Raw genomic sequence first — 288358 nt, 5'->3', positions numbered from 1 at the left:
AAAACCATTATTAGGTACATACAACCTCAGTGTTAAGATTTTCGAGGAGACTGAAATCTCTCCATTTGAATAAATGTACATGTATCTATATCATGAAGCAACTGTTTTAGCTCTGTAGTTAATCCTGAACTGTGGTCTACTGGGAGATCAAGGTTTCCATCTCTTGGTTATATATATTTGAATACCAAATATCACAAGAGTCTCCTGCCTTTTGCAGAAGATCTTAAGTAAATGAGATGTATTGCCATTTAAACAAGAGATCCAGGTTTCATGCTCATAAATTCATGCATTTCTAACTTATACATAAGCATACTTGTGGTTTCTGTACTAGTAAAGAAATTAAGTTCTTAGTATCTTGTCTAGTTATCTTCATAAAATCCGTTGTGACATACTTCATCTACATCTAAAGTGGAACTTATTCTAAACCAAGCCACCTTTAGAGCCAGCTAACAGAAATTATATTGAACCGAGGATTTCTTTTTGCAGTATTTACTTATTGTGACCATCAGTATGAAAAAGAGACTTCAAAAGATGTAAGTCATGATGCAGAAGCTTTCTTCTGAATAGTTTAGACAACAAGAACTTGAACGGTGGCTCTGTTTTTCTTTGCCAGTGTTGGATTTCCAGTGGAATTCGGGTTAGAAGAACCGATGATGAGGCAGCGACTTATTATTACTACAAAGATCTGTAGGTCTCTTGCTATCTCAAAAGCATACAGAGAGAATTAAAATATACTTTTGGATGTTAAAATCTCTGTATTTTGAAATTTAAAATTTTAGTTAAATATTTTATTTAAAATTTAAAATGTTTACTAAGGCAAAGAAAGCCTTGGGGGTGGAGGTGTGGGGAGCAGAACAGGAAGTCAGTCTTTCATGCTGTGTATGAGAAATTTTCATTTTGAATTGTGTCTCACTCTCTGAAGTGATAGATCATCTAAAGCTCTCCATGTATAATGGCTTTTGAAAAATAAAATACTTTAATTCTTCCTGCCCATCACTTTACAGGCAAGTATAAGAGTCTTCCTGAATATGTCCTTGACAGAAGGTCATTTTCATAACGGGCTTTTTTCAGGTAGCTCTTCTTCAAGGGATGAAGAAATTTTCACTTCAGAGATTTGTGGTCTCACAATAACCTCAGGGTTATTCAGGAACTTTAACACAGATTTCTATTTTTTTTTAACTTAGAGAAGAATAACAGTAAAAGCATTGTTCTTAGAATCAGTTAGTATTTTAACGTCTCTAATTCCCTTCATAAATGTAGATCATTTATTTGTTGTTGCAAAAGCTACAGACTTAATACAGCACTTTTTTACTTGACATTTTTCTATGGCTTTTTAGGTGGTTATTACTAAAAATGAAAGGCACAAGGAACAAAATTAAATTGCACATATTGTCATGTTCCAGCCAGAGGTATGAATGGGGGGAGAGGTGACTCAGGTCTGTTGGTCCCCTTGGTTGGAAAACAGTATACACAATACTTAAGGTCCATAAACAAATGGCTTTTATTTTGCAGCTTGGTCCAATTATCAAATGATTTGTTGGCAGAAGGATTTACTAACGTAAACGTAATGTAGGTTCAGTTGGTAAACATAGAAAGTTTGCAGCATATGTGGGACTGTAAATCTTATGTTACTGTATTACTTATAAAAAGGAAAGAAAAAGAATAGAAGCATAGGGAAGAAAGAAAAGAGAAAGATTTCACCACCCTTATGGCTCCGCTTTATGTGTGATGGAGTTTGTAGTCTCAGATGGAGCGATGTGTGCCATCCTCCAATGCCCTGTTCAGTTCGTGAGGTGAGACTGGTTGACGGAGTGGTCCTCAGGATGGTGGATGGGCATCACCAGTGCCTTTATAGCCCTCTCGGTTCCCCCCTTGCATAATTTTTGGTCTTTTGTGGAGATGTTATCGTGAAAGATAGAAAAGGCTGTGGGGGTTGATGGCAAAAGCTAGACAAGTCTTGGGCCATCTTGAAGGGTCTCGGCTTTTCCCCTAGTGCCATGCTACATGCTTTCCAAGCGGGCAGTTCATTTTTATGGAGTGTCTTCCATGCCCTGATAAGCCTTTCCGAGGCCAGGGTAGACATTCCCTCTATTAAATCTTGGGGAATTCCCCTCTCAATTCCCTCAGCCCACAATAGGATTTTCTTTGTCTCTGAGAGATTTGAGGGAGTTCGATTTACCTGCTGTTCCACTCTTGGTACAGCAGCTTTTGTTTTTGTGACTTCCCCCATTAGACCCATTCTTCTGCCATAATTGAGCTGCTAAGCCACCTCCCCCAAACCACAGCTTGACTGCCCCTGGGGACTGCGCCCCCCACCTTGTGGAGCCGGTTCATCCCCCAAACGGTCCGGTAGCCTCGCTGCACACAGTTTCTGTGGGTCAGGGGAGTATACTGACAGGATCTGCATTTATCAGTATCGGGGAAGGCTCTCGGGGAACCAGGCTCATGTAATGAATTAACTGGAGGCAGGCGGACGTCTATAAATTTTCAGTTAGGTGATTTACAGTGCGGTTTTCAATGCATACTGGGTCTCCCTTTCCTAAAGGGTCCAGCTCCCCTGCCCAATAAGCGGCTCATTGAGTTAATGACTCTCTTTGATCACTAGCAGTCAGAAAGCACACCAGGCTCCAAATATCCTTATGATTCATCATCTGGGAGCAAAATTTCATAGCCACCAGTTAAAACACATTCTGTTTCCATTTCTTGGGCCAACTTCCTATATTTCTTCTGAATCTCTGATAAGTCGGCCACAGAATATGGTATTGTTTGGGTGGTAATTTACAGAGTCACCTCCACTTGGCCATCATGAGTAGATTTGGTTTTAATGAGGGGCCTCATTGTTGCTTGCCTATTCTTGGGACAAGATACTTCCCAGATAATCTCCAATTCTTTAGCTGGATGCAGGAGTTTAAGACCCTGTTCCTCAGCTGCTTGTGATGGGCTGGTAAAACCTGGCTCACTCTCTGGAACAGAATCAAGATTTGTCTGGTCATTTTTTTGTCCAGTTATACTCTTGCAATTTAGACTGTAAGATTTTCTCTCGGTCTAATGCATCTGATAGAGCTGCATGAAGACACTGAGTGGTATTGCATTCTGCAGCTAACTGGTCCTGTAGGACCTTTACTTAACTGGTCCTGTAGGACCTTTACTGTTTCTTGCTTGGTTTGTTTCTCCAGGTGCCTGGTCCTTGGAGCTGCCACCAGAACTGCTCCTAGCACTGAACACACTGTGGCTTTTCTCTCTCCCCGACACAGTTTTTTCTTTTTAGCAAGGGTTGAAATTCTTTCTTCCATTGCTTTTGGATCATTCCAATTACTATCAACCCAAGCCATTTCCAAAGGAGGATATGCTTCGTACTCCTCCAGTTTCTCAAAAATGGGGAAGCAGTCGAGCACAGGCATTTCCTAGGTCATCACAGCTTGCCACTGCTTGAACCCCTCCTGGCAAGAATGCTCAGAAGTCACCTACCAAGTCAGGAGGTAGAGAGTTGGTACCCCCTGTGGATCTCTCTCAGCTTATATAGCTGAGACACCTTCCCAACTCTCCTTGTCTCTTTCTATGAGGTAGAGAGTTGGTGACTTCTAGTGGACCTTCCAACACAAGGGGACTTTGCTCACTGTACCAAAAAGATGTCACATCCCGCCCAGGGGGGAGAGGATGACTAGGTGATGACAAAAGTGTCAATGATGACAACAACGAGGTGATGATGAGGACGACACCACCACGTGGACAGTCTCTGACACATATGCAAAATTCTCACCCAATTTCAAGTTATGAAACAGATATGCACCTTTGGATGGAATTCAATAATAGCAGTCATCCTTTCTCTGAAAAAACAGATGAGCTTTTCTAATATGATAATGGCACTATAATGAGAAGTACCAACATCTGCTAGAGAGCACATTAATACCCACATCCTTGACAACAACTCAGTAAGTCAAGTTTTTGCAACTTCTTTGTTAGCAAGAGATCTGGTTATATACACAAAATCCAGAAATAAACAGCATTGCTTTTTATATATTGATGCCTAACTGAAAGCACCAAAATCCACGTTTGGGAGATGAAATATATCATCCAAATGTCAGAGGTGTTGTCCTAAATGTGAGTAAATATAAATGCAAGTGTTTGATTCCCATCTTAGTTACGTACATCTGAAAATTTCATCCAACACTTGCATTCAACTACTCTACCAGTTCTGTATCTGACACTGGATATTCTACAGTACTGCCAATTAAATCATGAAGGTCAGCCAAACTGCAGCTTGAGAAGTATCTTCACAATTAATCATGGCAATTTACTTAATTCAGTTCTGCCTCACAGTTTTAGGCACTTTGGGAAATTAATAGCTTTGCTGATTAGTGTAATAGAAACTGAAAAAATAAGTGTCTATTTTATCTTTGACACATCTCTGCTAACACTCATTATATTGTTTAATGCCTATAGATATTTAAATACCACACGAATAAATAGCCATTTCTCACATGCTATTTGTCTTATGCTGTCTGTAAATGTTTATTGACAACAAATAATGGAAGTAGGGCAGATTTCTATCAGATCATGTAATCATATTAGGGAAACATATTTCTTTTAGTAGATATCCATATGAGGCCTTGTCAGAGACAATTCTGGACAGACATACTCCTCTAAAAGACAAAATGTTTGCATCCTTCAGAAAATGCCCATTAACAGTATAAGATACCTAGTTTCTCAATTAGGTAACTTCAGGGTGTTTGCTCTTTCAGCACTGCAAAGCAGGGCATTATCAGGAACAAGTTAGATGAAACAAGAGCTGCCACTATTACCTCACAACCCTCAGCAAAAACCTGACATGCACTTGTATTTAATTACCAGTCAGACTGCACTTTCCAGGCCTACCATCCCTGTTGGTACATTAGTCATTTTGTAGCTCCACCTGTGCTTAATTGGACCTGGTTGTCCTTGAAGATTCCTAGTACCAAAGCCTCTAGACTTGCAGGGTTAAATCAACTTAAAAACATTGCTTGTTTGTGCTGACTAATGCTTGGTTAATAGGAACAAAAGCAGCCAAAGTAGTGAAGAATCACAGTAATGGCTGTCAGAATGGCAGTGTTTGCCAATAAATATAAGCACTGCGACTCAAGTTTAAAGCAATTTCTACCTTATATTCTTCAAAACCATAATTGATCAAAGTTGGTAGTTTGTTGTTAAAAGTGTTTTAAGTAGATGTGCTTCCAGGTCCAACTTCCTAATTGGTGGGATTCCCCTGTCTAAAGGTATATACAATTTCCCTAATATTTTTGTATATTTTATCTTGAAAAAGAAAGCTTAGGAGAGTGTGGGTCCTGTTCCGTAAAGGATGTGAGCAATTGTGTGGGATGTTATCATCCACATAAAGACAGATTGAATGCTAAATACTAGTGAAACAGAAAGGCTGATTTTTATATTCACTTAAACTTTTAGATTTTCCAAAGTCTCAGATGCAGTGGCTTAGTGGTCACTCATTGTTAAAAACTTACATCTTAACTCTAATCTGAATCTCTCATTTATTTACTTGTAGATTTTGGCTGTCATTTTGCCTTTCTCCCTCTTTTAGAGTATTCTGGTTTTTAAAGTTTTATTCCCTGTGTATTTTCTTATAGACTCTGGCTATATCACCTCTTACTATTGACTTGATACAAGCTGAGTGGACTTCTTTACAGTTGTGGGTCTGATGCAGATTTCCATTCAGTTTTTCACTGATGCAAATGAAAAATCTAAGATATAAAACAACAGAACTCAAGCGCTGTGAAGAGTAAAAATGTCTAGGTATAGTGAGAGACTGACCTTTCAACACCGTTCAGTGTTAAATTCTTTTAAAATTTTATCCACAGATTGGTAGCTCTATCTCTGTCTTGGACATATTACTGTACCCAACTGTGCTTTTAAACATCCACATCTTAAATATAAAGTGAGGTACAGTCTCAGTGCCCACAAGCTGCTTCTGTGCTCCTGATATCCACAGAAAGAGAAGTCAGGCGCTCAGGCCACATGGGAATGTCAGCATGCTTCCAACAGGTGACAGATATTATAGAATTATAGAATCATTTGCGTTGGAAGGGACCACAGAGATCACCTAGTTCCAAACTCCCTGCCATGGGCAGGGACAGCTTCCACTAGACCAGGTTGCTCAAAGCCCCATCCAGCCTGGCCTTGAACACCACCAGGGATGGGGCATCCACAACTTCTCTGGGCAGCCCGTTCCATTACGTCATCACCCTCATAGGGAAGAATTTTTACCTCATCAGTTTAAAGCTATTGCCCCTTGTCCTGTCACTACATGCTGTTGTAAAAAGTCCCTCTCCGGCTTCTTATAGGCCTCCTTTAGGCACCGAAAGGCAGATATAAGGTCTCTGCAGAGCCGTCTCTTCTCCAGGCTAAACAACCCCAATTCTCTCAGCTTGTCTTCATAGAGAGGTGCTCCAGCACTCTGATAATCTTCACACTCTTCTTCTGGGCTCACTCTAACAGGTCCTTGTTCTTTTTATCTTGGGAGTCCCAGAACTGGATGCAGTACTCCAGGTGAGGTCTCACGAGAGGAGTAGAGGGGGAGGATCACTTCCCTTGACCTGCCAGTCATACTTCTTTTGACACAGCCCAGGATGCGGTTGGCTTTCTGGGCTGTGAGCACATGTTGCTGGGTCATGTTGAGCTTCTCATCAACCAACATCCCTAAGTCCTTCTCCTCAGGGCTGCTCTCAGTTCAATGTCCACCCAAGCCGTACTTGTGCTTGGGATTGCCCCAACCCATCTGCAGGACCTTGAACTTCATGAGTTTTGCATGAGCCCACCTCTCAAGCCTGTCAAGGCCACACTGGTTGGCATCCCTTCCCTCCAACATATCGACCACACCACAGAGCTTCGTGTTCTCTGCAGACTCATTGAGGGTGCACTCAGTCACACTATTCGAGCCACTGACAAAGATGTTAAACAACACTGGTCCCAATACTGATCCCTGAGGAACACCACTTGTCACTGGTCTCCACTTGGACATGCTGCTGTTGACTGGAACCCTTTGAGTGCAACATCCAGCCAACTCCTTATCCACTGGGTGGTCTACCCATCAAACCCATGTCTCTCTAATTTAGAGGCAACGATGTCATATACACACCATGCTGGCTTGCCAAGGATGAATAGCAGATTCAGCTTGCTTTATTATTGGCTATTAATTGACAACTGTTGGCCAGTGTTATATTTTGAAACTGGAGATGACCTTTTATTTTACCACACAGCTGTGGCTTCACTTTTCAGTTAAGAAGATCCAACTATTAGTCTGAAGATAATAAAACTCAGAAACTTAAATAGATATTGTGATGAACTTAAGCAAATTATGGCAATCCTTGGTCAAAACCTAAACAGTCGTAGGCTCTATTATGACTACAGGATCGATGTAATGAGTTTTGCAAGACTTGCAAAATTAGAGTAAAAGCCTACAGTGATTATATATTGTGGACAGTATAGTGTATTTATATAAAAGTCAGTGTCCTGAAACAAGTTTTTGCCCAGTTTAAGTTGTGCTATCAACATGGTTATTAGTGTCTTCCAAGGATATTAGAGGGTGGATAGGAACTAGTACCTCTCTTAAAATTAGTATTTATGTAACTGAAGTTGTCCATTTATATTCTATACTCCTTTTTACATTGCTCTGCAATTTGTTTTATCAAAAGTTAAAGCATTTTATACTATTCTCCTGTTTGAACAACACCAGCATGATGATGAAACTTATGATTTTGATAACTTTCTGTGCATATCTTCCTTCTTAAAATGTGTGCACTTGCCATTTAATATCAATAGACCATACTGTGCCATCAGACTTTAAGAAGACCCTCTGATTGAAATCAATAGGGAGCATACTTAAATGTTGATGACACGATCTCACTGGGTGAAACTAGCAAGAAGTTAAACTAGCACATCATATGTGAGCATGATTAGTTTTATGTTAGTATTGCAGTTGTTAAATGTACTGTAGCATGAATGTTAACAGTGGAACAGATAACTGGAATTTTATACCTATATTTTGAAAAGCAATTATGAAATGACTATCTCATGTCATGATTGTAAAACTTATAAAATGTAGTAATCAGATAAAGTCAGGAATTGAGACTCTCAGGTTTTGCACAATTATCACTGTATTCATGCTATTGCTGGTTTGTTTTTTGAATAAGAAAGGCTTATCATGAAAATGTGAATAAGCTATACGTAGTTGTACATCTGTGCATGTGTATATTCATTGGATAACTAAAATAAGGCTGGAAGAGTATCAAGAGACTGTCTCATTAATCCTCCTCAGCCTGATATAATTCCTGAGCTATTATACAGCCATTATTCAAAATAATAGGGTTTCCTCAACCAGGCAATTTTTTAGGCCCTGGCTCTCCTAACTATTAGAAGGTGTTTTCTGACACCTATTCTGAATATTTCTCGCTGTAATTTAAACTCTTATTTATGTAAATAATATTCAGAGTAAATTCGCAGAATGTTTATTCCCTTCTTTTCTAAAATATTAGGTATTTGATAAATATGTTTATATTTGCTCTTTTTTCTCTCTGTAGACTGGACTAATTTCTTTACACTGTAGCCTGTAGTTAATTTTGAGACTCCAGATGATGTTTTCTTCTCTGCAGTCTTTTCAGTTGTTCTGCCTCTCCTATGTATTATGATGCTCAACAGTCAGCCACATAATCCAGTTGGAACTTTGCCAGTATTGAACAGAGTGAAATAAGTGACTTACAAGTGTTATAGACAATAACTGGTAATAATCATATGCTTTTTTTTTTTTTCTCAGCATCACATTGCTGTTGACATATGTTCAGTTTTTGAATGTTAATGTCCCATGTCCTATTTCAAAGGATGCTGTTTATGGTATTCCTTCTTCAGAATTTGTGGAATAACATTCAACTAAGCAATGAATGAAGAAATTAGTAGACTGTGTTACCTCAGTTGCACTATGTATTTTCATTTCTGCATTGGTAATGTATTGCAGAATTACTTTGTTCAAGGTCAGGGTGTCTGTGTCTTTGGATGTCTTCTGAGTATTGGCTTCTCACTTTTTCTTCCTGTCCTTCTTTCTCTCTACTTCCTAATGCTGGGTATTTACTTTAAAGAACTTTCTAGCAGTGTAGTTTTGACCTTAATAAAACTTTTTATTGTTGGAATTTTACCTCAAGGCTTCAGTTGGAACTTTAATAAAGAAGACTTTAAACTGATAGAAAAGTTATTAAGTTTGTTTTAATTGTTTTCCCTAGGCAAAGTTTCTAAATGGATAGATTAGCTACTGGCTGATACAGAAAATGAGGTGTCCTTAAAAGAAAGCAAAGCACTGTCTATCTTAGGAAAGTGTTTAGATCAGAATAATCTAGGCTGATCTACCTGATACAAACTCATGCAAACTGAAAATAATAATTAATCACTCTGTGTATAGGTGAAAGTGAAACTGCACAAATTTAAAGTAGCACTTTATTTTCTGCCACTGCAAGAGCTGATAGTCACTAATCTACAACAGAATCACACAGAATCACAGAATGTTAGGGATTGGAAGGGACTTTGGAAGATCGTCTCGTCCAGTCCCCCTGCCAGAGCAGGAACAGTTTTGGAACAAAAGGCAATACTTAATTGCATTTATGGTGCCTGTTGGACAGCAATAATTTAGCTGGAAAATATCATAGGCAATCTGTTGATCTAATCAACTGAAGAAAATAGGCACATCTTTGAAATAAACCCAGTTATATCACGCTAGAGTGTAGTCAGGTGAGGCCATTGTCTTCTGTTGTTACACAACTTGGTCTTCTGAACTTGGTAACAAGCAAACAGATTTTGTTTAGGAAAATGAAACACTTTCTATTTTGCAAAACAACACAGATAATATTATAAACCCAAAAAATAAAAAAATAGATGCCAAACACAGCTTTCACAAGTCAGGAATGTTAGAATACAGATTGGCCAGCATTGTGCACAGACACTTGGATTTCCAAGATCCATTCCAGCATTTACTATCATGGCACTTCCACCTGTTTGATCTTGATTTCTGACTTTGCTAACAGTGACACAGTGGATATATCTTAATATTCAGACTGAACAGGGAGTAGCAGGTCTTTCTACTTCCTGACTTGTGGATTTTTTTCCTTACCATGTGATTTCATAAGTCAGCTTATACCACCTGAAATGGAGGCAGTAAGAATATTGATAACATTGCATATCACTCTCCCCTGCAGTGACAACACCTGTTTACTTTTCCATCCCTGCTGGCACTGTACTTTCCACTTTTAGATGCTATTAATTCAGCAGTCTGTACCTCACTGTCTTGTGCGACTGAACTGGCTCCTCTGCTATATGTGGCAGATCTTCCCTGGTGTAAAGTTTAGGCCAAGAAAATGTTTTCCAGCTGAGCACACAGTGAGTTGAGAAGCCTGTTTCTTCCTCTACTTAGTATGCTGTGTATCTATGCACAACAAAGTGAGGAGCTCTCTGTAATTGAAGTGTGCTAGGTGAAGATGATGTTGTAGGCCTGCTGAGAAGATTTTTAGGGAACTCAGAACTGGAAAAAATAAACAAGTGCAGAAGTAAAAAGAATTGTCAGAGCTTCAAAAAGCAAAAGTAAATCTTCTTTAATATTCAGATTGAAGATTATAAATGATTTCTTTTTTAACTTACCCTCTTCTAAAGTGCAAAGTATTTCTGCAAATATTATGAACTGTGTTTTCAATTAGTCTTTTTTCCTTGATTGCTTCTTCTTTGAGGACAAGTTTATCTCAGCTTATAAGCCCTACATGGAATTATTCATGGTAGTGTCTACCTTGTGTGGATGAGCCACTATGTCTGCAAATACACGTGTGCAGCCTAAAAGATCATTTCTGTTTTGTTTGAGTGTCTGAAGAAAAACAACTTTGAAATTAGTATTGTACCACGTTCTACAACATTAAATTCCTTACTGCTGCTGTCACCAAAGCACTGTCACTTGCATGGCAATATAAAACAATTTCTGGCAGAATTGACAAGAAGCAGAGGAATTAACATTGAAACTGATGAAGGCAGAGGTACATCCATGGTAAAGAGCAAGGAGTTTTCACTTTCAAGTTGATTCATGCCACACTGCAGAGAACTTTTCTCTTGAAAAGTATCCATTTCATTTGTACTCATTGACCTGCATATTTATTTGATATTATTCTATCTGCCTGATACAATGTCTTCTTGAAACTGCACAGGCCAAAATCATTCTGCTGGAAACATCATCATCCTAGAAACATTATTCTCTGGAATTAGTGCATCAGAAATGGACTTTCCTAATTTCAATACCACCATGAATAAAATACACTTCAAATGTAAATTTCTATACAGTCATCAAAATGAAGTGATACTCTGAATAGAAATTCTGTATATTCATACTTACTTTACTATTATTTACTCTTCTGCTTCACGTTTTTACAATTATTATGGACCTGACTTCGGTTATAGTCTTTACAATGGACTCAGAGCTACACTGAGTGATGTAGTTATTGTATCATTATTTTGTAAGATTCCAGACCTCTTTAACTAGAATAAAGCAAGTGTTTGAGCCATAAGACTGAACAAACATAAGACAACTGATTTTCCACACACGTCCAAATCATAAAACTTCAGTTCAAATTGGTGAGCATCTGTGATGGAACTCAGATATATGAAAAATGTATCACTTTTGAATTACTAAATTCAAATATTTTCATTACTGTGAATATGAAATTGCTGATATAACAGCATAAGTATGCTGACATGAAATAACTTCAAGTGAGAAATAAATAAAGACAGTTTTAAAATAAATACATTTAGTTTATCAGTGAAAATTTTCCATTTATACTACAGATATTTTCTTCCAATCATAGGGTTATTGCAAATGTTTTGAAGTGAAATTTTGACTGAGCTCACCTCTCTTTGCTTTCTACAGGTCATCTTTTCTATTGCCTAAGAATCTACTTTTTAAAAAACTCTCAAATTTTGTTAGTGTTTTGGCTCATGGCAAACACTTTCAGCAATGACCCTTTCCTAAACACATATTATTGAAATTTTGTCTCCTCTGAAGATGTTGGGAAATTTTGCCATAGATTTTGATTAGGATGGACTGTTATCTCTTAATATGTATGAAATGGATGAAAGTTACGTGAAATTCAATATTACTACATACTGCATAAATATTAGATTTTGGAGTGTAAGGATTATACGGTGTTACAATATTAATCTAGTTTTATATGATGGTGTTACAATATTAATCTAGTTTTGTATGAATATGTGTATCTCATGGATATTATTTTACTAATTCAACTATTCATTGATTCTTATATTGCATAGTTTAACTGCCTAACAATGTTTGCTCGCAAATATCACAGGGAAATTTCTGAAGATTTTAAGTGAAATTTTTTCTGCAATTTTCATATATATGTGGTTTTTAAGTGATTTTTTTTTCTGCAATTTTCACATATATGTGTAATATTGTTCATGCTAAGATGATGTTGTAAATGGGTGGACTGTCTATGATCGTTTTGAAAGTACGCTTTCTTTTAAACCTGCAGTCACCAACATCTTGACACCACATCATCTGTCTAAATATTTTCAGAAACACGATTGCAAATACTTGCTATGTTACCTTTCTCAATTTGCAAATGGCTTCAAGTGTGAGAAGTCTACTGTGAGTTTTGACATTTTTTTACAGTGGGGCAAGAGTACTAAGCTTCTCACAGGAAAACAACTGACTGAAATGCTTACTCCTTCCTCAACCTTTTCTCGACAGTATGTGATATTTCTTCTGTAAATACCAACTTGAATGAAATATATCCTGCCATTTGGAGAACACACTGGAGTGGGAATAACAATCACCCAAATTCTGACTGATATATTTACTATAATAAATGAGCCGCTTGAAAAAAAGTGTTAGGTTTTACATTCTTTTATTGACTGTGGTTCAATTATTCTCAGAAAGATAAAAGTATTTGAAAGGCAGTTTAGTTTTTAAAGTAAGTGGATTAGTGACAATCTCATGAATATTTAGGTGTGTAAGCTTTTACTTGCCAGAGACAATCTACAAATTCTAATGCATGGCATTTAAAATTTCCAGGCTATATAAATTCAGGCTGTGAGTTTTCGTCCTTACAGCTGGTTAAGTTAGATGGGTCTATACAATTTTAGGGGGTATAGAATGAATTGATGCTGAGAACAGGAAGACCAAAGAATATAATCTGTTCCTTGAAAGGTCAAAATGATTCTTGGGACTTATGATATAAGGCATTTATATGACTTAATTAATTACAATTAAAAGTGTATGAAGAAGATGTGGGGTTTTTCCTAATTTTCAGGAATCTTTTCAGATGATGCACTTGTTTCTGCTTTTCCCAGCTTCCCTCTCTAGTGTTTTTGTGTTTTCTAGAGAGGACTGTTTTATTCCTCCAGTACAAAATTTGGTTGGTTGGTTGGTTTTAAGTTTAAAACATTTTTAAATATAAAAAAGCTGAATTATTTTAAGTTTGAAAGCTAACTATATGTTATTGAACTATTTAAAAGATTGCATCTGTAATTTATTTCTGGTCTTACACTGTAACAATTGTGTCATGTGTTCTTGTAATGTGAAGTAAAAACTGCTTACCAAGAAGTTCCTACCTGCTTGCTGTTCGTGTTTTCACTACATCTTTCTCCTTAAAATACACTTCTTTTTTAGGTTGATCTAGTGGTTTTGAAAGCCATCGCTCAACAGTACAAACACTGAAAGATCCTCTGAGTATTTCTCTGACTGAGGAGTTGTTTTCTGCTGTTGTAATGTATTGCTGGGTTATTAAGAGAGGACCTTAATCTACAGAAAGGATACATCTTGGGTAAGAGTAACCTGTTTTATTATCCTGCTCAAACTACGTATCTTTTCTTCTTGGTCTCAGAAAAAGTAATCTGTGTAAAAATTAGATGTGAATGAAGGGTTATCTAATGTACCTGCAATGGTGAATTCACATTGGAGAATCATAGTGGATGAAATGAATCCTCTTTCAGTGTTTTCTGTAGTGCAAAGTGTAAGTTGAGGCCTTTTGTCTGTTCTTTATTCAGCATTGCATTAAATCAAGGAATAAATAATTAATGTGGTTTTCTCTTTAACATTGAACATGGTGATTACAAAGGGAAAAGTAAATCTAAAATGTAGAAGGGTGATTTTGCATGTTTGTCAGGAATTAGAGCTGTGACACAGTGGATACAAAGATCTTGTCAGAAAAATGTAAGGTTCTCAGTGAAATTCTTTTAAAAGGGACATAGGCAAAAGTGGCACTGTAACACTGTACAATGCTGTGTTTCTGTTTCCAGAGCTCTAGAGAGAAGGGCACAGATCATCTAGAGAAAATGGACCATATTGTTATTATTTCAGAAACCAAATGGACCGGATTCTGTGGTGGCAACCACAGTGCAACAGACTAACACAAAATTTTGCTTAGTCACAAAATGGGATATTTTTAAAAGTTTCTGTGTGACAAAAGTTACTTATGTGATTATGCTCATGCTACTTTAAATGATCCCACATTACATCAACTGTATAAAACAAATACCTTAAACATGTTTAGGCCATATACATGTATCTCATGATATATACATGTACACACCATATATACCTCTATACATCTATCTATATATATTTATATCATGATTGTCTACAGTGTTTCTTCAGTGAGCCAATTCTGTAGTAAATGCTACGGTTTAACAGGCAAAAAGTGGATTAAATTTAAAGCCATTTATATTATTGCTCATGCACAGTAATTTTTACTAGAATCCTGGTTGGACAAACAATGCACATTCAGGTCATTGAGTGATAAGTAATTTTTCATTATTGTTATTTTAATTGCAGCTCCTTAGTGTAAGCACTGCTAAAACATTCTTAGATTAGTGCAATCTTATTTAAACACCCTTTAAATGTAAGTATATGTGTGAAATGGAGTGTTTTCAATGGTGTTTATTTTCAGAGTAAAACTACATTTCTGATTTCCTCAGTAGCATGGCATTGGTGCACTTGTTATCGAATATTACATGAACTATGTTTGTTTTCTTTTTAAATTTATGGTGAATGTAAGTATATGTAAGTGTAAAGCAAATGAACAGTACTATTGGAAATGTTTTGCATGGTTCTAGTAAACACTGATTGTATAACAATAAAACCAAAATTTTTAGTTTCAAGTAGTTTGCCTGTTTGCTATCTCTTCTTAATGGCTAATCCTTCAGATTGTTTAGACTTACCCAATATCTTTGAAGCAGAGCATTTGAAGCTGAGCATTGTCAAAGTCATAGACTGAATCAATATTTTATTGGTTCGGTACATTTTCTTATGTACAAATACGTGTCAGAGAATGTCTTTGTTTTCTTGAACCTCAAGCTTTATTCATTGTGGTGCTTGCACAAAAATACTTTTTCCTCAACTATTTTTATACAAACTGAGCTTGTGATTTTGATGTGGTAAAGAATAATTTGGGCCTTATTAATGAAGCAATCTGTCTCTGGCCCAGTTCAAAGTAAATTCAATTAATTTTTCATGCTGAAATGAGAGAGAGTTTGTGATTACATATCTGTATGCATTTGTAGTGCCTTTTGCCCTTGCTTTTCCATAATGCAGCCATTTCTCCTACACTTAGGATGACATTCAGCTTACTATGAAGATATTCAAAATCCTATTTAGAGACTTTCTTGGCAGGGAGTTTTGAAGGGCATCATAAACCTCCTGCTCACAGCATGGCTACCTGGTCATTCAGAGCAGCTTTGGGACTCGTGCACGGGGGTTTTGAGTCCATTGATAGGGAGTCCACAACCTTTCTGAGCAGCTAGGTCCAGTGTTTAAGCACACTCCTTGTGGGGAATTATTTTCCTTCTGTTTGGAATTTCCCTTTCTGCAACTTGTGAGTGCTGCAGTGTCAGCCAGTGTTTCATTTCCAAGTTTAATATATTAGCAAACCACGTCTCGGCTCTTTAATAGTCAATGTACAACCTCCTATCATCCTGCAAAAGCTGGGGTAAGCATAGCATCTGTTATGTTCTTAACATAGAACTAAGGATACTGGCAAAATTGCATTTTCCTTCCAGAATCCTAAGCTTTTAATCTTGCTCAGCCTTTTTCTTATTTCATCTGAATCAGCATGGGTTTGTTCACTTGAGGGCTTACTCAGTCATCCTTTTCCATTTGAGAAGAGGGGCAGGGAAGCAGACTATTGTTTTAACATATATAATTCTATAGTACTTTGAATTCGCTCATAGGAGATGAGCATTGTGGGAAGGACGAGAAATGCTGTTGAGTCTGAATTTTACTGAGGTTCTTTATCCTTTTTGGCAGAGGTGTCTAGGAATCTTTGATTCTGCATATGTTTGTACTAGACAAAGAAATACACAAAATTCCTACAAAATCACACAGCAGCTCTGTAATTCATATAATTTTAAGTTGTAATGAAAATACGTATTACTTCTGTGTATATATTTTAATTGCTGCAGATTTTATTGATGCAGTGCTTCAAGTTTCAGGGGAACAAAAGTATTCTGCAGCCACTGAGCTAAATTAGAAAGGAGTTTCTGTTCTACAGAATAGAAACTCATATTTCAAGAAAGTTGAAGTAAAATGCTGTGAATGTTTGGAAAATTTGCCAAGGATAAGGTAGAAGAAATAGAAAAATTATATAGATTCCACTATTTAGATTTGTAAAGATAGAGATCATAAAGATGAGAAAAGGTTTCTCTTCAAAGACCTGAATGTATTTGTAGAGAAAAGAGTACCAGAATGACAGAACACTTAAAGGGAAGAGCTGTAAAAGAGGAGGAAATAAGTTTGATTTGAGCTAACCAGCAAAGCAAAACAAAAACCAGCCAACCAAAAACAAAAACAACAAAAAAACCCCCACAAAATCAGAGTTTTAAAAATAGCTTCATGAAAACTTGCAATTAAAGATATGAAATGCATATTGCCTTAGGAAATAGACATCTAGCTTTTGAATTTAGTGCAAAAAAGTTTCATGAAGTCACACTCCAAAAGATACCCCAAATTGTATATGTATTGCAACAGTTGTGGGAAACTGGTAGAATTCCTATTGTTGAAAGTATATATATGCTAAGAAATTCTGATTTCTGCATCTATTTCTTTTCATGTTTCCCTCCCGAACAGAGAAGTGGAATATGACTTTAGGGTAAAAAAATTAAGTTAACTGAGAAAAATACTTGTCACCACTGTCCTATAAACAGAAAAGTATTTCTAGATCTTTATTTGTTCTGCTAGCTTCTCCCAGAAATACACTTTGTCTCTGCAGGATTATGAATGATATTAATAATTTATCAATGCTTTTGTATTTTGAATCCCTTTGTGACATAAAGACATAGTGTCTTTCCTTATTTTAGTCCATTAGCAATACTGAAAGTCCCATGGAACTGAAATTTCTGAGCTGAAGCAGTCTCAAAGTGTACTGGGACAACTGTTGGTATTTCAAGCACTGATTTGTCGATAAACCTCTCTGAATTTGTACCTGGATGAATTAAACCTCTTAGCAAATGAAGCTCTGTAGTTGGCTCATTGTGTGTTGTTGCTATACTAATTTCACTTTAAATTTTATTTTCATCCAATACTGAAACAAACTTTCTTGTTCCTTATTTTTTCCTACTAAAGGCTGCTATAACAAAACTTAGCCTACTAGAGACCTCATTGCACCTTGCCTCAAAGCTCAGCACTGCAATTAACAATATAGAAATAGATGTATGACATAGGCAATGAAATTAAAAAGTGTGTATTCATCAGGAGTTGTAGTTATAGGCTTTCCTTACTCAGAGTTCACCTTCTAAGCATGAGACAATTGGTATCAAGAATCATAATCCTTGGTCTGTGTATTTGTTTTTAAATTCCTTCTGCTATTTGGTTTATCTGCTAAGGATGCTTCCATATAGCCAGAGGACACTTGTAAGAATTCTGTCTTTTGTGCGTTGAAAAAGATCCACCACTTTGGCATATCTTTGGCTTTTTTTTCACAGGGTTTGAGGATCTATAGGCAGCAAGAAATGTGACAGGCTAGCCTTTGACAGTTTCTCGCTCCAAACCTGTGGATGAAGCCAGTATGAGTTATTGTAGAGAACCTCTGTGGTATTGTCAAGCATTGCCCTGGCCAATCTGAGTTCTCACAGTCTACATATCTGAAGAGATTTCTCAAATAGACTTCACAAGCTCAGTTGTTATAGTGGGTGCTCCCCTGGAAACCTGCAGCCAACACCAGAAGGTAGATTCCCAGTAAGATAGATCCCAGAAGTTAAAGTGGAGGTTCAGGGCTTTTCAGCTGGGATTAAATAACAAGATGAGAGAATTTTAAGAAATGTTCAAGTTAGTCTCAATTTCTATTTCATCCATAAATTATTTGCATACATGAAAAAAGTGATACAGGCAATTTTTTACACTTGCTTGGTGCCATTGCAAGGACATTAAAGGAGAATTTCCTCAGAGCTGGAGTTTGCCAGGGCAATATCTAACTGTATGAAATGATGTTTACCTGTCTGTTTCTGGTTTCTATAAAACAGGTTATCCTCTCACCTCTAGCATCAATTGGCAAGCATGCTTGCAGTCTCAGTAAAAGATGAAATAGTGCTCAGGTATGGACTCTAAAATGCTATCTCATTTCTGTGCTGAGCCCTCAAGCATGGGGCTTACAGGAGAAATTTATGTGGCTGCTTTTTTTCTGTCTTACATGAATAAATACAGCTTTAGCTCAACCCTGGTAGTTTTTGAAAGCAGTGATTCCCTGAAAATAACATGATTAAAGAAGCAGTATGTCAATAGTCAGCTCCTAGCTCCCAGCTGAGAAGGGAAAAGGGCCTTTTGCAAAAATCAGGCATGGCATTAGCTCGGGAAGTCTCTAAAATCTTTACAATGAAGAAAGAGAACAAAAGGAAGCAAACTCTGAAAAGCATAGAGATAGTTCCCAGATTGCAGGCCATGTATAATTAAAGATAAATTCAGCCTTGTTTGTATTTTTCATGTGGCTACCCATTCATGTTTCCACAAACAAATCACATACGTGAAAAATTTTCAGATTATGGATGGTCTGAGAAATATGTGGTATAGATAGTTCCTTTTTTGTTGTTCGAAATATCTGACAGGTCTGCTAAGCATATTGTTTTTACTAGCTACATAGATATTTTTTAATCAATGGTTAATTGATGTCAGTAATAAACAATTATAGTTAATTTTGGTAAACTCCCCAGGCTAGAGTAAATATTTTCAGTAGATTTTTAAAATTTCATTGATTCCTTCCTTTCCCTCCCCCCAAAAAAATCTCTTGTAGTCTGTGTTTTAAATTACACCATCTGGAGTGAAGCACACATCATTATTACTCTTGCCCACACATCATCTTGAGAATTGTTGAGAATCTTCCTCTCAACACAATAGCTAGTCAGAATGAATTTTTCACTCCCTAAACCAAAGTTGTATCATGGGAGACAGGAGATAACATCACATTTCTGTGTCAGAGGAAAAAAACACACTTCTACAACCACCAGCCTTTACAAGTCTTTACGAAATGTCTGACAGCACTGAACACCTGTATTGACTTACTGTTCTCTTGCTCTTCTTTCCTTGGGTCTGCCCTGACAAGGCACTTAAAAATTATGTGTGGTTACATTGTGGACAAAATGTCCACAAGACTAGCTGTCAACTGCCCAGTTGTGATAGATGCAGAAACTGCCTTGAACCTGACTTCTATTTCTCTTTAAAAATACTTCTTGCTTAAATTCTTAAATTAAAATGAGATAAAGTAGATCTAAATCCAGGGTTGACAAGCATACCTCGTCTAAAAAGTAGGCAGTTATCAAAACTTCCAGATCTGTTTGGAAGTACTGGCTCAGCTCACTTTTATTTTGTGGGAGAAAAGATTGCTATGTTTTTTTTTTCTCTGAACGCAGATACCGAGAGTCATATTTATATCCCCTGCTGAATCAAATTAAGCAGAAACAAAGAAAATGTGCTCTACTTCATCAACACTCTTTATCTGAGCTGTCTCTTCAAAACTTATCACTGTCATGTCCCCTGACAGCATACCTCACACTCACAGCACTTTATCTGATTTTTTACTGTCTTGAAAAGAAAGCTGAAATCACTTAAAGGGTCATTGCCAATTTAAAAATCAATGCATTTTCTCAATTTGTAAAATTACTCTTAATTTGAAACAATGCCTAATATTGTTGAAAAGGAGATAACCAAAAGAAAGGAGCTGTCATTCATATGCAGTATGTTTGTTTTTATCAGATTCTTCCAGGTGTTGCTGGGGGACACACAACAAAAAAGTAGTGAAATACTGTTTAAAAGAAAGATAACAAAGTCAATCTTTTTTAGAAAAGTAAGTAGAGGACACGTACAAATATTTTCTTGGTGAGCTGAGAAAAAAAGAGAGTATAGGCAGGGGTACAAATGCTGAGGCAAAGATATAAATGGAGAAACTAGCAGTAAATGGGTAGGAATTGAGCAGCTTATTCTAGGAGGAAAGGACAAAGATTAGAAGAAGAGAAAGAAAGTAAAAAGTTTGAGGCCGTAAAGTTGGTGCCTCTCCTGCATCTGTGGTGGGAACTGTGGGGATGGAGTTTGTCCTTAAGAGGGTATTTGAATCTCTCTGACAGACAAGTGAAACTTGGGATCTAGGGATGTGTGGCCTTTAGCATAGCCTTAACCATCACGCCCCAGGGTACCTGTTGCAAATATACCTTCATCATAATTAGGAGACTGAACAGGAAAAGGAAACCCTCAGCTTCATGTCTACCTGCACAAAGACAGTCAAACTCTAATGTCACTCTCACGTCAAATCACTACAATTTTCATGTGTTTCATTTTTAGGTCGTGGAAGAGTAAGGATCCCTGATGTTGCTGTACTTTATTGTAACTCTGTTTGGATGATGTTTCTAGTGTGAATCATCATGATTAAGAATTCTAAATTACTACTTTCTGTGAATATGGCATAATCTTTCTTTTGAGGATATTCCAGAATACAGCTAAAATACAAAACAAAAAATATAAGGCAGAATTTCAAGGAAAAGATACTGAAGTCACTTGAATTTGTTTTCCCTGTTACCCAGCTTCATTGTATATTACTATTTCAGTGGTCCTTGTTTTCTCAGATGAGTCAAGTTCTCAGCTTTGAAGGACAAAAGAGTAATTAGATTAGTCAGGTCTGAAGATCAGTTGAGAAGAAAAGGTAGATAAATGATCACTATGATAAAAGATGAAATTCATTGCTGACTAATCCATAGCAGTGCATGTTAGGTGCTGTTTGTAGGCAACGTTGAGCTCTAAATGGTCATATACTTAAATATAGACACAGGAATTATTGTTTCCAAAGGAAAGAAAGCCTCTAGTGTTATGCAGCAGCACTTACTGAGGCAAAGATAAATATTAAGAATGAAACAGAAGTAATCTTGAAATTATTTATTTAGTAATTGTGCTTAACAAATTGTCTGTGCTGTCATCTGGAATATTGCATGAAGTTTTCATAAATAGATAAAGTGTAATAAAAGTTTCATTTTTGTACTGTGACATAAAAAACCCAAGCTTTTTAGTTTAGAAAAACTATTAATAAAGGAAGTACATTGTAAGAATTTAAATTAATGAACAGCAAAGAACAGGGGGGAATGGGGAAATGAATTTTTTTCTTCATTTTAATGAAACTGAGTGATAATGAAAATTAAACTTATGGCAGAAAGTAAGCTTCATGATGAGAAATGCATGATACTGCATATGAGGAAGTGAGTAAATGCATGTGGAAAGGAGCTGGGACTTGTATTCTTTGGGTTCAAGCTACTGTCAGTTGGACATCACAGAATGATGTTTTAGCACTAGTATTTCATGTTATGCTTGGTAATTTCATGAAGGAGCCTAAGACCTAGCTATTTTCCAGCTTCATAGATAAAGCTGATTGGGGAACAGGTGTTCCCAGCTGGACAGAGACACAGTCACTGTGATAACTGACACATGGACAGTCAGTCCTGGAGCAGTTGATGGTGAGTCAGGTCTGCTAGGTGTCTAGGGGTGGAGATAGAGGCGGATGGTCAAAGGAGAAAGCAACTAGAACAAGCAGCCACAAAATTTTCTACAAAATGCTGTATCATCTTATTTTCATCCACATGTGACAAACAGCCAATTTAGTGACACATGAACATCCCTACTTTTTTATAATGCCTTTGGTCTATACAGCAGTATCAAGAAGAGAATTCTTTCTGCTGTCCTTCATGAGTGCTCAGATTATAACAGTAAAATATCAAGAAATTTTCCCATCCCTCTCTATTTCTGGATAGTTCTCAGACAGAATACAATTTATTTGAATGTGTTGCCATTTGCCAAGGAAGGAAGCAAAGATTATGCTATATATTAAGTACCTGTCCCTCAATCTGTCCTTTCCCATGTCACAGCCCACCCTATGTCTTCCTTCATTATACAATCTGTTGTGGTTCTCACTGGGAGCTGCCCCCTCACTCGCTTCTATCCTTCCATGTGTACTGTGGTCATTTCTCCTCAGTTGTACATCTACAAGTCAAAGCAGTTTTGTATGTCAACAAAAAAAGACATGATATAACTGTATTCATTAATGTACATGGCATTGCGAAAGCTGCAGAGAACTCTTGTTATTCTCCCCCTGCCAAAACAGTCCTTCGGACTGTGTTTGATTTCAACTGATACAGAGATTCAGTTCACAATATCACCCCAAGGCCTTTCAAGGGTATCACACGTGTCAACTAACTGAACTTCACTGCCTGACAAAATGGACTTGCTCTCATTCACAGTACACGAATAGCATAGAACCAAGATGTTTTGGCAATAGCTGACTATGACTATCAGGTTATATTCTCTCCCAGACTCCAAACAGGGCCTCAGCTGAGACCACAGCACCCCAGACTAAGTACAGATCCTGCACTGCAGAAAAGACTCCCTCTCTTACCACATATTCATTACACTTTGCAAACACAAACTAATTAGTTAATCTGAAGTCCCACTTAAAACCAAGATCCTTTTTTTAGAATCTGATTTAAAACCAATTAATTAAGATGAGTTTCTGGCTTATTAGACTCATCATAATAAGGACATTATTTTGATTAGCCTAATGCCTTTCTCAATTTTTTACTCTGAATTCAGTATTATATTGAATTATATTGCTTGTTGACAGTTTCACAAGGAATAAGAACAGCAGGGATCAAGTTTGCACCCATCATACCAGTCCAGCAATTGGATTTCCCCATACTCTGTGGTATCCAGGGTACGTTTGCTTGGGAGTATTAACAAAGACCCACTTCTCCCTTTGTTTACATCCAACGTTGCATCCAGTTTTCACAACCTTCTGGAACATTCTCTCTATGTAGTAGATGCTTCTCATTATTTCTAGCCTCCAAAGCATGAAATTCCCCCAGAAACAATATTTGAGCTCACAGAAGCTATATCAATCCTCAGTTCTGGTGAGAAAACCAAGAGGAAGGACCTAATTGCCTATGTATAAGGGGAACTATGTTCTCAGAAATCTTAAACCCTAGATACTGCTGCAAACTAAGCCAAATAAATGCTTATCTTTTTAGTTGTCCACTTAAATTCACTCCCCACCAGATTATTGCATTCCTGTACTACTGATGTGATAAGGTACTCCCTCTGTAAACTACCTTAGAATGAAGATAAAAGAGCAATAAACAACTAGTGATACACAAAAACACCAGTGAGCCATATAGAGTACTTAGTGCACACTTTCAATGTAATTTTACAGACTATTAAGGAAAGAAAAAATTTTTTTTGCAGTACATTTCCACTAGTCTGCGTGGGCTGGATACTTTCAAACGGATAACTTTTCAGTAAACTTTGACAAACTCTTCAGTCTCAATAAAATAAGGAACTTGCTCCTTTTTTTTCACTGGACTCATGTGACAATGAGGTGTATTTTCCAAGTCATAGGGTGTTTCACACTCCTCTAGTGCTTGTTAGAAAGTAGTAATTAATTAGTGCCTCTGAGAATTTCTTTCCTTAAATGTAACTCTTCACTTTGAGAAGTCCCAAGCTTACCTTTACAGTATCGTTAACATCAGCCAAGGATCATTTATAGACTAAGAGTTTGGATAGTTCATATTTTCCCTTGGCCTGACTTTATTTTTGGTTTTGTTTGTTTGTTTGTTTGCTTGGGTTTTTGTTTTGTTTTGTGTTTTCTTTTTGTTTGTTTGCTTGTTTTGTTTCTTCTCTGACAGGAGAGAGCAGGAAGTAGGGTTCTCTTCCCTCTACTACCATTCTCTAGGAACAGTCTGTTCCCCTTCCTCACCTTTTGTAATATTTCTTTATTTATTTACATTTTATCTTGTTTCTCACCTTTTGAATCTTCAATAAACTTTATCTAATCTACCACATATCCAGCAAAATATTCAACATACATACAGCTTCTTAGATTCCACTTAACTGGAAGTTTCAAATAGACTCCATGCAAGGCATATTAATACAGCTGTTAGAAGAGCTACATTACAAGTTGCAAAGCATTCACAAAACAACTGTTACATGTTTGACCTTAGGAAAGACTTTCAAAATAGCATTAAAAAGCTAGCCTGAAAACTGAAGTTCATAATTTTTAGACACAAAAAATTACATACTTAAATCAAGGTTTTAGAACTTTTGTTGTGTCAAGCACCAGTCATATTTCATTGCTCCATAGGTGATAATTCGTTCTTTTTCTGTATTCTCATAGGAGCTATTGAATTTCTCTCCTCCCCGCTTTGCTAACATATCACCTTATCTTACAACTACTAACTCACTAACTCCTACCTCCTACGTCTTTTTTTTTTCTTTCTTTTTTCAGACTGATACGTGTAATTACATTAAACCCAGAACAATCTTTCACAAGATATTTGAAGTCTGCTGTTTCTGTTTTCTGACCTGAAAAACACAAAAACCAAAAAAACTGTGCAAAAATACTTGTCTGTGTTTTCCATCTGCATCAACTGGACTAAAGAAATACAGTTCTTCTCCATTCACACTATGACAATCTTATGTTCTCTCCGGATGCAAAGACCTTCATTGATATTGGTAAAAATGAGATTATTTCTTTTTTTGCCCTAATCTAGTTATGATCACATAAATCAGGACTATTTACTTGGAGGACAGCAAGATAATTCTATTTGGACTCTCTTCCTCCAGTAGTACTTGTATATAACCTCTAAAGATTTATTTGCCATCTGGGCAATGAATAAACTATTAGAATACACTCTGGCATTCAGTTTGTAATAAATTGGGCAGTCCTGCAATATTCTGTGGATCTTAGAGTAAAACCAGGACCTAACAACAGGAGAAAGAAATCTTGTGGGCACTGGGATGAAGTAGGATCATCCAGATTTTTTCAGCTTTTTTTAGCTGCAGAAGGCAGCTTAACTGGAAATTGGGCAGCTGGAAAACTCAACACCCTCCTACTTTCACCCACATGCTATGCATGCACATTTGAGTATGAATATAGCACAGCCTACCTTAATAGCAAGCATGTAGAATAAATGAAGGAAGTGACTGTCTTGAGTATTAGTTGTAGATTTGAGGTGTCACAACTGTGATGATGGAGAAGATACAATCATGGTGCATTAAATTGTGTCCATAAAGCATTTTGAGTGATGTGTGCCTAGTTTATTCTGTAAGGGAAAAAAATTAATAATATCTACAGTAAAGAATAGGGACAGGAAAAGATCCCTGTCCCTAAAGCTGGATTGTGTAGATGTGCTTATGTCTGCATTGCTTCAGGCTGGTTCCTTCTAGAGCACAGCAACTATTTAGCAGTTGGCCTACGCACTATTTCTGTAGTCCTAAATCACAGGAACTTCTGTGTTCAAAGTCTTTGAAATAACGTAAGGGATGTTTTATGTTGCAAAAAAATATTTTTTTTTATCACCTGTACAGGTGTTCTTTATGATGGGCCCTGAGGTGCTCTAGTTGCTGAGGATGGGATGGTGGAGAATTGTATAGGGTGGAGAGAGGCAAAACTGGTGCAGTCTTATGCTCACTCTTTTTCAGTGTGATCTCTGATATGAATTATCCCCAAAACAAGTGGGGATACTCTGGGAAAAAAAAAATGGTCTGAACAGTCCAGACAAAGCCTGGGGAGAAAGAACAGCTAAGCATTCTACACAGTCAGGGGTCAAGCACTCAAGTTTGATCCTTTTCATTTTACCATTGCAGACATCCTTGAGGTTTCTCTGCTAAGCAGTTTTACAGACTAACTCTTTGGAAAACAAAAGGTCAGGAACACTGTTGGAGAAATCTATTATAGTAAACCTTTGCAAAAGAGGACAGTCAAAGGGCTGTATTAGAAGGAAGAAAGAAGAATGTTTGGAGCACAGGAAGGAGAGCCTTACTCCTTTTGAAAGAGTGTAAATAGAAGGCAGGATGTAGAGAGCCAGAGAAAGACAAAGGCAAATAGAGGACAAGGCCAAATAGATTGTATAAGAGAGAAGTAGGTGCTAATAAGAACACAGGAAGAAAACCAGACAAAATTAATCAAGCTGGGAGCAAAGTGGAAGGTAGCTGTAAAAGGTCACTGCAAAGCATGCTCATGGGTTTGAATGTTTGTTTTAAAGAGGCAGGTAAGCCTCTCTGCTAAAGACATTTGTAGACAGCTAGAGAAAAATGATAATTCAGTCCACAGGAGCATGGGGATAGAAAGAAAACAACAGAGTGGCATGCTTAGGAGCAGTAACATAGGAGAAACTCTTATGTTATTTTTTAATAATAATACTAAAAGGTATCTTGGGCTTGAAGTGGGCCAAGCACAAGTGTTGTTGGTTAGCTGGCCTCTTTTGGTCTTAGTATTAACCAAACCTCTGAGGTACCTGGTATACTCTCATGACTTTCCTCCTCTCTTACTGGCTGTACTTTGTCAATTGAATTCGAGCTACACTTAATGTATTGGCTCAGGCACAGCTTTGTATCGATGCTGACAGTATCCCCGTCTAATCTTAGTATGATAGGAAGTGCTTGAAACCTCAGTTGAAGCCACTGAAAGATCAAGGGTAGACATGCTGTCTTTAATCATAAACATCAAACATGCAGGTTGCAGATGACCTCAAGCTGGAGTTCTCTGATTCAACCTGGAGATCACCATCACTTGGGTAGCTCTGCAGCTCCTTAGAATCAACCGCTAATCACTCTGGTTGACCCTGCAGCATTTGCTAACATCCTTGAAGTTAGTTCTAAACCACATCTGATTCTTCAAGCAAATAAAAAGAAAATATAGCTTCTACTGAAAAGAATCTCTGAGAAAAGTGAGGGCATTAGGATGGATGGATGACCCAGTGTAAACACACTTCCTTAAGAAATAATGCTGAAGTCCCTACCTCAGTGTAGTCTTAAGGAAACACTGTCCAGCACAGGAAATTAGCAGCATAAAAGAAGTGGTTTAGATTACTTCTAGCCAGATATATGACTTGATGACAACATCTTCAGTCAGAACTACTAATCATATGGTCACTTTCTCCTTTTTATTTCAACACGTCAATACAGTTGGGAAGGACCCGCATCCTTCACCCCGCTTCCAAATTAGTACTGGGAACAAGCATAGACACTGTGCTTCGGTAAGTGATACGGGAGATCTCTACCCCAATTTTATTACTACTAGTTCATTTTGAAGACTACAATTAAAAATAAGGTGAAATGACGGTGAGGCAAGGTATTTGTAGGGAGAGGAGAGACATGAGGAAGTATTTCCAGATACTGGCAGGATTCACCCTACCCTCCTCATCGCTGATATAGCACACATCTTCCATGTTTTGCTCCCCGTGTGCATTTGTCACCCTAAATTGGATGAAGGATCTGTTGCTGTCTCATACCCTGCTCCCTAACTGCCTCCTCTCTGACTCCTGTGTCAAGAAGCTGAACCCTTTATTGCATCCTTTTATTACAAAAGGATTCAGATATGTGTCCAAAGAATTTTAAAACATAGAGAAATAATTATTTTTGTAAGCAGGAGATGATACTTTTGGTCTGTGGCTGCTTGCATACAGCTGTGGGTATTTAGCAAGTAGTGCAATCCAATAGGAGTGGATGTGTGGGGACAAACAGTTGGTGCTGAGGACCCAGTGTCCAGTGTGCTGGAGGTGCACTCCTGTAGGGCATCTTGCAGTTCAGTTTCATAAAAGGAGCCTCTCGTATATAATATAACTGCTCTGTGATATGAACCAAAGCACGATACAAAGAGCATGAACAGGAGATTTACTTCAAAAGCACACTCTTGAGCCAAACTAAAATGCTAATGTAAACACTCCCAGTATTAAGTTCAGTGAATTTACAAATGCTGATGAATTTACATGGTGCAAGAACAAATGTGAAAACAGGATACAGACAGTTCAAGATAGAGAGAAGAGAGCAAGCACTTGTAATTGAGACAAGGAGTCACAAAACTTCTAAAAGAGCAGCTGTCTCATACATGAAACTTTGTCAGTGGCAGCAGATATTCCTGTACATGGCTTTCTGTGATCATTTTCTTGTGCATCTTGTGAATATATATTATAAATGAAGGAGGATCTCTCAATCTATAATATACATTGAGCCACAGCCTGCAATAAAATAATTCATTCAGGGCTAGGATAAAAACTAAATATGGAAAGATGCCAAAGAATTAATGGTATATATTCTCTTTTCAAATCACTTTTGCAGGACTGTGAATCCCTTGGCTCTGGTGGAGTTTCTCCTGGCTTTCATTGTTATATGAGACAGCACGAGCAGTCCAAAACCATTTTCATGTTAATGTCGACATCTCTACCTTCTATCTGTGTTTTTTGAGTTAGGAAATATTCTGAGGGGACATTTTAATCCTTTTACAGTATAAACAAATACCATATGGAATTAAAATTCAATTTTAGAAACCATTTAGTGCATTTCTGGTTCTTCAAATCAGCACTCGAGATTTCATAATACACAGAAAAAGTCTGGCAGTGAACATATTTACAATATTACGATAAAATTCATGAAAGAAGCTCCTATATAGACCAAAAGTAATTATTGAAAATTATCTAAAATATTAGTTACAATCATACCACTGAAATCAGAAGAATTCACTGGTTTGTTTAACTTTTCTGTTGTTTAAGAATATATTTAATTCCCTTTATAATTTCATTTTACATGTGTCAAAATCCTGAATACTTAGAACTCTGCATATAGCTGACAACACCAGCTAAGTTTAAATCCCTTTTACTGTACTCTCTTTCTGAGATCATAATTTTCTTTTATAACTTACACAGGGCACTCCAGTCAGTCATTGTAAAAATATATGGACTTCTACATAAATTTTATAACCAGAAGAAACAGCTATGTCACTACATTTTTGCAAGCTTTTTAATACAAAGGTCATGATTTAATCATTGCCTTTTCAAATACTAAAGCAAAATTCAATGTGCTGCTGAGCATCATCTGGTGAGAACCTTAAGAGACAGCTTTCTAGATCTGTCATGGAACCTCTTGTATGAAACTGTAGTACAATTTTGCAGTTATAATTTATCTTTGCTTTGAGGAATAAGCAACTATGTGACTGTGCTCCACTTGGAAACTTCAAAGCCTGATTTTATGTGAATTAGCACATAAGAGGGGAAAAACTGATTTTTCTGAGTTCATATTTCATTTGTTCATTTCTGTTTCTCATCTCCATTAATCTAAAGTTCTCACTGACCAAGTATTTTTGTTGCTTTTGGATTATGAAAAAGCATAGTAACTGCTGTAAATAATGTTAAATTAAAATTTAATTGAATTTTGTAGAAACCTTTTTGAACCTTTTTGAACACCTCTGATTTAATAGCATCAGTAATTGTCAGATTTTTTTCTGAACTGTTCAGCTTGCTTTGCTTAATGAAAAAGTCTCTTTTTATCAGTCTATGAAATCTGATGATCTTTTATTTGAGATCGATATTATGTTACAACTCTTTTGAGAGGACTGCATTATAACTGGCACAAAAACGTAATAATTTGCCATAGGTTTTATTAATCTTAATTATCTTGCAAGGGCTTTCTAATATCAAAAAGCCCATTCTAGATGAATGAACAGTTTGCTAATGTTTGCTAACGCAAGTAGTAATTTCACAAACACTGTCTAGTCTTGTTGTCTTAAGAAAAGTGCAATGTTTGTCATATGCAAGGCTCAGATTGGCTTTTCTAATCCCTGAACTGCTGATGCTCATCAGCAGTACATTAGGGCTCCCAGTAATACTACTACTGAACTGATATTTCTCACAAATAGGCTGAAGTCAGGTTAATCAAAGTATCTTCCAGGTATTAGAGAGACTAGTAAAGTCAACTGATAACGGTGACTGAATCTTTCACATGTTTATGGAAATCTACTTATTTCCGAATTAAAATTTAGCATTTCCTTGGCATTGGTTTACAAGCTATTTGTTCATTGTTTTTTCCCCTTTATTTCTCTCAGTACTTGGCACTGGGATTTAGATATAGATTAGCCATTCACTATTTGGAGGTGATAAGAAGTTCCTCATAGTTAGGTCAGAATTCTTTCCTTTCTTCTTTCCTTTTTTGTACTTAGATATATCTAAATACTCTAGATCCACTGGCAGTAGCTTGCCCAGTTTTCCAGCAGGCAGCTTTTAATTCAAACAAAGAACCATTTTTATTTACAAATTTACATAATTAGTACTCTTTGAGTCCAAGAAGTTAGTTATGTGTCGAGCTGCCATATGGTACTCTGTGAATGGCTGCATGTATCATATGTACAATTGAAGCGTGGTTAGACTAATAGGTGCTTGTATTCATTAACTGTAGTAACAGAAATGTAATAAAAACCAGAAATAGTTTACTCCTGATTATAAGACGTGCACGGTTGAATGATAACAAACTCAAATGGTCACTGATTTGTTTTATTCTTTATGTTAACAATTTGGACAGTTAAGATGACTTACGATGTCTATGAACCAATGTTTATTGGTTTCTGAAACTTGCGGTCTGTTTCAGTTCTTAAATAAAACAACTTTCCAAGTCTCAGCCAGTGTAATCAAAGTATACTTTTCAACAGATAATGTACTCCCAGGTTTTCTGTTACAGTTGCCTAGAATGAACAATTTAGATTCTATAATACTTCTAATGTTGATATATGTACCATCTGAATTAATTAATTAAAGATTATGCATAGCAAAAAAACGCACCTATTTCTGATCAGATGCTGTGGTTTCTTCTAATTCCATCCTTCTGCTATTGTAAAGCAAGAGTCTCTCCTTCTTTCAGAGATAAAAGTTGCATGCATAGTCTCATTTGACACTCTCAGTTCTGCTAAAATTTTATTTTCATCCGCTATATTTTTTGCAGCACAGATGTTTTGATATAGTATTATCTGAGATGGTGTAAAAGTTCTGTTCTCCTTGTAGTTCATTGATGATGTAATATTTCTAGGATTCCATTAAGGTAGATGAATTATTTGAGTAGATTTAAGACTCCTGAGCTTACTACTTATGTCTCGTATATTTGTGAGCCTATATTGAAAATACAATGATCTATGTTACGTATATCCGTGTCTTTGCAGAGTTTAATTAAAAATACCCCAAAACTATACATGCTACTCATTTTAGGGTGTATCTAATGACACTGATTCCAACAACGTTATCTCTCTTCCTAAAAGATTTAGATTTGTAGATTCATTGTGTTCCTCATCATTTTGTAGTGAAATAGATCCCTCTCTTGTGTTGCTCATCTTCTCTAGAAGTATGGGAAGACCCACAGGGGAGTCAGAAAACTGGCTAAAGTATGAATTACACTTTGAGATAGGTCTGTCTTTGGCAACATACGGAGGAGAGTCAGAGAAGCTGAGGTGCAGATTTCGGTTACTTTCATTTACAGAGATCCCTGCTTCTAAAAAAATGAGAAATGCCCATGTGAAATGAATGTATTATCACAGTTTCAAGTTACCCCAAGAATGTTCCAGTTAAAGTAATTTCAGGATATACATTTATAGTAATAATAAAAGCAAAAGCCTTGAAACAAAAATAATGTATTCCATTTTACTATATTATTCAAGAAATACAAGACTGTTTTATATGTGCTTACAATTCGGTATTTATATACTTATGTACATAACTGTGGAAATCCAGCTTAGTTGTAGAAAAGATATTATAAAATCCGAGCACCAAAATTGCTCTACTAGGGGTTGTGAAAGGAGGGAAAATCAAAGGCTATTTGGATTAATTTTGCTGCCTGGTAGAGTTTGGATCACACAGACATGTTTTTTGGTTAGCTGTGGCCTTGTTTCTGGACAACTATTTTATGTTTTGACAGATATCTTTAAGGACTGAGCAACACCAGTTATGGTCTTTGTGCAAAATATCTGAAAATAAGCCTATTAAATATCCTGTATTTTTCTGAGTGCAAAGAGTGCAGTTCTAGAAAGTCAAAAGTCTCAATCATGTCTCTGTCTCTTCAAGTTTCATTTATCATTAGGCATTAATCTGATTTGCACCGAAATACCACAGCTGTGAGCTTAACATTTTTTTCCACATTATTCCTTAGCTTTTTCTTGGTCCTTCCCTTTTTCTCCCATACACAGAGTTATGTTCTACTCTGACGAGAGTGAAGAATTTCTCTAAGTGGGTTTTTTCTTCCCTATGTCTTCTAAGATCAATGGAGAACTCCCAGGGTAAAGATTGTTCTGAACTATCTGTTAGCCTTGTGATTCAGCCTCAGAGCTTTTGCATGCCTTGGCATTTGCGTCTCTTTTCTCTTCTGTGTTTCAATGGCTTCACATTCTACAGATTAATTTCTACATGTTGTATCTTGTATGTGAACACTGAAGCACGATTTCTGAGGGAAAAAGTAAATATTTGCTGAAGTGCTCCAAGCATCACTTATTTTGACTGTTGAAAATAAGTCATTTTGTGCTTGATGTTGTCCAACTTTATCTTTCAGTCTCTGAATATTCTTATGCTTTTTTCTACTAAGCTAATGCTGTTGTTTTCAAAAATATTTCTCAGAAAAATACTTACACCCTGTGTAATCATGTCATTTTTTGATTAAGCTGAAAAGATCGAATCCTCGTAATCCCTTGGTATCTCTTCATTTTTCTGTAGTAGGCCTTCTTGTCTTGTGGATCAGTGTAGTAGGATTTCAGAACAACCTGCACTTGCAGCCCAGAAAGCCAACTATATCCTGGGCTGCAGCAAAAACAGCTTGACCAGCAGGCTGAGGGAGGTGATTCTCCCCTTCTGTTCTCCTTTTGTGAGACCCCACCTGGATCACTGCATCCAGCTATGGGGGCCCCAACATAAGAAGGACTTGGACCCTGTTTATAGGCAATGGGAAATTTAAATTAATTAAGGAATGTAATTTTTGGTGAGACCAGGAAATCAAGCTGCCACTTTTTTTTACCTTGTCTCCTCTAAAGCTCAAACTAAAGCTTAAACAAGCTTTAGCTGTAATCTGAAATAATTAATTGAGCACTGAATAAGCACTGAAAACACATTCCCTATGAAGACTGGTAAATATACAGAGGAGTGAGAGATTAATTATATTACTACATAGTTTTTGGCTTCTCAGTGATTTGTTTAGACTTCTATTTTCAAGAAAAATAAAATAAAAGAAGAAAAAAAAGTGTTTTCAGGTCTGCACACAAGTTCTTCAGATTTGACACATGCTGAAACAATGAATTTTTTGTTGTTCTCTTTACATAAACATAGAAGTATCTCTGCTGAGTTAAATTATTATGGATTATACAAAATGCACATTGCAGCAATGAAGAGCACGTATACATGAGCTCTGGAGAGTATCATCTGTCAGTGTTGTGACATTTTAATGAATTACTTAAGTTAATTGATGCAATTAAAACATTTCAGCCTGATCTTTTCTGTAAGGGTAATCTTCAGTTTAAAAATACCAAATGTAACTGGGTCATTTTTTATGAAGGACAAGTGTTGGATTACACTAGTACTTTCAGGTTAAGCAGAGACTGTGGTTTCCTCAAAAGATACACACAGGTCTCAACAATTTTTTAAAACAGAATGTTTCTAGGTGCATTTTCCTATATATGCTACAAAGGAATCACAATTTAGATTATACCATGTTTCTACAGTTGGCTGCAGATAGTGTCCCTTCTTAGGCTTCTGTGAGTTGTGCTCAAGTCTTTACATAATCAGATCTTTTATTGCAATCAATTAGGCTCAAAAACTAGTCTAATTTTTGGCTTTTTTAAGGATGCAGATAGAGACTGATCTACACAAAATACTGCAGCATGCAAAGATGCTGATATGAATGAATAACATGGAGTTTATTTAAACTCTGAAGCTCTGTGGTTTTAGGCTTTTTGTAAATGCACTCCTCCTGTTTTAGTTGACAGTGTTGAACAAGAAAAAAGATCTCATGTTAATTGAAATCTGCTGTAAATTCCCACTGATGCCAGCAAAGATGCCATAGTCTAGAGGATTAAGTTGCTGTATTATATTTAAAAAGCAAAGCATAGATAATATGGTAAGGTTATCTTTTCCTTCACAATTGCTATTAGTTATTTTCCATCATGCAATTATGGATTCATTATTTCATAATACTTTCCAATATAACAATGCTTTGTAATGGTTTTAATTTAGCAAAGAGGAGGTACAGTCCATTACACATAATTAACATTGCTGCTATTAATACATTCACAGCCAGTGTCTGGGAGGTCATTAGATTAGAGAAATAGCCTCTAGTCATTGTTCAGCAGTAAATTCTACTGGGCACGTATGAACTGCAACTGCATTTGTAAATTCTTTTGTGCTCTTCTCAAGGATCCTGCAAGCAGCATTGGATTAGATTTTGGAAAAAATATTCTTGTTCTACAAATACTATAATACAGAATATTTGGCAAGTTTGACTCTACATTTTTTACTCCCTCAGTGTTAAACAACAAGCATGAGACAAACAATAAGACTTCCAAACATTAAAGCAGAACTTTAAGCTCTGAATAATTTCTAACACATTTGCTACCCAAATCACCTTTGTTCCTATAAAAATAATGGGTCATATTTAGCTAGAATGTAGTCTAAACTTCACTAACTTCAGAAGTTTTCAGACATTTTAGACTAGGGCTGAATGTCATGTAAAATTGATATTTTCCCTACCTCTACTAAGATGTTAGTTTTGAAAATGCATGCATGGCTGGAGTTTGAGAAAGTTGTGCTGACACTGTGCGAGTCCTACAGGAGTTTAAGCAGGATGAAATGGCAGACTGGCAAGGTTCACAATAAAAGCCACATGCTGACTCAAGAAGTAAGCAGAACAGACTTTATTATGATATCTGAAGTTATTAAATTTTGAAAATGTATGTAAACTATTTTTTAACCATCAAAAATCAAGGTAAAACCCTTAAAACAGACAGAACCTAGCTTTCTTATCAAACATATTTTGTATTGTATGTTGGTTTAGGGTGTCTGTCTTCTATCTTCATGAAGCGCATTTTAGCAAATTGTGCCAATATTTTTGGTATTAAAATGAACTGATACATTAAAGTTCATTTAAAACAAAAATCAAAGTAATTATCTTTTGCCATCTTTCTATGCTCATTTTTATTGCAAAGCTCAGGGAAAAATAGGTGATAAAAAAACCACCTCTCAAAATACCAGCTACCACACTGCAATGTGTAGTTTTCATCATGAATGTTTTATACAGGAGATGTTCAGCAGTGTGGCTGGTTCATTAGCTCTGAGTTGTGCAGTACCCAAGTACAAAGTTGGCCTCATTGTCACAGGTGCTTACAGCTCGTAATGAAGTCTGTGTAATCTTGCGTTTGCTGTACTGTTCTGTAAATCAGGTCAGTAGTTTTTCAATAGAGATAGTAATTAAAAGGAGAGTGGTGATACAATGCTTAATTTGTGTGATAAATAAGCTTGAATGTAAGTAGGGGTATATTCCTGTTGCTGAATGGTTCTAACAACTACTGACAAATCTAGTCAAAGAAAATAGCATTCTATAGCAAAAATACAGAAAAAAATATGCATGCATGTATGTATACATATATATATGTATAGAGACATATGTATACATATATATATCCTCTAGCCCGAGTGCAGACTCTGTTCATTAATGCACCATCTCAGCATACTATCTTCTGTCTCCTTAATAATTTTCATTCAAGGTCAGTGTTTCCAGTCCACAGCCCATAATCACCGATATTTCCCTTTACTCCTACTGTACATTCCTGCTTTCCTTCCCCAAGCTTAGAACTGCACCTCAAGTTCTTCAGCTACTTAAGGCACATTGTACCTCAATAGCCCTGTGGTGTGTACATCACCCTTACCCTCTTTCTATATCTTCAATCAGAAGGCAGTTTCTGAGATGCTTATATTATTATGCAGAAGCAACCCATCTAGCTTCTCAAAGGAGGCACTTCAGAGCAACAGCTGCAGTTATCACAGCAGTCATCAACAGTTTTAAAACTTCTGGTCCTTACAATGACTTTGACTCTCATACCACCCTGGCAGAATATTGCTTATTCAGTGAAAGAAGCAAACAGTAGGAGCTTTGTATACAGAGTAGCTTCAGTTTTGCAGCCAGTCCTGCTTCTCTGTGGAAGTGGTTTGCTGTTGCTTCTTGGGGAAAGAGGTGGAGTTTCAGCCGCTGTTCCATGTAGGTTTGTGCTGGTTTTGACTGGAGTAAAGTTAGTTTTCTTCATAGTAACCTGTATGGGGCTATGTTTTGGATGTACTGAAAACAGTGTTGATAACATAGGGATGTTTTAGTCATTGCTGAGCAGTGCTTACACAGCATCAAGACCTTTTCTGCTTTTCACACCACCCTACCAGCAAGTAGGCTGGGGTTGTACAAGAAATTGGGTGGCAACACAGCCATGACAGCTGTCCCCAACTGACCAAAGGGATATTCCATGCCATATAATGTCATTTTCAGCAATAAAAGCTAGAGGGAAGAAGGAGGAAGGGGGAAACTTTTGGAATGATGGCATTCATCTTCCCAAGTAACTGTTACGTGTGATGGAGCCCTGCTGTCCTAGAGATGGCTACACACCTGCCTGCCCATGGGAAATAGTGGATAAATTCCTTGTTTTGCTTTCCTTATGTGCGCAGTTTTTGCTTTACCTATTAAACTGTCTTAATTTTAACCCATGAGTTTCTTCACTTTTACCCTTCCGACTTATCCCCTGTCCCACTGCAGGGGAAGCGAGTGAACAGCTCTGTGGGGCTCAGTTGCTGGCTGGGTTAAATCATGACAGGGTTTTATTGTCGATATCGGTAAAGGTACAAAGCCAAAAGGTACATGTGGATTGCACTCTTCTGCTTGGACAGGTCTGCTATGATGGCAGTTAAGTAGCAGTAGTAGAATTCACATATTCGTTTTCCCCTTTTGCAAACACACAAGGTTATTGTGTCTTGCTTCTAAATATGTTGCCAGCTGCTGAGGGAAACATGATTCCTTCAGAAAGATGAAAAGTGTGTTTGGAATTAACATTATTTCAATTGTGTGTATTGTTCTTAAATAAAATTCTAACCAAGCAAAAAGTTTGCAACATCACTAGAAGCATTAAACATTTAAGTGTCATATGTATATATTTTGGGTCCTGTCTTGTTTTTTAAAAGGTAGTTCTATAAACAAAAACCCCATATCCTGATAATTTGTAGAGCATTATGAGTAATTTAAAAAAGAAAAAAAACAATCAGTGAAGAGATTGTTGGTAATTATTGCCAAGCAGGAGCCACCATAAGTTCTAGTGATAAACAGTGATCTCTTATTTGTCAAAATTATTTTATAATGTTAGAAGCATGTTATTATAAGAATATAACAAAAATATGTAATTTGCATTTGTTCAAACTTTGATTTTGCTTTGTACAGCATGCTGCTATCCCAGCTGTACAATGGAAGGAGATTCAAGCCCAAATTTACTGATTCTGAGCTGAGACAGGACTCTACCAGAAAAGGATGACATGTTCTCTCTTAATGTCCAGGTCTGACTCCTCTCTACATTTGTTCCTATTTTGTTTGCTGATTGTCTAATTTCCTAAATTATTGTGAACAACTCTCTCTGGCAGCCATCTCAGTGTTTTCATGGATCTTCCTTGTTTCCAGGCAAAGTAATGTACATCCATAGTAATCATGCACCTTTTATGCACTAGCATTTTCCTGTTGCATCCAAAAATTTGTCCAGTATACTAGAGCCAACCGTTCAGATGGAGCTAACGTTCCTGCTGAGGGCCGTGATCATAGTGACCTCACAAGATGTGGTGGCTCTGCCCACAAGACATTACAAATGACCTACACAGCCATCAGACTTTGGCACACCTCAGGGATCTGGAGCCTATATCAAAAGCTTCTAGATCACTGGCCTTTCAGGCTTCAGGCTGTGGCCTCTCTGCACCACCATTCTTTATTGTTCCTTAGGCCTGGACTAACTTATCTTTTGTTGGTCTTTGTTTTCCTAACTGGTTCATCATTAGTTTTGCTTCTGTCTTCCTGTTAATCTCAGCACTGAGCCCTGCTTATTGTCTCCCTGTTGGTCTCAGTCTAATTATTTCCAACATAACTCAGATGGCTCTTGTAACAGAAAGATATGATGTTGATTTGGAAGTTTCACTTCTAAAATGTCTGGTTGAGCCATTCAAAGTCAAGACTTTAAAGAATTCAAATGTTTCTGTATGGTGTGGTGAGATTAAGATAACTGAATGTAACATTTGAACAAGAGCTATGCACCTCTGTTGTCAAGCAGGCATGAACCTTATGCAAGCATTAAACTGAAACCGCAGGATCTTTGATAGTTAAGAATCTTTAGCTACATGAATCTGGTTGACTATCTGATGTGGATGTGGAGTGGGAACTGTAGGTCTGGAAGGAAGGAGTAGGAAGGGTTTTGGGGTGAAATGTATCTGCTAAATTATTTTTCTTGCCTGATAAATAAAGATGAACTGTGCTTTGAAGACTGGCAGGTAACAAATAACATAGTACACTTTTCAACACTTGGGAAAAAAGATTGATTACTGGATACCCTGGAGCTATGTATGAATCACAGAATAACAGAATGTCAGGGATTGGAAGGAACCTCAAAAGATCATCCAGTCCAATCCCCCTGCCGGAGCAGGAACACCCAGATGAGGTTACACAGGAACATGTCCAGGCAGGTTTTGAATGTCTCCAGAGAAGAAGACTCCACAACCCCCATGGGCAGCCTGTTCCAGTGCTCTGTCACCCTCACTGAGAAGAAGTTTCTTCTCATATTTAAGTGGAACCTTCTGTGTTCCAGTTTGCACCCATTGCCCCTTGTCTTATCATTGGTTGTCACCGAGAAGAGCCTGGCTCCATCCTCGTGACACTCACTCTTTACATACTTATAAACATTACTGAGGTCACCTCTCAGTCTCCTCTTCTCCAAGCTAAAGAGACCGAGCTCCCTCAGCCTTTCCTATGAAGTTGCTGGTTAAATTTAATAATCTATATAAGGTTAGTGTGGAATTAATCTCTCTGAACTTCAGACATTTGCAACATATGCTGCGGGCATATACACTTAAGCAAGTCACTTAGGCTTCCCTTTAAGGTCAATGGGAGAAAGAGAAAATGATTCATTATGCCTATTGTAGGCAGTTTAAAGAGGGAAAATTTACTGCCTATTTCTCCTACTGACCTTGAAGAGAAGCCTCAAGTGATCAGCTCAGCTCTTCATAGCTGCTTTTGGCCAGACAGACCTCACCTTTAGACTTCCTGCATAGTTAACATTCACTAGGCGAATCAAATGACCAACCTACTTCAGGTACTTTGAAATGTCCTCTTGCACTATTGACCGCAAAAGAAAGCCAAAGAAGACTAGATTTAGCATTTTAGTCAGATATTTGCAAATCACACAATCAATTCTTCTGTCGTTATTTTCATAATATACATTGGTGACAATCTAAGAAGCAGGAATATATTGCATACTAATTAAGTTGGTTGAACATGTAGGTATCATTTAAATTACATGTAACTAGAAAGGGATGGATTAAAAAAAACTTAAAGAAACTACATAAACTGGCACTGTGAAAAGCAGAATTTGAGGAAGAGGAAATCTGGATAGTTTAAAGGTTAACATGACAGAATACAGATTTTATTACAGGTATTAATTACTTTGAAAAGAGCAGAGCAATGGCTTAGTGTTTTTTTTTTCTATTTTCTCTTTAAATAGGTGAAATTAATTTCAGTTCCAGGTATTTGAAAGCCATTTTGATGGATTCTAGAGCTATTGAACATTCTAGATGAATTAGTCTAAAATGCAATGTCCTGCATAGATCAGTGGTGAGTGCACTATCTTCACTGTGGAGACGATCCAACAAGTGTGCAATGAGTTGCCAATGTACCATGTTGAAAAATAGGATGCATCTTGGCATAGACATTTGGACTGATTCTGGTTTTCTCACTGCTAAATTATACTCTATTATGTTGTCAGTGTGCAAAAAGGAATTTTTAGTGGTATCTTTCTAAGAGTCCTAGCATATTGATATACAACAGGGTTTGCACAAAAGCCCTTATCTGGTGGTTGTCAGACAACATAGATTAGTGCTTCATGCTGTAATGGTAATGTGACTACAAAAAGAACAGGAATTTTAAGAGCATTGGAGGCAGCGGTTATTCTGGAAAGCTGTCCCATTGCACTATGATAGTTTCAGAAGATGTGAAAGTGTTCTGATTTTAAAAATAATAAGGCCTGGATTCAGTTATTGCCAGTGATGAAAATTAATATATGTGTTTGCTTCTGATGGCATATTCTGTTAAATAGCTACTAAGAGATTTTAAAGGTGAGAACACTATGTGATATCGGCAAGTTCAAGAGTTTCAGAAAATCCTTATATTTTGGGAAGGGTTAAGGTTGAATGTATGTCAATGTACAGAATGTCACGATCTCCCCATGTGACTGGGAACATCTTTCTTATCTTTGAGGTCAGCTAAGGTTGTGCACAGCCTTTTTAGTAATAAAAACACTGAGAGTAAGGGGATTGTTTAAATATAAGGATTTAAGTGGAAAGGTACTCATTTGAATGTGATACTGATATCTTAAGGATTGGTAGATATTTCTTAGAAAACTGTTAACATGCAAGAAGTGGAAAATGCCCCACTTCTCTTTGAGATTCTAGGTGTGAAAAGGTATTTTATGAGTACCATGGAAAAGTGATATCTAAGCTTGTGGTGAATACCGCAGAAAATTTCTGTAAGCTGCTCTGCTGGATATACAGAAATAAGTGTCCATGGTAAAGACCCCCATTTCTGTGGATTTAGAGGTGCTCTGAGAAGGGCAAAGTCATCATCCTGAACTTGAACTTGTCAAAGAAGATAAAAGCTCTCAGGTCTATAATGAGATTTAAACTTTGATTGATGTCCTTAGGGAATAGCTCGCAGGAATAACGATTTTATAATGCTATAGAATAATCTTTGTTGCAGTCATTTATACAGAGCTGATGAAACTGGGGTATGTTAATATTTAGTGTGTTCCCTTGATGCTTTGTATTGTCTTCTTATTCTACAGGCTGTAGAGTCTTCTAGACAAAATGAGTTGCATAAATTAGACAGAATATAAGGAAGGACAGGGTTTTCTCCCTGAAAAAAAGACCTTTGAACTGAATCAGGCTAAATCTAGGTCAGTGACTGAAAAGAATCTGTCAGCACTCCACATAGATTCTAATAGTTACCAGCAATAAGTGTAAAAGCTTGACCTACAAATCCACAGCTCACCTTCCAGCTGTGACCACAGTAAATGCACTTACAGGCTGCAGCTACTTTTTGATGGACTCATTTTGATCACACTCTCAAGATGGAGAACATCACATAGATGCTGCCTTTTCCTGAAGCTTGATACACAGGGGGTTTTAAGGCTCCTTCCAGCTCAGAGTGGGTAGTTTCTGTGACCTGCATCATCTGAATAGTTGACCTGTCCCTCAGCATTTTCCAGTGAGAAGATAGCTTGAACAGATATCATTTGATAAATCTGTTTCAAATTACCTCTGCTATTCTCCACATATTTTCTAAAATAGGTGATTCAGCCAGCTTAGCAGACACTTTACCCTCTAAAGCATGTTTATTGCAACAATTTATATAGAGACTTTTAGCATTTTACAACATATTTTGTCACATTAATTACAATTAATAACAATTATCCAATATAATTATCCAATGTATTTTCTTTTTAAGGACAAGTATAAAAAAGAAAATCAGTTTATTTAGAGTAAAAGTTGATTTCACCTTTTACTCACTTAGAATTATCCTATTATAGGTATCAATTTTTTCTGCTATATATCTTAAAAATATTCATAGAATTTAAAGGCAGAAAAATATTTTAAATGTCTGTTTGACCTCTTAGATGATATTAATATAGAATTCCTGAAAATGATTGCTACATCTGACTTTATAAGCTCCATTTGAGTGCATCTTTTAGAAGGACATCAATCTTAACTGCAGGTAATGAAGAATTTGTCATGTTCCATGATGATCACCCTCACTGTCATTTTTCCAGTATGAACTCTGCTAAATTCAGGTTTCAGTTGCTAATTCAAATTTTAGTTATCCCTAAAATCACTTAATCCTCTTCTTGACCTCATGAGCTTGACACTATTTTAGGTGAGAGAGCAGTTGAAGGAAACAAAAGGCCATTGAAACCTAATAGTGTCAAAACACCAAATAGATGATTTGATGAAAAATATTCCTAAATATCCCTCTTTGACAGGTGGTTTCAGTCTGAAATGATGCTTCTTTCTGCTCCACTAGGAACAGCAACAAAAGTGTTTATAGCTCACTGTCTTGGCCAACCGAACTTTTTTAGTTCTTCAGGCATTTGTGCAGTTTTGAGGCCATGGAAAATTATTTATCACATTGGCATTTAATGCTTCTCATGGGTATAGATACAATATATAGTGAAATTTATTCTCTGCCACAAAAACATTGTTTAACTGAATTAGACTAATAAAAATAGTGACAACTTCTCATGTGGATGTACAACTGTCGAAAATCAGATCCCATTTTTTAAAGCATTTTAAACATTTGAGGCCCACATCGTCTGTTTAAAAAACCAAAAGGAGAAAGATAGTGATGATAGTTATCATGTTCTATTATACAAAAAAGTGTCAGTTACATCACATGAACATTTTATAATTTGATAAAGGCCATATGATAGTAAAAACTTTCTGTTACTATACTAACACAGACAAAGAGTTGATAGTTTGTTGATGAACATTTATCTAACTCCTAAATTATTTTGGGATAAAGATGAATCTCTATACAAAGAATGTCTTGTGATAACATGCTGAGTTCTGTACAAAAAGGTGTTTCAACTTCAACAAGAGTGATTAAAAAAGGCATGATGGAAAATGAGATGTTTGTGTGTCAGCATTCATATTTTGGTTATTTTGGTTCTGGAATTTTCAGAGAATCAAGACAGAACTTTTTAAACTAGATTACTTGAATGGAGTGTATCTCCTCCAGTCCCTTGATTATGTGTCCCAGAAGGCCAAAACCTGCTTGGCTCTGACTGCTTGCTTTGAAGCACGCTTCAGGTCATTTGTTGTTTTACACTGGTTTTGCCTTTAAAACTAACTTTTTTAGGTAGTTACCAGCTTGATACATTAGAGAACTATCTCCTTTAAGAAGAATTTGAAGGGTTTCTTTGGTGTGTGCGTTTTTGTTTGTTTGTTTGTTTTGTTTTGTTTTTGTGTGTCACCTCCTTTGATGAAACTGCTGTAAAGCCATTCCTGGGGTGGGGAACTACTTCTTAATTTTCATTTCAGATAGATATAGGTTCATAATAGTCATGTCAAAACATAAGCTACTGTACAGTAATGAATGTCTTCATGCATCTGAGCATCACTTACTGTCAGCTTCTTAGATTAGTTCTCTTATTCTTGTGCTTGTCCTTGCTTTGATAACAAAGCTAAGTCCAGTTTAGTGAACTGCTACCTTACAAATTCTTGATCCAGCTTTGATAAATTATATTGTTCTTAAGCCACTTCAGGTTAAAAGAAATAAAAAAAAGAAGAGTTGGTTTGACTTCACATTACCCATATCTAGTGCACATTGGTTTGCATGTCACTTCCCGAACACCACCTTTCTACACAAATACACATCTGTATAATGAAACACTGCATCTTATTTTATCAAGGATTAGATAAGTCAAGACAGACAAGGCAAGAGCTGAGGTGTGGAGAGAGTAAGTGTCTTACAGAAGCAGAAGTCAGAACTCACTGAAAGATTCATGGCCAGGGAGCTCATGAAGGACAAAGTAATTTCAGGGTTGCGGGGTAAGGAAACATGCTGTCTCATCTAAATTGCAGTATGACTATGGCTTTTTTATTCTTCTTTCTCATTCAGAAAATCTCATGTACTATTTACATACACATAAACACATACAGATGCAGACTCCTAGTGGTCTATTTTTTTTAACTGAAAGATAAATTCAAAGAAATAATTTTCAGTGAAAATTGTCTACCAATATGTTATTTTTCAGAACTCCCAGTGTATTACAATAACAAGTTTGTTCACGTGTTATCTTTTGAAAACTTCCTTCTGGTTTTCTCTAGATAATTTCGATGAGAGTAAAATGCAACACTGGCGCTACAGGATGAAAACAGAGAAAGAAAAAAATATTACAGACAACAATATAAGAAACCGCCTCAAGCCTACTGGGGAATAGTCTCAGGAGACAGTATATCAGATATTCTGATATTGTACCTGAGCATAATCGAAAAGACAATATGTATAATATTTTCTGAGCACGTCTTAATGTAGCAATAAGAGAACCTTAATTCTCTGCTTTCTTCCCTCCTAAGCCTTCGATTTGAAAACCACCCTCAAATTTACCTTTCTTCCTGTAGTCTCTGCAGCACTCTTTACACTTCAATTTTCCTTGTACACTCTAAAACCAATGTGAGGAAGAGAATGAAGGAACTCTTTTTATTACTTGTTTTGGAAGCAATTGAAGAAATATAATTATTTTCTTCTTTTAGGCCTACTGGTCATGCTCAAATTTATAACTGCAATATTGAATAGATCTCTTTTGGGGATTAAATGTTACCTCTGAGGGGACTTCTTGGATTAAAACGGCTCTTATTTCTCTGGCAACTTTGGTCTTTGAAAAAAATTCTGACATTTGTTTTTTCTCCAGCCGAAACTCCCTTTGTGGTATTGTGTCCCAGGTTAACACGTATTCTGAAGTTATTTCTATGAAGAGAACTGCTGCCGATAAGAAATTAAACACACCAATTATAAATGCAACGAGTGCCAATAGAAGTTATGGCGTATTTTCACAATTTTCGTAAGCCTCATTTTTCCTTCTGTACAGTACTGTTGGGGGTCATCTCGGTTGGGTAAACGAAACAAAATCAGGTTGTTCTCCACATAACGGAAAGTAAAATACATTGTTACAATCATTCCTTTGTCAAAGAGCAGACCAGATTATGTTGACTGAGAGACTAACATTTATTCTTATGTGTGCTTAGAAAATACTGGGTGAACAATAAAAGAGCCATTACCTATGGGGCATTTTCAATCATGTTAGAGAACATTTCTATATTAATCAGTTCTAGGCCAGGAAAAATATATTAAGAATACTCTGTAAGAGATTTATTTGTGATGGCAGCTTAGTACTTGCATCTTCGAAAATGATACGTATCTTTGTTGCAACCACATCAAAGTAAATGGCATTATACTATGAACAAAAACTGATGTAATATGTTTTGGCCTTTATTTCTGAGAGTAGTGTTAGTATTAACTTGAAGTAGCACCAGTCTATAAGAACTCACATTGGTTGTATTGATTAACATAAATTCTTTCACGATATTTCTCCTGACCCTGGGATCATGGATCATGGAGCAATTCAGTGTAGCAACAGCAATTTTTTTGGGCGTGGATTTATGTTCTTTTACATGTTTCCTGAGTATATTTTAAAATAATTCCTAATGTTTTTATTTATTTTCCTGATAATAGTGTCAATCCCAAAACCTTTATTAGGACAAATGTTTTAAAAATTTCTTTGGCTACACAAGGACAAAGAACTACCCAGGAAGCTTGTATAGCTTTCCCCAGGTACCCAGCTGCCTCTCTCAGCTGTAAAGCCTGTTGGTTTTCCTGACTTTCTTTTTATATAATAGGTTACAGAAAGATAAAGAATAGTCTTGATCTGTACGCTGAGGGTACCTGGAGTCCAGAATAGGTAATGAATAGATTTGAGAGTTACTAGGCTGCTTATTTCCCTTGTGTAGAGAGAAGGCGTAGAAATAGTCTTGCATGAATGCAAAATCTAGCCCATCACAGAATGTTACAAACTAGCAAAGACCACAGCAACAGCAAGAAACTTCCCACTTAATACCCAAACTGATTCTGTTATGCATCTTTTTTGTCTGCATGGCATTACTAGATCGATGAGGCTGCTGGCATTAGTACAAACAGCAGCTAGGTTTTTTTTTCTGAATTTACTCCAGTATGACTTAAGCCTGATTCATATCCCCTGTGGAGTTTGGAAAGACTACTAGGTTACCAAACAAAGGTGAAATAGTAGTCAAACCTGTGGCAAAACCCAGGAACATCTTACTATTTATGCATTGTCAGCCTTTTTTTTTTTTTTGCTATGTCTCTGCAACTCTCCTGGGCTTCAATGAGATGAAAATTAAGATATGCATGTTTTATTATGACAGATATTACTCACACTTCTCTACTAAATATGAAAACGCACATTTAAAATGCCTTTGGTTTATCAAAGTGATTCTTTTTGACTGATTGTTATAATTACAACTGGTACTTTGGTCATGAATCCTAAAAATTGTGGGGAAGATAAATTCAAGGACCAGAGCATTGGTGTTCATTAATTTCTCTAGTTTAAATACAGGCTTGAGGTGTCAAGAGTGAGCCTTCCCTACTAACCAAAGTGATTACTAAGACTGCCAATATTGTGCTTTTGAGCAGACTCAGCAGCTCACAGTTAAGCCAAGGGAGTCTCTTACTCCACCTTCTTCCCTTACCTGTAAAAAGGCTGAACTGGTTTTGTGCTTCCAGGAGAGCATTTTTGGAAAACTCCCAGCACTCACCAGCTCCTTTATCCTCTATGGAGGCTTCTCACAGAATCCCTCCCAGCTGATATCTGAGCAAGATGAAGTTTCCTCTTCTGAAATCTAAACCCCTTGTCTTAGTACTAACCTTCATCATGCTCAGCAGGATCCCAAACTCCACAACAGTGTGATCACTGCAGCCAAGGTTATCACTAACTGAGATATTACAAAGCAGGTTTTCTTATATACTCTAAGTGCATGCGAAGTGAAAGTAGTACTGCAATATATACTGAGATGTTTCATAAACAAGCTTGAGTCTCAGAACAAGAGCACTGCTGCAGTTGACTATGGACAACAGAAGCAGCAAGGACACCTGCATGTTGCTTTGTTGTTCTGGGGGTTTGTTTGGTTATTTGTTTCACATGCATTTTCACTGGTCCATAAAAACCCAGCAATATCAGAAAAAAATCAAGGCTCTGCAATTGATATTCTGTTGTAAACAAATTTCCTTTAACAAAAATGTATAAGCATCTGCATACATAATCAACAGAATGTAAGAGAGAAAAAAGTTTCTCACTTCGCTGTTGCTAGTTTCATTTTCAGAAAACCTGTTCAGCATCATTTGAAACATGCACTTTTCTCCTGGCCAAGAGAAACAAAGAATTAATTTTACTGTGACATATGGGTTTATACGCTGATTATGTCTAGGTCTGACTGGACATAGGCAAAGTACTTTAAGGAAAAAGGCTATAACTAAATGCATGCTTAAGTAGCTCAGTTCAACATTTTGCATAGAATCTGTCCAATAAAACCTGTCCTATAGATTTAGAGTTCCCTTTTTTTTGTGAATCCAAGAATGAGCTTCAGTGCTAGTGGCATTTCTGAGTCTCATGGAAACCCTCAGAAAGTAAGACTGAGGATCTTCTCTTTGAAGCATCTATAGGTTTTGAGTTTGTTATGTAGCTGCTATGTTCTCAGGTATGCAAAGGTCTGTGACAAATCAGGATAATCACAACCAGTCAGGGAGAACTTAGGAAAAATACCAAAGAGTTATCCACGACCTTTCTAATGCAGATATTTGCTGTGCTTTGTTAAATAAATGCTCTTGACCCTAGGTTTCCCACAGCATAATCTCAGACATCTGTGCTTAAAAAAAATTAATAAAAAAAGAAACAAAACAAAACAAACAAATGGAAAGATACAGCAAAGAAACAGTCCAGGCTGGGTGCCTGTCAAGATGAGAGACGAAAGAGGCTTGGGCTTTTAAACCCTCACAAACTATGCATCTGCTCTTCACCTGTCCTTCATGAGCTATCCCTTCACCTTTCAGTCCAATGGTAATTCTGGGTCTGGGGCTTCTTTGTTTCTTATTGGATGCTCTTTTCTCTGTCTCCCAGGCAGCTTTTTACTGTTCTTATCTTGATGGTTCGCAGCCTCTGCTGACAGTGTTGCCTCTTTGTCTCCTGGTACCAGTCTTCGCACCACCACCCATCACCAAGCAACCAGGTTAAGATAGGTTCACAGTTTGTGGCCTGGAATTCCAGCAGGCCTGGCCATTCATACTAGGTTTGACTACTCGTGCTAAAACAGGTTATTCAAACAAAAGAATACAGCTAAAATAATAAAACACAATTTAAAAGTCAGTTTGATTAAACTCATTTTGAAACAGCTTGAGTCAGCTGATATGGAAGAATCCTCAGCATTTCTATTAATACTGACTAGGAGAAACCAACCTGCTTTTTGAGTGTGTTTTAGAAAATTGTGTTACAATCACTAAAGACAGAAAACATTTAGCATTTAGCTCCTGAGGTACATGAAAAATACTTTGTAACTGTGCATAATTTCTAATATACAAGAATTTGTAAGGTAGCAGTTCACTAAACTGGACTTAGCTTTAATAACATGTACAGGAAATTATATCACATCATAAGAATTCTAGACTCTTCAGGAATAAAAATTCCAATTCTTCTGTTGTTATTTTTTCACAAGCCTCACAAGTTAACAATGAAATCAGGTTTATTACAAATTGGTGGCAAAGTGCAAGCCAGTAAAGAAATTGTTGAAGAACCACAGTACTGTAAACACCCTAAATTAACTAATATACCACTCTAACATTTTTTTTCTACCATCCTTTTTTTCATTTGGCAGAAAAAATGCATAAAACCTATTGAGATGTAGTATACTATACATGAAAGAAATACTAATGATACAGTCTTTTGCATTTTATTTCTATCAAGTTTATGAGGCTAGTATTACTGAATGATTAACTTGAATATAACTTAGTAATATTGTTTTAGCTAGTTGGACTGGATATTGAGCTTTACCCAGTCCCACAAAGAACAGAAATAAAATAACTGCATTTGCAAATGTCTTTTCCATAATCACTTCACTTTGCGTTTTTTTTTGAATGGGAAGCTAAAAAAGTTGCCTATGCAATAGTAGGTACAGATATAATATATATGCTGAGACGATGATGGAAGGGAACATAATGGACTGCATAAAACTTTCAGTGCCACATGACCAGAAACGTGTATTTTATGGGACAATGATAACATACAGGCTATGGACATGCCAGCAATCCCTATCCCCATTACTTCTTCAGCACATCTTCTCTAAGTATGATATATATTTTTTTAAATGGATTTAAAAATATCACTGAGAGTTAGAGTTATAGTTTGTCCATCATAAGAGGTGATGAAACAATTGCAGTTTTCATGGTTCTCTCAAAAGCACTATATTTTCCTCAAAGCTAGAGATGTCCTCACTTCCTTAAGTGTTAAATCAACTATACTGGATGGAAGAACAGAGAGGTGAGAATTAGCTTTGTATGTTCCCTGTTGGTTAATCTTAGGGGAGGCAGATTTTATTTTACTTTTTTTATCTGTCTTTGGAATTGTATGGATTAAATCATGATGTTACCTGGAAGTTCAAAGGAAATACAGGCATATTCTTTCAGAGAATGTGGATAGCAGAATGTAAAATAGCTTGTAAAATGTTCATGACAAACTACCTTCAGTTTAAATATTGAATATTTCTGTCAATTTTTTATTGCATATGTTACTTTCTGATGATAGGAAAAGTATTTGACATTCAAAAATTACTTCTTCAAAGACTTTGAGGACAATACAGAAAGGCAGTATTGCCTGTTTGTACTGATTTCCATAAAAATAGAATTGTGCTTCATTCTGTACAGGAGGTCTTCCCCTTATGAACTGGGAGAGAATACTGTTAATCAAATATGAAAAAAAAAAAAAATACTTGAGTTTGATGCAGAATAAGATTGCTTCATTCTCTTGCATTTTTTTCCACCCAGCATAATTTATAGTCCTGTGCAATCTGAGGTAAAGACAGCTAAGAAAATTTGGGATTAAAATCTCAACTGCTCTGAGTTGTTGTTGTTGAAAATGTAATTTTAATTTGCATATCAGGAATCAGGAGTACACAAAAGAGACTTTTCACCCAGAAATAGAGATTGCTTAGAATTTCATCATTCTAACAACTCCAAACCAACATGTAATTGTGTGTTAGTATGATAAAACTATCTAGATGCTTCTTGAACTGCAAGGTAGTGTGATTACTAGTCATTGATCATCACTACCAGCTAATAGACCACCTATTTAAATGTCATTTTGTGGACTTCTTAAGCATGAAAAGAATAACATTTCTAATACACAGAAAGGCACTGAAGAAAACTGAAAAGAAACATCTGCACCTTTTGATTTGCACATTATGATCGTGAATTGCATTTTAATTGCTTGAACAGGAATTTCATTTCTTTAATTCCAGAAATGATCCCTTACATCATCACAAGTTTTGACTATTTAGGAAATGGACAGAAGCTCAACTTCTGCAGAAAAACCTTTATCATTTCTGACTGTAAATTGAATGAAGATGAATGGAGAGGAAGAGGAAAGTATTTCCTTGCTTTGAAAGATTGTCGGGAGTCTATGATTTCTGCAGAAAATGCTCACTCATCTTGAGGTTTTGCCCTCTTCTGTCCTGTGAAGCTATGTCCTACTTCCTCTTTTGAGTCTTCAGGGAACCAAAAGGCACCAAAAATGAGACAGGAGCTTGGATGTACATGGTAAGACCGGTGTGTGAAAAATTAATGGATCCATAGAGAGGAAAGTGCCATAGGCAGCAATGGGAATAAAAGCTCATTTGCTTTCCTTTAGCAGGAAGAAAAGCTCAGCAGCATAAAAAATGTGCTGCTGCTGCTTTTCTTCATATCCTTTATTTTTTCTTTCTCGGTCACCCTCCTATATAAGAGACCCAATGAACAATAGACAGGAGACACACCTGGACTTCGAGGTGAATTCTTACTCCATGTGTAGTTTTGACCCTATCTGTGTTTTCACTACTGCAGAAGTGTCTGTATCTCCATTGACTCCTACAAAGATACGCCCTTTAACTATGCTACATCTGTTTATTTTGATCAGGTCTAAAGAAAAGAGAAAAGCAACACCACCAAAACATAGCTTGACCCTTAGTCAGCAGAATATATGTTAGTATAGGATTTACCTTCTGTGAAAACAAAGAAACTAAAACCCAGGGGAAACTGCCTCAGAATTGCTGGACACCATGCAGCTGTATTTATCTGCGGAAATTTTTAGCATAGTACTGACTGAAAGTCCTCTTGCAATTTAAGAGAAACCCATGCACCTACAATTAATTCACATGATCCATGTACATTTAATGATGTACCAGCACCATTGAGGGAGTCATGTGTACAATGTAATACTATATGTTCTTACCCTTCAGCTAAACTTTTTGTGAGAGTCAAACACTTTCTCACAGACTTTCCCCTTCAATACCATGTAAATAAGTCACTTTAGCTCCTTGCATTAGCTCCCTTTTCTCACCTTTGTGTCAGCTTTTTCACCGGGAATATAGGAGGTAGACAGAACTACAATATGTAGTACTGATTTTCTATTTATAGGAGAGACAAGGGTACAATTCAGTTACTGCTCCTACTCCCCAAGCTATTAAGAAATCCTCTCTGCTCCTTGTACTTTGTCTAGAAACTTAGAAGAGTCCAACACATCCATGCTCCCTTCCCTTCCCTTCCCTTCCCTTCCCTTCCCTTCCCTTCCCTTCCCTTCCCTTCCCTTCCCTTCCCTTCCCTTCCCTTCCCTTCCCTTCCCTTCCCTTCCCTTCCCTTCCCTTCCCTTCCCTTCCCTTCCCTTCCCTTCCCTTCCCTTCCCCTCTGTGTTGTACAGAATGAATTGTACAATACAGAAGCATGTGAGACATACTAGATAAAGTTATTGCTGTCCCAGAGAGCAGTTTGCTATCAATATCTTTATTTCCAAGATTTACTGCCTGGTTTCTTCTCTATTTTCAGGCTCTTTCTCAGTGTGATGGTTTTCCTCTCTGATACCAAGAATGCAATTAATGCCAAGCAGAAGACTGGCAAATGTTTGAGCTTTTAAGGCTGGTTCTGTAACAGGCTACTATAAGTTTTTATTCCACTGTACAAAACTACAGAAACTACAGTTACGTACTGCAGCCACAAATATTGCAGTTGATTTCCAAGCCCAAATGCCAAGTAATGGTATTGTTTCTCACTCCTAAAACACACTCTGGGAAATCACAAAGACCTGTTGTCAATAGCCTAATTAGTAAGAAAACAGCAAGCAGCTTAAGAAATCAGCATGCTATCCAGAAAAAAAAACAAAACAAAAAATCCACAAACTTGTATAACATTATTGGCAAATACAATTATTTAAAGAGGATGAATCAAAACATACCATAAAGTGCCAAAATTCTCAGTGAAATTGATGTTTTGTATCTGCTTTTTGTTTTTCTAGTACTGTGAGGTGCAACTGGGTCATATTTTCAGGGTTTCTTCTGCAAACCTAAAAGGCTACTCCCCCTCCTCTCCCAAATATGTATACACACAAAATTCTCACTTGTTTCCAGAAACCATTTTGTATTGGGTTATTTTCTGGGTTGTTCTTTTTTAGTGAATATTTTGAATGCCACTTGATGGTCTTCCAAGATATCATGGGGTAAACCAGCAATTCATTGGTCAGCCTCCTTAGGCTGGGTATTAAAGACATGACAGAATATGGCTATCTGATATGCTTGAATGAGACACAGTGTCCCCTGTAGTATGCTCTAGAGATTATTCACAAACAATTTTTTTTTTTAAACTAATTTTGTAGTTTTTATATTTGGTTTTCTAAACTACATAGTGAAGAATGTGCCTAAATAAGAAAGCTGAGTAAAGCAGCTGTCCTTACAAGGTAAGTATGCAATCTGGCATCCTACAGTTCAGATCCAGCAGTTATATATCAGGTCTTGACATTTCTGTCCAGCGGGCCCGAAGGTAACGGAAAATGCTCACTTTTCTCATATGAGAAGTAAGTTGTACTCATTCTATGAAGGATTAAAGCAAGCAACATCCTGTCCAGGAACAGGTATTAATAGATCAGAAACAAATGTACTTGTATGTAGCATAACAAGTCTCCTTAGGATCCATTTTCTCAATTTTCCTCTTTCAGAAAGATGAATAAGTGCATCTTTATTTCTTCATAGTTTTCTCTGTTTATGATCTACAGTACTTGTTGTCACTCAAGATGACTTTAGACATTTTAATGTGCAGCCATTTTGCCAGAAGCCTGTGGTAGAATATCAGAGTTTGATTTCTGGGGTAATGAAATGAAAGACTTCAACTTCATTATTAATTATTATCTTGACAATATAGTTTTCTCTTAAAGCAAGCCTGAAAATTCCTTCGGATGCAGTGACCAGTCTTATATACTCATGTTTCCAAAAATTACTTCCTCTGAGGATTTCTTTCACATATAAGGAAATTTTCTGCATTCATTGCATTTTCCACAAGGTTTTAGATACCTCTTTCCTCGACTCTGGACATCTTATTCCTTTTCACATTCCCCGGGATGCGATTTATCCAACACACTTTTGTACTTTTCTCTCTGTTCAACTCTGTTTCCTCTTGCCTCCAAACAGCTCAACTTTTTTTCCCTCAGGGAGTAATTAAGGAAGACAACATGGGCAGTTCATGTTCCTATCAGGCTTCCAGCCATCCCTACCATATTTTCTTTCTCACACAGCTTCTTCTCGCAGTAGAGAAAGAATGTTAGAAGAAAGATAGTACTCTACAACAACCGTGTGTCGGCTGTTGTGGACACTCTAACAGTCAGATCCTCTGAAAAGTTTGTATCGTAAGAACTGCTGTCATAATATCGCAGGTTCTCAGGCTTCAAGAGTCAAGAGATTGCTGCCTACAGTATTTTGCATCAAGGAATCAAAGTGATAGGGAATGAGATTCTCAGGCAATATCAAGAACTTAATTATTTTAGTGTGTGCTTTTATTGCAAGCCTGTTATTCTAGTATCCTTTCCCAAAATCACTTTGATGGGTGCACTTCCCATGAGTCTTTTACATTACTAAAATTTAGAAAAAAAAACCCACCACCAACCTGTTCCTTCCTTGCATTACTTTTTTCATTGCTTGTGGCTAATTCTTTGTTTCTGCATTATCCATTTTATCACTATAATATTTTAACTTATATTGTCCAGAACAAGAGAAAGCTCAAGCTGTACTAAATCAGAAGAGAATAATTAAAAAAAATAGTTGTATGTTAGAAGGCTAATCTCTATTTCCCAACCTGTTCAGACAACTGATACCTGGTTTAGCTTATTCTGAATGTGAACTTCCTCTCTGAAAAGCTCTGCCCATATAAGTGTTTCTCCTTTTGCTTGCAAAAATATCTGAAGAGGCATCCAACTGCTCTTTCAGATGAGGTGCATCAGATGTCTTTCCTAGCCAGTGATTCCAGTTCTAAGAAAGATGTGTTTGGGAAGAACACTGGAGGAGTATCAGCTCTCACTGACTCATGAGCAGCATGTTAGACCATTATAGCTCAGGGTTCAACCGCTCTATCAGTGAAGTAAACAAGCAAACTTGGCTAAAAAAGTGCTTCTACATCTAAGCCATAGGTTTGTCTGTGTGGAAAAGTGACTCCACACAGCAGGTGAAGCAAAGTGACTCATTACAGATAAAATTGGGCTAAGAACAATATGAACCATGCTAGAAAGACATAGTGAACTGAAAGGACATTTCACCCTGCTAGAATGGTCTTGTACATGCCTATGAGTCAGAGAGGAGAGAGGGAGACATCAGGAAAAGTACAGATAAAGGTGATAAGATAAAAGAATAGCAGAACAACAAGGAGAAGAATTTTAAATAATTGTGTCAAATTTGCAAAATGTGCTGAGTTGCCTACCCAAAATATAAGAACAAATTAATATAAAAATACTATGATTAAAAGTTAGAATTTGAATAACTGTAATATTGCGATAATTTTTAACTGTTTAACATGTTTTTCTCATCTCCATTTTGAACTGCTTTATGACTTGTGTTATAAGAAGAAATTATATAGGTTGACTGCTTTATTAGATTTGTAAGACATATTCATTATTAATAACCTAGTCTTTGAAGATATTATTCTGTGAAGAATTGTTCGAAATGGATTCCCCTAACATATTAATAAATATTAAAGTTGGTTTCACTACATTACTGATACAGAAAACTAAATATAAAATTTGCACAGAATTTTTTCTCCTTTCTGTTTAGATGATGAAACTAAAGTATATTAAAACATTGTTGAAGGATACATCTCGAAAATCAAATGTAAGTAATGATATTCTCATCTTGAATTGTGCATCCCTCACAGCAAACTGAAAATGTTACTTGTAGTTTGAATAGGGAAACCCCAATTAAGAAGATCTTTACAAGGCAGGCACACAGCTAAATGTTATTCACCCCAGCCTCTCTGTTCACTCTAAGTCCCCTTTACCCTGAGTCCAATTATCAGGTTCCATCATATTGTTCAATCCGCATCAAGCTAGTCCATCCTCTTTTTTTGCTACCCTCAGACTGTGGTCCCACATAAATGGAATCAAGCTGAGTCAGGGGAATTTCAGATTGGATATTAGGAAAAGATTCTTCATTGAGAGGTGGTCGGCCTGGAACAGACTCCCCAGGGAAACGGTCATGGCGCCAAGCCTATCAGAGTTCAAGAAGTGTCTTGATGATGCTCTTAGTCATATGGTTAAGTTCTAGGTAGTCCTGCAAGGAGCAGGGATTTGGACTCGACGATCCTTATGTGTCCCTTCCAACTCAAGATATTCTATGAGTCTATGATTTTTTATAATAGCGAGATTAATCTATTGCTTTTATGATGGTGCTAGCCAGACAGTACCACATTTGCATGAAGTTAGAGTTACAGGGAAATCTCTTGAAGAAGTATACATTAAACCAACAGAAGAAACTTACACTTGATCAACATTTTGATTTTAGGAATTCTGTTGTTTCTGGTGTAGCCTCAGAAGCCCCAAAACAGAACGACTGGTTTGCAGAAAGACAAGACACAACTCGCACTTTGCACTTCCCATTCTCAGACACAATATCCAATTTCTAAATTTCCTCTCCTTTTTGAATGGACTTTTGCATCTTTTATCCTTCATGACTTGCTATAAGACAGTGGTTCACAGGAGGAGAGAGTCTTTTCTAGTTCTGGTTCCCAACCTCACATGAAAAATACAGGCAAAAGAAACCTGGGAAAACTCAGTTTATTATGTGACATTGGGATATTCTTTACCTACATAGTTTCTTGGAATTTGATGTGAGTTGTAAGAAGTATACAATGAGCAAACTGTATGCTCCGTTGTGGATGAATTTTTACAAGACACGAGGAAGCACATTCCTGGTACAAAATCAACGCCTTGTAAATTCTACTTCTCTTCCAAAGCATGAAACATGTGAAAGCCTTTCAAAAAATATTCCTAATGTGCACTGCACAATCTATTTCCCTAATATTTCTCACAGGAATGCATTTTGGCTGAGGTGCTGAGGTTTTCGATATGCTAAAAAAAAAAAAAAAAAAAAAAGAAAAAAAGAAATAATATGCAGGTATCCGAATGGAAAACTTCAGTTTATGTTACTAACCCAAGAACATGTTCTAATAAGAATAACTGTCTCTGGCAACTTCAGTATAAAGATATTCTTTTGCCTTGTTTGGTAATTCACTGAGAGGATATAGAAAAAGCAATTGACGTGGTATAACAGGACTTCAATGGTACTTTAATTCCACCCCACATGACGTTCCTCTTACGAGACTAGAGAGAGAATGAACTGCATCAGCGTTTTCAATCTCTTTCCATTTTGATTCCCTGTTTTTTTTTCCAGGGAAGGAACAGATTCCTTGTATAGCAAATGCGCACCTGCTGACAAGATGTTTGCTTGTCTTAAGTTATCACAGAACGTAGAACCATATTTTGAAAAAAAAAAGAGGGACAGATAAAACAGAATAAGGGCAGAATTTATTGAAATAGATTGGAAAAGAAAGTAGCAACGTTTTGGTGTCAGATTGAGTGGAGATGTCAGGTATCTTACAGCAGTCTGCTTTATGTCTGGTCCTATTCAATATTCTCTGTAATGTCAGGAACAATGGAGTGTAGATTACCACCACCAAGCTGTGGAATATAGACTTGTATTTGATGTGGGAGACAGGACCAGCATCCAAAACGGTCTTGATAAATTGGAGAAGCATTCTGAAATGAACAAATTGACATTATTAAGGCTTTGTATTTGGAAAACAAAACAAAACTATAATAATTCAACATACAAATTGTAGGTGGCAACTGGTTGTGCTATCATCCTGCAGAGAATGACAGACAGTTTATAAGAAGCCATGAAGGAAATATAACCCAACAGGGTGATTCAGGTGCAAGTAAGATGAACCTCAGTGTTGACTGTAGAAAAAGCAGCACTGTATACAAGTAGTAAGAGAAAAAAATACTGTTGTAATTTGCCTCTGCCAGATCTCAGCTGGACATCACATCAGATGTTTAGCACCTTGTAGTAGGGAAAAAATAGACCAGCTGAAATGACTAAAAAAAAAAAAAGCAATAAGAATATAAGGTTTAGAAGACTTCTACCTTGAGAAAAACAAACCAAACTAAACAAACAAAGAAAACACAACTAAAATCAGTTTTGTTTGAATGAGAGAACTGCAGGCAGTGGTAAGGAGACATACAGCTATTCTTCTGACGTGGAAAGAGCATTAGAAAAAGAACAATGACCAGTTATTCACTGTCACTGTTACGCACTTGCTGAAAAAAAAAAAAAAAAAAAAAAAGAATTCATAGCAAAGCAGATTCAAAAGAGATACTAAGAAACTCTTTCAAAGGATAAGGACTGGCAAAGGCAACAGAAAGAGGCTATGGAATTTCCTTCCACTAAGGGAAGTCCAGAAAACTCTACATTAAAGAGAATCTAAGGCAGTTGTCTGGTGTCATTACCGGGGAAGACATAGATGATCACTTAAGATGTTCCCTGCCCTGCCCTTCAATGATTCTGTGGCAGTTCCGCTGGAGCCCCGAATGACTGGTTGCAGCATTGACATTGCTTGTTTGCCCTTTCTACTCTGCCTCTAAACAAAATGAGATTTTTGTGGCCCAAGTGTAAAACTGGTGTAATTTAATTGCCAGTGTGCTGTTCTGTCAGTACACAATTTGGCCTTATGTTGTTGAGGGGTTTTGACATTTCAAGAATTTGTATCTGAATTTGTAAATTCTAGAACTCCTGATAAATTTGGTTGAAGGGTTTGAGCGTTTATGTAACTGCTTCAGGTTTTTTCAGCTTCTAATTTTATATATGCTGAACATAACTATAGTGGCACATTTTCATTACATGAGGATAATTTATTCTTTTTTATATAAGGGAAGTAGAATTTTACAAATCCACCGGAAAACAAACAAAAATATTACTAAATACTAAGATATGTAGATAAGATGTCTGTCTCATATATGCTCATCTTTAAAACAAGGCAATGTATCAGTGAACTACTTGCTGCACATCTCAGGGATTAATCTAATCCTTCTTGTGCAGTTTAAAAATGGATCATACACACCACAACCAATTTTCAGGAAAGGGTAATTCAGTATATCATGAACATTCATTGTAATTTCTAGGCCTTGCAGATGATCAGTATTCCACTTTGAAAAGAGTGTTTAAAAAAATTATTTTTCAGTCCCCCGAAGAAAGTTGGAATTCTTCCTTTCTAGAGTAGACTATGGAAAGCTTGTGGTGACTGCAGCTCCTTCTTTGCCTGTTTACAGCAGTACTGGTGATTTAGTTTAAGTAATGATTTTTTCCAGTTTCTCAGGAGTTTTAAATTTTCATTTCAAGAAGGCTTGTTTTAAGCCATTGAGACCATTCATAAGGAAAAATAACTCTTTCCTTAGAATACATTTCCTGTGGATTAGAATGAAACACATTTTGCACAAGAAATCAGCTAAGGCTCCCTCGTTTAGCCTCTGCCTACCACCATGTGTATCCTCCAAGTGAGGATACAGCTAAGTGAGGATGAGCTAAGACTGTTTATTTAAAACTGTGTCTCTAGAGACAAAATGTATTGTGTTCAATTATGTCAATCTCATTCCAGAAGTTCATAAAAAGCAAGACCATCCTATGTCTTGAGGATCCCACAGGCAGCTTCAGTGCTTCGTTCAGTGGAAAGAAATCCGGGAGATCTTATCTCAATATTTAGGTCTGTTATAGGCTACTTAATAACTTTAGCTTGTCACTTACATTCTTTGTATCTCAAATTGTATCAGCTAATTTGGAACAACATTGCTTCCTTTCTTCTTCAGATCTGTCTTTTTTATTTAGATAGAGAAACTGAGAGGTAAAGAGTATCACTTAGAATGCATCTCTGGAACACCTTGCACAAAGAGTCCCAAGATCTCTGTCACAGCAAAACTGAATGTGACAGTGCCTGTAACTTATTTATATTGTACCTGTGCTATAATGTATGCTAGTCACTGATGAATAGTAACCTTCAGAAAGCTTATCCTGAAATGTTAATCACGTATGTAATTCTTATAGGTCAGTCAAGCTTTACATAAGATACACATATTTGTAAGAACTCAGTTCCTCATCAGTCAAACCATCCTAAATGCAGGCTCCTGTAGCCTATCCTATTCTCTTGCACCACGTGTGACCATTGTCTTCCCATTCTGCTCTTCCATGAATATCTGGTCTGATTGAAAGACAATCATCCTAAATGCTGTTAGATCAATTGGATCAGAGTACAAAGATTAAGCATGAAGAACTACTTTCATATGGTCTCATGGGTCTTACTCAAACTTCTTTTAGGTGCTGTCACATTCACAAACATCTTTCTGGTCACACAAGTAAGTCTGATGTAACATGACATAACTGCATTTGGGGAAGAAAGTAATGACTTTTGTGACATAAATTTCTGCTTGCTCTCAGTTGGAAATATTTCAGTAAATAATAATCCTTTCACCTGTATTTCTCTGGAAGCCACCATCCAAACACTTATAAACCCTTCAGGGCAAAATATTTTAATTCAACTGTATCTATAATAGACAGGATGGCACAAATACAGATGAATCACTTTTACTTCTAAGTTATATCGCAATTAGAAAACAGTTTGTGTTAAAGCTCCTGAGACTGTAGCTTGCAGCTTGACATTATTGAGCAGGAAGTTTTGAGCTAATTTCAAAAGGGCAGTTATAATTTAGGGCATTTTTCTTTGGTTCAGAGAAAGAGCTTCAAAAAAATTCTGTGCTACGAAATTAGGTATAATATATTGAAGAATAATCTGAAGACACACTGTGTTAAAAGATTTTTGGATCATTTTAAAGTATACACTTTTGTATGGTAGAAATAAGACTTTTTAGGAAAAAAGAAATCTTACATGTGAGAGAGCTCTTTGGGCACTTCCTGGTCTATATCTTTTTTTACTGAAAATATTCCTGAGTACAAATGTACACTACAGAGGTACTTGGATATTTTAAAAAGAAAAAAATAGTCTCCATGCTGTTTTATCCTTTTTGGAATACCTTTCTTCCTTTGTCCTATATTAATTCACTGTGAGAATATACTTGAGGGAAGTTTCAGAGTGCTAATCTTAGAGTCTGTTCTTTCCCTACCAATTTAGCCACAAAAAAGCTTTCACAAATATTTTCTTATCTTTGTTTTACTTCCCCCACCCTCTAACTGGATTTTCTTTTCTTTATATTTTTTGTTGTTTATGTAGTTACATTCACGAGAGGTTGTTCATTTTTTTCTCTCCTTCCTACACTTCATATTGTGCAGATGTAGAGAATATAGCCCTTGTTATCAACCATAATTTATGTATGTATTGAAAATAAAAGTGAAAAGGCATTCCTCTGCCCCTGGAGATACCTCCTTCTGCTGGTTCACATTCCTCGCTTGCTGTGCTTCCAGTTCATTGGAAAAAATGTTGCCCCCTACAGTATTTTTCCTCTGCTGACTACCACTCCTCTGGAACAATTTTAACAACCCACTTCAGAGCAAGAGCACTCAAGAGCTTAGATCTTGTCAGCAGCTTGCCTGTTGCACTCAGCTGCAGCAACCAGACAAATTCAGAACGAGGAACCCAAGCTGAGATAGATGTGAACCTACCCAGGAAACAAACAGAAAAAAAGCGAGTGCCCTTCACACGCATGATAAGGATCTCATTCCCAGAGGAGGTAGATAGGTATTACTTGCTGCAGATTAATTTTAAAGAAATGTAGGCCACATTTTTTCCCCCTGGTTAAACCCTCATTGTACAATTATTTTTGTCTCGTGACTCCGATGGGGACATAGAAGTGTAACAGAGGACAGAATTTGGCCCCGTTAATACGTGTCACTAATGAATGTTATTTTAAGGTGCAAGAAGAAATCTTGTCTGGACAAGATTATTGAGGCCCAGAACTTAAAGTGTTCTGTGGATGGGTGTGAAGTGAGGGGTGAAAGAGAGGAGAAAGAGAGAGGCAGAGCTGGATTTGGGATGATCACATATTCTGTCACAACCCCTGGTGAAACTGAGAGCACCCAGTCCACACTGGTATGCATTCAGCACATGATGGACTCAAGGGGCCAGCTTAGTGCCCTATTAGATCACAGAATCACAGGATGTCAGGGATTGGAAGGGACCTCGAAAGATCATCTAGTCCAATCCCCCTGCTGGAGCAGAAACATTTAGATGAGGCTACACAGGAATGTGTCCAGGCAGGTTTTGAATGTCTCCAGAGAAGGAGACTCCACAACCCCCCTGGGCAGCCTGTTCCAGTGCTCTGTCACCCTCACTGAGAAGAAATTTCTTCTCAAATTAAAGTGGAACCTCCTGTGTTTGAGTTTGTACCCATTGCCCCTTGTCCTATCACTGGTTGTCACCGAGAAGAGCCTGGCTCCATCCTCATGACACTCACCCTTTACATATTTATAAACATTATTGAGGTCACTCCTCAAATTATATGGAGGTGCAAAGGATGCCATAGGAGAAAAATTCTAGCCCTGGAGTTCTAGGTTAATTGGAAATTTTGATGACATTTACAGGATAATATTTTATTCCATATGAGATACTATTTGATCTCTGAGACTTTTTTTGTTGATTCTGAAGGAAACAAAGCTTATATAATTATACTATTTCTCTGTCAGTCCCAGACTGATCTGTTCTGAAACACGTGGCTGATTTTAACCATATCTGACAGAGGGGAGATGTCTTAAAAGTAATGATGTTCCTAACAGGTGGTTGTGTTGTGTTGTTTTGTTTTGTTTTGTTTTGGTTGTCTGTTTGATTGTTTTTGTCATTACTTTTGGTTTTAGCTTTGTTGTTGTTTGGTTGGTTTCTTTTGTTTTCCTTTGTTTTTTAAATTGGAGATTATGCAAACAAGAAAGAAAGAGGTCCAGGTTAAAATTTGAGGCAAGAGACACAGAAGAGCTTGATTAATAGCTGGATCCAGAAAGATGTGGGGATGCTAAAGCAGGGAACATTATCAGTATTAGACAATGTTTCTATGTTATTTCTAAGGTAGGTGTCTGATATGTTCATAACCTGAAATCTGAAGCACCTGCAACTCCAGACCTTCACTGTAAGCTTAGCTTCGACCCTACCATTACATACTTGTGACTTCAATTCCTGTCTAAAAACTGAAGATACAGATACATAGTTTTTTTTACATTGGGAAAAATTTCTTCACAGAAAGGGCTGTCAAGCAGTGCAACAGGCTGCCCAGTAAAGTGGTTGAGTCACCATCCCTGGAGCTGTATAAAAGACATATAAATGAGGTTCCAAGGGACGTGGTTTAGTGCCAGAGTTAGGTTAATGGTTGGACTCTATGATCTTCAGGGTTTCTTCAACCAAAATGAATCTATGACTTTATGATTCTATATTCTGTACAAAGGTTGTGTTTTATGCTGCATAGGATTTGGGAAAGCAATAAGGTAGAAATCATTTACAATTCACCATGTAACACTCCAACTTTTTTCTTGCTGTTTTCCTGTTTTGCATCTAGTGAGTTTTACTTTTCTGACCCTGTGCATGGTACTGTAGGAGACTGCATTATAAGAAAAAGGCTTTTTCGTGTGTTTCCTCCTCTTGTCCTCCCTTACGACAAACCCATGTTTCAGTGATCGGCAACTGCTTCCAGGAGGCAGGAGCAGATAGGCTGGGAGACACGCATGGCAAGCCTGTCAGGAGAGGAAACAGATTGCTGCAATGGGCTATTTTATAGGCTGCTAGAATTTGGATGGGTAGTCAGGAGCTTGTGGTTTGGTAATTCTAAAATTGTTTGAAAGACTAGCAATTTAATCTGGGACACACCAGTGTTATCAGCAGATTACAAAGATCCCTCCAGCTGAGCCTTGTTGGCTGTTCCTAGATGAGAAAGCAGGTTCACCTGAGCTGGGTAAGAAGGTGGCAGTTGCATTCCTGCCTGGCTGCCTGGCACAGTACCGCTGTTGAAGCTGCTGTCAGTCACAGCCCTCTGACCAGACACCAGCTGAAGCCTGCAGGCAACACTGCCTGCTGCTCTGGTCAGGTGTAGTAAGTTCTAGAAAGTGGGCCAGAGCCTGTGTGCAGGCCAGCTCTACAACATAAATTACTACTTTGTAAGGAGGCTTTGAATCTATTACAGGTGCACACATGTTAGCTATTCAACCATAACAAAGTTTTGCTATAGGAGTTCTTATATTTCTAGGTATGTGCCATTTGTTGATAAAAGGTCTAATGCTCTTGTGTATGTGCTGTACTGCTAGAATGCCTTCATTAAAAAAAAAAAAAAAAAGGTGTTTAGGAAGCTGGGGCACAGGGACCAGCTACTTTAAAACTTGTATGGATAAGATTTTTGGAAGAAAAAGAAGCTGTCTTTAAAAAATATAAATGTATTTTAGCCCTACCTACTTCTTTCAACTTGCATCCTGATTATTTTCTTTGCATTGGCCTGAGTTAACCCTTCCCCTTACAACATTCATCCTGTTCGTTTAGAAAACAGAAAGCTCTGCAGATTGCATAGAAGGAGCTTCTCTGAGTCTTGATGCTAAAATAGGCAGTGAATTAGCAAAAAATTGTAGCATGAACCACAATAAAATCATGTTATGATATGCATGACTTGTATCTATTGTTAATGATGTAAGTATAATGTTTGTAGTTTCAGTCACCCTTGCTGCTGTAGTCATCTGGCTGTGAAAGTAAAAGGCCTTGACAGGAGCAGGTGCTTGGGTAATTCTGAAAATTGCATGAAGAGAAAGACAGCAGCTTAATCCAGCTCATACAGACAATTGGAATTGTTGACCTAGTACAGAATTGATTGAATTTTAATGAGTTGAATTATCTCTGAATTAAGCTGGTAGATATGCTTGTGATTTGAACAAACTTGTTTTTTTGCATGGATCCAAACTGGGAATAAACTGGAAGAGAAAGTCTGGGAAACAGCTTTCCTAACTCTTTTCAGATTAAATTAATGTCCATGTATTCACTAGGTAACTGACATTGTATTCTCAGCTCATTACTTTGAGCAAATTTTTTATGGAAGCACAAAAATGTATGGTCGTTAGACTATGTTCTCCCACTCATAATCTTGTTTCCTGCTTGGGGTTAGGAAGCAACAAAGGCTTTGTAAGTACACCTTGTGCATATGATTTTTAAGGGATTTATTCTGGGTTACTTTGTTTTTCTTTTCTCTCTCTGGGGTAATACTAATGTTGGCAGCAGTAGTGGTAAAAAGGCACATGCAGCTCACCCAGGTGCCAAACAAGAAGGTGTTTGGAAAGCTGAGCAAACCCACTTTATAGCCTAGGGGTTAAAAGCAACTCCAGCACTCTATTTCATGGCTGTTCTGGACAGACAGAAAGAAGTTCACCCAGCAGCTGAGAAGGCTGCTGGTTGCATAGCGAGGGAAGATAAACTAACTCTGCAAGAAAGCTAATTCTACATTAAAAAAAAAAAAATCTAAACACAACATACAAGAAGGAACAGGACAGCATATTGTACTGAAGCACAGTGACATCTTGATTCTGGTCTGTCATAGTATTAAGGAGTGGGGAGAAAAGCAGGTGGCAACTGCAGAATGCTACTATAAACTTTTTTTTAAAAGTATTTACAAGCAGCATAAACAAGAAAACTCAGAGGAATAAGGAAAAGGTTGAAGTGCTTTCTATACTGCTATAGAAACAACATGAAACTTATGCAAAACCAGCATAAAGCAGACTGTCCTTATTTACAGCACATGCAAACTTTTTCTAAGAACATCACCCTGATGGTGTATTTGAAGAAACTCAGAGACTTTGTTTGTTTGTTTGTTTTTTGACTGAATGCTTGTATATATTCCAATCCTGTGGTAGTAGGTGCATCTATAAGCATATACAATTCATAAATAAGCATCTTCAGCTAATGTTTAGTTCCGCAAGCTTTTTACTCAAATAATTCTGTGTGCACTTAAAACTACGGCAGCTGTGATATGCCATACATTATTAAATCTCAGAGCCTTCAGGTGTGTCCTGTATGCAGTAGAGTCACATGGTCCTAATTTTTACTCCAGGTGTTATGAGAGTGCATTGGTGATCTTGGAAATGGCTGGATTTACTCTACTAACTGAATAAACCAGAGAAGAAAGCTGCAAGTCTTTATGCTGGTGAGTAAAATTATTTGTTTGTAACATTCATGGCACTGGTTGTTGCTGTTTTGTTAGGCTTTTTGTTTGTTTGTTGTACTAGTAGTATTTAGGTATTATGAAACTGCCTTTTTGGTTTTAGAGGAAAACACTCTGCTTTATGTTCCTACTAAACCCCTGCTACTGTTCAGTTTATTTTTTCCAGTAATTCATGAAAATAGTAACATTACCTATAAAAGTCTGTAATTATGAGGTGTGATGTGAGTTTTGCCCTTATCCTTAAAACTTGGAAAGGAAAAACTTCCATTATCTGTCTGTTTCGGAATGATATTTTGTAGCAATACACCTTGAGCCCGATCATGAGGATATTTTAAATCTGTGTTTTTATCAGACAAAAGCAGAATTTGCCCAGATCAAGTGGTTAGCAGAGGGCTCTTCTGCAACATTCTCACCAACTAGTTTGTATGAACTGTTTTACCATTCAAAGGCTATTTGCAGTTAACTGGATTCAAGCGTAGACTTCCAGTTCAGTATCACTTTATCTGAATAGGTACATCACTTTATGTCTCTGGCAAATTAACAAATTGTCTGCCAGCAAATATTTACCAGAAACTAAAATGTTGTTATGAGCTCCAATAATTATTTCTTGGTGCTACGTGGGAAAGTTTTCTTGTCTGTGCCTGATATAGCTTCGCAAAGTGTGTGGGCAATTAGCGAGGTGGCTTTTCATAGTGTGAAAAAGGAAAGTACTTTTTTCTACTGAAACAAGTTTGAGCTAAAAGGCAACGCATACCAACTTCTACTGAAAGAGATAGCACTGGACTAAAGAAACTACCCCAAAACGTATTTTATTTTATGAGACAGACACTAGGGTGTCAGGTATCTAAGGATGCGGGCACACCGGCGATATTGTCCAGCCAGGACTATAGAAGTGATTTGATTTCTGAGGTCTGGCTCTGGCTGAGCCGCTGCGGAGGGTGAGAGCTTCCAGGTACGACCTGGACTCGAAGCTGGGGCTCCTGCCCACCCTTTGCCCAGCTCTGGCGCGCCGAGGCTTTCGCGTCCTGGCCAGGCGAGGTGCACTCCTGGTTGCCCTGGGGAAAGGACCGCCAGGTCAGCCAGGTTACGCTTCAGAGCACTAGGAGCGCCTGCCCAGGGAGGGAAGCGATACGGGGACGGAGAGGGCGGCGCGGTGGCCCCCACGGCCGCAGCTCCTTCTCTCCTGCTCACGGCGGCGAGGGGCGCACCCTGCCCTGGGCAAGGGGCGGCTCCCCAGGAGCCCCCGGGGTGGTGAGGTCGGACAAAGGCTTCCTGGAGAGGGAGTGGCAACGGGTTGCTGTGAACACTGCGGCGGGGTCCGGGGGAGCGGGTGGGTGTCCGGCGGGACCTGGGGAGAGGAGACGAACGAACTTCCCCAGGGGCGCGGGGAGGGAACGGGTGGCAGCCGGTTTTCCAGAGGCGAAAGCGGGGCTCTTCCGTGCTGCTTTCTGCTTCCCCGAAGGCGGCTGCCGGGGAGGGGGAGGCGGAGGAGGAGCCGCCTTCATCCCCGGGCGGGCGGCGGCCCCTCCACTGCGCCAACCTGCAGGCGGGCTGGAGGCAGCAGCCCCGCCCGGCCGCCGTCTCCGTGGGGCTGCGCCTCCCCTCGCCTCCGTCCCGGGCAGAGCCGCAAGCAGCCGCTTCCCGCTGCGCCGGTCCTGGACTGCAGCTTGCTGGTGGCGTGGGCAACAAGCACCGGCATCTTGGAGCATCTTCTTTCCCGAGTGCCATTTCTCTTAGTCCTCTCCTCTCGTACCTGCAGCCTTTCCTTCTCCCTTCACTTCTCCTACCTTTTATTTCTCCCTTTATTCCCCTTCTCTTCCCATTTTCTGCCATTTTTTGGTGCCCCTTTTTTTTTTTTTTTTTTTTTTTCCCTCCTTTCTTCTTCCCTCACCCTGTTCTTTTGGGCTCTCTTCGTCTAGTGCCTCTTAATTTCCTGATTTCTTCTGATTTTTTTTCCTTGGACTTTGCCTTGTCATGTCAAGATGGAAGTCAGGCATGACTGGCTCTCCTCATCCCCCCATGAGGGCTTCGAGCAGATGAGGCTGAAGAGCAGACCCAGGGAGCCTTCCCCAAGCCTCACCAGAGTAGGTGCAAACTTCTACAGCACTGTCAAGCAGCAGGACTACAGTGCCAGTGTCTGGCTGAGGAGGAAAGACAAACTGGAGCACGTAAGCCAGCTTTTATTTCCCCCCACCCCCTTCTTTTTTTTTTTTTTTTTTTTTTTTTTTTTTTTTTTTCCTTTCTAGACCTCTGTCTAGGTATTCTGTTAGGGTACCTCTCTACCTGCTTGGACACCAGGAGAAAAGTCTTGCTCTGGTAACTGGGCATGGCATTTCCCAAATGGTAGAGAAAGGGGCTACTTAAGAGGACCCAGCCTGGTCAAATCTGAGGTAAATAGGATGTCAGTACTGTTCCCAAGCCACATGCGAGTATCTTCCTAACTGGAAGTATTTTTTAGTGTTCTTGGCTTATTCATTCTTCTATTCTTTCAAATTCAGCACTGATGTGGGAGGAGAAAGATTGAGGTGGTGCAGATGGAGGTTAGAGCATTTATCTCACAGTGATAATGTAGTTCTGGAATTGCTAGAAGAAAATAGCTATTTTAAAATTCTAGCTGTGATTTCACCCCCATTATTTTTCTGATTTTTCATGCATGGGACTTTGAAAATATTCAGTCTGTGTGGGGCAGAGGAGATTTCCTTCAGACACCTTTTTCTGCAGCAGTAGTACATGACTTAGTTAAGTGTGTTTGGGACCTCAATAGAACTGGTACTGTGGGCAGCTATAGTGAATATTTTATGAGAATTTAAGGTACTTCTAAGTATTCCTGTCTCAGATGATTGAACACATTTTTCATGTTACTTCTAACAGCAAGGAAATGGGTTTAGATGACCTGCATACTGTGTAAGAGTTTCCTGAATAGCTTATTAGGTGAAGCCCACTGTTGCAGTGTCCAGTACAATCAAAACAGGGAAGTAGCTGCATTTATAGGAATGCAAAATAATGTGGATGGGATTGCATAATGCAACAGTCTGCCATTCTTTACATTAGTGAGCAGCTTGCAATCACAGTCACATTGACTTCAAGACTTACAGAAAAATATTTCTTCAGGTACAGACACCTGAAGTCTCTTTGGATAGAAATGGTCTCATTAGAAGGATAAATTGCCTTTATTACATGAAAAGCCTAGATGGCATAGTGGAGTCCTTTAAAGACGAAACCTCGAAAAAGCTCCTCTATCAACTTGTTTGTGGAGTATTACCCACCATTCCCACTAACCCGAGGAGTATTTTATCACTGCTAGTGAAATCTTAAACTTGAGTTGTCTGCACTTCTGGAGAAATGACAGACTGACGAACTGTTGGAAATACCACATTTCAAATGCTGAGGAAAGGTATTGAATACTATCTGCCTTCTGACACATGCTTTTGTGATTATTCACACTAACAACAAGGATTCACAGTAGTGAGCTTGTAAGCAGAGTATTCTCCCATCGTGAATCAAGAAGAAAGGTCAATGCCTTATCTCTGTACAGCTGATGGCTAAAACATAGAAAGCACAGAAACCTCAGCTCTGGCTTTTGTTAGAGGATTTTAGTACATGTACCTACATGTTGATGTGTTTCATCAAATGAATGATTATTAATCAGGGGAAATAATCAGTCAACAGTTTGATAGCTAACTGCTGTTCTGATAGCTGAATATTAGCATGTTCAGATATTTGTATTTTAAATTATACCACAGCATTAGCATGGACAAGACGTTAACTTGTTTGAAGACTACAAGTGCAAAACCTTTTACTTTGTGTCTGGTTTGGCTGTTGGTCGATGTGTGGGGATTTTGTTTGTGTGTTGTTTTTTTTCCTTTGGATGAAGTCAGTGCATTTTCACAATGCTAATCTTCAATAACTCTGCACCATTGGTGTGAAAAGCTTTTTCTGTAAGCAGTTTGGTATGAATGCATGTTCTTCTGGGGGTTTCCCTCTCATTTGATCCACTTATTTTTATTCCCATAGCCTATTTGAACAATGTAAAGGAAAAAGTTGGAACACAATGGTTTTTGCTGGCCATGAAGTATTTATTTCATTGACATTTATTGTGACTACCCTGCAGTACATTAGATATGCCAACAGTATATATGTGAAAATACTTTGGTTTTATGATTTAAGGTAACTGCATAACTCATGATTCTTGTCGCAGACAGGGTGTTACCTAGCTCCCCTTAATGAACGTAAATAAAATATGTATTAATGTCTAGATTGCATTTTTCTTGCATATTTTTGGAGCAAGGTTGTTATTTTCTCTTTTCAGTTAAAACTTTGAGGGGTTGGAGTGTTTTCTTGCCAAGTAAGTTGTTTTCTACACTTCACTCTTCCACTCCAAAAAAACAACCCAGTTAATCTGAAATATATGATTTTGAATGGTATGGTCATTGCCATATGTTAACTTGTGGTCAGTGCTGGATAATAAAGATATACAAACTTTATGAGGTGGATAGAGGACACTAATAACATTTAATTGCAGCTTCCCCTGAGATAATCATGTTACTTGATACCTACAAAGAAAATCAAAATACAAGGAGTGACCATTCATGCAGACACTGATTTTTAAGATACGTCATCATAAATTTGATGCTACACAATGTCCGATATAGGCAGAAGGGTATATAGTGTGTGTAAGTCAAGATACGCATGAACAGATATTGAAGTTTCATATGTACTCTAGGTGTCATGGAGGGGGTTGGTGTTCATGTCATTGAAATTATTTCTTGAATTTATTTCAGTGTGGTTGTAATAGAAGTAACATTGGGCCAGTACATTTTGTATGCTACTTCCAGTAAATCACAGAATCACAAAATGTTAGGGGTTGGGAGGGACCTCAGAGCATCATCTAGTCCAATCCCCCTGCTGGAGCAGGAACACCCAGATGAGGTTACACAGGAATGTGCCTGGGTGGGTTTTGAATGTCTCCAGAGTAGGAGACTCCACAATCCCCCTGGGCAGCCTGTTCCAGTGTTCTGTCACCCTCACTGAGAAGAAGTTTCTTCTAAAATTTAAGTGAAACCTCCTATGTTCCAGTTTTAACCCATTACCCCTTGTCCTACTGTTGGTTGTCATCAAGAAGAGCCTGGCTCCATCCTCGTGACACTCACCCTTTATATATTTGTAAACATTAATAAGGTCACCCCTCAGTCTCCTCTCCTCCAAACTAAAGAGACTCAGCTCCCTCAGCCTTTCCTCACAAGGGAGATGCTCCACTCCCTTCATCATCTTTGTTGCCCTGTGCTGGACTCTCTCCAGCTGTTCCCTGTCCTTCTTGAACTGAGGGGCCCAGAACTGGACACAATATTCCAGGTGTGGTCTCACCAGGGCAGAGTAGAGGGGAAGGAGAACCTCTCTGGACCTACTAACCACCCCCTTTCTAATACACCCCAGGATGCCGTTGGCCTTCCTGGCCACAAGGGCACAGTGTTGACTTGTAGTCATCCTGCTGTCCACCAGGACACCCAGGTCCCTTTCCCCTACACTGCTCTCTAATAGGTCGTTCCCCAACTTATACTGGAAAATGGGGTTGTTCCTGCCCAGATGCAAGACTTTACACTTGCCCTTGTTGTATTTCATTAAATTTTTCTCCACCGAATTCTCCAGCCTGTCCAGCTCTCGCTGGATGGCAGCACAGCCTTCTGACATGTCAGCCACTCCTCCCAGCTTGGTGTCATCAGCAAACTTGCTGATAGAACACTCTATTCCTTCATCCAAATAATTCATTAATATATTGAATAATACCGGCTCCAGTACTGACCTTTGAGACACTCCACTAGATACAGGCTTCCAACTCTCTGCCCCATTGACCATGACACTCTGGCTTCTTTTCTTCAGCCAGTTTGCAGTCCACCTCACTTCCCCATCGTCCAGACGGCACTCCCTCAGTTTAGCTGTAAAGATGCTGCGGGAGACTCTGTCAAATGCCTTACTGAAGTCAAGGTAGACCATATCCACCGCTCTGCCATCATCCATCCACCTTGTTATGTCCTCATAAAAGTCAATTAAGTTGGTCAAGCACGACTTCCGCTTGGAGAAGTTGTGTTGACTGCCCCTAATGACCCTCTTATCCTTGATATGCTTTGAAATGGCACCAAGAATAAGTTGTTCCATCAGTTTCCCAGGGATGGAGGTGAGGCTGACCAGTCTATAGTTACCCAGGTCCTCATTCTTGCCCTTTCTGAAGACTGGAATGACATTTGCTTTCCTCCAGTCCTCAGGCACCTCTCCCGTTTCCCAAGACTTGGCAAAGATGATGGAGAGTGGTCCAGCAATGACCTCAGCCAGTTCCCTCAGCACTCGCAGGTGCATCCTATCGGGACCCATGGATTTATGGATGTCCAGTGTGCCTGATTGCTCCCTAACACAGTCCTCATCAACTAAGGCAAACTCCTCCATTGTCCTGACTTCCTCTGGGGTCTCAGTGGTACGGGGCTCCTCAGGACAGCCTCCGGCAGAGTAGACAGAGACAAAGAAGGCATTCAGTAACTCTGCCTTCTCTGTATCTTCTGTCACCAGGGCACCCACCTCGTTCATCAGTGGGCCTACACTGCCTCTCGTGTTAGTTTTATCTGCCATGTATTTGAAAAAGCTCTTTCTGTTGTCCTTGACCCCTCTCTCCAGGTTTAATTCTAAGGAGACCTTAGCTTTCCTAGTTGCCTCCCTAAACCCTCTGACAACAGCCTTATATTCTCCCCAAGTGGCCAGCCTCTCCTTCCATGATCTGTAAACGCTCCTCTTCCACTTGCACTTACCCAGCAGCTCCCTGTTTAACCATGGAGGTCTCCTGGCTCCTTTCCTTGACTTCCTACTTGTCGAGATGTTCTGATCCTGAGCCTGGTAGAAGCAGTCCCTGAACACTAACCAACTCTCTTGGGCCCCTTTATCTTCAAGCAGCCTTGCCCATGGGATTTCCCCTAGAAATTGCTTGAAAAGGCCAAAGTTTGCCCTGCAGAAGTCCAGGGTTGCAATTCTGTTTGCTATTCTGTTCCTGCCACAGGAGATCCTGAACTCCACCATCTCATGGTGGCTGCAACCAAGCCAGCCCTCAACCTTTACTGCTTCAACCAGACCCTCCTTGTTAGTGAGGATGAGGTCCAGCAGTGCACCTCTCCTAGCTGGCTTCTCCACCCTTTGCATCAGAATGTTATTGTCAAGGCACTAGAGGAACCTCTTAGACTGTGGCTGGCTGGCTGAATGGTCCTTCCAGCAAACACTGGGGAAGTTAAAATCCCCCACAACAACCAGGGCCTGTGACTGTGAGGCTGTTCTCAGCTGTCTGTAGAAGGACTAATCAACTTCCTCACCCTGATCTGGTGGCCTATTGTAGACACCCACAACAGTATCACCCCTGCCAGCCTGCCCCTTAATTCTCACCCAATCTTTGTAGATATAATATATTGATTTTCATTGAAGTGAGTAGCATGAATTATTCATGTGTGACACTCCTTACTAATCCATATATAGTTTGAGGAACTAAAAAAATCTTAGGAATCTGATTTTTATCAAATTGTTTATATAAAAAAATCCCCAGTACACAAACAGATTGTTTCCAGATTTCAAAACTGTAGCAATGTTTTGGGTTTTAGTGTTGTGTTTGTGTTTTGTTTAAATAACATATTTCCATTTGAAGCATGTGGTAAAAAGGTTCAAAATTCAACTTGGCCATATCTCTTCTAAAAGTACAGAAAAAGTTCAGATGCACAAATATGATACAGTTTCTTTTAAAATTGTTTAATACTTAATTATTGACTGACTGCAGAGGAAGTAAAAATCTGGAATGTGTCACTGGCGCCTTGCTAATTAGTTGCTCTTCAAATGAGTCTTAACATAGTGTGTCTCCGCCTTGTGTAATTGTTGATGTGGCTTTCCTTATTCCAAGTGGCAGTAACACAATTTGTACTATACAAGATCTGAACACTACTCACCTTGCCTCTGTTTTCACTTGTGAACTCCTATGCTGTGTTTAAGATTACATGAGTCTTCTGTAACATGTTTAAAGATAGACCAATGAGCAGTTTTTGCTGAAGTGAGGCTTTGCTCTATGTGTGCGCTAATGGGTCAAAAAGCCATTCTTTTAATGGAGGAAATTATTAGAGGTGTGAGGAACTCTGTCTCTGCAGAGGTGACCACAGTGATGCTGCAAACCTTTGGCTGAAATTCCTGCAGAATGGAGATTGTTCTGATTCTATGTCTCTGCTTCAGCTCGTGCCTCGTGCCTTTTTGTGAAGTTGTTTGTGTGGTACTGGAAGTGTTGGGGTGAAAACTGTTGTGTGAAGTATTGTTAAAGTCCCCTTTGCGTGGTGTTTTTTGTTTGTTTGTCTGGTGTTCCCTTTTATAATGAAAGAGGAATTGGTTAAGAGAAACAAAAGGAGGAGGAGGTAGGGATGGGGAGAAAGAGCCACTAACCTGATAGCCTTTAGCTGGTGGGAATTATGCCTGGTTTAATTTACAGCAACTCTCCATCTTGTCTCTGTATCCCTCAGTAATGGCAAGTACTGTAAAATTGCCTTCCTAGTACCTTAGGAAAGAATTCTAGAGAACATAAATTTACATAATCAAAACTTAAAAGCAGAAGAGTTTTCTTTTTAAGCTACATCAGATCTGCTTGAAGCATGTATTCTTTTTTATGACAAATACAGGTATTCCTTTCTCTGAGGTGTAATGGTAGTCTTTCTCTAATAACTTTTAAATGTAATTATTTACTTGATTACATTGAAACATTTTAGAAATTGTCTTTTAAGAAAAACTACTTCAAGACTTTTTGGGAGATCTGGTGTCAGAACAGTTTTATTTCCTGGAGGTCCTTGGTCTGTTACTTTTAGTATTATAATAATTAGGATAATTTATCTATAATTCTTGCATCATCTCTTGATTTTACTGAACTTTTGATCAACAGCAAAGGTAACATCGTGATTTTCAGATTTTGAGTACTCTTGCTGTTATGAAAATTGACTTGACCAGTTGATGTTATGCAGCCGATCAGCATACTGCTGTCCCCTTGACAGCATTGCTATCCGGAGAGAAAAGAGGCTGTGAGGCAGAGGAAGGGCAATGTTGTGTGGCAGGAGAGGCAGATGTCTAACATGCAAATGTTAGGCTTAAGACAATTTACAACACTGCCTGACAAGCTGACATGACTGTGGTACTTCTCAGAGCCTCATGATGAGATCAGAAATAAAATATAACTTTCACTCACCTGTCATCTTTATAACAATTGAAATCCCAAATACAATTCCTCTATTTCATTTCTATTCAAAAAGTAGTAGTTCTTTTAGGCAGCCATTTTTGTCTTTCATATTTTTTTTTTCTTACAATACAGGAAATTCTTAAAAAAACATTGTTGGACAGCTTAAAACTGCAATTCTGCTCTTGAGTGTAAATCAACATAAATGTTAGAGGTCAGAGGATGTATTTATAGGCTTTAGAATTTATCATCCTAAGCATGGCAGAAGGCACCATTAGCACAGCTATGACCTGTAACATGTAGACAAAAACGGTGGCTATAGCTTGATACAAAGACGTAACAGGAGTGGAACTCAGTCAAGCCAAATCAGTTGCTGGACAGAGCCAACAGCTTTAACGTAGGTGAATAATAAAAGGATCTAAATGGGAATTCAAAAAATCATTACACACGTTCCCAAAGCAGCTCCTGTCTTGCAGTAAATGTGAACACATGGCTTTTTTTAGTTAATGAATTGACAGAGTCTTTTGCTCTAAGCAGGTATAAAGAATTTGTTGTCTGGAATAGTGTTAGGTTAGCCATTAGGAAAAGGTTCTTCACCCAGAGGGTGGTGGAGCACTGGAACCGGCTCCCCAGGGAGGTGTCACAGCCCCAAGCCTGACGGTATTTGTCAAGCAATTGGACAATGCCCTCAGACACATGATGTGAAATGTGGAGTTGTCCTGTGCAGGGACAGGAGGTGGACTCATTGATCCTTGTGGGTCCCTTCCAACTCAGGACATTCTATGATTCTATGTCAGATACCAAGAAGACTGGAGTGCATGATGTATGAAGGTACATAAGCAGGAACAATTCAGAGGTTTCTAAAGAGCTGATTTCCAGCGTTTGGAGCTTTCTGATGGCATGGTTGCAGATGATAATTCCAACTGTTTGCCTTGTCCTGGAGGTAGATTTGTATATTTAGATTTCATTATTAAAATCAAGGGAACAGTCTCCATTAGTGGACGGACTTCGGCTTTTTCTCAACAGAAGACTGACATTTGGAATTGCCTGCCTGACGCAGCAGTACTAACATGTGTTGAGGTTCTAGCTGAAGTAGTAGAATGCAGTTCACTGCTGACAGACTGTGTGGAGGAATTCTGTTGAAATACTGCTTTCCGTGAACATGTCTTTCTCCAGTAATGTTTTGTAGACAAACATAGTTGGAGAAAATAAATGTTCAGAGAAGTGGAAAAAGGGGACCAAAATCATTGAACAGTGTTCAGAAAACACTGAATAGCATTTTAAGGCAGAACATAGAAACTGATTTATCTGGAAAATAGTATGAAGAATATGAAATCTTGGCACTTGGAGGGGAAAGAATACTTTTATGTGTGGTAACTACTGAAACAAGTTAAGTTTGTATTGAAAAGCATTGAAAATATCATACCTGATATTAATAGATCATTTTTCTCCTAGTGCCAGCTGCCCACCAAGCCACTCTCTCACCCCACCCTCCCCAACGGGACAGGGGAAGAAAAGGAGATAATACATCTTGTAGCTTGAGATAAAGATAGCTAGATCACTCACCAATTACTGTCACAGGCCAATCAGACTCAACTTGGGGAAAATTAATTTAATCTATTGACAATTAAAAATAGGATCGGATAGTGAGAAACAAGGACAAAACTAAAAAAACATTATCCTCTCCCCACTTCTTTTCAGTCTTAACTTCAGTCCTTTGTTCCTGACTCTACCTCTTTCTCCCCAACCCCCCAGGTAGCACAGGGTTTTGGGGAGTATGGGCTGCAGTTAGTTCATAACACTTTGCTGCTTCTTCCTCTGCGCACTGTTCCCTAGCTGTGGTGTGGGGACCCTCCCACAGGATACAGTCCTCGTCAAACTGTTCCAGCGTGGGTCCTCCCCACAGGCTTCAGCTCTTAAAAAACTGCCTCAGTGTGAGTCCTTTCCGTGGGGTACAGTCCTTCAGGAATGGACTGCTCCAGCATGGGTGTGCATGGGCTGCAGTTTCTGCCAGAAAGCCTGCTCCTGCGTGGGCTCGCTGTAGGCTGCAGCTTCCTCCAGCACACATCCACATGCTCTGCTGTGGCGTTCTCCATGGGCTGCAGTGTGGTATCTGCTCTCGTGTGGTCTTCCAAGGGCTGTAGCGAGACAGCCTACTTCATTATGCTGTTCCATAGGCAGCAGGAGAATCTCTACTCTGGCAGCTGGAACACCTCCTTCCCCTTGTCCTTCACCGACCTTGGTGTCTGCAGGGCTGTTTATCTCATGTTTTTCTCACTCTTCTCACCCAGATGCGGCACAGTGGTTTTTACCTTTCCTTAAACAGGTTATCACAGAGGCACTACGAGTGTTTTTGATGGGCCCAGCTTTGACAAGAAGGGGCTCTGTCATGGAGCCAGCTGGAACATGGGGGCAGCCACTGGTCTCGCAGAGGCCAGCTCTGCATCAGCCTCCCCTACCAAAAGCTAGCTATGTAAACCCAATACACTAGTTTTGGAAGATCGTATTCTTTCTCTGACACATGAGAAAAACTTTAAACATTGCATTAATCTACTGCATCAGTTCTGATTATTTCAACCTCAGTCACTTTGAAAGTCCAAGTCTCTAAAGCTAGACTTAATTTATAGCATCTGGCTTCATGCTGTTGAACAAGAAAACAAAACAACTTGAAGTTTCAAAGTTGCATTTAACATAAATTTATATATGCATGTATAAATTTAATTCAACCCATTCAAGACTTTTTTTTAGAAATGAAGTTTTCTAGTTTCTGAACAAAAGGCCTAAATCTTAGGCTGTGTTTATTCCAGATGCCAACTTCAGTGAAGATATGGGAAAAGTAGATTTCGTTGCTATACCTTTCCTAATGCTACCAGCATTAAGGAAAACCCAGATTACTTTTTTGCTACTGTCATCCCTTCATTTTATCAGTATTGCCCATCCTTGTTTAAGGATTTTGAAATAGCAGCTTCAGAAACTTGCAACTTAATCTTGTCTGTTACACAAATGAGTACTCTGCAGTCTTCAGTGATTTGGTCTTGTAGCAGAACATTGACAGTAACACTTTGAAAGATAGTAGGAATACTTAAGATATTAGGAAGATTGTCCTTAGTGAGTATCTCCTCAAAATTGCAGTCACGTCACCCTCTGTAGGGGATGCCCAGAGAAGGTAGTCTCTGTGCCTGAATGTATGTTTGGCTTAGGCCTTCTTCCATCCCAGAACAAGGAATGCAAAAATACTGCAGTGAAAGTCTTTACCAGACTAGCCAAAGAGGGAAACAGACCAACTCCTGTCAATGATTAATAAACTCCATTTAATTGTTATTCAAGATGGGAAACCATATACTCTTAATCATTCCTAAAAAAGAAGGTCCTGTCTGTGCTGTCAGTAGACTCCCTAGATCTGTCTTCTGTGATGAAGCCCTTTCTAGAGGAATGTGCTTATGAATGCCCATCTCTGCTTCCCAGGCATTTTCTGTGGTTTCATTACTGAGTGGAAAAAGAAAACAACTGGATGCCCTGCTAATGTCTTGAAAGGTCCATCTGTCCTATTAAAATGAATGTTCCCTCTGTCGTATTTCAGAATCTGAAAGGAGGTTTCTTAAAATGATATTTAGATGAGTATTTTTTAACTTTTGCATTACTACATTCTGCATTACTAGATGGCAGCTGTTAGAGTAAAAAAAAAATAACATTCATTTTCAAATTCAGTGACACTTCTCTAGAATCTGTAACATTATGTAGTCTGAGTGGACAATCAAGTTGCTTCCAATCTATCCATTGCAGTTCTTGGAAACTGGAGTAGATTATTTAAGCGTATACCTAGATTAGGCAATAGGTACATGCCAGGATTCACATCCCCTAATCAGCCAAACTGAGGACTTGTGCTGCTGCTTGATCGTGACCTATATGCCCAGGTTTCCAGAATAGGGGAATGACGATGTGAATGTGTGCCTAGGTGTTCTCTGGCGGGGATCCAGGTGAGCCATTTATCGAGAATTGAGGCAGTCCCAGATTCACTGGTGTTTAGTGTTATGAAGGATGCAAATTAGCCTACTGTTCCTTCAAAATGACTTAAATACTTGACTTCCTCTGATAGTCGGACTGTTTACTGTGCCTTAGTGGGCAGAAGGGCCACTCAGCTAAAAGTGAAGAAATTGTATGTGGGGAACTAGAACCTCAGAAGTTCAGGAAGAGAGGCAATGATTGACACATTGGTGCTGGTGAAGTGAATTAATCAGAAATCAATTTTTATTAGATCACAAACTTATTCCTAGGTTTTTTTGGATGCTTATCTGTCAAGACAGTCTCATTTTTTATTTTTTTATTTTTTTATTTTTTTTTAAGGTTTGCTCCTCAGAATTCTTTCACTTTACTAAAGGCTCTCCGAATATAACATAGGGTTTGAGTATTTTTATAGGGTTTTGGATTCTTTTGTTTCGATCAATGCATTGTGAAATTTGAGTGTGAAGATAATATCTAGTCCTGGACAGAGAAATATCAGAGTTTTAGCAATATCTTCAGTTGTGCGTTTTGTTAAGTATTCTTAATAAAATGAAGAATTAAAAAAACTTAGTTCTATTTCTGACTGCATGATGTCAACATAATCAGTAGCTTGTTTTATGATTTATGTAGTCATTGCAGCTCATAGATACTAGTAATTCTAATTTTTGTTGTTATTTGTATTTCACTATTTACAGTTGTAATGAAATGTTTAATGGAATAAAAGAGCTAATGTATTTGAGAATTGTTACTAATAAAACAAATAGTGATTCACATAATTCCTGCCATTGTGATACATTAAATAGGCTGAATTTTCCCAAGGCACTTTAAACTGTTTGGAGCAGAACCAAATGTGGAGCGGTGCTGAGATGGAGATTGTGACCAGTTCAATTTTCATGATCCTGCTGTTATTCCAATAAAGGTGAACTTATTTGAGGTTTTACTCTAACTTGATTATCTAAAAGCTGGTAGATGTTGTAAAAAGTCTATCATAATGAGCAGATGTGTATTTGTTTTAAAACACGTGAATCAGTATAAGTTAGTAATGTCTTCAGCACTTTCAGCCATAGTAAATATGGCATGTCTCACTAGTGTTTTTTGTGGTACAGAAATTGTGCTGCTGCCCATTAAGTTCCATGACTCATCAGTTCAAGGCAGAAGGTTTTGATAAGGGCATATGCATTCTGTGTGCTGAGCAAACTTCTGGCATTGCCTCAACTGAGGCTACATACTTATGGGCATGGTATTAAAGGTGGCAGTGATTTGAACCCTGCTTGTTTGTGCTGTAATAAAGTCTCTGTTGACTTTACTGCTACAGACTTCAGTTGCTAATGAGCTCCTTGGAAGAAGACTCTGGATCAGCTCAGCTGTCATGGATTTGGAAGAAAAAAAGCTGGTTCAATATATCATGCTATGCAGTTGGTAGAAAAATCTTTTTCAGGGTCCTCACCTTTTCTTGAGCTTTAAGTCTCTGGATCATCAGGCTAGTTCCCAATATATTGAGAAAACACTTTGCAGTTAGCACAGGGGAAAATCCTTGACTGGGTATGAAAAGGACAAAAGGTGGCCTAATATGACAGGTGGGATATAAGAAACTGTAAGGTCTGTGTGAGCACGCAAAAAATTCAGTTGCCCACCCTTTAAGTCTGCCTTAAGGTGTTTCAGGATGGAGAATACAGAAGGAAGGAAGTCAGACGGTACATTTGAAAATTCAATTGTCTGCCAAGACATGAATACCTGAAGAAAACACAGAAAAACAAAGCTATCTGTGAAATTGTTTCTTTGCTCCCAATTAGAATATTTCTGTTCCTCATTAGAAAGCATAGGTGAAAATAATGGCCATCATGCTAAAAAGCAAATCAAACCTAAACAGGAATATCTCATTTTAATGATGGCAGGTATCGTCTGTTTTCATGTTTTGTACTTATGTAAGTGGAAATGTGCACCTGTTTAATGATAATAATGGGAAAAGAAACAACTCTCTCAAAAAAACCCAACCAACCTAATAGAAAAACCCAACCAAACCATGAAAACCCCTGATGTCTCTTGGGGTAAATGAATTAGGTGAGCAAATAGAAGCATGTGCATGGGTGTGACTGGTGGCTACAATAAAGATGGAGACTCTTGTTGAGTTCTGCTATTTCCCTATAGTTGTCTATTGGAGAGGACCCACAAGCATTTAGAAAATCTTGTGTTCATGGAACACTAAGAAAAAAAACAAGTGATTAGAGAACATATAGAAATTTTGAAAGAGCATCTTTCCTGTGGCTTTCTGGCAGGTGCTGACAAAAGCTGGCTTGTTTAGCCTTTTCATAGGCAGCATTTATAACCCAGCATTGCCCATTCACTGTTACCTTCTGGAATAAAGTGGTTTAAATCAGGATGTCAAATAACTTTTCCCTGCTTACTAAAGAATTTTTTCATGGCATGCAGCAGTTTGTTTAGTTCTGTAAGCTCTAATATTGAAGGTATGCTACCTACTGACCTTTGTGATCTTTGATGCCTTACAGAAAAGTAGTTTCCCTAAGTTTTCAATGAGTTTCATAATGCTACTTTCTGGTAGGATAGTGAGCCTGCCCTTCACATCAATTAGATATGGCTTCAGTAACAATTTGAAGTGTTTGCTAATCTGTGTTATTTCTCCATGTATCTTTTAATGGAAAACCAGTATGTTTTGTGAAGAGTCATCTTTCACTGTTTGCTAGATAAAAAGTTGGGAGTCATGCATACAGTCACTTGTCCTGTGTATAAGTGCTGCTTAAAACAATATGGGGCAAAGTATATTCAGTGCTGCATCTATTGGATCTGTGATTTTTAGATCCCTGAGAAAATGCTTATTTTGAGCAAGGCCTGTTAGATAAATAAAGATTACATATCCACCCTCGTTGGTGCAGCTGATTGGATGGTTCTAAGGAAACACAACTTGAAAATGGATGGCTTGAAACAAGCAAACAAAAAGAACATTGGTGAATGAAAGCCCAACAATTTTGAACCTATTGGCAATTCAAAACAACTTTTGGAGCGATTTATTTGTAGAATGTGACTTATACCCAATCTGTGATGCTGAAGGCTGCTTGGTGCTTATTTGGGATGCCATGAGTGTAAAAAGATCAATATACCAGATGCTGTTTCAGACCTTTACACTGAGCATGATTTATTGTTTGAATAACAATTCCTCTGGGTCTTGCATGAAACAAAGTCACTTAAGTGTTTTGGAAAATGTTACTCGTTTCAACAAAGCAATTTCCTTTGTCACTGGGAGCTGCTGTCCCTGCAGACTTTTCTTTCAATTGCCTGTTGGGCATGTGACAGGCAGATAGCACCTAGTCCTTTCTGTGTAATTTTATCCTGTTTTATGCAGTATCGTTCCCTCTAAGCTTTGTTGTCGTGGCTTAGTGGCATCGAAGTACTGCTGCAGAAAGCTGGAATGCGCGAGCCTGTACTCTCTGGCTGTGTGATTTGTTTTGCAACCATATGAGACTGAAACCTTTGACTGCTAGAAATTTCAATTTTTAAAAATATATTTTTTATTCAGTTTGTGCAGTTTGTTCTCCTTGTCTGTCTGTGCTGGGGCTGTTCCAAGCATTCAGTTTTTAAAAGCTACTGTATTGTATTATACAGCTGTTTCCCTTTCTACTTCTCCAAGGTTGGATTTTTCTACCCAAATCAAGACATTTGTTTTTTCATTTTTTTTTTCTATAATTTCATCTCATAATTTCTTTCATGACACTTTATTTTAAAATTCTTTTTCTTGGCTCCCTTTTCCCTGCCTTGACCCCTGAAGTTCTCTGAGAAATCTACAGCTTTATTTTGTTATTGCATGTCATCTTCCGTGATGCACCTTGTGTATGGAACTCCTAGGGAAAATATGATGAGTGAAATATATGTATGGTTTGCAATAATACAGTTTTCTTACAAGGTTTAGACATAATTTTTGTACTGGAAGGGTAACACTTTCTGAAGTTCTTAAGTGATTTAAACTTGTAAGTCCTGAGTATGCCCTTTTGAAAACTTGGAAGTTAAAATGAAAATGGAATTTTCTGAGTTTTGTGACAGTTTACATTGGGCAACAGCCTTGCAAGTGCGGTTTATAGATCTGATAATATAAAATAAAATTATCACAATCAGAATGACTGAAGCTTTTACCACCAGTGTGACTTTGTTCTGTCAACCAGCAGTGTGTTCTTTCACCATTTTCTCTCCTTGTAATTAAATAGGAGCTCGGATGTTTTCCGTGCAGAGAAACACAAGCCACTGTACCATTGTGCATGGAAAGGGATGTTTCTCAGTTTATGGAATCTGTTTTCTAAGAGATTACACATTTGTTTTTATTTTTCAGAAATAGACAACTGAGAGAGTGTATATTTGGAGTTAGTTTGTGTAGGTAGTAAATAGGATTTTCTTTGATCTAGGGAGAAATTTGTACCAGATGTAGAAATGCTTGCCTAGAGCACCACCACTGTATATAAATGGTTTCTGATTTACAGGCCAGAGTACATAAGATGCACATGAAGTCTTTGAAATTTGTGTATATTTTAGCTCTCAGGTTACCACTGTGTGTTGTGTTTCTGTTGTCTTGGTTTTTTAATACATTGCTTAAATGGGGGGAGAGGTATTTTTGAAACACTAAGATCCCTTCCTGTTTGGAATATGGTGACTCTATTTGAGCTGTTGCTCTCTGATTTCTTTTTTTGATAAAAGTCTCTTCCCAGCAGCTATTTGTGTTGTTATTATTATTATTATCTTTCCCTGTAATGCTTGTTTTTCCAGTATTTGGAAAATGAACTGGGTTTTTTTTTTTTTTGTTTGTTTGTTTTTGGTAAGAATCTTTGCAAATACTTGTTGCTTTGTTTATTTGCTTTGTGATTCTGCTTGAAATCAAATGTTCTCAGTTCATTTCTGGACAGCATTAATTTTTGGCAGCATACCTGGCTATGTCTTCAGGCTCTGAGCATGGAAGTTCTGACTTGAGTAGAAAAGCTTGATGAGGAACCAGCTACTGATTATTACCATCATGATGGAAACATGTTCCCAAAATACCTTTCTAGATAATAATTGCATATCTAATTGAAGACATCATGATGATGCAATTTGAAAACAACGCAACTGCTGGCACTGGCCTCTCTTCTGTGAGTTATATTTGATTTATAGTAGCTTGCTTTAGCTCTACTTAATTACACATCTATATATGTGTAATGCTTTCAGCTGTTGAGATTGATACTGTAACTGGTATGTTTGTTTAGTTTTATTAATTGCATGTTTACCATGTATTTTGTCATTTTTTTTTTCCTTTTTGGTTAAAAAAAAAAAAAGGCTGCTATTTCATTATATTGTCTTGGCTACTGTGGTTTGCAGAAAGGAAGAGATGAGTGATTTTTATGAACATCTGAGCCATGATGCCTGGAGAAGCTTTTAGGGTGGAGGTGGGACAAACCGAGAAGGGGAAGTACTGGAAAATTTGAAGGAAGCTGTAGGCTAGAAGATTCCTGAAAGGGCCCTGGAGGTGAAAACATGAGGATTGTTCAACTCAAAAAGCCTTTGAAAGCTTTTGAATCAGAGCACCAAATCAAAGGAAAAGATCTGCTCTGCAAGAAGACAGAACTAAAATTTATTTTTCAGATTTTTCCATGCAGCAGATTTGAGTTCTGGATTCTGTATTAGCTCAGTATTTTTGTGAAAATAATTAGAAATAGAGAGGTGGAAATTTTTTGTTCGTTGCTTTTTGTTTGTTTGTTTGTGGTTTTTTTGTATGTGTGGTTCATTGTTGTTTTTTAGTTGTTGCTATTTGGTTTTGTCTGTTCTTTTGGTATCCTCACTTTGGTATTATCAGTGATTTCACATGGAGGCTCTGACAGAAATGAAGCTCCCTCATGAATGACTGTATGCAAACTGTCCATGTGTTGTAACAGGACAAGAACAGAAAAAGAAACTTTTGTGTTTGACTTCTTGGAATAGCGAGCTCTAAAAACGTACAAGAATGCTGGTGCTGAGATTTGAATTTTTTTTTTATTTTTTTTTGTTGGTAGTGTAATAAACAAATGTATATTTGAACTGCAGTCTCTGGTGTCTGCCTGGGACATGTGAAGTCACTGGCTCACTCAGCTGGCTTCTTCTACACAGCTCTAAGTGAGGAATGCGGAAGCTATACAGATCATCACAAAGGGGAATGAATATGAAGTATTCAGTCTGAATAGGAGCCACTCTTGCTTTCCAAAAGCTGGAGGTATTCAAATCATGAGTTAATTTTATCAAAGTCCCAATGCATCTGACAAGTTCTTTAGTAGTTTTTGTTTTTTTAAATTTTTTATTTATTTGCAACTGACTGTGTGTGATTGGACACAAATAATGCTGTGTTCCAGTTGCTTTTCTTTTTTTTTGAATGTTTGCTATCTGAAGAGAAAGTACATAAGTAGTTTCTGGCTGGCTATGATAACGTTTTTGATGTAAGATTTGCAGATGTACACCTGCACTAATATTTGTGAGGTGAGCTTTTTTCAGCCCCCAAAAACCCACTTCAAATGTCTGCATCTATGGGTGTCACCTAAAAACAGAGGTAAAATTAAAATGTGGCTTACTTTTATTTTCAAATGTTGATTTTCATTAAATGTTCTCAACTGATTTGTTTAAATATACTTATTCTAAGATGCAGAGGTTTTAGTTTTGTTCAGCATTTTTTATGTCATCTAAAATGCCATTGAGTTATGTAAAGTTTCTAGCACTTTACAAAGAACCACTTTGCAAAGAAAAACTGCAATAAAAATGGAATACCTTCCAGAGAATTCTAAACTAAGGCCACAGAAATGAAATAAAGTTTTTTCTTAGTTATTTGTTACCATACAATCTCTAAGGTTTTTACACTATTTGAAGCATGAAGAGAGAACAACGCAGTCACTTCAATCATCATTTTTTCCGTGTGAATAACGCATTGCATGCTCTGATGACTCTCTATTTGTCATTTGAGTGACAGCATTGTCTTCCAAAGAGTTGAAATTCCTTACTTTCCGTGGTGTTTCATGACCACTAGAATATGACCACTAGAATGATCATTCGATATGGGAAATGTGAGTTGATGTGGATAGTTCAGATAATCAAGAAGCTTGGTTGGGTTTTTTTCATCCTTCTCCTTCGTGTTGTGGGACAGGAATACACAAGAAGTATGGATAAGATCATTAGGTCCAGTGGGGACAAGTGTTTTATGACCTGGAATTGCCTCCAAGTACAGTATTAATACCAGGCATAGCAATAGCAACAGTTTCAATTCCTAAATGACTTTCACTAGGTTTTCCTTGTTGATAAATGTAATTTGTAGTTGCAGATAAAAAGCATTGGAGTGGTGGGCACTTGAAACAGTTCTGGTTCTTTCAGTTTCTCAGTCCTGAATTCATGACTGTGTAAACATCTTAATGGAAACCCCAATATGGACTGATTTCAAGAGGAGGAGAACATGTTATTTAAAGCTCAAATTGTCTGCAGAAAGTTCTCTAACACTCATAAAAAGGTGCTTTTCCCCTATGGATTAGTTTTGAGGGGGTGAAGGTGTTGATTTTACACTTTTCATTTTGTCTTACCTTTCGTAACCTCAAACATAGGGCTAATTTGGCTTCTTTCCTTTTCTAGAGGCAATGACAGATACCTTGTTTTCATAGAATTCAGAAGAAGTTATATACCACTTGGAAAATGTGTTTCTGATCTGCCTAAATTTTTTGTTTTAATGATTTGATGTGGTTTTAAGGGTATTTGTTTTAACTTTTTTCACTACCACACCCTTTTATACTCTTCATCAGAGGAAAAATAAAATCCCTTTACTCTCTAGCTAAGGATTTAGCTGAAAAGTTGTGGTATCTTTGTTGCTCTTTATTTCTAGACAACATAACATCATCTTTTGCATAATTGTCTGTGTAACCCTTTATCAATGCCAGCTAATTAATCCATTTGCTTTTGCTGTGGACTAATTTTGACTACTTATTCAAAAGGAAGCTCATCCTTCAGCAGCTATATCAGTCCCCCCCTCATTGTGGGACTTCATATTTGCCTTTAACCTTCACAGTGCTCCTGTCAGCCCATTTCTTGAGACTGTCTGAATAGTAGCCTCGTGTTGCCCAAGAATTTGCTGCAAGTCACTCTGTCCCGTTGTCCAGGTCATTAATGAGACATTAAACAGTACTGACCCTGGTAGTGATCCCCAAGATGCTCATGTAGTATCCACCTGTTGGACTCTGTATGCTGACCACAACCCTTTTAGCCCAATGGGTTTTCCACTTTCCAACACATTTTATATGGTTATCCCATTCACATCTTGCCAGTTTCTCTGTAAGGGTTATATAGGAGACTGTCAGAAGCCTTGCTGATGTCATGATATGCAATGTGTTCTGCTTTCCTTTAGTCCATAGTCATCTCACATGAAAGTCATTCAGGTTAGTCGAATACAATTTGCTCTTGATAAATCCAAGTCATGTCTACAACATCTTTTAAACTTGCTGCCTTCCCTTTTTAAGTATGAAAAGTTTGACCATTTGGCCTCATGGTGGCTGATTCTGAAGCTTGGTCTCATTTTGACTGAGAGACATGTTTGCACTAAGAAAGAAGTGGATGTAAACTGCTGCCCGTACCTGGTCTTTTGCACACCTGGCTATGACCTTCAAAGAATGGCTCCCAGGACAAGCTGTCTGCAGTTAGACTGGCTGTTACTCAGATTAAGAGATTTGATAACTCATTTGTGACTTATTTTTTTTGTATTAGAAAAAGGAGTATCTAACAGTAGCAGTGTTACTTCGAGACTCAAGATGTTGACTAGGTTTTCTCATCTGCCAGAAGTTTCTTCTGTTGCAAAGTTAGCTTACCTTAACTTCCTTGAACTTCGCCTGGCTCCAGGAAAATAGCTGCTCTTTGAAAGGGCAATGGAGCTGAGCAGAGGTAATGTTGTTGGATTTTCACTTCATTACGAGTTTATATTGCTTTTATAGATCAAATCTCCTGGAGTTGGCCCAACCTGAAAAAAATGTTTTGGACGTATATAGGGAATAAGATCTCAGGACTATGTTTGGCTTACTATTCCTTTTAAAGATAGAATGAAAACAGGTTTCGTGTTTTCCTTACGACCTTGGGCAAGATACCGTACTCTTACTGCAACTCATTTCTCTACGTATATAATGGGCTGTGGTGAGTTGAGCCTGGCTGGATTCCAGGTGCCCACCGAAGCAGCTCTATCACTCCCTTCCTCAGCTAGACAGAGGAGAGAAAATAAAATGAAAAGCTAGTGGGTTGAGATAAGGACAGAGAGATCACTCACTGGTTACCCTCACAAACAAAACAGACTCAACTTGGGGAAAAATAATTTAATTTATTACCAATCAAATTAGAGCAGGATAACGAGAAATAAAACTAAATCTTAAGACACCTTCCTCCCCAACCCTCTCCTTTTCCCAGATTAAACTTTACTCCTGATTTTCTCTATCTTCTTACCACCAGCAGCACAGGGGGACGGGGAATGGTGGTTTCAGTCAATTCATCACACATTGTCTCTGCTGCTCCTTCGTCCTCATGGGGAGAACTCCTCACACTCTTCCCCTGCTCCAGCGTGGGGCCCCTGCCATGGGAGACAGTCCTCCACAAACTTCTCCAGTGTAACTCCTTCCCTTGGGCTACAGTTCTTCACTAACTGCTGCAGCGTGGGTCCCTTCCATGGGGTGCACTCCTTCAGGAACAAACTGCTCCAGTGTGGCCCCCCCATGAGGTCCCAAGTCCTCCCAGTGAAACTGCTTCAGCCTGGGCTTCTCTCTCCCTGGGGCCACAGGTCCTGCCAGGAGCCTGTTCCAGCACAGGCTCCCCATGGGGTCACAGACTCCTTTGGGCACATCCACCTGCTCTGGTGTGGGATCTCTGCTCCACTGTGAACCTCCATGAAATTGTCTGAAAGCATAGAGAGAAATTTGGAGGTCACCTTTATATGTTTAACAGCATACTGTTTAATTATAAGGATTAGTATTCTGAACTGAGATTAGGGCATTTTATGCAGTGCAGTGTGCAAATGCAGCAAGAGACAGGACTTGTCATGAAGGTTAAGGAGATGAAATAAAGGCACAGAATGGCAATTTAGTTTGCTCAGTTTGTTGGATTTGGATTTAAATTAGTTGTCTGACTCCTAGATTGGTGTCCTAGCCACTATATTTCACTTTTTGGTTTGTCTTTTTCTATTGCAAGTATCAGCAAGATGAGACACCCTGGCCTCAGTTTTTATCTGTCCCTGACACTTGCACAGACTGTGTCTGCAATAGCAAATAGTACAAAGTAACATAAGCAGATCACAGAATCACACAATCACAGAATGTTAAGGATTTGATCCATTAAAGTTAAATATTTGGTGCTAAGGCTGAGTATCCATGTGACTAGCTCAGTCTGGTTCCATTGACTGAACACCTATTAGCTGTTTTTGAGTATTAGTTGCACTTCTGAAATGCACATGCGGGTTTAATCCATGTAAATCCAGTTGCATATTCCTAGATCAGTCTGTGAAACAAACTTAATCATAGAATGTCCTGAGCTGGAAAGAACCCACAAGGATCACTGAGTCCAACTCCTGTCCCTGCATAGGACAACCCCAAAATTTACACCATGTGTCTGAGGGAGTTGTCCAGTCTCTTCTTGAACACTATCAGGCTTGGGGCCATGACACTTCCCTGGGGATCCTGTTCCAGTGCTCTAGCACCCTCTGGGTGAAGAACCTTTTCCTAATGTCCAACCTAAACCTCCCCTGGCACAACTTCTTGTCATTCCCTCGAGTTCTGTCATTGGTTACCAGAGCGAAGAGATCAGCATCTGCCCCTCCTCTTCCCCTTATGAGGAAGCTGTAGACCACAATGAAGTCTCTCCTCAGTCTCTTCCAGGCTGAACAAACCCAGTGACTTTAGCTGCTCCTCATACGGCTTCCCCTCCAAACCCTTTACCGACTTGGTGTCCCTCTTCTGGACACTCTCCATTAGCTTAATTTCTTTTTTATATTGTGTTGCCCAGCACTGCACACAGTGCTCCAGGTGAGGCTGCACCAGTGCAGAGCAGAGCGGGACAATCACCTCCCTCACTCGGCTGGCAATGCTGTGCTTGATGCACCCAGGACACGGTTGGCCCTCTCAGTTGCCAGGGCACACTGTTGGCTCATGTTCAACTTGCCATCAACCAGAACCCTCAGATCCCTCTCTGCAGAGCTGCTTTCCAGCATCTTGTCCCCAGTCCATATGTACAGCCAGGGTTGCCATGTACCAGGTGCAAAATCCAGCACTTGTCCTTGTTGAACTTCATGTGACTGGTGATTGCCCAGTTCTTCGGTTTGTCCAGACCCCTCTGCAGGGCCTCTCTGCCCTCGAGAGTGTCAACAGTTCCTCCCAATTTAGTGTCATTGGCAAACTTCTTAAGTATTCCCTCAAGTTCTGAGTCTAAATCATTTATAAAGACATTGAAGAGCACTGTCCCTGAGATGAATTCCCTGCAGAAGACTGGTCGCCAGCCCAACACAACCCCATTTACTAGAACCCTTTGATCCTGGCCCATCACCCACTGCACTGTGTGTTTATCCAGCTGTCTGCTGCACATCTTGTGCAGGAGGGTACTGTGAGAGACAGTATCAAAGGCTTTACTGAAATCCTTCCCTTGGTCAACTAGATGGGTAACCTTATAATAGATAGAAATTAAGTTAGTTATTCAAGACTTTTCCCTCATAAACCTGTGCTAGTTGGGACCAATGATTGTTTTGTCATTCAGATGATTTTCAGTAACTCCTAGAATAATCCCCATAATTTTGCCAGGCACGGAAGTGGGGATTATGGTGATTAGCCCAGAAGACTATTGTTGAAGGAGTTAGTAATCTGCATTATAGCAAATCCAGGTGTATGCCTCCCTATCGTGAATACAGTGTGACTGCTAGCTACTTAAGACATGTGCATTTAATCAATGTGCAAATATTATAGCTATCTGTTCCCAGAAACTGTTGGTATATTGATGAGATAAGAATATTAGTGTCTACCACAAAAGTGCTCTTCAAAGCTAAATCCGTGTTCCGGACTTGACTGTTATCAGTGATAGATGAATCTGTATTGTAAACAAGACCCTATGAAAATGCAAGTGAACATGGGATTAGTCAACCTCATAATAGCAAAGATCAGTGTATTGTGCCATGCCCTGACCAGAGGTCCATCCAGTGCTGTATCATTTTAGGGTTCCTAGTATCAGAAGAGACATGAGTTCATTTCATTTTTTTGACTTGCTGGCACTTTCTTCTGGAATATTAATAGTTACCTGTCTTGAAAGGGTTTGTTCCCTTCTACTAGACAGAGATAGTCAGGAGACTTGTATATTTACAAAAGTATACCCCTGAAGGAACCTCAGATGCTAATTTAGATATATCTATCATATAACTGAGAAAATAAGCTCCTCAGGAAAACAAAGTAGGGCTTACGTTTGCATAATAGATCCTACAGTTTTACTTCATGGGGTTGAAGCTTTGGTCCATGTGTTGAGGAGGGTCTGTTGTGGGGTTTTTTTGTTGTTTTTTTTTTCTCTACACAAACATATTCAGTTTTACTCTCAAATTAGGACTGAATTAGATGGACATTCTCCAGTGTTCAGACAACTCAATAAAGCTTTGAAAATAGCATACTGAAAAGTGGACAGAAGAGACTTCCAAGGAGAGCATATCCAAGTATAACTTCCTTTTTAGAGAGACTGTTTCTTGTGAAGGAATGAACTACTTTGTTTTGACCCTGAGAGCAAATGCAATCTATAGTTTTGCTTGTTTTGTGTCGTGGGGGTTTTTTGTTTGTTTATTGTGTTTCGGTTTGTTTGTTTGTTTGTTTTTTGGGGGGAAGGTGTTTTGCTTGTTTGTTTTTTAAGTTACAGAGAAGGGAAATTTAGAAGTAGTTTTAGACAACATTGAATTTACTGTGAAATGTGGCCCTAGGAAGAGAGATGAAAAGATGTGCCTTCTCTTAGTTGCAATCTTTTATCGGGAAAAGTCAGGATAATGTAACCCTAAAGAAAAGTAGAGACAGAATGTACAACAACTGCCTCCAAATATTGAAGAGATCAGAATACAATCCAAATGTAATTTATTTAACTGTAAAGACTAATTAAAGGAAAAATAAATATTTACATTAGTGGAAAAAAATCTGTGACTCAGTGTAGGCTGATTTATGGTTTATAATAGTTCCTGTAAACTATGTGGACATGCTGTGGCTTTGTCTCCAATTAGTGGTCAAATTATTTATAGCAGATTCAAAGACCGATACTATCTTAAGGAAATTTATACATTCAGGAAGCTTTATTCTGTTGGCTACATAAATGTTGTGTGAAATCCTTGTAAATAATGAAAATAGTTACATTTCCCACTATCCCTACAAAACAGAATTATCAAGGTAGGAACTGTTTATATAATATAGAGAGGATTTTAATTGATTAACAATTAAATTGGAGCATTGGATCTTTCAGCTTCTTGGTTCAAGAAGACATGTGTGTCTGAGGACACAGTGATGCTGTTTGGGACAAGCTTCTCTGTGCTGTAAAGCAATGAGTGTACAGCAACCAGCTGCAATGAGATGGCTCCAACCATGTTCTCACTATTCAGATGTACAATTTGTAGATTGGTGACCTCCTTGTGTGAGTTATTGGGGTCTGTTCCTACTGAAGCTTATCCAGATGCAGCTGAAAACATAACAGCACTCAACAAATGTAGTGTGGAGAGCACTGCTGGATACTGCCCATGCTGTTTATTATGTTCTTATGTTTAGTAGTCATAGATCTTGCACACTATCAGGGCAGAATCTCCCAATACTTTATCTGTTTTTCATTCCTGATGAATTTTCTGGTTAAGGGGTATTTTGTGACCCCTTTTTTTATATACAGGTGAAAACTGTTTACTTTTCCTAGCTCCAGTTGACACTTTTGATCTGGCAAAAATAAACATTCAACATGGCTGATATGTATTTGATATGTAATATTTTGCAAGTCATTCTTTGTTGTGTTCAGATGTGGTTTTCCCTTCCCTGCATTTTGAAATCCAGTAGTTCTCAGCAGTAGGATTAAACAGCCTCTCCAGGAATGCGCCAGCTGTGTGAGTCAGTAGTGGGAAGCAGTAGTTCTGTGATTTAGTTGCAAAATTTCAGAGGGAGGAGCTGGCCGTTGCTCTGCAGAGTTTTGTGGGTCACCTGGGAAAGCAACTTCTTAGTGTTTTGCAGATAAGCAAACAGAATCAGGGCTTCTTTAATGTGGGGATATTAGTTTTGTCATCTGAAGAACTGTTTCCCCGTGGAAGAAAGGGAGATAATAAGATTTCATTCTGCAATGTGTGGGATTCTCTATATATATTCCTTAGCCCTTAGTTTTTCAGAAGTGACCCTCAATTTCATCAAAGCCATATTTTTCAGTTGTGTAAACAAATGGAACACAGCAACAAGTGAAACAGAGCTGAAACTACTGAGGCTGTATGAGGATACCCTGGCCTTAATTATCTCTTGGAACTAACCTGATGCCTTAAAATCACTAGACAGTTAAGCCATTAATGAACTTAAGCTGTGCATTCAGCTCAGCTTGACTGGTAATAAGTTCATTAAGATATTCATTACCTGACATTAAATTTCTGAACAGTACCTTTCACTGCAAAAATATGGATATTAATTTAAATTACTATAAATGCATATTATTGCTTTTTTCCTCTGCCAGTGCAGAATAATGACTGTATGCACCAGGCACACAGTATATTCTTGTTCTGTCTCATGCTTCACTGTACAGTGTTTTAAAATTTGCTATTTGCTCACTGTTCTGCCGTCCAGTCACTTCTTGCTAGCCTGAAAAATACAGCCTTACAAGCAGATGATCATCTGGCATCTGGAAGATGTATTCAGAGAAGTCAAGTTGCTTTGGTTTTGGGTTTTTTACTGCCATATTGACCAGCTCTTTCTCACTCTTGTCTCCTAATTATAGCTATTGATGTCATCTTACCAGCAGACTCCAGGCAACCATTAGATACTTTTAATTTCAAAAGCAAGCAATGTCTTGGCTACAAAGAGCAAAGCTAAGAATATGCATGTATTAAGTTACATCTGATTTTACTAATTTTTCTTCTCCATAGTGTCTTTTGAGTTAACATCAATTCTATCTGTGACGGCTTCAGGCAGACAGCAACATTCTCTCTCATGTTGAGACCTTACAAGTACATGAAGCTGTTAATGTTATCCAGAATGCTCCCTTTTTCCTGTCTCCTGCCATGATAGTCAACTTCGTTGCAAAATAGTTGTACCATGTCCAACTGGAATGTAGTTAATTTTCTCCACAGTACTGTACGGTACTGTGTTTTGAATGCATAGCTAAAACATTGTTGATAACGCACTAATGTTTTGGCTATTGCTGAACAGCACTTTCACAGCACAAAGACACTCTTTGTTTCTCACTTGTCCCTCAAATTGAGTAGGGTAGGGCAGAAAAGAGGTTGGAAGGGATACAGCTGGTGTGGATTACTCAAATGCCGTACCAAATGATGTTATACTTGGCAATAAAAACGGGAGGTAGAGGAAGAAGAGAGGTGGATGTGCGTGAATTACTTCCATGGTGGTTGTTGCTCGAAGACTGACTGGGCATCAGTCTGCTTGTGGAAAATGGAGAGTGATTGCCTTTGAGTCACTTGTGGATTTGGAGAGGGGTGTCTCCTCTTTCCTTCTCTTGTTAGCTGTCTTTGATCCACAAGTTTCCTTGCTTTGTTCTTCCTGCTCTCTCCCATGTGCCGCTGCAGGGGTGGGGTGTGAGTGAGTGGCTGTGTGGGTGTTTGTCTTCTAACCAGGGTTATCCCACCACAATAATTTATGTAGGTGTAAATAATTTGCACATTGGTGAGAAGCAATGTTGCTCTCCAGACACCTGTTTTGTGTGCCCGTTGGGTCAAAATTAGCTGTATAACAGCAGATTGTCAGTATTATTTACATGTATATTTGAAGCTGCTGACCATAGCACTGGCAGCTCTGTCCACTAGTCTCCAGAATGAGAGAACCTACTCTTTCCAAGCATTTTTTTTTTTTTTTTTTTTTTTTTAAATATTAAACCCGTCAATTTGCAGTTTATTGTGAGACTCTTGAATTCGCCTTTTCATAGGCAGGAGTCTAATACCACTGAGGACAAGGAATAGCCTATCTTGTGATGCTTTGTTAAATGGACTTTTTATAAGCTTGGTAAAATGAGTGAAAGACCTTTTCTATTGATTTAATTCTATTTGTCCACGATTAGTTTATGGCGAAGCCTCAGCCGCACTGTCCCTCTGTCTTTTAAGGAAATAGCCTGTCCCTTAAATCAGTTTTCTCCTTTTTCCAACATGGATAGGACTTTGGTTTAAGAATTTAGTTGACAAGATTTTGCAGTTTATTGAGAAGCCTTTCAAAGACCTTGTCACTAAAATCAGCTCTTCTGTGTCTTTCTTGTATGTGTAGATGCAAGTGGGCCAGATTATCATCTGTTGCTATCATCCATTTTTCAGATGTTCTGTCGTTTCTAGAGATGGTTTCTGTTCAGCTGCCTGACTGCTTGCTGTGTCTCTTCACAAGATGTTATTGGGTCTTGCAGTCCATCATTTTGGTAAAAGCTCTGATAATCCTCCAACCACTTTTTCAGAAAGTTATTTTCTCAGAGCATCAAGCCGTTGGAGAATGGGAGTGCTTGTTCCTTCTGTCTTTACTATTTTGAGTGTCTTTGTTAATCTGTTCTAATACTGGTAAAAAATTTTTGTTTGTTTTGTGCTTTTGTGTGTGTGTTTTGTTGTTGTATTTTGTTTGGTTGGTTTGTTTTTGAGGCAGTTCTTTCTGTGTCTTACCCAGTTTGCCATGTCTATAGTGTACCTGCACGATAATATGTGGCTACTTGATAACATCTGTTGCTGTTGCTCTTTTGTTTTTGCTTTGGGTGGATGGAGACTGGATGTAGTATCTAGGTCTTCTTTGATAACTCCCAAGTGTACCTCAGATGGCTGCCCTTAAGGATTAGTTCCTGGGCCAAATCTCACAGCATTTTATTTCCATAATCTTCTAAACATATTGCTGTTTTTCTCACAGAGCTTATAGTGGGAAGAATAGTAGCTCATGGATCCGGAGTCCAGGTATGTGTTGACATTAAGGTATTCCTTGTTGCTGCTGTTCCTGTTTCATAGTAAAGGAAGTCCTGATCTTGCATATGTCTTTCAGCCCTGTGCAGGTCCATTTCTTGCTCAGCCTGTGCTGGAGATGCATGTTGTGTACACCTACACTTCTCAAGTTTTCACAGATCTGTAGCAGTCATTTGCCTGCTTAATTTCTTGCTCGTGGCTCTTCATTTGGAGATGGGTTTAGTCAGTGCCACCTACTTTCATTTGGTGTTACAGTGTCTGGTACCTGAGCAAATACTGTTGCTGTTCAGCTGCTTTGCAGTTAGAATTAATCCCTTCCAGCTGGTGAGGCCCATGTGTCGACTTTTAGGGTAGGTTCTATTTGTCATTGAGCTGGATACAATGGTATAGTTTGGCACTCTTCTGGCCCTGTGGCTTGGGATTGTGCCACCATGTCTCTCAGGTGCTGTGTCACCCAGGTACGTGAGCCTTGGCCATCCAATGCCTTTCTGAACTTTTTCTTTCAATAGTACTTTGCCATGCCTCTGTATCTTGTCTGGAATTTTCTAGACCCATCCCACTCTAGCATGCCTCTCTGTGTCAGGCACTGGCTTTCTGAGAACAGCTTTGGAGGGGCATCATGATCAAAAAAGGAAGTCCAGCAGATGTGGGTCGCACTTACCCACAGTAGCCTGGGGGTTACACCAAGCCCTGAAGATCTCCTTGGGTGCTGCTCCATTTCTCCACTACCCTCTCAAACTATTCTCAACTTGGTGGCAGCAGCTTTGATCTTTCTGCCGTTTCTTTCTCTTCCATCCAGGTTTGAGATTGGCATTAGGCAGACTACTGCAGCAGAATTAAATGTCTTTTATAATCTAGGAAAATTATTTTGTTTCACATGGAAACAAAACTGAATTAGAACAACACAGCTAATGTTGTTATGTAGGAGGCCAAATACTAATGCATGTATAATGATTAGCTGATTTTAAAATTGGCTGGTTCTCAGTGTATGCATTACGTAGGCATTTTTGTATAAAAACCTGTTTTATTAGTACTCAATAGCATATATTGGCGCTCATTCCTGCTTAGCTTAATGAAATCAATTCAAGTGGCGGCTGCAGGAGGAGCCGCCCCCGCGCTGCCGCCGCGGCCCCGCGCGGTGCTGGGCCGCCCCCTGCTGGCCGCCGAGGGGAACCGCCTGCGAGCGGCACCGCGGCAGCGAGAGGGAGGGAGGGACGCGCCCGTCTGGGGCGGCTCTGAGGGGCTTTCCTCATGGTTTGAATGTGGGCAGATATTTCTGTACGAATAGAAGCTACTGGGGGAAATAAGGTTCCGTTAACCATATTTCTCAGTGACAGAAACAGTTTGTTTGCTGATGAGGTATTATACTGATAGCAATTCAGTATTTAAAGGCTGCACCCCATCTTCACTTACATATATTGAAAGAGACTTTTTTTTTTTCTTTTAGTTAAAAAAAGATAGAATCATACTCTTTATATTTGGCATTTTTAGAAACACGTCTTGAGTTACTTTGTGATGGAAGGATGTTTGGTGTGGGTATAAACAATGCAAAACAGTGATCTCTGATCAGTGCTCAAAACACAACAGATGAAACCCTAAACTTCTTTAAGTGGAACTCTTTACACACCTGCTTCTTACTTTAGAACTTGATTACAGTTGTGTGCTAATTGCAGTGCTCAGGTCAAGCAATGCTGTGTTCTGAGTTTGGCTGCAGCACACTAAGAAACAGTCACGGTCTCTGTTATCTTGATGACAGGAGGTGGAAGTTTCCCACCCTCTCAGCACTGCTTAGCACCGCACTCCTGTGCCTCTCCTGCCTCAGCCATCTCCCCAGGGCACTGAGGAGGCTCTTACGCCCCTCCTGGCTACTCCAGGTGGAGGAGTACTGATGGGAAGCATAGGGTCTCTGCAGCAATCGTGGACCCTCTCTCTGGTTTGGGCAGGCATGCATGTGCATATTATGGAGAGATGGAGTCAGCTCTGTTTTCAAGCTCTTACCTGGCAGTGCTGCTTGGGCAACATAGAGGCCTAGGACTGTGTATAGCAGGAGCTGGGGTGGTCCAGCGTAACCCATTCAGTACAGTGGTTGGCAAAAACAGAGACTCTAGTTATTGTTTCACAGCCATTGGATGTTGTTTCCTTGGATGTTGAATCAGTATACCACAGCAAAAGAGGAAGAATTGTTTCCAGGCAGCTGGACTCTGGGAGGCAGCATTTATATGATTTCTCAGCTGCATCTCATAGATAAGAAGGCTTTATCCTTTTGTTAAAAAAATGTTTTAAATATGATGGCATTTCTTTTGCAGCTTCCCTTAACTTTAACTCTGCTTTCAGCTCTTAACAAGATAATGAAAAAAATATTTATTTGAAAATTGTAAGCAAAGTCTGGTTTTGATGGCAGTGAAAACCCATCATCCTCTGTGTGTTGGTACTGTCAATTTAAATAGCAGGCATGTGCTGTGGACAGGGTGATGCTCCAGTTATGATCTGTGAGCAGGCACATCAGCTTAAGGCTGGATAATGTGTGCAGTCTCTGTAAGAGAGCTAAATATTCAGGGCCATTTTTCAACCTTTGGTTGCTGCTGAGTAGAGTCTGAATTGGTAAGTAGCCTCTTCTGTTCCATAGATGCTATACCAATTTTGTAAGCTCTGAATGTATTTCTATTGATTTGAAATTACATTCCTTCTGATGTGGGGTCTTAATCTCTACAAGCAGAGTTTTCCATAAAAGTTTTCTTTCCTACAAGGCCAGTGGAACTTCTTAATCCTCTATTTTAGCTTCAGAACACCATTTGAAATATTTGAGGCTGTGGTTTTATATTAGTTCTCTTAGAGGATTTTTACCCCTGGCAAGTTTCATTTACATTAATGTATGAATTGTATGAGTGAGGGGGATTCAGGACATAGCTTATATGTGAGATTTTTGGCAAAGCTGCTTGCAAGGTGACATACTGTTGTCTGTGTAGAAGAATAGACCAGGGGGTGATGTCTTTGCTTTTGGTGGTGTTGGTTGTTGATTTATGTGCTAGCTGTTGATTTGTAGATCCAGCAAGCCTTGAAGAGGGACTGGATGGAGATGCTTTGCTGTTCTGCCTGTCTCTCCCTCTCTTTTTTTTTTTTTTTTCCTTCTTCCACTTCTCTTCTCCTTGCTTGCTTGCTTGGTCCCCTTCCCCTCTCCTCTCCTCCGCTTCCCTTTCTCTTCTCTTTCCAACAACTTAATTTTTCCTACAAATTCCATTGCTTTCCCATGTCACCAATGAAACCGATGAGCTAATACTGACATTTGTAGTTGTGTCATTTGGCTTTGGAGTTCCTGTTCTAGTTAGATTTTTTTGAAGGAATGGAGAATTTTTGTGTTTCTCAGCATGTGTTCGGTTGAATTTTTTAGCATGTAGAAGTACAGCACTTTACCAATTTATACTGAATGTACTTTGAACATATTTCTTCATATCTGTGCTGGATAGTGACTTATTTTTTGCTGAGAAAAAACACCACCGACAAAAATATTTGATTCTGAAAAAAACAGTCGGGATAATGACAGCCAAAATACACAACAAGTTGACAGGATGTTTGAGAAATATGTGGCCTGCTGAAAAGACCCAATCAAATGGAAGAGGAGTCTCTGAGGTGCAATCTTGACATTTGGTCTATGAAAATAATGCCACAATAAAATAAAATAGGAATACAGTTCTCCCAAGGAGTAGTACGTCTCTTGTGGCTCTGGTCATTGGCCAGGATTCAATAAAGGTCAAAACCACAGAGGTATTTGCTGCCATATCCATTCTCCTGTCTTGCATAGCCATCTCCCCACTATCACTGTACTTTTTAGGAGCATTTCTGTTTGCTCTAATCCTTTAACAATAACATTCAGAGTTTATTGTTCAAGTTTATCTGGCCAAGACAGACTAAAGTCTCTACTGAAAGTATTTGGGCTTGGATTTTGAGCTCCTTGGGTGCCTTATTGTGTTCTGCTCTGCTTTACTGCTTTCCTATTCCTGTTGAAATGAATCCTTAAAATGAGAAAGTACATGTGATTCTGTATAGATCTCAACTATCATGATGGATTTAGACCTTTTCTGAGAGTGAAGATTTTGGAGAAGGAATGGGAAAAAATGGATTTGGTGAAATATCAAGTTATTTAAAAATTCAAAGTCTTTTGTTGATACATTTCCCATTATGTGTAGGTGTCTTTGAGGTTTAATCTGTTTAAGTTTGCTGACTTTTAGAATTCCTGCAGACATATGTAACCTAGTTTATCTTCATTCTGCAAAGTCCAATAATATTTCATGTTTTTGTCTTATTACTCATTAGAGCTGTGATTTATTTTTAACTATTTATAGCAAACTGTTCATAGGTCTTTCCATTATTTATTACAACCTACAGGGAAAGATGCTGCTTCATAATGCTAGGGAAAATTTGGACAGACTTAGAGTGCCGTAGGAAAGCCATAACTGGATGTCCCTTAGGCTTTGTGGCATCTCAAGCAAATGCAAAATGACTCAACAGTTCTGCATTTAAAATTATTAGGACTTTTTATTTAATGAAAAATTGAAATGTTTTATTTTTTCCCTTCTGTCTTCAGACAGCAATCAAATGCCAAAAGAGAAGAAATTCTGCCAGGGCAAGAATTCAGTTCTTTGATCAGTTGTTTTATGTTTGGAAACTCTTAATACAACTGTTCAGTTGTTGTGAATTGAGAGCTCTAATGTGATGGTTTACATGCTGCAAAGAACATGCATGTGTGAAATAAAGTAGATCTGGCAATGCAAGTCATTTTTATCACAAAAATAGATTACTCTTAATCCAGCTTCAGTTTTTCAGCCTCATCGTGTGTTCCTTGATCACTTGGAGCATTTGTGGACTTTCTTATGTCACCGTTTAAGAAAAGCTGTCTAAATAAGTGTTTAAACTATGTGTTCTGCTAACTGCATTTATACAAGTGGCTGAAGAATGTGATCAAATGCCTTTGAGAGCTTTCTTCTCATTTTTTAAATAGCCACTGAAACATGGGGCTCTTGATGACAGTTGATCTGCTGAGAGGGATAAAGGCTGGCAACATATACCTGCCCCTGCATAAGTGAGTTGTAAGCAGTCAGCAAGAATTAAATTAAGAGGTTTAACTCAAACTTGGGAGGAAGATGTTTTCTCCTTGGAAACAGGAGAAATTCTAGACCTGTCCAGAAAATTTGCTTTGGATCCTTTGCTTGTGGATCCTTTAAGAATTGAAAGTGGTGGAGGGACAGGGAGAAAGTGTTTAATCTTTAAAGAGTTTGTGTTGGAAGGAGTTTAGAATAAATGAAAAATGTGGCCTTCTTTGAAGCAAGAGTGCTAATGCTAAGTAAGTCAGTTAACTTGAGTGATTATTTTTTTTTCTGTCTGTATAGTTGTATTGATAGTGCTTGCTCTCTATAGAAATGTCTTTCAGTTGAATTTAGGAGATGGTATTTGCACTTGCATTGAGGAGTTGTGTGTTTAAAATATGAGAAGACTGCTAGAATTCACTCTGAAATTTGCATGCATTCAACTAATTCTTAATTGTTCAGCAAAAAATGGAAGCATCTTGGCTTAGTTGACTGAAAGGCAGAGTTGAAAATTGTTTGCATGTAGGCATAGGGTCATATCACCCTGTCCCACACATACTTTGTGTAGAAACATAAAGGGGCAAGATTTGGATGCACATCTTCATATTTAGTATCTGATCACCATCCCAACAGATATCTTTTGTGAATATAAGGATTTCAGAAATGTCAAGGATTGCAGGAAAGGTTTGCACAGACTAGCAAGATGGCTGAAAATATTCTGATGGAAAAGTGTTTATTTCTAAAAGTTGCAAACTTCTGAAGCCTGATTCACTGCAATTTAATAGTTTCATGGAATTGTCTTTTGGGTCTCAGGGATCTTACAAGTGGAGCCTCTCTGATGGGAACCCCATCAGCAGTCTGACTAATGCGGTTGTATGAGTTGTTTACTGTCACTGGGCAAGTTCTGCTGTGGCACTGGGCACTTACCAGTGCATCTCCTGCTCCATTCATGCTACCAAAACTGCTCAAGGCAAAGTCTCTGTAGACAACTTTCTGGTCAAGCAGTGAAACCAGCACTCTATGCTGATTTTCTTTATTCTATAAGCTATCTTATACACTCTCATCCATCTCTTTACACTTCAACTTGCTATGTTTCTCAGAGATTGAATCATGGTCCCTTCTTTTATTTACATCAGATAATCTCATCTGTAAATACAAATCAAACTCATCTTTGTCATGATGGCTTGCAAATGAATTTCTTTTTTCCAGACCTTTCTTCCTTTACCAGAACTGAAGAGAGCTGAATATCAACAGCTCAACATGGCTAAATGAGACTCCCTGTAGACTCCCATACTGTTGCTTCACTGTCACTCTGGAAGACAACCTAATCTTGCCATGGTGTCTGTAATGTGTGTTGTTTATTACTTTGTTATATCTCTGCATTCAGAAACAACATAGTGTTATTGATGACTAAATCTTATTTCTCTATGTAATTTCTTAAAATAAGTTCACTGCTTTTTTAACAAACAAATAAAAATTCCATCCAACTACTCTTCACCTCTTAAACAAGCTTGTCAATTAGGCAGTATCCTTTCTCCAGGTCAGTCCTGTACTCTCATAACCTTTCAAACAGATTCAATTAAAATCAGTATTGTATCCTAGCATGAAGAGAAGAAAGGTATGATCATATTTTCTGAATTTTTTTTCCTTTCTTGCACAGGGCATAGTTTTAACTTCTCTGGACCTTTATAAACTCTTAGTCATTGTAGAAGTATCAGTCCACCCTTTGTTATTCATGCATTTAAATTTCACGCTCAGTCTTATGCTGTCTTAGTACAATGATATGCTTGCTTCTTGAGAGCATCTCCAAGTCTCCATAGCTTCTTGACAATCCTTTCTTTAAAACTCTTTGGTTGCAATGCCCAAAAAGCTTGGAAATGGTCAGGTTTCTGGGATATATATCAAACTTGCCAGTATCATCTGGTTTGGTTCCTTCTGCCTCCTCCTTTGCTATCTCTTACTGTGTTCTTTGGTGGCAAGGTCCATGGAGTCAGGACTGCACAGCAGCATCCTGGGTTGTCACTGAGGACATTAAGAGGGTTATAGTATTAACTAAGTAATTAATCATAGTTACAGCATTGCAGAGAGATTTCCTGGTGTGTGTATACTCTTGACAGGAGTCAGGGTAGAAGTCTGTAATATAATAGAAGTGCAATTTGATCATTTAATCCCTTTGGAATTTACCACCTTTTTTTTTTTTTTTTTTTTTTTTTTTTTTTTTTTTTTAACCAACAAAGAGCAGCTACATTGCAAATAAAAGATGCTCTCCAGTAATCTGATGGGGCAGTTGGCTGCCTCTCAAAAACACTGTGTATTTTGGCAAAGTTAGGAGCTTTGGCTTAGGAAGATCCATGTTTGGAATAACAGGGTGTGTTGCAAGTAAAAAATCAGGTATCTTGGCAGAGATGTATGCATAATCTGGCACGATGCCTTTCTGCACTGTGCCTAGCTGTGGCAAGTGCTGAAGTCCCTTATGAACAATATATGAATCTTGTTTTTGAGGGGAGGAGAGGGGAGAGGAGGAGGGAAGAGTGAGCCAGGATTTATTTTAACATTTAGTGGATATAAAAAACAAGTATCAAGAAGCAAAACATTTCCATGAAGCATTTGCTGTGAAAATTCTGCAACTTCTTGTTGCAAATCTCTTTATTGCTTGGATTGGCTGATTTCCAGAGCATCAAGGCTAGGAATTGAGGGACTGAAATATAATCAGTGGTGCTACATTTTAACCACATAAAACATTCTCTGCTTCCAAAGCCTCCGGTGTCTCTAGTAAGCAGTGCAACAGCAACAACTCCTTGCTACTGGACTCAGAGACGGGGAAAATATTGTATCGGAATGGTAAGAAGCTCTTTAATTTTCAGCAGATCTAAATGATTACTTTGAAAAGAATGTTTAAAAGGTGATGATGAATTAGTAGGGATCAGTATTTAAACCAAGAAAACGGTGTGCAAGATACAGTGGCATAATCAGTGTTTTGCTGGAAGAGATCAGCAAAGCAAGTTGGTGACAAATATCTTTGGCACTGAACATGTTGTGCAGCTTATATAAAATCTTTTAAAACTGAGAAACATTGCTGACTAGAATTTGATGTGAAATGTAAGCCTATGTACTTGTTTTGTTGCAGAAGGACAGCTGCATGGGCTTTTAAAATAACTTTGCATTAATAACCACAGACACAGACTTTATACATACAAATATAAACAAACCTATGCTGATTGCTTATGCAGGCTGTATGTTGATATGTTTTCTTTCGTTGGAGTTTTCTTTTCTCTGGGTTTTCAGTCCGTGAAAATCTGTTACTCAAATTGTGTTTCTCTAGTGTAATTGTTCGGTGATGAAAATAACCAAGGAAAACTTTTTAGCATAGTGATTTTATTCTTTATAACAATTTAAATTTTCTGATCTAAATATAAACACATTTAATGTACAATATAAAACACATAAATATAAAATCTGAAATTATTGTAAGTTGATGCCAATCCTATTAGTAGCTTAAACAATACCTGAAGATACAATAAAAATGCCAGTTTTCTAGGTATTGAAGAACTGGTGGGGGGGATGCAAATCTTGGGAGTGCTTACTCCCAAGACTCATTGTCAAGACTGGTTTTTTTTTTGTTTTAATTGGAATATGTATCGAGCCAAATCTGTTGTATGAGAACTCAGCCATTCATTTTAAGTGCATACTAAGTCCAGGAATACATTGATTGCGAAATTACAGTACATCAGGATGAAAGGAAAACAAATTGCTAAATAAGCCTGAAGAATACTGAAATATGCTTACTTGACAGCCCAGCTGAAATGTGGGAAATTATTCTCTTTGTGATTCAAATGGAAGAAGAGATTTTTAAAAGAGAAACTATGGGTGTTTGAAAAGTGTACAGCAGATGTGAAACTATGTCTCATTTGGTATTTTTTATCTTTCTTGTGTATTTGTTGTTGCTCAGCAGTATGAAAATTAGAATGTAAGAAATGAAACTATTGCTGAGTGCTTGCTGGTCTTTTCATTTCTTAAGTGGTTTTGCTGAGTGACAAAAAAAAATACTGAAGTACAGTAGATAGTAAATCATGTTATCTTGGCCTATATATTCCAGCTTATGACTGTAAATACACTTTGATGTCTTAAAGCTTTTCTTTTTTTCCTTCTCAACATGCAGCATAGATTACAAAATCAATAATTGAATGTCAACCAGGCTGTAAGCTTCTTGGAAAGATGTTTTGTATGAATCTAAGCACGGTTGTTGTTACTATTTTTGTTGTTGTTTTTATTGTTATTATTACTGTTTTCTTGAGAAAAATGCCCAGTATTGAGTATTCATTAAATGCTACTGTGGTAGTGAAAAGACTTCAATATATTCTTGTTTCTTGTCAGGAAAGAATGATCTCAGAATTAGTGTTATCCTGTACCTAAATTTTGGTACAGGAAAACATTGGACAGGAGATTGGTCTGCTCTTCACTATTGAAAACACAGAACTTAACTGATAACAAATGAGGTTAAATATGTTTCCAGGTGTGTGATTTCTTAGTTCCTATGTAAGTCATATACAGACATGCTTAATTAACAGCAAATTAAGTAAAACATTTCCTTTTAGAAACATAACAGTCAAGTACTGCCACATATTTCCTCTTGATAAAGTTTAAGCCAAAGAAAACTTGCATTGTGTCCTGCATGAGATGGGTTAGCTAGGTAACTAGTGCAGGCAACTCACAAGGGATCTATTTCTTTCTATTTGGATTGCCTGGGCAGGGGTCTTGCATTTGTTGTGGAAGAAAAAAGAAGAAGAAAAAAAAAATAAAAGACCTCCTGCCCAGAGATAAACTCTTAGTAGTTATCAGCTATGTAATAAATGGCATGGCTAGTCCAAAGGGAACAGTCTCTTTCTTATAATTTTAAAATGATACGATTTCTTTCAGAATGTGAATACTAAATAGTCTGAAAGAGGTCAGTATTGCAGGCTGCTCAGGTTTGATTATTCAAAGTCTAAGGCACAAAAGTAAAATTACGAATAACGTATCAGCTTTACTTGAAAAATTGAAGTAAAAGTTGTAAACATCGCTATTGCTGTGCTAAATCCTAATAAAGTATCATCTAGGACTAGTGCAAGAGATGCTGGGTACCTTCAAGTTTGTTTCATGTGTCTTTTTGGTGCAAAATTTTAAAAAGCCTGCTCAACAGTTCAATGTATCATTCATCCAAATTAATTTAGATGAAATAATTTTTTAAATTCCTGTGACTAAATACAAATTTGATAATTTGCCTGAAAATATAATCCTGTATTTAAAGATGTATACTATAAATATGTAAGCTATGTAGTTTCTATGTAATGTAAGGTATGTTTAGGGAAAGAAAAACAACTTTGTCCCAGCTTTGAAATTGATTCAAGATTATTATCCCAGGTTTTACTGTTTTAGTTTTTTGCTTTATTCTACTGCCAATTTTGTGGCAAAATTTCAGATGAAATCTGTTGCAGTACAGCTTTTGTGAAATTACAGGTTTTGTTTATATGTTTAGTACTAACTTTTATGCCTCAACTAACTTTGGGCACAGTTTGGTTCAGGTGATGTGTCATAGCTGCGTGACAGGCTGTTTACCTCACCAGTAAGTCTGTGCACCATTCTAGAGTGAGATACACACTTGAATTCTCCATAAATATTGTTTGTGAAGGACAAAAATAAGCACTTTGATGGTTAATTGAAATGTAATGCTGAAATATCTCCAGATACATAGTAGAGTTTATTCATAATAAAGTAAGCTTGTGTCTTCAAATCTCAGTGCCCATGTTTATGGAGCCTAAATACTTTCAGTGAACAAAATATGACACCAAGCAAAGTTTATGAAAGGCTTCCTAAACTGGAATAGTTTTTTGGTGGTGAATTATCTTTTTTTTAAAGGCATTTTCCTTTTGATTCATTATCAATAACACTCAGGTTTTGCTCATTAAAATCCATCTTTTAAACTGTGCCATTACACTGGCAGTACAACTTGAAATTAGTTGTTTTCAGGAAGTTATAAATTATTTGCTGTGGTATTAGCATGACTGCTGCCTCTGTGTTCAAGACAGAGTTTTATTTCTTCATTCATGTGATATACAAATAAACTATTCAAAGGGGATGCTTTCTGCATTAATCTGTCCTTCTGGCTTTTATACTGTCATGCCAGCAAAAATGAATGTTTGGGAAGATGAAGGCAGGGGAAAAAGTCAGTCTGGTCTCTAGGTGAAGTAATGGATGGGAGCAGCTTCCTGAGAAACAGACCTAAAGCCAGAAAGTGGCTGGATAATATATATTTTTCTGCATCTGGTTAATATTCGTATTGCAGTATTTGCAGTGTTTTAAAATATCAAGACAACTTTCTGTTGTGCATGTATCTGATGACGTGACAGCAGTGTGATATTTTGCTGCACGTAATTGTTCTTATACTTCATGACCATATTGAGAATACTGAAAATAATTAAGGCTGATACTTAACTGTGGGCATTTTACACAAAGTCTTGGAGAAGACAAAATGGTACTGACAACTTTGTACCTGCTTGATAGTGTGCAGATGTAAGAAGAGTGAGTTATGGAGTTGTGCCCTGAAGGATGTGTTTCCAGGGCTTGTATAAGCAGTGTGCTCTGGTCAGAATAGAGACTGCGCAATATGTAGTGGTGGGAGACACAACACACAGCCTGGATTTCCAGGCTTGCTGCACTACACAGAGTGATGATCAGAAGCTACCATACCTAAAGTAATTCTCCGGATCTTGCACTTGAGTTTTCAGTCAACTGTAAATCTATTCTGAAGAAAACTTTATTTAAATATGTTTTACAAGGTTGCTGTGTCAGCCGGGGATGCGGCTGCATAGCCAGGCTCTTGTATCGTCTAATAATGAAGTCAGTATCTCAGAGGTGAGTGCCGTCTGCTCCCCTGGAACTGTGCTAGAGGATCCACTTCCCTTCTGCTCACCAAGATATGCCTTGGGTATATGATCAAAGCTCTTGGATCCATGAAGATTTTGGAATGAGACCCACATCAGAAGGTGGTCTACCTCGGGTGTGTAGATCCTTATTCAGTTGAAGAGGGTAGATAGATCCTTTGTTGAAATCCACAGCACTTCTGCATCCATTGTCATAGTAGGATAGCTTTCCTAGTAGTCATGCCTTTATCTCAATGGTACTAACCTTTGGATAGTTCAGAGATGTTCTGAGACCATGGGTTGCAGATTTTTCTCCCCTTATACGATGGGATGTGACTTTCATCATGAGACTTCTATGTGATAATTCTCCCTGTCACAGGATAGTAGGTGGTGCATCTGTGTCAGGCTTCCAGGCTAGAGGCTGCTGACATGTTCCTTTCTATGGCTGGACATATACATATACAGTAATAGGGAGAACAGGTTTTGGCCATATAATGGGTATTTATTTGGTCAGGTGATGGCTGAGACTGGAGATTCACTTGGCAAAAATGGGAAGGAGGAGAATGTTGTAGAACTACACCTCTGAATTTAATTTTTCCCTGTCAACACTTTTAAAATTTTTGTTGTGGTCCCTCCTGTTCAGAAAGCAAAAATCCATGTAATGTATAGATTTTATCAGCATTAGTTTTGGAGAGAAAGTATTGGAGGAAATATACTTGATTTGTCTCAAACATGCTGTCTGAGCCATTGTATCTTGAGTAACCAAAGAGCTACTGCTCTGCAGACCTGTGACTCATTCAGCTAAGAATGAAGGATCTTCCAGTCGCTGAAACTGGCCTGCAACATTTTTGTCAGAAAAAGAAATGTTTCTCTCTCTCTCTTTTTTTTTTTTTTTTTTTTTTTTTAATTTGAGTAATAGAAGAGTCTAATTTTGGAGAGCGCTGAAAAACTCCATGATAAAAAACTCCTGTAAGTCAATTGAACTTTGTTAGGTTCATTTCTGACTCCACTAAACTTGTTGAATGCAGTCTGTTAATTTTCTTATTTTTTTCTTTGTAGGATTGACAAAAGCAATAGACATATTAAAAAGAAACTTTTTTTTTTTTTCCTACTCTTCATTCCAGTATTACAGAGAATCGATCACAAAAGCAGCACTTGCATCTAATAATTCTTCCACTAAAGCAGAGGTAGAGAGAAAATTGGTTTCCTTGCACATGCAAAGCATGAGAAAATGAGTTCTATGCGAGAGATGAAACCAACCCACTAGGAATGCCAAAGGCAGAATACATCAAGGTCTCTGCCAGCATCTTGTGCTGGTTGGAGTGTGTTCCCTCTGTTCCTCAGTGCTGGTGTGGTCCTGTAGCCATCAAATGATGGGCAGTTCCCTCGTCTCCATCTGCACCTCCCGTATGGCTTCTGTTTCAAGGTCATCTGTGTATCTATAATTCAAAGCTAATTGCTCTTTTTGGTCTCCCAGTAAGTTGCAGAAGAACTTGAAATATGGAGTCCTGGAAGAATCTTTTGTCTTAGTCATCCTGGTGCATTTGATGGCTTCAGTGTTGGCAGGTAATTGCTGTATTGCTAGGTTCCAAGAATGGAAGCAGTCTTAATTTTTTATTAAAAGTTTGGTGGAAGGAAAATAAAAATATTAGGAACCTGTCATTATGAGTGTAGTTTTGAATGGATTGAGAATACATGCTGTAAGGTGACAGCATTTCACTCCTCTGATGCTGGCAATCACAGATTTCTAGTGTGTGTCGTTGCACAAACCCATTGCTTGTTCTTTCCATCAAAGAAAGAAGCAAACAAACACCAAACACCAATTTGTATATTTAGGTACTTAATATAGGGAGCAGTAGTGCAATCTAATAAGGCATACGCATGTACAGTTAAGTGCTTGGAAAAAATACATCTAAGAGAATACCGAGAGTGTGCTGTGTGCAGTTTTGGGTGCCACAGTGTATAAAGGATATTAAGCTACTGGAGTGTGTCCAGAGGAAGGCCATAAAGTTGGGGAAGGGTTCGGAGAAGAAGCCATATGAGGAGCAGCTAAAGTCACTGGGTTTGTTCAGCCTGGACAAGAGGAGACTGAGGGGAGACCTCATTGCAGTCTACAGCTTCCTCACAAGGGGAGGAGAAGGGGCAGGTGCTGATCTCTCCTCTCTGGTGATCAATGACGGAACTCGAGGGAGTGGCAGGAAGATGTGCCAGGGGAGGTTTAGGTTGGACATTAGGAAAAGCTTCTTCCCCCAGAGGGTGGTGGAGCACTGGAACAGGCTCCCCAGGGAGGTGTTACAGCTCCAAGCATGACAGGATTCATGGAGCAATTAGACAACGCTCTCAGACACACGCTGTGAATTCTGGGGTTGTCCTATGCAGGAACAGGAGTTGGACTCAATGATCCTTGTGGGTCCTTTCCAACTCAGGATGTTCTATGATTCCAGGAAAAACATGAGTCTTTCTACTGTATCAGTTTCAAAACTACTTGACATCATGGTAAATGCAAACAATCTAACTAAATACATTATTTTTGATCTTGTGTATCATAAGAGAGCACATGCATTTTTTTAGTTCTTATAGAAGGAAGTTTATTAGAATCTATATGACTTCGTGTTACATGTCGATAGCCGTTTTTTATTTGTTAGCATGTCACTAGTCCCCAAAGTGCTATACCTCTTTCATAAATTTACTAATGAAGCTGCCTTCACTGTTGATTAGAGTCCCTTTTTAGTAAAAGGAAATGTAAAAATATTTGTAGAAGCATCTGGATGGTGAATAAAGGCTAAAAGACTGCTAATGCATGTTGATGTAGAATGACCTTAATAGTATTACCAGTTGTAGCAGCCTTATGGATTCTCTAGTGCAAGCTTATGGAAGTAGTGCGTTTGCTGTGGATTATTTTACTGGTCCAAAACCAGTGAAATATTCACTCTGATCTATGTCGGTGGTGGAGAAGCACGTATAATATATGCTTCCAGTCAGTGATGGAGAGAGAGTAGGAGGATTTTTCATGAGCAATATAATTAAGTGCATGTATGTAAAAGATACCTGCAAGATGCTGCTTGAGAAAGTACTTTATAGAAATAGATAATTATAGGGAAAAAATACTTCTCAGGAATGATAGTGCGTGTTATTAATTTACCAGTGGTATAAAAGTTTGTTTCCTATTTGTAACACAGTATTTTTTTCTAACAATCTTTCTGTCTTCAGAAAGGAAGTTTTTATAAAAATGTTTCATTGGGCATTTTACACTGCACTTTTAAGGCAGATTTGCTCTTGTAGAAGTATGGGAACTATGAAAACTTTCCAAAGACATGAGTTTTCTTGTCTGTTTACTACAGTTTAAATTGTGTGTATGGTTGCCATTGTTGTGGATAATACCCATGTTTCATTAAAGCTGTCCAGAAGTGATGATATTAATTCACCTGCTGCTAAATACTGTCTTATACAGAAAATAATTCAGAAGTGACTCAGACATCAGAAGTGTCTTCCCCACTACTCTTCCATTTTGCGTGGAAAGAAAAAGACTTCAATTGATTTTATTTTAACTGCCTCCAAACAAAGCTGTAGGCAGTGTGTGTGGTAACAAGAATGGACAGCTTAGACGCAACTGGAAACTCTTGCTCAGAAATATCCACTGTGGGCTGTGCTCTTAGTGTTGCCCAAAGAAATGTTGAGGGGGAGTTGCTCAGGTCTCCCAGGGGTGCTCCGTGTGTTGACCCTCAGCTGGGAGCTCTGTGGGGAGGGCCAGGGCCAAGGCTGGTGCTCACGCCCTCCCCTGGCTGTGCCCACCACTGGTGAGTATTTTGTTTTGCTAAGGGGTTGCTGTGTAATGATTTGCTTTCAGGACCAGCTGAAGAAATGCAGTGGGGAGTGTAAGGTGAAAATGCATTGGCACAGTAGCTTACTTGGGGACGATTCATTGAAGCTACCAAATCACTTTCCTCAACTATTATTAAAAACAAAACAAAACCAAAACCAACAAAACAACAAAAAAGCCAGTGCAATCCATGTCATTATAACCAAAAAATCAAAGTTAACCCATTGTCCTCTCTTTTAAAGATGGGCTCTTTCCAGTTTGCTTTACTGTAAACTTTCCTACTGAGTATGAATTCCCTTAGGATATTGCAACTGTCTGTGCCATACTGAGATAACATAGTAACTGGAGTTGAGCATTCTTGCCATTTTGCTTTCCATTTTGGTATTGAGTGTTGCACAAAAAAAAACCAGAGCAGAGATTTTGACCTAGACTGCATCTTAGTGATTGGGGGAAGGATGGTGCGTTAAGTCAGCATTAATTTCAAAGAGAAATCCTCACCAAAATCACAAAACCAAATTTCTGTCAGGTATAAAAGGTTTTATAACTTAAACCTATATAACTGTCTGACTTTAAAATAAGTAGGTGCTGTTGGTTTTGATGGTCAAAGTGAGACCTGCAGCTGAATATGGCAAACTTGCAGGATCCAGATACGGAGATCCTGTCCTGAGCTAATGTAGGTCTCTTGTACTTTCAGTAGTGGCATGTATATTTTCTACTGAGTCTCTGATCTCAGACTATGTTGTGTAAATGTGTATGCATTTTTTTACATCAAAAGTATGATTTCTGAATGGACAGTGTACTCTAGGGAAATGGATACAGGACATAGAAGACTGTGCTTAGTTTAAAACTTTTACCACTTTTAGTGACTGACACTCAATAGGCTGCAGTAAGAAGCATTTAATTTATTGTGTTATAGACACTCTTCCATCTTAAATTCTAAAATAGTTGTTTCCCGGAGGAGGCTTGGAATATAAACTGATGTACCTGACAGTTAATTAAAATTCAGTGTTGTTTGTTCTTGCTTAAATTAGTGAAGAAAAGCTTCTAGGAAACACCATAGAGAATAACATTCTGAAGATTTCAAATTATTTTGAAAGATGAGAATTCCCATGACTCAATTCCTTAAAGAGGTGAAACATCATTCAGATGCTTCTTTACCACCTGTCATGTTTTTTGCATTTGTAGAGCGAGTATTTTCTCTCTCTCATAAATAAATAAAAGGAATGAACTGCAGAGAGATCCTCTTATTTCTTTTTTACCCAGCAGGTTGTTTTCTGAATCCTAGTTAGTGAACTACATGCACGTACTGCTTCTATTAAAGCATTGTAACCCACCTGGACAAATGCATGCCTAGTGGGAGTCCAGTTGTTTCATTAAGTTACACCAGGAGATGACTGGTATTGTTGTACAAGCCAGAGAAAAGCACATGTAATTGGTTTTGTTTGTAATATGAAATCACTGATTACCCAGTTAATGCCATTTTCTTTCGCTTGCACACAGCTTCCCACACACAAAAAGACAAAAAAAAAAAAAAAAAGCAAAAAACCAAACCAAACCAAAAAATTGACCAACCAAACAAAAACCACAGTATAAAAATAAGTTTCAAACTATGACAATTAGGTTTCCAGATGTCGATTCTTTGGTTTAGAAAACTGCACAAGAGCTTATCTGTTCCTGAAATAAAAATGATTTAGATAGTCCGAAACTTCTTTCATGATTGCCAGGGTGTGCATTTCATTTTTCATATGGTAAATAAAATTTCTAAGTATTTTTAAAAATCATTGCTGCACAGCTCATTACAGAGATCTCATGCTTGCTAATACTGACAAACAGAAAGCGATATGACAGGCAAAGCATGCGGAGCATCCGCTCTAGGCTTGCAAGGCAGGATGTCCATCATACAGAGGGGAATAGTTGAGTTGGATTTATGCAGGGTACCGACCACTTTGCCTGTGTTATTTCCCTGTTGCCTCTTTCAAGAAATGCAGCTACCTACTGAAGGGGAAGGGAAAGGCAGTTTTCCAAGCTTTCTTGTTGGGCTTGTGCTATTAATTTCACCTCTAAATCAGGCACTGTTTTAAGCTGTCCTTCACGTTATGCACTCTAGTAGAGTAGACTGGATTCATCATGGTAGGCAGGCATCTCTAGTCTTAATGTTTAAATTTAGAGTCTTACCTTGCTCCGATTTTTGAAAGGTCACTTCTGCTTGAGTCTAACAGATGGTGGGTGCTGACACATTGGCAAATCAAGCCCTTTCTATACTTTATAATGAAGTCACAGGTGGAAAAGACGAATCTTACTGACTAATATTCCCCAAAATGTAGACTGACTCTTGCATATTTTGCTAGAGGTGCAGGTAATCAAAACAGCTGCAGCTCAGAACACCTGGAAGCTGTGCAGTTCTTAAATGTCTAAATGTATATTTAATAATCTAATTTTAAGCAGGCAGATTTGATCATTTTGCCCTTGGTTACCCAGGAAACCAGCTAATTACTATGCATTAGCTTCAGCACTCGGCATGCAGCTTTTAAAAATTTTTTATTATAATATTTCTTTTATTTTTCTTAAGCTAGTGTTTATAGAAAGGACTGGCTTGACAGCTCTGGCAAATGAAATAGTCTGCCTGCCCACGGAATATGTGCTCCCTAGACAGTGGCAGTCCAAACTTCCTCATGCTGTTTTGTCAGTGTGCTACAACTTTTCTGCTGGGGGGTGGAGAGAGGAAGAGTTGGAGGAGGAGGTAGGGTCCTTATACCATCAAGTCTTTGCCACCAAAATGTGTAAGCTTTTTCAGGAAAACGACCTTTCCAGCACAGAAAACAGTACAGCTAAAAATTGGGTGAAGTCAAGCTCTGGAAACCTATATGCAGTTTGCAAACCATCCTCAGGATCACAACCTTGATCCTGCTGCTGTGTCGCACTTGGCATTAATGACAGATGATGTTCTGAACTAAGCAGAGTCTTCCATGCTCAGCGCAGAGGCAAAAGGATTTTCAAAGAGTTCTGGTGCTGAAGCCTTCAGCAAAAAATCCTAGGATGGTATTTGCAAATTAGAGGTGAAAGTGGGAAATCTGGCCATTTACGCTAAAATTATAAAATTGTAACCTGTTTTTCTTCACTTTCCAAATGCTGATCAGAGTATGCACAGTTTATTACTTCAGTTTGTCTTAGTGATGACTTCTGTTGAGACAGATGTATAATAAGAATTCTGATAACTACAAAACACCTACAACTCTTGGAAAAATCATTCAGGAAGAAGTCCGTCTTTTCAACAAATATTTGTGTACTTGCTGTCCAAGTTTCCAGGTGTTCTGGTTCAGTTAGTTGGTAGCCTAAAAATCATGGAAGATCACTGACAGAATCATACTGCTGTTCTTTAGTGATCACTGAATTAAAAATGTTTCAACAAAAATAACAAAACAATAAGCATGAAGCATACCCATGACATCTGTTAACTTCACAAACACTTTGCTCTATTATGGCTGAAAACTGAAATATAGAAGGAACGTTCACATTATTCAACTTCAAGCATCTGGCTTAAAGAACTACAGTGTTTCATAATCACTGTTGTTCTGTGCAGCTTCTGTAGTTAGGAGAGAGGTTATCCAGGAAGCTGTCAAGACCGTCCCTAGTCATGCTGTTCTTTTAAGGCAGCTTAAACGAGCCAGTCCAGGCTGCATATTGCTGCCCTGCCTCAGGCCACACAGCCTCATCCTTTTCCTCCAGTGAGTGCCATCCCTTGTAATGAATCAGTTCCAGGAGTTGTCTGCTTGAAAACTAATCAAGATTTTTCAACTTTTTGTTGTGGAAAATGTTGTCTACTGCAGGGGAGAGTTTTGCAGACTTCTATTTGGCAAGGAATCTGTCATCTGGCTCGTAAAGGCAACAGTATTGCTAAGCATAAATAAAAATGACAGTATGTTAAGATTTTAAGAATAGAAAAGAAAGCACTGGAAATTACTTTCTGGTCACGAAAGTCATTTGGTGGACTCTTGTTCTTTGAATGCGGTTTTGAATTACTGAATCATTTTTCATAGATCTTTTTCTATCAGGTTATACTTTCACGTTCATCACGAAGATCTGAGAAAGAGCTATAAATTCTGCTGGTTTTCCTCCTGCAGACTGTAAATACAGAGATGCTTACATTACTGGTGCTCTAAACTTATGAACCTTTTCTGCATCTAAATTCAAGATTCATGGCTGCTTTTAATGTTATTCTAAGAAATGCATGGTGAATTAATGTAACTTTAATTGTGCTATCAGCACTAGTCTCATAAATGTTACATCTTCTTTAAATTAGGAGAAGCAGGAGGAATGCATAGGAAAAAATGGAAAACATCTCATTCATCATCTGAACTACAATATATTCTTCCTACCTGAAGAATCAATATTTTTGAAGGCAAGGAGCACTATGTTTTGCTGTCTTGATGCCTATTAGGGGTTCTTAAGTTTTAGAAACCAGTAATCCAGAAAAGAATTTTGTAGTGGATTTGCATTTGTAGGTGTAAGGAATGTGGGTCTTTTATAGAGATGTTAGAATGTATTTATAAATTAGGAGTGAGATCTTGCTTCATGGCACTGTGAAAATTTTCAGTTTTGAAACTTAGTGAACTGTATTTTACTGGTGTCAACTGAGAGTTCTGTCAAAACTAAAAGAGACTAGATTCTTTTCACTCTGAGACTGGCCAAAGAAAGAGACAGAAATTGCCCAGCTGCAATGGATTGACTGTATTCTTTTCTCCTCTGTGTTGGCCAACCACAGACATATTTACATTTTACCTAGCCATAAGATGGTGATGAAAGTTTTCTTCCCTATGTGGTTTATTAGGTGCTAGTTCTGTTTAGTAGAAAGCTCTATCAATTACAGCCTTGTCAAGTTTCCAGTGGGACTAGCAGAATTTTTTCATTCACCTTAATTATACCGACATAGTGACTTTTGTGCCAGTTCCATTAAATTCATTGTGTTTTGCTTCACTCACTGACATTGAGTGTAGGATTTGTCCTACTTACTGAGAGTCATACTAATCTTTTCTAATTGTACCAACTTGGAGAGCTTGAAACCTATCATTCTACTCTTTTTTTTTTTTTTTTCCCCCAATAGTGATGTATATCTCTACGTTTTGTTACAGTAGGAGTCTATTCAGAACAAGCAAATACAGACTTAGTATAATGTGTGTTAAAGGCAAAATAGAGAAAATTCTGAGGACTAGACTTAGGTATCTGTGAGGTACTGCCAGAATTAATTTATCTTCCATTATTATTTGGGAAGAAGGAACAGGCTATATAGCCAGAATACACACTACCTTTGTGTATGCAGTTGTGGAGACTCATTCACATTCCTGCTTGTGTTTATATGAAATACGCAGGTATGAAATCACAGAGACCCATAGATATCAGAGCTGTTCTTATGCTAGACAAGCATTACTATTTCTTGATAAACTTAATTCTTAAGATAAAAAGCAAACAAAATCAAACTACTGTCTTTATGAAACTAGTGTACTTGCTATCTGGAAGCTGTGCTTTGGCACAGCAAGTGTGGTAGTGTGTGGGACTGGGAAGCTCCAAGGTTTTGTACAATAATAAAGAAAAAGTGTATGCCTCTGGACTGGATGTTTCTTGTATCACATCAGACAGTGTTAATACTAGCTTTATTTTTAACATTGGAATCGGTTTTCTGAATTCGTGTTCATGCTGTTTATATGTAGCTATTGCTGTTGTTTTTATTGAAGTCCTTAATTTTAATAAACCCAAGCAAAACAAGCAGGTTATTACTGTCATAAATCCATATACAAATGGTCTTTAAAGATTTACTTAAAGGAGCATTCTTCCTATGCTGTGAAGAAATATTACTGAACAGCCCAAAGTTTTTAATTTTTTCAAGTAATACATTTCCTTTTTAGTGATGATTAGAGAAAGCTGACAGATGAATGTTAATGTTTACCCTACAGTGAGGTCAAAGAAAAAAAACCTTGAAAAAATCCTTCAGAATAAAAGACATTCCAGTGAAAGTCTCCTGGATGGTGAGAGCTCAGGCTCATAAACAGCCTAACAGGTTACTACATGTATACACTCTGAAATTATGGTAAGTGCAAAGTAGTTCAACTAAGCACAAGGTTTATTGCAATCTAAGGGCATACAAGTAGTGTGATTTTGTTGATGTGTTAAGTTCAATAGCTACAGAATCCGATCGTATGGTCACTCTTCACCTAAAACATTAGGACATCTTAAGTGCAGTCATTCAGAAGTGATAACTAGGGGTCCCTGAGCAGGAGCGGGGTCTGGGCAGGACCTGTAAGGCCTCTTAGTGCCCTCAGGGCCTTGCTACCACCTGTGCTATATGGCTATTTCCTTAGTGTTGTGAACTGTCATCTGTCATGTCCCTTGAAGTTGTTGAACTTGCAAGGAAACACAAGCAGTGGACATTCAGCGTTGGTATTTCATCTTATAAGTGTATATGTTACTAACGTTGACCAGGCAGTGTGTCTTACAACAGTAATGCCCTGAAACACAGTCCTGGAGTGTATAGCCAGAGTTGTTCTCCAGGAAAGGTGTACCAAGGACACAAAAGCAGCTGTACTGTTCAGCCTGAACATCCAGCCAGCCTGGTGTCCCATCTCTGACAGGAACTGGGCCAGGGGGGAAGAAAATAGATCAAATGATTGTAATCTCCAGTTACTGGAGTTGGTATATTTGTATTTACTAGCTCCCAGGGCTTTTTTGCATTCATGAAGAAAACCCAAAGAAATCTGTTTTAAAATTTATGTAAGCTTCTAGCACCTATGGTGCCCCACAGTAAAGGGTTCTACAGCTTAACAGTGCCTTGTGCAGGAAGAGTACCCTTTTCTGTTCATTTTGAACTTGCCAACACAATTAATGTAATGCCCTCTAATGTTTTTGTTGGAAGAGATGGTGAAGAAATGCTTCTTAGTCAGCTTTTCCATGCTGCTTATGAATTTATAGTTCTGTCACATTCCTCCCATAGTCATATCTTTTTCCAAGCTGAAGACTACCAGTTTATTTAATCTTTCTTTATACAAAAACATGGTATACTTTTATTGTCCTTTTACCTTTTTCCATGCCTCTTCAAATTGTTCTGTGATTTTTGAAATGAGTGGACCAGAATTGCATATGACTTTCAGGTGGTGGGTATGCATATGTATAAAGATTCACAACATGAAGAAATTTTATTTAGCATTCTATTCTCTTTCCAGTAACTCAGCTTGCCTCTTTGGCCTCTAGACACTAAGCTGATGTTTCAAGAAGATTATGTACTAAAACTATGATCTTACTCAGAGATGGTAATACTGTTTAAAAAGAAATGCCATGTGCACGTATGTGCACTATGTTATATACAGCTTTATAACTTTCCGTTACCACCCAGTCACTCAGCATCACTAGGTCCTGCTTCCTTTTCTTGCCATTGACTGTCTTTTCTACTAATCAGTGACTAACTTTGTGTCATCAGGTAACTGCCCACCCACTAGGATAAATTCTGTCATGTAACCAAGAGAACGAGCAATGAAAGACATAATGAATGTTTACTCAAAGTGCATTTGCTAATGTTGGAGGAGGAAATCTTAACTTTAGCAAATTGCTACTTTATTAGATCCTTCAATGATGCACTGATGTGAGTTTACAGATTGTTTCTGGGTGTTTTTTGTTTTTTGTTTTTTGTTTTTTTTAAAGATAAAAGGGATATAGAAATGGTTTTAGCCAAGTACCACTTTTAAAATGTTTAGCTTAACAGTGCTTTTCTTAGCTTACAATCTTTAGAACTCCCTGAACTAAAAAAACCTTCTTCTTTCCTTAACGAACTCCCCAAATATCTGTGTTTTTTGGACTGAAATTAAGAACAGGAATTATAATGTTTGGAGGGGTTGGGGCAAGGAGGCTAAAGTGAGAGGGAATTCCTCCATGATCCTTCTATGCTAAGTCTATGTTGTCTATGTATATCTGAAAGGTATTTATTAACTAAGTCTTTCTGAAACATTAATTAATAAAATTCAAATGTGCCTTAGTGGTTTGAGAAGACTCTTACAGCAGAGGGAAGACTCAGTTTAACATTCAAGGAAGAGGTAAAACTCTCTGTACTTCATAAACAATGCCAGGGAAAACACTTCAGGTAGAAGGGAGAGGTATCTCCCTGGCAGTCAGCATATTGTGTTTTAATCTTGGACTGATATTTTGGAATGAGGTGTCACAGTTGCATAGCTGGGTTTTTTTGGTGGTGTTGGTGTGGGTTTGTGGTTTGTTTGCTTGTTTTTGTGGGTTTGTTATACATACATATATACATATATATATGTGTGTATATATAATAGTATAGGTGGTATTATAGGTGGAATAAGTTATAATAAGAGCCGTAGTAAGGTATTGGCTTTGTTCATGGACTGGGACCAGCTGAAAATCTTGGTAGTTTCTGAGCATGTATGGAAAACTTAGACCATCTAAAATGGTAGATGCAAACTGTTTTTGCTGCTCTCCCATTTTTGGCACCCTCTCATATTCTTAGGGGACTTTGATGTTGTTTTCTGACATTTCTGACAGCAGTCAAAAGATTTTTATAAAACATATTGAAGCCTTCCTGGCTTTTTGAGTGAAGGTGTTGGGGCATGCTACAAAGTCTAAATGCATCTGTGTTCTCCAGTGCAGAAGTATCTTTTCAAAGACGAGGCGGAGAACTTGCTGAAATTGAAGGAGAATCAGTGAGTGGTAGCAAAAACATTATATTAATGCCAAAGAAAAGGTAAAATATACTGCTGCTGTTATATGAAAAGGGTTTTTTATTCCTTGTGTATACCAGATATTTAGATGGTAAGGAGCGGGCATGGAGGAAAGATTAAAGGAATTTGAGCATAGCTTCATAATGGGAGGGGTTTCTCAATACCAGATGCACCATGACTGGATTTTTTTTTTCTTTATTATGCCCTCCGCTCCAACATCATAGCCATGAATGGTGAACCCAAGTACTGTAGTTACTCTAACAGTGCTGGAGCACTTGCCCTGGGTGGTGTTATGGATGCAAACATAACTCTTCAGTCTTTTGCTAGATTTGCCTGTGAGTCAATGTATCATTTTTGGGCAATTTGGCATCAAATACCAGTAATATTTTTGTGGTATTTGTCCTATCATGTTTATAAAACTAGTTATTTAAATTCCTCTGTCTTATCAGTCTATTTGGTGACCTCCAACTTTAATCTTCCCATTCTGTCCTTCTTCACGCCATAGGCCTGTCTCGTTCTAGTCCATAGAGCTTTCTTCCATCAGAGAGGCTGAAAAGGGCAGTGTGGATTCTGTAATATTACATTAGCAGAACCACATTCCTCATTTTTCTGGCTATGAGTGTTCCTTGGAGAAATAATGAAGATGTAAAAAAGTTTTTCTTAGCAGCACTGGCTGTTACAGACAGCCCACTATCTGCCAACTCAGTTTTAATCACCTTTACAATATGCCAAGATTTCTACTGAGAAAAGTGGCCTTAAAAAAACTTGCGCAACCTCATTATCCTCAGCTGCCTTTGGAATACCATCATCTAGTGAGCATTAATTCATTTTGGTGTTGCCCTGTAGCCATTCCAACTCTTAGCATAACGATGGGGCAGGGCCATTCCCTTCCCCTGTCCTGTGCAGCAGAGCAGCTTAGATTGCTTACACGTGAGATACCCTCCTTGAAAGGGGTCTGCAGTGCGATGGCAGCCCAGCTGAAGCACGACAGCACAGAGGCTGGAGAGGACACAGGGCTTGCTTTTCAAAAAGTCTATAGTCCAAACTATTAATTACAACATTTTAAACAACTGTTAGATCACATGCTGTGTTCTGCCCTGTCCTCACTGTCCTTACCTAAGGTAAAATAAGTAGAAGATGCCAGATGCTTCACACCATTTTGGGGGTTTGCCTTTTTTTTTTTTTTTAAAAACAAACAAACAAACAAACAAAAACTTCTGATAACTTCTCCTTTCTCTTAAATTTGTTGTAGATCTTAATTTCAGTCAATAAGTTTGCCTGGGTACTTTCAGCTTTCTATGGGAAGAACTGTGATTTTCTAGAAAATGCTTGCATTGAGCCAAAAAACTTGAGATACTTTTTGTCAAGTAATCATTTACAGTCTCTGAGCCCATTCTTATATAGTAAAGAGATAATTTGCTGAAGTCACCATCTACAAAGTAATTTGCACAGCTACAAAACATCAGAAAGGGAATATATTAATTTATGCAGATACGGCAAATAGATTCAGTGTCCTTGGAGGGATCTTTGGATAAGCACAAACGTATTTATTGAATTTATAAATCGCTAGGTAATTTCCTTCAGTTTGAACTATTGTGGCTCAGATGGAAACTAATAATTTTTCCCTTTATGTTTAAAAATATAGTTTTTATGCTTCTCAGGCAAAACGGTTGAGCAAAATATTGCCGTTTATTACAAAACTACTAGTCTGTAGTTGAGATAACAAGCTCAGTTCATTTCCAGTATACCCGCTCTTTTTTTTTTAATGTAAGAACTAAGCTGTAAGCCGTGCAAGAAACATACATCAGAGTGACATGTATTTAAACATTTTCATCTTTACTAAATAACTTTGTAGAAGTTAGCCATGGAAGACCTAAGAAGAACAAGAGCCAAATTCTGTTAATGTTTGTATTAGTGAAAATTTTGAAGAAAGTCAATTAATTTTGTAAGCTTATTTCAGCAGTATATATATGATGCTAAAACACAGACATAAACAGAAGTAGAAGTTGATGTCATGCTTTATTGTTCAGGTTGTTTGCATTTTCTCAGTAAAAAGCTCAGCAGCTGAGCACAAAGCTGTATTTTAGAAACAAATCCAGCCTTGCAGCCCTGGCAGACAAAGTGAGATGCCGTGCCACTTACTGTGTTCCCTAGAGGAGGAGCATAATTGTCATATGAGGGAAAAAATCTAGAACTGTTGTATGTTGTGCAAGGGGCTTTAAAGAATGGCACAAAAGAAAGGGACAAAGAAAATTATATGTTTGTCAAAAGGCCTTAGCAACAAAGGAAAATCAGAATGCAATCTCTTCGTGGTAATGTGTAGTAAGATAATATGCAAATATTGATAAGGTGCCAGATGCTTTGAATCATCCATTAAATTTTGATCAAGACTTTTCTATTCGAAATATAAACCAAGCTGATGACTGTACACCATATTGGATGTATGGATAGTGTTTCTTTAAATATTTAGCATAGTCTCAAAATAAGATCAAGAAGTTTGTCTAGCAGAGAACCATGTTAAACGGGAGAAGTGCTTGAGCTATGAGGTTGCTACCTGGCTGTACATTCTGAACATGGCAAAGTGAATGTGGTAGATGCAGTTTTATGTCCTTGGCAAAATCTGAATTTGAGCTCAGTGAAGTGGATGAGTTTTGGCTTAGGCACGTATCTAATTATGCTTTTAGGTCCACAGGGAACTGGAATTTTCATAGCCAGGCAGAACGAACTGAAGAAAAGGCAAAGGTTTTAAACAACGAAGTGCATGTTGTCCCTGAAAAAGGTTGTTCTGAACAAGAGACTTTTATGTGATTGTAGCCTGCATTTTAATGCCCCTTGAAAGAAAAAGGCTGCAGTTTTATGATTTGAAAGAAATTTATCACATTTATATTCAAAATGGACTTTTGCCTTTTGAAATATAAAAACAATTATATATGCTTTTTGAAGATTGAGTTAAGTGTTGTTCCTTTTAAAGACAGAGGTAAAATTGCTGTTATACACAGCAGCTTGTTCAAAGCCAGTAACAAATTCAATACAAAAGAATGGTGGGGAGTAAAGCAAGGCAGAAGCAGATGGGAAGTTTGCCATCAATATAAAAGTGGGGAACTTGAGAAATGACAGAAGATCATTGCTCATACCATGACCGAAATCTGCATTGGGAGTGTTCTAGTGGGTTTGGTGGCTCTTTAGGGGGTAAGGATAGTGTTTCAGAGCAACCCTCTCTCCAGTAACTCCTTACTAAACAGCAGCAAGTGTGGCTCATTTTGTAGGCTTACTGCAAAGCATTTGTCATTTTTAGTGGTAGAACATCTTGGTGTCTTCATGGACATTTATGTCTATAATGTATGTGTATGCACATCTTTAGCTCAAAGCTGCAATGAAGTTTTGTCTTTTGATATTTATTGGGGATACATATTCAGAATATCTCTGCTGCACATTTGGAAAGTTAGGTTTGAACAGGGTCTGTGCATCTTCCCCATATTTCTTCACTACAGGAAAAGGTAACTTTGACCCTGGATCATTAAACTCTTATCTGTGAAATTTTGTAGAATGGAGTCCAGACATCACTGATGGCCTACAAAAATTGTGGTAGATGGTGTGTAACTGACCTACTTGACTGTATTAAACATAACTCTTTACTTCACTTTTATTGCAATTGTGATTTGTTGATAAATAGTTGTGGGTTTCTATTACAGCTCTTGAGGTCTGGCAGTCTTTTAGTGACCCAGAAAGTTTGGGAACTACTATTCTATGCTTTTGATATACAATGGCATTTGCCCAGAAATAAGCTTTGTTGGAGATACAGGTGTATATGTGCATACTTCTTACAAATACCAGCAAATATACTGATTAATTTGCTTGGCTTCCATTAATTCGTTGAGTACATGTCAATCAACAAAATTAAACTTTTTTTTAGTTTGTGAAGCAGTGCTTTCTGTAACTATGTTTGTTGAAATCTCTTAATAGATTAATATGAGAATAAATACCTGCAATTTAAAAATAAAATCTATGTAGACATGAATCAGTTGATAGTATGAGCACATATGAAGCCTTTCATATAGCTTTTGCATTAATTCTGTCTTGTCTTGTTCTGATATTGTGTATTCACTCAGAAAGACAGAATAAAAATAGCTTGTGTTGAATGTGCTCTGGAAGAAGCACATACGTAGTGTATCTATACCGTTGGACATTTTATTAATTTTCTTTACAAATGGCTCAGAAACTAAGAAAAGCAAGGCTATCACCATTAGGGTCATGTTTTCCATACAGAGGGATTCTGTAAATTAAGAATTTTGAGAACCACTATTGTCTCAACAAGTATGTAAATGGATGTGTGGTGAAGCAGTATAATCTGAAATTTTATCATCTGACAGTATCTAAGCTTATTACAGTGTTTCCATATACATTGCTTAAAATTACACTTGTTAAAATGTTATACATTCAGAAAGCAAATGTGTAACTAATTTTACTTGGATTTCCTTTATTGTTTTACCAGAATACACAATAAACACTGTATTTGTTTTTATTCATGTGAAATACATTTCAGCCTAAAGCAATGCATACAAGAATTTTTGAGACTCTAAGCTTGTTTTTATAAGTACGGTGTGCATGTGGTTTACAGCTATTGCTTTCAGGAGAAAACTTAAAATACAAATTAATATAATATGACAGTGTAAGATCTGCATATCTCAAATTATTTCCAAAATGCTAGCAATTATAGCATTTTGCTACTTTCTGAAAAATGGGCAAATATGTATCTTGACACCCCTGGAGCCATATTATATGAAAATTTCTGACAATGAGGCATATGAAATGTAATGTCTCTGGGAATTTTATGGAACTTAACAAAATGACTATGCTTTTGAGAGAGATATTCTAATGAATTGTTGTTATTTTTAGACTGGACGTGAGCCTCTCATGCTGAGACTGAGATTTCCCAGATGCATCTCTCTACCTTTCCAGATGCTTTTACTGTGTTAGTGCCTTGATGTTTAACTGAAAACTTAAGTTGAACTTTATTTTGCAGTTTACAAAGGTCTTGTAAGGTATTGTGAGCACATTTGTGCCCCAAACAATTTTCAGCATCAGTAGTCTACTATAGGAGGCTTTTATTCCACATAAATCAGTTTATTTCCTTTGAAGAAAGTATTCCCAATTAGGGAAAAAAAGAAGCCCCCCAAAAATATTGGACTTCACGGTAGGATGAAAGGTAACAACATTTTAGTGACACTCTTTGGCATGCAGTTACTCTTTCCTAGAACTTTTCTCTGCTACATCATCACTTCTGTTGGTGAGGTGCGATACACCTCCTCGCCTTTCAGGAACACTGAAACTTGAGTGAGGGATATGTGTCTCCACCACTTCAATTTGCTGTGTGGCTATTTTGTATTCAAGGTTCGTCTTCATCTCTTTCAATTTTCTTTACTTTATTGGGATACTATGTTACAGAATTAAGACTAAGAAACCAGGACTTCACAGTAGCTTCACTCCATGTTTTATTTTACAGAACAACTAAAATTCCAAATTGGCAATGATTAAAAAAAATCTCTAGTGATTGTCTAATTTAAAACAACAATAAAAGGAGACACAAGCTCAGGCAGGTCAGAACACTTGATGGTTTTCAAGGGAACAGCCATGTAACTGTATGGATTTTTTTTTTTAACCAAAATAATAATATATATTGGATATTATATTTAATCTTTAGGACTGTTTTTCTATTAAACAGAGATCTTTGTTGTCAAAGCCATGTATGTAAATATGTATATTCATGTGCATGCATCTTTTTCCTTCTCAGTAACTTCTAAATCCATTGTTCGATTTAAACAAATGCAATAGAAAGGCGGAGGTCTTCAACAGATTTGCAAGTCTGGTGTCGTGAAAACTGATGATAGGTTGAAGTAATGAGCAGATTCTCTGCCACCTAGTAAACTGAAACGTTTTACATAACTGGGTTCCATTTTATCAGAATTTTCAATGACTTAGGTGCAAAAAAAAAAAATCAAAGACAAACCAGAAAATATAGAAAGCCAAGCTAATATTTTTTAATGTATGTTCCGTCAGTTATGATGTCGATACATTATCCTTATGCATAATATTGTTGACATTATTTTTAAAAATATTTTTATATAAGCAGAGTAAGAAAACCAAAATTAATATTTTTGACTACATAACAGACCAATAAACAGTGAGCCCAATTCAGTAGAATAACACTATAATATTCTATGTAATATACTATCAGACTAAGAAAAGAGTAGGACTAAGCCTTTTCCACAAAGGTAATAAATGAGAAAAGGAAGGCAGGGAAACAAACCTAACAAAAGGCTGTAAATCAGGACACCTTCACAGCCCAACATACCAGAAGGATTCTGACCTTGTTAATATGAAGATGAGGCAACGTGAGCCGAGCTAACAGGGGAGCATTGCTACTGGTGGAAGATGTATCTGGTAATTCCAGCAAGAGGAGAGAAGTTAATGAGAGTAGAGTAGCTCTGCACTCTGCTGCTGCAGGGACACGGTGGCAGAAATCTCTAGAGCAAGGGTGTCAAACTCATTTTCACTGGGGGCCACATCAGTCTCACAATTGCCTTCAGAGGGCTGAATGTAATTTTAGGACTGTATAAATGTCACTCCTCCTACCCTGCTCTAGAAGATGCATCTCTTTGACCCTAACAAAACTATATCCTGCTGGTGCTGATTTTTTGTGTCCTCCCCTCCAGATATCTGTTATGTTCTGCTGGTTTTGAAACCTGGTGTCCTTTTTGTGCACTGGATGAAGAGACGAACATGCAAGATGGCAGAATAGACTGGGGGCTTCTTAGTGGGACTGGGACCATGATAATGATGAATTATTTCGCTGTTTGGTGGAACAGGGAAGGACGAAAGCTTGAATATAGTTGGAACAGTGAAAGAAGAGGACATCCAGGAACAATTTGCTTTGGCCAAAACACTTCATTCTCTTTATCTTCTCTCCACATAGTGATGTATCAACTGCACTAGGGGTAGGAAAAATACTCCAACAGTGAGGTAAATTGAGAACACTGTAACAGATCTCATGCAGAGACTCTTACATAAATAATTCCTGCCTTGCTAGGAAGTACTTTCATAAAAACAAAACCAAACAAAAATTAACAAAACAAACACACAAAACCACACACACACAAAATAAAAGATGGAAGAAGTGCGATGTCCATTTTGGTCAGAGAAAAGTGAGCAAAGCAGATCCCCTGGGGCCCCATTCAAGGAGATGCAGCTGCCTTTGTGGGATGCATATGAAAGTGGAGGCTTGCAAGCCTGGCTTTCTTCTTATTGGAGCTTTGTATGCAGAGTAGGAGATGGTGCTGCTCTTTGGGACATTGCACTCTTCAGTCCTCTGTTCACTGTAAAAATTGTCATTTGGAATCTTAGTCAAGTGACAGATGCCAAGAAGGTAGGCTTTTGTCTCTAGTTCCTTTTCTGGAGGAATTCAGGGATCTTGACATAGAGATTTCTTCAAAGCATTGGGCAGGAATGATCTGGGCCAAACATCTTTGTTTACTGTTTCTAAAAATGGTTGTAGGGATCAGCTTTGTGTGTAGAATTTTGAGTTCCCAGAAGCCAAAGTCAATACAGCAGTCCTGTCTTTACTTATAATGTTACATATATTTTAGCCAGTAAAGGAATTATCCATCAAGTAGAATTACTTAAGTTATAAAAGTTACAAATACCGTCATTTAATTCAAATACAAAATTTTATAGGGTAAAAAACATGGTAACTAAATTACCTCTCAAGTCTGTCATAAGAAAGCAAGCATAGATCAGATACACTTAATGACTATAATTAACTAGTTTACCTTTATATCTCTGATTAGCTATGGATCAAAAGCCTCTCTATTTTCCTTTATCTTTCTTTAAAGTAGAATATAATCTCTATTGTGAATGTCACATTGGTTGTGTTCTCTGTGACAATGGAATTAACTTGCTTGGCCGAATGGCAAATCTATTATTTCAACATGTACTCATAGTGTGGTTAGAAACTCTGAACTAAAAATAAATGCTTCTCATATAAGATAATTTCATTTCATGAACCTGTGTCAGCTTATAATAATGTTAACAAAACTTTTTTCTTAAGCGTCTCATTAGAATGAGTAAAAGTAAACTCTTAAAAAAATAATTCTTTTGAACTTTTCTTAATTTGTTTTTTACACTTTATGAAAGGGAAACTGGCAATTTGTGATTCATCTAACACAATAAGTTAGTAGGTCTGGGCTTAGTTACATCACCTGTAATTGATGGTATGCGCACTCTTAGCTTGTCCCAATCATGGGATGAAATACTTAAAATTTATGGAAAAAGTTTAAGGTAATGTATTTTCCCTTGTTAATTTGGCTAAGAAAAAACATGCTCCAGGTAGAGTGATGAGTTCGTTATGCTGCAGAATTGCACTTGAGCTCAAATCTCTGTCTATTAGCCTCCCTGATGCTGTTTGTGTGCCAGTAACCACAACTTCTTATTTTCAGTCTTTTTTTTTTTTTTGTCTTGTTTCTTTTTGAAGGTATCTTAGAAAAAGAATGAAAACCTGTGTGCAAGAAGCTGGAGCACGCTGACTGTACATATGATTGTTTAATGTGACAAAAATTATATATGCAAACACTGGGAAAGATTTGTCTTGACTTTTAGATTTCATTACTTTATCTTATAGCCTTATCAGCAGCATTGTTAAATAAAACTGCCTTGAAATAAATGTGATTTTTAAGTGATGTTGCGCTGCGCTTTAGGTTTCTTAACTGTGTCACTAGTATTTTTTTTCCACAGTTACTGAAGTACTAAAACAAATTATAGTTACTTTTAAAAAGGCATAATTTTTAGCTGTGTTTCACCTGATTTCAGAAGAAGGCTGAGTTCAGTTTTTAATTAAACTTGTGAACTAAAGTTGTATGTAGAAGGTCTCTTATTTGTACATGAAAGATCTGATATATAAAGTTAAGCACCACATGTGTATGCATGATAGTAACACTATTTTTAGATGCAGTGTTCAAGTTCATAGACTCTCAAGTTCTTATCTGAATATTTTAACAGTATTTATTTATTTATTTATTTATTTATTTATTTGCAGCTCTTCATTTGTGAAACATGCGTTTCCCCACCCCCTCGGTATGGAACATAATATTATACATCCCCCTTCCTTCTTATTTGTTTTCTTCTCTCCACGCTTCCCTTCAGTGTACTTCAAGACCTTCCTTTCTTGGGTCACCCCAAAATGTTAATCCAATACTGTCACCATCAGTTCCGGTGTTTGGGTTTGGTTGGGTGGTGTTTTGTTGTTGGTGGTGGCATGTGTTTGGTTGTTTTTTTGTTTGGTTTGGGTTTTCTAAAGGTAATTATTCTTGTTATTATTTGGTGAAATCAATTATAGCTTTCTCTAGCCCAGTAATTTTTACTTGCAAAATTCCTGGTGAAGTAATGGGTCTAATGCTAGCTGTGGTTAGAGTCTTTTCTTAGAGGGTGCAAGTTTAAAGGTGTGTGAAGAGATATCAGGTTGTAGAAATCCTATTTACAATGGGTTTTACTCATGAGGTATTAATAGTGTTCTGAATTGGCTGTTCAGGGCAAGTTCAGGTTGTTAAATTTTTTATTTGTTTGTTATTCGTTTTTTGTTTGTTTTTCTTCCTTCTTTGCAGGAGACACTGGATTTGAGCAGGCTCTTATTTTAGGGTAGACAATGGCCTTTTTTTGGCATTGTCAAACTATAATCCTGTCTCACATTAATTATGCTGAAGACTGAGTAGATACATCACATTGAGAAGTCAGGACTTAATTTTGGGAAAATGGCACATGAACACTTAGATGTATTCAGGCTTTTCACTCCTCTTATGCCAATTCTGGTCAACAGAATCCATTAGACATTACTCGTTCATGTGCTGGAAACTCTTTTTTGTCTTATAGTGCTCATATTCTGAATGTTAATAGCTTCCTGTAATATAGCACTTTGTGTGGAGGAGGTTCAGATAAGTAACCCTTAAAGCCTTGGATTTCTTCCAAAGTAGTTTATTGGTTTTCTATTTATAGTAACTTGATGTCCATGTGTTAATATGCCTGACCTGTTGGATCAAATCTTGTTCAGTGAGCAGAGAAACCAACCCAGCTGCTGTGCTGCGGGTGTGTGCTCAGAGCCCACAGCCCCTCTGGATCCCACCGCACCGGGATTCCTCCCATCCCTGTTCCCATGAGCCTCAGATTGCTGAGCTCTGCTTGTGCACTAGAAGGCAAAACTTTGGACTACCTTTTCCTTGGTAAAAGCACTAATTTGGGTCTTTCTCAGCCAAGTCTACCTACATACTGGATTCTGTAAAATATCTGAGATAATTACATTTCTATACATCTTTCTTTCAAATACAGGTTCAAAAGGAACTGGACAGACAGAGAATTCTGCTCAGACAGTGTGGCTTCATGTGCTTTGTTTGTTTGTAAAACACTGAAATTATAGTTTTTTTGATAATTCTTGATGCACTTCTTTCTGTGGTAACTATAGGATTAAATACCTATTGTTGATTTTTCTCTAAACTGTCTCCATGCAGTCTTGAAAGGTGAACAAAGCAAGCCAACTTGAAGTAGAGGATAAGGATTTATTTTGCCTTGTATGCAGTACAAATGTTATATCAGAATGTAGAGGTCTAAGTCAACACAGCAGTGTGACATGGTTGATTCATGTTCAGGTTGTACTCTGCTATAACTCGTGAGTCCTTCTGTGGATAAAGGAAACTACTTAAAAGTGTATCTAGTCCTATACTCTGTGTCTAACAGTGGCATGTCCCCCATCATCTCTATTAGAGGCCATATTCCTGCCTGTTTTCCCTAGCATCTGCTCTGGACATGTTTTTGAAGGCTTTGTCTAACATCTTTTTAAACATGCTGCTGCTGTTTGCTTTCCCAGCCTCCCACGGCAACAAATTCCAGACACTCAATATCTACTTCATGAAAAAGTACTTGATCTTTTTGAAACTTAGCTCCTAAAAGTTTCAAGAAACATCCCCTGTTTCTGTTATTGTGGTACACGGTGAACAATCATTTTGCCTTCACTCTGGTTTTCTTGCAATGATTTTGTACCACTTGGTCGTATTTCCTCTCTCCAAACTATGGACTCTTACCCTTTTTCAGTATGTCTTTCTAAAGCATCTGATACAGCCTCTTAATCATTTTGATTATCCTTTTTCTTAATGGTTTCTCAGTTCCTGTATCTGTGAAATAGATTTATCCCGCCTTTTCGCCTCCTTAATTGAATTTGAACCTATTTTTCCAATACACCCCATAAATTGTCAAGAACATTTTGAAATTTTAATCTAGTCTTCCATCACGCTTTCAATTTGTGCTGCTCATGTTTTGACTGAAAACTTAAGCACATTTCATTTCTAGTCCATAATTTAGATTGCTAATGAAGACATGAACAAAGACAGATACACAGCAGAATCCTCTGAATCCCTTCTAAAACATCCTCCCATTTTTTCAATGAGCATGATATTACCAGCTGCTTTACACCTCCCCTGTAATAATCTGGACACAGTTTCTGTGGCTTGTAAGAAAGTTTTTATTAAAGATCAAAGTATATGTTATTTTCAGCTTCTCCAATTGGATAACAGGGCTCATGACTAGGAAGGATGGAAATCAAAATTGATTGATGTGACTTTTCCAAAATGTATTCTCTGCTAGGTGTTTACATGTAAAAGGTTCTTTATTTACTTGTTCAAGTATTTTCTAGAGGTTGAAGTTAAAATAACTAGTTAATTATTTCTCAATTTCTATTGCCTGCCCACCTTTTTTTTTAAATATAAGTAACATTTTTGCCTTTTCCAGTCTTCTGATATTTCGCTCATGCTCATGATTTTTCAGAGGTGGTAAAAGTTCTCTATTAGCCTCAGCCAGTACCTTAAATATCTGAAGATGAAGCTCAATAGGCCCAACCAATTTGAAAATATTTAACTTACCTTAGCACTCTTGGATCAGTTCCTTCCTGTATTGTTTAATAGGAACTGAAGTGTTGATTGGTATTAATCATAATAGCTAGGAGATTTAAGGCTGCACTGAAGATTATGACTGTATATGGATTCCAGAATAATGGAAAACAGTCTTTATAATAGTGTTTTTCTGTAATAAGCATGCATAATGATTTTAAGAACCAAGGATAATCCAAGAATGGTTGCTAATTCCTGAAATTCAGTTCTTTGCTATCTTGGGCAAATGTGCTCTAACATGCCATAAAACCCTACTCGTCAGCAGAAATTTAAGTGCTGTTGAATAGGTTACTATTGTTGCAGTGCTTCTGTTCCCACACTGGTGTTCAGACATGTTGCAGGAAAGAACAGACTGCTGATGCAACAGAAGACATGAAAACCTACATCTTAGAGCAGAGGTGTCCAACTCATTTTCACCAGGAGCCACATCAGCCTCACGGTTGCCTTCAGAGGGCCAAATGTAATTTTGGGACTGTATAACTACTCCTACATTTGTACAGTCCTAAAATTACATTCAGCCCTTTGAAAGCAATCGCGAGGCTGATGTGGCCCCCAGTGAAAATTTGTTTGACACCTGTGTCTTAGAGCCTCTGTGGTTCTGACAAACATATATGAATGCCGTATTAGTATGCTCTATACATATGACCCCCTCTATTATTTAAATAGGTATAAAAATAAAGCATTAGTTCATAACCATGACATGTTTGTTGTTACGTGCTCTGTTTTCTCAATAGCTGAAACATTGCGATTTCATGGTTCCTCTTCGGGGAGAGAAGGACATTTTTGTGCTGTATTGAGGGAGTAGTAAATAACTGATTAAATTTAGTGTGTTACAGAGATACCTATTATTTGTGAAGAAACTGAAAGCTTTATGGGCCATTAAAGTGTTCATATCCGCTTTTGAGCAATGGGAGGGCAGTAAAGATGGAAACCTCTTTCTTTCTTGCTCTCATTTTAAATTCTGTCTGAGTAGCACAGGCTCTGCTGCAACCTTAACTGACATAAACTATCTTTTTTCTTAATAATAAGTAAACAGATAGGGTCCTTCTTGATTAAAATCTAGTCTGAATGCTACTGCACTACATACCCTTTGTGCAGCGTTTGCTCTTTTTCTCTCTCTGAACCTAGGGGTATAACAGCATGAAAAATACCATGCTTTATTTTAGTAAATGCAGTGTTTTGCTGGATTTTTTTGAATGTAGGTATTGTTTAAGCTAGATGAGGCAGATAAAAGAAATGCATTTTGCTCTTGAAAGGGAAAATGGCAACATTTTTGATAGTCTTTGGTCCTGCAGGAGTTTCTTTCCCAATATTCTATAAGCTTAGAAGAAATCTTTCTCTTATGCATCAGAATTTCTGGGCTTACAGTAGAGGTCTCTCCGCACTGACTCAAATCTCAGCCACGGTTTTCCTCTGACAGGCCCAGTAAAATTAGTAAATGCTATGGACCCAGGCCTCTTAGCATCTCTAGCAGTCTTCAAATATGTAAGAGACTGCAGCAGGAAAGAATAGAATATTCTGGTCTCAATTTTCAGCAAGTATGGGCAGGAAAATAAGTAAATTGAGGCATGAGAGACTTAAGCTAGGCATCAATAAGGTCCTAACACGTGGGATGGGTTGCCTGAAGAGACTGTAGGATTTCTTTCAAGTGGAGATTTTTAGGGACAGGTTAGACAAATATCTGTTAGAAGTAATATTTGTAGAAATTAACCATATATATGGACATATGGACTCCATAAGCTTTAGAGGTCCCTCCTGACCCTGTATTCCGTAATTAAGTGCTGAAGACTGAAAGCTTAAAGGGCTTTTAGGCATTTACTGAAGGAAGCAGGAAGATAGGTCTGATAAGTTCTGAGGGATCCCAGTTGCCAAGGGGATACACAACAACATAGCATCAAGCAAACAGTCTGCCCAAGCCCACCGACGCAAGAGTCTGAAGAGCAATAACAGATTCCTTCTAGTCTGTCTATGGCATGAGCGCTTCTATTTTTAATTCTTTCAAGAAGCCTGCTATTACTTGCACACACACACACACATACACACAGGCAGGCATGGATGGTATAATAGAATAGTGACACGGTCTGTTATAATCTATTTTAATTAGAAAAAGCCTATTAGAAAATTGCCTGCAGTATGGCGTTAGTACATGAATATTAAGACTTATTACCGCTGTCAAAAGAAAGGCTCAGAAGACTTGTTTGGTGCCAGTAACTATTTTTTATTCTTTGTTTTCTAATATAAACATAAATTTGAATCTAAGCAATATTCAAATATTAATTTCTAATATAATATATATATTTAAATATTGCTACTCAGTAGGAGTAATTTCAAGATGAAGTGACTAAAAATATTTAATATTTCATGCCATCCTTAGTTAAAAAAAAAAAATACTGTTGTCACTTTGATAAGGTTCTTTTTTGTGTGAATTTAAAAAAGTTCCCTACACTATTTGTAACCATGCTGTTAAGCTGGTACTTATAAAAAGTGAAATAAATAATCTATTAAAACTGTCACAGACAACTGCATAATATAAGGGATCTGCGTAAATAAGGGCAGTAAATTAGATTTGTGCATTTCTGTCTTTATTTTAGTGCTGGTAGAATAGCAGTGGTCTTACTAGCAGTACTAATTTCGTGCTGCTCACAGTGAGTTGCAGTCAGTCAAGCCTGACAAACTGTATACCTGCAGAAATGAAATAACAGAGATTTCAACTTCACACAAATTTCAGCTGCAACACGGAAGTCAAGAAGCCTTGAATATGTTCCCTAAATTTATGTGGAATACAAATTAAAGCTCGATTAGGAAGATCCATTCAGAATTATTTTGTTCTTTCAATTTTCCTGGAACACAGCCACCTAGAAATTGCTACTGTAAAATTTGCTGGTATTGAAGGAACTAAGGCATTTGTCGCACCTGCTTCTTTTTTTGTTTTATTTCCTCCTCTTTCTTGTGATACCGTATAATTTTTTTTATACACTCTAGGTTTTATATAGCTTTTGGCCTTTTAAGTTTTAAGCTGTTTAAAAGGCTTTTAGGGCCTTTTAGAGGTACTGCGTGATAGAGGTATTGTGAATGCCTTTTACTGAAACATCTCTTGTGTGCTGAGCCAGCTGTGCAGGCTGCCGTGCTCCCTGTTGGTCCACTGACCCTGCAGCTCTCTGAAGTTGTTCTGCTGCTCTCATGGCAATGCAGCAAGAAGATGGGAGTTATTCCCTGGAGCACTGGCATGAAGTTGTTTATACCATATGGGAGCTAGGATGCTTGCTACTACAGATTTGCCCAAAACACGGATTCAGGACTGTTCCCAGGGAATAGAATGGTTGCAGATACCCTGGTCTGGGAGGGACACCGGTGTTGTAAGCTGTGGTGGGTCACATCCCCTGCCCTTAGGGGCTGGAGAATGAGCCCTGGCTCTGGCTCACTGCTATGGGAGTAGCTTTGTGGTTTTGCTGCCATGGTGATACACTCAGCCCTTGGAAGAAGCTGCATCAAGCAGTTCCTGCAAATACACACAGAACTGTAAAAAACTGCAGGAGATAACGGTCATCTTAGAAAGACTGTGAGCCATTCTGTTGAAGAAATGGCTTAAAGCGGTGTCCCAGATATATAAACCTCTGTATCTTGGGCACTTCTTATTTTTTCTTGACAGTACCATGAGGCAATAGCTTAACATTTTTCTCTGAATTCCTACTGTGCATCAAACTGCAGCCTTAGTTCTGGATACCTAAATGTAGTCATTTCTAATTCTTTTCACCTGTTGCCATAATTATACTTAACAGCAGGAAAAAAAAAAGGTCCCAATTTTATTTGTTTGAGAAGTGTGCTTTATAAATGCTCGAAGATTTTCTTATGCTGCATTCTTGTAAGACTTTTGGTAACGTATTAGAAAACCAGACTTAAACATATTCTTGGAATGTATAGCAGTGTCTAATATGCATTATATTTAAAATATGCACATAACCTAAGCACCATATTCATTGTTACTGTTAGGTAAAAGGATGCATTTCGCACTAAATTTTAGAAAAGTTGTTTCTGTTTGTCTGAAGAAGTTGTCTGCTGTGTTTTAGATTTTCACAGACTGAAATAAAATGCTCATATCTGATTTGTTGTGAAATGCATGAGCTTGTTTCTTCTGGGATGTGCACTAGTTTGGAAGGTTTGGAAATTTATTAAAACAAAATGTCAGGCCTTTTCTTTATGCATACAGGAAAACTTTCTTCTTAGTTTGAAACATGTTACCTTTTAAATGAAATGTCAGGAACAATGCAAATACTATGAAGTTGATTTTCAGCTACTTTCCAATACATTTTCCCACTTTCCATCCCTTTATAAAGCTTTTTTTTTCTTTATGTGAAATTTATGAAATATATGAAAATTGAGAAACTATGGCAACTATCTGGTCTAGTACTGCAGGATTTCATATAGTAGAATAAGGTAGTGCTATGTTATGTTTTAATATTTAATCTGAGATATGGAGTCTATTGCCTATCTTGTTGAGCAACAATCTCTCATTATTTACTTGAATCCCATCCATCATGTGCAAATTTGTTTTCCTTCTAAGTACTATGGGGCAAGGACTTACTGAAGTGTCTCAGTTGCTGTGACAATCATAGTAAAAATGTCAGTTACTTTGTGTAGCAATAAAAAAATGACTTTGCTCATCAGTGTTCTTGCAATGATGTTTTATTTCAACCAAACACAACAAAACTCTCAAGGTTTTTGAGTGCCATCCTAAATGTGTACTTCATCTGCGAGGCACAATCAGAAAATACATAGTTAATGTAAGAATCATTATTTTAATGCATAATGCTTTCCTTCTGGTACAAACAGAAAACAGTTTACATTATGAATATTATTTGTGACATGAATTATTTAACAAAACCTAAGAGATTTAAAATATATCTCAAGGTGATATGTGAAGGACGGTTTTGAGAGTGTTTTCATCCTGAGGTGTTTTTCATGTTGACAACTATGGCAGTAAGATCTTCAAAGAACTTTAGATCTTATGTAAAAGTTTTAGAGTCTCAGGTCATTGACTGGAATGTGCTCATGCCATTAAAACTTTTTTAATCTTAATCTCTTTCAGTCCCAGCAAAGATGCATTGTGATCTTTGCACTGGTATGCTGCTTTGCAATTCTGGTTGCACTGATATTTTCGGCAGTGGATATTATGGGAGAAGATGAGGATGGACTCTCAGAAAAGAACTGTCAAAATAACTGTCGGTAAGAGGTAACAAACAAAACTTCTCTTTTGGGGTGGACAAGAACATATATGTGTTGTATAATGGCATGTAGTAATTACCATAGTCCTGGGGTGTAATTGTGAAGAGTAGGTAATGGAGGAAGAAATGGTTTCTTCTTTTGAATTTCTGGGTTTGGAGGTTGGTTTAACAAATTAAAGCACACTTTTTGAAGGCATTTTGGTGGTATGTTTTGAGCAAGACACTTGTGTTAGTTCAATTATTTTGTAAGCCTAGGTCGAAGCCCATTACATTTCAGTAAATGAGTACTGAGGGGGCTCTCAATTCTGTCATGTGTTTCTTTCATCAAGAGCTTTTGTCTTTCTCCAGAAAGGTCACTGATCACTTTTGACCTAAGACTGCTGTTCTTTTTATATAGAGAGACTTTTTACAGCAACTGTTAGTTGCTCTCCCCTAACTGAGATAGTGGCTTGCTTAGGAATTCTGAAGAAAATTAGAGATACAGTCAGAAAGACTGGAGTATTGACTATATTGGATTAAGATCTGCCTCAGACACCTGCCACAGTAGTGTATATCTTTAAATTTTAGATTAAAGTAGGTGATTAGATTTTTGGACCTTTTATTTCCAGACTACAAACTTCATTTTGCTGCTCCTCACTGTCAGGTTCCTCAATGAATCTACTCATCAGTGACCAATGCTTTTCCTTCATGGTATTGTTCAAAGTCCTCTTCTGTCCACTAGTAAAGGTGATTTAACAGACATCTGTAGACTTCATTCACAACTGTATTCTACTTTTTTCAAGGCTTTAGCTTTTATATAGAGCACCCTCTCAGATTCATTTTGTGGAAAACCAGTAATCTTTAAATAACTTCGCAGAAATCCATTCTAACATGATCGGGGAATTGCTGGAGTGGGAAGGGGCCTCTGGGCACCCTCCAGTCCTTTCCTCTGCTCAGAGCAGGGTCAGCTACAGCTCAGGGATATGCACAGTCGGGCTTTGCACAGCTTCAAGGGTGGACTCTGCAGCCTTCCTGGGCAACATGTGCCACTGTTTGTACAGAATCTACCCAGCTACCAATGGCTGGGTACACAGTGAGTTGAAGATAATTGATATTTATTTTTTGGAATAATCTAATTAAAAATTAATGTTTGTTTGAGCCTTTTCTCCTTATTTCTGCGATTCTTTGTTGATTTAGTGTGAAACCTATTTGGGGGTGGTACCTTTCTACACCGCACCTGTCACAGTGCAGTTAGCAGCAATTCACAATTCAGCAACTAGATTACATTTTTGCAATTATACTAGATTTTCACAATATTTTTTATGTGCTGTTTAAAAAATGGCGGGGAGAGGGGAGATATTTTTAAGTTTCCAGCTCCTTTCAAAAAGGACATACATACAGCATCAGGTAGCTTTGTCCTGAAACCCATGACCCTTCCGACATTTTTTTTACAGCATTGTGTTTTGGGGTTTTTTTTGTTTTGTTTTTGGTTTTCTTTGTTTTTTTTTTGTTTGTTTGTGATGTTGTGGTTTGGGGGTTTTGTTTTGGTTTGGTTTTGGGTTTTTTGTGTGTGTAAAATGGCTTGGCCCTAATCTGTTTGCTTTCTTGTACGCCTACAGTTCTGAGCAACCTTCTAATATCTTGTCTGAATTTTCTAGAGTTGAGCTAGCTTTCCTATCCTCATCAGGGTCTTAGGTATTCCTTACTGTGAGCTGTTGCCTTCCAAAATTTTTAAAGATAACTGCATATGTCACCTCTACACCCACTACCCCCATGTGTGAATCTTTGACAGAACTAGGTCAGATGAGGGGAAACTCTTTCTGCCTATTAGCTTCAGTGTGCTGCACATAACTTCAATACATGCAACAACTACTGCACCATGTTTTCCTCTCAGTTGTATCAAATAACAACATCCATTTTGTTCTGGGTAGCTGCATAGGAGGAACTTAATCTTCTTCCCTTTGTATTCTTCAAATGGAAAATATTCAGAGTGGGAGCAATATACAGTGCTAAGGAAACTTGGGATATTATTTTTTCTGTGTGAAAGAGGTTAATTGCTTTTGTCTCTTTGTATGGGTTATACCAATCTGGCTTTCTAAAGAATGCTCACCTTTGCTCGTTGGTGGGGTTTATTTGGTTTTTCATCACTCTTGTCTCTCCCGGACTGTGTTAGATCAACCCAGGAGTAAATCCAGCACATTGACTTTAAACATAAGAGTCAATGAAACTGCTCTGCATTTACAGTGATACAAGTGATCTCAGACCCCAGCTCTATTTTAAGGTGCCTCTCACAGAGTGATTCAAGTGCGTGATGTAGCTACTAATGCATGAACCAGAAGGCATATCAATGCTGTGTGTATGAACTGTCTAAACCATTTCTAATAACAGTATCTGAGTGCTGGCAGCTGCTACCTGCTAACATTGAATCCTTCTCTACATGAGGAAACTGGGCTCTTTTATGTGTTAAATATTTTGCAGACTTAACTAAAGTGCTGTAAGATCAATTGCTGCCTGTGGCATATATTTAGTACTCAGTATAAGCACTTTTAATAAGTAAGACAAGAATTATTGAATTCTTATATTTCTGCTGTGTGAGTACTCTCACTGAAATTCAGGAATAGGCACTTATGTTTGCAGGATGTGCTGAGACAGAATGATAATAGATGGAGCTTTCTCTCTCCTTTTTTTTTCTTTTTTTTTTTTTTAGATTAAATGATTGTCAAATATAGGTTTATATACATGATCCTAGAATTTTTTTTTGCTTTTAAATGACTGAATTTATGAAGAAGCTTGATGGGAAAGGATGCTATTGATTTGAGAAAAAATTAACTGATGGTTTGTTAAAGGCTTTCATCTTCTGAAAATCAGATATCTTTTTGCCCTTTTATTTTGAAGGAAAATATGTCTGAAATAGAGCTGTGGTCTAGAATAGTTCTTTGGCTAGAAATTTTTGGAGCTTATGCCAAAAAATAGCAAGTGAGAATTTAAAAAAAAAAAAAATAGAGAAAAAGAAAGCAAAAGGAAGACATTTTTGGAAGTCTAGAGTTTTTTGTAGCCTGAGAGAGGAATCATTGAGGTATATTGTAAGCAGTATTTTCCAGTAAAGCCTACAAGCCTACAAAAGCCTTTTTTTTTGTTGTGGTGATTGGGTTGTTGTTCATGAATACAAATGCAGCCTTTCTGATCTGCTTGTAATTCAGCATGAGGTTCCTCTTATGTTACTCGTTCCTTAATCTCTTATTACACAAGGAATACTTACTGCATATGTTATCAAAAAGACCTTCATCTTTAGGGACGTATTTATTTTTTTGGTGGGCTTTGCAACAAAAACAAGTCAGGGAAGCAGAAAAATGGGCTTTTTTTTGCATGTTTCCACTGTTTGCTGAAGGGATTGTTGCCACCCATCTGAAAAAGTGCACAGAAAATAGCACTTTTTAAAGAAATGATAATATGTTTGAAAGAAAAATTGAGTTATGATTTGTAATCTTTGACCTTCTTGCTGAAACACTCAGTCTATGGTTGACAACTGAAATGTATCTTGTCTTACAGGTCATTTGTGACTGCCACAAGGTGAAGTCTGGTTGCTTTAGGCTGCAAACTGTTTCCCATTTTGTTTCTTGCACAGAGAGAGGAAGCTGATATTCAATAATATTGAGAAGAATATTCAGGAGGAACTTAAATATTTGAGATTTAACTAAGAAATTACTGAAATTGTTGGGTTTTTTTTATTTTGACATGTACATACAGAAACTTAAATTTTTTATGCCTGCTTTGTATGTTGTAATCAAAAAATACAAATAGGTAATTTAAAATAATTTTCAACCCTGTGCTAGTAATTGAGGGCAAATAAATGGACTTATCATATTAATTACCAAACATCACTGTAAAACTTACTGTGTCTTCTACTAATAAATACATTGCAATTCAAATAAAGAGGTGAGGAAAGGTCTGTAAAATTTATCAGGCATATTAATTCTGGCTTCACAATTGAAATTAGAATCTGAAATTAGAATCTGACTGGAAAACTGTATTTGTTTAGATGAAATAGCACCTTTTATAATTATTTACATAGTTCCATATAACTTTCATACTGTGAATTATATGTGGACTGAAGGTAGACTATTTGATTTTTTTACAACTGGACCCGGTCTGTTAAGAGGCAGCTTTTGACTTCAGAGGCTGCTGTACACTCTTGGCTTTGTTCCACAAAATTTGATTTCAGAATCCTGGACTTAAAAAGTACAAACGGCTTTTGACCTTTCCTATTAAAAGAAATATCAACTGATTGACATTTAAGGAATAAAAAAAAAAATTGTAATGTCTGTGTAAAATTGAGCTTTTGCGGTTTGTGCTTGGTAGGGGATACAAATAATTCTCCTGAGACACCCACGTTAATGTTGTTAGGCAGCCCTGATGGATGAGCCTGGTTAAAAGGATATGCTTTGCAGTCTGGGAGTTTTGCCTGTGTTGCTGTGGGTCCATTAGCCGCTGGATCTATAAAATTAGATTATTGTAATATGAAAGTAGTGCTTTTTAATGGCTGATCTATTGTAAATAAATCTTGGCTAGCCTCTGACGTAATATTAGTCAAGACTTATTTGGTTTTGTTAAAACTGGCTGGTAAGCTCTAAAAATGGTAATCTTGGAAACAGAAGAAATTACAACTGTTAAGAGATGGCCTCTGTTATCTGTAATGTTTGAACCAAGGTCACTTTGATTTATTACCAGTAACTTCAGCTGTTCAGTATGCCTCTTCTCCCACTTGTTGTTGCTGATAGTCATGCTAGTGTTCCTGCAGAGCTTGCACACGCCTTAAATTATCTTCGTCTCACCAGCTTTTGCAATATCCATTGAAGCAGTAGTAGCAGCTGGCACAGCTCTTGCCTCTGGCTGTGGATTTGGCCCAGTCTACTGAGAGTGTCTAAGGAACAGCAAGATGGAAAAGGAAGGCATGATAGCTGCTTTCCATGGTTCCCAAGTTTAGGGTGTAGTAAAACTTTTTCATAATGATTTTTTTCCCCCCCCAGTTTTTTCCCTTCTCTGATAATGGGAGGGTTTTCTTGTTTTGTGTGTGTATCGAAGGTAGATTCTGTATGACGCAATTTTCTGATTTTGATAATTTATTTTGTCCTCAGAGTAATATATAATGAAGGCGCTTGTTCTTTAGTGTTCGGGCTTGCGTTGGAGGAATTTACTTTTCTGTATGGCACAAGTGGCAAAGCTGTTAGGTTAACTTGGTGATTGTATGGCATGTTAGGCCAGTTCTGCCCTATAGCAAGTAGATGGTGATACTTAGGTAGTATTTGTGTTTGCTTTGGAAATTGTTTGGATGGTTTTGGGTGAGGGTCTGTATCCTCCTTAATTTCAGTATCCAGCGGAGGAGCTGAATCTTCTTGTTGAAATGCAAAGCTTTAGATCCCAAAAGTACCCTGCAGCACTGAGTTGCAGAGATTAAATCTAACTGTATATAATAATTATTTACATTGATCAGTTATGTGTTGTGTGCATTGCGTTCAATCTCATTAGATTCCTTATTCTTGGGTTGTAAGAGAGGGCCTGCAATTGTAGCCCACAATTGATTTTTTTTCTCTAGCTTTATAAATGTTTCCTTCAACTCCTCTCTGTTCCTTCACCAAGTAGGGTTTTGCAGCACTATTAACTAAACATACTGCAGCACATGCTTACATTGGTTTACCTTGAAAGTGCTTTGCCCTTGACTGATTGTGGGGGAGATTTTCTCTGTGTTGCGTGGGTTCTGAACATAGCAAGGTTTATATTGACTGATTTGTATTTAATAAACAAATGATGACAGGCATAATAATTAAATGTCTAAACAGAACAAGATGCTCAGATTTTGAAAACAAGCCTGTTAAAGAGCAACTGAAGATTTCTGTTTACAAAACACTTATGCCACTTGGCATGAAAATGCCTTCTGTCAACATGATGACTGTTGTTTTCTTGTTTTGGGGTGATGAAGAGAATGAGCTATAAAACCACTTAATTTATAAGATGATCCCTATTTGCAGCTGTTTTTATTTTTGCATCAAAAGAAGGAATACCCTTGCAATTGAAGTGTCTATGGCTGGTCACTGCAAAGAGCTAGTGAACCTCCTGTGAAGGCATTCAACATCCTGAGCCGGGGAGGGAAATCAGTAATTCAACAAACTTACACAAGAGGAATCTCTACCTTCTATATTTCATTTAAAATACATATTTCAGTGGAAAAGACACTAGTAAGAAATTTTTTTTATTATGTTCCTGCACTGATACAAAAAAGGATCAATTTGTTTACATCTACTTTCAGCTATAAAGAATGTCTTCAGAGATGAAAACGGAGTACCAAAACTTGTGATCTATTTAGATCTTACTCTTTTTGCATTACTGCCAGTAGGTAGCCCATCATTAATTGCATTGTATTAATAGGTCTGGGCTTCAACTCATTTTGTCCAAATACCCAAGCCATTCTTTTTCTCGTACTCTTTGTTCAGTTAAATCTAATGATTTCTTCTGGAGTTTAGGATAGTGTGCTTTAGAGTCTCCTTAAGGCAGCTTTCCCTGTTGTGCTAAGCATTTAGGCTGTAATGCAGAGATTGACATGTTTTGTAGTCCTGCAAGTTAAGTATGTGTTTATTTCTCCTTTCATGACTTAGAATTTGTGGACTCACATCAGAGAAAATGTTCCAACCTTAACAGAAGTCAAAATCTAATCACTTTAAGGTTCCTGAGTAATGCAGGTGGGATAAAGGAACAATTCATGCTTTAGAGTAGCCTTTCCCCTGTGTATTCTGCTGGGGTTTGCCTAAGATCAAATCTGTCTTTTTTCTTTTGCCTTTTTTCTTTTCAATTTAACACACTCAGGAAACTCAAATGACTTAATCCCAGCAGGACTCATAAAATTCCCAAGGTCATTTTCTTTACCAGGTTGTAAGCCTGCTCTAAGCAGAGTTATTAAATCTAAAATCACTGGTCATTCTTCTGATCCTGAAGACTGATTTGCAGCATTTCAGAGAGGTTTTTATTCTGCCTGGTGAGAATAGTGATCTAACTTAATAAAGCTCCCTGATAAATCCTGTGAGAAAGGCATTAAAAGGGGCTAAATTTTTTAGTAGAAACTCTGAATTCACACTACATTTCAGGATGGCTTGTTCATTCAGCCAGGGCTGACTTTGCATCAGATCCTAGCAAGCACCTGTTGCAGTGACACCATTTATTTTCAATTGCTTCTCCACCCTCAGGGTAGTATATAAAAAAGATACTTCTTATCCTGTCAGCTTAGCGTAGGTGTGTTGAGTTCTGTGTCTAACCCTATGATGGAACTGTGAGTGTCCTTTCAGCTACCAGGATTCAATACTCCTCTAGAGGAGAAGTGTGGTGTGCTTTGGGCACATGCTGGGTCAGGGCAGAGCTACAGTTGTGAAAAAGCAGTTTGCGGTGCTTGCTGAAGGCTGAACATGATGCCAGAGCTGATGGTACCATTTGGCTGGGGGAGCTGGAGATGTTTCAGCCGCATGCAGCAGCGTACTTGGCCAGTTGTGGCCCTGAGCTCGTAGTCAGACAGCAGCAGTTTTTGGTGTTAATGTCCTGCTGGGAGGCATGGAGGAGAATTGATGGCTGAGGTGTCTTAGGACTGTTCTGTTCCGATGCTCTGTACATGTTTCAGGAAGATACAGTTGGATGAAACACTTGGGATCTTCTTTGTCATTCTGACGATTTTCTTCCTTATTTGTTTTCCTCATATATTAATACATGGGTTCTGAGGTGAAGCCAGAGGCAGCTCTCCAAGGTCTCTCATGGTCTCCATGTGTCCATGGCTCTGTAGTTAGTCACAGCATCACCACCTGTGAGTAATGCTACAGATGCAAAGTACTCTTGTGTGTTGGGCAGCTGAACCTCTTTGTTCATGACCTATGTTAATCAGGAAAGTATGAGTTTACTTCCTTTATTCAACATCCCCACATCAAGTTGTCTTAATGAAGAAGAAAAAAATAGGTCTTCATCCATCTTATTACTGTTACTATCTTCTCATGTTACATTTTACATTTTTTTCTTAATGAATTTTTTTCCTGTAAACCTGACCAGAAAACACAAATACCAGGCTTGGTGTCTGCCAGATGCAATTTGTTCTGTGTCATTTATTCTCAATTTAATGATCAGTCCTTTCCAAATAAGACTATTGAAAAAATATCATAGAGCTCAAAGGGAGTTTTCATGACTGACAGCATCATAATTTGTATGTTTGAATCTGGTTTCTTCACATACTTAGTGTTGAAATGGCTCTTCTAAGAGCCATCAGTGATTTGCGTGCGTCCTGATATGAAGGGGAGGATTAATCTTACTTCAAACTAAACTTATAATGGATATGTATTGGTGCTTTAAAGTGTTCGCTTTGACTTTTTACTGTTTTTTCTGGATCTGCTTGGAACTCTCAGAATAAATGTGTACTCATACATATGGCCAGAGATGATATTCTGGTATCTTTTGTCAGTTCAACAGCCATATAGGTAATTTGACTTCATTGATCTCCCAAAATACTCCTTTAAAAAAACCTGTTGGGAGAATTCATTTTTCTACATTGTCGTTTATGAAATACCTCCTGAAGTTTTCTGGACTTGAATCAGTCTCTAAAATAGTAAATTTCAGAGTTCAGCTTCTATTGAAGGAGTATTGGAGAAAAATGCATTTTACCAATAGCTTAGCGAAATAGTAATATGTGTAAGCTTCATAACTAATCACAGAACTTTAAAGAGAGAATGAATGTGCCACCATCATGAGGAGAGCAAGCACTTTTGATTTTTGTTCACACAGTGTCAAAACTACTAGTCCATTTTTTCATGCAATTTGGGTCACTTGTATCAGCTTGGCAGCGCGTGTTTTGCAGTTCATTACAGATGCTGCTGGAAAGTAAACAGAATTACAGTTTAATAAATGTAATAAAGGCTGCTTGGCACGACTAATTTTGGGCAATGGAGGCTGGACTAGTAGAACTGTCTTCTCAAGCATCTTCTCTGTCTCAGTAGAACTGTTTGCTGGGATGGTGGCAGTGTCCAGGAGCTACCCTGTCTGGTGTGTGTTATGTATGTATTGGAGCCACCTAAACACCTTCCAGTTTGGGGCAAAGACGGGCTGCCACAGCCTGGGGCCAGTCTAGCACTATAGTAACTTTGAGGAGTGGTCTGAGAAAGCAGGAGAGATGTAACCTCTGTAAGACATCAGACAAACTGATCTTTTTCCCAGAGACTTATCTGTTTGCATGTGAAAAGAATTGTTCAGGGCTTACTAGAAAGGAAAAAACTAGGGTGTTTAAAGCTGCTTTTGAGAAGAGTCACACAAATATCTGGGATGAGCAGCCAAGTGATTTTGTGTCAGAGGAACTGCTCTGGGCATGGGCATGGGGTAGTGCTCCCGCTGGAAATATACTGCTTAATGCCTGAAGATGTTTTGATGTTTCCAGGGCTTTCTTTTGAGAGTTAGGATGCTCCTATTAAAACATATTCCGTAGAGTTCTCTGTACAGAGTAATTATCAGTAACTCACCTAATGCTTTCTACTAAGATCAGAAAGAGTGGGACTTTTTGTTTTCTTCTCTTGGAGGGGGAGGCGGGCTGCCCCATTTTTTTCCTTTTTTTTTCCCCCTGCCCCTCTAAGCATAGCAGACTGAAACATTCTTTTAGTAGCAATATGAATACTACTTTATCAAGCTACATTGCTTATGTCTGTTTTGGGAAGACAGTCTCTTCATATTGACCAGGATCTTACTCATCAATTTTCCTTTTTTTAAATTTTGTTAGGTTTTTTCCCCCCAAGTTTTCATTTGGATGCAAAAAGTTTGAATAGACACAATGATAACCATTTGCAATTCTAAATGGACTAAACTTAATCATAGTTTTAAAAGAAAAAAAAGGCAACAACAACACAGAACTACAAATAGATACCTAAAAGCAACAGACAGTAGTCAAACCATTCTTAGTGCTCCTAAGGTGTCCTGGAACATTTCCATAGAACCTTGCCTCTGTAATTTGAGTGCTGGCAGTGTCCTTTGGGAACTGATACTTTGAGTACTTTATTCTTTTCATCTGTGGATTTTTATTACCATTCTTACCTTGACTATATCTGCTGAATTTGCAGTGCTGATTTCAAATAGTTGCTGACTAAAGGTTTTACCTTGAATTTTCCTTCATTGTTTTGCAAAGTAGTTTTGTTTGTTCTTGTTAGGCAGGAAGGGCATTAACTAAGTTTAAGGGATTCTTGGATTGTGTAAATGTCAACATCACAGAATATCCTTCTGTTCTTATTTTGTGTAAGAGAGCTCTAACTTAGAAGATTCTCATTTAATTATTGTTAACACCATAAAGTCATGTTTATTTATGAGGAAAAATGATATTTTGGTTCTTGACTGGTTTCTACCACTGTGAGCTAACACATTTATCCATCCCAAGTCACACAAAGATAATCAAGGCCTTTTAGAAAGATGCACAGGCCAAGAGGAAAAAAAGGTTGCAATCATGTTGTCACTAAATGTGCACTGATATATGATTATTCAGTCCAAATTAGTGTTGCTATTTACAGTTACAAAGTGTTCATATAAGAAGATTGGAGGTTGCGTGGAAAGAAACAAAAAGACAACATCTATTTTGTCATTTTTAAAAAAGGGGTCTAAATGTCCATGTAATATTTATATGCGATATTCAGGCCTTATAAAAAGGTTTGGTATAAACTCACATGGTCACAGGCTGAATGTAAAAATAAAATAAAAACATCTCACCAACTAATTAATGTATATGGTGGTGGCTATTTATACTATATTTAGTGATCTTTTGAGAGGCTTAGTAAAGTTGATATGTTAGGATATTTTGCTGTGGTATATATAATAAATGTGCAAACAGTGAATGAGTTGCTGCTCAGAAGAGATGAACAGACGTTACCCAGCTGATGAGAGGCTTGTGTGATTGCTGTGCAACTTTGTACAGGACTCTAAGTTCCTCAGCTCTTAAATTGCAGGTAATTTGAAAATTAAAGTAATAGTGTTTACCCAAGACTCAAATACGACACAAAAAAAAGTAAGAGGCTAAGATTCTTTCCAGTGGCTAAACAGGTACTGAGTCAGCACTTACTATGTTATGTTGAGAAGTCTGAGCTCCTGATGCCTGACTGAGGGATATTTGGCAGGTTCCCTGCATTATACATACCATCAAATGAAAGAGGCAAAATTGCAGATTTAAATTTTAAAATACAATGGTAGCACCAAGAACACCAGCTGGATTTCCTTGTGCATGACAGGGCCAAAAATGGCCTCATAGAAGACGGGCAACTTTGTCCACATTGTGTGTGCCTTATGGTCCTCACCTGTATTGGAAAAGGATCTGCCTGCCACAGACTGGGGTGCAGAGCTTCTCCAGCTGCCGTTCAGGTGTAATGTCTGGAGTCACTGACAGGAAACAGGCACTTGATATGAGGCAAACTGTTGTGTGGTACTGTATTTGGAAGACTTTCTAACAATGATTATAGATCTTGAAAACATTAGCTCAGAATTAGGAATCTATAAACAAATAAGCTGTTAAGAAAACCAACTCAGTAGGAAATTTTTTGTGTGTAAACTGTGAGTATAGTGGTACTGTGGCATCAAACTGCAATGGAGATATTTAGAAGAACAGAACCTCTGCATCTCTCTGGTAAGGGGACAGAAATGTAATGGGCAAAAAGTGATTAAATAAAAACAATATTGGCTGGTCCTTTTTCAAAACTAAGGAGAAAGAGGAAGCGGAAAAACAGTAGTTTTGGTAACTGAAAGCGGGATATAAAAACCATTTATCTTTTTATGGTGTCCTTGCCCTTTCTTGTCTAGAGGTTAGGCGTGAGCTTTTGAAATGCACAGACAAGGCAATAGTGTGGGTTTTTCGATAAGCATATCCTGTAGATCTTCAATTACAGTATGGAAGTGAACAGAGAAAACTAAATGATATAGTGTCTCTTGGTTAATAGTATATATGGTGTTCTAGATAATAAATAGCAATGCCAGATAAATTTCTTATTCTAACTTCAACAGAACTGGGTCACACTGTTTCTTTTTTCAGTAAGAATTTTGTAGTATGTACCTCATCTTTTTTCATTTCAATTCACTTCAGATCCTCAGGATCCTCTTGTTTTCATACTTTACCCTTCAAGGTAGCATCTAGCTGCCTACAATGTGATAATGTGAGCTACAGATCTGCTCTTTACAAGGGTGAGGTTTTAATTTTTTAAGGCAATGAGTGATGTAGTACACTGATGGTAGGAAAAGCACAGGAGCACTGTGGCTATGTCTCATGGGCAGGACATTGGCAGGCACTAATGGAGGGGAATACCATTCCTCTCATTAAGTCCAAATCCAAGAAGCAAGACAGATTTTAAGATGTTTCAGTATGCATGTGAATGTTTTGAATAATGAATAACGGTGTGTTGAATTGTTAATACTCTATCTACAAGCTCTGACATGAAGTAGTTGGTGTTACTGCTCATGTGGACTTAGTTTTCTCTTGCCTGATAAGGTTTTGTCATGAAATAAACATATTTTATCATAGCTTTCTTATTTTTACAGCTTTAAAAATTTCCTTTTCTTATCCTTGACAGACATCTGTAACTTTGTTTTCCTTCTCTCTTTCCTAACCTTGTCATTTAGATTTGGCTCTTTGAGGTTCTGACAGTGTGCTTGCACTCCTCTTGGGCTTTTTCTTGCAGCCTTTTTGTGATTTTCCCCTATCCCCCAGTGGTTTAGGAAGTGGCATAAACTTCATTCCTTGGAATGTTTTCAGACTCCCTCCTACACACATGCATGCTCCCTGCCTAGATGAACTATCTCGAGTCTATATTCGGAGACAGAGAGTGTCTCGAGGATAAATCTGTGTTGGCCACAGTACTGCAAATATCAAACAAATCCACAGTTTTATGTGTAACTAAGAGAATAATTCGGCTAATTAGTTAAGAAACATTTTGGTGTAATTATTTGGAGACTGTCATAAGATAGCTAATTCAGTGAACATGCTTATATGATCTCAGTTTTATTAGACTTGAAATCAAAATGCTTAAGCTGTTCTACTTCTATGAAGGATTATTCTTTTCTGACTGCAATTAGTAGACTTTAATAAGGTGTACCGAAACAGCAAGGAAAGCTGCTCTTTGGTTGCCCAAGGGATGTATTTTGAGAGGGAAATATGTACGGTTAGTGTTTAATTGAGAGATACTGTAGAGAAGGAGTGCTGTTCTGCTTTAAGTAGAGCAGAAAGTGCATTTAATCATTTACTTGGACTTGGGTTCCTGAACTTAATTCATTCTTTGAAACTGAGAGTCCAAGTGCTGGATGGCTGCCCTGAGGAACGTCCCCTTGTGGTGTTGCAGTCCCCTTATGGCAGCCACCACAGCATGAAGTTCTTGTAGAGCTTGCCTGTGCTGACAAGCTCAGGGCGTTACTGCTGTCTCTCACCTTGCCTTTTACTTGTCCATTTAGGTAACACCCTTTGAAGAGGCACCTTGAAGTCAGACACCCTGCTGTCCCCACCTCCAAGTAGAAACCTGGGATGCCATGGTTCTCTGATTTTGCTCTTTCTTTCTTTCTCAAAGTGCATGCAGTAGTTACAGCATCTGTGACTTAAAACTTAGGGGAATTGAAGTTGCAATTAGCTATATTTTTACACTTTCATGAAATCTTACAGAAAGCTGTTTATTTTGTTGAGATCAGGAAAAAAAAATAATGATTTTTAATGTTCCTTTCTGCCTAAAGCCCGTGAATCACAAAGGGCCTTTGTTTTGGTGTGCTCTTTGGAGGTGAAACTGCTATTTGAATTTTCTTTAGAGTGTAAATACTGGTCAGGTCAGCTGATTTCTCCTGCCTCAACACCCTCAGGCACTTGTCTCCCAGCAGTGTGCCATGAAAATCCACTGACCGTCTCTCAATTCTCCCTGTGCAGCTGCAAAACCCATTAGAATGTTTTGGTGCTGACAGGCAGAAATGCAGTAAAAATGCAAATTCTCTTCTGCTGTAGGGCAAGATGCCAAGAAACGCTTTTTGAAATGTGTCACTGCTGAATAAGGTTTTAGAGGAGTTGATACAGCTGGAATACAGAGTTCTATGCAATGGGAGAGAAGCCTATTCTGTCAGTAAGATCACTAGCATTTTGGTTCTTTAGTCACTTCAGGACTTTGCCACAGAGTGTTTGCTTTCTGTACTTCTTTTTTTATTTTATTTTTTTTTTAACTGAAAATAATGGGCTAAGAGGTGATGCTCCGCTCTGTCAGTGCACAAAGGAAGGACTGCTTTGTAGGCTCCAAAATGGCACTGTCTGTCTTTACCTGCCCCAATACTATACTTAGAAGCTCTATAGGAAAGCCCAGGACAGAAGGGTCAGCTTTCATTCAGCAGATATTTTAACTTCTTGTGCACATTGATGCTCTGTAGAGCTGTGACCAAGTAAAATGCACAGGGTCATGCCCTTGACTCTGTCAGTGGAATACTGAGCTGGAGAGATAGCTTTGTCTTTTCTTTGAAAACAAGAAGATTTAATGAAAATAATGGTGTTTTCTGCTGCAAAAGAAATAGATGGTAAGTGATTTGTCCAGATTTTGGAACAGGCTGTGACCTTTGATCAGAAAAATTAAAAAATAGTTTTATTTCTTCTCTCAACTGAAATATAATAATAAAATGGCTGCATAACAGTTGATATTCAAGACTATTTCAAAGGTTGTTACTTTCTTCCCTTAACTAGGGGCTGAAAAAGGGAGGAGCTGATTATATTTCTACTTTTTCCTACTGTAACAATGTACTTCCTATATCAACAATGCAATAATTTCATCCTGGGTTAGTTCTTCTTTGCCCCATGTGTCCATGATTAAGTCTCAGGCATAAGAGGTGCGGTTGCTTATATTGGACTACTGTATTTGTGTTGCTGTATTTCATTTACCTTTCAGTCTTACATCAGATGATACACAACAAGGACAGGAAGGATTAGCCCTTTGCAGTTCAGTGAGTTACTTTTCCTGAGGGTTGTCACTACTGCCGCCTTCAGAGTGTTTTAAACAATAAGCCAAAATGGTATATCTTTTCTAGGTATTTTCTCATAACATTACTGAAACATTTACTGAGTGTTTCATGAGCATTGCTTTGTGCAGCACTATCATTGTAAATTTTTCATAGTGATCTTAACAGTATAGGAATGTTGAATTAGTACATATACATCAATAATGTCTAATTTTAGTCTGAGGAGCCAAAAAAGGGGCATACAAATGTATTTGAAGGTTCACACAACTTCTGAGAACAATCTGGGTCACATAAAGCTGTCTGCAGTGTTCAATACAATGTGTCCTGTTAATAGGAGCAAAATACAAAGAAGGCAGCAGCAATCATACCCTCCTGTATGGTACCGTTTCAGTGGGACATTTAACACTGTTTAAGGAGCTCAGCAGTGTTGGTACAAACGTAACCTGAAGGCTACACAAGTTACAGAAGAGTAGGTTTGCATTTTGAGATCTCAGCAAGCATGGACTTTGCATTTTTGTAATCCTGTGATAATCAAAGGCCTTTCAGCTGGATAACCTGTTGCTGTGCTGAATTTGATCCTCAAGCTACATCTGAGAAACCATACTGCAAGATAAAGTGGTTATCAGTGGAGATTTGTTAGCTGTATTATGGCATGGTTATATGTACTGTCTTAATTATTGCCCTGATATATTTGTAGAATATTTGTGTGTTATAATAAAAAACACATTTATCTAAGTTTTCTACTTGCCCTAATTATATTAACCTAGTATGCTATTAGGTAACTAACCCACAGGTAGCAATTCTAAAAGTTAGTTGTAGATTCTTTACTGAAATTTAGGTTTTAGTTGTTTCTATTGTATCTTTTGTCTGGAAATAAACTGGAACTCTCATGTCTAAACTTACAAATGCTGACTTTGTTGTTTCTAGTTAAAACAAAGATGGGTTTATTTGAAAAATCCACTAGAGACAGTAAAAGCTTTGAATCAAGCTCAAAAATATATCCACAAAGAATAAGTGATTTGCTTTTAATTTCTTTTGGAGGTACATAGATGCAGTGCAGTAGCAAAGATCAAAGAGTAAGCATTCATTTTCTAAATGCTGCCTTTTATTTGAAACTAGCTTATTGCATATTGGAAGTAGGTGGTCTTCATAACAATCAGTTCTTTGTTGCATCTCTCTCCCTCTCCTTTGCTCTCCAGCTGTGAAAATTCATCATGATGATGGTATGTAACTTTTTTTTGTAACCTCTTCCAGGTTTCATTAAAGCCGAATTCATTGAATTGATACTGTTATTGTACTAATAATGTGTCAAGGAAGAGGGACATTTTTTTGACATATTATTTCAAGCTTAATGGACTCCCTGTGCCGCTCACCATCTAGTGAGGCAATAATGCTGATTGGCCTTTTATTAATAATGGCTACAGTGTGGGACACTCTTCCTAGACAATAGCAACGAGTTAGGAGTATAAAATATCTGGAGGTGTAGTGGAAAAACCAACTAACCTTTGGTTATAGTTCCTCAGTCCCGAGGAAATATTCTGTGTTTGTCTTTGTTCATGGTCAAAACTAGTAGCAAAACTTGGAGCTACCCTGTCCATGACTTTTTTTAATTTATTTTTTTTCTTTTAAGCATGACTTGTAAATATTTTTCCATTGTTCAGTGCCAGCGTTTTAGAAAGCTAATGCATGCTGGAAGGTCATCTCGTTGCATGCACAGTGGCCAGCCTTGAAATTGTTTATGTAGAATATTTGATTGCATGAGGTGTACCATAAATGAAATTGCCCATCTACACCAGAAAGTGGAAAAGATGAAGAAAGGATCTTTGCTTATTTTCTGACAACCGAATTTCTAGCAGAGTTTTTCTTCTTCTTTTTTTTTTTTTTTTTTAAATCCATGATGGCTGTTTGCTGTTGGTAAGCAGCTGCAAGTTAGCAGTTCTAAAGGCAAAGCTCTGCCCGTCCCACTCTGGCTTGGTGTGATGTTGGCCCCATAATCGTGTTGGATGTAAATCAAAAGGATGGTTATCAACAAGAGCAAAGCAGGGAATAACTTGAATTTTCCATCGCATTACTAAGTGAAGCAAGAATCATTGTTTATGTCCCTCTCGAGCCTTTTAATTTTACTCTCAGGCATTTTGCTTATTTGTAAAATTATTGCCATCTCTTTCCTAATGTGCTTCTCAGAGCTGCTGTGTGCCGCATGCAGGAGGGGAGTGCAGCCGCAGACAGGGAAGGTCAGCTGGGTTGCTCTTTGGATCACCAAAGAGTTGGGGCACCCTGTGTCCATCTGCACCCACTGGGTGCTCATTTCTTGTCCCTGAGTCTCTCTCTGCTGGAATATTGCTACCTCTCTGAAGCAGGAATTGCTATATTTGAATGAGATTTAGTGCAGTAACTACTGAGTTGAAAGCTGAAAATACTGCTAAAAGACAATACTAGAACACTGAGTTTCCACTTGGTTACCTGGTGACTGCTTGAACTTTCTCATTTGGAGAGTTTATCACAGAAATTACTTCCAAATTAGTACAAGACTACATAACCAAGTGCTTTGATTGTTTGAAGAGTTAACATGTTAAATTGACCTTTTTTTTTTCCTTTTTTTTTTTTTTTGCAAGTTTACCTAACTTCAAATACTTGGTTTTTATTTTGTATAATATGACAGTTAAAAGATTTTCAGTAACAACATCTCATTGAGAAGAAAGTTCAGTTTAATCTAAAATGTGTTTGGTATGCAAAGCCTTTGTAAAAAATTATAGACTACTTGGAGGTCTGTATTTTGGCATGGCACTAAAGGAATGTGACAGTAACACAAAGAATTCCATTCCATTAACCGTTCACTGTGTTTTTGAAAAACATGTCCCATTTCCAGTGGAAATGAACCCATTTCAAGCAGTAGAAAGCATTTTCAAGCTGATGAAATCTTAATATGAATTTGAAGACAACATTGGAAACATGGATTTTTCCTGACAAATGCCATTACTTTGTGTATAGCTGCTACCTAGAAACAAAATAGTTCTCCTAATGTTTAGCAATATTTTGCAGAAAACTTTAAGTACTTTTATTTTCTTTAACTGAGCCAGTTCATTCATGTTCTTGTTGCTCCCTGTAACACAATAGAAAGCCCAAATTTCAAGTAGTCAATAATGCGTCTATTCAGTCCTTGGGGTTTGTACAAGAAGGTGCTTTGTGGATGTGGTTTCTGGGTTTGGGGCCTTGGTGGTTTTTGACAGAATAGTTGATGTCTTCTGCCTACAACGGGTTTTTTAAATACAAAAAGGAAAAAAAATCTGGAATGCTTGGAAGGGAAGGCACCAAAAAACTTTAAGTCAATCAGTCAACCAAGTGCAGACCAATAGAGCTTTGACTTCTCTCAAACTACAGAATTAAACTATGTGAAAACTGAAAAAAAATCCCTATTCCTTAAATTGTGTGGAGCTTGTTGTTTTGGGGGGTGGGCAGATGAGGAGTGTACAGTATAGATTATTATGTCGGCAAAGCTTCGTGGGTTGTTCTTCTGTTTGGGGGGTTGGTTTTTTTGCTTTTTTTTTTTTTTTTTTTTTTACAGTAAGTAACTTCATTGTTCTAATCTTCATTTTAGCTGTTTGTTGTCTTTTAGTTATTTGACTTATGACAGAAAGCTAGCAATCACAGAAAGTGTTTGATTTTTATAAACAGTCCCACTCTCATCAGACAGTCTGTTTACGTGCTGAGAAGGCAGTAGTGCATTTTTTCAGCTTTCATATGCTTTAAAGCAGAAGTAATTTCTTTTTCATGAGATCATATCGTTATGGCTCATTGATGTATTTTATAACTACGCTATAATTACAAGTTATTTGGCTATTGCTTCTTGTTTTCAGTAACTGAAAAGACAGAATGTAATAATGGGCAGATTTTTCATCTTCCCATGTTTTAACAGAGATGGTTTTACACTAGAGATGTGATTCTCAGATATTTCAGTATTGCACTTCACAGACTCTAGGACTGGAAACTTGACTTGAACTTACCTGTAAATTATAAGATGTGAAAGATACATTGTTATTTTAAATAACAAGTGTATGATTTCTTCCACCAAAGGTCTTGTAATTATAATTGCAATGCAATTATTAAATAATGAATTGAAATTCAGCAATAATGGAGATAAGGAAGAAGGACTGTCTAGAAGAATATATAGAGTGCATAAATGTAAAATAGTATTATGAGCTTGCAGTAGATACTGAAAATTACAATTTTATTTTGGGAGCAGAGTAGGAACAGCTTAAAATGTAAAAACTAAATAAATGAAAAAAACACTAAAGAAAACCACAAAAAAAACCACAACTACTTTTTAATATTTTTAATTTTCATTTACTACCAATGTTGCACCTCACTTCTGTTACTTAATTTCTTTTTGGCTGAGTGTCATATATTTAAAAAAATCAAAGAATAAAATCTAATAATAGCCTAAATAATAGCTTGAATTATTTTGTTTAAATGTTATAAAATTCTGGTTTAGCATGAGTTCTACAGACAATCTTGCTAAGCAATCTACGTTTTCTTTGCATCAAAGGGTAAAATTCTTGGGGTTTTTTAATATTGGTAAACTAGTAAAAAAATAATTTGAAATTCTCTCAAAACTGTTATATTCTGTTTATTGTGAGATTGTGTAGTATTGTGTTATGTATTATGTTTTATGTTTGCTACAACACAGATGTGCTGTTTGACTTTGGGGTAATGCTGTAGGTTTACTTATTGAGAATTTGAGCAAGTTTAGGAATGTTCAGCCTCTGCGGTGGGCTGTTATGATCCTGTCCTTTGATTGCCAGGCAGTTGTGTCTAGAAGATACAAGACGACTTTCATGTCATTTAAGACCATTGTTATTTTGGTTGATTGTCTTGGTTTTGGTTTTGTTTTTCTCTCTCTCCTCTGGCATCTTTTTGCTATTGAAAGAGTGCTATTCAATTTTCAAAGCAATTTTCAGAAAAAATGTGCCCCACTGTATCAAGCTGTTAACTGTATTGCTATCTGAAGTCTGCATCTAATATTTCTCTGCTTTCAGCTTGTTTACATTGACACTGCAGAGAAGGGAATGACAGGAATAAGCCAAATCCATTTCTAAATATAATATCAGTACCTAAAAGGTCTGTCCCAAACTTGAAAGCTTGAATGTACCAAGGCACACCTCTGGCTTCTTATGCATTGCTCACATACCTTCTGCCTGTTTGAGTTGTGGGTTTTATGTGGGGATAGAAGGATGGTGGTGGGTTTTGTCTTAGGTCTGTCCTGCTTGCCCTACTTTTTCTTTTGGTAACCTCTGTCAGAATTTATCACCCTGTAGCTTCGTTTCCATTGATGCTCTTGAACAGACACTTGGTTCAACCCTTTTGAATTTCATATTTCCTTTCAGTTTGTTCTTCCAGGGATAAAACTAGTTCCCCAAAGATTTAGTTATTTTCCAGACATGCAATTTGGAGGTTGATATTTATTTTGCTATTTATATTTGTAAGGTATAAGAAAAATGTTGCTGTTATAAACAGGTTTGTTTTAAACGTTGTAGTTTTTTGTTTGTATTTGAGCTAGTGGCAAATAAAACAGCAGTTTTATTTATCCAGTTAGTATTTGAAGCTGGACAGAGATGCTGACTTCATACTTGAAAGACAGCTTCTACATATGGATTGTAAGGTAAATAAGGTATTGACAAGAATTCATCACAAAGAAAAAATATGGTGAATTGAGTCAGAAAACAGCTTAAAAAAAGAGAGGGCTAATAGAATGGAAACTGTCCATCAAAAGAGTATATAAATTATTTGTTTCTCATCGGTTCAGTACTCAGAACAACTGCAAAAATCCTGTTTACTAAAGATTTGATCTTGATTCTTTGAAAGAAATTAACAGAATGTTGTTAAAACTTCCTCAGGCACAGGAGTAATTCCTATCCTAAACAACTATTTTAGCTAAATTAGAAGAAATAATTTCAGTGCTGGTTTTGCACTTGGTTGTTCCTGTGGCCAAGAAGTTCTTCACCATGAAATTATGCTGCAATTAGAACAGACTAGACAATATGGTTATGCTGCCACATCAGCATGATGTCATTTTTAATTTTTTTTTGAGAATTCTAAATTGCTTGTGATAGTTCTATCCTCTCACTTTTTCACGTTGTTACATTCACTGGAAATGGCCTTCTTTGAAAAATTGTGGCTAGATATCCCAAATTGCACTAAGTGTACTGAAATACAAATTAGGCAGAATTTGGGAGCTGAAGTCCAGAAAATAAACCAGAATTATTTTTTTTTTTTAAATTATTGAAAATAAAAAATCTACCCCAAAAAAATATCTATCAACCAGTCAAGGTTTCTTCTACTCTACATTTCTAACATTGCTGCCTTTTCAGTAGAGTTGCCCATCTTGTCCTTCAGCAAACGTGGCATTCACAATTAAAATGTTCCACTGAGTAGTTACAGATCTGGGAGAGGCGTTCAGATGGAACCAAGCATTGCTCACAGCACTGAGCTCATAACCATGCCAGGTGAGGAGCTTGGTGCCCATAAGCTTTTTTTGCGTGTCCCCTTTCAGAGGAGTGTCTTAATATGAGGGTCAAGGTCAGGCATATATTTTGTGATGTGTTTTGTGCTTTTGATGAAAACGGTGAATAAGAAACAACACAAAATTCATAGGGCCCATAGAATGAACAATTGCATAAAGAGGAAGTACGTTAAGGGTGTTTTTTTGTGTGCCCACTAAGATGACTACTCCCAGTGGTTCATGGCCCTTGTAGCACATATTAAACATCTGTGAATGGCTTTTTTCTACAATACTTTGATCATCAATAACCATTTTAACTTGACTATTAATAATGTTCACTTGCAATTTTTATTCCTCGCAAATTAAAATGTTTGTGATTCATCTACATACTAATTATTTATTCTCTTTTTATATGCATAAACTTATGAGACAAAAAAAATTGCTGAGCCAGAATTAACTAAAGTTGAGTATTAATGAGATCAAACAGACAGTTAAAGTATTCGAGAAGTGAACTATTGTAGAATCCCTTATGTATAGGCTTGTCTGGAGGTACTTTAAAATGATTAAGCCAGAGCTACTTTCTGTTCCAACTGAACTGTTAGGAATTTTGTTATTCATTTTAGGGAGGCCAGTGTTTAATTCATTTTGCTTTGCACCACAATCTCCCATCTGCTTCCTCAGGTGAGGGACACAGGGGGATACATGGCGGTGAACAGTTTCCTTAAACAATTGGATTCCACCTGCAAGGACAAGAGGAAACCCATCAATTTTATGAGAAGCCTTTGCTTGCCATTGGAAAAATAAGAGAGACAAAGAACTGATATTTTGTTATTGCCATTCCTTCTCCCATCACCATTAATATAAACCTTTTTAGAGTCTCTTGTTCTTTGTAGTTTTGTCCCCATTTCTGTCTTTGGAGCATCAGTAATGGAGGCTTTGTTTTGAAGATGTTGTACAGCTCAGCAATTCCTTATGTTATTTATTGGGAATCACTGATGCCAAGGGACAGAGACATACTTGAAGATATTTGTCTTGCTATTGCATCTCCATTAATAGGCATAGTGTGATTAAAGAGAAATAGGTCATAGCAATTCTTCTTTCAGGAGAGACTTTTTTTAAAAAACCATGTATAGTCCACTTACAACTAAAGTGCCAGTTCAAAGAAAAAAAAATCCTCTCCTTCATATTCCTGAGACTTCTCTTGTATTAGGAACAGAGATATGAAATATTCAGATCAATATCCTCTTTCCAAAACATCTTCCTCCTTCTGTAATGGTAGAGTGGAGGAGGGGTTGTGAAAGATTATATGATAAGCTGCGGGGCATCTCCTCTGAATTGTAAGTTATTTGCTGAGGGTCCAGGTGTTTCTACTAGTAAGGGTAAAGAACAATTAAGCAATCTAGTCGTAGCATGTTGGTTTTATCTGTCCTTGCATCTGTCTATGTTACATAGTCCTGATATGGACTGTAATATATTATTGTCGAGGATATGTTAAATGTGACACAAAAGCATGAGATGACACAATCTGTACCCTAAATAACTTAATCTTGAACTTGTAAGGAAATTAGGTGAAATAGCCTTTCATTATATCTCTAAAACGGCCACCAGAGGAATTATACTAGAGTGGGTGGAAATCCTGAGAAGACTGGCATGGAGCAAAATAACTCTTATCTCAAAATACTGCCAAGTTTTCATCAGATGTTTCTTTCCTGCCATGGGAAAACAAAATTACAAAAGTAGACCAATCAATCCTTATGTTTTTCAGTAAGCCTAGGTAAATTATTTACCATAAGATGTTATTGGACATAGTTTATGTGAAGTATTAGAAACAGAATAAGAGAAGAATGAGTGGTAGTTTAGTCTATATGGGTACAGCAGGCAGTCTCAATGAACTTACCTTTAGTTAACTGAGGAAGTATAGGTCCAGAAAACACTGGAGATGAGAAAATGAAATAATTTTGATTTCTTTTTTTTTTTTTGTAGAGAAAAGGAATAGCCTGAGTAATGAGTAACCAATGAATTTATTTATTTTTTTTCCTTTTTTGGATCAGGAAAAGATGGCTTCATATCCAACTACTTTGTAAAAATTAAGATAATAGAATATTTTTTATTTCTCTGTCCTTGAACCTAATTTTATGTAGAGATTTACAGCTGCAAATGGCTAAATCCTTTTGTAAGCACAGCTGCTAAACTAGAGTACATTAGGGAATACTTTTGCTTTACTAGTTAGGGTTCCCATTGAAGTTTCTTTGAAATAAACTTTACTTTTGGTTTTATGTATCTGCCTTTCTTGTCTTACAGTGTCTTTGTTCTGCAATAATTTAATTAATCATTCCTGTATATCTCACTCACTGTAGCAAGTGAGTTTTCCACACCCCAACTAGATTGCTTGCCTTTTTTTGTAATTTACTCATCATAATGTATGATTAAGTCAGGTGAAATTATTTTCATCTGTTGTGATGAAACCCTGGTCTCTTTGGGATAGGTTACTTGAAGTTTTATGCTTTTCCAGGTAGTGTTTGTAAGTTAACATATCCTATGTGTTAAAAAACAAACAAACAAACCACACAAAAAAGAATCTCAGCCTGTAAATTTGTCTTCAGTTGTTATTAAATGTTTTAGCACAGTGGCACAGGAAAGATGGATAAAAATTTCCCTTGGTAGTGTAAAATATAGGTTGTATCAGAGTAATCTATTTCCTGTTATAAGTTAATTGACAATTTTAACAAGGTAATGCAATAAATCCTTCATTGTATCAATATGAGCAAACCATTTGGTTCATGAGAAAGTGCCACACGGGAAGACAACAGTGAGTACTGTAAAATCACAAACAGGAAAAGTACAGCAGTGGATTTTCAAGCTTCAGTGCTCCTCAAGGTCAATATCATTGAATATTTTAACCTAATGTATTTTGTGCTCAAAAACTAGTTTGAGAAATACTGTCAGTGTTAGGAAGAATCTGGTAATTCTGCAAAAGAATTGTGTAATATGGAAGACAAGAGGTGATCTCATGGTCTGGAGTCACAGAAAAAGTATTTAATATTTCAAAGCATAAAACTCATTTATTTGCAGATTAAAAGCAAGAATGAGAGCTACAAATGAAAAACTTGAGGAACCTCAGTACCGGGGCAGGGCATTTTATTTTTACCATGGGCTATTTGACTTTTAATAGTCTAGTATTAAATGAAAAGCTTTATCAGATTTCTCATGTTGCTGTTCATTTGAAAGCGGTGTAAAATATCACTAGCCTTTATCACAGAATCTTTATTGTGTTTTTTTTTTCCTTTATGATGGTTTTCTTGTTGCCTTTCAAGAACTTTCATGTTCTGTAGTGGTGATTTCAGGAAATGGCACTGTGCTTCTGTTCTTAGTGCTGTCTACAATTACAATACCTCTTGGGTGATTATAGCGATAACAGAACCAGATTCTTCTTGAGGATACACAGTGAGAGGACAGGCAACAGATACAAATTGAAGCACAGGAAATTCTAAGTACATGGGTTGAGTTGTTTGTTGGAGTTGTTTTTGGTTTGGGGTTTTGGGGGTTTTGTTGTTTGTGGGGTGTTGTGTGTGTGTGTTTGTTTGTTTTTCCTCATTGTGAAAGTGGTCAAACATGAAAACAGGCACCCAGAGAGGGCTGTGTAATCTTCATTGTTGTAGCAATTCAGTACTTTACCAAAGTGCTGAGCAACCTGATGCAAAGGGACCTGTTTTGAGCAGACAGTTAAACTAGATGACCTCCAGGGGTGCATTCCAACCTGAATTATTTGATGATACTGTCTGCTGTATTGTTTGCTGGCATGTCAACTGGAGCTCCTTACTCCCTTCTGCAGTGGTGTTTTTCCTGATAGTTGTGTGAGCTTTTTACATCCACTTCTCAGAGGTGCCTCTACCATCCCTAGGATTCAGTATGACATAGGTGATTCTTCATTCTGACAATCTCTAATATCTTTGCTAGGGGTTAATTCTGGGTCTTTCAGTAGAATTCCTTCAAGTTTGTTTTTTTTTCTGCAGATCCAAATCATAATACTGTTTCTTTGTAGACTTTGTTGTATTTTCACATTGTTTTTGTTCTCTCTGCTTCACAACACTTCTCATGTTTCATATTTCATGGAGTTTATTGCTACTCAGGTTCTGTGGTTACTGTCTTCTTGGATTACTAGAAAATAATAATAAAACATACTCAGAAGCAGCTCTGAGAAGAAATAAAGCTACCTCAGCTGTCCACTGTTTTGCTGGAACATGTTCTTACAGTTTCAGAAAACATTTGTAAAAAAGATTTTTCTTAAATCTGTTACACATTTCAGCATTCATTTGGCTTTTAGTTGGTCTGTTTCTTTAGTCTTGGTATCTTTTAAACTTGTTTTTCTCTTTGAACTTCACAAATTACAGCAGTCATGCAGAAGCAAGGAATGACAGAAGTCCTTTTAGTCAGTTTTCAGACTTAAATATTTGTATAAAGTAACAGCTGACTGTAGAGCCTCCTAAAGATACAGTTTTCCACAGACAACATTAGAATTAAATTTGAATGAGCAAATATATTATCTGAAGGCAGAAAATAAATATAAGTGATCAAAAAATGCACTTTCCTCAGACTCATAATGGGAAAACCCTTTTTCAAATTTGTGAGGTTATAATGCCTCTTAAATACATAATTCAGTTTCTCATGGGGATATAGGTACTATTTTAGTTAACAGTTTGATTTTGGTTATTCCTAGGCAGTAGTCCAACTGTAATTTAAGTACATTTTCCATCTTTATACCATTGAAGGAAAGCAATTACATAGAGAAACTGTAATAAAAGAAGACATAATTACTCAGAGATAGATGCAATACTATTTGCATCAAGCAAGATGTAACCAGAAGCGCAAAGGAAGTACTAATGCCATTTGAAAGGCACTGATAAGTTTTAATCTGGAATACTATGTGTAACTGACCGTCAATAATCAAAAAGCTTGAACTCATGCTGAGTAGGAGGAGGTTCTAGGAGTTAAGAGTATCTAATTAAAAAATACACTAAAGGCGCTTGGCTGTACAGCATGAAAGCTAAGAAGGGAAATGATTGTTGTCTGTAATAATATCACAGAGGAGAGAAATTCCCACGTGGCATCCCCGTTACTGAAAATAAAGAATAGAGCATTAACAAGTGAAAGTGGTTTCTGCCTGTGAAACAGCAAGACAAAAAATGTTCCAGTATGACAAGTGGTGGTAAAAACCCTTCCTTTTTCTGATATCTTTTCTTCATCTCCATGATTTAAGAACAAAGGCAGATGAAACATTGCCAGAAGTAGCAAGAACAGGTACTTTATCACCCAGGAAACCTTTTCTATTTCAGTTTGGAACTTCTAAGTTCCTACACACTGTCCATGGTTTACTGTGTTACCAAGTAAGCTACCTTGTAGGTAGGGTAACCACATTTTTAAAAGAATATATCTGTTTTTCTATTTACTGCAGCTAAAGGTAAGCAGTAGCAGACTTTCAAAGAATTCTCATTAGAATAGTAAGCCAAGTTAGACTTGTCTCATGCCTCTGATTTAAGGAGTTTGAATTATGACAATTTAGGGAAGAGTAATTAAAAATCTGTCTCTTAATATTGTATATTATGAGTGGAGATTTTCAGAGGCCCATGTTGCTACTTCCTAATGCAGTAATTTGTAGAAATTTACCAAAGATGGATCCAACTGTATTTGTCCCTACTGTTGGAGCAACAAAAATTCCCACTAATTAAGAGCTTTTGGTCTATCTAGACAAATCAGACATATTGGAGGAACGGGACAGAATGCACAGAACTGTGTCTTGCAGATTTAATAGCAATACTATGTTTTCACAGAATGGGGTTGGAAGGGACCTCTGGAGATCATCTAGTTCAACCCCCTACTAAAGCAGGTTCACCTAGAGGAGGTTGCACAGGATCACATCCAGGTGAGTTTTGATTATCTCCAGAGAAAGAGACTCCACAACATCTCTGGGCATCCCATTCCAGTATTTTAACATCCTCAGAGCAGTTTCTCCTCATATTCAGATGGAACTTCCTGTGTTTCGATCTGTGCTCGTTGTCCCTTATCCTGTCTATGGGCATCACTGAAAAATGTCTGGTCCCATCCTCATGACACCCACCCTTAAGATCTTTATAAACATTGATAAGATCCCCCCTCAGTCTTCTCCAGGCTAAACAGACCCAGCTCTCTTGCCTTCCTTGTAATAAAGATGCTCCAGCCCCCTCATCATCTTTGTAGCTCTCTCCTGGGCTCTGTCCAGTAGTTAGTTCCTTGTCTTTCTTGAACTGGGAAGCTCAGTACTCCAGATGTGGCCTTACCAGGGCAGAGTAGAGGGGGAGGAAAACCTCCCTCGACCTGCTGGCCACACTCTTCTTAATTCACCCCAGGATACCATTGGTCTTCTTGGCCATAAGGGCATATTGTTGCCTCAAGGTTAACTACTTGTCCAGCAGAACTCCCATGTCCTTCTCTGCAGAGCTGCCAATGAAGTCATTTGGAAGAGATTTAATGAGTAGAAGACTAACTAGAAGGAGTAAAACAGAAGCAAAAGAGGTCACCTAGGGTGTAATACGCAGAAGAGCGAGGGAAGGGGGGGGAAAAAAATTATGGCACATGATTGAGCAAGCTGTTCTGATGCAGAGAATGCCCAGGAAAAAAATACAGGAGTCAGCCTATTCTCTTTAGAAAGCCTAATGATCCCAACAAAAGGGCTGTGCTGACTACACTCTCTGGCTTCTTCCTAGTGTTTCTTTTTTCAAGTCCAAGGAGAAAGAAAATTCCCCAGAATGAACAGTTCATTCACATGGATGCATTTTGAGCACTTACCAGCAAGGTTTAGGTTTCATTGTATAAAACACCATCCAAATGAAGGGCAACTCTTTGTTCCCTGTCACAAAGTGCTCCACAATGAGCCGGAATGAATGTCTGAGCATCTGGGGAAAAAATGAGGGAGGAAAATGATGAGAAATAAGGGAAAGAAAGAACAAAGTTGTGGTAGTCGTAGAGTAGCCTTGATGGGAGGAATTCGTTATGTTACCTAAAGTTTAGCAGAGCAGATGTGAGCTCTTGAAGTGCTGTTGTGACCCCAAATACATTTCAGCCATATGCGAACGCAGATATGGCATCCTTCTTCATTGGTGTATTTCTTTTAATAAGACGACAATACAAGTTGTTTTCCCTCCTTTGTCTTTAAACACTATTTCAAAATCACAGTCTAAATGGAAGTTACTCTGGTATGTGATAAGGTGCTGAAAAGCTTTGTAGTGTGTTTGAGACGTGATGAGGACAGAGGGGCATGTCACAGACAAATTTTAGGGCTTCTTGTCATGGCTTGTCATACCCTAACAACAGCCGAATGGAAGTGTCTTAAAGAAAGCCCAGATATACACGAGGAACAGAAGGCAATTTCCATTCTTAGTCTGTGTCCATAAAATAGCTTTCAAACATATCCCCAAGGTGTATATCTGTTGTGCATAGAGCCATGAGCAGAACACTGCAACTTTTGACCTCTGTATTCTTATGCCTTCTTGTATGTGAAATTCAGCTACAGTGTACTCTGAACTGAATGATGATTAGTATCAAGAGATACTGTTCCTTTCTTTGTGCCTCTGTGTCATTTGAGAACAATTTTTTGACTATTTCAAAAAAATTACCAGTGAAATAAGATTTACTTGAACCTCAAGAAATTTGTTTCTGATCAAAATATAGAAATTGTCCCATTAAAAAGGGTGCAAATCCAAGTTCTGACAGCAAGCACAGAATTGGAAGAATCTAGAAATGTGGAGTATGATGCTATTTCTATTGATTATGAATTTTGAAATGCTAGTTCCTTTCAGAACATGGGAAGAGTCAGATGACTGCTGTGCTGATTTGTTTCAAATAATGTCTTTTTGACATCTCTAGTGGCCTTATCAAGCAGTCCAGGCACATTTTTGCACTACATTGAATAGTAAATGTATTTGTCTGAGTGCTGAACTTCTAGTAGGGAAGTTGTGGTATATTTCAGTTTTAATTACTACTCAGATGACATAAGTGGACTTCAAGAGCTGCTGACACAGGCTGGATTTAGGTATTGGTGATCCAGTGCTCATCAGTTCTTGCAAGATTTCACCTAAAGTGAAGTGATTAAACAGGACATTTGAATGTTCCCTAAAATGAAACTTTTTTCTGTCTCTTGGAAGCTCAGATGTAGGTGCCATCATTGCAGCCCCTTTCTCTAGCAGATAATTATTTCCTTATGGAATAAGGCACTAATTGTCGTGGATGAAGATGGGAAAGCTGGGACCATAAAGCATAGGGTTTTGACTGGGATGGTGTATTGGTCTTCTGGTCAAACCAGCCTTAATTAAGTCTGTGGTTAATCTACTGTTAATTTTTTGGTCTTAAATTGGGTTATTTTCTCTTCATGAGGCACATTAATATATAAAAATTAAATTATATTTTAAAAGTTTCCTTTATTAAATGTAGGTGTGCTAATTTCTGGTTCGATGATTTGGCTGCTCAACTTAACACTGCATTTTTCCTTAGGTAGTGTTGATAAACTTTTTGTCCTATCAGAAGCCATGAGATGTTTATAATATTCCTATAATTATTCCATAAAACATGTATCTGTTCTGACACACTAGGATTTTCTGTTTGTTCTGTATGTATATAAATTGTTGCAGAAGGCATAAAATAGAGCATAAATTGTCCAGAGAAATTAGGAATTGTGACTATACTGGTCTTTATCATGGGATTGTGAGGCAAAAAGTTGCAGTAAAATGTTGCCATTTTGTTTCCACTCTATGTTTACATTTAATTCTGGAAGAATTAGGTTTGTATGTCCAGGACCTGTGAAATATCTTTGCTGAATTGCTTATGAATGTCAGATTGAAGTCTAGAGGATCAAACTCCACATCCTATCTGTTCAGTAAATTAACAGTCAGTTAAACTCATTTCAGTAAATTAAAGGTTTGTTTGCTCCACTGCATTCATATGATGTTTAATCTGCCTGATAGAGAAAGGTTTCAGGGTCTCAGCTGATGATGCCTGTTAGGGGTTGCTAGTTCTCACTTTTATTTTGCTTACTTATGACTAGACGTTAATAATCAGTTACATTAATTTGCTTATGAAATAATTCTAAGTTATCTAGGTTTTTTCAACAAGTGTGCTAATGTTGTGGTTGAGGCTCAACATAAGAGAGTTGAAGCCTAAAACAGAACAGCTGAAGCAAAACAATGTGATTTTTATTCTGGAAGGGTCTTTACAGATGTTTTGTTGGTCGTCTTCAATTGCATTATAGTTTTTTTTGTTGTTGTTTTCTTCTTTTATGGGGGATTTGTTATTGAGCCTTAATGATGCTAAAGCGTTTTACAAAATGGAATCAACAAAGTTCATTTCAGCATTGCAAGGGGCAGTTGATAAGATTTATTTTGGTATGAGCCTGGATATCTAATAGTGGAGGGAAAAGATCAGTATTGAGCTGGACTAACCTACATAATTAAAGGAAAAGGCCTAAGTATGCACTAAGCATATGAGAAGTCCTAAGATCAATAAGGCTACTTAAACGCTCAATGCCAAGTAACAGTTTATTTACATGGGTTTTTTTGAACTGAGGCAAATATCAGTCGTGTCAGCACAAACAAATGAAAACCTTTAACATTTGCTATTTATTCTTTCTTGTGTTTTTATTTCCTCCCCATGTCTGTGCTCTGTTTTCATTTGATACTCTATATGACTGCTGCCTTAGTTCCAGTATTAAAATGATCATGACTAGATTTAATTTCTGACTGAGGTTCAGACTTGCTTTGGCCCAGGGAATATGCAGTCTCCTCAGATGAAGGTTGAATTGACATTGTAAAACATGTGGTCAATTCTTTCCCTCTTTTGTACGCAATTTTGCCTGTGAGAACTGAAAGTTGCACCTGAAATACATCTGTGTAAATTTCATCATCTAAAATATGCTTAATTAGAAATCTTTCACAGGTTTAAGCCTTAGATGACTTGCGGTTTTGTATAACGGCTCCTTCTTTTGAAACTTATGTGTCTATGTTATGTTACAACACAAATATTGTGTTGCTTGTCTCATGAGGGAAGTTGAAACAGTAGGATTTTAAAGTTTGTTCTTTCTGAAGGTGATGGTATAAGGAGGTGGGAATCATCTTTTTCTTACTTAATGATCCATAGAGCAGTCCAAAGAGAAGTATTCTGGGGGTGCTTCTAGTTATTTATTCTACAGGCCTAGAGAATTGAGTTTAATCTTCAACTGGTAAAAAAACATATTGTTCCATTGACATAACTGCTGGCTGAAATTCTTATTTTTAATCTTGTACCAGCCAAGAATCTGGTGTGTAAAATCTGCCAAGTTTGATGGATGCATTGTGCATGTCTGCATGCTGTATTTAGCTTGTAGATGTTTTGATGAGTGGGCACAAAAGTAATTATGTGGGAATATCAATACCAGAGTGAACTCCAAGCTGATTATGAAAAGTATAAGAAGGCCTAAATAGCGAGGAGTTAAAGTATGTGTTGGTATATAGTTAGCATACTTCAATTGCTTCTGTGGACTGATCAGAAAAATTGAAAGGAGACTAAGTGCAAAGAAGAGGCAGTCATAGAAGGGGAAAGTTGAGAGGCAACTTCTAATTTTAGGCATTAGCTGAAGTGTTTAAGGCTGGAGTTCACTGACTTCATTGAACATTTGAAGTTGGTATGGCTTTTTATTCCCACTCTTGTGCCACAGCCACCTCCTGCAGCTGCATGTTAAATAGGATCAGGCCTTTTGGGTGAGGGGGCCTGGGTCTTCTGAGTCCACTCACAGATAGTATTAACAGAATTCAGGCCAGTGGTAGGAGATCTGTCATCTGCAGTAGGTGCAGGATGGCTTAACCAGCTCTAGCTGCATGTTACTTAGCAAATTATCTGCATGCCTTGTGTTTGTAATGTAAAATGCTGTGGCCCTTCCATGTGCCTGGGTGCCTCAGTGGCTTCCATACTGGCCCAGGTGATCAGTGTGACTAAGGAGTCACTGACTGACTGCTGTGATGAAGAACAGAAGCCCAGGACCAGTATGAACTTCCTTGGCTTGAGGCAGCACCTCTAGAAGGAACACCGCTTTGCTGCACCCAGTAGCTGTGGCTTTGTTTTATTATATGCTCCAACAGAACATTCTAGTAGTCCCATTTACATGCACACTGTCTACCCTGTTAAATCACTCTCCTTTTATCCCACTACGTTGTAATTCACATGTCCAGGGACAGTGAAGTTAGGAAATCTGCTTTAGACCATCCAGCTGGACCTCATATTCAACAGGTTTTTACCTTTTTACACTCTTATCTTCTGACTGGCTACCATTACCTTCCAGAATTATATCCATCCAGATTCTGAATATAAAGACAATCAAGAGATGAGTAACCTTCCTTCAAAAGAAAGACTGGTGCTATGTGTCTCCAAAATTCCAGCACAATTTGATTTATTAAAATAATAAGTGTTAATATGCTCAGTGCAGTGTTTTATCTTCAAATGTATATTTGTCGGGGAGGCACTGAGAGCAGCTTTTCAGTTTAGACATAACGCTAGTCTGCTCCATCAAATACTCAGAAATATTTGGATAAAGCTCTGTAACTGGAGGCCAATGCTGCATGTCTCTAAAAAAATAGATTTAATAGCATAAATCTGAACATATCTGCGTTCACTGCAGATCTAATTCAAAGTGGAGTCTTAAACCAAAAATTCAGCATCACAAGATTTTGTGTCTGGACATTAAAAACTTCATTAATGAAATTCAAACAGCAGACAAGTGAATGTCTCCGAAGAGCTTTTGTAGTGTGTATATATTGACGCACATGCACAGGTACAAACACACATACATGTGCCTCATTGGTTGAGATTGTCCGTGTTAGAGGACTCTTGCAGAGCTTGTGATATTCTTAGTTAGATGCTGCTAACCTAGGTGCTTTTGAGTACTTCATTTGAGTTCACAGTCCATTTTAAGTTCAATGTTAGCTGATCTCCATTTCACTTTAACCATGGTGTGCTGTCATGAATTTACTTTAAGGGGTGAAAAATATGTTATTTAAAATTGAAAACAACAGTGTAAGTATGTGATAGCTAGCAGATTTTGTAACTTACAATTCTGGAAGAATCAGAAGTAATTAATTACAGAATAAATATTACATGTTATGCACAGTTCAACTTTTCTTTACTGGATATACCGTGTAATTATCCAAATACACTTCATGCCTTCATGCTCTGGAGTTTGATCTCAAATAGAACTGTAGGGCTTGGTTTTCCAAATCCTTACCACTGATTGTAAGGGGAATATCCAGATAAATTGTGAAATAGTTTCTCTTTTTTTAGGACACTTCTTTTCTGAACCCAGAAAAGAGAGTTTATTCTGCATGTTTTTTAAGTAGTAACTATACCCTGTCTAGAAGGATATTTCTTAATCTCTTTCAGAAACAAGAGCTTGGAGCTATGATTTTCTTGAGGAGCTAAAAAGAAGAAGGTCTTGGGCAGCATGACAGCTAATGAGTAGATCTGAGGGAGAAGAGTGGTAGGAGTGATGTGATGTAGAAGGAGATGGAGAGTTTGAAAGTGGCACAGTGAAAGCCTCAATTGAAAACACTGGTCTGAGAGAGATGGTAGGTTTGAATGGATATTAAAACTCTGGGGTTACAGCAAAATAGGAGGTGGAACTCTGTGGGAAGCTGTGGTCCTTTGGGGCAGGGTTTGATGGTTTCAGGGCTTCTGGATTAAGAAAGAGAGAGGTCACAAGAGGGTATCTTTAGCTAGGACTCTGGTGTGTGGCATGAACCTTTCCCTTTCTTCTTTTTTCTTTTTTTCTCTCTCTTGTCTGAAATATAACAGACTTATGACAAAAATAGCCTTTGCTCATCTTTTATTTCTTTATTGACTCAAACAAATCATAGCAGTGTTTTCTTATCACATTTTTTCCCTTCAATGGTGAGTAAATTCAGATGTGGTAGAGACACTCAAGTGCATATGACCTGGATTTTCTTTAGTGTATGAGTCTGGATTGAGACATACTGGAGTGAATAATGCTCTATACCTTATTGTTTTAATATGGTGTGAAGTTTGAACTATCAAAAGAATTTTCCTTTTTACTTGTGTAATCATTACAACTAAACTTTACAACAGATAGAGCTATAAATTTTTGCCAGTAAACCCAGTAACCTGAAGTTTATTGAAGGGACAGACATAGCCCCTGCCTATTTTCACTCCCCTAGTCCATTTTCTTTTCTAATTAACCCAGATGCTAAATTAAGAGTATCTCTGCTTTCTTCAGAGGAAAATATTCGTGTGAGATCAGAAAAAAACCTCCTCACTTTCTGACCAACGAATTGTTAAAGATGAAGAAGAATCCTTAGCTTGAGACAGAATTCGCTTGGAATTGCTAAATGCAAGTCATGTAGCTGAGCTCAGAAGAGACAAGGTCTATTCTTGGGTAGGCATTAAATACCATTATTCTGCTTACCACATTTCTGTTAGCTCAGAGGAGCTTGAATCTCAGCTCCGACCATTGTCTCTCTGTAAGCTCAAATATATTGTATAACATTACTTTCAGATTTCTATGTGAAATAGATTTGAGAATATTCAGCTATATAACCAAAGAGGCTAGCCTATGTTGGCATTAATCAAATAAAATACTTAAACCACCAGGAAATTGGGGAGGGGAAGAACATCTCATCCAACAGGTTTTATGTTATCAGCTAATGATTTTGAACACAGGAAAAGTCTGTTTTGGTCACCATGTTACATTTGTTCTGTTTTGTTTAGTTAATATGTCATTTTTGCAGAACAAATTATGTCACGATGTCTGATCTTCCTCAAGTTCTGTGAATGACCTTCTCTCCTGGAAGGTTTTGCTAAACCATATTTTAAAAACCTCTTTGTGGGTCATCTTGGAACAAAAGTGAGTGCTAAATTTAGCTTTTATTGATGGAATTGGGGCTTGCAAACTCAAACTTTCACACAGAAGTTTTAACAAAACTTCTCTTGACTAAGCACTGGAACTTTGCTATTGTGCCAAAAGAAGACAAAATATTATGAAAGCAAAATCATTTAGCTTAGAAACTTGATGGTTGACTTTTCTTTATCTTCTGAGCTTCATGTTAAGTTTTGAGCGGGTAGGGGAATGCATTGATGTTCTTGGCAGAATCAGTTCATTATTAAAGGGAATCAGTTTATTATTAAAGGGTGTTGGAATAGATGACCTTTGAAGGACCCTTTCAACCCAAACTGTTGTATGAACTGTTGTAAGTTTAAACTCTGAAAACAACATTTTAAACAGTGCCCTGGCTAGATGAATCATCTTTGTCTGTTAAAAACCACAAAATATTTACTATTTGGTTAAACAAAATGCTAGGAAATATAATAACAGATAATATCTCTTCTGAATAACAGTTTCACTAACTGAAATGCATTTGGCTTCTATTACATGATCAAACCCAAATTATAAAATGTCAGGAGCTGTGTAATTACATCCCTTATTTAGTGTTAATGCTGTACCCTGCTGCATGTTGTGCAGATTTAAAAGTTGAGAGCTGATCTGCTGGTGAAGAGCAAGTTCAGACCAACAGTCAGGACAAACTTGCTAACCAAGAGGCACCCTCACCCTGACAAGGACCCTTTTAAGAGGGAGATGAATTTTCTTTTGCCCAGCAAATTTGCCTTGCTACTTTCTTCAAAAAAGTAAGAAAGAGAGAGAAAGAGCCCATATTTTTTGCATATATTGAATGGTAACTGTACTCAAATGTATCTGTAGAGCAATTACTGACATCCACAACTCTTCTTGCATTACACTTTAAGGTATAGCTTCCAGCACCTTCTGGAATCTGGGTTTGCAATACATAGATACATAATTTTCCACTACCTCTGACCTAAATAACATTAAGTCAGTAGATCAGAAATAAGCATGTATGTGTTTGGCTGGATCAGGGCCTTGATCTCAAATATCATATGTTAAAGTTTTTGAACTTGGAGATATTGGAGATAGTCAAAACCTGACTGGACAATGTCCTGAGCAACCTGCTGTCATTGACCTTGCTTTCATAAGGAAGGGGAGTTGAACTACATGATCTCTAGATCATCTCAGCCCTTCTGTGACTCTGTGACAGTGTTATCTTTTTTGGCAGGTTTCAACTTGCCAAAGACAATGGTAGGAAGAATGGAACTTAAGCTAATGCTTTCCAGTGAGGGAGCAGTTCTGTACAGCCCATGAGAAACACCATTGCAAGCCACTGGAAGTAACCAAATTCGATCCTAGTAGATATTTTGTGGACTCCTGTATATTCATTTGCATAAGTTCAACCAGAAAACATTGTGTATGTCAGGCAATATCCTAATGTTGAGAAATTTTGGACATGTCTTAAGGGAGTGATTGGCACTTCTAAAGTCTAGCTAAATCAGGACCACATTTCTTTGATATGGAGAATATTCTAAAGAACTCTCTCGGATATATGTGTGATCGGGCAGGTGATGGAAGAGGCCAGAATGACATGGATTCATTTCTCATTTTTGCCACTGGATGGCTGGGGGAGCAAATTATGTCCTTGTAGAGATAACTTTATCTTCTGTGCTTCAAGTTCTTGTGCTTTGAAAGTGGCCATCCTACAGCTCTCCATAAAACAGCTCTGGGAACATGGACATTGCTAAGAGCCCAAATATGGTTAGTAATATTAACTATTGAAAAAGAACTAAACAGGCTTTCAAGGGATCCAACAAAAGTTTTATTAAGTTCTGTGACAGGATCAGATGCAGCAGAAATAAGTCTAAAACCTTGAGTGCTGGAGTAAAATAGTTTCTTTTTAAAAGTATGGCATTGCTAATAGACTAATAAGGGCATTAAATTTTTAGAGCACTAGTTACTTTGAGAAGTTTGTAAGCAACACAGGTATAATGTTTTAGAATAAAGTATACTTTGAAGACACTAAAAAAATCAAGTTGAGTTTTTAAACTTTAACAGATAATTTACTGATGTTACAATTCTGTTACTGTAACACAGTTGTGTTTAAAGTTAATCAATAGAATAGTGTGTATGAAGTAAGTTGTGTAGAACATAATATGTAATCGTAGCTTACTAATATGTATGTCGTTTGACAAATTTTAGGGAATAAAAGAATATTCTTGAATGTTTAATGAAAAGAGGAGCTGTGCCTGTTCTGGTTTTTGAGAAGGATTTTTGGCCAGGGCAGGAGAGGAAGGTTTACTTTGTTCACAGTTCTTGCTGGGTTTTCTTTACACTGTTAAAGAGTACCAATCTTTAGTCTTTTAATGGGTTAACTTCACAAACATGCTTGATTATCTGAAATAGCTGTAAAAGTTTCCATGTGACCCTTTAGGATGAACTGAATTAATAGAACATACTGCACTAATCTGTTTTTCTAACAGTCAATCTAACAGTCAAAAAGTGTACAACTTACTTAAAACAAGTTTACAAATTATATTCATATTGCTGTAGTTGATAATTAATGCTATTAATAAGTACAGAAGTAGTCTGGAAATACTTGATGTACTTGTATACAATGAAAAGGAGTATTCTCCAAGTCCCTACTATAGCTTTCCTAAATCTGGTTCGTATGATTCACAGTCAAAGTGGCAGATGTTGGAGGCACTTACAGAAGTGCCTCTTGGATAAGTTGATAATTTCATCTGTCTACGTAAAAACAGAATTGGGAATCTTCTTTGGCTTGCGTTTATTTTTAAGATTCCTGTATTAGAGTGTAGAGAAGAGCTTTACCTGCTCCAGTTTCAGGAAATCCAGTGGTGAGACAGTATGCTGCATGAAACATATTTCCCTGAAGCAGAGGAGCATATTTTGAACTGTCAATTTACTACAATGTTTGTTTAGCTTCTTTAATGCATGTGAATGTATGTAATGTAATTTGCAAGCATTTTGAATAATATAGACAATAAGATCAAGGAGCCTTTCAAAAAGAATGGGAAATTAAAAGGGCATAATTCTTCTTAACAATGGGATCCCAGTTAGAGCCAGGTAAACAAAACCAGAAAAATTAGGTAGATTAGAGCAGTTGAAAAGGAAGAATTCATATATAGAGACAGCAAAGTAATGAAATGTCAGCTGTAAAAGCAGACCTAAGAGAATGCCAGGAAGCATACGACTTGCCACACTGCTTAGGGAGAAGAAATTAAATGCAAAGATGAGAGTGGCAAAGCAAGAAGAGATTGTTTCATACTTCCCATCCTCACTTTAAGGACTGATTCCCACTTACTATGTTATAAGAAGTAAGCTATTACATGTTTAAGCTAATTTTGCAGAGCTTCAATAGCATAATTTGCTTTCCTGTATTAACAGTAGGTCATTTCCACATTTTATTGTTTTGCAAAAAGCAGAGCATGACAGTCAGCAACTTCAGACCAAGTTGTAGGATGGCACACAACTGAGAGCCTCAGGAGCAGATGTTGAACCACAGGTCCCAAGCTTGACATTCTTCACAATTTGGAACTTTTTAATAAAGAAAAATGCTTTTGATAAGTGGTTATTTTTTCCTTATCTATTCTCAGGGTTGCTCTTGTGGAAAATATTCCTGAAGGGATCAACTATTCAGACAGTGCACCTTCTCATTTGTCCCTTTTCCAAGGCTGGATGAATTTGCTTAATATGGCTGAAAAGTCTGTTGACATAGTATCTTCCCAGTGGGACCTCAATCACAGTCATCCATCAGCATGCCAGGTATGTCGTAGCCTAACAAAAGGGTGGGACTTTAAAAATCTGTTCTTGTTGTTTCACTGTTAGTTTTTTAGAACCACAGCCCTTCCCTGTAGCAGACCTATTAGTTTGAGTAGTCTAAAAAAAAATTTCTTATGGGGATTTTCCTGCCAATACAGTAGTTTTCTGAGAGTGGTGGTACTCTTGGACTAGATAACACATCCAATGCATATTCATATTACTTTCATCTTAAGAGAGGATGTCATTGTGAATCTTAAGAAACCTGCAAAATTGTGCCTATATTAACTCATCCATACTTTGGCAATATCCACAAATCTATACACTTATTTTCTGCTTGGTGCAACTGTTGAAGTAAAGGAGCAAGGATGTGGATTAATTCTGAAGCCAAATAGATGGATAGAATTGCTCTTATAAAGAACAATGTAGTATTGAATGATTTATCTTTTCAAAATGAATCTTGGGAAGGAGTGGTGTTCAAGACTTCTGCAATTAAGAACAATAGGAAAAAATAATAAATCATAGTGAATGAGACAGGCATGCATTAAAATGATGTTGTGCCAACAAACACTTTATTCTTGAGAGCAATCCTTTTAGAAATATGGTAAAGGCAGGTTTCCACTTAGTATCACTGGTGAAACTATGATATCAAAGAACTCTTAGGCTGAGAATATCCCCTGTTTTCCACCAAATGGATTCTTTGCTGAAAGAAGCCGCTGAGCCAACATGAAATGGGGTTCAAATGACAGCTGGGTAACTATAAGGAATCAACTCCATTACACTGTGTCACAAACTCTACAGTTTCCTGCCTAGTTCTGTTGATGCTGTGTAGTAAAACAAAGACTTTCAAGTCATCAACTGGGTTCTACTTCTTTTGAAAGAGCTTGTAGCCTAGTTGAATAGCATACATTAATTTTCTGCAGAATAAATCTGCTGCATGTCCATTTAAAAGAGTGAAAATCTAAGGTGAGCAGCCAAATGGAAAATGTAGTGCAAAGCTTTCCTTTTAGAATGCTTATAAATATTGGAATATAGTTTGCGAATAATATAATACACAGCTAAGCATTATTTAAATTTATTGCCTAAGAAACATCAAACCCATGTACTGTCATTCAAGCAGATGAATTCAAAGAGATAGTGCCTTAGATGTTCTTAGAGTGTGCATGAATCTTTTAAAAATGTTTTGTCTGAAAAAAATTCAACATGTCATTTGCTTTAAAACCAGCAGAGCTTAACAAATCCCAAGCAGAGGACAAAAATAGCAAACTGTAAACTGGGATTTCAGTAGCTAAGTATCACATCCATTCACTGTTCCACATTCTTATGCAAAGTGAAAACTGTAAGGTATTGCTGAATGTCAGAGCAGGGAAAGGAAGGGGAGACATGCAAGAAGTGGATTTGCTTTTTCATCCTCAAATGCACTGTTAAATCCAGAAAAATGAAACATCTTTCATAATAGTCTGTTCTAGCTATCTATTTCTGCCTGCTAGTAGTCTTACAAAAGTGAGTAATTACTTCTGTTTAAAGGCAATTAATATTCCAGTTCTTTCCTCGTTTGTACAGCAGTGTGGGCTGAACAGCTGATAGATCTATCTGTCAAGCTTGTTCCTGCATCCTAAACCACTATACTCTTATTGGCCAGTCTAATTGCTAAAGAAATTGCCAAAAGGTAGTGTTTCTTAGGCAATCGTTACTCCAGAGAACGTACACAAAACTTAGCGTCTGAAAGGAAGGGGAGTAAACTTGTGTCATTACATCTGCTTTCTCCACTTGTAAACAAAATCGAAATTTCAGAGGAGCTTCAATAATTGTGATTTAGTAAATCTCAGAAGTACAAGTCAAACGTCCTCAAGTCTTTACAAAACTGGGTTCAGGGAAGTTTGCCCCCAGATAGCAGAAGCATTATGCAAGATAAAGGGGTAAGATGCAATGCTTCCAGGAAGTATGGTGCTTAGTAAGTTCTAGTTTTTCCTTTAATTATTCTTGTTTTATCAGAAACTAAAGACATAACCATTTTCCATATGGAACCACATCCTGTTCTATAAATAGCAATTTCCATTTTATGAATATTCAAGGCATATTGGAAAGCAAAGTTCTCCACAAGAGCACTTCAATAGACACAGATTTTTGAAGGAGAAAGGCTGAGTAGGCTAGATTGTTTTTTCTTAATTGGTTACAAGGTTTAGCTATATTCTCTGTATATGTGGTTGTGTAATTATGTACACACATACATACATATACACACACACACATATGTCCAATATACATAGTGATGAATATATGTATTCGGACAAAATGGACAGTATGTATACATGTATTGATTGTGTGTATACATATATATATGTATGTATGTACGTATATATGTAGGCATGTGCGTATACAAAATCACAGAACTTCCTGCTGTGTTTTTCTTCATTTTTGTTTCTGGGTATGTTACTTAGTGTCCTTGACATTTGCCTGTCCATGTTTGTTGTTAAAAATCTAAATAAACAGTCATTGCTGACTGAGCTGTCCAGGTCTCAACTGCTGTGCTCAGCCATCTGAGTTCATGAGTCTCATTAAATTGGAGTCTCCAAATGCAAATGCATGATGCTACAATGATGTGCGTGCTTCCACAGCTTAGGCAGGCAAGTAAACAAATATTTGTTTGGCAAAATATAGAGCAGGTTTTCTACACCTGTTTTTCTCAGAAAAAAAACATGTGTTTTGGTGACTTCATGATATCATCAGCGTGCATTTTCAGGATAGTAGGGTAGTTGTCATGCAGTGGCTTTGACATTTTAGCCAAATGGGAATGTGTGACTCCTCCCATGGCAATCTGATGTTTAGAGATATCAGAGGACAATGGAAACACCATTTTTGAGGATAGCTTTTAATTCATTTGCAGTGAAGGGAAAGTTGAACATAAGATCATGCCAATTTCATGATTTTCAGAATTCATTTCCTCTGGCTCATCTCATGTAAGAAACTTTAATTTAGAGTCACCTTTTCATGGTTTCAGCAAGTCCTTCCTCACAATTTTTTTTTAAGTTTAACAAGTAAGAATTAATGCCATCATGGTTTATTAGTATTGCCGTAAGACCTTGCACAGCTCTCACTGGATGGCTATTTGGATGATCAAAGCGTAGATCTGTGCCTGATTTTTATAACGATCACACAGAAAACAGGTAGTTCTCACTATCTCTGTTTACCTCCCTGTGGTTCAGCTTGACAGAATGGCTTGACAGAAGACTCCCGCTTCACCTGGCAGCCACTTGCATGAGACATATTATCCAGCTTTGTAATGAAATCTCTGACAGTGAGTGTTGTGTCAGCCTCAGGCATGCACTGCCCAAGCATCTTAAGTGATTTTTTTGACAGAACAAATGTTAGTCCTAAGGCTTAAGTACCCTTCCTTGACAATTATTAAAGAATGCAAATAAGTACAAATAAGAGCACTTCTCCACCCAACAGGTACCAGAAGAAATCAGCCACAGTCAGCTATAGAGATTGCAGTCTATTTTCTGTAAGCGCATCTTTACCTGAACAGCTCTGGAGGCAATGCCATTTCCCTGTTGCAGCTGGTACAGGTTGTGGCATAGAAAATATTTTTTTTTTAAAGTTAGTTTGTAAAGTGAAAGCATTTTTAAACCCTAACTGAAACTCCAGAAATTTACAATCTCTCTCTTTTCATTAGCTCTTTTGCTAGAACAATTTGGGAAAAACCTTTCAGTGTCACTGTTCTGTATTAAATGGCAGAAGTTAAATTTAGGGTTTCTTGATTTATTTGCTCTCTTGGTTTCTGCTGGCATGCTACAATTTTTAGTGATGTTTTATAGATACATCCAAAGCTTTGATAATAGGATAATTTTTAAAAATATTAGTTTTATTTCTATGGAAAGAAGAAGCCCAGCATCGTCCAAACTATACAAATCTTAGTTGCTGACAAGTCAAATAATTCAATTTTACAGTACTTCAATAAATACATTTTTATGTTCGTATCTCCTCTGTTTTATTTTTAATGAGGAATGCATGCTGAGAAAGAGACAACAGCAGGCAAAGGAAATCAGCCAGGCTAGAATCAGTCTGCGTAGTGACGGCAAAGAAATTGCTCTGGGGGCAATTTCTATGCCTTTTGGTAATGACAACTACCTTTTTTTTTTTTTCTTTAAATTCACCAGGTGGCAGGTACAACTAGGACTGATGTTTCATATGTATGGTGGTTTAAAGCTACCATAAGAATATCAGTCTGCTCATGTGGTACTTTTTATATTCGATTTTGTCACTTTCAGTCGTTTTTTTTTTGAAACAGCCCTGTGAAAAGTATGAGAGCGTATTTTATCAGGATAGTCAGATTTCTAGTGGTATTGTTTGTTGAAATGCAGATACAGTATAAGGTAGCATACTGCAGTTTCGCAGCACTCAGCTGCTACTATTTCTTAGTCCTCACCAGCTGAGTATATAGAAATGATTCTGATTGCTGTCACAGTTGCGCAGCAGCCTGGTATTGTCTCACAAAGGGAGTGTGGTCTGAATGACAGCATGAGGGTTTGTATTCAAGAGAAGCACTTCAAATGTGCTGACAGCAGTGACAAAACTCTTCAGACCTTCTGTCCTGTCTTCTTTCCTTTTCATAGAACAAAACAGTAAAGCTGCAAGTAAACATGTCAGAAAGTATAGAAACTGAGTTTCAAATTAATATTAATGGGGAAGAAGGCCAGGTTCTTCAACAATGAAGGAAGAATTTCTAGTACCCTACTTTACTATAGTACATACATAATTTTAAAAACAAGTTGTGAATTTTTCATAGTTATTTAAAGTGTCTAGACTAAGCCTTGGTGAGCGTGTGAATGCCTGCTGAAGGATGATGTAGCGAGAGATGAGACGGATGAAAGTCTTTCCAGTTCTGGTACTGGGTGGTAGTTTTTTGCATACGTGTATAAACACACATATTTGTGGTGAGTGCACTCCCAGCCTTAACCATCACTACTTAGAGATGCATTAAATGTTTTATCCGTTTGAGGTTTTAGCATTTATTAATATAATTGGATAAAAGAGGATATTATAAATGCGTAGCTTGTGCTGTCATTGATGGGAAAAGAGAGAGATTTTCAGAGATATCTTCATTCAAAAGCAGGGCTGCATTTTCAAGTGATCTAATCACCCATAAGCTGGACTGTTCAGCTGGCAGCATGGCCTGTAAAGAGGTGGTCTATCAAGGATGCTGTGTTGGTCATATCAGGGCATACTAAGATCAGGTAAAACTCAGGAAACACTGCCATGTTATTTTTTTGTCCAAAATAAAATTAATACAGAAAGTCCAGTCTTGCTTATCAAAGCTTTTGTAAATCATATGTAAATGAAAGTGGCAATCATGTCCAAAAATAAGCACTACGGGGAAAAAAATGTAAAGAACCATCCCCTGAAATAATTTTATCAGCTCTAGAGGTTAACTTTCTAAGCAGCTATGTAGCAGAACAGTTAATGCATTAACTTGTACTGATAACGGAAATCACTTTCCATCCAATCTCAGAATGCTTTTTCAATGTTCATTTTTGTATGCTAGAGTTTTCTACTATGCTTCTAGTCAAAATCAGCTTTTACAGATAACCCAAACAAAGGCAGTGTGTCTTTGTCTGTGTAGTAAATTAAATCAACACATAGAACCTTTCTGAGTAGCAGTTTCTACAGATATGTATTTAACTAATTTACACCATACAAGCCTTTTAGTCCTTAATTTTCCCTGCTCAATTTTTGTGAAGATATAACTAAAGAAAATCAAATCTTCTGAGGTAGGTAGTTCTGTCCCTCTACTCCACTCTGGTGAGACCCCACCTGGAGTCCTGCATCCAGCTCTGGAGCCCTCAGTACAGGAAAGACACGGACCTGTTGGAAATGGGCCAGAGGAGGCCACCAGGATGATCAGAAGGGATGAAACAGCTCTCCTGTGAGGGCAGGATGAGAGACTTGGCGTTGTTCAGCCTGGAGAAGACTCTGGGGAGACCTTATTGTGGCCTTCCTGTACCTGAAAGAGGCCTGTAAGAAAGATGGAGACAGACTTTTCAGAAGGACGTGTTATGACAGGACAAGGGATAACGGTTTTAAACTAGAAGAGAGGAGATTCAGGCTGCACATGAGGAAGAAATGTCTTACTATGAGGGTGGTAATATACTGGAACAGGTTGCCCAGAGAGGTGGTAGATGCACCATCTCTGGAGACATTCAAAGACCAGGCTGGACAGGGCTCTGAGCAACCTGATCTAGTCAAAGATGTTCCTGCTCATTGCAGTGGGGTTGGACTAGATGACCATTGAAGGTCCCTTCCAACCCAAACTCTTCTATGATTCTATGACTCTGTTGTGTCTAGTCAGTGGACCGAGAAGAAGTGGGTCCAAAGGCTGCCTAAGCTCTGGCATGTCAGGAGCCTGTTGCCATGGGGGAGCTTAGGGATGGGGCAGGGCATGGTTTGGAAGCTCTGCAGACAACAGTACAGTAATTGCTATTCCCAGATTTGGTTAGAGCCCAGTAGTGCCAGACCACAGCGATTGCTGGAGAGACTCTACGGGGGGGAACAGGGCACCCAGGAATACTGGTCTGTGCTTCTCTGCTCCCCTAGGATCACAATGGTGCTGCTGCATAACTCTTCTCCCAAGTAGCAAGTGATAGGATGAGAGGAAGTGGCCTCAAGTTGTACCAGGAGAAGTTTAGGTTGGATATTAGGAAAAATTTCTTCATGGAAAGGATTGTCAGGAATTGGAACAGGCTGCCCAGGGAAGTGCTTGAGTCACTATCCCTGGAGGTGTTTAAAAGATGCATAGATGTGGTTCTTAGAGACATGGTTTAGAGGTGGACTTGACAGTGCTAGGTAATAGTTGGACTATATGATCTTAAAGGTCTTTTCCAACCAAAATTATTCTATAATTTCACACTATTATCTCAATAATTCTTAACTCTGGTAACATCTCTCCCCCTTTTCCTTAAAAATACCCAACACAATCACTGATGTGAGAATTAAGGATCTTTTTACTTTCATGAGGAATGTGAGGGAAAGTCACTCCTTGACTTGCACAATTCAGTAAGGGCTTTCAGGTGTGCAAGTTAAACCATGATTGTTACTTCTTACATATTGGACTACCAAGTCACCTCGAGAAATGCTGAATTTGAGTAAAAGAAAAATTTGTGACTTCATGCAAAGCATGTTTCTGTTTTCCTGTTCTGTTAGCTATTGTATAATGCTTTCATTGTGGCAGTGTCTTGCTGACTACTAAGTTCCTGTGAGCCCTGGGATGGGTGCTATGCTGTGGATTTGAATCAGCAAGCAGGTACATGTTGCAAAAATAAAACATAAGCAGTAGTTCTGTGTTTCCATTGCAGCCTCTGGCTGCTCTGTAATTTTAAGAAAGCAAAGTTTTAAGATGCTGAATATTCTTATTTTGCCACATATATTCGGAATAGGTTCATATTAAAATGTAGACCACTGAAGAGCTACTTTCTGTGACTGCTTAATGCTTAAGTTCCACAAAGGCTAAAAGTGTCAATCTGTGCAGGCAGTTACAGTGCAGAGGGTGGCTTTCCACTGGCACTCACTGCTGCTCCTGGGTTTGATGTGGGAGGAGGACTTCTGTCGGAGGTTTCGTTAGTCCATGCTATGTCAGATTGCGTCATCCCAAACTGCTTTTGCTCTGGCCATTTTTGATGAATAGAAAAGTGCTTTTAAGATTTTTAGAGTGACAGTTTCTACAAAGAATTATCTAACATGGTTCTGTGGAAAGCTTTATCTTCTACCTCTTTGTCTGAAAGTTGATATGACTGCTTTTTTGTTTTAGCATTACCCTGGGGCCAGCATTATATTGAATCTAAAGTGAATTGTTTAGGCAGGCCAGGCACTTCATCAGCTGCTTAAACCCCAAGTTTCTGTGTATTCGACTGCTAACTGCAACTGGTGTCTGCTGTAGTAAGCTAGAATAACAAGGGAATGGGCTCTAACTGTGGTTGTAGTAACATAGCACAGAAATGATACAGTGGATATTTTATTGACATTGTATAGTTAGATGCTTCTAATTAAGTTAAAATATTGACTCTAAAAATTAAAAATCTACTATGCAATCAGAAGGTCTATTTTTTCTCTGTTTCTTGGATACGGAAAAAAAAAAAAAAAGTTGTGATTAAAAATTTTATTTTATTATGTGAAACAAAAGTCTTGATTTCTGTTTTAGCATATACCTAGCTCAGCATGAGATTCTCTTTTTTGTTCTGTGTTAGAAATAGGGCTTAAATAGTAAAGCTATAATAGCTGAAAAAAGAAAAGCATCTGAAACACATGTCAATCATTGTTTTCCTTCTTGGTATAGCTCATAGAAAGATGAGCATGCAACCATTTGAAAACATATTGTACTATGGTTAGAACCACTTACAAAAAATCATTCAATACAGAATAAGTGTAATAAACTCCTTTGCTTGCACTTTTCATCCCAATTTAACAGAATGTAATTATTTAGAATAATGTTAATGTAAAAAATAGGTTTGCAGCATTAAAAACCTAGACCATTCTCTGCCTGACACTTCTCATTGGTAGTATTGCGCAATCTGGGGAAAAAAAGCAGCAAGTTTGGCCTTCAAAACAGTATTTCTCCAATAAAAAGCTGCTTGAGTTGCTAACATTTAGGGTAGATTTAGCCATATCTAGGAACATATTTACTCAACTCTTATACCATATGTTTTCATTTTAACATGTATCTTTAATTTATTGGCAAGCTGTTTGAACAATGTTATGTTTTACAACTTCTGTTTTACTTTAATGCCCTTCCCAGGGTCAGCGTCTTTTTGAAAAATTGCTCGAACTGGCGTCCCGAAATATTGAGATAAAACTAGTGAGCGATATACTGCCCGTGGAATCAAAGGTATTAAACGACTTGAAAACAAAGGGTAAGACCAACATCTTTATGTTGTTGTGCCATTGACTGCTACATAATGTTCTTTTTACTTAAAATGCAAACTCAGATGATGTATAAAATGCACACTAGTGTTTTAGCACTGTTAACCTATAATATTTCAGCTTTCTCTGGCTCATAGTTATCAAGAATCTGAAACTCTGTTATTTTAGTTGATGTTTGGAGTTTGCAAGTGATTAAGAAGATGGTGCAGTGATTAGATAGATTTTTAAACTCACTACAGCTATTCCAATGGTACTCACTACAGCTATTCCAATGGTAGGCAAAATCAACTGAGAGACTGCTGTCATACGTGTGGGACAAGAGAGCTTCCTCTTTTGAGCAATAGCAAAATAAATTAATAAAACAACAAACAACATGTCTATTGCACTGGTGATTCTGAAGCACAGGAAAATAGACCATCAGTCAGATTTAACTAACTGACAAGGTTTTCTGTGCTATGTATATTTTTTAGGTGCCTGCTTTCCTAGTAATTTTTTTGAGGCTTAACATCCCTGTCCAAAGCGGGATTACACACTGACAATACATGACTTAACTTGCTTTATGTAAAACTGTGTGGAAAAATAACAAAGAGAGTTTAAGAAATGCTGAAAGAAATTACATTCTCTTAGGAGTTCTAACAGTCTCACACACGCTTCTCCTGAAAAATAATACACTAATTATCTCTATAATCTGATAAAAGCGTGATTTTTAAGGGTAAGATACATTTTTTCAAAGGGCAAAAAGTACCTGTATATTTTGATGGTGATCATTTTTGGCACTGCTATATGGATCACAGAGGGAATTCTAAAAAAATTAAGAAGTAAAGCATTTGCTATATGTCCTAACATAACATGTCTGTTGATGGTAAAGAGTAAAGAACACTCCCAACAAAAATCAATATTTATTTGTTTAAATTTCTTGTAATCTCCTGACTGGACAAGGAAAAGAAAATTACTAATGAAAGTACTTGTCTCTTAAAGTGATCATCTTTTGATCAAGACTGACATGATATTTAAATGTAATAACTGCAGAGACTTGTTATTTAATGACACTGCTTATTCCAGCCAGGGCTTTGATTATTTCTGTTACATAACCAAAAGTGATATAAATCTTTTGATAACTATGAAGAATACACCAGCTTTGTCAGACATCTGTGAAGTAAGGAATTATCTTTTTCTGACACTATTGAAAAATAATATCAATGCCAATGGAACTGTCTTTGAAAAAGTGGTTTCTTTTCCCTGTGATTCTACTGTCCCAAGTTCCCACCAGTCAGAGGAGATGAGAGGTAGCACCTGTATCTTTATATTGATGTACTTGGTAATAGATATTTTGGCTTTTATTGAGGATACCCAATATCAAAAACTGTCCTCTTTCCAAAAAAAAGATGAGTAAAAATTTTAGTTAGAAAAAGGAGAGATGTTTGTCATTAACACTTCCTTCAGTTTATGTGGGAATTAATCGGCCTTGTGAACTTCTTGGACAAATAAACAGAACATAGGGTTTTACAATTTTCCTAGCTTCACTTTCCCTTATGCCTTGTTTAGATTTCTAAGACAAGAAATTTTAGCGTATTCAAATGAAATTATCAATATATTCGAGTGCTATGAGCTACAAAGAACTGGAGAAAGTCACTTTAATAGCATAATTCTTGTGAGTTTTGCTATCATCAACTTTGAAAAGCTTTGAAAAACAAACAAAACAAAACAGACTGCATCAATTTCCATTAATAAAACAGTAAATAAAAACTTATCTATATTAGCCTTTTTCATGTCTGCTAATAAACTGAGCTGATTGTTCCTAAGCAGCAGATATGTTTGGAGCCCAAGCCATGGACAGTAGCATGAAGAGAAAGCACAAACACAGCCTGTGAGACTCTGGGAGTCTCATGTGTTCCCAAGCCTGCCTTCACCTTGCTGGGTAAACATAGACTCAGCCTCTTCTTTGCAAGGCAGATTGTATGTGAGAGTCAGACTGCCTCCAGGCAGTGGGCTGTCCTACTAAATGTAAGAGAAAGTTGCTATTGCACACGGAAGGTGAAAGAGCCTTGCCTTTCTTTTCAGTGGACTGGGGGACCAGAACCCCTGAACTGTGCCTCCATGCTGTGCAGGCTAGTACCTGGGGTCAGGATGAGGGATAATTTGGGTGTCAGCCCCAGGATGTACTTGTTAGATATACCGGCCAGGAACCTTTAAGGATGCTGCAGTTCCTTAGCCCATGGTTATCTACCCCATCCTGCATCTTCAGTTAGTGTTCCCTTTCTGACTGAAGTAGCCCAAGTAAAGTCTCAGTCTTGACACAGTGGCATATGTTTATATGTGGTTGCTAGTGGTTATTTGGTCATCCAGATTGTTTCATGCAGTGGGCTGTTTGTTTTTTTTGGTACTAGGAACCATGGTATCTTACAGCACTGCAGCATCTCAACACAGACATTGAGCCTGCTTCTAACACCCAGATTATTCTAGCACATCTTTCATTTTTCTAGACAGGCATGCATAAAAGCCCCCTTGCTTCTTCTCCCCATTTTTGAAGTGCTGTAGAAAGCAGCTTTGATAGATCTTTTCCAGCCCAGGGGTTCATCCTCCCTACGCATCCTTCCTCTTCATCAGCCATCCCTACTGATGAACAGAGCTGACTTTAGATTTGAGCTGATGGGATAAGATAAAGCATAACTTATGTGGGTGGGAGAGCAGAACTGAACTGATGTAGAGTAAAATAAAATTAGTAATTTACAGTTGCAATAGTTAGTACAGATGCCTGAGCTAGCTGTGAAACCTGCAGGTTTGTCACCCCTGTTAAGCCTTCTTTTTGTCACGTCTTTGCTATCCCGACTCATTTGAGCTGTCTGTAAAACAGGGTAGCTTGATTACAGAAGCAGTCTAGCAGCTGCAGTGTGAAACATGGATTGATTTACTGTGCTAACACATAACCACACCTAGAGCTCTGGTGACAGAAGCCTCTGAGTGCTGAGATAACGTACATTTGCTAATAATTGCTGCACTGTGACAGTGTTATTTAGTTGCAAAATTAAGCATGCAGAAATGAGGAAATACTCGTCCCAGAACATGTATTTATGATAGACTTTAATTACATTATCAGATTCTATATTTTGCATAGAAATACCTGGATGGTACTTGCTATAATCTTACCACATTAATCAGAAGTTTTCCATTGTATTGAATGAGAATACATCAAACATTTAATGCCTAAGGCAGACAATGCTCATTGAGGGGATATTATTTCTGCTGGTAATGGCTAGAATCTTTTTGTATCTTCATATTTAATGTATGTCTCCTGGCTTTCTTTATTTCACATCTGCCAGATCCTGCACTGAATGCAGAATGATTAATTTCCTCATAGGGTTTTCCCTGCTGCTTTTCACTGTGGTATCTAAGTGCTCCACAAATACAGTATTAATGAATTTCTTTTTACAACATCACTGTTAGGTGAAGTCACTTGCTGTTTCTCTCAGGGACAAATAGCAATTTTTGATGACAGCACAGGCACCAGAAGCCAGATCTGAACATTTGTTTTCTAGTGTAATAATTTAAAAAATGTATATTTGTAATTAAAAAAAAAACAAACAACAACCACATGTAAGTTCTCCCAGTTCATGTTGTCAAAATTATTACTAAACAGGCTATAAATGATGATGCCATTTTTATACGACCTTTCGTAATATGCAGTCCTAAGGTGTGAAGTCTTGCTTCACTATAGTTAAAGTTATATTTCACTTTCACATATGTATACAAAGACTACAGATATATGTATATGACTCTTGTGAAAAACAGGTCTGTTTGTGGGCAAAATCTGGCTCAAAGCAAACAAACATGTTCTTCTTTATCCTTCTTGCACCATGACAGTAGCTTATTAATGCTTGTTTTCAAGGTTATTGTTTTAGCCTTTTCTCAGCTGGGGCTCAGTCTACTGGATTGAAACATTTCTTGCAATCCTCCCACTCCTTGCACATAACTATGTACCAGTCATTGTTCCTCAGTAGCATTTTGAATAGTATTGTCTCCAATTAGCAGGTTGTTGTATCATTTCTTACGTGTATAGAATCTAAATCCCTTACTAATTACAATCTTTTTTTTTAGCTGGCAGTGTTAATGCTCTTTAAGACATACCAATGGATTTCCTTTTTTCAATTTGCTTTGCTTCTTTTCTATTTGCTTTTTTTTTTCTCAATATGCTCTTTTCATGAATCATTTTTCATATATTTGCAAGGAATGTGTTCTTATTTTGTTAGTGCTGGCTGAGGCAGATATGCAAAGAGGAGTCTGTCCATGTCACAGTGATATAAAAAAAAGTATTAGCTAACTCAACTATTAGCTATTGAATGTTAGCAATGAAACTGGAGAATAATAGAAAGTCACTGTGCTAGGGCAGGATCTAATCACTAGAAAACATGTGCAGCTGTTACATACTGAGTAGTTCATGCATATTTGCCCTAGATTACACTCTCTCCTAACCAGATACAACCAAAATAGAGAAACTAAGAAGTTATATTATTCCAGGGAGACAAAGACATGAGTAGAAAGTGGAGCTCTAGAAGCTCTTTGTGGTTTTATTTGTGCTCTTTAGATGGCAAACACTAACTGATACCATCCCATGACAAATAAAATGAGTTTATGTCTGGACAACTGCATGATCCCAGCCTGCTCTTTGCCGTCCCCACCATACGTTGTCCCTGCCTTCTTCCTTACACCAGTGATCATGTGGTAAGACAGTTCAAGGGCTGATTTGGCTACAGACTGCTTTTTTTGGCTGGCTTAATTGTCATTTGCATTAGATTTATGCATTACTCATTGCATGATCTCAAAGGCATAAATGCTGGGTACAACACAGAGATAGGAAACATGTAGCGGGGGTTGGCAAGGGAGGTAGGACCACTGGGACCTGATTTAAATAGGCTTAATCTGCAGTGGCACCAGAAAGCTCAGAGTTTGTGTAATGACTAGGGACTTTTAGCGGTTTTGGCTTTTCCTGTACTTTTGTTTTAATGACGTTATTGCACAATGGACAGTAATAGTGAATATGATTTACATATCAGATGAAATGTGGTTAATCCCATATTCTGTCTGCTTCTGTTGGCACACTTAAGGTGCTGCATAATTGTAGAACTGTGAAACTTGTGGGACATGAGTTCTTCTTACCTTTGGCCATAATCATCCTGTCCAGTTGAGGGAAGATGGTGTCCTATTTTTAATATATTATAGAGGAACTGAAAAACTAATGTCATAGAAAAGATGGAGATCACTTGGAAACATCAGTCCAGTTTCTCCTTATGAAATAAGCTATGAGTTAATATTTTTTTAAACCTAGAGCCTTCGTGCACTGCTGTGTACTACTTTGTGTACAAAAATGTGGAGTTCACCTTTTGGGAGAAACTAAAACTTTTGTCTTGGAAAGATAAAGCTGTAGGAGTAAGACAAGGCATTTCCTAACAAGTTTCCCTGGGATGAAAACATGTTTTGGTTTTGAGGGATTGTTGTGATTTAACCCCAGCTGGCAACTAAGCCTCACGCTGCTGCTCACTCACCAGCCCCCAGTGGGATGGGGGAGAGAATCAGAAAAGAAAGAGTGAGAAAAGTTGTGGGTTGTGATAAAGACAGTTTAATAAGTAAAGCAAAAGCTGCTCACACAAGCAAAGCAAAACAAGGAATTCATTCAGTACTTCCCATGGGCAGGCAGGTGTGCAGCCATCTCCAGGATCCATCATGCATAACAGTTACAAACACCATCACTCCAAATGTCCCTGCCCTTCCTTCTTCTTCCCACAAAACATATACTGAGCATGAGGTCATATGGTATGGAATATTCTTTTGGCCACTTTAGGTCAGCTGTCCCAGCTGTGTCTCCTCCCAACATTTTGTTCATCTGCAGCCTTCTTGTAGAAGAGTCTTTGACTTGGTATAAACATTGCTTGGCAGCAACCAAAACATCAGTGTATTATCAACATTCTTCTGATACTAAATACAAAACACAGCACTGCACCAGCTCCTAGGAGGTGAATTAACTCTATCACAGCTGAAACCAGGACAGAGACTTGGTTTTTTTGTGAAAGCCATTGGTAGGGTAAACCATGATGACATTGATTTATACTCAGCCCAGAATATTTGGTTTCAGTATTGGAGAAAAAGTTCCAAATATGGGGAGAGTGGACTGTGAGCATATTGTGAAAAAGTTCTCAGTGGCAATTTTAAGAAGAAAGTAGGCAAGTCCCGATGAGAAATGGCCTCATGAGTATTTGGTTATGGTGTGTGGGAAAGGTCTAGATTGGTTTCAAAACTGGTTTTAGTAGTTCCATAACAATTTGGAAGGAGAATATAAACCTATGTGTTAAAGTACATTCATCTCAACATAAGAAAGAAAAAATTTTTTGCAGTAAAAACAGTCATTCACTGGGAATGTGGTAGAGTTTCCATCACTGAAGGTTTTCAAGATATGACTAGAAAGGGTGCTGGATAGTCTCATATAGGCTCCCTTTCCCATGAAGTATTGGACCAGATGATCTTCTGAGAACCCTTCAAACCTGGGTTTTTTCTATGATTTTAAGTAAGCTTTTAATTCCTCTTCATGTGAAGGTAATGTTAAGAATCAACATAAAAACACTACAAAAACTAGAATGAAAATGCACTCTATTCATACAATAAGAAGCTGGAATCCTGAAGCTGGGTCTTGAAGAGATTTCTGCCTGTCTGAATGGCCAGTTTTTTGCACAAAGTACCATAATATCATTATCCAATGCATGCTCCATAGGAGTGTAAAAGAGTGCTCTGAAGGCTGAAGTTCAGTTGATGGTTTTATGTAGAGCATTGAATGGAGTTGTAGCTCCATCGCTTTCTTGATTAGTCTTTCCTGGGCTGGATTCTACAAGACTGTGTGAGAGGGAAAGGTGTTTTAAAAATCAGAAGGACCAAAAATAGACTAGTTTTGACTCACGAATTTTTAGGAACAAGTAAGAAGGATCCTTTGAGAGGACCAGTAGACTATGGGTGAGTCCTCCTGAAGGAAGCAAATCATTTGGAGCTGAGTTTCATAGATTTAAACAAAGGTAGATGAGAATGGGGAGGAGAAATCCCTTCATCCGTTCCTTTCAGATTTTAAACATTGAATTTTTTCTAAAACTGCCTAAGCCATGCCTTAAAATATTAGTGTTCAAAAAGCAGCTAATGAAAATTATACTTGCAAGGCCTTTGACATCTGATTTTAAATTCATATTTATATTTTGATTTATTAAGAATCAGGTCTTGTTCCTTTTTTATTATTATTTTATATGCTTTGGGTACCCACAATAGAGTAGATTCATGCTTTGATTTAGATTTTATTAGTTGCTGCTGGAGAGTGTTTCCTGATATTTTCTCAACAACTTTCAACCTCTGACAAGCAATCTCAAAGCCACTTCCAAGATGAAAGATCTCATTATGTTCTTTGCCTCCTAGAACCTGCATATTAACTTCAACAAAGTTCTGCATAATGAGAAAAACTGAGCAGAATTTCCAAAACTAGTTGCATTCTAATCTAAAATAAAGAAGCAAGTACTATTGCATCAGAGATTCCAGTATCTATCTAACATCTAGGCAACACTAACATTCAGAAACTCATGCTTGGTTGGTTTTGGGGTAAACATCTTTTTGTTTAGGCACCTAAACTCTTTTACCTCAGTTTATGTTGTGAAGCATGCACACATCCACTTATAGATCACAGTGTGAAACAGCTTATTTTCTCTTATGAGTCTGAAGCCCTCCAAGTTTAAGAAGATTTAGGCATGGCCTGCCTCACAGAGTTGTATAGCGTGAAAGAATTAGCAGTATGAGGCTGTTGCATCCACAACCAATAGAGAGAAGGAAAAACAAACAAACCAATCCAAACAAAACATGACAACACAACCTCACTATAATTCAAATTCTGAAGGCAGCCATGGCCTTTACTTGTACTAGCTTGTTTTGCAAAGAGGGAGAGGGAAAAAGGTTCGCTTAAGACAAAAATTATTTGTCTACCAGAGCCAGGTATGCAAACAAGAAATTCTAATTCGAAGGTCTACAGTGTCTGTAGACTTTACTTAGAAATTAATATCTTTGCTGAGAGGAATGACTGTATTTCCAGGGTCAGTGCCCTCCCACTGGTAATGTGTAATTCTGTGTTATAAAATATTGGTTACACACTTTCCAGCATCTGTAGCCACTGTTTCAAAGGTCAATAATATTACATTTTTCTCGATTAATTAAGGCTAGGTGTACTGTAAAGCACTTTTAAGATGCTAGGTGTTTAGTAGAAAAAATATAATTATTCTGCTTGGAAATTTGTACTTTATAAGCCTTTCATGGTAGATTGATCAGTATTTTAGTACATCATTTCAGTTTGCAAATGTCCTTGCATGTAAGTCTTTTACTAATGCTTGTGTATTCATGGATTTGAGAGAAATGAGCACTTCTGTATTTCATAAGGTCCAGCACAACTATGAGTGTTGGTAATTCAGCCATGATGTGAATAGCTGAATTGTTTTTGTCTAATAGTAACTGATCAGGTTCAACATAGCATGTTCATACCATGGGGATCATCTCCAAATCTTTCTTCATAGTTCACATGCTGGAATTAATTTTTCCTATATGGCAGTAGTTGGTTTGAGTCACTGACACTTTTTAGTGCAGAGGAGCCAATAACGGATAGCATGAGCAGAAATTAGTTGTGACATTTTTAAAACATATGGATAGCATGCAAGTTCCTACCTACCATTCCTGGAAGAGCTGATAAGAGCTGCCAGAGCCATCTGAGCTCAGAAAACATTTGTTAGCTGGTTGCGCTCCCTTTGCACAAATTTTGGCGCCCCATGCATTCTCTTGTGTGTGAAAGCACTAATACTATCTCATCCTGAAAAGAGATGAAGGCTAATCGTCCTACAAAGGGGTTCAAAGAAAGTCGATAATTAATTGATAATTAATTTTGTCTTGTCCATTCAAGTAGTTCCCACATGTTTCATATCTACTTGAAGCCTGACTGTCTTCGTGGACCTGTGTCTTGGTCAGTCACAATAGTCTTGCTGGTTTGGTTTGGTCTGTTTTTCATTGCTACTGTTTGCAAGCATGTTTCAGCCTTCCCAGGGATGGTGAGTCTTTGGTCTCTTATCTGTCTCTTATTTTTTATGTCATCTAAACTGAAATACAACTGCAAACCTGTGCAGCTCTGAGACCATCATCTGAAGTGACGTGACACTGATACTTGGATTTCTGAGGTTGTGTAAGTTTTTCCATTCTTCTAGCTTCTTCACTGCTTAGCTTAATCAATACAACACTTCTGCCACAGACCTGCAAGTAAAGTATTGTGTAGTCAAAGTTATATAAGAAGTTGTCAAAAGTGTCTAAGAGCATTAATAAATGTTCAAACCAAGCTGACACTTTTTGGCTGACACCACTTGGTTTTCATTTGATTAACACTTTGGAAAGCCTACTTGGCTGTGCCTGTGCTTGAGTTGTTGTATACAGCACAGTTGTACCATAAAGTAAACTTATATGACCCAATCTTGCTGGTTGATACAGCATTAGCTACCAAGCTTTACCTTTGTAACAAGGAGTTGCCACTGTCATGCTAATACTGATCTCTCTGGTAATCTCCTATGTCAATTTTCAGAGTAACCTTAGACTTCTACAGCACTTTGGAGGGTTACGAATTTTTACACAAGCTAATGGTTGGAAAGTAAATTATATTAAGCATGTTCTAAAGTAATTCAACTGGAAGAAAAGTCCCCAGAATTACTTATCGACTTTACACTGTCATTTCCATCTCTTATTGCACGCTCCTATAGAGTTATTGCCTCTAATGTTTACGCTTGAGAACAGAGCGCATTCAGCATCTTTTCTTCAGTTGGAATGTTAGCTACATATAATGTGCAAATATTAATAATCATGTACTGCAGAAATTCTCAGTCACTTCAGTGACTCAAAACAGAAGAATTCTCTACCCTCGATACTCTAATCTCAGTAGTCATGTTTGCATAAGATGATGGGAAAAATACTAGCAGAGTTATAGGGCTACAAAGCTTCAGAATCGTGTCAAAGGAACACTATGATGGTTGCAATGTCAAGCTTTCAAAAATTACAGTTCTTAAGCAAAGGGTCACACAGCAACTGTTCTCAGCCATTTGACAAAGGAAACTGCCTGAAGGTTGGCCTTCTGCACTGCTGGGGCCAGCAGAACTGCACAAGTGCGGTAGAAGTAAAACAGCTTAAACAAGGGCAGGATGATATTCCCTTTTCTCTGTATACCCTTTTTAGCATTTTGTAGGTTAGGAACTGCCTTGTCATGGAGTTCAGCAACCTGTTGTGGTGTTTGGATGCTTTTTTCCTTTAATTTGTGCGATCACTTTTGAATCTATTTTTATTTTTGCCATCTGCAAAATACTACCACAACAGCAATGCGCTCTGCAACTTCAGTATCCATTTCCTCAAAATATTTTTGTTTCACTTCATATGCTTTTACATTTAGCTTGCCTGAGTTTAATTTTACTTTTCTCTCTTGCCTTCCCTCTCTTTCCTTTTCTCACTTGGGCTCAAATCTACTTATAGAAGGATACCGTTTTATCTCTAAGATTCTTCTTTAACTTGTGTTTTTAACTGTCCTTGCATCATCTCTTGGAAGAGGGGCATTTGGTTTTGCTAGTCATATACATTTATGCTCAGCCTCTATCAAACTGTTTTCAGTTGTTGCCAGGAAACCAGTAAAGATTTTTCTCTTTGGCTTTTGCTTTTCTCTTAGCATATATCTTCATGTTATGAAGGTCTTGTTTCCGAAATTAAACGCTACCAGAATGGACTTGTGAGATGCAGCTGTTGTTGCAAAGATAGCAAGCTGGAGTACAGTGTGGTCATCCTTACAGGGGCTTTTTGATAGTTACAGCTTGAATCAGTACTATGCATTGCTCAAAATAAATCAGGAGTAGCTTCTCAATCTGTGTGTTTTCTGACTGGTCCATGAAGCAATCATTTAAGGTATGTAAAAGTGTATTCACTGTATCATGTCTGTGTTTACCATCAAAATGTTTGCAGTTATGATACAGACTTTAGTTGAATACGACATAATCTTCTTCCAACTGGACCCTATTAAATTAAGTGCACAGGGGTACTTATGTTTATGTAAGCATGTGCAGAATATTTCACTTTCCTTTTCATACTGTTGTTTCTTCTTTTGCTTACTGAACACTAGTTGAGACCTCATCTAGGGACAAACTTGTTTCCTTTTTTTTTTTTCTTTCCCCTATTTTATTAACTCTGGAGTAAGAGTGCTTCATGAATACTCAAGAATAAATATTCATGATGCTCACAGAAAGTGGAGGAATAGTTTAGTACCCATTTTATAGATGAAGAAATGAGACAGAGGTAAAAACAAGATGTCCACTGATTTTTCTGTTAGCTTGTGGCACACACAACCTATTGGTTGTTTTGTTTGGTTTGGTTTGGTTTGTTTTTTTTAATTTTTATTTTGTGTTTGTTTGTTTGGGCTTGTTTGTTGTCTGTGTTTTGTTTTGTTTTGTGTATTTTTTTAAGAGTATTTTTCACTGTGTAGCACTTAATATGTATCAGTATCACTGGACTAGATGCCAAAGGCTCAAACTAAGTTCCCAGAAAATGAGATGCATGCCAGCCCTGCCCTGCTCTCTCTCATGCTGAGTGGCTTTGTGGAACGTCAGTTGTGGGATCTAAATATTCTGTGTAGTTTGAAGCAGCTTAAAATAGGAGACTATCATTTTTTTCTTGAATCCTAGCCTTATTTGCTCCATTTATTTTGTCACATAAGAGAGGTCCTACAGCAACAGTCTTTATTCCAAGGACCTGATCCTCCCCTCCAGCGGAACTGTCCACTGTGCTTCCTATGACCCTGTTACTGTCTAGTACAGCTTTCTGTTTGATCTTTCATTGTTTTCATACAGGAGTAGCCTGCTTGCCTGTGCATTCACCATGCTTCATGTCAGTATTCAGCAATGTTCACCATCAATTCATCATCATTTCCAGTTTACATGTATTTTATACTGCAAATCCAATTTATTTCCCTTTCTGTCTCGTCTTGCTGCTCCACACACATGTCTTGGGCTTTCCTGGGTATGCATCCAGGTAGCTGCCTCAGATGGGCTTCTGAAGTCATGGCAGCACTTTTTCCTTCAGCTTAGAGTGAGTGCCTTGAAAGGACGGGCACCGAGATCCACAATGTGGTGATGGGGACTAGAAGTGCTCATGCTGCCTTCTGTCCTTGCTTCCATAGGGATCCCAGTGTGCAGCTGCAAGTAGGCCAGGTATGCAGCCCTGGTCCTGTATCCTGTTGCCATCCCAGATGGCTCTGAACTGGTCAGTGTCTGTCTCTCTGTGTTCTCAAGCTAATTCTGTCTGTCCTGTGTGGTTTGGAGAAGAAAGAGAAGTCCTACAGACCTGGTTCTCCACTAGTTCAAGATGCCAAAGGGACTAATATAGCTGTATCCCTGTCCTTCACAGACAGCTGCTGATATTTACACTGGAGAAATAAGATGATACTTGTAGTCTAGTCCCTCTGGGACACTAAAATCCTCTGTGATTTCAGTGTGCTGTCACTTTTTTTGAGTGTATATTGCATGCGTCCTTCACCCAGCTAATAACATAGAATCTTTGGAGTTGCGGCTTCCTTTGATTTTGCTTTCTACATTTCAAATAAGCTGTTTGGATGAAAGTCAATCTGTTAAAAAGCTGCTAACTGACAAGCTATTGATTTATAAACCCTATGTATTTCCCCAAAGACAAAGCATTTTTTTCCTCACATGCTTTTTATTTTTCCTCAGTGTATGGATTTTTCTGCTTTTTGTCATCGAGGCATGTCCATTAGCCTCTTTAAAATGTCTCCGTTTTAATGTATGAAGTATCTGTATGATGAAACCAGGATGCTGAAGGCCTCAAAAATGCATCTGACAGGTTGGTCAGAATAGTAAATCAAGCATGAGGCTCTTCATTCTGCTACAGTCTCTAGTCTATATTCTTAATTTTATAGAAGAAGAGACTGTAAAAGTGCCTTGTTCTGTTAAGAACCTTAGACCTGTGGTAAGACACAAAAGCTCAGCTTCAGTTATTGTTTAGACTCAGAAAGCAAGAAGAAATTCCCAGGGTCCCATTCTGCAACAACTATCCGCAATCTTTGTCTACCTTTGGATTGTGTATCATGAATTAATACCTGCAGAAGTTCTAGCCCATGCTAAATAAAATTAGGACCAAACTAGGTACTCCAAAACTGTGGTTAGCCTTCAGAAAAAATAACTTTTCCTTTCCACAAATATATTTGTAAAGGCTTATAGAATATATCATGCTACTTATGTAGAGAATAAAATACATTCCTCAAGTAATTGGAAAGCGGGGGAGTGAATGAGTAACTGAATGAATATATGTGATAAATGAAAAAATGAATGAATGGGTAAGGACATGAGTGAAATGATGAACTGAGGATGAAGTGGGAGAGGGCGAAGGAGAGGGAGGAAGAGTGACGTGGGGGAAAAGTAGTGCAGAAAATGAAATAACTGGGAGGAATGAATCAGAGAAGGAGAGAAACAGAAAACTGAGTAATTAATTTAAGAAAATATCAGAAAAGAATGCTGGCAAAAATCCAAGCATGTTCTTGGTGGGCTTGTGGCAACATAGATGAAAAGAGAGAAAAATAATTGCAATTGAGATAAGAATAATCTGGAAAAAAAAAATAGAAAAGTCAAAGGCTGACTTCATGGGATAATAGGACAGGATCACAGGAAAAAGACAGGGACACATGCTGAGAGCAACTGAGAAGAAGTAGTGAAAGGAAATGTCTGGGCCACTGGCAGACCTGGGTTGCTTCTGGTCAACCTTCTGCTTTTCTTGGGTGGCCACAGCCACCCCAAGTAGGCTCTTGGCTTTTGGTAGCCTGGAGATAATACTGTAGGGCTTCTTAGAGAATCAGTTAATGAAAATGCAGAAAATAAATCAATTATATTATGAAAGTATTGTAAAAATAAAAAACGGTAGCTTAGGACCAAGTAATACTGCCCTCTGAGGAGTCATATTCTGTCCTCACCCCTTTGCCTGCCCTGTAGCATGCTTTCTTGCCTTCCAGAATTGAGATTTCTCCTTCACCGGAAGGAAAACAACAGAACCCAAGGCTGAGCTACAGATGTCTGAGGACCACATTTTGGGAACGATTGCACAAGTGTTGTTATTGCTAGTCAGCATATTTAAAAGTGACTGTTGCCAGTAACTATTATTTTAGAATATATAAATATCAGAATTAAATCATGTTGGTAAGTTAAAATGAAAGATAGGGATAAATAATCGCTGCATTTTTGGTAGGGATTTAGCCTTCTTCATTCACAGAAGGTTGTGATTCTAGTTCCTTACATGTTAAGATGAAAAAGTGTCCCTGAATTCTTGGATGTTTCATTTAGGAATTTTATGACCTGATTTAGTGCTTCACAATGCTAATCCAAATACAGAGAAGAGTCTTTGAAGGGGGGTGGGATAAGCAGTGTGTGAGTTTACTAATCTGTCTATTATATTTAAAATAGGGTTGTCGTTTTTTTACAGTAAAAATGTATGCAATTATAATTAGGCAAAGAAAGCCACAATCCAACTTAAGTAATGCTATTACTGATAGTATTACAGTCTTCCTTTAAGCAGTAAAATGCTTTGTTGCCTGAATCAACTAAGAAAATTACTTTTCCCAATCTCTAAAGCAATCACTTTTATGGCTTCATCTAGTAAATGAGCAGCCTACTCTCCAATAATGAAGGGCAAAAAAAAGATGTGGAAATTTTTTTCAAACATTCTATCAAACTTTGTTGTACACTATTTATCTTACAGAATCTACTGAATCATCAGACTCACAAAACAGATACTCAGAAAATGCTATTTGGAGGATTGCTGAGTTTTGCTAAGGGGAAAGAATTCAACTGATCATCAGTGCTCTCATTATTCAAAGTTTTATTCAAAATAATCTATGACTATTGATATGAAATACCTTAAGTAGCTCAAAAAGAAGTAAAAATTTAACTGGAAAACACTGATTCAGAGTCAAGTCAGTGCAAAATGTGGAGATTTCTCTCATGTTTGCTGCATCAGGCAGCAAAACCTGTTAAAAGAAGCATGGAATATTTGCCACTTTCAACATAAATTATTAGAGGGCAAAGAAAAGCTGTTTGTCTATTTGAAGTTACAATAGATTCTCCTGTATAGACTCAGTATAAACTTTTTTTAAGACAGGCTAAAATGGGAGTCCTAAACTTTGTCCCAAACAGGAGGGGTTTCTATAGCAGATATAGTACAGAAATCACTGACTTCAGAGACCAAATCCAGGCAGGAAAGTTTGGAGTTGAAGGACGTCTGCTTTCCTGACTTGTTCCATATCATGAACTGTAGTGTTGACTGCTGGCATTTGTGGGATACTTGCTTGTCAAGTATCTAGTGGGTAGCAACATGTGCCTTGCAATGGATGTGTCTTTGTTAAGAACAGAATAGACAGTTTCAGGTAGAAAACATGGAATGTAAATTTCTACAGTGACTATTAAAAATCTTAAATAGAAAAATCAATTACACAACACAGGTTTTAAGAAAAAGTGGGAAGAAAAGAAAAAATTCTTACGGTGCAAATAATAAAGGCCCATGGGGTAACCAGGTTAATTTTACTTTTGAAATAGATATTGTTAAATACTCTGCATTAGAGAAAGGGGTATTAGGCTTCAAATCCTGTTTCTAAATACTGTTGTTTTCTTAACATGAGCTGCAATGCATTTTGTGTTTTTCCTTATGGAATCTCAGTGCTTTATGTGTTTATTGAAACACACTGTCTTGTGGGTGAAAATGAGAAAGCCAGGAGTTTGTTCTGGAAACTGAATATCTGTGTTTGGAAGGACCAAGGGTCTGTAGTAGGAGGAGTTTCTTCCTTGTTTACAGTGTAAAATTCTGAGCATAGGTTGATTAAACATGCATACACATGGTTAATCAGCTGAGTTAGGTGTTATTCACAGGGAAGCTCAGGTAGATCATGCCCGTGCTGTATCAGTTCTGTGGGTAAAGAGAAGGCCTTTTATCTCTGTGCTGTTGTATTTGTCACAGTTTGCCCACTCTACATTAATACGGAGCTTTAGCTTTTTTGTCAGTGAATCAGAAATTATGTTTAGCTGGGTGGGTAAGTATTACAAAGAAATGTTGACAGGTCTCTCTTTCATCTCTCCTTTGACGTGGGATGGGAAGCGTTTTGATTGTAGGTCCATTTTTCCGCTGAGTCAATCAAAAGGGCCCAGCAAGCAGCACAAAATGCATTCACATGGGTGAGAGCCTTAACACACTTACACTGAACTTCGTGTACAGCAGGGTACCTAGCTGAAAAATCGGTATTTTGATTTCTTGGACTAGCAACAAAGGCCAACATTTGACATCTCTGAAGCCACTGTAAGGGTATATTTAGATAAATGTTGTCTTGGGAACTAAATAGCTTCCAAGATATTGTTGAAGTTAAACAAACAATTGAAAGAAATTAATTCTGACCTTTCCTTTGTTCTCAAGAATCTGCCATCCTGCATCCAGTGAGCAAACTGTACACAGGAGTATCCCCTGACAGGTCTTCTCTGGATTTTCTGTGACTGTGGACCCTGTTTAAGAGCAGGAGAAATGTCATCCCAAGCAAATGCCAGCATTGCCCTCTGATCAGCTTTATTTGCATGCAGCAAATGGTTATGCAAGACAAAAGGCGAACAAGTACTGGGGTTTGCCACCTGGATTTTCTCAGAGGCCTGATTTTGAGAGGAGCAGAGGCTGCGATTATGCAGTTATACCTTTAAATGGCAGCACTGGTTTAAGTGGTTCCTGTGTCTTGTTGCCACCAGCCACAAGCCACTCATTCCTGTGCTTGCTCTGTGCCTTCAATTGTGTTAGAAAAATTGTTTACAGCCACAAGATGAGCTGGACTAGTGAATTGTTCTTCATTTAAAATAATGATTTTATTTTTATTTATTTTTAACCTGGATCTATTTTCTAATCCAATCCATTCCTTGGACCCAGGTCATGGTTTTAATTGTACATCTATTTAAATACTCTGGGCTTGGACTAATGACTAGCATATAATCCCAGAGTGGGAGGATTTAGTCCTGATAATTTTTAAAAAGGAGAGGTGTGTGTGTGTGTGTGTGAGAAGAGGGCAATGTAAACAAAACAGCTGATTCAAAGTTAAGGTATTACCATTACAGATTTCCCTAGAAGTCTTGGAGTGTTCTCTCTTTAAAAGAAGTCTGAATCATTAATCCTTCTGGGGCCAGGCAGATTTTTAAATTGCATTTCAAATCCAGTATTCCATAAAGAGCACAGAAATAGTAAATAGGCTAATTTGTCTTTTAATCATTCAGAGACATAGTAAAAAAACTTTGTTGTCAAGTTGTGCATTCCTCTGCTTTTGTACTTGTCCTCCTCTGAGTGCTGGCAGGTCACGCTAATGGGGCTTCTGGAACAACTCCAGACTTTTTGCAACCAGTCAAGAAAAAAGCATGAAAATTCCTGGGGAGATGATCCTCTGCCTGGTTCACTTGTGTCTGCCCAATGTGAGACAGCTACTACTCCACTTTTGAGCAGGGTATGGAAAACTCTCAATTTTTGCCTTCAGTGGAATAAAAATTATTTTTATCCATGGGTGTGCTTGGTGCTAAGACTTGTAATTGAAAGCAAATACATACAATGAAACTATTTCAAGATGTAGGAAAGGAGACTTTAACTTTATATACCTATATGTGTACACATGCATATCCTAGTGAGCAACTTGCATTTTAAAAAATAAGTTTGAGACCTAGCAGTAATAAAGGATCTTTTGATGATCTTTCTGAGTTAGTACAAGGTGATTAACTGCATCTATACTCATCTGAAAACTCAGTTTAGCTGAAAGAATGCAGGAGGGCTGGGGCATAATGGCGAGTACCGCACACGCTGCCTCCCACCCCTGTGGTGACCTCCCTGTGAGGCTGTGCAGGGTGCTGTGCAGGCTGTGTTCAAGGGTGCATGTGCTTGTGAGCCCTGGGGTTCATGGGATGGCTAGGTCTGCTCTTTACTCTGGCTTGAGGTTGCTCTCCAAAAGGTATAGATTAAAATGTGTGTCTCTGTGTGCCAAGTGACTGTCTTCAGTGGGCTGAAACAAAGACGCCACAGCTCACATTCTCAGACTCCTTTTTAAAGGTCTCATTGCTTTGAGTATTTGCTTGGGAATACATGAAATTTGGAGAGGGTGAAAACCAGTGCTGTGGGTAAAGGATATGGACATGATGATAAATGAAGGGAAGGCAAGAATAGGATAAGCAGACAAGGGCAGCTATTCCTACCATAAGCCAGCTTGGTGGTGACGTGGGGAACAGTGGCTGGGAAGATGCACAGTGGATTGGATGTAGTGCAGGAGCATTTGTCATGTTCACAGGATCACAGAAAGATACAAGAGACACCTCAGCAGTGTGCCTTTGCTGGCCAAACCCATTTCATATACTAATGCTTCTTTGTATCCTGCTGTCCCTTCTGATCTCTCTACAGCCTCTCACTCCCCCATCCTACCAACAGCTCTGTGTAGCTACCCCTGCCCCAATGCACTCCCTTTTCCACTGCCTGCTGTGCCTCTGCAGTTCGTGCTTGACAAGCTCTGTTTTCCCAAAATGGGGAAAGCCGCTGGTCATCTCTTCTACCTTTACAATTCTTCCATTTCTGGCTCCACGAACCTTTCTCCTAGGGCTCTGCATGAAGTCCCAACATGTACCATCAGATCATCCATCTCCATTTCTCTCCACGCTCTTTGCTGCTGCAGCACTGTTCCTGCCGTTGCCGCTAGTGAGGTCAGGGCTCTTGGTGCTTTTTCATCCTTGCCCTGCCTGTTCTGAATCACCCACCACAGTTGCTGCAACCTCCCAAATATCTCTGTCTGGCTCCCCTTTCAATCCTTAAGCCTTTCCCCTTTCCCATTTTTTTTCCTCTCTGGTTTTAAAAACACTATAGTGAAAGTAAGAAAGTTGTGAAGACAGAAGGCCAATTTTAGCCGCAGTACAAGCAAATGCAGCTTCTGTTTCTTGGGCGTTATGTTTGCTAACTCCAGAGTGAGTTTAGCCCGTAGCTGGCACTGTTGAAAGCTGTTGCAGGCAGAATTTGTATGTTTTCTTTCAAGCAGCTGTGATAATAGCTCAACAGTTGTTCTTTCTGGGTCTTCTTTACAGAAAAACGTTTACTGTATCCACCAGAGAGGTGATTTGCCTCGGTGACATTACTCCTGTACCAGGACAACCTGTTCGTAGTCTGGACTGCTTGCAGGCATTGGATGCAAAGCCTCCTGGTGCACCTTCTCCAGACTGCTGCATAAACCTGATGTGGAAGCCAAGTGGCCATCCTGTGAGCCCTGGCCTCCTGCCATCTCCTATGTTCTTCAGTCCCCCAGTTTGTGTAGCTGCCTGGTGACCTTGCTTGAGCAGCAGTAGAATCCGCAGCTAGCATGTGCGGCAACATGGCTGCGCCAAGGTGCACTTCTTGATGACCCGCAGTTTTTCACACTAGCATGTATATCTGCACGGTTTTCAGCTAACTGCTCAGTGTGTTTTGACTCAAGCGTATAGAAAAGGTCCTAGCCTTAGGCTCCTGTTCTTGTAGTCAAACTTGCCCTGTGGCCTTCATGACATCGTTAGGGGAGTGCCTGGGAGCATGCAGCTAGACCAAAGAGGAGGTTGCAAGGCTAGAAATGATAAATGGTACTTGCTTGTGCCACCCTTCTGCTTTGAGATTACTTTGGGAATTTGATTTCTTTTGCAAACAGATTTCTTTTGCTTTGATCTCTACAGTGGTCTTTTTTTCCTGCAGAAAGAGGGGAAGCCAGCACAACATTTAGAAGGCACAGTTTTATGGGACAGGCAAATCCACTTGAATTTTAAGTGGCAGCACTGGTTTTCTGCAAGACCTCACCCTGCAGTTTAATCTTTTGTGAAACAAAATCGTTAGATTTATTTTTTAAGAGTCTAGCATCTGTATTAGCAATCAAACCTACAAATTGTGCTTTCTGGTTGAACTTGGTAAACCTGCAGCTTTGTGTAATTCAGACGGCAGCATGATAAAGAGTTCTGTTATAGTTTCACATATTGATCAGTCCAATTTAATTTCCTCATGGGACCTGGACCACACTGGGGATGATGGATTTGTGTTGAAGCCTTGATAAGCTTATTTTAACAAAACACCTCAAGGGTTTCTAGAGCAGAGGCAATTATCAATACTGATGTATGTTTCCTTTCATTAAAAGTTAAGGCCTCATTAATAGGCTGCACAGCAGCTGCTGCTTCCAACACATGACTTTTCTTTAATTAACTTGGAGATACTGTTTCCTCAGCCTTATGAGTTGGCTTTTTCCAGAAGAAAAAGAAATTGGGTTCCAGGTTTTGATTTTAATGGTATGTGTGATACCACTATCTCCTGTACTGCTATGTGTGCTGCTTTGATAACTGAAGCCTAGAATATAGAGTGATGGTCCCATCTCACTGCTTATACCCATGTCTAAACTGCCCACAAATCCTGGCGTTTTACAACTTTTGAATTTTGTGTCAAGTTACTATATCTGCTATTTTTAATGTTAGTATTACTGGTGAAATAGTCTCCTATTTTAACTTTGGCAATCAGCATTTTTGTCTTCAGCACTGAATATTTCAAAAATGTTTTAAAACTGTATTTATTTTAGGCTTTTAGTTATGAAGAAAGGAAGCTCATTGTTGCTCCCAACTGTTTTACCTTTCCTGTACAAAAATCCTAATATTTCATTGATAACAAGTTTTATGTAGGTATGCTGTGGGTGTTAAATTCATACTGCTTTTTAATGTTGCAGTTTGGATGCATGGAAAGAAAATACAATCAAGGCAAAGTGCTGTGTTAAACTTTATTTTAAACACAGCTTTCAGATAAGCTGCCGGAAGTCTAGCACCTTACAGAATTGTTTTCCTTAGCTAGTAGAAGGCGTCGCTTTTGTTTTGTTTATTTGTCAGAAAACAATTTAAACCATGGAACACCTGCTATAGTGTTTTCTGATTTCTTTTCCATTTCACACATGATCTAATCAATTAGCAGAGTTCTGCTCATTAATGTGTGGATTGAGAGTCAGGAGCAACACGTTCTAAGGAATACTGGAAAATAGCTTTGTTTCTAAGCGTAGATGAATGTGGATGGGTGATCGGTAGAAAAAAAAATGGAAAAGTAACTGGGTTGCAGCAAATATAATTTTACAATGAATAAAATTCTGTCACTTGCTCAAAATTCTATGTTGCATGTTTGATGTTTTATGGAAAATGTCACTTTACCTGATTTTTCTTCTTTCCTTGATGTCTGAACTAGAATCAGTCATTCAAGCAAGAATGACAATTTTCATAATAAGAAAGAAATATTTAGCACTGGAAACTGTTCCTTAAAATTGCAAGTTAAGCATTTATTAGAAGATCAGAAATAGGCAACTAGATGAAAAGAAATACATTTTAGTTCTCTAGGTATCCTGGAATTCTTTTGAAGTGGTGACTCATATCCATTCCATGACTGGAATTCATGGTACCGAAGATCCCACGACTGTTTAATGGGTGATGGCTGGTACCATTACTGCCCTCCAGCCTGCTATTTACTGTCACTACTCTTCCCCAGTTACTGTCATGACTAAAATGTGAAGATGAGTGAGTTACTTTAAATTACCTTCAGCAATGATTAATTCTGATTAATCACCTAATCTAACAAACCCTGGAGCACAGAAAGAACAAAAATGATGTGACAAATCCCCTAAACTCACCTAATATTAAGTATATTCTGGATATAGTCCTGCAGACAGACTGATGGGGCCAGTTCAGACTTTCCTACTGATGTGGTTTAGCCAACGTGCTTTTACCCAAGAAGTAGTTGTTTTTATTTCAGTGTTGTATAATCTTTATTAAAACTGTGCAACTCAAAGTTGGTTTAATGGCACAGATTAGCAGGATTAAGAGCAGTTTCAACATAATTTATGCCTTTACTTACCTCCTTACTCCTTAACTCTTCATCCGTATTCCTCTTGTCAGGGCCTGTTCCATGCGACAGCCCACCTCAAGCTACCTGCTCTGAATCATTGCCCAGAAACAGTCTGCTTTTCAGTGAGGGGTTGTAATTGGGTTTGTATTTTAAAGGTCGTTACTATAGTATGTAGCAGGTTTGAGTTACAGAAAAGAGCTTTAAAATTAAACTGGTTTTAGGAACACACAGTGCTAGAAAAAATTAGCAAATATTTAGTTCTAAAATGAAGGAAAATTAAGTTAATGGAATAATGCACGAGAATGTTCCCTATACCTGCTTTTCTGGAATATGTGTTAATTAAGGTCTTAAACAATGGGACAGTAATGTTGTTTATCCTTATTTTAAACCTTAATGGTATGACTAATTACATCCCTCACTAGTTTTGGAAGCTGAGGCTCTGAAATGTGAAATTGTTTCAATTTTACAAATGTAAATTCTTTTAAACAATACTATTTATTATTTTCTCCTTAAATCTCCAGGTGCTGAAGTGTTGTATATGAACATGTCAGCATATAATGAAGGTCGGCTTCAGTCATCTTTCTGGATTGTTGATAAACAGCACGTATACATTGGAAGTGCCAGCCTAGACTGGAGATCATTGGGACAGGTAATTTAATTGAAAAACTAATCCTATACCCTTTGAGGGTATAATGACGAAAATAAGTAATGTTTTGAGGCCAGCAAGTGGAGGTGGATAGCATTCTTTTTATGATAGTTTGTTGGCAGAAGTGGCAGCGTTAAAAACTCTGTTGCCACCGTTTTGATGACTCTTCTGTGTTGGCAAAAGTATATTACTATAAATTTTACTTCTTTTCATTGGAATAGCTATCCTCAGCAGTTATGCTTTGGGTTAAATTAAAATAATATGACTGCCTTTATTGATTTATGTGATTATTTTGTTGTTTGAAGATTGCAGGTTCTGGTTTACTTTTTTTAAAAAAATAAAAGTGAGCGAACCAGTTGGAAAACAAACTTCAATGGAAGCTCCCTTGTAATGTCACGTGTGTGACCTAGTCCTTCTCACGTGCCATTTAAATAAGGAAAAGCAAAATTTGAAAATACTTGCAAATGAATGAGTGGGTATTATCCTGAAATACCCACCACCTCTGGGAAGGAAGAGATTTACGAGTACCAGAAAATCAAACAGCATAAGATTATTGAAGGTTATAGGTACTAGAGAGAATTCCATATTTTGATTCCTCGTAAACAAGAGAGTTGAAAGATGTACACTAAGGTCTCTACCAACAACTGGTGCTGAGTATTCTACAGTCTATGGCCATTTTGAAGAAGTAATTAATCCGTAATGCAGTTTATTTTCTTCTTGGAGGTATCTGTAGCTTTTTTTTCTTTCCGTAAGAGTTTCAGGATTATTAAAGGCTGTAATGTTCATTTTTGCTACATACCACTGACTGTGTGAGGCTGCTGTTGGTCATATTTTGGATGTGGAACATGTGTTTTTAGATCTCAGTAACTGAAATGCTCAACAGAGGAAGGAAAAGAAGCTATCTTAGGTAGTTACTAGTTGCAGTAAGAAAACTTACTTTCTAAATATATAAATAAAATCTTAGAAACACATGAAAAAATTTCAACATAGGTTCTAATGATTTTGTAAAGAAGGTCGGGTGGGTTGTGTTGGTGGTGCTCAAGCTTTTAAGCTTTGTTTTGAGCTAAGAGGCTGAAGGTCCAGATGAAAACAAATCAATCATTTTAGTAAAGAAAGAATGAAGTAAATGTATTTTTGCTGTTCCTATGTGTATTAATTTATTTCAAAGGTAACTTTTTGAATATTTACAAAGAAATCTGGAAAATGTAGATAAAAGGAGGTTTTTAGCCAAGAGGATGTTATATTTTCAGTCAATGTGAGAATATATAGTTTGGGCTTTTGGACAGTTTAGACATTTGAAGTATATACGTTGCCTGTACCTCATGAGCTAAACTGTTTGTATATCATAAATAAAATAGCTCTTCACATAACTGTTTAGGTTATTAACAGTTTATGCTGTGTTTTGGTTTTGAAGTCTCTTCTAATTGAAGTTTTGAGTACTAGTGAAAATAATAAATGTGAAGAAAAGGAGCACATCTACCACAGATGAGTTGAAAATATTTTAATGATTGTGTTTATGACCTTCATCACAGATGCTAAAATTCTATACAGGTTTCTTTTTCTCATATTGAGGTAAATCTTAAGTCTTGCAGCATACCCTACGTTAAACTCCAAGTTCTTTGTGGGCCAGCATTTAAAATGTGATTCCTCACTGTTAATTTTATCACTGTCTTTTCTGCTTGAATTTGGAGACTTTTTTCATCTTATTGTCATATAACAGTGTATTTTTATATGTAGTGACAAGATGAAGCCCAGAAGAGTATTTGTACAGAGCAAAAAGAAATCTCTCTGGATTGCAGTTAAAGAAAATCTGCTTTCAATTAGTAGAGAAATGTTTGCTGTGGTTTTGGTAGAACCTAAGGAAATTAGATGCTTGGCTCCCGTTGACATCAGATATGAGTATCCAGTTCCTTTACCCCAGAATTACAGATTAATAAATCAGGGCAACTGTGAAAGAGATCTGAAATGCAGTCCTAAAATAATAATCTGTCTTGAACTTTTCACATAAGAGGCAAAGTAAGCACAGAACTCTGTAATTTCATTCTGAGTGCTTTCCTCGAGGAAAATGCTTTGCACACACACAGGATTTAATTTTAAAACCCATGGTGAGCCGAGCCCTCACTGGGAAAACATATCTCCCACGGGTCATCATTGTCAGAGGTGTAGCTGCAAAGAGGGATCAGGTCCCTCTTCTCTCAAAGCAGCCTAAGTGAGTAAGGACTGAGTTTAACTGAGAAATAGCGGAGCAGATAGTGCCAGGCTTGACCAGCCACGATCCCTTGCACTGCCTGCAGTAGCTAGGCAGGGCTTCTGCAGCTTCGTGGTGGGAGGCAGGGAACTCCCTGCAGATGCCACTGCACGTTGCCTGTTACCTCCTGGTTTACCTGCAGGGAAAGGACTGTAAAAAGACAGACTGGGCTGCTGATTAGCCACATATGGTCTCTTTAAAAGCTCATGTGAATTTTAGAATAACCAAACTGTGGTTATTGAATCAGCAAACCTCTTCAGCCAGTATTACTACACCTTGACAGCAACATAGCTCTCTGCTATTCTAGAAACATATGGTGCCTTGGTCTATCAAGCACAGCAGTTGTCTTCTCACTCAAACAAAACATCCAGTATGAGTCAGTCACCTTGTAGCTATCAATGTCTTATTATTAAGCAGCACACTTCCAGTGTAGATTGTGTGAGTGCATGCAGTTTCACATCTAATCATATCTAAAATGCAATGAAAAGCTTAAGAATTTAACTGTGCATGGTTGTCATATCTTTTCACGTCTATTTTCGACATTCTTTATTGCTTCCTCTGCACAGAAACTTTGCATACATTCAGGCCAGTACGCTGCATGATTCATACAGGAGCATCTACCTGCTTTGCAGGTGTGGCAGGTGCACTAGACATGCAGTGGATCTCTACAGTATTTCACCCTGGGCTATAGTCCCAGAGCCCTCCTACCTCTTGCTTGCAAGGGGCCTAAAAATATAAAAATGCTCTGTGACACAGCAGTACAGAGCATTTGTCATATAGCAGCTCAGCACCCAAGAGAATATTTGCTCAAGGTTACTGTGGTAGATATAACTGGATTTTATTGCTATTTTGTCACTTTGTGGGGGATTAAAAAAAAAAAAAAAAAGTCTGTTAGCATCATTCTTCTCTTGGGAGCCTAAGTCTAAAGCTGAAATAGGAATTTAACTTTCAACAGCTCCTTAGAAAACAACATCAGGACTTGCATGTTCAAAGGTGTCTGCTTTGTTTTTATAATCTTTGTGGAGCATTTTTCTCTGCATTTATAAGGTGGACACTAGAAATCAGTCTCATATGAGGCTTACTGAGTTTTGTTGCCATTTTCTTGACTTGCCAGCTCTGACAAGAAGTAATACTAGTATTTTCTTTAAAAGTAATTTTTCTGCATCAATAAGAGATTTTCATATGCTGCATATATTACTTAGGTAATAAACGTTAAAGTTGCATATATCTTTGTGCCTTCTCTGTCAAAGTTTTAATACTTGCCAGAGTCTCAGCTTAGAAATTATGGCCAAGGCTGACAGCGCAGCCTATTACTAAGTTTTTTCATTACTTTTCAAGTAAAACTATGTCTCAGGTTGCAAGTTTTCCAAAAGTCTAATAATTTTGACTGAAATAATCTATCCCAGTTATCTGCTTCAGCCTGAAATCAAACCCCACAAGCAAATGAGAAATACTTCTACACTCCCTGTATTTTACAAAATTCAGATGTTTTTTCATTCACAGTGAAATATTTTGATATTTTCTTTGAACAGGTTTAAGTTTTGTGTCAGGGGTGTATCTTCTTCTGTTGTTAGCAATATAAGACAAATATTTTCCATTTACCTAACCCATTGAAAATTCTGGGTTATAAACAGCCAAGGGTTTTACCATTTTCTTAGACAGGTACCACTGCCTCACATGTAGTAAACTGTGTAAAATTTTAGCAGTGAAATAATGTTTCTGCCAGTCTAGTTTCTTTCTGGTGCATTTTTGTAAACTGATAAAACTGTGTAAAAACTGTATAAACAAGTCTTTCATGTTTACCAGCTTGATGAAAGACTTCTGGAAAGATGGTCTCCTTTGTGTTGCCATTCTACCTTCAAAATATTATTTAGGGAGGGTACAAGAAGAGGAAAATCATAGAGATAAAATTTCAAATCATAATTTGAACTTTTTAGTTCATATAAGAGATCGGTAATGGATGCATTTGGTAAAGTATTTCTGCAGAGTTCCCAGGTTCTCATATACTAATGGTCTTGTAACCATTGAACAAGCCAAGCAATGTCTTTGGACCATAGCTGTGCAACCTACTTAAGTATAGATTTAAGATAACAACATGTTGAAGTCTGTTTCTATTCATCAAAATATGTGCATCTGTGTTAAAACATTTGGCTGAAAAAAGGGTTCACTGTGACATGCCTGAAAGTAGGTAGGTATACTGATTAAATTTTGCCTGTGGTTTGAAATAGTAACCATTGAGGTGGCCATGGTGCTGTGTTCTATTTTCTAGTTTCTTGACCAGGTAGCTTATTAATGTATTAAATAAAAGAAATTGGTTATCTAAAAACTGTTATAATCCATAATATTAATGTAGAACAAGAGCTAACAAAAAGTGTCATGTATTTCTTTTGTTCCGTGACTCCCTCCAATAGTTCCAGCAAAGTCTGAAAATGCATTTATCTCCTTAATTCTGTTTAAAAGCATGAGCTTTATAATAGAGCCAGAACCTTTAATCAGCACAAGCAACACTTCTGGAGCTGTTCATGCTAACATCATTTTTTGAAAAGTTTTATTCACAACATGAATAATTGAATCCAGTGGGCAAACAACTGTAATGGATTAGTTGAACTACTTCAGAAAAATATATTTATGTGTATCAAATAACCAGACCTTGGAAAATTCTATTACTGAAAATTATTGATAATAAAATTAATCCCATTGACTTCATTGGCAGTGGAATCAGGCTAATATTAACTACTCTTGTAGGAAAAAGAAAAAAAAAAAAGAAAAGCTTAAACAATGAATACTAACAGGTAGCAGATAGTTGGGTGTATGTCTGGGGGTTAGCATCCAAATTTGAATGCTCAAAGTCTCAAGCAACTTGCTCCCTGTATTTGGTGGAGTCTAACTGTAAACACCTGGGCTAAACGAAAGTGGCATGTCCAGAGTCCTCCACCTACTGAAGGGACATGAGACAGAACTACCAGTTAGGGGGCTGTTCACCCCTTGTGCTTATGCACAGAAATTGATTAGATTGAGGGAAAAGTGAGTATTGGGGTGCCAGAAAGAAGTGGTCTTGGAAAAAAGAAGGGGACCCGATCAGAAGAATGTGAAGTTCGTGGCTGGAGGAAAGATCCTGGAAGTGGGGGAGATCCTGGATATCAGGGAGCTGTGAGGAGATGTAAGCCAGGGGGTGCACCAGGGATGCTGGCTGGTGATGCCTGAGATGGGCGATGATGAGCAGCCGCCCAGCAGGGATGGACCCAAACTTCTGCCTGAGCATCCCCTGCCATCAGCCACCTCCCTGCAGGGGTGGAAGGTCTGAATGGAATGAGTGAAAGGCAATCAAGTGGTTGCAAAAGCTGTCATCTTGTTGGTTCTTAAACAAACCCCAAAATCCAATAGTCAGTTACTCTGTCTTGCCTGTGACATCTTAAAAGTATTATCTGCAACAGTGCTACCTCAGCTGATGTCAAGAAAAAGCCATGTTTTTCTCTCTTAGTTAGCTGTGTAAAAACGGCTAGCAGAGGATTTTTCTTTGTAAGATGTCTCTTAAGTCAATATGCTTTCTGGATTGTTCATTCTTCTGATTGTTTTATATTCAGTATGGTTTAAGCTGAATGGCTGTAACATTTAATTTTTTATAGGCAAGAAAACAATCAGGCTGTAAACCATACTTTTAAAATAACCATGTGAGTTTATTCTCATTTTCCAAGATATTTTATGTCTCTGTTGGATTCCTTGTGTGATTTGTTCCACCAATACAAAATAAGACTTCAGAAAGGCATTGATTTCTATTCACTTTAAAAATCCATCCAAAGGAGGACTGGAAAACTGATACCTGTTATCTTCATCTATTTGTTTATTTATGAATTGTTAATTCTTGGTAAATTAACCTTGGTCTTATAGGTAGAATATTTTGACCTTGCTTCTTTCATGAAATGAGTCTAAGCAATGTTTTGAACAGCAGAAGTTTATCTAATCATCTCTGTTGCAAGGGATCAGTGATTTGCTCCTGCTGACACTCAGCAGTGCCTTGGAGCACTTGTAAAATCTGTCTCATCTGACAGTCAGGTATCTGACAGGACTACTAAACAACAGTATTTTCTTTTCAGGCAGTTTCCTCTCCATCCTGCTCTTACTCTCTTGTTCTTAGAAACTGCTGATTGTATCTACATAGTTTAAGGTAATCAGAAAATTAGATAAACTGTCTCAACACTGTTTATAGGATTGGAATAGGATTACCTGTTTTATCTGGGGTTTTTACTTGATGCACCCAAGATGTTAAACAAATATATGGGAGGACCAATGTACCAGAGAAGGTAAGGCGTGTGACAGTGCGTGAAGACAGTGAGAAACCCTCTATGGATTACTTTTTTATTATCACGTAAAGCATACCTATGTCTCTCTTGGGGAAAGGGGAATGATCATTTCCTCAAAGTATATCCTTGAAAACCACAGTTTCTATTTATTTGTGTAATCAAAATTGTCCTCTTATGAAAACAATACATATTAAATACTGCATACCTTAAAATACAACGTTATGATCTCATCTGTTTCCAGCTTCCCCAAAATCTTGCTATCATGGAGCCCGCTCTCTAAACTGATCACTGAGACAGGATCTGCACATTTCCAATTTCTGTTAATGACAGTTGCATCCTATCTTTACAGAACTGCATAGAGTAAAAAGCACACTGTAATCAGTCAGTCATTTTTTTGAACTTTTATCTAAATGAGTCTCTTGAAGTTATGTAATGGCGCATCTGGTCCTTTTGAGATAAGATACTTTGTGTGGCAGTTAGTGGAATTACATCTTTTCACTCAAACAAAAGTTATATTGAGAGTTTCCATTTGATATAATGATGTTCTATTATATGAACTACGGTTATGTCCCCAATGTGCGCTTCTGACTGCTACCAATCCTTGCCATCTTCTGCTAATAATTTGCTGAATTTTCTTCCTGTCCCAGCAGTGCTCAGTATCATAACACTATTAGTAAATTGAGCACAGTCTCAAGTGTCCTCTAACATGAAAAAAGGCTCTTTCAACTTCGTCATCCACTGAGGTTCAATCAAGCTCAGATGGGTAAATGTTAGACTGAAAGTACATGCAACATAATACCAGTATATTATATCTAAATTTGTATTTCTGTGTTAAATAATCTCTATTATATTAGATAATATCTGCTTCTAAAAAGTTTTGATGTATTGTTCCACATGTGATCTAATCCTTAAAAAAACTCATGCTGCTAATCTGATTTATTGCAATGGGATTATTTCCAGAACTAGCTAATGTTGTAAAGATAACACGAAAGTGCAAATCAGGATCTCCAAGCATAGGTGGACGAGTCAAGATGTGAAGAACACAGGTCTAAATATATATTACAGAGCTGTATTGACAATTAAATACCTTGTTTTGTGTTTTTATTTCTTGCCACATAAAAGGCTAGCTGAATTGTCAAAATTCTGCTGTGATGCTATTACAGCTTGACCTTCAGAAGGCAAGCTGAAAACATATTTATTATTTTCACTTTTGGCTAGTGTCTTCACCTTTGACCAAACCTAGAGCATTTTGATGACTGTTACCTATCTCCAACCTAGCAGCTTTACTTTTCTTTTTTCTCTTTTTATTGTGGCTGTGGTGGCAGTGGGGGGAGATATGTTGCTCTTAGAAATGTGCAGAACTCAACAGCTTGCATTTGTCATGGTGTAAAGCTTGTATTTTTTGAAGTCTGATGTTTTGTTTTATTCTTTAACTGAGACAAGCAACTTTTTCTCTGGTACATCCAGTAAATCAGAACAGTCAGCATTGCTCATTTGGCTTACTCTGCTTGAAATTTATTAGCTGAGCACCCAGTGTTTACAAAGAAATCTCAGTGAAGCAGATGGACTGTTTGTCTCTTGCTCGCAGTGCTGAGCACTGCTCACAGAGCGCTGGTTAAAGCTGGATAGGAACATGGGCAATGTGGCTGCTCTGCTTGTGTTTTGCATGTAGGTCTGCCACAGCCTGGTAGTGCTCTTGGTTCGTCCTGCAGACTTCTGGTTTTGTGATCTAGTGATTGGGAACAGCATGGGGCTGTGTATTCACCTTGCACTTGGAGCCAAACAGCCTTCTTATGCCTCCCCAGCTTGGCCGGTTTCTCTAGATGCAGAGCTGATCCCCAGCTGCAATGTGCTAGGAAGCTGTTCTGTTAATCATACTTCTCCCACTGCTGTGCTTCATTCTCACATGCACCATCCGCATTACATGTTTGTATTAATATTTAGCGTAAGAGAAGGCAAAATACAGCTTGCTGCATGTTTTAATTTAATTTCTGTTGACTGTAGGAGTGTTCTCATGACTCTGTCTCTGACCTCTGAAATTACAGAACTACTTTCTTCTCAACATATTTTTTTGCTGTGAAAGTTCTACAGAACAGGTTTACCTGCCATTAGGGTAATCAATAATAAATTGTAAATCAATAAATTATAAAACTGCAGAGCAAAATGATAGAATATCCAGTTTGAACAGATAAACTCACTTCTTTCTCAAGCAGCATGGGATATTCAGGTAGTTGGATATCCACAATCCAAAGAAAGAGAGAAAGTTCTTCCTCCAGTAAAGCTAACCTCATAATAATTTGCTTGCTTTTTAATACTTGCCATGACAGCACTACATCTTAAAATAATTAAGAGTCACAGAAGACATTGCAAAGAGAGCGTGTCTGGTTCTGGTTTACGAGTGGTCCCTCAGATGCTTGACAAATAATATCAGTGCGTTAGGATTATCCGACTCAAGAGCTTTGGATGGGTTCTAGAAGTGTTTAGGTAACTGGAGGCCTGCAGGAATTTGGTGGCAGAACACACACTGTACACCACCGCACTGAGGACCATACAAGTGTGTGCAAAACTAGAGGCAGCTTTAAAGATCCCTACAGCTGTCTTGAAGCAAACAGGCAGTCAGTGTTGTCAATAGACAGCACTGGTGAGATGTTCTTGCTTGAGTCAATGGCCTAGAGATAAGACCAAGTAGCCTAAGAGTTAAGCTATCAAAATGTGCAAAAACTGCTTGGAAAGATCTCCCAGCAACTGCATCACAGATAGCACACCAAGGAGTTGCCTTGCCTTTCCTTAAAATAAAAGGGCAGCATTGGTCTCAGTGATGAGAATGATTTCTGAGCACACCACTGTAGGGCCTGTCTGCAGTGATCAGTAGAGCAGAAGGGCTTGATTTTAATTTATGGATCCTGCAACCAATTGCATTTACAAGTATAAGCCGAGCAGTTTCATTTGTGTTGTCTTCATCAAGAAGCCCTGAAATAGTAAGATGTTCTGAGACAGCCATGTGTATCAGTGCAGGTGCCGCACTAGAGTGGTTTTACAGTTTCTTCACCGGAGCTGGCTTGCAGACAGCCTGCACAAAGTGGGGGCAGCAGAACTTGACCTGTTTGCACCTTTCTGTCCCACCCACTGCTGTTCTCAAGTCCAAGCCAGATTGCATGGACAGGGCAAAAGAGTTTGTGCTGCACTTCTGCGCCAGAGCTGGCCCATGGAAAGCTGCTGCTGGAGCTCAGCAGCTGAGGGGTAAACATGCCTGCCATGTCAGAGCTCTTAAGGCTGGTGTGGCCTTTTTCAGTCATTTTGTTTGTCCTAGATAACAGTGCAGGCCATACACTGTGATCCAAGGGTTCAAGCATCTGACTCAACAGCTGCTGGTACAGTCTCAAATAATCAGTAAATTTATATGGATGTAAGAAGGGCGGTAAACCCACCACTTTCTGAAAAATGTGATTTATGTTGTGCTGAAAGAAAACTTGTTCATTAAAACCCAGCTAAGTCTCTGAGGGACGGCTAATGCACTACAGTCATTCTGTCATGTCCCACAAGAACTTGCTGGCAACTAATCTTGGTCAGTGATGTTAATGAATGGAGGCAGATTCCTCTCAGAAGGATTTAGTTATTAGCATACGCCATCACATCAGTCTTGTTCAACTAAATAATTAAAATAACAACATTAGAATAATCATGAAAGTGTATTCCCAATATGTGGTTCCACCCAGGCACACACACTTTGGTATCACATAGATGAACATTCCCTTCTAGATAAATATCTTCATTTAGAACTGCCTCAACTCCAAAAGGTTCCCAAATGCAGCAGCCCAGTCACCTTCCACTTTAACAGTGAAATAATTTCATGGAAAACTGGATTTAGTATTGTCCTGTGAAAAAGACATGCAGTAAAACAGGCTGAAATACAGTGCCAAAAATCTCCGTGAGTCGGGGCAGGGAAGGACAATCATTTCAGTCATTCTACAAAAAGAATAATGGTTCTGCAGTTCAGTATAAACTCTCATCTTTCTATATCCATAAGTCATCAAGCAGAACAAAACAGATTCTGACAAAGCATTCCTTCCATGTGAATGTGCAGAATTAATAGCATTGCTAAACCTTTTCAGATTTTGATATTGTTGTCATAACCATCAAGGCCCAGTTTGGAAGTCATCATGCAGTCACCTTTTTTAACTTTGCTAAGTAAACGACAGTCATCCAAACAGTGAAATCACTGATGTTTGCATGGAACTGCTCAGTGGCAAACTATTAATCATTGTTTGAGGGAGGCAGCGCATGTGCAGAGAAACGTGAGCTCTATCTTCAGCAAATTGCAGAAGTCACGAGAATTCCCCTATGGGTTAGACAGATTTTTGTAGTCAATAAAATGGCTTATTATCAATTTCTTTTGAATGTAATGGTTCAGTAGGTTTCTGTGATTGGGTAGCATGTAATTTTGTATGTAGATCCTCTGCATAGGTACAGAACCTACATATGCCATATATATACACCATTAGTATATACTATAGTTTCATGATGTATGTTCTGCTTATTAAGGTCATGCATTGAAAATATCTTCTATCATCTTTGTGACTTACATTTTATTACTGTCAACTCTGTATGTACCATAACAGAGAACTCAGTTTAAACAGAAATCGAGAGAAATAAACTTTGTCTTCTAGTTTTAAGACTGGAAGATAGTATTGTTGCTGAATTTGAATAACATGTTTTCAGGTATCTTTTCAGGTATTTCTTTCCTTTTCCTATGAAGTTAAAATGATTATTACCTAATATTGTAGATGGAAATGGCATCAATCCTTAAAGTTGTCTCACGCTTGTTTTATGTGCTTTTTCCTCTTCAGTCTGTTCAGTGTTAACTTGCATGAGAGCTATGCTGACTTCTATTAACATATTAAATCTCTGACATCTTTGGCACATAATACTTCTGTTTCTTGGACAAGGGGTGTCACACATTATTTATAAATATTTTTTTTTTAATATACACAGAGGCAGCATCTGCTGTGATTTGAGGTAGGAGAAAACACCTAGGTCATGCCATTATTCAATATACAGATGAATATTCCTCTTTCTCATAATGATATAGCTATAGCACGCATTATTACTATCTGTTCATGTAGTAGCAGCCAGCTGACACCTCACCTGAATCTACTACTTCACCAAGTACAAAGAGGCTTTTCACATGACCCAAATGACCTTTACATGTGGGTGCAACTGAATGCTTTAGCAGAAAGGGGAATTAAGGAAGCACGAGTAAACGTGTTCCCAGCTTGACTGTTAGGGTCAGGAGGCATGAATATGATGCACTAATTTAATTCCAAGTTTTCTTCCTGGGAGCATATACTAGGACCACATATTTACAGGAGCCATTGCTTCAAGGTTGAAGCAGCCAGAAACCCCACAAATATCTAAGGTGGCTACTCAGAAGAATAGGACAAAGAGCAAATACTGATTTCTGAAACAGATTTTCATATAGGCTAGCCATTGTCCTGGGGCTGAGGGTGTACTCTTTCACTAAATAACTCTACCTATCCAAACTGCTTGGCTTCCTAGCTTACCTCAAGGTGCTGTACAGTGAATTTAATCAAGGTTTAGTCAAAGATTGATTAGAGCCTTTGGCCATCTGTTTACATCAAGAGAAGAAGTTTCAAATTCTGATCAGGTAGTCTGGCAAGGCTCAACAGTTACAGCAATAATTCATATGCCATATCAGGGTCCCAGTTTGTGTCCATGGCATGCCTGCAACCAGTCCCTATTTGGTTTGCAAAAGGAAAATTCACTGTGTGTCAGTAATGTTATAAATAATGCATCCAATTAGTCAACTATGTGCTGTTGGAATTCCCTGAAGCCCATGAATCTGAAAGCCCCAGAGGAACTGTACACTTTGAGAGAAATGTTTAGACATGAATATTGCCCTTATTCTAAGATCAGTCCTTTGCACTCCTCTCTGCATTGTACAGCAGAAGACGTACAGAGGCTGCCCCTTGCAGCATCATGTAGGATGAGAACAAATAGTAAGAGCTCGTGCTCTGATTTTCAACTGTGTGAGGGGGGTGCAGGGTAAGGGCTGACAGGACAGGTTCTGATGCAGAGAAGATGGAAAGAGGCAGCGTGGCAAATGAGAGTCCCAGCCTTTCCAGAAATTAGCAGGATCTTTCACTTCACCTTTTAACTTTTTAATGGTTCCACTGAGGGAGTGAATTGTTTAATGTCATATGAATGACACCAGTACTGAAATGTGATGCAGCTTGCCAGCAGCAAGATGGAGGCCAGCACAACGTGGTCCTTCTCTTCCCAGCTTGCACTTTCCTTTGATATAAGGAACAAAAACTGTGTTTCAAAAGAGAAACAGAATTAGATTAGAATTCACATTAATTAGATTTCCTGCAGTAAAACAAGAAATAAATCAAACATGCTCCTGGAAAAATGGTTTCTTGCAGTTCCAAGTTTGCTTTTCCCCTAAAGAGACACTTGTGCTTGCCTTGAGGAGGTAATGAAACTGTAAACTGAAAAGTCATTTGAAAATGATAAATTAGGCTGTGATTATGCCAAGTGATATTAATTATGCTGATAGACTGTATAGGGAGGAATTTTTAACTGATTCAGTTCTGCCTCCTGGCTTGCTCTAACAAGTAGCAATGTGTCAGGCTCGGTTTGCTACTGAGCTTCATCTACAGCAGCAAGAAAGCCCAAACTTGCACACTCAGTGCTGTATTAGGTTCTACGCGAACATCATCACAGAGTGGTCCGTGGTTTACACACATTGTATTGTATTGTTTGTACAAGCAGATTTATTTTTGCTAAGTTTTCTATATCAATAGAGCAGATGGCTGAAAAAGAAAACTTGTGATGGGGTTGTTTTCTAATGTGACAAGGACATGGGGGATTTCTGGTTTTCTGCTTTGAAGATACGTTGTTACATCTTCCCCACAAAGTTCTTTTTAAACCACAGCATTTTAAAGCAAGACCCCCTTCTGCAGAGGTGTCTGGCTTGCTTTGCCACCTCAGTGGCAGTACCTATCAGCAGAAATTAAATGTTGAATGTGGTTTTTTTCAGCATGTTTTTCCTAAAATCAGGGTGCTATGCAAAATAATGGTTGGACTATCTACTGAATTTAAGCCGAAGTGGAAATTAGTAGAGCATTACTGTACAGTTTTGTGTTCTTGGCCTGTGGACCAGCAGAAAAAGGAATGAGACACAAAAATTATCAGCTCCTAAAATATTTCCACTACCTAATTATGGCAGCTTTTTGCCATTAGGTAATAAAAGTAAAAATAATGTATGAAGTTGTAACTTCCCTAGGATTCTTATTTGGCAGGAGTCACAGACCAAAATCTATCAAATCTGCTTTCTAAAGGTGAGAATTAAAGGCCAGTGGACTGCTAGTGGCTGACCACTCCAATGTACTTTATCAGTTCCAGTGGCATACAGTCAGTCCACTATGTCCCTTCCTTTCTTTTAGTGAGAGCACGTCACAGCTTTATACTGACATTTGGTGCCAGTGCCGGGTGTGCTCACTATTCAATGCAGCACCTTCTTGGTCACACACTCAGATTTATTTACATCACAGTGACCTGAATGACAGTTTTCCATTTTCAGTGATGGAATTGAGTTCCCAGCTCAAGTTGAGACTGCACTCTCATGTCAGCTGGGAGCAACATTTTTTCTTGCTCTGCCTGCTGATTATTTTCAAATCACTTAAAACCAAGATGATAGAAAATTAACCTTTGGCCTCAGACGACAGCAACACAAAATCCACACAACTGTGGGACATAGGTCAGGCACAATAGATATCCATGTGCAAGGCTCACAAAGTGATTCACTGGAGAATGGTTAAGTGTTAAATCTATGAATTTTGAAATACCATTTATTCAATAAAAGTGCCTATAGAAAAAAGGAACAATAGTTTCATTGTAACAGTTAATCTCAACATTTAATCTATTTGAATTCTTTAAGTCATGTTCAGAAGCAGTTTGTGGTTTTCAAAATAACAGGGAATACCGGTAAGAACATTTATTTTGTCCTAGATAATTTCTGACATCTAAATATGTTAATTTTGCATTTATTCACTCTCAGTTTAAACTAGACAGAGTTTTACTATCTTCCTGAGAATACAGTGCTTCACCATTTGTATTAATCTTCTCTATTTAGTATTTCCCAACAGTAACATAGGTCCCATGTTCTTTACCAACACGGAAGGAAAAAGTGGAACTCGGAGCACAAGCAGGACTGTGCTGGATTTGGGGTTCACTGCATTACTGTTAACATAACAAAGCTGAGCAGCCTCTGTGCTGTGTTACTAGCCAAGCACGGAGGGAGTATTTTGGCTGAGGATGCACAAGGGTAGGTGGCAATTTCTAGTGAAATGTTAGCTGAGGTACACGCTTTTGTTGTTTTGGCAGACTCTAATGCCTACAAAGGTTCTGTGAGAGAAGAGCTATGAGGGAGATTTGCAGTAGAGGTTAGGTAAAACTGATAACCAAGTGAAAAAGAACCGTGTGTCTGCAGTGCAGGCTAACTGAATAATTAGAGCACATTTTATTAGAACATGGTGAGTTTACCCCTGTATATATCTGTGGTCAGCTGTATGGTGGTAATTAATATATTGTGTATTATTCTTCTTTAGAAGGTATTGAAAATCTTAGGTCCTTTTATGCCATGGTAATTGATTTATCAGAATAGCATGCTTTTTGTTACTCAGTGACTTCACCCTGTTGTGATTCTTGTTTGGCATAGTCATTTGTTTGGGAATTGGTTATTTAAAAAAGCACAGGCTCAAAAGGATAATTAAATACATTTTTAAAACACAGGCAAATGGCAGATGTACACACGGTCCTTTATATAAAAAGTCTACTAGTGTGCAACAAACTGCCTGTAGTTAATCCAGAGTTTCTCTAGCACAGGCAATGGATGCCCTGTACCTGCTGGTGGCCAGAGCTTTTGGGCAAGTGGCAGTTTGTGTTGGAGGACAGGGAGCTGCCTGGCGCTTGCAGGATCAGGCTTGAGTGTGAGCAGTTAGAAATCTTTAAAAGACATTAACAAGGAGTTTTCTCGAGCCTCCTACTGCATTTGCCACAATTCAAATATTGCAAGCTGTGAACCAGATTGTGCCACTCTTATGTAGGTCAACTAGTATCTTGCGTACACAGTGGGGTTGTCTCTTAGACTGTAGCTCAAGGTAAAGATAAAATGCACTGTCTAGTCTGCACAGTGCAGGATAAGGACCCATGGTACACCCTGCCAACCCATTATCCACATGTATTTGAAATGTCTTGCTAAGACTGTTTCTCAATTTATGAAGCTTACAGTTATGGGTCCACACCCTGTATTGCTTAGGATCTTTTCCCGTGTGCAGTGTTTGGTTTGTTTGGTTGGTTTTGTCATGGGTATAAGCCACTGTTTCTTGAGCCTTGTTTAGCCATTGGTAGTTGCTCTGCACAAATGTAAATGGCACAGGGAACAAGGAAAACCAGCTCCCATGTTTTTCATTCTTTGAGAAGAGCATTTGTGATGGCTCTTAATGAAGAAAGAAAGAAACCTCCTTGTGAGAGGACACAAAATTCTCTATCCAGAAAATCATTCCTGTCCCCAGCCCCCAGCACATACTCTGAAGATGTCACTCACAAGCCACTGTGAAACTTTTAATATCCCAAGTATTTCAGTTTCATTTTGAGGCAAACAAATTTGTGACTCCTTACTTTCATCTCAGATGTCTCTTCCTTCATTTTATGAGGGTTTTGATTTCTTGAGAACTTCGCTTTAGTTTTTCGGTGATATTTTCATTACCGTGTGAGTTGCTTATAAAACTCAGGGTGAAGAAATCTTTCCCTTTTCTGTAAAACCTCTTGCCCTGAAGTGTTTTACCTTAACAGATACCTCATGTGATGCTTAGCTGCAGGTTTCAGTCACTGTAAATCAGGGACCAACACTCAGATTTTGATTCTTCCAATATAAATGCTTCTCCTCTGAGACTATGAAAAAAAAAAAAAAGAAGTCTGTAATAACAGCAGCTCTCAAACTGAAGAGAAAGTATTTTCCCTTATCTAGATGATATAACACTTCACACTAAATCTGTCGCTACCACATCTTTGCTGCCGAATTTCTGTAATGCCTCCAGGATGACAGGCTTTGTGATTAATCAGAAAAAGAGCAGTCTCTCCTCACCTCAGAGTAAGGGAGTAAAAATAGGCTCAGTGTGGAAGACACTTCTGAAACAGAGTGGTTTTTTTGGTCTCCAAACCTAGTGGGGCCATTCTACAAGAAATGAGATGGCTGGGGGTTTACTGCATAGGAACATCGACTGTTTGTGTCGGTTTCATTTCAAGGTGATGTTGTACATAAACCAAGATGGTTATAAGGTGACAGACTGACATTGAACCTGGTTTCCTAAGAAAATGAGGTCTGCACAGAAAGCATCGTAGTTGCTGTCTGCCATCTTCTGATTATTTTGAATTTACTTTCCAGGTTCAGGCGAATTTAAAGTTCATAAAAGCCTAATGAAAACAGGGAGCTGGGTAAAGAGGATAACTGTGTTTTCCCAGAGATGGAAAGGGGGAACCCAGCCTGTACCAGGGAATCCATATTAGGCAGAGCTCTTATCGTGGCTTCAGAGGCAGGAAAAGCTTTGATCAGTGCTTGCCTCCCTCCAGAGAAGCCACCTGCATGATGCAGAGCTGTGGGAAGGCTCCGTTCATGACTGCACTGCAAATTCAGCTCTTGAAATAGTTCACTCCAGTCTGCCATGTAATTGCTGAGAGGGGGCAAGCAGCTGGGCCTGGGCTGGGGCAGCACCTCGGCCCTGTAGACACCTGCTCCCAGGGGAGGGGGAAGGTCCTGTGCAAAATGGGCTGGTCGCTCTGCATCTCTGTTGGTGAGGAGAGGCTGGTGGGCAGGCAGGGCTAATGCTTCATTTTGCAGTCAGGCGAGGCGGTGATCCATAAAAACTGCACTGGAAACCAAACAACAAACAAACAAACAAAAACCACATTAGTGCCCTCAGCTTCGTCCCTCTCCCTGTACATGAGAAAGCATTTGGGCACAAGGGCAATCCTTAAACTCACAGATGGGGAAAGGACACACCACAAGCACTCCTGCCCCAAGGAGAGCTGCTCACGCAACGCAAGCCTGGCAGCTTCTGGTGTGTTGTGAGGACACCATTTTATCTTTACTTTCAATGGAAGGGATAAAGGGGAACAGTAATAATGGGCATGATAAATGAAAGGAAATCCGTAACCACATAATTATGTCAGAATCAACTAACAGCCGTGAAAAGCTGATTAAACCACATTATGCAGATATGTGTAACGGAATACTATTAGTAAGTCCTTTGCAATGGCATGCCTGGCAATTAAGAGAGCAGTATTGGCAGCACACAGTGAAAACAGTGATAATGTATAGTTAAAAATGTTTGGAGACAAACAGTGGATAAAGTACAGGGACAGCTTAGACATGAATACAGGAGTGTCCTCAAAGATGCTCAGTACGCAGGGAAAAAAAACAAAGGTATTATTCCAAGGAGACTGACTAAGATGTTGGGCAGAGCTTGGAATAATTTATATTTAACATCAAAATGAGTTTACTGGCTTAACCACAAATGAAAGGGTACAGTGCAGTAGGTACTCTGTACTTTCTAGCTCTCCACAAATTTCAGGTTGTGCAGGCTAATGGAAGAATTCCATAGTTTTTCTGAACTAAAGAAGCTTGCAGAAATATTCTGATTTAGGCAGCAGGAATATTAGGTAATATTCCTGTGATTGCAACTATTCAGTAAATGCTTGGGAATCAGATTGTAGAGTGTTGTCTATCCCATGTACGTGGTGTTTCCAACTCAGGGAATTGAGGATGATGTCACCCAACAAGTTTGTTTTTTATTGGAGTATTGAGATTCCTCTCACCACAGAAAGAGAGTTGAAGGTTCAATTCTACTCTTCGCTTCCCTCCCTCTGCCCACTCCTGCAGAGCGGTTCTTGTCTGAAGTCACGGAGAATTGTGCACGAACAAGCTCTGAGATAACGTTAGTGTGGGGTTCAGAGTTCTCACAAGCTTTACAAAAAGATACACTAGTACCAGAAACTACTCCATGTGGCTGTGGAGAGCTCATCTAAGACAGTGAAACCAGTGGGCATTTTCTGGTCTCAAAGGATGAGCATGTTGGAGGGTTTGTACTCCCCTTTCTTCATCATGCCAGGCAGACTTCTGAGACATGCTACCAAGAGAGTTTGCTCGCAGAAAACCAGCATGGATCCTTTAAATACTTATCCTACATATTGTTTTCCAACAGATACATGCACGTTTTCTTCTCGCTTTATTTCAGAGATGGCTGAACTTGTGTGAAATGTGGATAATGAGAGGTCAATAGCATCTGTGCCCACAACAGTGCTTTCCTGAGCTATTACAAAGCAAAGGAAGGGAAAGAGTGTGTGCGTGGTTAGGCTTTGATTATAGAAGCCAGGCAATATGTTTATAAATGAAACTCTGTCATCAACTTAAGTACTAGGGATGTGCAATTAATGAAACCTCTGCCAAACCAAGATTTATGATGACTAGGAAACATGCCTTTACTTAAATGGAGAAGTGAGACTGTGCCCATGGAAGGTTAAAGCATTTAGTTGTACTAAGATGTCTATATTTACTTGGCCAATTTTTTCCCTTATTTATATGTGAGAATGTTGATGCCTACAGAATACTTTTCATGAGAGAAGAGTATAATTATCTCAATTTAACATGTAGAGAAACTGACACCCAGAAATTTAGGGTACCCTAGGTGAGGTACTATACCAATGGGGAGTTAAGAACCCAACCCTTTTGAGTCCTAATTGGGTGTACTATATACTGGATCATGGTGGATTTAGTAGCAGAGTAAATTTATCTACTGACAGTATTAAACACCTGTTTTTTCATCCTTTTATGTGACAATGAAGCATCATATTCCTTCTCCAGCAAAGAAATAACTTAAGTCCATCTCTTTCATCTTTTCCAGAACTCACAGAAAACAAATTGTTTCTGAAGTAAGAAACTGTCACTGGTAGTGATGTGTGCTCCTACACCATCCAGCAGAAAAGATGTTTTCCCTGTAAACAAAATAATATAAAAATCACAGAATCACAGAATGTTAGGGATTGGAAGGGACCTCAAAAAATTATCTAGTCCAATTCCCCTGCCGGAGCAGGAACACCCAGATGAGGTTACACAGGAATGTGTCCAGGCAGGTTTTGAATGTCTCCAGAGTAGGAGACTCCACAACCTCCCTGGGCAGCCTGTTCCAGTGCTCTGTCACCCTCACTGAGAAGAAGTTTCTTCTCAAATTTAAGTGGAACCTCTTGTGTTCCAGTTTGAACTCATTACCTACCCCTTGTCCTGTCGTTGGTTGTCATCAAGAAGAGCCTGTCTCCATCCTCATGACACGCACCCTTTATATATTTGTAAACATTAATAAGGTCACCCCTCAGTCTCCTCTTCGCCAGACTAAAAAGCCCCAGCTCCCTCAGCCTTTCCTCAAAAGGGAGATGCTCCACTCCCTTAATCGTCTTTGTTGCCCTGCGCTGGACTCTCTCCAGCAGTTCCCTGTCCTTCTGGAACTGAGGGGCCCAGAACTGGACACAATATTCCAAATGTGGTCTCACCAGGGCAGAGTAGAGGGGAAGGAGAACCTCTCTCGACCTACTAACCACCCCCCTTCTATTACACCCCAGGATGCCATTGGCCTTCTTGGCCACAAGGGCACAGTGCTAGCTCACGGTCATCCTGCTGTCCAACAGGACCCCCAGGTCCCTTTCCCCTGCGCTGCTCTCTAACACGTCATTCCCCAACTTATACTGGAACCTGGGGTTGTTTCTACCCAAATGTGACACTCTACACTTGTTATATTTCATCAAATTTTTCCCCACCCAACTCTCCAGCCTGTCCATGTCTCACTGGACGGCAGCACAGCCTTCTGGCATGTCAGCCACTCCTCCCAGCTTAGTGTCATCAGCAAACTTGCTGATAGAACACTCTATTCCCTCATCCAAGTCATTGATGAATATATTGAATAGTACTGGTCCCAGTATTGACCCTTGAGGCACTTCACTAGATACAGGCCTCCAACTGGACTCTGCCCCATTGACCACTCTAGTCAAGAGTAGCAAACCTTGAGCAACACATATAACACAAATGGTGGCTATGACAAATGGGTATCACTCCTAAGTCATGTCTGTCCATAAGGTGTGTTGTATTCTATCAGGATATATGACTCTGACATACACTGAACATACAAACCCTGTTCCAGCTTTTGATTGCTCTTGACTGTGAAGATTGAGCTTATGTGTTTGGCTTTAAAAGAGCATTGGAATGTTCCTGTAGTCAGCAGTGCTACCACTGAGCTGAAGGCTCGCTTCTGGAAGGTGCCCCTCAGACTCTCTTAGGTTCTTCCTGCATACTTCAATGGATCCATCAGCTGAAATATCACTAATGATATGAACTTCTAATTTCACAGATGAAGGAACTTGGCGTCATTGTGTACAACTGTAGCTGCCTGGTCCTGGATTTACAAAGGATATTTGCCCTGTACAGCTCATTAAGATACAAGAATAAAATTCCTCCAAGTTGGTCTAAGAGACTATATGGAGTGTATGATACTCAAAATAAACTGACACTGCAGCTGAATGAGACAAAATCAGAAGCTTTCGTGTCGGTAAGTTCTCAAATGGGTTGTGGAGAGGGAGGGAAGAAACTCATTTAATAAACCAGATTTTTTTAAAACCTTGAAACTTAACATCTACTTACTCTAATGTTGTCCTCTATGAACCAGAGAGTTCTTTGCAGTAAGTCCATCATAATGCCGTGTTTTCCCTGACAGTATCTGTCGAGGAGAAATTACCATGGAAGGTAATTTTCCTGAATAGGAATGTATATAGTGTAAATTAAGCCTCTACTTAAGTATATTGTCCATGACTGAAGAAGACACATGTTACCGCTACCTTTAACCAACAGCAGCTAGTAGAACTGAGATTCGTTTGAGTGACTGGAAACTCAGCTATAGAGATAAAACAACTTCGGCTGTCACTTACACAAGGCAGAACTTGGCTGATAGTCTCATAATGCTGGAAAACCATATCATTCTGTTGTCTGGGAAGATGGTTATTCTAATAGGTATACTTTTGTGGGGCAACCTGTAATTGAAATGTTTTTGATGTCATTTGCCTTTTCCAGTGATGCAGAAGAGACAAGCCCAATGTACCTTTTTTTTTTTCATTCTGATTTCTGTGATATGGTTCATATATGCAATTTGCCAGGACTGCAGAATTGTTCTTTTTCCCTTTCTCTGTAATATTCACTGTTGTGTTCAAAAAATGGTAGGGAAGTCCTTTAAATTAGGTCATTTATTTACACGAGTAGATAGAAGGTGAATGACTTTGGAGTGAATGAGCTGTTAACCAGACATCTGAAATGGTACAGAATAAGATTGGTATCGAAACTTGCATTTTAATCAATGTAATTTATAAGAATTAATCCTCTTCACCTTGTTCCATTGAAAGCATTTATATATCTGTAGAACATTACCTACTTTAGCTTTATTTTTAAATGATATTTAAAAACTTCTAAAATTCAAGAAGCAATCCCCGTGGAAGCACTGTCTGTGTGTGTATTTTTAATGACAAGAAAAAGAGCAGTCCTCCATCTCAGCTGTGATGCAGCAAAACTGAAAAAAAAGTATACAGAGCCATAGAGATACCTAGAGATGATGAAAGATGTGGAGTGTCTTTCATTTTGTAAGTAATTAACATGAGTAAAAACAACTGCTTGAAAATTAGGAATATAAAGAAGTTGCTAAGAGTTATTTAAGATTCTGTATAAAACAAGGGGCAAAGCCCCATTACTTTATAGTCAGTTATGTCTAAAACACCCCAAGGCATGTAGTGCACTATTAAGTTGCACATCCACTGACACAGGAGGTTGGTGCAGGTGGGTGGTTATCCAGGACAGGGTTTACCTTCACTTGCTGGGAGCCAGGCAACACTCAGCTGTCCAGGATTTTTCACACTCCTACAGTTAGTGGAGAGCCAGAGCACTCTTTTGGAGTGAAAATCTAGAAGTGTCCAAGACAGCCAGAATTAACAGCCATCTGAAGAAGCATACACTTCCATTGATTCTAAAGAGCCTTAAGGACTGGCTTAAATTAAGAGATTGACTTTTGGGCAGTTAGCTAAGGAGCTGTAAAATGAGCTCCTACTCCCTTCTAAGCAATCCGTAAGAAATGGAGAAATGCTGCTGAAGGCCAGTCCTGGAGGAGCACACAGTAAGGAAAGCTGGGTAAGGAATCTGGGATCCTAGACAAAGACAAGTAAAGACAGGCTCTACAAAAACTGCTCTTCTGCAGTTTTCAAAGCGTTCACTTCTTGCCTGTGATTTGTAGTTCCCTCTTGTGGGGACAGCAAAAGGCCCTGCTCTTGAAATTCCACTTGAGAAAACAAAAGGAGAAAGTCACTGGTACTCAGAAGCTCAGATCAGTGAAGTCCAACTCCAAGAGCTACCTGAATTTCTAGCCACAGCCAGCTGGGCTGGTTCCTCCTCCCAGGAACAGGCTCTTCAATACATTTCTCACCTACTGGTGAATTCTCAAGGTTTGCCAGCATGTCCCTCTGAAAGACAGTGCTGGAGTCACCTAGGACTGGTTCGGTGGACCAAGTGCTAACATCATGGTCTGTTCCTGAGCTAGTGAGAAGTCTGCACGAGCCAGGCAATTCACTTCTTGCCATCGCTACCCTGTCTGTGGGCAGGGGTGGGGGTGGTGCCCTCCCCCAGGCTTGCATCACTGCCCTTTTGGTCTGGGACCACGCACCCCTCCCCAAGCAGAGCCATGGCAGGGGACTGCTGCCCAGTGAGGACAAAGGCCTGTTCCTGCTGAATGAAGAGAAACGTCAACTGGGTATTCGATCTGACCAGCAAGTAGTATACAGCTACTGTTGAGAAAAGTACTATTTTTTGGGATATTTTTGACCACAGAGGGGGTCAGCTGCACCACAGGGTAATAAGTGGCATGACCAAACCCAAATGTTACAGTGAGAGCCTTAACAGAAGTCTTTCTTCTAATTATCTTTCAAGTCTTTATATAGACCATATCTGAAAAAGACAATGCATGAGAATTCCATTCTTTAGCTGTTCTGTAGCTTAAAACTTCCATTCAAGAAAATTGTAAGAGTAAGAATAAAATCTCAGCACCACAGCCTCTTTAAAGTTTCAGAGAATAAATTATGTTTAGCAAAATCACTGTACAATCTTTTGTGTGTTGAATCTCATTCTTTGGAAACATATTTCAATGTTTTTGCTGCATAAAACAAGCAGCATAACACAAAGTCATTGGGTTGGTTGGTTTGGTTTTCTGGGTTTTTTTTTTGGCTATCATAGGGTTTAGCAACAAAATCATCTTCCAGACTGGCTGATATAACAGGTTTTGGTTGTTTTTCTTAGTGTTCAGTAATGAATCTGAAATATTGGTCTTGAAATTTTTAACTGTTAATTTTCTAGTATTTTCTGAACTTAAGTGTAGTAATTCTTTAAGAAGAGAAAAGCATAAAAGCTGAAATCTGGGCTTACCACTTATCAGCTCAGTACCAGGCAAAGAGTTAATGTACAGCTGAAGCTAGGTTGTAAAGATAACTTTCTTGCGAAACTGCAGCATCTCCGTACAGCAGTGACTGAGCAAATGGTGAATTTGTGTGGAACTTAAACCAGAATTGACATAATAAACTTAATTCCTGGTTGTAAATGATGGATCAGACAAGAACACAGATTTTTACTCCATCTGATGCTAACCAGTCCTAGGACTCTTTGGAACAAAAATCTCTGAAATATAACTTCAACTAGAGCTTCTTTGATGACAGTGGATGTTTTGAAGTTTGTGCCTTCTGCATTTTACCCGTGGTTACACCTAAGTGGTGAGACATTAAAGGGGAAATTAATCAAATAACATTCCTTTTGAGTATTCTAGCAGGACAGTTGAAGGTATCAGTTAATGTTCTCTTCTAAAAGGAAGGATACTGCCTGCCATCTCTAGAAGAATGAGGGGAAGAGAAAATAAATCACTTATTTTAAATGACATATTTGAACTTTTCCCTTCACAGAATTCACCTAAACTCTTCTGCCCAAAGGACAGAGTCCTGGATATTGAAGCTATCTACAGTGTTATCGATGATGCGAAACAGTTTGTATACATAGCTGTCACGGATTATTTGCCAATCGTCACTGACACCAATGCTAAACGGTGAGTGCACATGTCCAGGACTGGGAGGTTATCATCATGCCAATAAGCTCTGCTGGAGAAAATGCACCCACAGGAGATTAGTTACTACTGTGGACCAATTTCTTGGGGCCCAATTCTGCTCTTATTGAAATCAGTGAGAGTTCTGCCATTGACTTAAATGGGAGCAGAATTGGGACCTAAGAAGACCTTTGCAGTTCTGGGTCCTAAGCGTTGGATCTGCCTGTCGAAGGAGATCAGAAATTGTCTAGTCTGACCATCTGCAAGTGACTGGGACACAGGCATACAAGAACTTACTTATACATTAATCTTATTTCTTACATTATTATATTCACTATCTCGATATCACAGCTACTGGCATTTTATGAGTATCGTACAGATATGCAACATGAGAATGTGTGTGCATTTGTGTTAAGAGAGAAATAACATGTGGCAAGTTCTCTTGTAGAATGTGGGAGATGTAATTATTTTATTGAAATATACATATACATGAATATTCCAAATTAAGCATAGATTACATTTGAATTATATTCCATTTTGGTTAACTGAGAGTTGCTAAAAACAAGAAAAAGCAAGTAAACACCCTATTTGTATGGAACATTGAAAAACACTGATGACCCAAAACTGGAGCCACAATGTAATAAAAACATCCAACTCACAAGGCAAGTATCCAGTAGTCCCTCCTGCTCTCGATAACACTCACAATGAATTGAGCATCTAGTAAAGCTCACCATTCCATCCAGGCACTTTGCTTGAACACAGTTAAGCTAAACATGTGGTTATGTGCTTTTTCCTAACTTTGCATAATTAAAGATGTTTTGTTCCGATTTATCAACAAATCACTAACATTTGACTGTTATCAAGCATAAGCTGTTTCAAGTCTACAGGGGGGTTTTGCCAATGAACTCATTCTGTACAGGCTCTGTCACAGTGAAAGAATCGTGGGTAGTGCTGCAGGAACCTCAGTTTCACAATATGCATCCCTCACATTTCTCCTTTATGTTGGAAAGAATCTTAATATGTAGAACCGTTACAGTGTTGCAGTTGATATTATCTCCTATACTCTTCCTTACTTTGTTCTCATGCCTGGAGAATTCAGAAATCTGTTGGATTAGTGAGATCCAGGGAAGGAACCTGTGTGAATTCATTTTTCCTGCAGTGTGTCTTTGTGTTTGAGTCACTACCACAGCTTCCCTACCTTGTCAGCTCCCATTTCTGGCTTGCAAATAATTTTCTGGCATTGCAGAGCTTAGATGTCATTCAACCAAATGCCTTGATGTTGCTGGAATAAAAAAAACCAAGCATTTTCTTTATCTATTTCTCCCTGTCCTGACCTCCTCCCACCAAAGGTCAGGAACACAAAGCTAACTACCAATTGTGAGAATAGCACCTTGGAAGCCACCATCCCACTTATGGCAGAATTTCTGCAATCCTCATCATGAAAAAAAAGGTAGCATTCTCCTTAAATGACCCATCTTCATCTGCTGCTGGAGGATGCAGGCACCCTGCACAGCAGCAGTGCTCCCTTTCCCAAGCAAGAAGCGACAGAAAGCATTCCTATCCCCAGCCAGTGCGGTCACAGTACAGAGGAAGAAAAGGCGGGCAGTCAGGGAGGGATCCAGCATTCTGGTTCCCTTGTGTAACCAGCAGAAATCCTTCCTTTTCACTCTGTCTGGGCTGGGTAAGCAGCAACCTCCAGCTGTTGCTCCTTCTGCTGGGTGTCCGTCCCCGTGGGAGCTCTGCTGCTCTTCCTGCAGGCACTGACACAGGAGGAATGCTCCAGCTCCGGGCAGACAAGGTCCCTGTATTTTGTGCAAATGTTTTGGCTCTCAGTGCACCGACACAGATGGAAGATGTGCTCAGCCATCCACAGCCTCGCCGTCACCACAGTGGCAGTTGTGGTACAAGGCAGAATGACCCAAAAAAAGGTGCTGGCAGATCTGTTTAGTGAGAACCCCTTTAAATGAGAATGGCATTCCTTCAATGGATGGAAAATTAAATTCACATGTGTTTAGTTTTCTCTATGACATCTAGAGCTGGATACATAAAAATAATTTTTTTTAAAGTTCTCTGAATATATTGTATTATTTCTCCACAGGTACTGGCCGTACTTAGATGGGAAGATAAGAGAAGCATTAGTTTTACGAAGTATTAAAGTACGACTTCTCATAAGTTTCTCAAGAGACACAGATCCCCTTACGTTTAACTTTGTTTCATCTCTGAAAGCTATTTGCACTGAAGTTCCAAGCTGTAGTTTGAAAGTTGTAAGTATTATTCATATTGGTTTGAAATCTAAGATATTTCCCACACACAAAAAAATCAAGAAAACTTCACAACTGAGAAATGTTTTCTGTCAGTATCAGTCTTTAAATTTTATTAAAGAAGACAGGAAACATAATATAATGAAATGAATTTATTCCTGGTAATAATAGACACAGAAATTAAGACAGAAAAACAGAATGCTGCCAAAAAGCAGCCTGTGTGATGGGCAGCCCATGGAAAACACATCTGGTCTTCCACAGCAAAGCCAACAGAGTGAACCAGTCGTATGTCTTGTTCGTACTGGCTGATGAGAGTAATTGTGACAGCACAATAACGTGCTTTTGTCTGGATTCGTGTAACCTTTCTGTTCAGCTGCATAAGCATCTGCTTTTCCTTTAATCAAGTGTAAAATACAAGAAAAAATAACAAAGATTTTAGATTAAATACAGGGCACAAATTTGGAATTGTGAAAACTAGAGCAATCATTATGTGGACCACATTAGACATGCAATACAGAAGAGTGAGAAATAGCGTATATCTTGCATTTGTATTAGAGAGCAGAGTGTAAAGGACTATTTTCAATTTGGTACAGTTTATTTTCATGGAATTGAGGCACACCAGAAATTGGCCATCTCGGATCAAATTATTTTTATGTTTTGGTTTGGTATTTTTTGTGTCCTTTTGTTTGACTGGGTTTAGGTTTTTGTTTTGTTTGTTTTTAAATATCTATATTAACCTGCTGAATTATTTATGCATATCTAGAAACAGGAATTTTTGTTATAACATCCACTGTTATTACAAGTTTCCTAGGTAAGAGTCAGTATAAAGCGTTTTTAAGTCAAAAAGCCTGTACATCACTGACACTGTTTAAGCCACTTCAGTTTCAAGTAACTTCTAGCTTGTTCTGTATTTATCATCAAAATTCTATTATGTACTTAAAAGTGGGTTTATTTTATTTAAGTGACACCTAATACTCTAAATATTTGTATCCATCTATTTATAGCAGGTAAAATCTTTAGTACATAATTTATCTTGTCAAGAACTAAATGCTAAAAGGAAAAAGAATATTTCTAGTTATCTATTCTAGGTACATAGTCTAGGTAGAATATCTGGAGTTAGAAATACAAGTGAAAAAAATCAGACTGCCTCAGGTTTAAATGGTTGTAAAATTACAACACACCTCAGTTACCTCTGTGCTGGGCATGACGTGCTCCACGTGCTGGGTAAATCACTGCCTTGAAGAAGCCTTGATACAAGTAACAGCCCAAGGCTCAGAGTTCACTGGTGTCTATTTGATTTTGGCTGAAATGCTGCCACAGGCTTCATCATGGTACTCCTTTACTTCACAAAATGTATCAGATGAGCACTGTTTTTTTTAAACTGCATTTCCTTTGCATTCATCTGTTCTAGACAGGATCAAAGTGAAACAAAACTATGCGTATGAGGGAGAAGTAAAAGCCAAAAAGATAAAAACTAAACTTAAACCTTTTGAATTATTGGAAAAGTCTGCTTTGCCTTTTGGTTCTGCCTTGGGTATAAGAAAATGTAAAGTCAAACTAAACTCTGCATGCATATATGTATACGTTTATATTCAACACTGAAATTTCCAGATAACCTGAAGTTATAAATTTTCATTGAAATTATACTTAAAATTCCTAAGTTCTAGTATCTCAATATTGTTCTGAGAGAAATGGCACCCCCTATCTTGTGTTCTTTTGGGGATAATATCTCTGATTCCTACAAAGCATATGCAATACCTTTTTTGCTTAAGTTTTGATTCCTGTGATATGCTTTGTCATGATTGTTTCTTTTTTTTTTTTATGCCTTTGGAAAGACCGGTTTGGCTGGGAAGTTCTCAGCGAGTGCCAGGGGCTGGCTGCAGCTGCGGGCTGTGTGTGCACGGCTGTGCCAGCCACAGCAGCATGAGGAACGTGGCCAGCCTGGAGAAGGCTGTGCAGATATAATTCCTCTGTGAGATGGGAATCTCCTGATTTCCCCTGCTCTCTGACCAGGCTCATGGAAGATTTGGACTTGCCTACCCACAAGTATATAGTTAGAAGCCAGGCACTTGGTCTGCTTCACAGTGTCCTGATCAAAACCAGCCACCAAGCACTGTGCGTGTCATTTTCCAGTCTGCTGTTGAGGCACATGGACTGTAAGACATGATCTCCTAGTTGCGAATGCTGAATTTTAACAGTGTGTTCTAAGTCAAAGATTTCTTTCTTTCTCTTTTGCCACAAAATTGACAATACTGGGCAATTATCATCAATGCAGTTAAAAATTATTAGTCCTTCATTATGCATTCCTCAGCACCTCATTCACAGTCCAGTTCACATAGGCATTAATAATTACTGGATTCAATTTGAAACTGCTGTGAGAGTGCAAACTCAATACACGTATTCTGAAAAAATTATCCCTGGGAAGTATTCATGAGGAAAAAGCTGTGTTTGAGGACGAAATAAGTCCTATAAGTACACAGCTAAATGACAAGGAGTAAACTGCACACCAAACTGTTGCTCATTCAGGGACCTCCATCCTGTGCACAGAACCACATGTGGTCATGAAATTAAAGCTTTAATCATAAAGGGTAAACTCAAGGTGAAGAGCTCACTGTTGTACCTCTTGGGACCTTAATTCCAATACTCCGTAAGTTCTGTGTGCTCAACCACGTAAATCTGTCTTATGTGCAAAAATACATAGTCTGTGGCTCGAAGGAGCAGTATAAAGGGACCAGGTCTGTTGGGTGCAGTGCTGACCAGAGATGGGCGTGGTGTTGAAGACCTCACAGAAACTAGGGAGTAGAACACAGTGTCTTTAGACAACTGGAGACCAGGAAGGTGTGCCATGCAACAGACATACATATCTACATTACAAGTTGTTCTTGAGTCTCCATGTGAATCTGTTTCTGAGTCGTGCAGAAGTATTCTGGCTAAGGAAAAGGAAAGAAAAACTGAACCTTACACTAATTCTCAGAAAGCCAGAAATGCCCTAGGAGTAAACAAAGTGTAATGAATTAACTATGAAACCTTTGCTCCTAAGCAGCAATTTAAAGTTCTAAACTCCTAAAATAAGGATGGAAAAGATAAATGAAATGCAGAAGGTCATGATTATTAACATAGTATTTTTACTGAAGGTGCATGTTGGAGAATGTGAGGCCAGCACTGGTTCATTTGCTTATGTAAGCTACATGTGCGTATTCTGTTTGTGAGGGCAGATGGGTTTCCCTACTGGTATCTGTATTGTCAAGGAGTTGAGGCTTCTCTGCTGATGCTGGAGACCATGTTAATTTTCAAGCCTTCTATCTTTTCCTGCCTGAATCTGACCTATCTCTTACAACATTATTATGCAAGCAGAATACTAAAGTATGAATTTTCAGTTCAGCACATCTGCTGAATCTGTTCCAATTTGACAACCTATATGATTACTGTGCTTGACTGTTTTTACACCAAGGTATGTAACTTTTTAACTCTGGGAAGAAGACGGCTTGTTACATTTTCTTTCCTGGCATTGAATACTTCACCCATTTGTGAGTTTTAGACTACTCCCTACGATATTAGTATTAGTCACACATTATCTTTCACATCTCTGTGAAATGTTACCCTTGATGGACACCCTACAGCTGCTAACAGTCTCCATTCCTGTTTTGTTGCACCAAAAAAAGCATGGACGTTTTCTTCTGGCTTTATCAAAAAATTCAAGACCCTTTCAGAAAGATTCAGATTCATCTCTGGTACATACTCTGTGTGGTGGTTGCATGCTTGTAGAGTAGCTGCTCAGACACACAGTTGCAATCTTGATGTCTAAGAAGTATCCCCTAGGATCTAGTAAACTTTCCTTTACAGCTGTTAAGATAATTTGTACTAATTTTTTTTAAAAAGTGTAATGTTGTAATCATTAGCGATGTTAGAAATATGCAGTTAAAGGTATGATTTCTCCATGCAGCTCAGTTAGACGTAAATATACAACATAAATGTCATTTAGAGAATGGTTACTACAGTTTTACACAGAATAATGTTTTTCAGTGCCCTTTCAAAAGCCATCACTCAAACAGTTCGGGTGGTTGTGCTTGTTTTTTGATTAAAAAAAAATACCTTGGAATTTTGCTAGTGTTTGAAGTCATTACAGAATTTAAGCTGTGGAAGATAACAATGCCATGTGCAGGTAAGTAAGCAAGCATATGAAACTCAGAGACTGTTAATAGAAACAACTTCGTGATAGTTGTCGATCACAGAACTGCACCACAGTGCCATCCAGTATTTGGACACTGAAAAAACACGAACTCTTTACATTTTATTTTTAGTGCACTAAAAACTTGTTTCACCCCTAATAAACTTTCATCACTGAGGGGGAGCAGGGCAGTCCAAGATCAGAGACTCTCCTTCTCAATGCTGGAATTGGCAGGAGCCCGTACTACCCTTGGTATTTTACACAGAGGTCTTCCAAGCGGCTTTGGTACAAGGTCTTGCAGCATAAAATTTACCCCAGTATATTTTCCAATGAGGAAAAGACAGATTCTAACACAGTCCATAAAAAGAAGTGTCTGATAAACAACAGCCACTGGGCTGCTCTACCTTTTGTCTGCAATTAAACCATTTTAATTAGGTTTGGTAACACTGATTGCAAATAAGCCTGTTCAGAACCTGAAGGAGAGTTCTCCAAGGAAAATCAAACTGTAATGATCAAGACTCATGCTTAAGAGGAGAGATGTTTTTGAATGAGTATTTATATGCAGTTCTGAAGCAACCAGTGGTATAAAACCTAAAGCTGGCATTCCTGGTCATGAGTAACAACACATTTTGGAATAGTCGAGCACTTTACTGCACACCAGCTTGAAATGTACCTACCTCATCAGCTGGATAAAGAATGCTTTATAAAGCTGCCTGTGTGCTCTGCCTACACCCTGATTTGATTTAACCAAACTGATGAGGCAGTCTACCAGACATCACTACATTTCAATAATGGATTCAGTATTTTACAGTTGGGTTTTCTGAACAGTAAGACTATTCTGAAAGCCATCTCCGTAGCTTAAAAGGATTCATTCAAGGTGTGTATCAAAAAGAGCACTGGTTCAAAAGACAGATTTTGCATTGTGGAAAACAGACCCCCAAGAACAATCACCACCTTTTGGAGCAGGTTTTTTTCAATGCTATTTTTTTGATGTCTTAAGTGGGTACAGTTACCTTCATTAGTAATATACGGTGAATTAGGTTTGTTTTGAGGATCTACATGATCACTGCAATCAAAGTTTCCCAGTCATGCAGTAAATATTTAATTTCTTTGTCATCATATTATTCTCCACTTTTGGTTTTGGAATCTGTGTCCTAGCTATTAGTTTCCTTGATGAAACACACACTATTTAGATTTGTACCAGAAATCTGATTTTTCTCTGGCACTGATGCAAACAAGGAGTGCACAGAGCTCCTCAAATTACAAAGTTGAACTGAGACTTTACCCTTTCAGGTAGCAGAGATGCATTTTCTTCTTGTTGTCTGGTAAATTTGATCTCTCCATATCAGATTTAACCCTAAGAAGTTTCTGAAATCAGCAAATTTCCTGTTGGAAACGATGCAATGTGTAATGTAAAGGTATTGATTCAGCTGTTGGTGTGCCTGCCAATCTGGTTCCTGAAAGCAGCCTTCAAACCCCCCTGTCCCTTGAGTGAGGAAATGAGCTTAAGAAAAGTTCCTTCTCTTACACAGAGCACAAAGACGTGGGGTTTTGTTCATTTCACAGACTTTATTACCTGGAACTGTATTGCTTTCAGCATGCAGCAGCCATATACTTTGTGTAGTTCAGAATGCCAGCATACAGTTAGGATCACAAACTTTGAGAATTTAGTAAGAAATACAATGTGCAATATCTTAGTACAATTAATGCGTGGCTATGAAAACTCAAGCTGTTCTGTAGCACTAACTCATTTGCAATAAGGAGTAGAGAACAGACCACATTTCTTCTGTCAGTTATAGAATAGTTCTCACTAACCTGCACTCCATTCTGTTTCATGGCAGAAATTCTTTGACCTTGAGGAAGAGAGTGCTTGCTTTCTGAAAGAACAGAAGAACACTTCCCTTCCCAAATTAAATCGTAACAAATATATGGTGACTGATGGAGCTGCATACATTGGTAAGTAACCACATCTCTTGAAATTCTAGTTTGTAGCCAAAACCCTGAAATACCACCCATTTGTAAATGAGGAATCTACAGCTGATAGGCTTGTTAAGTTAAAACAAGAGTCTCATTTCTTTGGGAACCTGGATAAGCTTTGAGCCTCTTCTCATTTAAAACCTCCTTTTGTCCCCATATCAATCAGTTTCTCAAGAGCAACATTCTGCTGTCAGTATTTAAAAACAGACTTTAGACACAAATATAACACACTTTTTGAAGTAGGAATAAATTGGATTATTAACATATTCTCTTGTTTCTGCAATCCAATGAAAAGACACTGTTCTCCACTGCCCATGTTACTACTAAAACTGTGGTCAGTTCTGGTAAATACTGTACAGATGCCTTTCATCCCCATCTGCTCAAATCTTGTTCCATTTAATGACATTTCAGACACCGTCCTTTTATTAACATCAGGTACATTTCCAGTTGGTATAAATTTCTCAGATATCTTCATGTTTAATGTATGTTCAGATATTGTTTTAAAAGATGACCCCTAGTAACAGCATTTTTCCCCAAAATACTGCGTGTGTTACAAATATAGAATTTAAAGAGTTCTAGTGAAATAAAAAGAAATAATGGAAACACTTGTTTTATCTGTTTTCCAATTACCCTCCTTGCCTTGTGATCACCAGGATTTGAAATGTTCATTCATTACCTTAGATTTCAATAAAGATTGTAATAACTGTCATAGAACAGTAAAATCTGTTTTTCTTTCCTGAAATGTTATATATCGATGGGTAACCTGTAAAAAGATTCATTGGTTTAGCTCAGAATTATGGAGCAACCACTCTCCATCCCATCTACTTGAAACTGTTTATATGGCAAGAAATTATTTTCATTCTTGGCACTGAAGAGGCCGATGAAGAAAGTAAATGGAATAATAATATAATATATACAAAAAGAAGAGCAAGTTAGTTTTGAATAAATAAAAGAACCTGTCTTCACTTAAGAAGTATTAGAGCTGTTGAAGTTCCAGAAAGGATCTGTGCTGCACACTGGTAGGTAATGGAGTTTTTTCTCTCTTGCTAATATAGAAAACTTATGTTCGTCTCTGCCCAAGTAGGCACTGGGGGAAATGATCCTGTATCATGCTGGATTGCCTGAAGGGAGAACACCTTGTTTTTTTCATAATGTTGGAAACTCATTGTATATTCCTGCCTTCACTTGTAGGTAATTTTGATTGGGTAGGAAATGCATTTACGCAGAATGCTGGAGCCGGCCTTGTTATCAACCAAGCAGACACGGGGAACAGCACAAGCATCATTAAGCAACTCAAGGCTGTTTTTGAAAGAGACTGGTATTCACCTTACGCCAAAAGTTTACAACCAACAAAAATCCCAAACTGCTTTAATCACAAACTTAACAAAGCAACATCTAATAAGACTGCCATGAGCAATGTGAATTAGAAAGACTATTTTACTGTTTAGTATGGCAACGAAGAGTTACATTGGGGTGTAGCCCTCTTTCATATTTACAGACAAAAGACTTAAAGAAAAAGAAAAAAAAAAAAAAGTTTGGTTGGGGGGGGATGTTTTTAGGAAAAAGCACACTTATATAAAAACTGTCTAAACTATATTCTCTATATTGAACTATTTAAGACTTTCAAATTTGTTACTTCTGACACTGAATGCCATTTCTGCTTCCATGTTAATTTTAGTGTTCTACATTCGAATTTAACAGCATGTGTCAGTTTTTCTGTTTCAGTTTTAGGACCTTCCCTAATTGCCATCCTGGCTAGAGTGAACCTTGAGGCAAAACCAAGATTCAAGCTATGAAATAGCATTCTAAGATCAGTTATTAGTGACATACAAGTAGATGGTAGGTTTCCTGTATCAGAAAACATTAAAGGAATAAGCAGACTTTCACCCATATGAATGATTCCCTTTAAATGAATACCCAGTCATGTAAATTCTTCCTATTTTGAGCATTTTGTTTGAGTGTTGCTCTTTGATGTCTTCTAACTAGCCTTAAAAGTATATTAGAGCTACATGACTGGTAATTCATTGGTTTCCTAAAAGTATGAAAAAATTTTGAGGGATTGGGGTTGACCTCATCAAATTTATCATAACCCCTACAGCCTTTCAGATAAATGGATTTTTTTATCAAAGTAATGTGGATTTCTTTCAACATAATATTTATTTCAAATTATACTGTTTTTCATCTAATAATGAAAATTTCTGTATTAATGGTGAAGACCTAGGATTGTTTGGTGGGGAGGTTTTTTGGGCTCTTTTTTTCATAATCTCAAGAAAATTCCTTCCCTAAGTTAAGTATTTATCAAGTGTGGGTCAGCAGTTGCATGATGACTCATTATGAAACCAATGCATAGATAAAAATCAAATACTACTATTTAGGAAGGCCAAGGGTTACACAAAATCATGCGGTAATCATTGGTAAATGATCATATAGTCATTTTGTTTGATTTTACACCTAAAAGTTTTTTCTTTCCTAACTTTTACTTAATAATAATTGTGAAATGAAATTTTGTGTTAAAGTGTCATCTATATGGGTGAATACATCAGCACAAACAGAAATGTGATGCCTTCATTTAGGCCCTAGTTTCAGTTGGTGTTGATAGTGTGCCTCTACAAGCATAACTTAGTTGTACCAAGAAGCAACTGTTGCCTAGAAGTGTGAATTTGCTCTTAAAACACATATAAATGTTTGGCAACAAATTATTCTCCACTCAGAGCTGTAATAGCTTAGTATTGTAATAAAAACATCTCATTACTGTCCCTCTGTTTCTGCTGAAGAAATACAGCCATGAAGCAAACTGCATTCTGCATTCTGTTAAAGTTTCCCAGAACTTTTTCCAAAATGCAGACTTTTCTCACGTGGCTGTATGTTACTGAAGGCACGCTTCAAAAGCAGCAGGCAAAAAGAAAAGGAGAACCAAGCATGTTCCAATGGACTATTTTAATCTTAAGAACAAGTTAAAAAAAAAAAACCACCTTGACTTTCAAAACACAGGTTTCTTTTACAAGGCTAAAAAAAAGTTAAAATTTATTTTAAAGTAAGAACAGCTTAGGAAATTCTTACAAGGTAATGTATGCAAAACTTCAGATTGCTCGCTAGAGGTAGAGACGCACCACAAAACTAGTTATGACCACAAAAGGCACACTTTTGACAAAGAATGTTTGTTTCTTTTGCAAGTGCCAAGATTCACGTCATCTTACTGAAAATAATGACATACTGAAACCATTTTTAAAGTTGTCAACTTTTACAGAAAAGATTCTGCACAGTTCAGCTCAATAAGATTTTCTAATGTTCACATAAACACATGCCACTTATTAGCCTTCTCCCACACACATAGGTAAATATATATTCTGGCATTCATATAAGAAACAAATATCTAAAGTGAACAAAGTTTTCTGAATTGTTGTGATGGAAAGATCTTTGTGAAGAGAAACTTCCATATTTTTTTCCTTTTGTATATAACTTTAGAATATGTGGAACAAGTATGAGAGAGAGGTCCCTGGCACTGAATTTACTTGTCTGTTTGTTTTTTCTTTAAATAATAGATATGAGTCCAGATTAATTTCTGGTGAAAATTTCAGCTGAATTACACCACCAATTAATTTTGTCTTATGAATCAAAGCTAAAAAAAAACCAAATCAAACAACAAAAATGCCACTTTCTTAAAAGCTGGTTGAGGTATTTGTAAAGCTTCTGAGGTCCCCATGGATGGGTGATCTTAAAGCTTGAGATAATACCGAGTCCTTACATAACATACAAAAAAAACCCCAAGCAAACAAAAAAACCCCACTGTCCAGAGTTGTTAATTGTAGCACATGATGGCAATAATGTACCAGAATGAATCAATGTAATTTTTTTTTTTCTTGCATTATGGATACTAGAAATATGTCAAGGTTTTAAATGACGTCTTGTACAAATAATGGAGGAACTGAGTGGAACAGTTTATAATGCAGAATTTACTGATGAAATCAGACTGCGGAGTTACCACTGACCTTCTGTTTAGTAGTATACCAAATAAATAATTCAGATGGAGTAGTTTTACTGGACAGATATTAGGGAAATACAATCATGAATATTAACCTGATCCATTGGTTTTGAAATGTATTCTTATTGTCTTGATGAACGTATTCTGGTGCTTCAATGACCCCACCCCCAAAAGAACTGTTATGTAAAAGTACATTTATGTTTTGTTTTTATGAATGGAAGATTTTGGGGGCTTTTGACCAACATTTAATGCAAAATAGTGGTTAGCCATCCTGCAAATGGACTGGCAGATTCAAGTTTTCATTTGGTATGAAGTATGGATTGCTATTTTAATGACTGTTTAGAATGACAGCAGCAACAAAGTAGTACAAAAGGCTTTGGTTTGCTACGTTAGCCAAAAGACAAAGTGCATCCTTGGACTTCAGCAAGTAGGAAATTAAAAATATCTTCTTTTTTTTTTTTTTTAATTACTTTTTTTTTAAGCTGTTGAAGGGGATTATAGCCAATTGTTTGTTTTGGGTTAAATACATTTGCCACAGCAGCCCCAGTTCTGGCTTCAGATCCTTCTACTCATGTAATTAAACCTGAAGCAAATCCATTAGCATGATTTCGTACTCGTTTAGCATGGACCAGAACCTAGACCAGTTTCCTCTTGCTGTAGCTCTCTTGAGTATCATCATTGCACAGGCTATTTCCAAACTTAAAAGGGGTTTGCAATTCAGTGTTTTTTCACAGGCATAATCCAAAAGATGCACTTTCTCTAACCCCCTTCTAACTGGCTTTGGTAACTCTGTCATATTAAAGGCAATTTCCTAAACAGAATGGCTTTATTCTTAAAGAATATAGACTGTAATTGTTGTTTGCTGCAAACATTTACTAGTGCCTTATTCATACAAGTTTTTGTTTAACTGTTCCTCATGTGAAGTCCTGCTAAAGATCTTGTATCTAGTCCGACGGCATACAGCAAACGCTCTAAGAAGACTAAATATTATGGTGTTTACAGGTTAGTACGTGGAACTAGAGTCACAAAAAGACAAAAACTGAATGTGAGATGTTGGTCCAAACCACAAGCACATTTAAATCTGAGCGTTTTTATCCAAGCCCAGCTCTACAATTAAATTTCACAAATTACTCCTGTTTTCATTATCAACTAATCCACACCACAATTGAATTATTCTGTCCTGCCAAGGTGTAAAATAAGTAAAATATCACTTGCCCAAACACCTGGGTGCTATCAAAAGCATAACCACACAAACTCCTTTAAGCACACAGCAAAGTTGACAAATCAGGCAGTGGCTACTTTACAAATCTTGCATTTTAAGTCTTAAGTTGCTTTGGGCTGGCAACCACTTTTTCCTGCCTGATGCATGAATTGACATCCACAGTTACTCTCACCTTCTCTTTGAAGACAAGGATTAGATGCCACAGCACAATGGCCATAGCTGTACCCTGACAGGAATGGTCTTAAGTTTTTGTCTATTTTTTTTTCTCACCTTTTTTAAAAAAAAAATGCATACTTGAACTGAATTTGAGGCTGTGCTGTATGGAGTTTTACAAAATACAGGGCCCAGTGCTCCTTCCAGTAAATCCAGGCTCTGCAGGTGGTTCAGAAGAGAGCTTGAGAAACAAGAAGTGTCAGATACCACTTTTAAGACCTACCCATTATTTGCTATACTACTAGCTACCAGAATTCTACTACGTTGAGTTTTGCATACATAGAAACTGAACCAAAAAAAAGTTCTGTGTAAATGTTACCTGCCTTTTAACCCTAATCTAAGGAGAAATCCAGACAAAGAATTTGTAGGATTTTTTTTGTGACTTTAGTGTGTACTTACTGAAAATAGCACAGGCGTTCTTATTCAGATGGTAAAAACATTAGCTGGCTACTCCAGTTCTTTAAACTGAAGTCTTTTTAACTATCCTCATCTTGAATATCATGCACTTGACTCCTGAGAACGGCCTTATAGAGAGTGCTAAATTACCTTAGAACCATTTTGGACTTCAAAATTAATCCCTCATTTTAATACAAAAATACTGACTACATATGTATATGTTTCCAGATGGTGATTTCTGGCACTGTGTTTTTCTTCCACCTTTATCCTTTCTATATGTATATATTCATGGTTTTTCAAGCACTGTTAATCCAATTCAATTTTTGTAAAACATAGAATGAATCCTTGGTATATTTAAAATTCACAGTGACACCTCCCAAGTTGAATGCACCAGTAAACATATTCCACTTTTAACACTGCAGGGTATGGTAGCTCAACTGATACTGTAGAGTGATTGCTTTTCTTAGCTGTAGTTTTTCACTTTAATTATTGCTGGAAGTTACTTATTAATTTCTCAGCATTGAATCGGGTTGCTCTTGTATCATCACGTTGCACAAATGCCTTAGAAGCTTGCCAAACTAGCATGTAAAGGAGACCTCGTTCAAAATAGTTTAGACGAGAAAAGAACTCACGTGCTTTACACTGAATGGATGCTGAAGTCAGTAGAGTAACTCTTACAATACAGCGGAGCTTCCTATTGCACCTCCTGTTTGGATTATCCCTGTGTGGTCTTCAAAGAAAGTCTCTGAGAATTGTGTCTTCAAATTATATTCAGGTCAGGAATTTACAGAGAATCTGAATGAAGACTCCAACTGCACTGAGTGGTTTGACAAAGCAATTTAAATTGTGTTTTCACAAAAGTACATTTATATTCCATATCCATATGCTACAACTTCATTAACATATTAAGGTTAAGTTTTCTCTCAAACTCAAAATACATGTAGAACAAAAATCAAGCTACTGCAGCCTATTTCTGAAAACCTTGTTAAAATTAGATTTTTAAGAGCACAATTCAATTCTGACTGCAAATTATTCTGCTGTAGTCAATGAAGTCAGCTCTATTTTGTTCAAAACAAGTTTTACACTGCAGTTTTACAGGGAGACTCAGGAAGTCTTTTTAATCCTGTAAAAGGAACATAATTTTCCTTTTAAGAGCAGAACTAAGGTTGATGGCTGATTCAGGCCACTGAACAGAACAAAATACAACAAAATGGCCAACAACTGTAGCATTCCAGAGAATTATTTTGTGCTCCTTTATATTGCACAGGCATAAACATGAATAAAAAAATACTATATGTATCTCTATGACATAATAATATCTGTCTCTCCTGCAACAGCATAAAATGTAATAAGAGTAGTGAGGAAGAGGAGGAAATACAGCAGCAAACCAACCTGAATCAGACTGAATTAGTGGACTGGGTGCTGACCTAAAAGCTCTGGGCTACATTCTCATTTTGTTCCTTTCCATGCAAATTCCTGCATTTCTTATGCATTTACCTTGCGCTTCTTTGTGTGAGCGAATGCTCATGGCTGTTTTCAGAATGAGGAGGGAACCTTTGACAATTACAAAATTATGTTTAACAGAAAGAAATCTGCGTAAGTAAAATCCCATCAGTTTCTATGTAGCAGGTACTGATAAGTAAAGCGGTATTTGAAATGGGGCTCTTCATTGTCCATTAAAAGTTCTTAGTGCTAAATAAGCAAGGATTTACAACACAGCATACACCTGCTAATTTCACATCATATGCAGCATAAATGTATGGTTTCTTAATATACAAATATAGTCAGATCAGACACACTATTCTGAACTCCTAATATACTGCTGAAAACTAACCACGAGTATCAGGCCATCAAATCTGACAAATTAATTGCACTCAAATGAAGAAAGATTCCCCCCAAATTATTTAAAGTTCATAAATGACTTAGAAGCTTGAATTATTTTCAAATGTAACTTTGGGGGACTTTAGGATTCCTTCTCCATTAAGGTCCTCATTATGTTAAAGATTAAAGGCATTATATGTAGTATTGTCTAAGCAAAACAGTGTATAACACACAAAATGAGAAGCTCTTCAAATGGAAGTGTGTGAAACATTTTATTGACTGACTTGCTAACAAATGTTTTCAACTGGATTGGCTCAGTATTCAATTACTCCCCATTATTCTGTATTTGTATTTCTTCAAAAGACACTATACCTGTATTCATGTTTTTCTTGAAAGTTGATAGAAAAGCAAGATGCTTCTGGAAATGACAGCTCTTTCTTTCTGAAGGTCAGAGGGCCATTCTCCTAATCTCATTTGTCCTCTCACCATCTCCTGCTTGTTCAGCAACCCAGTCCACGTTTTCGCTTGTCATTGCCTGAGGAGCAAAGAAAACAAAATATTTTTAGTTACCTGCTTCTTATGAAAACTGCTGGCTAATCAACATGCTTTTCCCTTGGAGAGATCCCTCACCTAATGTGACGCTAGAGAAAGGAGGTCAAACGCATGATTCCAGGTGCCTCATATAATTCTTCACCCAGAGAGACACATAGGCAAAATCAGGGAGAAGAGTAGATTGGGGTGGAGGAGAACGTTTGGCAAGCTTTAAATGAGGTTCTGGTTCTTCTGGTGATATAAATACCTCTTCTGGTGGCCTCATTTTATTCTAGTGTAAACCATTCTTTATCATACAACCAGATCTGTAATGACTGAAAGGTGCTGGTAACTTTAGCATGAAAAGGTGAGAAGGCAAACACCCCTTGTCCTTAGGAATTAATTTCTTCACTTCATAAGAGGGGTGGAAGATGCAGTTAAAAATGGAAAATGCACTTTCTCCTCTTTTCAAGGAACAGCCCAAGGTTGCTACTAGAAATATAGCTGATAAGGTTTCTAAAAGAAAGCAAAGATCTTGTGCATCCAACTTTGATTCATTCTCAAAAGATGGTGCATACCTGTGGGAAGTTTGTGCTCACAGCTTAGTACCAAATTCTTTGCAGCAAACTGTCAGGCTTCTCACAGAGGTCCTTTTCCTCCTTCTCACTACACTCAAGACAGCTGTGATACCTGCTTTTATCTGTCTCCTGATTCTTAAAAGGAATTTCCAGACTAGATTATATGAATATTCCCTGTGGAAAGAAAAATGAATGGCAGATTCAGTGAGGAACCCAAAGAACCTAGTGCAAGCATTAAAATGCGTAAGAACTCAGGATCAAAACCAGAACACATTCTCATTTTTGCCCATATTTTAAAAAGTGAGAACTGGCAAAATAATGAGAGGCTAGTGCAGTACCTCAGATTAATCAAGTTGAAATTCATGATTATGGACAGTCCCCTCATCTAAACTGCTGCTCTTAGTATGACAGAGATGCAGCAAAGAACCTGTGAAGCACTAGCTTTGATATGTTGTACACAGGTTTGACAGCCAGAGTCTTATGTCCATCTGTAGGTGTATACAGCTTAAAAGGTATGCAAAAAAATGGCGTCTGCATATATTTATACAGACCCTACTGCCAAATCATAATTTTTTTAAAAATAGTCATTTCTCACACTATACGTGTCTTCAGATGTCAACACAGAGATCTTGGTGAACAAATCTGGAGAAAGGTGGAAAGGCAACATCTGGGGCAGCAAGCAAGCCAACTAAAACTGTAAGCCTGCTTTCCAAGTGACAGCTGATACAACAAAAGCACTCAGATGCTCCCATATCAGATCCCAAATATGGAGCCGAGGCTCCCCCCAACCGCCCCGCCCTCCACATCCTCAGAGGAAAGATTAATATCTGTGACTGGAGAGCTTGGAACATCTCTAGTACAAAGACTTGTTCCACTACTGTCCTACTCTTAAATAAGCATCACAGGAAATAGTAAAGCTCTTTCTGGAAAGGGCTTTACTAAAAAAAGAAATATGCACATATTAAAAAGATTCAGAATAATGAACTACAAAAGCAGATGCCTGGCCACAACACAGAAGTACATTAATGTAACAGTTCCCGATAGCACATACCAAAGCCATCTACTCACCTTTTCATTCTCACATCAGAGGTGTGCCAAAGCTCACTTTTTGAAAAAACAAAGGGCGATGTTTCTCTCTGAACTAAACACTCCAGAGAGGACTTTTAAAAAAAAAAAAAAAAAAAAAAAAACAGAGAGAGAACAGCAACCACTGCCCGAATTCTCTCTTCCCTTTCCTCCCATTTTTCATTGGCAACTGTTCATTACCTCTCCCTCTGCCTCGTCTGCCTTTTTCCTTTTCAGGCTATTTCCTACATGCTGTTTCTGAATTTCTTGCTGCTCTGTACACAGGGATGAATCCCTGCAACTTGCATCATTGGTGCTGTAACGTACTTCACAAGGTTACTTCCACTAGCTTTACCTGAAGTGCTCAGAAAAAGGAAGTACACACACGTGTTGTTTAAAGACACACAAATTACTATATACGGACACAAGGGGAGTCGGGGCAAAAGCAGAATGCAGGCATTACTGAAAAAATACCTGTATGGGGAAAAGATTTTAAGTCATGCTCCTCAATCCGATTTTGCCTTGGCACATTGGAAACCTGTATGAGGCTCTAGAACACAATTCTGCAAACCTCGTACAACTAACACAAGCCTTGCCTCCAGGTATTTTGTTCATTGTTGTCCTGGAGTCACACACCATGCTAGCCTGCCAAGCTAGGCAATAACACGCAAGTCAAAACCACAGGCAACTTCAAGCCACATGACTTCAACTTTACTCTCCAGGTGGCACTTGGCCACAGAGGGGCTCTAATCTGGTTACCATCATCTTGTGACGGTTAAGATGGTCCAAACTCACCATCGTATATGACCACCACCTTCAAAAGAGTAAATGAAGAAAGAAGACCTCTCTGCAAAGACATTTGAAATCTCTTGAGTGTGACTTTGGCACTGCATTGTATTCCCCTGCACAACCGGAAAGTAGCAGGAGCCCTCTGTAAAGTTTGCAGAGCAAAAGGGTTATGTACTATATAAGCTTACTACTGTACTTCTTCTGATGGAATGAAACATAAAATAGGAAAATCTGTCTAAACTTATTTTGAAAACTGCATGGCCAGCTTATGCAGTAGCTAGATATGTGGCAAGGTTGCAGTGTTACTCTCTAAGGAGAATACAATAAATATGCTTATATATTTTGTTCAATTCAAGCATTGCATAGTCTCCAAGTTCTACTATGAGAAGTATGGGTAACTTCTCATTATCTTTCCTGTTCCAAAACACAATATATATCGCAGATGCGTACACTACAGTGGCATAGCTTAGGCCTGTTATATAGGTCAGTATCTTCAATGCACACCAGAACTTAGTTTGCCACTGCAAAGGAGCGTGGCTGCAAAATCTATTTTGGATAATCTAATTTATATTTGAGGAAATCAATGTGTGGTAATTTCTAGAACTGTGAATATAAAGCAACTGCTGCATGCTTGTATATTTGATGAGTTTTATTATATTATATCCTTATATGAATGCCTATGCAGTGTAAATGCTTTAATACAAGATACTGAATGGTTTTTTTACACATTATTTTCTAAATGATGCTACATTTTACTGCATGTTTATCAATATTTTTTTTTGTGTTGGTACAGACATTATTTTCATAACTTACACAGCAGCTATTAAAATCCATTATAAAAACATGTTCTTATGTAAAGACTTTTCAATCAGCAAGAAACGTGCTTCCTTTAGACAATGGGCTTGGTTCACAGCAATACCTGTGTAATTAATGTTTACCTATTAAAAAGAAAAAATAATCACTCAGTCTGTAAATGGGATTATTGACTCTGCTGCAAACCACTATGTTGGTAGGTTTTCATACCTTTCAAAATTTAACTCGTCTGCACTTACTAGGAAAACAGCTGACCTGTCCTGATTCAAGTTGGAAAAGAGTGCTTTAATTGGAAGAGTCCAAAACAGAGCAGCTATTTTGTTTGGTGCTGCAGGATGACAATGTAGCTCTTTTTTTTTTTTCATTCAATGAGTTCATGTTATTTGATTGTGAACTGGGCCCACTGTTTACAGTGTTACTATACATAACCAAAGTTCAATGTAATTAGCAGAATTTAGCAGGTTCAATCTTTTGGAATAAAAGAGAAAAAAGAGACTGGCTTTGGTTTTGCTGAGGTTTTGGAGAGGTGACTTGGACCAATGCATTTTAAATGTATGGAAATCACTGGCTGAAAGACTGATGGCTAAGACAACACTGTCAGCAGTAAATATTGCTGGAAACTAAGTTACCAATGATATACCACTAATCAAGGAAGTAAGGCATTAGTTTAAAGCTATGTAAATATTTATTTTAATGCTGCAGCATCATAGCTATCATTTTTCAATGCTTTGATATCCAAGGATTCCTAGTACTACATGAATGTATTTCATCTGCTTCATTTTTTAGTTTCAGTACATTCATTCAAAGCAAAGTAACCCCTGTTTCTTTGTACTGCACTGAAATAAAATAATCTTGTTTCAGTACATAATGCTTTTTGTATTCTTTCTGGTCAGCCTCCAAAAGTGTTTGTTTTTATGAGCTCTAAATGACGGATGCTAGCCTCAGCTCCCAGTCTTCTGTACATACACATACCAAAATCACACCCAGCAACACAGACAGAAGACTGGTGCCTCCAACGAAGGCTCTGTGGAGTCTGAGCAGCACTAGCACCAAGTGACTGTGAGCATCTAGCGAGCTTCACAGCTGGCAGAACACAGGTCTTCTGTATCCTTGTTTTAGGCTTCAGACACATAAAGCTTGAATTCCACTTCTAGGCACATCAGTCTCATCCTGCATGTTCACATTAAACAGACTCTCAGGCTATAAAACGGTCTTGCTGACTATATTCGTAAATAAAACAGGGACATGGTACAGCCTTGGACAGTACCTGGTATCATCCAAAGTATTTGTTAGCATTGTTGTCCTTCACATTGGTCCACAACAACTAGCACGCTCCGTCATAGTGCCCAGACACAGCACTGTCAAACAAGTTGTCTTAGGAACTGTCTTCAATACAGTTTGGCCACAGCTGCCCTGTGGAAAAAGAAGAAGAGGACAGGTTAGGCACTTGGATGTCAATCATACTGCATCACTTCGCTGTACAGCCAAGGAACTGCTCCTGGCTTCTTTTGTTGTTTAGATGCAACTATTCACATCCCTAAAATTGTCACACTTCAAATCTGAACCCTAGCATCAAGTCTTGATGTCAAACAAAAGCGAGACATTCTTCAGGATACAGTTAAACTGTGCACACTCGAACCCAGCAGGGAACTTCATCCATCTCTGCACTTCCAATTCTTCGCTGACTAAACAAGAGCAATTGCTATTGGAAACACTATGCTGTTTTTCAGACCAGAGAAAACAGTGTTTTGTCAGAGTAGATCTCATAATACTAGGAAAAAAAAAAAAAAAAAAAAAAAAACAAACAAACAAACAAACAAACAAAAAAAAATATATATATATATGAAGAAAATAAAAGACAGAGAGCTTACCAGCATCTGCTAAATGCTAAAAAAAAAAAATTGACAACTGCCTAATCTGAGCTCTACCACAATCAAGGCCATAATGCCTCATTCTGCTCTTCAAGACCCAACCGTTTCTTGGGGTTGTAGGCAGGAAGCAAAGTAGAAATGTGGAATAAGATTTTATGTGTGATAATACAACTGAACCACCTGAAGCCTGACTAATCCAGTGGCCTTCTACAATGGGAATGACTGCAACAGTGGACAGGAGAGAAACTATGGATGTCATCCACCTGGACTTCTGTAAGGCCCATGATATGGTCCCACTCAACATTCTTGCAACTAAACTGGAGAAATATGGTTTTGATGAATGACTGTTAGATGGATAAGGAATTGCTGATGGTCATGTCCAAAGAGTTATAGTCCACATTCATGTCCAAGTGGAAGCCAAGATCAAAACAGACTGGAAGTTGAATGGATTGAGAATAGCCCTGCAAAGAAGGACTTGTGGGGAACTGGTGTGTGAAAAAAAATCAGCATTAGATGGAACTGTGCTCTGCAGCCCAGGAAGCTAATCATACCCTGGACTGTATAGAATGAAATTTTTTATGATGAGGGAAGCCAGACACTGGAACAAGTTGCCCACAGAAACTGTGGATGACAAGAAGTGTTCAAGCTCAGGTTGGACAGGGATTTGGGCAACTTGATCTAGTGAAAGATGTTCCTGTCCATGGCAAGGGTGTCAGTCTAAATGATATTTGAAGGTCCCTTCCAAACCATTCTAAGATTCTGTGATTCTAAGATGCTGCAGTAAGCTACTTGAGCAGCTCGGCTTATCAAAGCTGATATCAATAAAAGAGACATTCACATGGCTTAATCTTCTGATTTATTTCTTGTACACTATACAATTCATCTGAAAGTAGCTGCTTTTATAACACAACAGTGACAGAGCATCTACGCTAACAAGTGATTATTCTTGTTCAGAATAATTCCTAGCCTACAAAAACATGTGAGCCTAGACTGACTTTTGACACAGGAAAGAAATATTAAGAGTAAAAATGCACAGAATATTTTCATACTTGGACATCTGCACAGAATTATTTGAAAGGAAGAACAGTTTCTTCTCTCCTCATGCTTATTACTTTCTCTAATTATTACAAAATACAGAGGCTTGTTGGTCTGTTCCATCTCAATGTGTGTGTATGGCTCCCTCCCGCTCCATCTCATGCTTTCAGTTCCAATGTCTCAACCTTAACTGTTTTCCTCAATCCTCAACTGGTTTGGCTCTGAATATAGCCATAAATGATCGTGTAGCCTGAGTTAATGTATGCAGTAGTACACCACACAGCCCAGAATTTTATTTGCTCTTCTAACTCAACATAATGGAAGGTTTCCAACCTCCCAACAGAACTGAATTGCTGCACGGACTTTGAAAACCTAACGTATAAAAGGAAAATATCCGTATCATACAATAGCCCAGGTCCCCTCAGATGTCCCAAGAACTGAGCTACAAATCTCTGCCTAAAGATCCTGATGCTTAGGAGGGGAAAGCCTTTACCACGAAGAGGTGCTGTTGTGGACAAAGCAGTCTACCATGAAGGACAGAAGAGATATACGCATAGAGGTGGGAAAATATTGGCTATGGAAACAGGTGTTGTGTAACAGTCTAGTCTGCTTTCCACCCATGTGTGAAGAAACCAAAACAGATACTGAAAAAAACCAGCAAGGAAGCTGACTCCATACATTCCAATGCTTCAGATAAGCATTAGGTTATTTGGAGGATCCTGTAAATAAAATCTAAGATGTCCATAGCTCATTACACTAATCACTATTTCCAGCAGGCACCCTTTTCACTAGCAGGAAGGTGCAACTCCCAACTCTCTTCACAAGAAGCATGATCAACAAGCAACACTTACCCAGACCACTATGACTCCTCCAACACAATCCTCTTTTCTAGTTGATTCAAATTAAGATCCTCATTTGAATCTGGGAAAGGAGGCTCTACCCTGGTCTTCTAATTTCCCAGGAGACTGCCATAGTCACTAGGATTTTCAATTGCAGGGACTGCTCTCACGTTCTATTAAGACTAGAGGAGCCCTAAATGGAAGAACATGAATCCTCCTCCAATTTCCATCTGAAAACTTTCTTATCAGGTCTACTGCTAAGTAATTTTACTCTATGGAGAGACTCATGTTTCCTGTAGTTTGCAAATGAGAACACTAAGCAACAGGTCACATTTAAACAGAAAAGGTAAAGACTGACAGATGACAGAAAACAGAAACTCCCAAGATAACTACTGGTCTTGGTAGCATGTGCTTTTGTAAAAGCTGGTTCATGTTTTATCAGAAAGGCAGTTTTTGACTGCACAGGTCACAAGGAGGTAAGCAAGAGCTAGCCATACATTGACCTGCACTGTTTCACATACAACACTTGAACAGATTTCTTCACTAAATGCAACAGGAGTGATGAGTTCAGAACAAGGACAACCAATGCCCCTGCAGAGAAGTCTGACTTTAATTCCAAGGCTACTTATGTTGCCATTTTTTGTAACAGTATCAGAGCACCTCACTTCCACATTTCTCATGGGTTTTGCAAGACAATTTTTCTATTTAATTATTATTTTAGTGTCCATTTTTCACAGAAAATTAAGTATACACTTAATACCAAAAATCTACACCTAGGAACTCAACATTTTTTTCGCATATGCAGCGAAATAACATCATATGAACATATGAACATCATATATATATATAACATATATATATATATATAACATATATATATATATATAAAACATATATAACATCATAACAATCATATGAAACAGGAAAAAAACCTCGGTCTTGTTTACAGACAATGAGCAACAATTCCTTACTGTACACTGTTATCAAAAAGAAGGTAGTTTGCAAAATACACAAAATTTAGACTGAGCAGTAACATCTATTTTCATCTTAAATTTCCTTTCCAAATATTCATTCTCTCTAGACAGATATGTATCGATATGGTCAGATGCATTCTATGAGGAGACCAAAACAAATTTCAATTCCAGTTGTTCAAAAGAACCAGCTGCAGTGTCCCAGCTACAGTGCAGACCTCTGCCACTGCACTCATCCACAGAACAAGAATGGATTTCATCCCACTGCCTGCCTTTGATAGTATCCAATGGGGTCTGTGCTTCAGTAGAATGAGATGACACTGGTGACATGGATGTGTCCCCTCTCCACTCAGAATCATATGCAACAGGATATAATGAACAACTGCTTTTTACAAAACTGCCTAGTTCTACACAGGACACATTTCAAGTGTAACAGATGATGCTCACTTAAAATACTATAATGTTTTTAAAGGGACACAACCTTTCCAAACTTGATCTCCACATCTAAAGCAGCACATACCACTTCTCAAAGTAAGGCACTGATCCCCAAAGGTGTTGCATCTCCAACTCAGAATTTTGCAGTTCCCTCCAAAAGAAGCACCTTTTGCTAACCTCTTATTTTTGAGTATCAATACTTGTTTCTCACCAAGTCCCATACGTGTTGAAGAAATACAATGCACTGAAAGAACCCAGCAAATGACAACACATGTAACTGAATAAGAGCAACAGCATATCAGCTACGGTATGCTCTTAGACTCCTAACACCTTTGGCATCAAGTAACGTAACAAAATAAAAGCCATTTTTTTTCAGATCCTGGTTTCTTCACAGTACACTCTGAGACAGTCTGTCCCCAGTTAGATGACTCCTGACTTGAATAAACCTCTTGCCTCAACACAAAACCCTGGTCCACTTAAAAGATTCCACTAAACATAGCCCAGGTTTTAAGCTGCTTCTTCAGGCTAATGTAATCCAGGTCAATGTATAGCAGACTTCAAGAGGAGAGCCAGAAAAATACTGAGGACATGTGTTTGGTTTATTACAATAAATCTTCTAAGTCACTTCACTCCTATGGTCTCACAAGCAATGGTAAAACAGTGCCCCCAATATGATGCACAGGAAGTTTGAAAGAGTGTAAGTAAATCACTGAACAGCAATAACCTACTTCCCAGGGCTCTCAAGTCTCAGCTTTTTCCTCTGAACAAAATACTATTTGGAGACAGAGGAGGGCTAGTCCTCTTCAGCCCTAGCATGGCCTTGTTCAGCCTGTGGTTTAAAATGCTTTCAAGATACATATGCCAGATAAAGCAAAGATGAAAACACAAATCACAGTTCAGTACCAAAGAGTCATGTTCCAGTCACTACCCTGTATCCTTTTTAAGGCTACAGCCAGTAATTGCACCAGCATGGCATTAAGTCCTTAGACAAATTTTACTCCTGTTGTCATACAATGCTCCCAAAGACGATGTTCAGCCTGCTGAAAGTATGCTAACAAAACATCTCCAAGGGGTTTATGAGCTACCAGAAAGGTCACATCTTCTGTAACAGAACCAGCTTAATGAGTTCATTTTAAGGGCTTATAAATGCTTAAAGCATCTCGCCTGTCATAACAGTACAGTCCAAGAATATCTGCAGGGCCATGCTTAAAAGTTACAGATCTGGTGATGCAAACTCATTTCTAACCAAAAATGCCATTAAATCAGTGGGATAATTCCAGGGAGTACCAAAGGATCAACACATTACTTTCTGTTCATATTGATACAGTATTTAGAGACTTGCAAATACTCAAAACTTTAAGGATGGTCCTTTAAAAATGGACAGTGGTTATATTAGCAGTAGTGTAAATACAGGCAAGTGAAGCAGCACACAGTGATTTTCAGCCCAAGAACACACTCCTGAAGCCCTTCGGTTTTACAAAAATGTCTTTTGATATACAAGCACAGAAAACAGATGCATAAGCCTGTGGCACCAACTTAAAAAAACAAAACAAAACAAAACAAAACACATATATATAGAGAGAGAGGGAGAAAGAGACAGACAGACAATCTAAATAGCATTCCAAGCTGTGGCTACCATAACACCCTATAAAATCTGGTCCCCAACTTTGTTTTTATGTATCAAAGTGTCAGCAGAATCATCTTTAAAAAATATTATTTTCTTGATCACCTGACTTGGCGAAAAAGGTTGTTTTAAATCAATACAGTGTATTCAACCACGTCATAGGACCCCTAAAGCAGTCAAACGCTGCAACCTGACTTCTTTATATCTGTATTTCAGTGCTTGCAAGAATTAGTGCAAAACAGTAAAAGCCTGTATCCCATCACGGATGGGAAGTCAGTTTACACACTTAAGGGTTAAATTTATCTCCAAGTCTCACATTTTTTGCTGTTACAATGCCTTGTCAGAATCAATGCCTCCACAATGTTTTCTATATGTATTGTAGAGAGAGCTGCATGACATGCATCCCTCTTTGTGGTGACTTGATGAAAAGTCACTCACACAGGCCAAGTGAAAAACCTGAATGTTACAGGGCCACAAACATGTTATGCGTTAGTGAGAGAGCAATCCAAGAAAATAAACAGAACCCTAATCTGCACCATAGTGCGAAGGGTATGACAGGCTAGCATAAACAGAAAAGCAGAAAAAATAATGAACTCTGAGGAAAGAGTTGAATCATTAAAATTCCTATCCCCAGTCTGTCTGATCTCCTGGCAAGTTTTAGAAGGACAGAGGTTTCTCCAAAACCTCTTCTTGGTGAATTCCTCTTCTAGGAGTCTGATAGCAGGAACAGCAGCATGGGACTGAACTCTGCGAGATGAGGCTCCACAACCACAGAACAGAAGCAACAACATTGTGTCTAATGAACAACAGCAGCAACTCCAACCCCCGTAACGCTGTTTTGGCAGACTTCAGCAAACACTTCCAGGGTTTCACTCTGCCATTCACTTTAAGTCCCAACATGCCTGAAGCCCCAAGCTTCTCTGCTTCCTGAAAGCTCCCAAACTAAAAGGTTTGATGGAATAAGGCAAGTAAGAAACAGGCTACAAATGGCAATTACCTTTCTATTTTGACTACAGCCATATCTGCAATACAACAAAAGATAAGTAGAGACTTTTAACATTTTGGTAAGGATTAAATAGTTTTAAGATATTGGCTTATTTTCCTTTAAAGAGTCATATAAAAGGATCAGAACAGCCATTAAAAAGTATGCTTTACCAGAAAATATTTTTAGATGGCCTATGTATCTAAGGTAAAAAATGAATTAGAATAATCTAAAAATAAAACACAACAAGGAACAAAATGGTAAAAGTGAGATCTTTAGTATGTGAAGTATATACCCTATAAAACTGCTTATTTGCAATTCCATCAAGTTTTGTTAGCCTGTTTTGCATTTGGTTAGTTTAATATTGTGGATACTATCATTATGGCTTCTGGAATGTGTACAGGAATTGAACAGAAATTATATTAATAGCAAAGAAATTAATGAGAGAATCAGGAGCTCCCATCTGGAAATGAGAAGCATTAATATAAAGATACTGTCTAAGTGATCTCTCTTAATCTTCTCCCCATCTGACACTGTGCATTTGTTGTTTACAAAAGTCTCCTTCAGAATAAAGCAGATTCTCTAACATAGCCAAGAGCTGAGTGAGGAAGTGTGTACATTAGGTCTGACACTAATTAGTGTTTCCACAGGACCCACAACCATTTACAAGCAACAAAGGAAATTCTCTGCAAGGACCAGAACGATTTCACTTGCCAGAGTCAGGTATCACAGTGCAGTTCTGAATGGGTGCTTAAAAGTGACCCTATCGTGCGGCAAAGGGCTCCATGAGATAAGGGTTGCAGTCTGGCCACTGGCCAAAAGATGAGTTTGTAGTGTTGGGTGGTCAGAGCCTCCTTAGTTCCATTTCCTCAGAGGCAGTGGCCAGAGGAAAAGTGCAAGATGGCAATGGCCCCCTCCAGAGGCAGAACGCTGTCCTCCTGCAGTGAAGGTGCCTGGTAACATGGTTTGAAGCAAGTGGTAATACTTGACATAATGTGCCACTATTTGTCTCAATTATTTTTCCTCAGAACTGCATAGAGGCTTCCTGACTTCACAGGTATCGTGCCCGTAAATAGGCCAGTCTGATCTCATGCTTAGTAATTTATTACCAAAAATAACCATTTGAACATTTTAGCTTAGCTCTGAGGTCAGGCCAAAGACCTTTGGAGCATCTGTCAATCAAAAACAAGTCTCAGGTGCCCAAATGACCCAGACAATGTGCACAGTAACTCCAAACCCCAGTGAGACTGTATACCATCCTGCTAGATTAGCAATTGTTTTCTCTGAAGAATAACACTTGTGAGATGCCAAAGATCGGTGCTGTCATAGTTCAGAGGAACAACAGCTGACATCATGAATTTGTAGGTTGGTTTGCCATCATGAGTACTCTGTGACAAAAGTCTGTATGAATTCACAGCACATCCTTTAATTCATGTATCTGTGCCAGTTCTGGGCTACAGTAGGTCACAAAAAGCATGAGATCAGAACCCAAACAAAAATGACTACATCTCATGGTACCAGTCATTAGAGATCGGACTGTAATTAGACAGACAAAAGCAGAGAGCAAGCTTTTGCTGCTCTTTTCAGCTCTCTCAAGAATACTTCAACAAGTCTCTTCTTTCAATTAATAAAAATAAATGCCTGTACACTGTGAAAAAGGAACTGTAAAATGGTACAACATCCGAATAAGAAACAATTTTTGTTGTAGCAGTAGTGCATGAGAATTACCAAGATGCCACATCCTGTACAAATGGAGCAGTCTAGCATGCTAAAGTATTCAAGTACTCCCAACTGTCACGAAGATATTCTTACATACTTTACTTTCAAACTGTATCAGGGGGTTCATCTTATTTCAATTTCTCCTGATCTTCTCATAGTAAGAGAGGCCAATTTTCTGCCCTCTGTTCTAGACTTATACATCACTAGTAAATCCCTTTTCCCCAGATTTGCTGGTGTTCCCAGCAGGAGCAAACCTGCAGCTAACCAATTACTTTGTACCAGAAGTATCACGGGTGATGAGCAAAAACGGTACAAAGCCAATAAATCCATGAAGTATAGATCACCTAACGTGTCACGTAGCTTTTAACAGGTCTTTTGCTTTGCTCTGCAAGAGAGATGACTACCTCCCACCTCCTCAGAGCTCCAGTTCAAATCCCACAAGATCTGCTAAGACACTTGTAGTTTCCAAACACTTTTATTTTTTTACTGTGCCGCTCCAACTTATTTTCCCCTCCTTGGAATAACAGCAGGAATTTACGGGGAAATTGACATAAAGAAACATGCCGAACTGAGAATGAAGATGTTACAACAAAGGCTGGCACCACGTATTTTCATTCCTTCATTCTATGTGATGTCCAAGCTCAAGTGAATTTGAAAAATCTACTCATCAGCATTGCACAGTACTTTTCAGCTGCTACACTGAGTAGCTCCCCTGTCAGTACACCTTCACAGGCCTGTCATAAGGGCTAGGGCCAATATCAAAAAGAAAGAATCTTAATGCGTGCTTTCCCTCAAAGTTGTACACCTGTTAGCTCCCAAGACAAGGGGAGGTAGCAATAAGGCAACAAACACCTGTTCTGACTCAAGATGTTTCCTGATCATATCCATCATGTTACAGAAGACTACCGGGCAGAATGTGCCTAGAAAATAAAAAAAGCTGGAAGGCAGTACATGTAGTCTCTGGGCTTTTGCCTGTCTCCGTGAAAAGACTTTATAATTTCATTAGATTTCAAACCCATTTAGAAAAAAAGAATCTCTAGAAGAGGAGCCACTCTCACAAGGTAACAGCCTGAAATATTGGAATGATGATCCTGTTCTAATCAAAGGCTAATATCCAGGTCTCACGGTTCCTCAAAAAGTTCTCTAAATATTGTGCAAAACTTGGCAACATTTAATTTGTGCTGCAGCCTGTCCTTGTAGGGATTAATTAAGGTTCTTCCTTATTTTCTAATGTGCAGCAATCAATAAGGGCATCAAAAAACTAACCAAGAGTCAGAGGTAGCAGAAGACCCCAGAAGAAAAACAATAAAGCCAAATGAGGGGAAAACCAGTAATTTTTCAATTTCCCACCACCTGACAGCACCTACATGGCATAGCAGCCACATTCCCATCACAAGGTGAGCTTCCAGGAAAGTAAATTGTGCTATCAAGAAAGCAAGTACATTGGAATCTTTGCAGGAAACATAACTGATATTCACAACTGTTTACTCACTTTAGATTCACAGAGACACATAATGTTCTCTTAAACAATTTAAATTGTCAAACATCATGTAGAAACTTGAGGGTAGAGGGGAAAACTGGACGAGACACACAACCATATTTTGTATTCATTAGAAATGCACTGCTTCCTAGACATCAACAATACATTCCTAATTCTTCTGAAACAGCCAGAAGAATAAAAAGCCAGGTGATGTTGCTTCTGGACAATGACAAAAGAATATAAAATCACTTGTAATATTACTGAGCTAGGACCAAAGCCTGTGGTTTAGACAGTGACCAGATCCATACTGCCTGTGCAGAGAGCTGCACATGTTCTTACCTGGAGACACCCCTCAGACTTGCACATTTTCCAGCACTGCTGCTCCACTCAGTTCATAACCACTGTGAACAGAGGAAATAATCACAAGTATCAAAGTCAAGTTCAGCAATTAGAGGCCTGGGCATATTTTTGCATGCAGATCAGTCTCTGCCTCAAATAGAAAGACCAACCCCATTTCTTGTCTTTGAAACTGAAGTGCTAAATTGGTTCTTCCCAGCTGAAAGCCACTGCACTGGCAAAACGAAGGAGGCAAAGTCAGCAACATCAGACATCGTCTTAACTACAGGACCTCAGTATTAGAAACCTGCATAGTCCAATTCAAGGGATTCAATATTTTTAGTTAAAACAATGCTCATTTTTTGCACAGATTGGTGCAAATTTGACCCATAAAAGTCTGCAAAGCCTCTGAAAGTAACTCCTACCCAGAAAGATCTTCCAGTGCATCGGCTCTACTAAAGCAAACACACACAGAACACTAAACCCACAGATTAAGGAGGCAAGCAACCTCTCTCCTAGAGTATGCCTTCTGCTGGCCTTTTCCTTCCCCTGCCTAGCTGCTGAAAAACAGTTTTTCTGGCAGAAATGTTGTGTGGAAACAGAATGTTTCTCACAGTATAGTTATTGGCCATGCAGAAGAATGGCATGTGTGGTCCACCAACCTGGGTGCACACATAACTGTAATAAACCTGTGTTATCAAAAAGCTTGGGATATGAATTCAAAATTAAACGGACTGAAGGTGGACCAAAGGTTGGACTTGATGATCTCTGAGGTCTTTTCCAACCCAGTTGATTCTGTGATTCTGTAAAATGTGAAGAAAGGAGAACCCTAAATAAACCAGAGTTTCAAACTGGCAGCAGTACATTCTGCTTGCTGTCCTGAGGCTGAGGGTAATGGCTGCTTGGCTCCACGTTCCCTGCAGTGCCCAGCGAGGAAGCAGAGAGCAGGACACAGTCACCTGGCTTTTCACACCAGGGTCTCACAGTCTGGAGCAGCGTTCGGTTCTCTTGTGTCCCCCTGGCAAGGGACAGCAGCGATCTCATTTCTCTGTCAGGCAGGTTCCTTTGTTTCTGGCAAGGATATACTTGTATTTCATTTCTCTGGAAAAGAACAGAGGCAGTTTCTCTGCAGGGATTTAATTTTGGATCTCTTTTCAGTCCCCAGACTTGCTCAGGCTATTGCTCTGGGCAACAGATTAGTATATGGGAAAGAGTGTAATGAGAAGCCAGCATTGGTGGGGGCTGTTACAAAAAGCAGGAGCCTCTGGAGGAACACAGCAAAAGGCAAACAAAGCACAAGAAAGACACTGAAGGGACAAATCCTTTGTTGGCCAGGATAACACCAAATGTTATTTGCACACATAAAGCTGTGTCTGTATTCAATCCCAGTGCCCCAGGGATTATGTTGTAGGTCATAGTGAGCTTGGAAGGGAACCCAACAGGTTATCTAGGGAGACCTTCTACTCCTTTGCAGGAACAGAAGTGCCTGCAATTCACATGTGCAGGGTCAAAGCTCACTGACCCTTTTTTTACCACTGATCTTCTTTTACCACAACAGTGACTGAACTAATCACTGCTTATTTACACCCCTCAGAGTCTTGATTGAGGCAATCTGAAATATTTAATAGAAAGCGGAGTGAATTTGTTTCATTAAGTAATTGCAGAAAGTTCAGCCTGAGTTTGTAAACTCCTTTAATGATGATAATCACCTTCTTATTGCTGTCTGTGTTGACTTGCAATCCTGGCTTTGCTTATCATTTAAATGCACATAGTGCCCTGCCTCTAGGTAAAGTCTTCACAGTGCATGCCTCAAACCAGAGAACAGGAACTACAAAAAATGATGAATCCTCACACATCAATATTGATTAGGTACAACCTTTCTATGATATTCACCCCAGCTGTCAGAGGACAGTTACAGGGTAGAGTCTCGATGAGGGCCCTATGCAATAATTCACACTAAACCGAATGCCCTCCTTGCTTTCCTAAGAGGGAAGCCCAGAAGTTCTGAATGCTTTTCTTTCTATGTATATGCCTTGTCCTGCCTTGAAAATAGTTATAAGTTAGGGTATTTTGAGAACTAAACTTGAGATTGTGCTGGTTTTAAATTTCAGAGCAAAATTCTCACCCAGCAGACTCAAGCATCTGAAATAGCTTTTCTATTTGGGATGTATGTATGCATGTCCTATAATGGGCAAAACAAAGGCTCCTGCCATTATGCAATTTTGAGTTGGAGTTAACACAGTAAAAAGAAGTAAGCTGCTCACAAGAAATAAGAGGTGCCTCTTGGCAGTGGATCTTTTTATTTAAACATTTAGGTTTTATACAGTGTTTCTGTTCACACAGTTGCAGGGAGATCTACAGATGGTCACACTGCTGCTGTGATACAGACCATCACCAGCAGAAAAATGAGCTTTCAGAGAGGCTTCACTACAAACCTGTGCTGTGTTATGTGTAACACTCTGCAAATGATCCTAATAGTCATGGAAATGAGTTCCATTTGGCATAAATCACAAGAGCTACTAAGTGAAGGCCTCTAAAATGGGCCTGTTAGGAAAGACAGAAATAATGAGCTGTTGTACTTTTTTTTAAAGCTCATTAAAGTGAGACAGCTGTTGTTTAACTGCAGGAAATATTATAAATGCCAAGAGTAACAGATATGGCAGTTCAGTAAAGCTGACTACCTGCCCTTTATATGAGCAATTTGCATGTCATACCTAGAGTATCACACAACTGAAGGTTGGTACTTTTTGGAAACTGTCTTCTAATGACAGATATGGCTGTTCATAAGAATGCAGCAAATGCATCACAGTACAGACCCCAAAAGACGTAATGGAGAAATCTGAACACAGGTAGGCCCAGTACAACTGAGGTAGCATGCCATGTGCCATTTCAGACTCAACATAATCACCATGGCTGGAACCTCTAGACCAACAGTCCATAAACCACATGCAACACACTGTCCATAATCCCTTACCACATTTCCCATGGCCACAGGAAGCTTCTGCTGGAGGTGGACAAACATTGCACCTTCTTGCTTTTGTTGCAAGTCAAGTCTGTGGGCTGCTGGGGGTCACCTCTTTTCCTTTCTTGGTGAAGAATGAACACAAAGCTGATTTCATAATATATCTGCTTGGAAGTCCAGCTGTAGCTGAGAGGCAGGAGCTGTGATTCTAATCCTTGCAAACAAGACTGAGAACCGCAGCCAGTTCTCTCTGATGGTGGCACTCTGTACGGCAGGCTGTTGAATTGCAGTATGAGGAGGAAGGCAGCATGACCCTTCTAGCAGCTGCTAACAGAAACAGCGGGATCTGTGTTCTGCATGAAGCCCTGTGTGCTTGGTGTGATCTGAGCACCTTTTCTGAGTCAGACCTCTGAGGAGGAAGAGCACCTAGTCTGAGATGTTTGCAGATGACTAAATATTCAATGTTAACAAAACTCAGGCAGCTTGAGGCAACAAAAAGCATAAATTTATAATGCAAGAAAACTCCATGGGTGTTTTTAGTATGGGCATGCCAGACATTCTGATGATTATATTCTTGGAGAAAACTGTTTCTACAACCAAAAAATTATATGGTTTTTAAAGCTGGTGTGCATTCAGCTGTCAACAGTGTCCTGCTGACTGTGTGCTCAACTTAATCCCTGCTGATTTAGACACTGAGAGACAGTAAGAAAAAGCTCAGGGTTATGACTTACTCCTAAGCTTCTACAATTACTTCTGACCACACAATTTGTATGAGAAGCCAACTTTTTGCTACCTATGTCCTTCTGTAGATATTATCCCACCACTTGCTGTTACTGCCTAAATGAAGTGAGGAAAAGGTGCCTCTCATAAGGACCTAAGAAAAATAATAATGATCCCAAATACCAGAGAAATATGTTCGCAGGGGAACACCTGTGTATTAGGCTCCGCTCTTTGCTGCTACCCACCATACTTGACAGTAAGATTGAAACAGCTCTGTTTAAAGAAAAATCTTTGAGATTCTTTGCTGTAACTCAGAAACCTTACCTAGAGCTTGTAAATCTTTAACAAATTGGCACTCTAATGAATGCAGTCTCACACATTGTCGTATGTTAACGTTGACCAATGGCTGTCAGGCCAAGTAAATGTCATTTATTAATCCCTTTGTCTGTGCATGGCCACAAACAGAAGTAAGCAAGGTAGACATTACCATGCACCCTGACCAAAAAATGAGGAGTATTCCAAAGAAAAAACCTGCTCTGTCTGTGTCTTAGCATACTCAAAGCGTATTTGTCTAGGCAAGATCAAGGTGTATGGTAGACATCAGCATTCTTGGAGAATAAATGCTCCAGAGCAAAAATCTCAGTTTCCATCACCAAAGTACATTGTCTTCACTCATGAGCCAGATGTAGTCATGTCTCCAATAATATTCTTCTGGATTAAATAGTACTTTGTATCAGTTTAACATCAAATCTCCGTAAATAAATCTAGCAAGTCTCTTAATTCAACATTTGTGAAGAGAGAGGAATTCAAATGCATACCTATAGGGACACTGTAACCATGCCATGGAAATGTAGATGGTCCAGACAAGATGCTATAGGAGCATTTTCTTTCTTAATTACTTCAACCTCAATGAGGCTGTCATCAAGCAACCTGTTAGCCATCCTGGAACAACAAATCTAATCAACCTGAAGCATTCAGCATGACAAGCATGTGCTTCCCATGGGATTTGCAGAGTACAAGATATTTCAAAACAAGAAAGATGCACAGTCATCCCGAGTTTCTTTTTAAATAAATGTCATCTTCACAGTCAGTATTAACACTTCCATTACAGGACTGAAACAAATATTTTCTAGCAGGTACTGCCTGTATCTCAATATGGCAGGCATCACATGGCAGGAATAGGATTCAAAGCCCTATTTTTGAAAGAGACCGAAACCTCTACAGAGGATATTAGTCACCCTCTCACAATCAAGTTAATGTCTCTAAGGCACTCAGCATCACTCAAGTCACAACTGATACGATTCTTATGGGGCACACCAGTGCAAAAGGATATTCCAAAATAGAAAAAAGAACATAACTCATAGGTGATCACAGCAAGACAATTCCTTCCCCAAGGACCATTGTCAAAAGAACATTAATCTCAAAAGAACATTAATATACATCAGAGTTCCAAGCCACATTTGTATACCTCACTACAGCAGGTACTGAGTAGAGAGAAGTAGGACTCAAGTGTGTATTTGCAAAGGTATCTGCTATCTCAACACAGGAAACACAATTTAAGTCTCCAACATAGCACACATGCACTCAAAAGCAGGGAAGAGGTTGGTAAGATAGTTAAGGCTCATCTTTCCGAAGGGCTGTTGTCAAACTAGAGCCATCATAATGTTCCCATTGCACAGAGATTTCCAGCCTGTATGTCATTGTGTAAGTACCACACATGAAGAATGGAGCACAAACCAAGCCTCAGCAGCAAACTACATGGTATTATAAACCAATCAGCCAACATGAAACAGTTGGACACTCAAAAAAAAGCCCCAAAACCCCTAATATTGAGGTTGCCTAAAACCATGCCTTAACAGAGATCAAAACAACTAAAACCAGAAAAAGACCACAACACCTACATTCAGGGTAGTTTCTTCCCAGTTCGTCGTCATCAAACACAATCTGAATGAACAAACCTCTCACAGGAACAGCTCAGGGAAATTCCCAGCTCCACATCTGTCCTCAAGCTACATGGCAATTGCTCGTTAGGGTAGGAATTGAAGTCAGATGAGACTGGCACCAGCATCTTACACTCCCAGTCATATAAGTGATCTCAACTCCCCCAGCAAACCTAGATCACAAACAAACATGTCTCCAGGATCACACCTTTAGGAAATCCTACTTGCTAGTTGGAACGTTGGTTTCGCGGGCAAGTCTATCCTCACTGCTCTGTATCCACTGCAGGGAGGACACGGGAATGACAGATACACTGTTCAACCTGTCCTTAACTTGCAAGTGACACAGCAGTGAACCAGCATCTGACTCAAGGTCTCTGCAGCCTTGCAGCTCCCTGTTTACATAATCTAATGCAGCCACACTCACTTTGACTATATTTGATCAGGTGCCAAATACAAGAAGTGACAGCACAATAAATGACTAGGCAAATACTACTTCCAACCCATGAGACAAGAATGGAGCTACACTTTTCTCCCAGGTATGCTAATTTGTAAGAAATAATGTAAAGATTCCCCAATCAAATCAAAGTCTTACACTAGTCCATGCTGTTACAACATGCAAGCTAGCCCAAAGCTGGCTTGGAGCTAGCTCCTCTGTAGTGGGTGCTCTCTGATACTGCCTGGTATCCTGTGAGCTTTTCAGGTAATCTGACAGGGTAGACAGCCAGCTCACTCCACATCAGCAGGAGTGCAGAGGAACCAAAGCAATGTGTCAGGGTCCCCATTCTGGGATGGCACCAGCAACAGTAAAGCCATGTGCCGTTCATGTCCATGTGCGACAGGCAGCTTTTGAATTCAAGAACCACTCTTGAATGCAGGTGCTGTGCTCTCTGTTTTTGCTTCTGTTAGTCCTTGGGGAAGCACGTTGTTAGGCAACCTGTAGTACTTCACGCAGCAGAACCATGCAAGTTTCATTTGCCCTGTCATGACACAACAGCTTCAGTTTTTCACTCCAGAGGGAAAAACTTACAGCACTAATCAGCAGTCTGAAAACAGTGTAGGATGTATATACACTGTCATACTCCATGGCAATGTGTTAGGCAGGAAGGAATGAAAAAATCTCTAAAAGCTGCTTCTATTCAACCACACAAACATAGTTGCTAACCAAAAATGTGATGGCATTCAGTTTGTGCTAAGGCGGCTGTGAGGCAGTGTGTGTTTTCTAGCCCGGTGGGACTCATTTATCCAAAGTTCCTTTGAACTACCTCATCTGCTAACAGCAAGGTCCAGCAGATGGCATTATGTTACAAGGAAACATTACCCTGGTGCCGGTTGCCTTCCCCTCAGGTCTGTGAGTTCAGAGGGGAGTCTCCACCTTCTCTGTGCTTGGGAATAACCTTACCTTCTTCTTGCTCCTGTGGTTTCTCCAAGCCTAGCATACACTTATTATATTTCAGCTGGGTGGAAGTATGGAGAAACAAAGCCGGAAAGCTTTATGTGGCTTTTATCCTCATTCCTCATATCTTCTGTTTCAAAATGCCTTAGCCTCCCTGTGTTCCCTGGGGCTAGAATAATCTTGATGTCAGCATTGGCACTGTATACAACAGGCTGACAATAACTGTTGAGTCTCCTGGTGTGCTGTAGTCTGTCTTTTCTAGGAGACAGACACTAGAGCTAGGGTAAATTCAGTGCTCAAATACCTCTTAATTTAGACATCAGTGAGACATAAAAGGTTTAAGCACAGGTATGTGAATGCAGTTGTCTATAACTCAGTGAGAAATAGTCCAGAATAGCAGACCCAGACTCTGGGAGTTTCCAGACCTGTCAAATGATGAGAGCTGGGGGTGCAGGTACAGAAGCGCCCCAGAACTGTCGCACTGCTAGCTCTAGTTCTCAGTCCATCCTCAGCTGCCTTTCCCTCCTTATTCCCAATTCCCTGCTGTTCCAGCTCTTATTTGTCTTCAGGACTTCTGCATGGTTGGCTTTGTGCCTGAGATTAGAAATCATACCATGCAGCTGGAGCAAAGCCCTGCTGTGTCCCAGGCTACAGTGGAGGTTACAGCAGCTCAGTCCGTGCTCTTGTGCGCTGCTGAGTCGTGCTGTGCTGTTGTGCCCAAACACAAGACACTGGATTTACTGCTGTGAAAAGCTGATGATAACTCCTTATGGGAATATAACAGAAGATCGGCGAGAAGGATTGTAAACACACTCAAGTGACTTGCAGCTGGGGCGAAGAAACACACATATATCATACTAATTGTTGTTTAGTCTTGTGTGCTTGACAAGTAGAACCTCTGTGTTTAGATAACATAGGCCTGCAATAAAGGCACCCTATCAAACATGCTTCAAATTTCTGCCCTGCCGTGGGAAAGATCAAAGCACAATGAATAAACTGCACCTGTGTGAATCCCTGATATACCCGTGAAAACAGCAGGTGTGGTAATTTGCTCGGAAGGACTGAGATCTGTGGTGTCTGCCTCCCTATTTGTGTGCCTCTGCCTGGGTGTCTCTTCAGAGATCCCCCGGGCTGAGAGGTAACAGAAATAAATTTATTCTTTGCATTTTGTCCATGTTTTTTGTGGTTGTTCCTGAGCCCTGCCTGTGTCAGCTCACACACTCCTGTGACCCAGTAGTTTGGGGCTATACACAAGCCCAAGGGTCTGCTAGTTGAGATTTAATGCCCTCATCTTTATTACAGACCTGCTGACCCTGAAGCATCTAGCTGCCTAGAAACTGTAGCCAGGTAAAATCAATGAGGATCAGGCATCAACGAAGAACTGGAATAAGCAGAACTGCTTAAAAAGGAAGATACTTGACTGTAATCAATCCATTCATCTGTGGAAAATGTATAGAAGCAATAAGATAAGTTAATTCTGGTTCACTAAATAGAGTGTCTCAGCCTCTGCTTTGCTTGGCACCCTGTGAGGTTGTATGCACAGCTGTATTAATGCATTTATATGTTTAAGAGCCCTTATTCAGTATATCACTAACTGTTCCCTGTTTAATTGCTGGAACGGTGCCTTTTCTGTGTATGAGATTCTGGCTTTTGATAAATACTCTTTCTGACATGAGGAGGAGTTCATCTATCACTCTATTGCTCTCAAAAGAGCTGGCATTTCAATACCTTTTTCTTTGTACCTTTATTAAACAGACACAATCTGATCTGTATTTAATGATTTTTGTGTGTGTGTGAAGAAGCATTACTACTGTGCCGTAAGAAATCTGGAGAACCTTCGTTCGTTATGGAGTATGCACTTGACAGTGATCTTAGGAACATGGACTGTGCAGAAGCTAGCCAGACATTTTAAGGAAGAAGTCCCATTTTATGCTCGGCAGCAAGGGCAGAGCATTAAGCATTTCGTGCCACCTGCTGGCAAACACCGCAAATTACAGCTTCCCAAGAGCAGGGCCGGGGTCCGCTCTTTGCTGGGATGCGTAGTTCGGGTGCCCGGGGTGATGGAGAAATCCTGACAGGGCAGGTCCAGGAGGATGTGCTGACACAGGGGCTGTGCAGGGCCGCTCGCACCCGGCAGCACTCACATCCCATAGACCTTATTCGCTCTGGTGTCTGCACTGTACTCTGATTCCTTGTAGGCCCACAGTCATGTCAGTGTGGTGGTCTTTGTTCTGGTGTTGCAAGGGGTCAGGGCTTACTCACTTGGGCTGTACAGGCTGTGGAGGGGTGTTTGCCTTCTCCTGTTTTTCACGTTTCCCTTTTGAGACTCTGCATCTCTCTCAGCCAGGATTTATAACAAGCTGAAGGAGGCCACCTCTTTTCAAAATCTGTGCAATGTATTGTATTTATATGTCACAGATCAGCATCTGAAACAGATAAATAAACACGGATGTATTATTAGCAAGTACTTGATATGCTAGGACTTGGTCCAGAACCCACTGAAACTGGAATTTTTCCTTAGGCATTTAAAGAAAACAGTTGTGCAGACAAAAAAACAAAACAAAACACAACATTAAGTCTAACATCTACTTAGTGTCTGTGATTTGTTCTATCATGGAACTATTTCCGAACTGATTAACAAGTTCCCAAATCAACAGGAAAAACGTAGAGGGTTGCTAATGAAACCTCCTTCCCCCCTCTCCAAGCTGTGACCAGGTAACAAACACAGCCCTCTGCTTTGCAGCCCTCTTACTAGAAGGACAGAGTCATAGGAACTCATCAGAGAAAACTTTTGACATTTCTTTGCCTCTTTTTTCTTCTTAAAGTAAATGTCTGGCAAAGACATAAGGTCATGATTGATTACAAGGGGATAGGTACCAAGTGCCGTGGAGAGAGGATCCATGAGCCAGGATTGTACCAAGTAGCATTTCCAAAGATTATAGCAAAATGGTTTTTAAAAAATCCTCAGATAATCTCCTGGCACGTCTCACATTCTGACTTGTGACTGACTGGACTGAGCTTTGAGTAGCACCAAAAGACAAAATTCAGCTTTGCAGGGTATAAGGAAAGGCAATGTCAGAGGAAGGGTACCAGGTTTCTACTTAAATTAAATGTATAATATATGTGCCAGTGGACAGGTAGCAGAAGTTCTGGTACAGTGAAGGGCCAAATTACTCCTTTTTTTTAAGAAGGAATTATGTACACATAATTTTGTCCCACATTATATTCCTCCCTCCTACACACACATGGACACACACATACGTAATCTAATGCTCACTAACCTCTTGGTCCCTCAATTAGATATCACTAGCTGGGATTAACATCTGTGCATCCTTCTCTTTCCCACTAGGCTGCACCAGAGCTCCCATCTTCCCTGAAATACTTCTTAGTCTTTGAACACTGTAGGTAGGCGGGATCACGGTTAGCCAGAGTCTTTCTCCTTCTTTACTTTCACTGTCTCTTAGCTGACACAAAGAAGCTGGTGGCAAAGAGAAGATGAGAGAGAAGACCAAAATTGTCAGCAATTCACTTTGTTCTTTACCTTGTTCTTCAGCTTATCTCTTGCCTTCCTTTCCATCTTGTATTTCTCACTCCCATTTGCTTATAGGCACCTAAGTGGCTAATGCTGAATGTCTGGTCACACTGAGAGACAGTGCTGAAGGTCAGGGTCAGTCCTGGGGTTGCCCACAATAGAGCAGTTATCTGTGCTAGAGCCACATATGTAGCTTTGTGCTCCTTGCTCCTGCCTGTATCACAGCAGGATATTATTTCAACAAAACTCTGTAGGCCAGCAGGAACAGGGGAAAAAAGTCCTTATTCTCTGAAGTTTTTGCTTCATAAGCTCTCTGGGGCCAGGACTATCTTTTTTGTTGCCTGGCTGGGGGGAAGTGGCCTCAATTTCTCAAGGCATCTTTATGCATTAAGAACGAGCAAATACTGGACGTTGGTGACCTCACAGCTATGGGCAGACACAGGCAGCAGGTATTCACCTCACGTGACAAGCATGAAACATGTCCTCTGGCTTCAATGTACAAATCCTTGGCAGGAGGTGGCTAACAGTGAACAAATCCTAGGAAATTAATGTTTCAGGTTGAATTTAACCTAATGACTGCTGGAGAAATTCAGCGAAGTTAGTAAACATTCAAACTTGAGCAACAGGTGATTATCTTCATGATGCATCTCACTAGCCATTTTATATCTGTTTTATAGCTCTCTAGCTTTCTAATTTCACTCATTAGAGCAAAACAAAATGTCTGACTCTGCTCTGAGCAGAGTTTTCTAAGAGGAGCTGCTAACTGGATGGGAACAATAAAGCAGCTTGCCTATTTCCAGCACTTTCTGAAAATGTAGGCCATTTCAAAGCCCATCATGCTTGAGTGAACCAGGCCGCAACTCATTGCATAAACTCTTGTGCTGTAGCCATGTGGAATGAGATGATGGTAAGAGGCTATATTAACCCAAGTGAATCTGTGAATACATGATCAAAGCATTCCAGATTAAACTGGCTGCCAACTTCAATGCTTTCCGGTGCTGTTCCCAGTGTGTTAGAGCGATGGAGGAGTTGCCCCATGGCGATGCCAGCCCAGCCCACAGGGGAGACTGTGAAAGTGGCTCCTGGCCCAGGGCCTGGCAGCTGAGGAGAAATGGCTGGTGCTCTGGTGAGCAGCACCTGTGGCCTTGAGTCATGCAGGAAGGGCTGACACAGGCTGGGGTGGCGGTGGTCTGCCAGTGGTCTGTGGTCTGCCCCCCTGCAGCCCTGGACATGCCCAAGATGGAGGGAAGGCTCACTGCAGGTCGCAGTGGGGTAAGTTTGTTTTTGTGCTCTCTCCTGAACGCAGCCTGGCATTGGGGGGAAAACAGAGCTGAGGAAAATTCAGGAAGGAGGGCTGGGCCCAGTGATGTCCCCCTTCCACAGCCCCCTCCAGCTTGGCTGGAGAATGAGGGCCTCTGAGTGAGGTGCAGGGTGCCCCGTGCCTGAGGGGCACTGCAGCCCGGCTGTGCAGCAGAGTGGGCTGGGGGGCCCCCGGAGGTCCCGGGGAGCCCCCCTCCCACACACAGGTCAGGGACCTGGTGTGCAAGTCAGGTGAGCCGCAGGGCAGCCTCTGGCCATGGGGACCCCTGCGCTATGGCTCTGCAGAGGCTGAATGGCCACAGGTACTGGGACATGAGTATTTGTGCCACAGTACAGGTCACACAAAAGGCTCAGCCTCACGGTGGGGAGAAGTGGTGGGCAGTGAAGGAAAGCTGGTGGGGTTGGCGGGGCAGGTACAGCCGTGTGGGGCACAGCCCCAGTGCCTGTGGGCAGCAGCGGCTGGGGCTGAGAGGACCTGGTGCCAGAGCGGCCGTTGAAACTCCATGGTGCCCAGCGGCAGTTGGTGTCCAGCACCAGTGCTCCTGTCACCTGCGTCTGGAAGGTTCTCTACAGTTGTCAGCTGTTGCAGCAGTTGGTGGTTACTCATCTAGCACGGCACCTGCGCTCCACATGTAATGGTAACTAAACCCTCCTACCATTCCCAGCCTGGTCCAGCCCACACCAGCCTTGCTGGGAAGGCCAGAGTTTGTCCCCAAACCTGTGGGCTTGAGGGAGTTTTGTGGCTGTGTGGGACCCAGCCAGGCACCACTGTGGGGTGGAAGCTGCTGTGGACATGGGTGGTGTTACACAGCTACATGGTGCTAGTTCAAAATCCACTGAGAAATCATTGCTGGCTCAGGAGGGCCCTGTGCCTCCCACTATTGGAGACTTGGGGAGGGGAGATATTCAAGAAAGTGTCACCACGTACATGGCCCCCTCTCCAATTATTGCTGGGCCTCTCCTTTTGGCCACCATCAGAGACAGGGACTGGGTTAGAAGGACCCTTTGCACACATTGCAGGTAATTAGCTCTGTAGCATGACTGGCACAAGGCAGTAAACTGCATGCAGTAGAATGGTGCATTTGACGAGGTAATTATTTAGCTCTTGTAAACATTCATGAGCACCACTGAGTTGTAAGTATATAATGTTTGATGCCTCCCCTGCCTCCACCACACACACTTCTGCCATACAGATTAATAGAAATCTCTGTGCCGAAGTCATAGCCTTGCTTAAAGAGCAAGTGAGAGGAAGCTCAGCTACAAGAGGGCAGAAGGGCTGGGGGAGATAGAAAAGATACAAAAAACAGAACTCATAGCCTTTGGAAGTAGGGCAGAAGGACGATTTAGGTTTTGACTCGCGGGCTGTTTTCCATTATGATTTACATACACCGTTTATGTTCAGTTCCTGAAGGCGGGATTGCTATCAGCAAAGGATGATGCCTTTAGTGGCTGAATAACCTGAATATTAACACTTGCTTCCCAAAAAACAGCCCCTCACCTAAACAGTTTGCCCATAATTTGAGAAATTGAGAGAACTGTTACAACAGCGAACTAACACCAAGATATTTTTCCATTATAGTAGCTCTCCAAACTGCTCTCTCCCTGAACATTACAGCATTTTTGATAGCCTGAGTGCAGTCCACCTGTTGCAAAAGGGAAGAAACTATGTATTAATATGTTAAACCACAAAGCAGATCTAGTGACTTGTGTCATATCTCTGTTTTGTAACATAAGCCATAAAGCCCTAAAGATTTTATAGACCTGTGGGACCCTTCCATGTAGAATTGGTGCTGAAACAGGGTGCTTAACCAAGCAGATGCTGCGTCTTAAGAGGCTTCTGATGTAACAAGTGAAAGGCACTTTGGCTATACATTAGATCCAGTCCAAATGAAAACAGTCTATGCCACACTAGCCGCAGTCATGCCTGTTTGCAGGATATCCATGTTTTCTCAGGGATAGCCTTGGAATTCCCCCTGAATTGTTGCTATATGACAAGAAACATTATAACCAAATTAAGATGCCAAGCCAAAGTTTTACAAGTGAAAAACTAATTAGAAATAAATCTTCCTATAAATTCATGATTGCAATATTCATATGCACATTTTTATCAAAATGAAGGCAAATTATTTGAATTTTAGTATTTTCGTAAGTTCTTTTAAGACTCTTTGCTGTCAGTCTCTGAAGACAGGGCACTGGTGAGTCACAGTCATCAAATTTAGATCGTAAGATCACTTCAGATTAAGAATATATGTATACATTAATTAGAAGTAAGAAGGGAACCTGTGCTGCTTATTTCTGAAATCTGAGTCTCTGCTTTGCAGTCAGTTAGCTTTAAGATGGAAGAAGAAAGGAGGATATTTTTATGATTTATTTTTAGTGTGTAAACGAGGACATTTTAAGATATATGAACATAGTCATTCTTTTTAAACTTGCATTGAGGACCTTGAGATCCATGACACAAGTGGTTGTCTCTTAAACTCAAGGACTAACAAAAGTACACAACTTCAGTCACTGCTGTACAATAAGATGTGTACTGCCGGAACTGTGAGGTACAATACATTTTTCATCAGCGTGATTTGCTGCTATTTACAGTCAACAAAATGCTGGAACTGAGACTCCTTAGTTCTTCCAGTGCTGATAGATAAGGTCAGTCTACTGGTTGCTTTGCACTGCAGAGTTAGGACTGAAGATGTTATTAGTTTATGTAAAACTTGCATTAATGCAGTCTCCCATCATACATTCGTGTTTTTATTCTAGATTCACCACACTCATGCACCTAAGCTTTTGGTTTTTTAATTCTGAGGGACAGCATGGAGAACTGATGCCCAAATTTTCTGGCCAAACAAGAAACAGAATGTCTTCCAAAGGCAAAGGAGGAGATGAAAGTGCTCAAGATGACTGAAAAATTGGTGCATGCAGACATGCCTGGATCAGAGTCCTAGGACTAGCAGGCATAATTCATGTGCAGTGTGTGCTGCACATACATACATGCATGTCCTGGAGTGCTCCTGAACTGCCCTGGGGAGAAGGTGGCTTTGAGTGTGCTGCCACTAACAGATATTTTACTAGACCTGCCACTGCTCCTTCACAGTTCCCAGGAATGAAGGTACCAGGTTATAGGAGGTTATAGGCCGAAATAGTTGTTCCGGTGAGTCACACCAAGCTCACAGGCCACAAGTTTAGCACCATCAGCACAGTGAAAATTTTTCAGAGATGAAGGTTACATTCCCTGCTTTCCCAGTTGCAGACCGTGAAGGGATCTTGGCACCCCTGTGATGAACATAGCAAAAAATATACCCTCTGCATTGTTCAGTGGTAGTGGCAGTGCTGGTGTGCTCGTTTGTGTCTGCTGGCAAGAGAAAAGAAACTGCTTGAACGGTGCTGATACCCACAAAGCTTTTGGGCACCTGCAAGAAGAATGGGGCAGCTCGCACCTCTCCAAGCCACCTTGACAGTCTGTGAACTCAGGAAACTTGCCTAGAACAAGGACACAATGGTTCAGATTTGCAAAGCAAATTTTGTTTGCATTTTTGTGCTTTCGGTGGGATTTGTTTGGAAGTGACAGCTAACTAGAGGGTCTTTAAATGGCACCTAGGACTCAGTTTTTGCAACTTTCTGTTTCTTAAGATGTGTCAGCAATTAATATCCTTAGCATTTTTCTTTCTGTTTAGGGATATTTCAGAAACTCCTCCATTGCTGGAAAGATAATAGTAAATTAATCACTCCAGAGAAACCATTCCTTTGATTGCACAGCATAAGATGAATATTTAATGGACCAGCACTAAGGGCTAATGAAAAGAGTGCAAAGGCTCACGCAAAGGTCTCCCAGCAGGAGACCTTCTGGGGCAGGAGACCTGTCCTGGCTTCATCATATTTCAATGCTGGATGTAGATAGAATCCCTAAAACAAGGCGTGAAAAACACAAAATAAAAAGTCATGAAAGAAAAAAAATAAAAAAAAAAAGGATTTACATTCTGCTTTTACAGAATATCTCACTCATCCTATATGTGTAATCAATTATTCAAATAATTTGTTGACAATTGATATAATTATTTCTAATTATTCTTGATTAGACTCCTGGAATTACATTATTACATCTAGATGTGTGCATCATCATGCAGGAGGTACAGCCTAGATGAGGAGGAAATGTCATTTTGTGTTTCAATTTATTCATTTTTACTAGTTAAAAGGACTCAGGAAAGTTAATTTACATGATCCTAAACAGAGGCTCACTGAACTCATCTTTATTATATTTATTTTTGTAAGTTAAGTAGTAGCATGTCTTCAGTTGTGGAGGTCAGAATTCACTGTGTTTTTTGATATTCAGGAAGGCCAAGATGCATCTTAGAGTTGTGTGACTGACATGCAAATAATCTGAGTGTTTATGTTTACTTTCTACAAAATCAAGTCTCTAGTGCTAAGATAACTAGGTTATTCCTAGAAAAACATTGGAATAGGATCAGTTAATTCAAAATGTATTTGTTTTTAATCCATCTCAGAGTCTTTGCCTTTCTCATGATACAAATTTAAGTTTCTTGCTTCCTCTACTGTAAATTCAACTATGTATTTGTTGTTGTTAAGCATTTTACAATTACACTTGTGCTTAGAAGATCTTGATAAGTATTGAATAAGCCACAACAAAGCTACTGGGTCTAATTCTGCTAAAGCTGAGAGTATTGTAAGCTAGGAATGATTGCTGAAGTCAAATAATTCTGCAAGCAAAGTACAAAATTGATCCTAAGGTCTTTGATCAAGCCAATTTTTATTAGAAACGTGCACTGATTTTAATGGCGTTGTATCTAAGATTACATCTTCTTCCATGACGGAATGCCACTCCTAAACAAAATAGGCCCTGTCCACCAGCAGTTTGCACTATTGGGCAAATTTCTACTGAAGTGAGCAGGAACTCACTGCCAGTTTAGTTCAAGATTGGAATTATCTCACAACAAATTATTATTGGAGAAAAATCCTACTGGTTAGATAAGTGTTAGTTCATACTTAAATCACAAATGTACTTCTGTTTTCTAATTGATTTATTTTGAGTTAACTAGGAAAAAAAATCACTCTTTCCATGAATTTTGAAATATATAATCACATTTTAATTTATATCAACTTCTATTTTAAGTGTGTCAGGCTGTATAAAGGAAGCCCTTCAGAAAAGAGATGGAGATAGATGAGACCTACTGAAACTCCTTCAGCGATCTCTTTCCTCCGGAAGCCTTGCCAATGTGTACAACTGCATGGTCAGAGTAGCTCATCTGTCTAAACAGAATACATTAAATCAAACATAATGCTTTTCTGAAGACAGAAGCCAGTACTACATCTGCTCTGATGCTCGAGTATCAGCAATTGGACAGTGAAGAAGACTTTTCTAGTGGAAGTTTCAACATGCTAGAAGATGTTGGCATGACCTCTGCTGAGAGGGGAAAGTTCTCAACAGATTTTAATGCTCAGAGTAATGAAAAGCACTCTCTCCAAAGATGCCTCTCACAAACTCATGCTGACCGAGAAGACTCAGCATCAGTTTCAGGAATTGCCGATCTTCTTGAGGTTACTGATGAACCCCAAGCACCGATTTTAAAACATGATCTAGAGATACCACCTGAAGCCAAAATCACATCAATACCACTTTCTTCTTTCCCAACCAAAATGCAGCAACTGATGTTAGCCAGAGCTAAAAATGTCTCTGAAGTAAAGCAAGCTACAGAAATACAAACTGTAAATTACATATGGCCAGTAATAAAGACAGAAGAGGCTTCCAGCAGCCCCTTGTGGTACAATTTTCCAAAGTCTTTAGTACCAACTAGTCCAAACTTAACAAGACACTGTTCTAGTCCTGATGTAGTAATTGAAAATGTGAACTGTTCCCAAATAATGCCAATGAAACAGCTTTCACAAGAAGAGTTAGACAGAAATACTAGGAAATCTTATCCTCTTATTGTAAAGTCATCTAACAGTGTTGTTTCAGGAATTCTAAAATCATTGACTGATATCAATAGTAAAGATTATAAGAATACCTTACTACTTTCATCTGTCAGTCCTATTAGAGAGCAACTGGAAATTCCTCTCTTTAAGGGAAATGCTGTAGCGATATATAAGGGGCAAATCTACCTTTTGTATTTAATGAGGCGTGAAGCTCTGTCACCAGAAATGGAAATATGTGGCCATGATACATTGCTTAGGGAGACCACACTTTGGCTCATTACCTGTAGTGCTATCCGTGATGTAACGACAGAAGTTCCACATCCACTGCTGTCAAAACAGTATATTGTAAAACAGAACAAAAAAGGTCTTACAACCCTTCCTACCCTCACGCACCAAGATAAAACTTCAAACGCAACACATTCCTCTTCACACCGGATGACTACCATCTCTCAGCCCAAGCAGTGCTCCCCTTCTACTGAGAAAAGACAACAGGTAGTAACCTATGACGATCAGTTTAATGTCTGTGTAGAGACAGTAAATTGCTTTTCTCTTAGATATAGCTGAATGTAAATTGCATTATTCAGCATATTTATAACAGGACAAATGCTGTGAGTAAACCAAAGTAAGTCTTGCAGGTCTTTAAGACTTTACCATTTAAAATGAAAACATAATTAAATAGTGCTGAGAAAAAAAAACACAACATCTTGACATGTATCAAGATTTTTTTAGTATTTGAAGAGAATGAAAGCACTGCACCTAGTAGGAGCAGCCTGTTGCTATTTAGAGAATAGGAGGGCTTAATTTGGTATAATGACAAAATATTTCCCAAGGGAGAAGGTGCAAAGTCCCTCCTGAATTAAATTCTTGCAAACCCACATTCTTGAAGTAGAGGAGAATGCTGGAGTAACCTGTGAAGTTAAATTGGGGTGGGAGGAAAATGGCTATCCAACACTCCCTTCCAGATAGTCAAGTTCTACTCTTTCTTGTTTCAGTTCCTCAACAAGGCTGCATTTTCATCCAAAGAAGGCTCGCAAAAAAGACATGAGAGAGAGGCACATTGGGAAAAAGATAATGAACTAAGAAAGAAATTTGGTATTGTTAAAGGTGTAAGAGTTCATCTCAAGAGGATAAGTCTCCCTGAACTTCCTGAGGATTCTGGCAAAGCTTTTGCACATAAAGGGAGGGTAACCAGCAGGACAAAGAAATGGAAAAAAGTTTCAAAGGCACTTAACCGTCCATACACTAATACAAAGTACGCCTCGCCTTGAAGTGTTCATTACACATCATGACTACGTTTTTCAAAATTTTTGAGTGTTTAAGCCTCCTGTTCTAAACCATTTTCTGTTTGAGAACCTTGCAAAGTTTATAAGAATTTGTATAGTGCTGATATTTTTTGTATCAGGGCTATCAGCAGAGTTAGGAAACTCTGTTGACAGTCCTGTGTCATCAGTGATATTTCTGCACATGACAGCTAAAAGTTTAAGAGTGTGGTCACATAAATGACTACAACTTAATAAGGACTTGAGTTTGATTTTTCAGCTTTTAAAGCATTCTTTCCACAAGCCCAGTTTTATTTTCTACAAAACTGCTGGACACAGGATATGGAGTAAAAGCAGACATCCTGCCAGCGACAAATTTCCCTCCAGTCAGGTTTGGAGAGAGGCTGTGCCAAAGATCAGTGCAAAATGGGTGCCTTGCATTAAATACTCTGAAGCTTCTCCACTCTACCCATATGGACTCACTACGTAGCACAGTGATCCATGCCTTTCAAGACGAGTGAAGTTTTCCTCACCACTGTTACTTCTAAAATGCCAGGATCTCTTTTCTTTCGGTTCTGGCAAAAACTGCAGACAGAATACAGCTACTGCCGGAGACATTTCCAAGTCTGTATTCTGGTTGCCATTCATACAACTGCAACTGAAAGAAGAAAAAGTGTCTGCTGACCTGTAACTGGTAGCAATGGTTTGCAATCTGGCTGTGCCAATGCATGTCTCATAGGCAGAAACAGGATGCTTTTCATACTTGTGCTAGATTCTTTATGCTTTGGACATGTTGTCATTCACTTTTAGTTAAGGTACTAGGAGCTCAAGCTACATATTTTTAGTCATTGCCCTGCTTTTGCAAAAGTGTTGCCCTGTGGCTTTGTTTAGAAGTATCATTTGACAGTTTTGCCAAGTGTTATCAGAGTCTCTTGGAACAGGTATCTGCTTTCTCTGATCCCTGAGATTTTTAAACTCCTGGTTGCAATAGGCCTCTTGTATCCATTTTGTATTTTTCTACAATAAGGCTCTTAAGATTGTTTCACTAGCCAGACTCGACATGGGATTTCTGGCAGCCTCTATAATTTCAATATACTTTTGTTCAAGTTCTTATTCTGGAGATAAATTAGTAATCAATAATAAATTAGTATTTCTCCTAGATCTGCCTCTTATCTCTTGTTCAGCCTGTAGCATTAAACTTCCACTTCTCACAACTGAATTGCAAACCAGCATCACCTGACCTTTCCAAGATCTCTGAGAACGGTCTACTTTTGCTGTCCCTGAATGGGAACACCATTGATGTACCCTCAGGATTCATGAAAATATGCTATGTATTTTGTGAAATATTTCAAGGCCAGGTAGAACAAAACTTTCCAAAGAATATGCTGAAAGAGCACAGGTTTGAACTAATTTTTTTTTTTTTTAATCTACATTATTATTTGTCAACACGTGTCCCAAAAATTAAATAGGTTCAAATCCCTAATGAAATATTACATGTTTGAATTTATTTTATACCTGTTCTACACAGATGCTTTCACTTGCTAGACTGCTATTGAGAACTTTGAGTTACCAAGAGTGTTATTAGTAGTTCTTATTAACCTTAATTGTTATTGTGACTGCCTTTTCAATATTTTCTGCTGCTGTGCCTTTTTCTTTGCAGGTAACTTTCACTTCTTTACATTCTATCATCTCCTGCAGAATTTGTGTTCTTTGCTGTTAGCGTTTTTCAAGTAATAAAAATATGCTATATCATCTTCAAATTCCTGTTGCTTATTTCTGTTTTTCTCTGGTTTGTGTTCCTTTCATGAAAATTAAGTTTATATAGAGGTTATGACAGTGCAATTAACTTACGATTTCTGAGTCTTGCTGAAGGATCCTTCAAATGCAAGTGTCCCTCGCTAAAGGGAACATGTGTACAAAATGTTTTGTTTTATATGTAAGACAATATTTACAAGAAGGGTACTAGCTGATATCAGAGTAAGTAGAATATCTAGAAAAATAGATAAGCATGATATTCCAAAGATGAATGCAAAGTAAGAACAATTAGTAAGGATATAATTAAAACATATTACCTAGACAATCCAATATATGAAAAATAGTTAGTTTTCAAAGATGAAAGAGATTGATGGTGCAAGAGGAACATGGTAAGTTTCTCGGTATTTGTAAGTTTCACAGTATTTCCAGAGGGAAAGACAATGACAGATACTGCAAACTGCGGAAGCTGGAGATGGAGGAGTTAGAATTACAGTATATCATGAATGCCACATACAAATGACTATCCAGAAATTATAATGCAACACAAAACCAATACTTAAATTGTTGACCCAATTGTGGTATCCAGTCCAATTATTAATTTTAGTGGCTGCTGGTATGTTTCATCAAAATCCTTGGGCTCGGCCACATTTCCAAAATATATAGGAGCTGATGGCAAATGTGGTCATTAACCTTTTTTGGGAACTCTAACAAGCACCCAGGGGGCAAGGGTCGTTCACATGCTCATTCACATGATGATAAAGCTGAAAATAGTGACATAAAAAAAAAAAAAAAAAGAAAGAAAGAAAAAAATTTAAGACTGTGAAGCGTTTTTTTTCTGTTGGAGAGGTTTGAAATACTGTTCTGATTATGCCTCATTCTCTATGGTGATGACATTTAAAACATGCACAGCGTCTAATAAACAAGAAGACCTGAAAGTTTGGTGGGGGAGAAGATAGACCTGAAGAGCTATCTGATAATGTGTTAGAATCTGCTGTCATATAAGAAAAGGCTTCAGACAAGAGCAACCAGGTGAAAATCTACTGCCTGTGTTACAGACTGAAAGACTCAACCTTTGCCTCTGGCGAACACATTGTATAAATCTATGAAATTGCCACATATATTTTGTTGACTTAAAAACCTGTTTAGGCTTTGACAAAGTAAGTTCCCTTCCAACCACGGTAGTCAGATTATTTGTTTCTGGAACTATATAACACCGTCTGCTGAAATCTAGTCTGACTTTCCCAGGGATTTAGAGAGAAGCAGCGTTAGCAGACATGCTAGTAATTTGAATACAGATAATTCCCTTCTGCATTTCCCATTAACATCAATTATTCTAATCAACCCTCTTTGTACATCTCCTTTGTGCACTGAAACTACAGAAGTCAAGAAGCACAGGCGTCCTGACTTCAGATGATGGGATCCAAGTTAGAATGGAGGAAATCCAGGAAAGGGGGTTTCCTGCTAACAGGAAAGGTCATCTTTTTCAGAATTGGGTTTCGGTTTGACTCAAAAGAAATCTTTTTTTCTTCCCAGTCCTCCACTCAGCAGGAAGCTGCTCAGACACTGGAACAGCTCAGCTAAGCTGCCTCCATCCTAGTACAGACACAAAGCCAGGTATTAGTGTCACTGGAGGCTGGGGCTTCCCAGACTTCCTGACTGCGTGGCCAGTCTCCCAGGGAACGGCTGTGGGCAGACGGCTGTGGAGAGGGAGTCAGGGTTACCTCAGGACTCTGGACATTGAGCAGAAGTTCACTGAGTGCAAGGAATTTTAGTCTCTAAAATGTGGAATCTATCAAATTAAGTTTACTATGACAGAAAACTTTAAACCCAACCTGGGAGCTCTGTCTAAGGCACTAGTTTTTACAACATGAAGGAGAAAGATGGTGAAGACAGCACTACGTGTCATGCAGTCGCAATAGCACAACAATTGGAACTGAAGTTTCAATTTATGGAAATTCTCATAACATACCTGGGCATCAAGAACTTTTTTCTGGTCTCTCTCCGGGTGTGATGTCTAGAGAGAGGGGCTGAGCTACAGTTGGCTGCACTCCAAAGCCATGTCCCCCATACTGCCCAGGCTGGAAACTCTATGGCCAGATGCTCCTTTTGTACAGTGTGTATATAGCACCCAGCACAAGAGGGCTCTCTTGCACTTAGCTGAGGCAAACAAAAAGAAAATACAAATAATACACCCCCCGTTAAAACCATTATCAAATATATACTTCTCTAACAGGTGGTTATTCAGGATTTTTTATTTAATTACCAGTCCAGCTGCCCTGTGGTAAGAACATTACCCTCTAGCATGAGAATGAGGTCCTGCAGATTGCTGACCTTTCCTAACGCAGAAATTAAGCCAGGGAAAATTGAATGTATTCATTATCTTGATAGAGGTACTCAGAAATATTGCAAGATTATACTTCCAGTGCTTTTGACTTTCCAGTGTTCTCTGGAAAGGGCCAAATACCCTGCTGAGCAATTATCCTAAATAAACTATGCCTGAACCTTAACTGGCAGCACATTCATCCTGGATTGCTTCAGCTTGCATCTGACATGCTGTACTGTGCAAAAATTGTTTTGTGCTATGTCTCTTAAAGACCTTCATTTAATCCTCTGCTAGGCAGGCCTTTTATAGCCCTACTTTCTACTGTCAGCTGGGAGAAAAAAATATATTTCTTATTGCATGCTTGGAGCCCAAATCAGTCTGGAACATATTAGCGTTTGTTCACATCTTTCCAGAGGTACAGTGACCACAGGGAATAAACTCCAGCCTCTCAATGGTCTTCTGCCTATTAGGCAAACAAACAAATGTTCCCTGTAGTTTTGACAGAGCAAGACTTTCTGTATGGAGCCAGAGGCTGACTGAAGATTTGAGGCTTTTTATTCCAGCCTGTCACAATG

General features: G+C 38.3%; 2 protein-coding genes and 1 long non-coding RNA gene across 11 annotated transcripts; 2 read left to right on the top strand and 1 right to left on the bottom strand.

The window, feature by feature from the left end:
- The first annotated feature begins 65783 nt into the window (after nucleotides 1-65783).
- Nucleotides 65784-246755, top strand: PLD5 (phospholipase D family member 5). 8 transcript variants are annotated; one of them, XM_021296006.2, is made up of 11 exons: nucleotides 65784-65930; nucleotides 67931-68116; nucleotides 137889-138025; nucleotides 177029-177197; nucleotides 185980-186094; nucleotides 208631-208758; nucleotides 229782-229979; nucleotides 233410-233549; nucleotides 235645-235810; nucleotides 241817-241931; nucleotides 243144-244708. In XM_021296006.2, exons 1-11 carry the CDS (start codon nucleotides 65925-65927, stop codon nucleotides 243377-243379), a joined length of 1596 nt encoding a protein of 531 aa, XP_021151681.1. In that variant the 5' UTR covers nucleotides 65784-65924; the 3' UTR covers nucleotides 243380-244708. The 8 variants fall into 8 exon arrangements, with proteins under 8 accessions (XP_021151681.1, XP_021151685.1, XP_064913918.1 ...); XM_065057846.1 differs by lacking the exon at nucleotides 65784-65930 and adding an exon at nucleotides 67223-67278; XM_021296011.2 differs by lacking the exon at nucleotides 65784-65930 and adding an exon at nucleotides 67248-67278 and having other exon boundaries at nucleotides 137889-138032; nucleotides 243144-246031.
- A 1832-nt stretch (nucleotides 246756-248587) lies between these two features.
- Nucleotides 248588-270338, bottom strand: LOC110363381 (uncharacterized). Its single transcript, XR_002421415.2, has 5 exons — nucleotides 270238-270338; nucleotides 264658-264719; nucleotides 254630-254775; nucleotides 250696-250869; nucleotides 248588-250121 (listed from the first exon to the last, which is right to left on the bottom strand). It is a non-coding gene; the product is annotated as an uncharacterized LOC110363381 (long non-coding RNA).
- A 5965-nt stretch (nucleotides 270339-276303) lies between these two features.
- On the top strand, nucleotides 276304-285420 carry LOC106145847 (ligand-dependent nuclear receptor-interacting factor 1-like). 2 transcript variants are annotated; one of them, XM_065057845.1, is made up of 3 exons: nucleotides 276304-276473; nucleotides 281647-282938; nucleotides 283439-285420. In XM_065057845.1, exons 2-3 carry the CDS (start codon nucleotides 281853-281855, stop codon nucleotides 283712-283714), a joined length of 1362 nt encoding a protein of 453 aa, XP_064913917.1. In that variant the 5' UTR covers nucleotides 276304-276473; nucleotides 281647-281852; the 3' UTR covers nucleotides 283715-285420. The 2 variants fall into 2 exon arrangements, with proteins under 2 accessions (XP_064913917.1, XP_064913915.1); XM_065057843.1 differs by lacking the exon at nucleotides 276304-276473 and adding an exon at nucleotides 276615-277159.
- Nucleotides 285421-288358: the final 2938 nt, after the last annotated feature.

The sequence above is a fragment of the Columba livia genome, chromosome 3, assembly GCF_036013475.1.
Source record: "Columba livia isolate bColLiv1 breed racing homer chromosome 3, bColLiv1.pat.W.v2, whole genome shotgun sequence".
In the NCBI taxonomy this organism is placed as follows: Eukaryota; Metazoa; Chordata; class Aves; order Columbiformes; family Columbidae; genus Columba; species Columba livia.
This window is presented reverse-complemented; position numbering and strand designations above follow the sequence as displayed.

What these genes read in the sequence shown, in the direction of transcription:
- PLD5 (XM_021296006.2), top strand. An exon ending in AATCAGAAGCTTTCGTGTCG is followed by an intron (nt 229,980 to 233,409) that starts GTAAGTTCTCAA and finishes TTCCCTTCACAG; the next exon opens with AATTCACCTAAACTCTTCTG. An exon ending in TGATGGAGCTGCATACATTG is followed by an intron (nt 241,932 to 243,143) that starts GTAAGTAACCAC and finishes CTTCACTTGTAG; the next exon opens with GTAATTTTGATTGGGTAGGA.
- LOC106145847 (XM_065057845.1), top strand. Translation starts at nt 281,853, where the DNA reads ATGCTCGAGTATCAGCAATTGGACAGTGAAGAAGACTTTTCTAGTGGA. An exon ending in CTACTGAGAAAAGACAACAG is followed by an intron (nt 282,939 to 283,438) that starts GTAGTAACCTAT and finishes TTCTTGTTTCAG; the next exon opens with TTCCTCAACAAGGCTGCATT.